General features: G+C 43.3%; 1 protein-coding gene across 5 annotated transcripts; it reads right to left on the reverse strand.

The window, feature by feature from the left end:
• Positions 1-15,356: 15,356 nt before the first annotated feature.
• On the reverse strand, positions 15,357-241,489 carry LOC148009586 (uncharacterized). Of its 5 annotated transcripts, none has more exons than XM_087673318.1 (19): positions 241,198-241,489; positions 240,168-240,231; positions 239,872-239,970; positions 220,253-220,316; positions 113,473-113,624; positions 113,247-113,306; positions 110,492-110,578; positions 96,166-96,227; positions 95,956-96,055; positions 53,957-54,136; positions 53,409-53,600; positions 53,110-53,208; positions 52,940-53,017; positions 18,834-18,907; positions 18,630-18,759; positions 18,242-18,294; positions 18,001-18,157; positions 17,838-17,921; positions 15,357-15,498 (listed from the first exon to the last, which is right to left on the reverse strand). In XM_087673318.1, the coding sequence occupies exons 1-19, from the start codon at positions 241,311-241,313 to the stop codon at positions 15,484-15,486; spliced, it is 1,866 nt and encodes a 621-aa protein (XP_087529444.1). In that variant the 5' UTR covers positions 241,314-241,489; the 3' UTR covers positions 15,357-15,483. The 5 variants fall into 5 exon arrangements, with proteins under 5 accessions (XP_087529444.1, XP_087529446.1, XP_087529443.1 ...); XM_087673317.1 differs by lacking the exon at positions 15,357-15,498 and adding an exon at positions 16,587-17,537; XM_087673316.1 differs by lacking the exon at positions 15,357-15,498 and adding an exon at positions 16,597-17,592 and having other exon boundaries at positions 241,198-241,488.
• Positions 241,490-288,358: the final 46,869 nt, after the last annotated feature.

Raw genomic sequence — 288,358 nt, forward strand, 5'->3', positions numbered from 1 at the left:
TACAAGAAACAATGTTTATTTTTTCAAAAATATTATATTTCTAAAGAGAAACTTTGTTATTTTTAGCAATATAAGGATTTCTTTTTAGCATACATATTTCTTATTTATATATGGTTCAAATTTTTGTGATGGGAAATTTTTGCTAAGCACACACACACACACTCTCTCTCATGCCATCTTCTCTCCTAAACACATACTTGTTGTCATTTAATTCATAATAGTACATAATCCCAACTGAAATGCCATTGAAGAACCAAACCAGAAAGAAAAATTTATGCTTATGCAGGGCGTCATCATTGAAGGAGAAGACAAAAATTATCGTGCACACCATCACTTTCATCCTCACACAATTCAACCATGTTTTTAGAGATAGAGAGAACTTTTAGCCACTAATGTTTGTGTGGGAGTTGTTTTTTCATGATGAGAGAGAGAGAGAGAGAGAGAGAGAGAGAGAGAGAGAGAGAGAGAGATGTACCCCCTCCATCACACGATACATGAACCAAGAGCACACCTTTTCGTTTATTGAATTTAAATGTAATACATGTCTAAGGTTTGAACCTTTGAACTCTTTGACACAATCTTTGAAACATGGCTTTATAGTTATGAGCCAAGTACATATTTATGCTAGTTTTAAATTGAAAATCAAGTGACTGGGAGGATGCTAGTCGATGTACAGGGAAAACATTATGCTTAGTTTTTGTCTTAATTCTTGGTCCATCATCTTGCCCACATTGAAGAGTGAAGCATCCTTGCGAACAATGTTGAAGAAGAGCCACCATTAGCACAAAGTTCTTTGGAATCGGTAATGGGGAAGAACTTGATGATGAAGCCAAGCCATGACCACTCATGACCAAACTAGGGAAGAGACCCCTGCCTCATCTCTTCAATGCTAAACAACTTTGTATTTCCAAGCATAGGGCTTTATCTCCAATCTTGATATGAGTGGCATCTCTCACACAATATGTGTGACTTTTGGTTATAAACGTTTGGCTTCTTGTGTGACCATAAAAATTGCATGTGAATGGGGGGCTAAAGATCATGCTTTTTCTTTTCTTAATAATATAGATAAGGTTAATATATTTTCTATAGAAATGTGAATGTATGTAGGGTAATCAACAAATTAGGACAGTAGGCGGTTGGTGGGGAATGGCATGAGGAAAGCATACCGAAGGGGGAGATCAACATGTAGCAAATCGACACAAAGGAGGAGAAGAGGGAAGCACATGGGACAGAGGAGGATGACGATATGAGAGGAGGCAAAGGAAGAGAGGAGGAGATGGTGATTGAATGAGGGGTGGAGCTCCTTGGTCACATCGATGGCATGGTGGTTGGCTCAAGCTGCTTTGGGTCAAAGCACTTCACATGTGCCACCCTGAGCACGTTTGGAATGGTGGAGCTCAACATGAGATGGCGGCACACATCAAGGAGCCACATGATGATGGTTTCCTTATCCCATAATAAAGTCCTTACTAGTCGAGTTGAAGTCATTTGCTGCCTTCTTCTACATCTCGGGCAGTTGTTGGATGTTATTAGTGATGGTCTACTTGTGCTAGAACACATTTGATAACTTTGATAATTGAGGAACATACATTGTCGATGGTGCATGGTTCTTGTGATGCCCCCCAAATGAAATGCCATTGAAGAACCAAACTAGGAAGACAAATCTATACTTATTACTGTTAACCCTTAGAAGAATAAGGAGAAAAATTTGAAAAATCTAAAGCAGAAGACAAGGCCAAGGCAAAAGTGAAACGAAAGACGAAGGCATGCCAAGAAAAATCAGGAAACACAAGAAGTGCAAAAAAGTCCTAAATCAAGAAGAGAGGCGCACACGAAAAAAGCACAAGTCAATACTTTTGTAAAAGAGCACAAGGCGCACCATGATTTATTTTGTAAAAGAGTGACGAGCTCTCACCCATGAAAATTATAAATGGTTAGAGGCATAGGTTGAGGCCATGCCAATTAGGAAGTGAAGGAGAAGGGTTGGAGGAATGGACAAAGCACGGACCAAAAAGGGGATGATCGCCCAAAGGGAATTAGGATTAGGGTTTTGTATAAAAGGAAAAAAGTGAATGAAGAAGCTCATTCTTATGTGTGGCCAAAAGTAGCTCTCTTCTTCTTCTTCTTCTTCTTCTTCTTCTTCTTCAGCTTGTGCTTGAGAGGGAGTGTGAAAGTGTGAGGGAGTGAGTGTGTGAGGGTGAGGGATCGTGGTGGAGAAGCTCTCCATCTTCTCCTCTCTTCTTCTCTTCTATTCTCTTCTATTGTCTTGCTTGCGGCAATGGAGCTTGGAGCGTAGAGCTTGAGGATTGAGCTCACTTAAAGTTTGCACTTGGATCATGGAGCTACCAAAGTGGTCAGGAGAGGAGGAAACTCGATCGGGCATGGAGGTAAGCTCACTACACTTGTAGAGAGAGATATAGCGCATCGACTATGTGAGAGGTAGCCATTAGTGCTAAGCTTGAAACACTTGAAACAATAAGTGCTCCATGGGTCTTGGCGGTTGAGCATGAGCTCGCCTCTACATTTTGATTCCATTGCTGGGACCAACAGATTCAAGCCTTGAGTGTTTGCACGCTCCGAATCGAGCATTGAAGTAGGTTTTTTCCCGAACCAGTGCTTGAGGTAGATAGGTAGGAAGCGAGGGAGTTTGAAGAGATATTCGATCTCCTTATCAAGTAAGGTTTTTGGGTTTTTGGATTTGGAAAAGTAAGTTGGAGTAGTTTAGGTATTTGCTTTGTGATTTGGATGCATTAGGGTGGGAAAAAACAAAGAAAAAAAAACAGGCATTAGGATTTCTGTTGTCATAACAGGGCAAGAGGGTTTGATTTGTTTGCCGATTTGTATTTTGGAGTTTATTTGCTATTCTAGGTATATACAATCATTCATTAGAGTCTATTCTTACATTTTGGAAGTTTGTGTGACCCCTCATAACCAAAATCATTAAAATCGAGTTGATTTTCGTCATCCCAGAAAACTTGTATGTATGAATTAGACATTGTTACCAGAGTTCGATTCCCAAAAACAGACTTGGATGGTCAAATTCCTAAAACCAGACTCAGATGGTACGATTCCCCAGAATCGGATAGTTCGATTTTCAGATTTGGATACCCTAAAAACTCGTCCAATCATACACACAGGACTTGTCCGATTCAGCCACTTGAACAATTAAACAATTGGACGCATGAAAATCAAGCACACAAAAATCAGACTAACCCATAATTGGATGTCCGCAGACCACTTGGACTCGGATCGTCCGATCGGCCAATCGGACCAACCCAAAATCGAATGTCTGATTCTGATACTTAGACTCTTGAGAATGGGACCTCTGAGAATCAACTAGAAAACTGTCAAAATTGGACAGGTGAATAGAATACAAATTTGATACATCTAACCCCTGAAACCAACCTAGAGACTGTATAGAGCTGAAAGTCCATCATAGATCTATCATTGGGCTGAAATCTAGAGCAAGTAGTTCAAAACTTGGCTATGAACAGTCCTTCAAATTGCGCATGGTATTTAGCGTAACGGCTCTGCGGGCTAGGGGGTTTGTCCCCTCAGACCCCTACAAAGGCCCCCTCTGCACCTCCCCCAAGTAGGCTGGAGAGAAAATGCACGTGGTGACACGTTCTCGAAATTAGATCCTAGTGTAGTAATGACTCTGCACAAGTATAGATTCTCACTTACAAAACAACAACCAAAAGCCCATACCCGAATAAAGACAACCAGAGACCCTAGAACCTCAATGGGCCAATCTAGCCAACAAGGGCAAAAAGGTAACACCACAAAAACATGTATATATTGCATTCAGATAGCATTTAGTCAAAGCGGAATGCAACAACATCAAGCTACAACTGCAAGGATGACTAGACATGATAATCTTAATGATAGATGCAACTTGAACGGCATTGCACAGATGACCCATGACATCAATAGAGAATCCACAAGACATCAGTAGAGAATCCACATCTGATTGTGCAGTTGGGGTTTTAAAGGCATATATCAGAAGGCTTGAACTTATAGGCCAAGACCTAGAAGATGAAGACATAGTATCACCTGCTTATCTTAGGATCAAACTCACCATAAAAAGGAAGCACAATGTCAATGCTCTCATCGATGTATTCTCACGAGTTGTCAAGTGAATTCAGGATAACACAAGTATCTGTACAAAAGCGTTCAATGTCCAAGTCACCACAAGACCACCAACCCCACAAAGAACCATTATGGAGAAAGCAACAAAAATACCAAGAAACAAGGAGCCATGACGAAAGCCCCACTGGAAGAGAAAATCACCCATGCAGAAAGTACACATTTCATGTGAGCATGGCCCAAAGCATAGTCATTTGCTACTTTCTCTTTCTTGGCCAAACTCTACATCCGGGTAGGAGTCACACTCTCAACAATGAGAAACGTTTCTTTATCAACCAAGATTCAATTCATGAGATGCTCTATCTCTTATCCATGCACAACTCACTTTAGTTGCTACCTTGATTGTTCCCATGTCTCACATGCTACAAAGAGGTTTGCAAAATCTCAAGTGTAGCTTCATCTCAACAATTGTTTCTCTAGCATAGAGGCTTGTAACACAATCATCTTTGTAATATCCATTTTTCACAGCCTTTGGATCTCGACATTTCTTAATCTAAATGAAAGGCTTCTAGCCTCAACATATTGCATTTATTGTATTCATTTTATGAGAGAGAGAGAGAGAGAGAGAGAGAGAGAGAGAGAGAGAGAGAGAGAGAGAGAGAGAGAGAGAGAGAATAAAACATTAAAAAAAAAAAGTTACTCACGATAAGAGGACATCACCTAGGGTCCTCAAATTAGGTATGTCCAGTGACCTTGGTTGGCTAGCTACGTCCCTATTCCCCTAGCCCTTTTTACATCCCCCATAATTGTTCAGGGCACATCAAGGGCAGGACATAACTAGGGAGCTCGTCTCACCTATGGTTAGACCTGTCACCTTGAACTATTTGCACAATTCTTTTTCGCACTCCATCTCAGTGCCATCGCAATCAATAGTGGTAAACAAGGCAGAAAAGACCATGGAAAGTACATCGTACTCTTCAAACAATACAAGTGGCCACCTGCTACCAAAAGATAAAGTGTCAATGAGCTCAATTATGCTACATTGTATTGTCAAAATCACAAATGATGTCTCAAGAAGCCTTCAAGTGTACTTCTCAACATCAACAAAAATTTCCACCCCATTGAACCCTCGCTTTATCCACACATTACTACGAGGAACTAGACCAACAGTTTTCTAACTACGCAATATCTAAGTATGCACGTGCACTCAGATAATATTTGCACCACAATCTATACATAGTTTGGGTCCTCAAGTGCAGTACAATACTCTCGGCTTGCTTAGAGTTTGACCTATCTCCCAAACCACTCAAACTACGTCTTGTGCATGATAAGAAGACTCTCATTAAGCCCTAGGGAGAGACCATATGAGAGGTTTTCAATTGTAGGTATTGAAGACTCCAATGAAAGTATCGTCATCCCTTCATCTATACTTAACTCTGAACTGTTGTCCTTTATCATCATGCAAGCCTACCAAAGAATTGTCATGAACACCAATACCTGTGCTAGCCATGAGTGCAACTCCCAACAAAGAATAACCCTATCACCAACTACAACAATCCTATCACCAGCCAATTAGGCCAATAACATGCCCCTAACGACCTTCATCCACACCACCACCAAAACTCCTCCAAGGCAAACCACATCAGTCCCTTCCACCCACGTCTTCAGTGCATGCCAAAGCCTACTACCTATGATGGAGAGTGCCATGGGACTCGCTATCGTCTAGGAGGGGGATAATGCTAACCCTCAGAAGAACAAGGTGGAAAATCTCAAAATCCAAAGCAGAAGACAAGGCCAAGGCAAAAATGAAATTGAAAATGAAGGCACGCCAAGAAAATTTGGAAACATAAGAAGTGCAAAAAAGTTCTAAATCAAGGAGAGAGGTGCACAAGAAAAAAGTGAAAATACTTTTGTAAAAGAGCGCAAGGTGCACCATGATTTATTTTGTAAAAGAGTGCTGGGCTCTCACCTGTGCAAATTGTAAATGGTTAGAGGCACGAGTTGAGGCCATGCCAATAAGGAAGAGAAAGAGAAGGGTTGGAGGAATGGGCAAAACCCAGGCCAAAAAGGGGATGACTGCCCAAAGGGAATTAGGGTTAGGGTTTTGTATAAAAGAAAAAAAGTGAATGAAGAAGCTCATTCTTGTGTGTGGCCAAAAGTAGCTATTCTCTTCTTCTTCTTCTTCTCATACTTGCTTGCTTGAGCTTGTGCTTGAGAGAGGGAGTGTGAAAGTGTGAGGGAGTGAGTGTGTGAGGGTGAGGGACCGTGGTGGAGAAGCTCTCCATTTTCTCCTCTCTTCTTCTCTTGTCTTCTCTTCTTTGTCTTGCTTGCGGGAATGGAGCTTGGAGTATGGAGCTTGAGGATCGAGCTCGGTTGAAGCTTGCACTCGGATCATGGAGCTACTAGAGTGCTCGGGAGAGGAGGCAACTCGATCGGGCATGGAGGTCAGCTCACTACACTCATAGAGAGAGATAGTGCGTCGGATATGTGAAAGGTAGCCATTAGAGCTCAACTTGAAACCCTTGAAACAATAAGCGGTCCGTGGGTCTTGGTGGTTGAGCGTGAGCTCACCTCTACACTTACACAAGGCATCATCATCGAAGGAGAAGACAAAAATTATGATGTACACCATCACTTTCATCCTCATATGATTCAACCATTTTTTTAGAGAGAGAGAGAGAGAGAGAGAGAGAGAGAGAGAGAGAGAGAGAGAGAGAGAGAGAGAGAGAGCATGAATAGTAGCTATGAAGTAGATCTTGACCACTTGATTAAGATAATTGTATCGATTCTTTCTCACATTAAGCATTTCCTCCCAATCAATGTCAAGAAGGGTAGGGTGAGGGGGCACATTGAAGGTCTACATCTCCCACATAAGAGTGATTATTCACTTTGATTTCATCTTGTAGTCATTTAAAGCACATCTCCATTTATAGGTGGATACCTAATCTCCTCAAACTTAAGCCCCATTTTGGCACATTTGAACATGAGAAACATAAAGAAAACTAATGCACTTTCCTTTGTGGCTTGTAAGCCTTTGCCTTGCGCCCAATGACATACCACTAACATTTTCATTTTTAATATTAGTCCTTGTAAAGAAATTTTGTAGTTGAAAAAATGGCATATTTTGTTGTGCCATTTTTGGTATTTTTAGCTTCCAAAATGAAATGGGCGGTAGATGGCATTTGATGCCATCAAGGGTACGTGAGAAGGACACAATGGATATATGCATACGTTATGGTGGCCAGGATGATACATGAGTTATGAGATACACTGACTTTGATCATGCAAGACATGCAGATAGTAGGAAGTCCACCTTTGGCTATGTCTTCACTTTGTTAGAGGTGCTGTTTCTTGAATGTCTAGGGTGTAGAAATGCACAACCCTTTCAACAATCGACGCTAGGATGTTGTAACCATTGAGGCTTGCAAAGAGGCTCTTTGGTTAGGCCATCTGGTGGCAATCCTTGGTATTACTGATGTGGTCCCTACACTTCATTCGGATTCTACGAGTGTTATCTAATTAGCCAAGCATTTGGTCTTCCATGTGAAGACAAAACACATTGAGGTGGTCCCTACACTTCATTCGGATTCTATGAGTGTTATCTAATTAGCCAAGCATTTGGTCTTCCATGTGAAGACCAAACACATTGAGGTGCATTACAACTTCATTAGAGAGGTCATGGAGGACAAGTCTATTAACATTGTCAAGATCTCAACTGACCAATATCCTGTAGATCTACTCATGAAAAGTCTCTTAATAGAGCATTTTGCCTTCCTTAGGAAGTTGATGGGCGTTGGATGAGATGACATCTTTTCTCATCTTGTTGTACTTATATACATTTTTATTTTGTTACTGCTTTCTTGTTCTCTTCTCACTAGGAGCACATTCACCCTTAAGTGGAAGGTTGTTGGGGGTAAAGACGCATGTGCCTAGCCACTCGTGTATTACTACATTGACAACACCTGCACATCTGTAAACTGTAGGTGGTGGGCACCCATCACTATCACTTCATTCTTTATTCTTTAAGTGACATTTGAATAAAGGGAAGGCCGATCACACATTATGACTGTTGGAGTTCCCACATCTTGTGTGTGTCTCTCTCTTGCTCTTGCTTCTTCCACCATAATTCTTGCTTCTACTCATGTGCTTCCACTTTGGGTTCACTCCTTTCAATTATACCCTTTGGATCATCAAAAAGTTATATTTTTCAAAGTAATAAACCATGCCCAATATTACTTATCATGTAAAACTATTATGATATAGATTCAAATCACATAAAAGTTTTCATTATTCATAATAATAAAGCATATAAATATTACTTGTCATATAAAACTATCATGGTCTATAATGAGCCATATAAACACAATAGTCTTCACTATACTAATAATAAACCACTCAAGCATTTGGACTTTGTTCTATATTATATCTTCACGATCTCACTAGTGTCCAAAACGGCTAGCAAAACCCAAAACTTAGGTACGTCGACAATTCATTGGGGACTTTGTTACCCTTTGACCATGGCCCCGTCAGATGTGATAATGACACTATAAGTACATATGTACCTAAGTACTATGGGCATGGTCAGCTCCAACATATTCGGCTCAACCATATTGAAACCATCTTTGTGCCAAATTATTTTAGTCAATAATGATTCTACTATGGGTATGCTCATCTCCAACATATCTAGCTCAACCATATCGTAACCATCTTTGTGCTGAATTATTTTGGTCAACTTGCCTTATGCTATCTAATGCTTGATATATACAATCTTAATCCTCATCCATGAGAGAGAGAGAGAGAGAGAGAGAGAGAGAGAGAGAGAATCCATGTATGCTATTTCTTATCCAATACCAATGATCTTAAGTACACACAATACAAATGTTCGTATACCATGTACAACTTGTTCTATTTTTCTCTCTTTTGAAAATCATGGCATGAGCATAACGGCTCATACTCGAGTTACATCTCGTACAATTGCTTTATAAAAAAAAAAGAGAGACCATAACTCCAAGCTACACCACCTTTACTTCCATAAAAAACCCCCTCCATAGCTTCAACTAAATCAAAATTTTTCTTTGCATCCCTAGAGATACCATGCCTCCACTTCTTGCTATGTTTATGAGTTGAAGAACCTTGTTCTGCAACTCCCAAATGCACATCAATGCTAGGGATAAATGGAGTACCTCCATCAGTGACATTATATCTAGCCTTTTTAAGATATATAATTTCATCTTGTGTCACATTTTTCCCTCTAACAATATCTTAAACCGATGGTAACATGCGAACATATTGTACTTGCTTGTCAACATCCCATGTGTGCTCCACATCATGGCTACAAGACCAAACCACTAAGGGATAAATTTATCTTGGAGCTTTCTTTCAAACTAAAAGCAAGGTGCAATCAATCTTGGAGACTTGCTATCAATTGAATTAGTGCATCTCTTCTTGTTCACCATCCTAGAACATTTCCTTTTGTAATGCAAGGATATTATGCCCAAACCCCATAAGCTTCTATGCACATCTTCCTTTGAAATTAGTGGAGGTTAATTGCCATCACTCTCACTAGCAATGGCATTATCTTCCAAGTCAATGGTACACTATTTCATGTTCTTTCTTTCCCTTTTCTTTATTTCAATATTTCCAAGATGAGAACCTGCTCTCCATAAAAGGATTGCTACAAATACACCTTACATTGCACATGCAACACACGCAAGGGAATGAGTGTTTCATGCAAGCACCCTATTTACCAAGGCATCAATATCATTGTATTTCCCAGTCATGAATGTCAACTGATAAGAACATTGAATATATGAGTTGATCGAGTCTATCACATAGTGTCATACAAAGATAATATTATTTTTCCATCCTCCCTAGCCAGTCAACTGACATGCACACACTCTTGGACACGTTAGTATTAGGAATTTGAGCACATTCCCACAGAGTTAGTTGCACATGCAATTATCACAAAATTCATGTAAGCCATTTATAGAACATTATATTGTTTGAGCAAATCACACATGTGTGTGTGGTTGGCCAAATGGGTCAAGTCTATTCTCCCACCACAATAACCATTGTTTCAAAGCTTTGGTGTTCTCATTTAGTACTTGATGCAAATGCCACCACTGCATCATATGCAATGCACTTTTCTTTGCTATCTCACATATATAAGATAGCTATCATTATTTGGACAATACAAGGCATTGATTTATAAGGCAAAGTGTTGAAAGATGTTGCTCTCTGCTACCATGTTGATTTTTTTGTGGAGGTAAATATCTTCTTAACCATATCCCTAAGTAGTTGTAGAATACCTTGGCTCCTCAAATTCAAATGACTCTTATGGCTCTCATTATATCTATTTATTTTGACTCAATCCGAGTTGTAGGGGGTTCAAAAGACCATTTGACTCGCCATGGAAATCCTATGGTAAGGAGATTGAAACTACCTTGCAGAATAATCTAGGAAGGCACAATTGCAACAAGTGTAGTTGGAAGGCAAGTTAATTTTTGCAAAAACTATTGCAACCAAGCGCATATTGTGGATACATTCTCTAGAGGAGTAGATTGAGCAACTTCTACAACACATTGATCTTATAGATCACTTGATGACCAGAGTCTCCCCTTTAATTAGTGAAATAGTAATTTGGGGGTGGGGGGGAGGGACTCACCCCCACCTCATGCTTAAGAGGCATGCAAGGAGAGGCCGGAATCCCTGTGGGACCATTTGTGGATACACATACCATTTGAGGGGCTTCACACACCACACCTCCCCCCAAATGATCATTTTATAGGGGTGAGTTGGGGTGGAGACACCCCACCCCATGCTTAGTAAGTTTGAGTGAGAGGCATGCACCCCCTAAGATTGTTTGTACATGTGCAAATGCTCCAAGGGGAGCGGGATTGGCCACCCCCTCACCCATGTCTACAAGAAGTAGGGTGGGGGGCCTTCCCCCCCACCCATGGAGTTTCTAAATGAATTAAAATTTGGTAGGTGGGTCCTTCATATGTCCCCCCCACCCCAATTGTAAAGTAGCAATGGACAGGTGGGGCCTACATATGGCCCTCCCCTTAATGTCATTTTTTAAAGGAAGGGGGGTGGATTCACACCCCCCCTCCCCCATTGTAAAGTAGCAATGGATAGGTGGGGCCTACATATGGCCCTCCCCTTAATGTCATTTGTATAAGGAAGGGGGGTGGATTCACCCCCCACCCCCCCATAATAGGCAGGTGTAAGGACCCACTCTCCTTATGGCCCCCTGGAACCATCTACATGTGTAGATAGTTTTGCAAGGGATAAGTGCCCCCTTGTGCATGTCTACAATAAGTGGGGTGGGGGCTTCTATAAGAATTGGTAGGGGAGGGAGGCCTCCACACCTTGTGTGGGTATGTGGGGGGGGGGGGGGGGGAGGGAGGGAGGAGCCATCATATACCCCCCCCCCCCCCCCCAAATAGTAAAATAGCAATTAGCTGGGAGACGGGGGGTACATTTGGCTTTCTCTTAATGTTCATTTTATAAGGATGGTGAAAGGTCATTTTTTCTTGTAAAATAACAATTGACTCCCTAAGGTTTAAGTTTCATGGGCCTCCCCCTATAAATTTATTTCTAGTTTTAAAAAAAACCCATGAGAGGGGGGGGGGGGGGGGGATGGTGAGGGAGGGAAGGGGAGTTCACATGGCTCCCCTTAAAGCTTATTTTAGAATGAAAGGGATGCTCACCCCCTAATGATTAATAAGTAAGGAAGAGGGGACCACCCCTTAATGGCTCCTCAAGGCTTGAAATCATGGGGTGGGGCCTTTATAAGGACCCCTTCTTCTAAGACTTTATTCTTCATTTTTTCTATGACAATAGAATAAGGAAAATCATATCACACATTGACTATTAGAGTTCCCACATATGGTCATGCTCTCCCTTCTTGCTTTAACGTTCATAGCTCTTGCTTCTTGCTTTCACTTGTGCTCTCACTCTTGCTCATCCTTTCCACCTTTCATACTCTTGAACAAAGGAACATATTCAGGATCTACCTTAACACAAAAGTCCTTTTTCATATTCATTATTGTTTATCAATTATGAGGTAAAGTTAAAGAGATGTCAATGGAGACACAATTTGATTGAGTAAATGTTGGTTATGGGGTAGTTGAGTGTGTGAAGGTAGACTTGATAGACACACAAAGGTGTCAGTAGTTTTGTCTAGTAAAGAAAACAACAGTGATAAAATGAAATGGGAGAGTTAAGTGTGTGAAGATAGACTAGATAGACATATAGAGATGTCAATAATTATGTGCGTGACGGTAGACTAGACAAATATAGACCGATAGAATAGATTGGATACTAACACAATTTCGAATGATTGTTGGTTTATGGGAGAGAAGTTGGCAAGAGAGATCAAAGAAAATGGGGTAGTTCTATGTGTGAAGGTAGATTGGATAGACACAGAGAAGAGGGTATAGTAGGGCTTTGAAAAATAGAATGGAGTAGAAGGGCTTAGAGAGAGGGCATGTCCAAGAACCTTCAAATGTTAGAAAATTTGATTTTTACTTCTCAATCATTTCCAAAGCTTGTGAAAATTGACCAGCACTTTTGTCTCTTAACCAGAAAGTATGGTATAAAAAATCCCCAAATTTTTTGAAAAGGAGCTATCGAAATTTTAATTTTCTCATTTTCATTAAAAAATGATTTACTCCACATCTTTAATCATTTGGCATGGAAAATAAAGCACCATACTCCCGTAACTAATCTCTATCTGAATATAAAATTTGATTTAATTATGAATATTAAAAGGAGAGAAAAGAAATCTCAATAAATATTTTATGGATGATATAAAAAAGGTAAAAAAAGATTTAAAAGTGGAGAGAGGAGGATTATTTTAGAATCCTTTCCTCCACTTTTCTTTGTTTTCTAAAGGGTGGGGCCACTAAACGACCCAAAAGAGAGTTCATTTTTCCCTAACGAGGTCAATCTCTACTATGGAGATCTCATGATTTATATGGCTTCAACATGTCATGTGAAATGGTGTATGACATAATGGATATGCTCACTCACATGTTCCCCCCTAGAGACTTAATAATGTCTTTGCATAGCAAATCAAATACAAGATTGAAATTTGCTTTTTTATCTTGCCCTTTGTAAGATTTACTCGTGTCTTTGCATGACAACCCAAATACAAGAATGAATTTGCATAGTTTATAGCACCATCATGGTTTTAACATCTACGCATGAACTTAGTCGAACACTTTAAGTTATAAATGTCATGGTCTAGAATGACGAGCATTGTCATAGCTAAATCAAAATAACACTATCCTAGTGAACTTCTTTTGGTGGTGAAATGTATTGCCATTATGTGTGTAACTCAAAAAATAAATGAAATTGAACAACACACCAATCATTATTATAATTCCATGTTTGAGTCTACATTATGTGTGTGTAGGCTTTTAACATCTCTAAGGTTAAACCAATATTCCAATAAATATGGCTTAAAGTACAATTTCTTTCCTTTAGTAAAGACTTTTATGAGTACTTCAAAAAAGGACTATGGAGTCCTTGAATTATGTTTAAAGAAAAGGTTGGATTTATATACTTATGATCATTTGCATTTAGGCTTAATGACCTTCAATAGTTTGATTTATGCTACCTATATCTATGCTATGTGATTTATATAAGCATTATTTTAATTCAACACAATATTTTGAAAATTATGAAGAGGTCCATGGAGTCCTTAGATGATGTTTTAAAAAGAGCACAATTGAGCTTCATCTTTGTGCTTCTTTGCATTATGCTTAATGATGAGGACTTTATTATTTACACTCCTTACACTTATATTGTAGGATTTATTTGAGATTTCTTTTTATCTTTTTATCTTTTAAGTGAATCCTACGAATAAGTAATCTTATGTTTTAAGAAAGGAGCTATAGGATCCTCTGATTATGTTTAAGAAGTTGTCTATTGAGATCTATCTTATTGATCCTTTTGATATATTTGCTTAATGGTGTAGGACTTTTATTATTTAGCCCCTGGCATCTACGATGGAGGATCTACTTAAGGTTTCTTTCTATTAGTTAACTAGCTTAGGTTGTAGCTTATAGTAAAGTGTTCAGAAGAATCCTTTGAATGAATGGTCATATATTTTAAGAAGAGATTCATGGAATATTTAAATTATGCTTTTAGAATCCATGAATGAATAATCTTATGTTTTAAAAAGGGGTCTATAAAGTCCTTGGATTATATTTTAAGAGGACTATGCTTAATTAACAACATAGGACTTTCTTATATACATGGTCCTTGCATCCATAATTTAGGATTTATATTTAAGATGTCTTTCCATTTTTTAAGTTTAGTGGTTTAGGGTTGTAGGTTAGGTCAAAGTGTTTGAAAGTATCCAATATATAAGTACTCCTATTTGTTAAACAAAATGATTTTAAGAATTCTATACTTTACAAAGACTCTAGAGTCCTTGGATTTCATATTTAAAAATAGGATTATGAATTAATTGAAGAGGACTATGTGTCGCTTCTTAATCACCTACAATTTTATTTACAAATACATAGAAAATCGTATTGTCTAAGAATAGTATGGATTTTTATTCTATGATTAAAACCATTGCAATGGAACTATGCTAATGTCCCTTTGCGATGGAATTGTGCCAATTGTAAACATGATAGGGGGTTAGCAAAATGGAAGGGAGCCAATGGAATTACTCACACTTTGATAATTGTCTCCTCCTAAGTTCATATCGATATACATAATGGGATAAACCATGAGTTGCAAGAGAATACATCTATTATGCTAATCTTTACATGAATCAACTCTCACTAGTAAAAACCAATGGAATTACTCACACTTTGATAATTGTCTCCTCCTAAGTTCATATCGATATACATAATGGGATAAACCATGAGTTGCAAGAGAATACATCTATTATGCTAATCTTTACATGAATCAACTCTCACTAGTAAAAAATGGGGTTTGATAGACATCCCTATCAATTTCAATGCTTCCTAGATCAAGAAATATACTAGAGTTGAACAGGAAGATTGATCACAAATATCAAGACCTCCCACCTTTCTTAACATGTTTGTTTTAGTTATCTAACCAAGCAATATATGCTACTATATTATTTGGCATACAAATGTAGCTTCCTTTTATTAATCAATTACACATTGTTTGTTAATACATCCTTTAGCATAAAACAAATATTTCAAAAAAAAAAGCTCATATTAATTCATATAATGTTAATCAATTTCACGATTTCATAATACAATAGACACTCTAAAGAAACAATACAAAACAAAGAAATTGTTTCAAAAAATAAGCTCAATGCCATTCACATGGCCGTTCTATGGCTCTACATATGCCATTTTGGGGTCCCTCTAGCAAAAAGGATTAGAATTCCAAGGGCTATTGATATCAATATGGGGCAAACTATTCTTTCCGAGCATGTGGATTATCGATTGAAGCGAAACAGCTCAGATTTGAGAACGAAGTTTTCAAGATCAAACAAGAGACAAGACAAAAATATTGTTGGAAATCTATATGAATATGCAACCTCACATAACAAACTTCTTGCATAGATCTCCAACATAGTAATAAAAACATAATGTGTTCTTAGATCATTACAAAATAAATAAAGATGATTATGCATATAAATGAGTTAGTGTTGATAGCAAAGGAGCACGTGACAAACTAATGTAACTTAAACTCAATTATCTTATTCGATGGTTGTTTTTGTGCTAGAGATGTATGACATTGATAACATGCATCTTTCTTTGACATAAGTTCATCTTTTGAAGTAAAGAAATCCTTAGATTGTGTTTGTCGATTATATGCAAATTTCATGGCTTGTAATGTGCATTTTCTTTTTTCTCTGCGTCATCTAGGTTCTGTTCTTTGTCATGCATATGCCCTACCTAGGTCATATACTTGCATATTTTCTCGCGAACATGCATGTGCGAGCATTTGCTTGTTTGTGTTTATAACTTAGGTAGGGAGGCCTTATTGGTAGTGCCCCCATTTCCGGCATGGTACAACCACAGTCTACCAAACACGTGCCCCTACTTCCTTCCATTAAGGTCCGATGGATAGCTACGCCTACCGAATGGACCCACTGCAAAATCTCAGGCTGTCCGGTAGAAGGGCAGGTGCAGTTTATTTATCTAAAGATGTTTCCTTCCCGACCCAAACTCGTTGATGCCGGCTGATCTTGTGTGTGTGTGTGTGAGAGAGAGAGAGAGAGAGCTCAGGGAGGTTCGGCGGCTCCCTCGCGAGTCCCTACATCATCTAATGTATAAAAAGATAGAATCAATAGAACTAGACAGACGGTGTGGTGTGTGTTCATTCGGTAAAAGACCCCCCAAGTCAAGAAACAACTCTACAGTCGAGCATTTCGAAAGAGAAGAAGTCACGCTAATCTCACAGAGGAGCCCTAGCGAGTACAGAAAACTCGCAGACTCTACGCAATGCGACCAAGTGCAATCAATCTCTTTAACGTTAGTGCCAATTTTAATTCCAACTTCTGCCAGACCACTCGAATAACAAACACAGGCAAATTCTTTCGCTGCCATCACTGTTCATCATAGTGATCTTACTGTGAACACCATTTCTCCATAATAGGAACATGCCATGCTAGTCAGCCATAGGCAATTTTGCTCACAGCCATATTTTACAGACTTGACAAAATAAAATACAAAAACAGGTGCATCAGGTTCTCTTCAAAGACATAATTAGCCAGATGGGCAGGGCGGGCGAATCACTTTATAATATCTGAGTGTTTTGGGGGCGAACAAGTCACTACGAAGATACGATTACGTTGCTTATCACAAGCATTTGAAATCTCCAGTTATCCACCGGCATAACCAGCAGTTAACAGGCATAAATTCTGCCAATTTTCTACTCGCCACTGCCCTGAAAGAATATTACCCAAGGGCAATCGCCTTTCCCGAAGAAGTGATTGACTAACAATGACTTATTTGATATTAGACATCTACTAACAAGCTCCTATCCGACCAGATCTCACAAGTCTCTTTTGTCTCTAAGTTACAAGTCACAGCCAAGTCCTTTTCAATGTGAAATGAAAATGGTCTACATCAAAATTATCTGATTGATTCAAGCAGGTAGCCTTCTCGACACACTCTCCATGCTCATCGGGAACTGCCGTAAAGGATGTCTGTCCTATTCTAAGAAAAAGAACTACAAGATGCTCATAAGTGTGGCACAATAAAATGTTTGTCAAGCTGCTTGTCTCCATTCAAATTCTCATGACATGTTCAAGATCATTTTGCATTTGAGTAGAAACCCATGAAAATCATTAAACCAGCCATATCGATCCACATAAGGGAAAGGCAATGTTTGTGACATTCCACAAGGAAAGATCGCCATCTAATATCAGTCCTGTAGAGAAGTCATCTGGCATTCAGTAGCTTATCGAGAGCAGTGCTGATGATGGCTTACCAGAAGTTCGCACAATAGATGATCCAACCAGAAATTTGTTAGGCAGTGTTCTTAGATCTTGCATCCATCCTGTAGATATGAGTCTGAATGTTTGAAAAGTACAAAATAATGCTTTTTCATTGGTGTTGTGAGTGCATACATGTATGTGTGTGTGCACGCGCACGCACGCATGCAGACGCGCACATGTGCATGTGTGTCGTAGAGAAAGCTTTGGTGATTACCAAAAACAAAAAAACGTGCGCATCCACGCAAATCGATAAACTGCACGAAGTGTCTTTCATTTGATAGAGGAATTCATCAAATCGGAAGCTTACCTGTGAGCAATTCACAATGCCAAACTCCAAACCATCTACCAGCGCTCGAAAACTTGCTTCTACAATGCTGGAATGTGCACCAACCTGCAAAATATGTTTGGAATGGGAAACCATTTTCAACAAATGATCGTATAGTGAGCAGGTTTTAAGTTTTCACACTCACAGTGGTCCACGTGTTCCCATTCTCGTCATTAAAGTCAATGGTAACCCGCGTAGTCGATAGGGTGCCTTTACGCGCATCAACTGGTTCTAGCAAGCGGACCTTGTAATCGGCCAATTGTACTTGCTCAAGTTGAGGATAATGGCCTTCTAAAGCTTTTCTGGTTTGGGAAAGCAAAAGAAGAGCGTTAGAGTGGTGCAAAGCCAACGTTTCCACCTCCTTGCTAGGACTGGATCTGAAATACCTTAGAGCATGACTCAGAGCGTCCACTGGTCCAATCCCTTCCGCTGCACTGATCTGCACGGTGTGGCATCAACAAGTCAGACCTAAAAAGTACTTAAAACCTTCAAATCTGAAATGTTTATGATAGCATAACTGCATCCAAAGCTTAATTTATTTACGTGCTTTGCATGCCACAATCTACATCTTAAACTAGGAGTTCCAGTAAAAATTAAAAAAACAGGTACTTCTGAAATATAGAAAATCCATTTGTACAACCCAAAAGAGTATACCAGCACGTTCTGCCAGCGCTTATAAACCATACAACTGCTGCAACCATCAAACAACTCGAGCCTGCGAGCAGGTTACCATACATACAAGCGACAGTAGAAATTGTTAACAGTTCTGTTTACCTGATCCACACCAGCAACATTCAGTTTTACGATGGCCTGATTAACCTGGCAGCTGCCATAGTCCTCTGATTCACTCTGTGTAACACTTCCTCTGTTGCTTGAAATAACAGAAAACTCAAGTATCTGGAAGCTGCATATACAGGAAAATACATTAAGGTGTCGTCAGGTGCTTTCTCCAAAGAAAACACAAGAATGACAACTCACGGTCGTTGGTAATTCTGCCCTCTTCGTATGATGAGCATGTCCACTGATGCTCCTGCATTTTCAAACGCACACCCCTACACCACAGAGACACTCTATATATCAAACTCAACATTACAGAAATATGAGACTCATGTTTGAACTTTCTGCAGATAATGGTATACTTTTCAAGACTAGCTCTTCCTCATATTTGTGGCATCTACCTATCGATGATTTATCTCAAATATATACTTTGAATGAAATCGCATAAGGTGGACAACTTGACATCTAGTGTCCAAGTTTCATGTTTCTAAGGTTCAATCTCCAGGTTCCCGGTGGATCCACAAAGGAAAACACTACCCTCTGTCAAGTATATTCAAGTAGAATCTTGTCGCTAAAGGTAGTAGACCAAAAAAACACAATACAACTTTTGAAAACAGAAGTCTAGTTGATTTCTGAGTTATATCCACCTGGGCTGTCCACTATTTGGATTAGGAATCATACTCTTGTAGGGATTGAAACAATAGGGGGTTCAAAATTCAAAGAATGCTGAGTATGTGACAAGCTCCACCGCCTCATGGGATGTTGCCACGTTACGGATCATACCATACTACGTACAGAGACAACTATGCCTACACACCAGCCTGCAATTGTACCTCGGTCCCTCGCCCTGGCCACTTTGGTCACCATTGCTTCTACTTTGTTAGACAGCATGTATTACTCTTGTTAGTCTGTCATCTCCTGATTGTGAGTTCTTGTCAAAGTCTGATGGAGATATAGGAGCTCTGGCAATTTAGGTGCATTTTCTTTATTTATTGTTGAAAAACATTGCCCTCTCTCACCATAATGTAGATTGTCAAAACAATCAATATGGTAGAAGGCCTGAGTGATGATGAGGAGGAAGAATTTCTGAAGGCTAATATAGATTTATAGCCCTGGCGTTTAATTAATGTGTTGAGATTAGTGAACAATATATACATCCAGTGCCTAGTTGACAAAATCGAGGAGGAGGAGGAGAAGGATAACAGTCCAAGCAGTTTCAAATTCTAGAACTCAGATTGTGAGAAAGTAGATGTTGATATTGATGAGATTGCTGAAGCTGAGATCAAAGAAGTATTGAGATAGGAGCGAGAGTTTGAGTGCAAATCCAAAAGCTCACAAGAGTGAAGGAAGATGAATTAGATACAGTATCCCTTGGTCTTTGGAAAATACCAAACCAATGAATATCTATGCTCAAGTGGAGCCACAATTCCATGAGAAACTCATTAGTTTACTTATAGGAGTACATCTCACGGCCAACCACTTAATCTAGAATAGTATCCAAGTAGGGAATGGGGAATGGATTCAAATGGTGGTTACATTGAGCTTTCTGTAGTCAACATAGATTTGTAGCTTCTTGTTCTTCTTGGTTTTGCGTGTGCATTCCTAGGCCAGTTACTGCTTTCCACAGTCTGCCTACACCTGCCAGACCTTGTTATTGCCATTTGGGATTTTTCTAGGGTGTTCCCTATTCTTTTTGGCATTTTTCTTCAGTGATCAACATTTTCGGCTTCCTCTGGATCAAGTTGGCCAGTTTTTTGATGTCTTGGCTATTTATAGCCAACCTCCCCACATGGCAAACACACACACTCTTCAATCTTCAATCTTCCCTTTGTAGGTGCACACTCCAACTCTTCGTGCTTGGTGCTGCCATTGTCATCAACTTGATTTGGTGCCCTCACTGACGCTTTGGGCTGTGTGCAAGGACTCATCAGTCCGTCATCATTGTATCAGCATTCTTCTTTAATTAGTGCAATATTCTTCTCTCATCTTCTACTTCCTCTCTCTCTCTCTCTCTCTCTGCTTCTCTTTGTGTTCGTGTTTCTCTTTCATTGCACACTTTCACATTGTATTATCTCCTAAGCGAGGAGAGTCTGGAGATTTCTTGTAGAAGAGCAGGTTTTCATTGTGGAGGAGCAGCCCAGATTTCCAAAATGCAGATTTTCAGCCTGCGTTTACTACTTAAAGAGGTCGTCCATTGCCCGTTTGTACCCCCAGATAGCCAAGTGACAACCTACAAAGACCAGACAACAGCTTTCTGGTATCAGACAACTCCAGCTTTTGTGTTTTGGTCAAAAGACAAATTTGTGTTTTTGCAACTGCTTCTGTGCTGGTCCAGGTGATAGCATTTTGCTGCAAGCGACTGCTCCCTGAGCCTTGGCAACAATTTCCAATTGTAGGCGACTGTTTTCTGTGCAGGCGATAGTTGTTTCTTTGTTAAACACAGACTTCTGGGTGATTGCAGGTTCGAAGATGTCTTTCTAGTTCATGAGCTTTGATGAGTCAAAGAATGAGCTTCTTTTGATTGTAGCCACATCTCTCTCTCTCTCTCTCTATACTCTGCACTCACTCTCTCACTGTGCGAATCACAACATTGTGTGTCTTAATCCTCGTGCACTCCGTTGACATACTAGTATTAGAGCTTATGTTGCTGGAGTTGTATCAAGACAATCGTCAGAGCTGCCTTAGGACAGTCCATCAGGCTATGTCAGACAGTCCATCAGACTGCATCAGTCTGTCAGGCTGTGTCAGACAGTTTGTCAGATAGCTCTAACTGCATCCAACAGTCAAATCAAGGTAACAGGACAGATTTTTCATTATTTTTCAGAATTTCAAAGGTTTTTTGAATTAAACCTTTGGCCTACTGATGGATGTTTGCATGATAAGCACAATGTGAAATTTTGAGCTGAAAAATTGGGGGTTTTCCCAGATTTGGGGATTTTCATGCAAAACAGGACAATTTAATTCAGAAATTGCAAATTTGGTGCACATTTGCCTAGGAAGTTTGGGGCTTTTCACATTTTAGTGAAAATTTGTCAATTTCATTGAAGTTTGTGCACACCAGACCTGAGAAAATTGGGGATTTTGTAAAATTTCATCAAATTGTGTAAGAATTGCATGGTATATGCACTTGGGTACATATATTGGTGCAATTTGGGTGGATTTGCCTTTGAAAATTTGTGGCTTTTGACCACAATCGTCAAATTTGTACCTGAGAATGCATTTGGAGTAGAAATTGCAGCAAAATTTTGGGGATTTCACATGCAATTGGTGCATTGGCCTATAAACCTAGCTGTAATTGATTGTGGAGTGCAGTAGTAGACATTCTCTAATTTTGAAAATCAATTTGCACATCTGAAATTTCTGAAATTTCTTGATTTTCATTGCTGGTTGGTACTTGCAGCGTACTGTGGTCATTTGTGTGACATTTGAGCTTGCATTTGTTGACGTCTCAGCCAATTTAGTGATGCAAATCATGGCTGGAAACAATGACAGTAGCAACCTTTTGCACATCAAGAAGCTTGAGGGTGCACACAATTTTGTAATATGGCAAAAACAATGCTACAATGTCTTGGTGCAAAAGAAATAGGCGAAGCCCATCAAAGCGAAGGGAATAAAACCATCAAGTATGGAACAAGAAGAGTGGGATGATTTGGATCAGCTTGCATGCTATACCGTAGAGCTCTTAGTGTCAGACAACTTGCTATTTAACATTGAGAAGTTGAATTTTGCATATGAAATGTGGCGAAGACTTGAGGAATGCTCAGAAAAGTGTAGGCAGCAAGGTTTATTGGCTGAAAAAGCTAATGGACCTTCGCATGAAGGAAGGTACAACCATGTTTATACATTTAAATGAGTTCAACTCAATTTTCAATTAGCTGATTGCTTTGGATTTCCACATGGATAATGAGTTCAAGGCTACTTTCTTGCTATGCACTTTGCTTGAAAGTTGGGATACTTTCAAGACAGCTTTGAGTAACTCAAATGCTCAGCTGTTATATTCTGATGTGGAGAGTTCTTTGTTGATGGAAGAACTCAACCAGTAAAATAATTTAGCAAACAAGTCTTCTATGCATTGCACACTAGGGGAAAATTTCAGCAAAAGCGTAGTTTTGAAAATAGAGCACGCAGCAAGCCTCATGGCAAAAATGTGCAATGTCATCATTGTAGCAAGAAAGGGCACTACAAACGGGACTGTTTTCAATTGAAGAAAGAGAAAGGCAAAAGCAAAAATATTGAAGATAACAATGCAGAGTAAAAGGACAGCCAACCTGCAAAGAAAAACAGTGTGAAGATAAAGGAGGTAAATGTAGTCACTCATGAGAATGACAGTGATGGTGATGTACTTCTTGCTTGATCTTTGAGTCCACATGCATTGATTGCAGATTCTAATGATGACATGCACACTTAGATACTTGATTCAAGTGTGTCTTTTCATGTCATACCACATCATAAGTGGTTTTTTGGCTACAGTGGTGGTGCCAGTAGTATTGTCCACTTGGGGGATAACTATGCATGTCAATTTGCAGGTATTGGCAGTGTGAAATTGGAATTTCAACATGCCTCTGTGTTTGTTTTGCATAATGTGAGGCATGTACCTTAGCTCAAGAAGAGCTTGATAAGCACAGGGCAACTAGATGACGAAGGCTATCATACCGCCTTTGGGGATAGCAAATGGAAAATTTGTAAGGACTCTTGTATTGTTATCAAGGGCTCTAAAAGTGATACTTTGTATCCTTTGTATGTATCTAGCGTGCATGGCTATGTAGTCGCCATAACTGAGCAACCAAGTATTTCTTTGTGGTATAGCCGATTGGGACACATGAATCAAATTGGAATGAAAGTACTTTCTCGTTTGGGTTATTTGCCGTATTTGAGGTATGCTGATTTTGAACAATGTGATCATTGTATTTATGGTAAGTATGCTCAAACATCACATAAAAAATATATTTCTCTAAAGTCTTCATCCTTAGAGTTGGTACATTTAGATGTATATGAGATGCCAAGGTTATCTTTAGGGAGAAAGAAGTATTTCATTACTTTTGTTGATGATGCCATATGCAAAGTGTGGGTTTATCCAATCTGTCATAAAGACGAGGCCTTGGATAAATTTAAAAAATTCTTGGCACTTGCTAAAAATCAGACCAGTAAGACATTAAAGTGTCTTCGCTCTGACAATGGTGGTGAATGTGTGTCCAAAGCTTTTCAAGACTTTTGTGATAGCAAAGAGATTAATCACAATCCACCCCAAAATGGTGTTGTAGAGCGTATGAACATGACCATTCAAGATAGGGTCCATATAATGCTGTGACATGCTGCTTTATCTCGTGGATTTTGGGCAAAGGCTGTTATGACAGCCATGCACTTGATTAATCGATCACCAAACACGTCTTTGGAGGGGGTGGGGGGGGGGGAGGGAGGAGTTCCTCAAGAAGCATGTTCGGGCAAGCCACCTTCGTTGCTCACTTGAGAGTGTTTGGCACGAGGTATTTATGCACATTTGCAAGGAAAAATGCAGCAAACTTGAGCCAAAGTCTTACAAATGTATTTTTCTAGGATATGGTGATGAGGATGAACTAGAATATAGGTTATGGGATCCTATAAAAATGAAAATTGTACGCAGCAATGATGTTATCTTCCGAGAAGATCGTATACACAAACAACACGAAAAGATTAAGGAAGTTAAAAGGGTTGTATTCCAAGAAAATGTACTGATAGGATAGCAAAGAATGCTTGCTAGACAACAATAAATACATACTGTAAATGGCTTTGAAAATGCAGGGAACGATGTTGAAAGTGATTAGCAAGATATTGCCCATGATGTGTCGCAATTGCAACAAGAACAGATGCCTTTGGAACAACTAGGACCTACTGTACAGTATGTTGAATTTGCAGAACAACAACCTGTTAATGCAAATTTGCAGGCCGAACAACCAACAAATCTTGATCATTGGATCTATAGGTCGACCAGAATGCAAAGACAACCAAATAGGTTTGTTCGTGGTATCAATTATGTGGCTGATTATGTCATGTTGATAGATTGTGGTGAGTCATCATGCTTCAAAGAAGCAATGGACAGAAAAGACAACAAGAAATGGCATAAGGCTATGCTGTTAGCGATGGAATCTCTCATGAAAAGTGGCACTTAGGATTTGGTGCATTTGCCTAAAGGGCAAAAATTGCTACCATGCAAATGGGTTTACAAAATGGAAGTCACTTCTAGTTCTTTGTCTAGGTACAAAGCACGATTGGTTCCTAAAGGGTGTAAGTAGAAACATCGAAATGATTTTGATGAAAATTTTTCTCCTCTAGTCAAAATGACTACTTTGCAAACCATTTTGGGCTTGGTTGCATCTGAAGATATGAAATTCATATAGATGGATATAAAAACAACTTTCTTGCATGGTGATCTGCATGAGGAGATCTATATGCAACAGCTTGAGGGTTTTATTGCAAAGGAAAAAGAGCACATGGTATGCAAAATCAACAAGAGTTTGTATGGGCTGAAACAGGCACCACGAGAACGGTATCATAAATTTGATACATTTATGCAATCTCAGGGATTTCATAGATCTTGAGTTGATCATTGCTTATACACCAAGACAGCAGTAGATATGGCAACCTTTTTCTCTTGGTTTTTTATGTGGATGACATGCTAATTGTAAGTAGGGATGTTCATGCTTTGGACTCCTTGAAACAAAGCCTACACAATAGATTTGATATGAAGGATCTTGGTGAGGCCAATCATATTCTTTGCATACGTATACTTAGGGACAAATTACAACGTCTTTTTTATCTGTCACAGCAAGAGTATATTACTAAGGTTTTACAGTGTTTCAATAAGGAGGGGGGGAAAGCCATTGGTGTATTGTTGCCTCCATATGTGAAACTTAGTGTAGATGACAACCCTACATTTGATGATGGAAAGGCTAAGATGGCCAAGATTCCTTATGCTTTAGTGAAGGGTATCATGAGATATCTTAAAGGGCACAAATTGACTAGTGCATCTGCTTTGGGACGCAGAAGTCATATGTTGGCTTCCAGATGCAAACTATGCTAGTCATCATGACTGCAAGAAGTCTACTTCAGGATATATGTTCACGTTCATAAGGGGAGCAATCTCTTGGATATCTAGGTTGCAAAACTATGTTGCATTGTCTACTACAGGGGTAGAGTATGTGGCTGCCACAGAGGCATACAAGCAAGCTTTATGGCTTTCATGTTTGGTGAGGAGAGCTTGGCATTACAAAGGTTCCTATTCTCCACTGTGATAATTAGAATGCTATCATGCTAGGACGGAATCCTGTCTTTTGTACAAAGACAAAGCACATATAGGTGAAGTATCATTTTATCAGGGATGTACTTGATAGTAAGAGCATTGAGCTTGCCAAGGTACATACCGATGATAATCCTGCAAACCTTCTCACGAAGGGTTGTCCAACAGAGCTGTTTGCTCATTGCCACCAGATAATGGGGGTTGGATAGTATATGTATATTCAGCTTTGTACATACATAAACTTACATGATTCTTTCCTCTACCTTCAAGCATGTTGCCTTTAGGTGGGAGATTGTTGGGAATAAAGGGTCACCGTGTCTTCGGGTGTGCACGCACGTACCCTTACACATGTACTATATGTATATATATATATATATATATATATATATATATATATATATATATATATATATATATATATATATATATATATATATATATATATATATATATATATATATAAAAATCTAAAACCTGAAGTGGTACTTAGAGATTGTACCCACATTGAGTCTTGTACTCTCTCTCTCACTATGTGAACCAAAACATCGCGTGTCTCAATCCTTGTGCACTCCGTTAACAATGGAATCACTCAACTCTCGAGCCTCATCCTTCCTCCTTATGAGTTTGCAAGATTCTATCCTTGTGTATGTTTGCAATTTGAAGACCGCGGCAGAAGTGTGGAAGAAGCTTGCATGTTTGTATCAGCATAAGACGTTTACCCCCAAGATTTCCCTGGAGAAGAAGTTGTGGATACTCAACTCAATCTTGAGGAGTCCTTCTCTATGAAGCACATGACGAAGATGGAGAACATGAGAGGTGAGCTTACCTCTCTTGGTTGGATAATATTCTCTAAAGACATGGCTATGATTCTTTTGACTCAACCTCTATCTCCTTGGTTTGATGTCTTTTACACTAGCCTTATCACATCAAGGACCTGCAAGACGCTCTTATAGTAGGAGCTTTCACCGCTTGTTTTAGAGCATGATAAGCGACTCAGTAAGGTTGGAGCTCGTGGTTTTGGCTCTACGAAGGCATTTACTAAAAATAGAGATGGAGGGAAGAAGAAGGCACAAGCCAAGGACAAGAAGGATGAGAAGGAGGAGGAGAAGCCCAAGTGCCCACACTATGGAAAGGGTACTTATCTTGAGAAGTGTTGGCAAAAGTACCCCCATTTGAAGCCCAAGGAGAAGGATTCAAAGGAATTGAAGGCTCCCCAACGATGACAGACTCTGTCTTTGTGCATGTATTTGGTGAGGAGGATACAATTCTTGCTTCTTTCACTCAAGAGAAGCTTTGGTTGGTAGACAATGGGGCCTCTTCTCGCATGACCTATAGACAGGATTGGCTTCACGACTTGAGTGCCTAAGGCGACATAGTCACCATTGGTGACAACTCTATTGTTCCCGTTCGAGGAGTAGGGACCATTCCTTTATTGCCAGACATGCAATCTTCTTCAACTAAAGTTCTCTATGTACTGGATTTAGGTTTTAACCTTTGTCTGTTCATGGTCTCACACAGCTTGGGACCTGTGTGGTCTTTACATAGGATGCAGTGATAGTGGAGGATGCTTGTACAGGTATTGCTATTTAGACAAGATCGCAGGAGGGTGGGGTTTACACGCTCACAACCTTAGCCGCGAGGTCTTCCCACGAGCTTGGGCTGCTTTGGCATGCTCGTTATGGTCATCTTCATTTTGATGCGATCTTACGGGGTTCTTGGAAGAAGATGGTGGAGAGACTTCCTAATTTCCCTACTATTCACACTTTGTGTCCTAGTAGTTTGGGAGGCAAGGAGCATAGGCAGCCACATCCCCATGTTGCCACTAGGAGGGCTTCTACACCACTTTGTCAAAAATAGCATGTATGCTCTAATACCATGTCAAAATAAGCGATGGTGCAGAGAGACAATAGGGTTTGCAGGGAGCAACACAGAGTATGTATGTCAAACACTGAGATAGAAGAGAAACTCAAAAGCACAAGATAAACACAGTGATGATGCATTGCATCATGCTATGAGAAGAAAAGCTGATACAGTGATACAATGAAGCCGAAGCTCAAAAGATAACTGCATTATGCTATCTAAATCAACCTGCAACAGTGAAGGAAGTGAAACCCAATCCTCTAGGCAGTGGGCAATCGAAGTAGTCACTGGAAGGTGAAAGACACTTGTTGAGGAGTGAATTGCAGTCCTTTGATGCCATCCGAGATGTGGAACATGATCATTAGTTCTCAAGGGAGCGAACCGCAATCCTCTGATTCTTGAGAGTGACCTAGGCAGCAAAACGCAAATCCCAGAGTGTTGGAGCTGTCAAGAGCAAAGAGAATAGCTCAAATACTGACATCAAGTGGATGATGCTGATGATAGATGGAGGATGAGGTGGGATACAAAAACGTAGGTCTCAACAGCCTTTGTGACAGACGACCAACAACAAGTGATCGAGAAAAAGGTAGGCTGCGGAAATGTAAGTCCTAGCAACCCTTGTGATAAATGAGTGACGCCAGGTAATGGAGAAGGAGCCACACTGCAAAAACGCAAGTCTCAACAGCCCTTGTGATAAATGAGTGGCGTCAAGTGATGGAGGAGGAGGTAGGCTACAAAGATCTAGATCCCAACAGCCAAGTTGCAAAGATGCAAGTCCCAGCAACCTCTATGATGGATGAGTGACAAAATCACTGACGCTCCATGATGGAGACTATCACTAGAGACTAGGATGTTGATGCCAACTTGAAGAGGATGATGCCAAGCAAGGAGGTCTCCACATTGAAAAACGCAAGTGAAGGTAGAGCCTAATGAAAAAGGGTGTTGATGCCAAGCAGATGATGGTGACGCCAAGTGGAAGATGCTTCAAATGCAAGGCCTAATGCTGGAACAAGGCACCCAAAGCAGAAGAGGAAGGGTGAAGGCAACCATGAGCCACGAACCTAATGTCCTCCTAAAGGGGTGTGAGGGCATTGGAAGAGGTTGCTGAGAGAAGAGAAGTGGTGGTGGTGGTGACCGAAGAAGAAAGTGAAGAATGATTGAAAAGTAGTGGGGCGGAGAAGAATGAATGAAGTGATTGCCTATTTATAGGCATAAGCTATCTAGGATGGTGCACCATTGTGTAGGCACCTACTGAAAAAGTGGCCAAAATGTGAATACTAGTCCTTTTTGGGGTTGTCAATACGAAACCCTAAATGAAGTGTATAAACTTAAGAAGAGGTTTCTCAACATCCCCTCTCAGGCGCAAAAAGGAATGAAGAAAGAGAAGCGAAGAGAGATATGATAAAGAAGAAGAGGATCCCAAAGATCCAAGATTTCCACCTGAAAGATAACCTTTAGTAAGGAACAATCGAAGGGATGAACCATAGAGCCTGACTCAACCTCGGGAGAGACGCTCTTGAGCTAAAATATGCATTACTTGCTGATTAGCCTCTTAAACAGCCCCAAAACACACTAAAAATGCTCTTTTAGAGAAAAACCCTAGGAGCGGTTTGACAAAGTTCAGTGGAAACCCTAAAACAGGGAGCAGTTCAAGAGAGTTTAGTGGAAACCCTAATTTTTGGGGCGCCCTTCCACATCTATAAATAGATAGGCTGCCCCCATTCAACCATCATTCTTGTTTACAGGTTACACCAGCCCCTACACCCTCTGCTGCTATTGGTGCCCAGTTTCTAGCCTGCAGCCCGCCTCCATCTGCTGTCCAACCATCATCGACTGCAGCCACATTATCTTCAGCCTGTCCATTGCTGTAGACAAGAGCTCTTAGCTTCTGGCGACTCCTCCAAACTGTCCAAGACTGCTGTTCAGCCTGCTGTCCATCATCTCTAGGGTCAGCTAGCCTGCGTTTTCAGCATTGCAGGCCTTGACACTCTCAGACACTGTTTTAGCTTGCTATTTATAGCAAACTGTGTATAGTTTCCAGCCTCCGATCGGTGGTACACTGCTGCGTTTTGGTGACCTGCCTGCTGCCATTCACTATTCAGCACTCCTACTCTGACTAGTGGTCATAGACTTGGGATTCGTCTTTGGTGGACGTCACACTCCGACATTGCTCTGCCCTTGAGCACGCTGTACACTCTTACATTCATTTACAACATTCATTCACCTCAGAGTTCTTTCTCTCCCTTCTTTTGTTTGTGTTCGAATTTTGAGTTTTGCATTTAGGGTTTTAGTTTTGCCCTTTGTGTCTGTGTCTGTCTCTTTGTGTTTCTTTCGTGTTGTATACTTTGTGCCCTCAATGCAAACCGTAGCAGTTTCCTTCACAGAAGCCACTAGCTCCGTCACTCCATGCTAGAAGAAATTCAAAGGTCTCGTCACCAAGTCATGGCTGAACCTCCAAGACCGCAATCTAGGTTGTACCTGAAGATCTTGGGTATCAATAGGAGAAATGACTGCTCGAAGACAACCATCCCAAAAGAGTAAAGGGATAGGTGATGAACTTCATGATGAGGAGGTGCCCGCCCTCAGGGTGGAGGTAAAAGGGTCCCCTCTAAAGCCGTAGAAGAAGTAAGAGTCTCCTCGGAGGGCAAAAATAGTACATTCCCCTCTGTGAGAGATAGGGAATCTAAAAACTCATGGATCATGGACTCTGAATCATTTGATGACAAAGGAAGTGTCATCTGTGGTGCCAAAGAAGATATATGGGGTGTTGAACTTCTAGAGGTGGCCTCTCGAACTTGAGTAGTTGAGGGTGGGGAGAGGTGAGGCGCAAGCTAAGCCAAGGGTGGGCAACAATCATAGTCTCTCAGTGGAGTGGACTGCGAAGCTGAAGTAACAAAAGGGATTGAACAATCACTATCTCTTGAAGGAGCGGACTACCGAGGGGACGATATCTAACAATCACTGTCTCTTGAGGGAGTGGATTGTAGAACCACGAGTTGTTGAGGTGGCATTCCTAAAACCCTAGAAGAAGTAGAAGCAACCTCCGAAACAAATTGTAGCGGTCGCGAGGAGATTGTGGTACTGGTCAATCCTCTTATTGCATAAAAATTTGAAAGCCGATGTAGAATAAACTCTGTGGCCCATAAGGAAGAGGTGGTACAATGAGTGCCTGGGAGAAGACACATATACTCTTTAGTGGGATAGGGAGCAAAGGTCCATGGCAACAAGTATTGATAGGGGTGCGAAGAAAACTACTAGGGTTTGCACTGAGGAAACACAGTGTACGACCACGACAGAAACTCAAAGAGACAGACAAACACAGAAAGCAAACTCAAACCCTAAACACAAAACTCAAAACTCAAACCCTAAACGCAAAACTCAAAACTTAAACACAGAAACTTAAACACAAACAGAAGAAGGAAAAGAAGAACACAACTCTAAAGTGAATGAATATTGCAAATGAATGTAAGAGCGTACAGATACTCAAGGGAAGAGTAGTATGTCGGAGAGTGACATCCACTAGAGACGGATCCCAAGCTTGTGACCACCAGTCGAAGTGTGTAGTTTGCAAAACGATGATGCCAGAAGGGCCTGGAGCACCAAACTCAAAGTAGGATAAGATGTGGAGATGTTAGCAGCCCCCAGATGAGTATAAACACAAACTGTGGATGTTGCATGGATGAGGAGGAGCATCAACACATGTTGCCTGGAGGAAGAGACACCAAATGCAAGTAGCTAGAGTGTGTAGGAATTGTCACTAGACTAGTCTGGAACCAAACACAAGCTGCAGAAAGTGATGAAGATTCTGGCAATGGCTGGAAGATGCTAAACGCAATCCGGAGAAAGGTACCAAATAGTGAGTGACAGCTTGAAGGAAGGCGCTAGGGCACTGCAAGGGCTGATGGAGAGGTGGTAGCAATCTTGAAGATTGGATAGCCAGGTAGAGGTAGACTGATGGTTGAAATCTACACTCAAGGGTATGAAACCTACACAGACGGGAATGAGGCTGAATAGGGGTAGCTTGTCTTGAATCACTGAAACTCTCTTGAACCACTCCCCTTTTTAGGGGTTTTCATTAATTAAGTGTGTTTTGGGGCTGTTTTAAGAATGCTAATTAGCTGAAAAGCGTGTTTTAGCTCAACACCCCCTCTTAGGCCCAAAACCAAGCTGAAAGGTTAGGTTAGTCACTTTGATTTTTGTTTACCCCAAGGCGTTCCACCCCAAAGCAGTTAGGGCATCGGACAAAGGGTATATGCGGCTGCCCAGTGGCCTACCAAGATTACAGAGGCGATGGTTATCTTACCAAGGGAGTCCAAGTAGTCACTCCAAAGAGAACAGGGCATCAGACAAAGGGTGCACATTGGCTGGCCAATGGCCTACCAAGCTCTACAAAGGCAGATGGAACCACATTGAACTTTTTTTTTTTATAGAAGTGAGAGTTAAATTTTATGGGATGTGGCCGATTGAGTAATAGTAACCTAGAAGATGGGAGTAGGGTAGGTATATCCAACACATCACAAAACAGTACAAGCTTACCCATCCACTCAAGGGTGTCGATGATGAGGGAATATAGTGATGTGGTGTCAACAGCCGCTAGTGGAAACAACTTAGGATCCACTCAAGTGGTGCTTGGCACAATGAGATGCAAAGTATACTACATGCTGAAGAATGCTCATGCAGCAGGTGCCACTTAAACAATATTCCTCGAGGGAAAATTGTTCACTTGCCCAAGCGCCTTCGTACAAAGATGATGAAATCATGTAATGCAAGGGGGAAGGTACAACATGAGGGAGAAGCCGATGTCGAAGACAAAGTGCTGAAGCCTGTAGAATACCAAGAAGGGTAGGAACCCCCTCTCAACCTGGATGTACATGTCGAAGAAGGAAGACGAGCCTGATGTTGGTCTTCGTGTGGTGCCGAGAACCATAAGGAATGGAAAAAGATAATGAAGACAAAGTGGATGAAGCACCCTGCTAGAAGAGCAAGATAGAAGTCACCGCCATGATAGCATCGAGAGAGATGCTGCACGATCCGCCTCAGGAGGGGAAACCGCCATGCTGGAAGAAGAGTAAGCACTCCTAGGATGATGAAACCATGAAAGGAACGATGCGCATCCCCACATCTCTAGCCCACGTAGGACCAAAGCAATCTACAAGTTAGCCCTACACTGAAAGACAAAACCCTACAAAAGAGATGAGAATTTGTAAACACAGAGGTCAGTGGTGAGATGCTCCAAAGCAAAACATAACAGAGAGAATCTAACTGAAAAGACAATGCAATGAATGTGTACGTGTGTGAGTAAATGCAGTGGAAGATTTAAGAATGGAAAAGCTAATGATAATAAATCCTATGGGCCTGATACTAAAAGTGTGAAAAATGGATGCTAGATTGACCTAGGGTATCCTAAAGGACCCAGAGACATGCTAGACGGAAAGGTGTCCACCATCGTGTATGTCCAGTAGCAGGGCTTTGCCAAGGGAATGCTTGACGAGGTGGAGAGGAAGGTAAGATGGATGTATAAAATGCAACAGGATTGGCACTTGCAAACGAATCAACCAAACCCTCAGGGGTAGGGGAAGAGACTGTCTGTTGAGATTGTGCTCGGGCCACATATCAAGCAGCAACAATGGGTGCTGAAGGAGCAGATGAAGTAGGAGTGGAAGGCGTAGCCCCACTGGACTATATAGTCGCAGTGGTCTGCTGAGGCTTTTTAGGTGGAAGACCTTGGGCCTTGGAGCAACACTCCTTGTCCACATGACCTACTCTCTGGCAATGTGTTTAAAACTGGTTTTTCTTAGGGAATTACTACTAGATAGATCTAGATTCTTTGGTTCCATCTAAGGAAGAGGAGTCACCCTTTGATTGGCTTGCCTTCGCATCTTGTGAGTTCTTGCCATTGTTGGTTTTCTCTCCCGAAGAAGAGGCAACCAATGCCCTCTGCTCTGAATAAGGCTGTGATGAGGATTTCTTGTGGACTTGATCATGTAGCCTTGCATAACACAAGAACTGGCACTCAAACTTGTAGAAGGTTGGCAATCGAGGCTGTGAGATGATGTGTTGAATGAAAGTGAAGTATTTTTCGGGCAACTTATTCAACAAGAACTTAACCTGATCGTCGTTTGACTTTGGAGAGCTAGTAGTGGCGAACTCGGGAAGTAACCACCTATATTCAGTTAGCTTGACTTTCAGATCATCCCCTTCCTTAATAGAGAACTCTTGAAGCTCAAAGTCGAGATTTATGCACGGAGTACGATCTCAGGCTGCATAGTAGTCGAGAAGGTGACTCCAACGCTCTGACCCGAGCGGAAAGTACTGTAATTGAGAGTGAAACTCATGAAGCAATCCCTGCATCAGCTCAACATTGGCTGTGGCATTGAGGGCTCTCCATTGACGGATGTAGTCAGGGTGAGCTAGTCAAGGGTACGTATAGGTTCTAGACTAATGATGGGGTCCCAAAGACCCTGAGACTCAAGCACTTGTTACATGAAATTTGAACAAGTGGCGAAATTCGACTCGTTAAAACGAGTCTTATCCGTGAAGACATTCTTAGCTGTTGCAATAGGAGTGGTAGTACTTGGAGACGGGTAGTGTGAAAAAGTGTAATGAGGGTAAGATGGGGGAGTGGAGTATACTTGGGAATGGGCCCTAGAGTGCCTACCAAGCATGTGGGTAGTGTGCAAGATGGATCCATAGGTAGGGATGGGTTGACTAGGCGTGGCCATGGTAACCGTATGAGTAGCCCATGGTGGAGGTGGGATGGGAACATTTGGAGTAGAAGATGGAAATCCCTGCGTAGATGTAACCCAAGGTAAGTGGGACGACGCACCATAAGTCGAGGATGGAATCCCCTGCGTCTGAGTGGTCATGTGAGAGGTGAATCTAGGGGTAGTGAGAGGGATGCCCATCACAGCTGTCCCAAGTGCTATGGGTGTGCTTATTTGTCGAAAGGTGAGAGGTACTGTGTTAAAGGGTGGCATTTTTCCTAACAAAGTACCATGGTGCAGAGGTAGAAAAAGGCATAGAGAAGGAGAATGTGCTAGGAGCGGAGATGGTAGATCCAAACCCTAGTGTGAGTGAAGTGGATTCTGGAGTGTAATCCGAGATTTTGAAAGGATGAAGAGAGATGATCAAGGGTGGAGGTAGAAGAGGGTGGGATGGGAGGAAAGTGAGAAGTGTGTGTTACATACTCAAATAAAACAGAAGTTATAGATGTACCTAAATTCCGTCTGCTTTGTGAGCTCCCTCTATTAAAGTTCACATATGCAAAGCCATCCGGATCCTGCACCTCAAAAGAAAAATCAGGTGAGGGTTTTGATTCATTCAATTCAAAAGGGTTGTATGAGCTTGATACTGGACCTGGCTGAAATGATGAAGATGGATCGCTAGACGCTCCAAATACCATATGTCCTCCATGATTGGAGAGGTGGCCAGCCTTACTAGCTAGTCCAAATGTGGTAGCAAAGCTTGTAGGAGGGGTGTAAACATTATTGTACTTGTTGTGATAATACTTCTCAAAGTCCTCCTTTGTCATGTTAGTGAAATCTAGAATAGAAGTAGAAAAAGAAGGTAAAGGTGAATGTGAAAGTGGAGTGTTGTCCTCCTCAACGAGTCCATAATTCTGTCTCACAGTTTCGAGTGATGGAGAAGTCTAATAGGACATCATAGCAACTGGAGAAGAAGGTGTCTGGGACATTGTGATTCGGTTATGAGTCATTTTGTGTGTCTCGCACAAAGACCAACTCTCCACAATATCCGCAAGATACTCTTTACAAGAGCACCGGCTCTGATACCATGTAAAGAAAACTACTAGGGTTTGCACTGAGGAACCTCAGAGTGTACGACCACGATAGAAATACAAAGAGACAGACGCAGACACAGAAAGCAAAACTCAAATCCTAAACACAAAACAAAAAACTCAAACACAAATAGAAGAAGGAAAAGAAGAACACAACTCTGAAGTGAATGAATACTGCAAATGTAAGAGTGTACAAATACTCAAGGGTAGAGTAGTGTGTCGGAGAGTGACATCCACCGGAGACAAATCCCAAGTTTGTGATCACCAGTCAGAGTGTGTAGTTTGCAAAATGATGATGCTAGAAGGGCTTGGAGCGCCAAACACAAGTAGGAGAAGCTGTGGAGATGGAAGGCGGCCCCGAAATGAGTATAAATGCAAAATGTGGATGTCGCCTAGATAAGGAGGAGCACCAGCACCTATTGCATGGAGGAAGAAAGATAAAATGCAAGCAACTAGAGTGTGTAGGAACTCTCGCTAGGCTGGTTTGGAACCAAATGCATGTTGTAGAAGGTAATGAAGATGTTGGTGATGGTTGGAAGATGCCAAACACAACTTGGAGGAAGGCGCCAAACAGTGGGCGACAACTTGGAGGAAGGCGCTAGGGCACTACAAGGGCTCATGGAGAGGTGTCAGCAGTCTCAAAGGCTAGACTGCCACGTAGAGGTAGATTGATGGTTGAAATCTGTACTCAAGGGTGTGAAACCTGCATAGACGTGAATGAGGCTAAATAGGGGCAGCCTGTCTATTTATAGATGTTGAAGGGTGCCCCAAAGAATTAGGGTTTTTGGGGGACCACTGAAACTCTCTCGGACCGCTCCCCTTTTTAGGGTTTTTCATTAATTAAGTGTGTTTTGGGGCTGTGTTAAGAATGCTAATTAGTTGAAAAGTGTGTTTTAGCTCAATGAGGGTTTCCAATGATGCCGGAAGAGGAGCACACAGTGGTCTATCCAGCTGCTTGTGGAGACATCATAGCACCAGAGTATCAACCTGTAAAAGGGAGGGTGGGTGGCAGAGAAAGAGAAGGATATCTTTGTCTCCTGCTGAAGTAGCGGAAATGAAGAGGAAAATCAGTAGATGATGTCGAATCTGCAACTTGTCTTTTCATTCTCTGATGAACAGGGTGTTTAGCTCTCTGAGCTCTTGCGCTCTAATACCATGTCAAAAATAAGAGGTATGCTCTGAGACCATGTTAAATTAAGCGATGTTGCAAAGAAAGAGTAGGATTTGCGAGTAACATAGACTGTGTATGGCAAACACTGAGAGAGAAGAGAAATTTAGAAACACAGAAACAACACAATGACAATGCACTAAATCATGTTATGAGAAGAAAAGGTGATACAACAGAGCCGAAGCTCAAAGGATAACTGCACTGTCTTGCTTGAATCAAGCGGCAATACCTGTGGGAAATCAGCACAGTGAAGGGAGCAAAACAAAATCCTCTTAGTAGTGGGATATCAAAGTAATCACTGGAGGTGAAAGGTAATCGTGGAGGGAGCGAACTGCAATCCTCTAATGCCATCGGAGATATGGAAGATGATTATAAGTTGTCGAGGGAGTAAACCATAGTCCTCTGATGTCGGGGAGAGACCTGGGCAACAAAACACAAATCCAAGAGTATCCAAGTTGTCAAACACAAGGAGAGCAGCCCAGATGCTGACGGCAAATGGATAATAATACTAGATAATTAAGGATGAGCCGGGATGCAAAAACGCAGGTCCCAATAGCCTTAGTGACAAATGAGTAAACCCAAGTAATGGAGGAGAAGCCAAGGTGCAAAAATGTAGGTCCCGACAATGCTTGTGATAAACGAGTAACACCAAGTGATGGAGGAGAAGCCACGCTGCAAAAACACGAGTCCTAGCTATTGAGCTAAAAATGCATTAGCTTTACTTAAACAACACCAAAACTTGCTTAATTAATGAAGAAACCTTGTTTATTTAAAAGAAACGCGATCCTAGAGAGTTTCTGTGTCCCATAAGCATAAACCCACTTGGGAGGGCCCAAACTTTCTATAAATACATATGCTGCCCTCTATTCAGCCCTCAATCTCGTTTTTGCACATTTCAAGTGTTTCAGCTTGCTACCTACACCCCGTTCACGGAGGACATCTTAGCCAAAGTTGTCCATTGCTGTCTATATCAGTTGGTGCCTAATTTCCAGCCCTCTTTACACAGTTTGGAGCTGATCCTAGCCAGACGACTATTGTTTTCTGCACAAACCTGCTGCCGTACAGCCTGCCATGTCATCATAGCCATGTGTTTGCTTTCTATAGGCTGTTGCCCAGCTGCTAGCCTGCTTTTGGCAGTTTCTCTCCTCTGCTGTCACTAGGCTGTCCTGCCTGCATTTTTAGTATCGAGCTTTTCTTCAAGGAACCAGTGGGATAAGGTATTCCGCTTGCAGAAAGCTCTTTATGAGTTGAAGCAAGCACCGCGATCTTGGTTCCATAGGATGTATGGGTTCTTACAGACTCATGGATACCATTCTACCCCTTATGACATGCTCGATCTACTGCAGAGAGGGTCAACTATATCCTGCTATACGTTGACGACTTACTCATCACAGGCTCTGATTTTGCTGCCATAGTAGACATCAAGGCAAAGCTTAATGCTACTTTTGAGATGACAAACCTTGGTTTGTTGTCTAACTTTTTGGGAATGGAGGTAGTTCGTTTTGGAGGATGCATTTTTGTGTCATAGCTTAAGTACGTATTTCAACTAGTGGAACAACACACTTCGGATCGGACACGGCAAGTGGCCATGCCTCTTGATCCTACTGTCCACTTGTCGAAGGATACCCTTGGACAGCCCTTCGATGCACGAACTTATCAATTTGTTGTAGGAAAACTTCTTTGGTTAATTCATACTAGGCCAAATTTAGCATACTCACTTAGCATACTCAATCAATATTTCACAGCACCTAGGATGTCACATTGGATTGCATGTCTTCGTGTGTTGCGTTATTTATGGTGTACTTTTTCTTATGGCTTGACATATGGTTCTGGTTTATGTTTGCAAGGATACACTGATTCTGATTGGGCAGGAGATCCTGACACTCCACGTTCCCATGGCAGCTACCTCTTTACCTTGGGCACGACTCCCATTGCTTGGTCTAGCCGTAAGTAGGAGACGGTGGTGGCTTCCACGGCCGAGGCTGAGTACCGGGTTCTCTTCGATGGCACTACTAAGGCCACCTACCTAAAGAGTTTATTGGCGGTACTTCATTTTCCATGAGACTCTCCCATCGTTGTTTACTGCAACAACCAGAGTGCCATTGCCCTTGCGGGTAATCCAATCATTACACCACGGACACGGCATGTGGGAGTCCACTTTCATTTTTCCAGAGAGCATGTTGAGCTAGGCACTATCCGCCTAGAGTTTGTGCCTACATCTGACAATTTTGCAGATATTTTGACCAAAGCAATCAACTAACCGGTTCTTCAGTACCTGTTATCCTACTTCTTCAACTTGACGAGGAGAGAATGCTTCCCTCTTGCTTTCCCTTCCAGTTTGAGATGGGGCCACTTCTACTCTTGCCAGTGACAGTGATGATGCTTACAGTTTCTTAGACATTCATTCATTTATTCTTTTGTATCGTATTATGGACATTTGTAACTTCATCCACACTGTCAGGATGATATGATTGTAAAAGGGTGCTTGGGCAAGTGAACAATTTCCCTAGAAGGGCACTTGTCCAAGTGACACCGTTGCATTGCATCTTGCGTGAGCATGCCATTTTGCATCGCCCTTTGCATCACCCCATGCATTGGCATTCTGTTCATGTAAACATGCATTTGTGCACATTTATCCCTTTTCGGTCTTTTGGAGCGGTCAAGTCTGAATCCACCATATTTGTGGCATTGCCCATGGCAGTTTTTCCTTAGCTTGCTTGCTTGCTTTGGTTGTCTTTCTTGCTTTAGTTATTTGCTATATCCACATCTTAGCCTTATTCTTCTTCACCGACACCTAATAATGGTAGGAATAATATGCTTGTTTTATGAAGGTCTTGGATCTGACTATCCTTCATCATTCCCCCGTTTGGGACACGGGTACTCGATAGGACAAAAATTGATTTGAACCCCACACTTAATGCTAAATCTATCAAATCTTAAAAAAAAAACCCTTAAAAAAAAAAAGAGCAGTCCATACTTACTTTTCTCCACCTTAGTAGGGCTTGGTAGGCCACTGGGCAGCTGACGTGCATCCTTTGTCCGATGCTGTGTCTTCTTTGGGGTAATCACTTGGGCTTCCTTGGTAAGATAACCATCACCTCTGTTGTCTTAGTAGGCCACTGGGCAGCCAACGTGAAACCTTTGTTCGATGCTTTGGTTGCTTTGGGGTTGGACACCTTAGGGTAAAAGATCTTTCTCATGGCACCGTTGTTGGGCCTAAGAGGGAGTGTTGAGCTAAAAATGCATTAGCTTTACTTGAACAACCCCAAAACTTGCTTAATTAATGAAGAAACCTTGCTTATTTGAAAGAAACACAATCCTAGAGAGTTTCTATATCCCATAAGCACAAACCCACTTGTGAGGGCCCAAACTTTCTATAAATACGTATGTTGCCCTCCATTCAGCCCTCAATCTCGTTTTTGTAAATTTCAAGTGTTTCAGCTTGCTGCCCACACTCCGTTTGCGAAGGACATCTCAACCAAAGCTGTCCATTGCTGTCTACATTAGTTGGCCCCTGATTTTCAGTCCTCTTCACACAGTTTGAAATTGATCCTTGCTAGGCGACTATTGTTTCTTGCATAGACCTATTGCCGTATAGCCTGCCACATCATCAGAGCCCTACGTTTGCTTTCTGAAGACTGTCACCTAGCTCTCCTACCTGTGTTTGGTAGTTTTCTCTCTCCTCTAATGTCGCTAGGCTGTCCTGCTTGTGTTTTTAGTCTTTTCCTCTCCTCGCTTCTTCTACATCAAATCGAACTTCTCACAACTGTGTTTGCTCGTGTTCGACATTCGGAGGCTGCCTTGTTGCGATTCGGGATCTATTCGGGGTACGACATACTCTCCAGCTCATTACCCCTGTCGTGATCCTTGAGATACAGGAGTTTGAGGTTCAGTATTCATTCACTGCATAGTGTGTTTGTTGCATGAGTATTGTATATTCAACAATTATATCACTTCATTGATTTTTTGTGTTTATTGTCTCTGAGTTACCCTTACCCTAACCGTGTTCTTTTATTAGTTTGTGCTTTGTTGTACGATTGTTATTTGTGCTTCTGTGTCAGAGTATTTCTTTACACCAGCAATACCTGTGATAAACGAGTGATGCCACATGATGGAGGAGCTAGGCTGCAAAGACACAGGTCCCAGAAGCCCCTATGATGGACGAGTGATGAAATCACTAATGTTCAATAATGGAGATTGTTGCGAGAGGCTAGGATATTGATGCCAACTTGGATATGATGACGCCAAGCAAGGATATGAAACTATTGGGCAATGTTAAACATGATGATGATGATATGTAATGAACCGTGAGGGCTCAAGATTTTGAATGAGAGACTGATTTTTCTGTGCTTTGGTTTAATTATTGGACTTTGTCAATCTAGTATCTATTCTTGTTTTGAGAGTTGATTATTATACAATTTTAGTCTCATTTATGAGTTATTTATGATATATTATGATTCATTCTTGATTTTGACATTTTGTCACTTTGTTTGAGGGGGAGTCCCTATCCGAACCAAGTGCATTGCAAGTACCGAAACTCCCTCACGGTAAAGTGAGCCTATGCGGATTCCTTGTTGGTACCAACAACTCATGTAGGATTCCGCTGTTTCTCACTTTCTGCTTCTCCCACATGTCCATGAAGATTGGCTCACTTTATGTAAACTCTGCTCTTATGTCACAGATTCTTCATGATAGTGAGCCTACTACAATTGAAAAGGCTCTTGCACAGGGTATTTGACGTTAAGCCATGTAGGAGGAGCTTGATTCCATCGAGCATAATCAAACTTGGGAATTGGTTCCATATCGCCCGAAGCGAAATGTGATAGGTGTGAAGTGGACCTATAAGACCAAGTACCTTACTTCCTTGGACAAGCACAAAGCTAGGCTTGTTGCTAAGGGTTTTGCTTAATGGGCAGGGTTGGACTATTTTGAGACTTTTGCACCTACGGCTCAAATATCTACTATTCAGGTTGTTTTGACTCTTGTAGCCCACCATCGCTAGCCTGTTTATCAGATGGACATAAAGTTTGCCTCCTTGAATGGTGTCCTTGAGAAGGAGATGTATGTTTCAGAACCTCCTTGTTTTCCTGTGCAAGGGAAGGAGGACCATGTCTACCGATTGCAGAAGGTTCTCTATGGCATGAAGCAAGCTCCCAAAGCTTGGTACCAGAGGATTGATTGATTCTTTCTTCAGAGTGGTTTCCATTGGTCAGCTCATGACCCTAGCCTATACTTCTAGGTTGAGGGTGACAAGTGTGTTTTGCTCATCTTGTATGTCGATGATCTCATCTTGACAAGGAGCTATACTCAAGAGCTTGATCGTGCTCGGGAGATTTTGCAACAGGAGTTTGACATGAAAGATCTAGGGATCCTTCACTTCTTCCTTGGATTGAAGATTTGTCAGATGACATAAGGCATTTTTGTTTGTAGCACAAGTACATTTCCAAGCTTCTCTTTGAGGTTGGCATGGCCAATTGTTGGCCTATTTCTTGGCCCATGGAGCCAAAGTCCACTTGTTACGGGTGTCTCATTGGCTCCCTCATCTCGCTTATTCACACACAACCATATATTTCTTTTGTTGTGGCTCTTTTGTCTTCTCTCATAAAGACTCCCACTGAGGAGCATTGGAGGGCGGCCTTGCACGTCCTTCATTATTTGCAGGGGACTTGATCCTACATGATCATGTATGGAGAGGGGGTTACTCTCTCTGGTTGGAGTGATTTTGATTGGGTAGGTGATGTGAATTCATGGAGGTCCATTATAGGTTATGACTTCTCCCTTGGATTCGAGAGCTATCTCTTGGAGCAGCAAGAAGCAACCTATTGTGGCCCTTCCTTCTACAGAGACATAGTATCGTGCCTTATGTTCTATTGCCAAAGAGGTGGTTCGGCTTCGCCGCATGTTGGCAAGGATTGGCTTTCCTCAGCCAGGACCTATGAAGTTGCAAGAGGACAACTAGAGTGCTCTAGCTTTGGCTAGGAACCCTGTGTTTCATGCTCGCACGAAGCACATGGTGGTCCGTTGAGAACAGATCGTGGATTCCGAGTTGGCGGTAGCCTACTGTCCCAAGGAGGCAACACTGCAAATCTCTTTACGAAGCCTTTACCCAAGGCTTCTAAGCTTCATCACATGAGGTTGTTGGGTCTTCAGACCCAGCCAAGATCTCAGAGGAGGTGTTAGCCTGCCTGTATTAGTCATGTCAATCTCTCATCTCCTGGCTGTGAGCTCTTGTTAGAGTTTGATGCAAACATAGGAGCTCTGGCAGTTTAGGTGCATTTTCTTTATTTGTTGGCTTATTGTGTGCATTCCTAGGCTAGTTACTACTTTCATAGTCTACCTACACTTGCCAAACATTGCTATTATTATTTGGGATTTTTTTGGGGTGTTGCCTAAATTATCCGATATTTTTCTTCAATGATCAACATTTATTACTGGTCGGCCAGTACTTTTGGCATCCTCTGGATCGGATCAGCCAATTTTTTTATTTCTTCGCTATTTATAGCCAGCCTCCCCACTTGGCAGATATACTCTCTTCAGTCTTTAGTCTTCACTTTGTAATTGCATACTCCGACTCCCCGTGCTTGGTGCTCCCATCATCATCAACCTGATCTAGTGCCCTCACCAACACTTTTGTCTGCATGCAAGGACTGATCAATCCATCATCATTGTATCGGCATTCTTCTTTAGTCAGTGCAATATTCTTGCCTGATCTTTTGCTTCCTCTCTCTTTTCGCTTCTCTCTGTGTTCATGTTCTCTTCCATTGCGCACTCTCACACTCTTCCCCTCACATGCCGCCTCCTCTCAATTTATTTCACACGGTCTTATCCAAGGAACTGCTTCAAGTAATGAGTACCATAGAGGAGTTCAAGGAGACTAAAGCCTTTGGATAGGCCATGGGCCACTTCCCTTCCTAGGCATATCCCCAAGATTGGCTTCACTTTACCTTGCACATTGGCACCTCGCATCTTGTGGAGGTAATGCTGATGGACAAGACATCTTCATGGGACAACGCAATAATTCACAAAAAAATGTAAAAATGCAAAATGCAAAAAAACAAATCGAGAGGAAAGATAACTCTAAAGTGAATGAATGAATGCTGTAAATAAAGGAAGAGTTGACCAAGATGATCAAAGGTAGAGCTGTCCAATAAATAATCACTCTCGTGGGAGTGGATTGAGGGAGTAGTCCGAGAGTGACATCCACCGAATATGGATCCTGAGGGCTATAAGCACTAGTCAAAGCTGAGATGGACTGATGGAGACCTCCAAGAACTGAGCGGCAAGACAGGAAACTGATTTGCATAAAACGCAGTAGTGTCTTCCCCAAATCTGATTAGGACGGCAGCTAGAAAGGCCAAATCAACAGCTATGAGGCATGTCCAAGTCCACCAAGATGTGCAAAAACCTTTCATCTAGCAGTGAGAGGTGTAAACACACACTGAACAAGTGGAAGAGGCAGTGCAACAGCTGATGTCCATAGGACTGCAAACACAGCTGTAGGCAGGGTGCCTAGGGTTGGTGATGACATGGCAGTAATCGCAAAGGCTAGATAGCCACTAGATGGCATGGGCTGATGACTAGACCTTGCAAAAAGGGATGAACAGAGTTGTTGGGCAGGTGGATCCTCCCAAAATTAGGGTTTTGGCTAATGGGACACAGAAACTTTGGTAATCTGAGTTTTGGGGCTGTTTTAATGAGCCAATGAGGATCAAACATGTAATGCATCTTTTTAGCTTACCATCTTCTCTCAAGCCCAAGACTAGAACCAAAAAAGGATTGCAAGTATAGCTCACCCTCTATTTTTACCCTGAGACATCCCACCCCAAAGCAGCCAAGACATCGATCAATGGGTGCATGTTGGCTGCCCAAGAACCTATTGAGCCTACACAAGCAATGGTTATTTTATCTCAAGAGTCCAAAAGGGCCACCTAGAGAGGCCAAGGCATTGTACAAAGAGTGCTTACCGGTTGGCTAGCAGCCTACCACGACTTAAAAATGCGATATTAAACCACTTTGAACTTTTCTATTTTTTGAGTAACTGCAACCATGGCAAGGAAAATGAAGGGGTGGTTAGATCCAACACCACAAAGCAAAGGATTTTTTGAACCACCCATCATGGGTGTTGGTGATGAAGGAAATGGTGAAGAGGTATGGAGATATGGTCGTGAGAGAGCTGCTAGTGGAAAGAATTCAAGATCTACTCAAGGGTTCTCTACGCAATGAGACGCATAGATGAATGTTACATGAGGAGAAGGTGCATGCAACAAGGTTCCACTTGCACAGTGTCCCTCATGGGAAAATTGTTCACTTTCCCAAGCACTTGCTACATAGATGATGATACATGCAATGCAAAGGATGAGTACACAGGGAAGGGAGGTCGATGTCTATGAGTCTTCAGCTGGTGCCAAGAACCATGAACAAGGAAGAAGATGAAGCACCCTAGTTGAAGGAGCTAGGGAGAAGCAACCACCATGGTAGTATCGAAAGAACATAGTTACCAAGGGTTTTTGAAACACAAAGTATGAAATGGGTTTTGTAAAATGTTAGAGACAAGTTTCATTCAAGGAAAAAAAAAGTATGAAAGTTTTAAATACATATATTATATGACTCTTGTGATGTGAAAAACATAGATGGACATTGACATTATTCATTATTCTACACAATGCAAATAAACATTCAACATAGCATCAATATTCGCATGCATCACGATCCACTATCCATGCGCAACATCAACTTTAGCTATAAAAGAAAGCCATCAATATATGCAATCATGGATAAAGCTCAAAGCAAAACTCCGCCAATCAATGCCAATATGCCTCTCAACATGTTAAATAAATCAATGATAAATGATGATTACATAAGTCCCAAGACATTCAGGGCAGGGTTCTCCACACCCGACGGATGGAACAACTCGTCCGACTTGTCCACTCTCATTTATCCCACCCAAACTCATCCGACCAGTTCGCCACTCGACGACGCTCGTGGCTCCATATGCCAACAATCATAAAAGTGACCCTTTTTCTTCTTTTTCTCTGCACTTTATTTTCTTCCCTTTTTTTCCATGAAGATAATTGAATTAAGTAGCAATATTTACATCAAACCATCAGGTCAGCTAAGAAAAATAGATACAAATGAAAGACTACCAAGACTCTAGAACACACCAATATCACACAAAAAGGATAGTTGGTGTGCAGTGAACAATATCTAGCCAGGGAGCAACAATGTCTAGAAGAACCAAATCAGCTAAAACCATAGAGGAGATCTGCCATAACACTACACCATGAACACGTGCCACATGACCATGGATGCCCAAGGCTGAATAAAAAATAAAGGCATTCTGAGTACACCAAATATATCATAGAGCTATCCATCTAAGGAAATGGAAGAGACAAGAATAATCTAAATGCAAAGTAGACGTAGAAGTCATCCTTCCCGTAATCCACGAATGAGCTGATATCCGCTGTTGAGTCGTGGAGAACCACATTCGGAAAAAAAAACTCCAAATTTGTCAAGCAAGAGGGCAAGAGATAAAGAGATGAAGCAATGTCTCATTGCATGTAGTGCAAAATACATAGCAACCATTGGAGATCTTGCGAGCACGCAACATATCCCCAGTTGAAAGACCCCCAATAAGCAACCTCCACATGAACACTTTGCCTTCATAAGGAACCTTAGACTTCCAGAGTTAGATGAATCTTTCCTGCCACTTCTTTTTACTATGCCGAATATGCCATAATTTATTACCCTTTCCAGTGACTCGTCTCTTGGCCTCGACCATTTGATGGTAGATCTCATTGGCTGACCTTTTCTTTCTTTTCTATCTCTCTTATCTTCCTTTTCTTTCTCTCTATCTTTTCTTTCTCCACCCCTCCTACTCCTTTGAAGCTCTCCATCCCTCGTACTCTCTCAAGCTCTCTCCTCCCTTAACTTCTCAACCCTTCCAAGTTCCTCCTCCATGAAGCTCTAGCCTTCTCTCTACTACCTCAAGCTCTCTACTCTTTCAGCCTCTCTATGCTCTCCACTCCTTTCTTGAATCGTCTCACCCTCCACCCATGACCCTCTCTCTATACATTATCAATGGCACCCCCTCTTCATGAGGCATTTCACTTGCATTGTGTGTACTTTGAGCAAGTGAAGGACATTTGCAAGTGGCAATGCAAATATTTCCGAAAAGCTCCAAATCTCATTCATCCCTCTCCTCATCCACCTTTGCAAATTAGGAGCGGAGGCCACACCATGCCTTGGTATTCACCACAATGTCAATGAAGATTATTATCAGAAATACTTGCCATTCAAGTGGCGCAAAGGCCTTTCAAGGGTGAGTGAGGAGGTGGTCTCTCCCGATCATGAGGTCTCAAATGCTGAAGAAGATTTCTCTCCAACCGTCTTGGTTTGTTACGTTGGAGGGGCTTCTTCTATCCCATCCAGAAAAAGCTATTCGAGTAGTACACCTATGCCCAAGAGGCAAGCCACTCTTGCCCAAGCAACGAGCGTATCGAGCCACATACGGCAATGGCTTTTACTATCCTTCATGTATCAGCACATATGGCAAGTCATCATTGAGGTAATGCTTCTAAATCCATTATTTTGCAATCTCTCTTGTCTAGATCTTCTTATGGAAGATATAGACAAGGTGGAGTGGGTGATGAGTATTGACAATGACACTTGTTCAATTGTTGCCTTCGTCAACCTCTAGGTCGGAGTTCTTGTGATTTATCACTCATACTCAAACTTGGAGTTGAGGAAACCTTCGAAGACTCGTTTTGTGGCCATGTGGCTTCTCCTTAAGGGTCTCTATGACCTTCGCAACAAGCTACAAAAAACAGTTGTGTCAGATGAATTCAAGGAGTGACTTGAAGGGGAGTCCACATCAAGCCAAGTGAAAGCCAAGGCCATTCAAAGGCTTTGCTTAAAGGAGGAATTTTGGATGGATATGAGAGGCATTGTCATGGCCATTACTCCCAACTACAAGAAGGTGATTCACATGACGAACATGAAGGGGGCTACTATTGGCCTCCTCTATCACCTTATGGTAGATGCGATGGAGGAGATACAATCATCAACCATCTAGGATGGAGAGGCCCTTCATCATGGTATTATTTTTATATTATGTTTTTCTTAAATGATTCATGCATCTTTTTAGTTTTAGAATTTATAATCACATTGTCTCACTCTTTCTTTTTACCTCTGAATCTCCCTCTAAATCTCTATCCTCTTATACCTATTGTAGTGACGTCTCGCATACCACCCCTAAAAGAGACGATATTCTCTTTTTGATGGGGAAGAGATGGGAGTGGATGAACCCTTCACATTACACACAACTCACCTTGAGACTTCGCCTTTAGGTTCTTTTCGTATCTAGTAATTTTTGTACTTGCCACTTGGCCCTTGCGACTTACCATACCATGATCTATCATTGCAAATAACTCATATCTTATTCATTGTACATGTCTTCAATCTTATAAATGAAATTGGGTCTTGGAAATTCATTGTGACTAGTCTTGGATTTACATTTTGTCCCAACCTCTCATTATGTTCATGACTCAATGTTGAAAAACCATAGCAGCTAAGAAACATATTTCTTTCACTTTAAAACTTATGAAACATTTCTTAAAGTATGAAACATTTCTGTGAGTAAAAAATGTGGGTTCGTTTTTTGTGAGTTGAAACCAAAAACATGATTTTTTTTTACAAAAACTACTGGCTAAACATGATGATGATGATGTGTAATGACTCGTGAGGGCTCAAGATTTTGAATGAGAGACTGATTTTTTTTGTGATTTTGTTTAGTTATTGAACTTTATCAATCTAATATCTATTTTTGTCTTGAGAGTTGATTATTATATTTTATTGTATATTTTAGTTATTCTTGTCTTGATATTTTATCAGTTTGTTTTGAAATGAGAATCATGATGTTGCAACTTGACTCAGTCCACATTGTAGATAAGCTATTTATATGTTTATTTCAATTTTCTTTGTATGATATATATGAGTCATAATGTTTGAGTTCTAAACCATAGTATAGCTTTGTCCAAAGACTAACTTTGAGATAAGTGACAAGTCAATAATGAATCATGGATATGTAACGTATTATTCTTAATTGACTCTATTATTACTCAAGCTCAATTGGCCATTCTTTGTTTAAAAGAGAGTTCCATAGATGTGAAGGAACATGGATGCATGTGTAATAGCTAGTGTTGAATTAGAGGAGGTCTCAAATGTTTTAGCTTCATCCTTCACTCACGGACAAAGGTGAGCGCATGTGTAATAGCTAGTGTTGAAGTAGAGGAGGCCTCAAATGTTTTAGCTTCATCCTTCACTCATGGACAAAGGTGAGGGCATTTCTTCCAACACTTCTCCATGGGATAAGTACCCTTCCCACGATGCGGGCATTTAGACTTCTCTAAATCTATGTCAAAGACCAAGAAAGGCTCCTAATATATAACCTGCTTCTTCTTCTTAAACTTGGCCTTCTTGTCTCTTTTGCTGCTCCCTCTTGAACCTGCAATAAAATCTTAAGAAAGGATGGATCCATTGGCACCAATCTCTTTGAGCCACTGTTCATGCTCCAAAACAAGCGGAGATAGCTTTTCCCATAGGATAGTCTCCTGAACCCTAGAGGTAAACAAGCCGGTACAAAAGACATCATACTTGGGAGATGGCAATTGAGTACTGAGAATCATCGCTAGGTCCTTTGACGAGATCCTGCATGAACTCCATCTTATTGATGTAATCCTGCATAGAGTGAAAATCATCAACAAAAGCATTCAAAGTTTCTTCTGTATGGTGATACAATGGACAAATGATCTTGCAAACTCATGCAAAAAAAGATCACATTCTAGAATTAAGTCCATCCCAAAGGGCTGCTTGGTCCATTGTAGAACCAATGCAGGGATCCTCCATTGGAGGGGGGGATCGAGGTACTAACAAACTCCCACAAGTGGAAGGTGTCAAGGATACACTCTACTTTGCAAGACAAAAGGGCTGCTTGGTCCATTGTAGAACCAATGCAGGGATTCTCCACTGGAGGGGGGGGATCGAGGTACTAACAAACTCCTACAAGTGGAAGGTGTCAAGGATACACTCTACTTTGCAAGACAAAAGAGAGTAGTTCAAGTCAATCATGACAATGCAAGGACTTGTAGGACAAGCCCTATGAGAGCATGTAGAGAAGCAAGGGGGAAAAATAATGCTCTGATCCTCTTGATCTATCAGAGCGAGAACAAGGTTTTGAATGACCATTTTGCATCACTCTATGCGATGGTTTAACAAATGGGACCACCTATCGAAGGAAGACTAAACGATCTCCACAACTCAGTCATCAAACCTATCAAACCAGTAGTCCGTAACTATTCAAGTAGTCCTGCAAACTTGCAAAAGACTCCTATGTTTTGGTATCTAGCTGCCTGAACGAAGGGAAGATCAACTACACCTTGCAAAGAGAAGTTATAGATGTTCGAAATACTTCATAGAAGGCCTGAACAAGACAAACAATCTGCATTCTTCACCACAGATCTGTTCCAAACAGCAAGCTGAGTGTGGTTTTCTCTCGTGAGAACCTCGGAGTCCTCAGTATGGCGATGATACCATGTGAGAGGGAAGAGGAGGACTGCAATGAAAGAACAGAATGGAAGAAGAAAATCTGCACCCGAACTCCAAAAGAATGTTGAATAAAAAGAGGACTAATCAGTCCCCATATGCAAGCCAAGGTGTCAATAAGAGAACCGGTTCAAACCAATGACAGGAGGCAAAACCAAAAGATGGAGGAGAATCCCTGAATATCGGAGTGTACTGAAACCTGAAAAGCAGAATGACCAGCCAACAACTGACAGGCTGTATATATAGCCAACTCTGCAAAACACTAGCCGATCTGCATTAAATAATGCAGGAAATGCTGGCCCAAAAAATGCAGATCACCTCATTTGGCCAGTGTGAACGCAGTCCACACCCCTGAAAAAGAAATGTACGTGCTGGAAAATAACTCAGCCAATGTGAACACACCAAATACCGATTGGAAAGAGATGCTTCCTCCGTAATGTAATCATGAAGGTCTAGCAACTGGTGGCTGGTTAGTTTGGATGCCGCATGACAATGTCTACCAATGTTGCCCACAACAGCACCTAGAGACTCCAAAGCACTGTTTATGGTCTTGTTAGATTGTGCGGTTGGTTTGGAGAGGAGTGTGTAGGATAGCCATTGAGTAGATCCCAGCCTTGAGTGTGTCACCCTTTGTGCTTTTCGCTCATAGTCAATGAGTCCAAAGATCACGTACTATGAGGCACAAATGCATGACAATCTTCGTTGTCGAAGGTTACGGCCTCCCAAGCATGCACTTACAAAGGCAAAGCTCCTTGAGGAAGTTCGCACTAACAAACCAATCTATAGACAACTCTATTATTGCTAAACTAAAGCTCTTCACTCTCAGCTAGGGTTACAGCCTCTGAAACATTGCACTACAATTCTACATGTGAAACTGCCCCCCGATATATGTATAGCTCCCTTGGCCACCTGACACATGAAGTCACACATAAGATTTGCATAACTATGAAGATTGTACTAGCTCTTTACTCTTGCAATAGCTACAGAATTGCGAGTGTAATGGGTATGCTTCACAATGTAAGCATCTACTTATGTAAAGGCTAAAGCACACACCACTACACTTACACACTCACACCCACTCTTACACACTTGCATTTATATTTATATTAATACTTACGTTTATATTTTTCTGGTTTGCGTCTCACCGAAACTGTTTCCATTTCCCCGTTCCAAAAGCCTTGGCAACTATGGCTTGGATTGAGGAAGGCAAGTTTTCATCAAATTTATTTCGTGTTTCGTTATGCTTGACTTTCAGGATTTGTACATTTGGTGCCTAATGTGAATGCATTTTGGGCCTTGCAATGGTTCTAAGGTGTGGTAGTCTACTTTTGAAGTATGACGAGAGATTAATTGGAGCTTTGGTACAACTGCTCTGGACTATATTTGGAAGTCATGGACCCCCAATCATTTCCAGTTCCTCTATTAGCTGGGCTTAAACCTGGATGACAAAGAATGATTTCAGTTAACTTCAACTGAAGTCACTATGAGTATTAACATGGGTTGCATGTTGACTGTGAGGTGAATCATCCATCCGATTCCCTTCTAATACAACACCCAAAGCAGAGCAAGTTAAATTTCCTAGCGATACTTTGTCCCCAGGGGATTTGTTAATAGAACCATTATTTTTTTTCAGAAAAGAATCTAAATGGGGATTTATAAGCTGCTGCATGTACAGAGACTGGTCTGCATATTAGCAAAAGACTGCACGCACACTGCAAGAATGAGCACAGTAACCATGCACCAATGGGCTAATGATCAGGAATTGCTGGTGTAATAATGGTTATGGTTATTGTAGCTCCACTAAGCAAGGGGAGAGTTCTAAACACAATCTGTATAGCAAGAGAACATATCTGAGCTACTCATGCCTGACTAGGTTCAAGGCATGATGAGAATGTTGTGCACAACTGGAGGACTGGTGTGCAGCCAAAATGCAAATATGCAGTGTGAAACACAGATATGACTTATGATAAAGATGATTGTGAGAGTGAAAGGTGAGAATGAACTGCTGGCAAATAAGAATATATTGATGTCAATGTGGGAGAAATGCAAGCCTGAATGTGAGACTCACCAATGCTCAATGGATTCGTGGCTTCCCACAGATGAAGATGGCTAATATCTAGGAAAGGTTTCTCTATAAAATATACATGCTTACAGCTTTAGTTGGGCCTCAAAATGTATGACAATGTAGTATAAGCAATTGGAAGTCCCTAGGTGTCCAAACTCTGCTTGTGTCCTTAACCTATACAAACTGATACGACCTTCTAAACATCTAGAAAAAGTGAGTTTCCTGTGGTCGATGGGCACATCTCAACCTTTCCTAGCTAATAAAATTTCTCCAGATGCTCAGTAGATCTGCTTGAATGTTAGCAATCTACTAACAATTATGGGTCTTAGTTTCCTGCAAGGCATGTTTATCTTCTATGCCCAATATAAAGGCGCTCCATCACAAGTAACACTATGAGCAGCTCAGTAAATCCACCTCAAAGATTAACCATCTACCCATAATTATGGGATGTAGTTTTCTGCAAAACATGCTGACCTTCTAATGCTCCATCACAACTAACACAGTATGAGCATCATAGAGAAAAAGAAACATGTGTGGGTATGCACACCTCTTTCTCCATTTCCTTGATACGGGCAAGGACACTTCCAGCTATTTCCTTGTCAATTGTCAAACCTGCTCTTTCAGCCTGTGATGTATAGATACACCCTAGAAATTTAGAAGCAAAAAGAGATAACGATACAAGGTGTCATCTATAAAAGATTAAGGGACCTACCTTACCTTGTCTAAAATATTTCCCCGACCTGAGAGTTCACTCACTACTGAGCGCATAGTGTTACCAACTATTGAAGGGTCCATGTGGTTATAGCTTTCTGGCATCTGTAATGACTCATAGCATTAGACTTCTCAGTACAAAAAGTAAACAACACTCATTGGGACAATAATAATGCTCCTTGAAAAAAGGAAATGCTGAACACTGACAGTAAATCTGGTGCAGCAAGATGCATTGCAGAACAGAACTCCATCCTGGTCATGGTTTCAAAGAGAAGATTTAAGGCTTAAGAAATTCGACAAATTACCTTTCGAATTGCTGCAACATGAATCCCACCCTTATGAGCAAATGCATTGGAACCAACAAATGGCTGAGATGGAGGCACTACTTGTCCTGCAATTTCAGCCACTCTTGCAGCAATAGATGACAATTTTGACAGGGCATCAGTCGGTATGCATTGATAGCCCAGTTTTGCTTGGAGGTTTGCAATAATACTCACCTGGATGAAGAAACACATCATGAGCCACAGTGTAGGGGTTTACTGTTGTATGTCTTGTATTAAGTCTTTTGTTATAGATAAAATCCTGAACTTGCCGGGGACCAGCACATTTAAGAGAAGAAGCTAAAGCCTGAATGTTGATTGATTGATACTGGCATTTTGTAGGTGCTTTGAGCAGTCGCTGGAGTTGGGTTTTGGCAAGTGCAGGTCATGTTTGTTGACTGTAACAATGTGAAGCTATTTATCGAATATGCCAAGCTTGCTTTCTTTTTGAATATTTCCCCAAGTGTCAGGTTGCCTCATGAACACATTACTATTCCATGACAGTGAAATCAAATCCTTCGAGATGAACTTACCAAATTGGCATTTCCAGTACGTTCACCATAGCCGTTTATACATCCTTGAACAAGTGAAGCACCTCTCTTTACAGCTGCCAAGCTATTGGCCACTGCCATGTCATTGTCATTATGTGTATGAACGCCTATCCTCACATAAGGCCACATCTCCAACTCCTTTCTGACTATGGATGTTACTTCCTGCAGTGGTTTGCAAACACTTCAATACAATCATGTGCAATGAAAATTGGAAAGAAAAGAACGATTCTACACAAAGTATGTGCTAAGATCTTGTATTTAAATAACACTTACAATGGCCAAACTCTTTGTGACAGTACCATGGCTCACCTTTACATTGCCGTGGGACTGACTGATAATGTTTTCACAACGAGAAAGCTCCAGAGAATAAATATAATTGCAAATCCTTATTACCGCTATTCACTATCAGAGAGAGAGGTCCACTACCCTTTTTAGACTTTGTGGACTCCAAAATTCCGATATAACCAGAATAAAACAGTTTCACCTCAATAGAACAGTTTCGCCCTTCCATTTCCCACAAGCAGTCAAATGTGAAAAGAAAAAGAGCAAGCCTAGCTCCGAATCTCATTAGGCAGTTGGCATCCGAGACAAGAAACGGAATTCGAGAAAACTACAATCTAACAATTAGAATTAGCATTGGGCTTTTAGTTTGGCAAATGCAGTTTATCAGAACCTTTGCATAAGCTGCAATTTTCACGTGATCAAACGTCTACAAATGAATATCCATGTAAAATCTATCTCCTCTTTTCAGAAGACTTGTCTTGTTGAATCTTGTATCACCCTTAATGGTTGTTGACACGTCATAGTTTTGTATCATTTTGAAGTGCTGAACTACAGAATAGTAAATCATTTCCATAAAATTCATACTGTCAATCTTCTCTTTTCAGAAAGAGATTTCTTAATGGTTGTTCACACTCCATACTTTTCAGAAAGGGATGGTATCAATCTTGTCTTTCGGAGTCCCATATCATCCTGAATGGTTGCTGACACTTCACATCTTTGTCTCTAATTTCAATGTGCCCACCAATTATGCAACACCTTTCAAAGTGCTGAACTACCGAATGCTAGAGCAATAGAGAATATAGTAACAAACAGGTAAACACATTAATCAATTCTAGCATAAATTATGTGCTACTAAAAGCTACAATGCGCATCTGCCTACCCCTTGAAACATCATGGTACAGACTGAGAGTGTTTCATAAATGACAAAGATTCTTATCAAAAGAGATATACAATTGCACATTCCAAGTACAATTTGTCATTATTGGAAAAAATTATTATCAGCAAAGATATGCAATTCAATATACAAATTCAAATTGTACGTACAATTTGTCATTATCAGAAACATTTGATTCCCATGGACTCCTCAGTCAAACTTTATAGAATCCAAAATTTAATTATAAAGGCAATTAAAAGTTCTCTCTTCCCTTTTGAAACATCTCTAGGATCCAACCTACACACAAGACATGACAAAAGCCATACCAATTGCAAAGAACATAAAACGGATGGACATCAAACTTGCCTCCCAGCGATAGAGCCAAGTGGGCTCACCATCAATCCTAGGAGCTAGCAACAACAAGGTCACGGCCATATCCCAAGAGCTAGCATCCCATATCACCAACCCAAACCAACCTAGTATTTAGACGTATTAGCCAATAGGCCAAGGCCCAAGAGTCCAAGAGTGGTAATCACATAATGATGTGCACAATAGGGCCTTGAGTCCTATAAATAGGACCACACTACCCTAACCCTAAAGTGCCCCTAGCACATCCGCACTAGGTCCCTTTATGACCACCGTGATCAATGCTACTAGCGGCCATCCAGATGTCCAAGGATGTAGCAGCCATCCATTTGTCCAATGGGATCACTTAAACAATATATCGGCATTGTGTAATCCTATAGTCAAGAAGCAATTTGGATTTAAGTTGAATCATTCTTTCAAATGACTCATTCATTCTTTCAAATGACTCATATGGAAGACCAAATGAACTCCGATATCCAAGGTTAAATCCAACTCATAAAGCTTGCTACTTATCTTCTTAGTAATCTAGTAAGAACCACCATACCTCAAACATAACTTATAGGAGTTGCTAGTAGTTATTGATCTGAACCTTTTGGGACTTAAAATAAACCATCATGCCCTCATGGAGCTCTCGATGATGAGTATGATTCTAGTTAGCATAAAACACAACACAATCCAAGGCTACCCACATTACAAAAAATGCCTTGCAAAAGTTCCCCACTTCAAGCAATAGTGCAACGAAGGCATTTCAGGATAGTTCAAGAGCAGCCAATTGGGCCTCTTGTGCATGATATCCCACAACATGCATAGATGGTTGTGATTGGTAGCACACAAGCTAGGGGGGGACCAATATTGTGCCAATCACTTGTCAGAAGTGGAGCAGCGGTGGAAGCATAAACATGTGCTGAAATAAACTGCTAAAACACAAGACAAAAAAGAGAAAAGAAAAGAACACGATACAGATGAGAACTCAGATGTATGCACGGGAAATGGAATCCATATATCTGAATACAAGACAGTCGCATACAACAGTGAGTCACTGGCTGCGTGGGCACACTGGCACTGGCTCCTCTCTCCACAGAGTCTGCAGATGGTGAAGGTATTGACTCAGGAGGAGCCAATGAGTATAAATAGGCTGAAAAGTGGGGAGCAATAAATGCTGGTCGGCCAGCATTAATGTTGGCCGACTGGTGCATAAAATGCTCCACTGGCATAAAATGCCACACCATAAAAAAACTAAAATACCTAATAAAAATGCCCAGCCCAGATCAAGCTCAGACTCACACATGAGCTGACAAATACTCTGCTAACACCCTCTCTCAGATCATGGGTGATCTGATACAATACAATAGTACAATGAAAAGGGATCAGAAACTATAGAACCACCAAGTAGAACCATGGATACCCAAGCAGTGGGTGATCAAGCCACCACCAAGGTGCCTCGCAGAGAACCTGAGGTCGATGTCGATCGTACGAAACACCTGAAAATAGAGAAGATCATAGCATGTCTCTGTGTCCGTTACCAATGTCTCGCAGTAGCATACAAGACCATCCTGTCAAAAATGCCCCTGAATATAGGTGACCATGGATTCCCCGCCTTTGGCCAAACCGCCAAAGTGTCCCCTCATGTGAGCTCGAGACGAAAGCCTCCCACGCTCTGTCAGATAACCAGCTCATCATGAACCTGGATGTCAATCCCAGCTCCAGGATTTGATTCCGCCAGACTGAAGTCGATGCGTCAGGGACGTTTCTCTCTGGAACCTGTGCACCTGTAGAAAAGTATAGATGAGGCACGACTGCCCCATTTGAACACCCGCTCACACTCCCTCTCTGACACAAGAGAGTCGCGAGGGATGACCTCATCACCACCACTAGAAAGCAGCCGAGGAAGGGGCCACCAAGCCCTTCCCGCGATCCGAAGAAGAGGATCCCTTTCGCGCCTTTGACTTCACCTTGGTCGGAGGATCGGAGTCGGAGTCTGATGAAGGAGACGACGCATCAGTAGAGTCAACATCCCGCTTCGTCTTCTGTTCCTTCTTCCTGGAAGCCGCTAACGTCTTGCAGTCCTTCCGCAAAGGTCCCTTCTTGCCACAGTGGTAACATTGGGCCTTTGACTTTTTCTTCCCGTCACCCCTCTTTGAAGCTACATAAGCCTCGCCTCCATAATGTGCCGGAAGCCGCCCCTGTAGTCTCAAGGATGTCTCATGCTCAAGAAGCATCGAGGTCATATGTGTAAAACTGACAGGAGTCGATGATGTCTGCGTCTGCAAAGCATTGGCCACTCCATCAAACTCCGGGGGGAGCTTGTAGAGAACTGTCCCGACGAGATGCGCCTCGGGAAGAGCAGATTGCATGTGCCGAAGCTGGTCCCGTACCTGCGCAACACGAAGAAGAAAAGACTGAATAGTATCTTTCGGCTCAAACTTCATCTGCTGGAGCTAGCCATAAAGTGTGAGTGCCCGCATGGTGGAAGGTATCTCGTACATCTGCTGCAACTTCTGCTATACTTTAGGAGATATCCTACAGGAGATAACCGCCGGTAAGACCGCTTTAGAAATACACCGAAGCAACGCCGAGTAAGCACGGGCATTGTCCGAGTCCCATGTGAACACCGCTTCCTCATGGTTGTCCTCGTCAAAGTCTTCAGGAAGAGGAAAAAGACGGAGAGGTCGAGGAATAGCTCCACAGACGATGTACCATCACCGCTTCTGCACAAACCAAGCTTTAATGACAGCACTCCATGTGAGATAATCAGGTGCATGTAACTTATCATCAGTGGAAGTGCACGGAGGAGCCATATGGAGAGGATAAGAAGAGAAGTAGAGAAGAGATTGAATTTAGAGAGGAAACACAGCCAAAACATAAGCACGGACTGCAGAAAATGAGAGTTCACATGCAATATAACCCAAAGTCTGATCAATAGAAGACAAAATCTGCTACAGAAAGTAAAAAAAAACCAGTCAAAAACTGCCAAAAACAGCAAAAACGGCCTGAATTAACAGTCACCCAACCATGAGAGATGCTGAATCAGCAAAACGCAGGCTGTAAACTGCAGAAAAACAGGTAGAAAACTGTCGCCAACAAATGCTGATGGAAAACGCAGGCAGTAGAGGGTGTGTAGGCAGCAGGCGATGGCAAAACTGCAGAAATCACAGGCTGAAACAGCCCCAAAACAGGTCGCCTGGTTGCTACAGCAGTCGTTTGATCAGCAGGGGTACAAAACAATCCTGAAATCAGCAAGAAAACACAGCAGGAGCACAGATCCTGAAATCTAATACCATGTCAGAAGTGGAGCAGCGGTGGAAGCATAAACATGTGCTGAAATAAATTGCTGAAACACAATACAAAAAAGAGAAAAGAAAAGAACACGATACAGATGAGAACTCAGATGTATGCACGGGAAATGGAATCCATATATCTGAATACGAGACAGTCGCATACAACAGTGAGTCACTGGTTGCGTGGGCACTGGCACTGGCTCCTCTCCCAACAGAGTCTGCAGATGGTGAAGGTATTGACTGAGGAGGAGCCACTGAGTATAAATAGGCTGAAAAGTGGGGAGCAATAAATGCTGGTACTGGTGCATAAAATGCTCCACTGGCATAAAATGCCACACTAGAAAAAAACTAAAATACATAATAAAAATGCCCAGCCCAGATCAAGCTCAGAGTCACACATGAGCTGACAAATACTCTGCTAACATCACTCCCATGGCATCCTTAAGCAATGGCCAATAGACTGCGAGACAACATCCCCACTTGTTTTAAAAATATCAAAAACCGGGGCTAAAGTCCGCAAGGTATCCCACACTTAGTGGGTCCTAACACTTACACAAAATCTTCTTGCGAATATTCTCATCATAGGCACTTACACTTTGCTTGTTTAAACAATAGTCTATTTTGAATGAAGTACTCTTCCATTGTCTTTCTATCAATAGCAAATTTTCAAGCATCTAGACCACCAAAGCTTCCTAGGCTACTAGGCATATCCTAGACTATCTACTAGATCCTTCCAAAATGAGGATCCTTTTGACATGCCCCTTTAAAATAGAAAGAAAGAAAAGAAAGATCTATTAGCCTCTCTAGAAGGCCAAGATGACCTATGAGACTAATACAACTAGCATCATCATCTCTCATTAGAGAAAGAAATCGGTTGAAATCTTGGAGAAAGACAAGGCATTGCCTTTAGGAATCTGACTATGGACATCATTGATCATATTAGTTGCACCCTTCTAATAGTGAATCTCCAAGTTGAATTTCTATATAAGCTCCACCCATCTCGCGTTGCAACCACAAAGATCAAGTTGATAAAGGCATTTTAGCAAATGATAGTTAATCCAAATAACTGATTGGGCATTGTACAAATAAGGATGTCAAATTTTCAGCACATGGATGACCACCAACAATTTCTTCTCTTGAGTCCTGTAATGTGTCTCAGTATCCGTCAACTTGCAACTCCCACATGCGATAGGTCGGATGTTTTGATAAAGAACATCTAAAGCATAAACACTCGTGTCCATGTAAACAACTAGATCAACACCCTTCTACATCAATGCAATATTAACCAGCCGTCTCAATCTCTGGAAACATTAAGCGAGCTCACTATTCCAAACAATTGGCAAACTAACCTACCTCTTCTTGCTTGGAATATCCATAGGCAAACGTGTCAAGAGTTCAACAATTTTAGCATAGTCCTTGATGACCTTCTTAAAAAACCTTGAAAATACCAAGAAATATTTTAGTTGCCTTTTAGTCCTCGAAATAGGCCAATCAAGTATTACTCAAACCTTTTCGGAATCAATTTGTATGCCATAAACTGGGATGACATGTATGAGATATAAAAGCTCCATGAGAAAAAGTTTGCACTTTGATGATTTTCCAAAGAAGCATTCTCATCTTAAGAGACATAAGATGATATGCAAATGGTTTGCATGTTCCTCCACGACCTACTATAAATGAGTACATCGTCAAGGAAAACAACTATCCACTTTTCCACACATAGAGGAAATAAATCATTCATCATCCTGCCGGAAAGTAACATGAGCAGTAGTTAATCCTAAACGCAAAGTAAAAAATTGAGTGTCCATACTGTGTCAAAATGCAATTTTCAAGGTATACAAAGAAGCTATTTGTAATGGTAGCCCAATCTAAGATTAATTGTGGTAAAGTAGCATACACCACAGAGTCAATTAGTAAGATCATACATTCGAAGTAATGGATATTAATTATTCATAGCCACTTTATTGGGACCCTTACAGTCAGCACAAAAGCACATCATGCCATCCTTTTTTGCAAGGAGGTTTGACACGCCCCACACAGACTTAAATAGATTCAATATAGCATTTTGTAAGATGGTTGGATAGTTGCCTAGCAATCTCGCCCTTCTCTTTCGAGCAAAATCTATATGGCTAACTACAAAGAGTCGCTCTTAAGAGACGAGACGACCACCACCCAACATCTCTATCTTATGATCTAATGTACTACAAGATGACAAAAGTTTGTCGAGTAATTTGGACAAAAGATATCAATGAGTTTATGCAATAATGAATCCAAATACTTATTTATATCTGAGTCATTTTCAATATTATTGTTAAAACAAAGAGAGTTACATTGCAATGTTGGTGATTAAATCATTTCAATAAAGACAAATATAAGTAATAATATCCAAATGAAACATATACTTGCTAAATTTCAAGGCCCATATCATATTTGCATCAAATTATGTGATCCTAAAGGGTAGATGGCCTTTGATCACATAAAAACGACCATCAAACTCAAAGAAGACAAGATGAAATTTTTAGTCTACCAAAAGTGAGGAAGATCTTAAAAAAAACCATGGCATGCCAAGGATGGCTTCCACATTGTCTAGACTCAACAATCGGAAATCCAAAGACTCTTTTGAATTGAAAGATCTAGCCTCGATACAATCAAATCCTAACAATCCATAGCCAGACTCTCGGTATATCAAACTCCATGCTCTAGGTCAACGAGTACCACATGGAGTCAAAGTCTTCACACCAATCAAGAAGAAAGAAGGTTGTGAGTAGAGTCGTTGTCCAATAAAACTATAGCCAACTGGTTGTTAATAATATCAATAACCTTTTAAAAGATCATGTTATTTACCGAACAACCTAAACAACTACTTTCATCCACAAAACAATCCTTTGTTGAAAATTCAAAAGGCATGTTTGGATCTTCAAAAGTATTTACCAATACTTTGGAAGCTCTCTCTCTTTTCTTATTCTGCAAAGATTCTTTGTCGCAACAAAGTGTCTTGTCTAGTGACCTGCAAAGCAACAACCCTTTGAACTATCTTCGTTGCAAGCAGCTTTGTGTCTTTTTTCTTTCTCTTCCATGTTCCCAAAGGTGACTGATGCAAAGCTCCTAGAGTAGGGGATTTCTTTGGCTTAGAGGTAGAGACAACTTGATGAAATCTGCCACCGACTAGCTAGCCATCGTTACTTGCAACCAAAGTGTTATTAGATTTCTTTGCGTATCTATAGACGTCCTCTAAGGAATGCAAAGGGTTGCATAAAACTTCAAAGTTCATTCTAGTACTCTGGAGGAGGCAACCCAAAAAGAGAATGCATATAGAGCAAGCTGTAGGTCATCTAAGGCCTTCATTTTATAAAGAAGATTCTTGAACTCCTAGGAATGGGTATCTAAGGTCTTCTTCCCTATGTCTACTTTGAACAATATTCAAAAAATTTCAATCCAATCATTAATCACAAACCACTTCTGGAAAAAGGATAGAAAATCCACCCATGTTTTATCCTTGGGGTGTAGCCATGTCCACTAAGCGAACAACTTTCCTTGTAACATGATCCATATCTTCCAATGCGCTGAGTCAATTAGCCAACCATGAGTCAATGTTTGTCTCATTAGATTCACTTATTGCCATGAGGAGATAGACTATCAACATGTGATCTAGAATCCCCAGGTCAGAGATCGGGTGTAGTGACGGTTGAGGCACAAAGATCCACACAGTCAGTAGTTTTGCGCAGCGAGAGACAGAGAGAGTGAGATAGAGTAGAGTAGAGAGTAAGCACGTTTTTAGGTACAATGACGAGTCAGTACCTTTAGGTTTTTAGGTTCACACCCGAGCACATTAAAAGGCACGAGAGCCTTTATTCCCAACCACCTCCCACCTTAAGGCAATGTGCCTAAAGAGGAGAAAAGAATTAGCTAAGTCTAGATATATACAAAGCTGAAATACATATATCTATCCAACTCCCATCATCTGTCGGCAATGAGTAAACCGCTCTACAGAAAGACCCTTCATGAGAAGGTCTGCAGGATTATCATCTGTAAGCACTTTGACAAGCTCAATGCTGTTGTTGTCAAGTACACTTCTAATGAAGTGATACTTCACCTGTATGTGCTTTGTCTTTGCATGAAATTTAGGATTCCGTGCTAGCATGATAGCACTCTGACTATCACAATGGAGAACATGTAACTCTGTCATGCCAAGCTCTCCCACCAGACGTGAAAGCCATAAGGCCTCCTTGCATGCCTCAGTGGCAGCTACATACTCTGCCTGTGAAAGCAAACACATACCCAGAAGTGGACTTCTTGCAGTCCGCATGACCAGCACAGTTTGCATCTGTAAAGCCAACAACATATGCCTTCTGCTTTCCAAAGCAAATGTACAACTCCTTTGTGCCTTTGAGGTATCTCATAATATCTTTCACTACATCCTAATGCTTCTTGCCAGGGGTTGCCATGTATCTGCTAACCACTCCCACTGCAAAAGCAATGTCACGACGTGTAATAACCGTAGCATACATCAGACTGCCAACAACTGAAGCATATGGTATCTTGGCCATTTCAGCCTTCTCATCACCAGATGTAGGGCTGTCCTCTGCAGTGAGTTTCACATATGGAGGCAGTGGAACCCCAATTGTTTTCCTCCCCTCCATATTGAAACATTGCAAAACTTTGGAGATATACTCCTATTGAGATAGATAGAGTAAGCCTTTCGATCTATCTCTGAGTATTTGCATGCCAAGAATGTGATTTGCATCACCAAGATCCTTCATGTCAAAGCTGCCATGAAGACTTTGCTTCAGTGAGTCCAAGGCATGAATATCCATGCCAACAAAATCAGCATGTCATCAACATACAAAACCAAGATAATCAAGCTGCCATCTGCTACCTTCTTGGTATACAAGCAGTGATTCCCTTGACTTCTATGAAACCCTTGGAACTGCATGAATGTATCAAACTTATGATACCATTCTCTTGGTGCTTGTTTCAGCCTAAACTAACTCCTTTTGAGTTTACATACCATCTTTTCTTTCCCTTGTTCAACAAACCCTTCATGCTGCTGCATATATATGTCCTCCTGCAGATCGCTATGTAAAAATGAAGTCCTTACATCCATCTGTATAAGCTCCATATCCTCAACTGCAACTAAGCCCAAAATGGTTCTCAATGTAGTCATCTTGACTATAGGAGAGAAAATCTCATCAAAGTCAATTCCACGCTCTTGCTTCTACCCCATTGCAATCCATCTTGCTTTGTACTTTGGTGAGGAACCAGAAGTGACCTTCATATTATAAACCCATTTGCATGGAAGTGTTTTCTGCCCTTTAGGCAACTGCACCAAGTCCCAAGTGCCATTTTTCTCAAGAGATTCCATTTCTGACAACATGCCTTTATACCATTCCTTCCTATCTTGTCTGTCCATTGCTTCCTTGAAGCAAGACGATTCACCACAGTCTGTCAACATGACATAATGAGCCACATTGTTTGCACCATGAATAAATCTGTCAGGTTGTCTAGTAGCCCTAGACGATCTCCTAACCCAATGGTCGTTGTTTGCTGGCTGTTCCTGCAAATTTCCATTTTCAGCATGTTGTCCTGGCATTTAAGCCTGCAAATTAGCATTAACAGCTTGCTCTCCTGGCTATTCCTGCACATGTAGTGGCTCATTATCATGGGCAATAGTTGGCTAATCATTTCCAGCATCCTTTCCTGCATTTATAGGTTCAATTACAGCAGGTATTTGCGGTTGTACAGTGGGGACATTTTGCTGTCCAAAAGGTATTTCTTCCCGGATTACAACCCTATGAACCTGCTTAGTCTCTTTAGGCTCTTTATGCATGCGATCTTCCCGGAAGATAATGTCATTGTTGCATACTACTCTCCTTTTCTCGAGATTCCTTTTCTCGAGTGAACAGTTGTCATAACAGCCTCTGCCCAAAAACCATGGGGTAATGCAACATGAGACAACATCGTACGGACCTTATCCTGTATGGTCCGATTCACATGCTCTACAACTACATTTTGGGGCGGATTATGAGGGGCAGTGAGCTCCCTCTTTATCCCTTTGCTGTCACAAAATGCCTAAAAGGCCTTGGACACATATTTCCCACCATTATCAGAGCGAAGACACTTAAAGTGTCTCATCTGTCTCATTTTCAACCAATGCCAAGAATTTTTTTAACTTGTCAAGCACTTCATCCTTGCTTTGAATAGGGTAAACCCATACTTTCCGTGTAGAATCATCGACAAAGATGACAAAATATTTCGTTTCCCCTAAAGATAATCCTGGCATTTGACATATATCCGAATGCACTAACTCTAGAGGAGAAGATTTCAAAGAAAGAGACTATTTATGAGATGTCTGTGCATGTTTGCCATAAATACAATGATCATAGTGCTCAAAATCAGCATAACGAAGACAAGGCAAGTAACCCAAACGAGAGAGCACTTTCATTCCTGTTTGACTCATGTGTCCCAACTGGCCATGCCACAAAGAAACACTCGGCTTCTTGGTCACAGCAACAACATGGTCCCGCACATGAAATTCATGGAGAGGATACAAGGTATCAATTTTAGAATCTCTAGCAATCACTCTAGATCTCTTACAGATTTTCCATTTCTCATCACCAAAGGTGGTATGAAATCCATCGTCATCTAGCTGCCCTATGCTAATCAAGCTCTTCTTGAGCTCAGGTACATGCTATATATGCTGAAGTGTAAAGGCAGAGCCCTGCTGAAACTATAACTGCACACTGCCAAGACCTGAAATGTCACATGCATAGTTGTCCCCAAGTTGGACAACACCATGTCGACCCCCTGTATAGGCAGAGAACCATCCACGATGAGGGGTGACATGAAAGGAAGCACCGGAATCGAGAATCCAAGTATGCATATCATCATCTGTATCTGTAAGTAAAGCATGTGGACCAAAGTGTAAAGAGACAAAGAGTACATTACTCCCACTATTACTGTCATGAGTAACTATATTCACCTCTTCAATTTTTACATTGCTCTTCTTAGGCTGACTGTCCTTTTTCTCTTCCTTGCTATCATCTGTCTTCTAGCCTTTTCCTTTCTCTTTCTTCCATTTGTAGCAATCACATTTAAAGTGACCCTTCTTGCCACAATGATGACATTCAACATCTTTGCCACGTGATTTATTGCGTCCCTTGCTATCATATTTCCCCTTTTGCTGTGATCTGCCCCTAGTATGCAAAGCACTAGAAGACTGACTTGATGCATTGTTCTGCCGATTCATCTCTTTAATAAGTAGAGCACTCTCCACATCAGCATGCAAAAGGATTACATTAGAATTGCTCATAGCAGTCCTGAATGTATCCCAACACTCTGGTAGAGTGCAAAGTAAGAAAGTAGACTTAAATTCCTCATCAATCATGAACTTCAAGGCAACCAGCTGGCTGAAAAGGGAGTTAAACTCACTCAAGTGAGTAGACATTGTTGTACCCTCTTTCATACGCAAATCCATAAGCTTTTTCAGCCGATACACTTTGCTTGCAGCACTCTTCTGTGCATACAATTCTTCCAGTCTAGTCCATATAGCATATGCATAATTTAAACCTTAAATGTTGAACAGTAAGACATCAGAAATTGATAGCTCTATGGTTGAGCGTGCAAGCTCATTTAACTCATCCCAATCATCCTCTTCCATGTCCGAGGGCTTTGCCCCTTTGGTTTTGATCGGCTTTGCCTGCTTCTTTTGCAACAGGATATTGTAGCACTGCTTTTGCCAAACTGCAAAGTTATGTGCGCCTTCAAGCTTCTTTATGTGCCTCAGATTACTGCTGTCATATCTGCCAGCTAGGATTTTCAGCCCAAATGTGACCAAAAAACAGCAAATGCAGGCCCAAAACTGTCACCCAAGTGACCAAGGTACAAACAAGTACAAATCAGCAATAAATGACCACGCAGAAGCACAGATTTCAGATCTGTAATTAAATTTTCAGAAGCACCAAACCATGTGCTACAACATTCCACAACTGATTACAGTTGTTCCAAGGGCATATGCATCACATTACATGAGAAATCCCAGATTTTAGCTGCAATTTCTGTTGTACATGTATCCACGGGCATAAAATTTGACACGAATGGCCAAAAGCCCCAAAATTTTGTGCTGAAAGCATCAAACACGCATCTGCATTTTCTCTGTCATGCATAGGACAGGCCAATTTTACCAAAATAGAACAATTTCAGCAAAACCCCAAAATTTTACCAAGTGTTGATGTCCAAATTGCGTGGAATTCAACCTGCATGTACATAAACTGACCAAATGCTGCACAGATTTTGCCCAAACTGCAAAAGCCCCAAATTGCACGGGGTTCAATGTGCTTCAATGTCGAGAAATCGGGTAAATTTCAGCCCAATTTGTGCATGTACATGAAAGCCCCCAATGTCGAGGCAAAATGTCACAAATTCCTGCAATTTCTGAGACAAATTTACTTGTTTTGCATCAAATTCCCCAAATCTGGGAAAAGCCCCAAATTTTCTGGACCACAATTGCACAAATCTGACCTTTTATACCTGGCGCGCAAAACCCCTTCAAGAAAGGGGGTAGAAGTTGAAATTTTCATGTTTTTCTTTTTTTAAACAATTTTGAAAAAAAAAGTGTGACAGGGTCCGTTGACCCTGAGCAAGTCGCCAGCAGGACGTCGCCTGCGCCTACCGCCATGGACCCGTCGCGCGACTGCTACTCCTGTCAACTATTGCCTGGCGTGACATGTCCGCTGCCTGCCGTGGCCTGGCGATTGCAGCTCCCGTCAACTGGTGCATGTCGTGGCCTGCCCGTGCCATGGCCTATCTCCTCGCTGGAGTCTCACATGGCGCATGTTCACAATGCCTGCAGCTGTCGACTATCCTCCCTCCTGCCACTACCCATGATGTCTGCAATTATCTACTGTTCTAACTGCTTGCAAGTACCCACAATGCCTGTAGTAGTCTCTTGCCAGCTCTGATACCAATTTGTAGTGACGGGTGAGGCACGAAGATCGAGACAATCAGTAGTTACGCGCAGCGAGAGACAGAGAGAGTGAGATAGAGCAAAGTAGAGAGTGAGCACGTTTTTAGCAAAGTATAGAGTGAGTACATTTAGGTTTTTAGATAGATATATATGTGTAAGTACAAGTGCTAAGGGTGTGTTCACACTCCAGCACATTAAAAGGCACAAGGGCCTTTATTCCCAACATCCGGAGGCATAGATTGGTGAGTGCGCCCACATCCAGTGAGTTGGTTGGGAGGCTGGCCCGGCTCGTACCATCAGGACATGGCGGGAGGTGTACAGGATGGTGGACGAGGAGGTGCTGCAACGAGTATCAGGCTGCCAGAGAGGAGTGGAGTTGAGGAGAAGAGAGATAGATGCAACAATACCTTAGGAGTGGCATGCCCTCCCAATAGGAGTGGCGTACCACCAGGCATCCCCCTACAGGTGGCAGGCAGAGTGCGTGGCACTGCACCTGGGACCTTCATCCTTCAGTAGGGAGGGCATTTGGCTCTTGACAGAGGGCAGTAGGATGAGGTGATAGCTGCCCTTTCATGGAAGAGGATCCAGGTGATTGGCCTTCAAGAGAAGACATGGCGGCTGGACCCTTTTGTTTTCTTGCAAGAGCTCAGGGAGTGGCGCCTCTGGATCTGGGAGGGCAGGCCACTTGATAAGTTGGAGTGGGATCCGTGAGAGTGGCTATGGCCAGCCACTACGGTCACCAAGAAGCCACCAAGGTTCTTGGAGTATACCGCCAGGGTTGGCAGACAAGTACTGATGCAAGAGGATATGGATTGGGCGCCATCGCGTGGCAGGCACTGGGCGGAGCATAGCATCACGGAGCCTTTCCGATGGGCCTTCTGGCACTGCCTATGGGATAGCTAGAGGTCGAGGAGGATATCGTATTTTTTATGGCTGGTGGTACATGGAGGCTTGGCGGTGGGAAGCTAGCTTGCCCAAATGCAGAAGGGAGTTTGTAAGCGCTACACACAACAGCCTCTGGAAACCCCAAAGCATTGCCTTTGATCGTGTGAGAAAATGCAGCTCGTATCGAGAGTGGAGGCTTGGCGGTGGGAAGTTGGCTTGCCCAGATGCAGAAGGGAGTTTATAAGCACTGCATACAATAGCCTCTGGAAACCCCAAAGCACTACCTTTGATCGTGTGAGACAACGCAGCTCGTATCAAGAGGAGCATGCCGCATCCTTCACCCTATAGCTCCCAGCCTTGGATGTATCTCATGGGAAGCTTTCTGCTCGCAGGCGGTCAACCATGGCCGTCACCTTCTGTATGAGGCCAGGATGCAAGACACGATATTCATTATCGAGGCAGGGTTGTGCGCAATGGTTGGCTTGGAGGCTCTACCCATCCGCCAGGTGCTGGAGTCCACAATAGACCACTTTGAGGTATGGGAGATCATAGGGAGTCTTACTGGCTAGCATATCTGGAAGGCGCAGTGTCAAGAGGCTTTCAGCGAAGAGAGACTTTCTGCACAGCCGACCTTAGTAGAGCTCTGGACTTCCATCATCCACTCCCTCCGCGGCCAATGGAATCAGGTGCCCCCATCCTCCCCAGACTACCTTGAGAGACTTGTATACATGATGTATTTGTGACTTTCATTAGCTCCAACTAGTTTGTTGAGCATGAGCACTCCGTTGTAATTAGTTTTTTTTAGTAATATAATTAGTCACATTTTGCTTGAAAAAAAAAAGGGCGAACTGAAGAGGCAAAGTCCTCTTGGTTGCGGACACAAATGAAAAGTCGGGAGTACGTAGCTCACCAAGTCATTGTTGCATTTCCTTCAACTTGGCTTGCAAAGCTGCCACACAAGGGACAAATGTGCATATTACATCAAGGAAGAAAAACCTTTGGGACAATGCCATGCAAGTATTCAAGATTTGGAGAAGTCGATGTTGAGAAACCCATTTATTAATTTCATTTCATTAATCTGAATTCCTATTTTGGTCTCCATTGACAACCCCAAAAAGGCCTTATTTGTATCATTTGTTAGGGTTTGGGTGCCACCTAAGAGAGTTAGGGCACCACCCAAGAGACTTCAGTGAGCACCACCCGAGGGAGTTCAATAGCTCATGTGCCTATAAATAGCACATGGGCATTCATCCATTCTTCACTCCATTTCACACTTACTCTCTCATTCATTCTTCATCATTCCCCCATCACACCTTCAGCCTTCGCCCTCTTACCACTATTATCCACACCCCTACCTTGATGGATATCACAGTTCATGGTATTGTACAACTGATCATGACACCTTCTCGATGTCTTCTTCCAATTGCCATCTGCTTCAAACACTCTAGATTGCTGTGTTTTCAGTCTTGCAGTCTGTTCTTCATTATCCCTATTGCTATGTTTGCTGGTTTCACTCCTCCTCAGACGGTAACAGCAGATCATCTTCATAATTATTGTGTGTTTCCAGCTACTGCTACCACCACAGCACCCAAACGACAGTTCCCAGCCACCAATCACTTTATGGAGGTTACCTTTGCAACAATTTCAGGCCGTATACAGCAGATTATACCCTCTTTATCAGCCCTACATCAGATACCTGCGTGGAGAGACCTTCATCAGATATTCTTGCATTTCCTTCTTGTGGTGGCCTATGGGCAGTGAAGGTTCGATGTTCAACAATGGCAATGGCGGAGAGAGAGAGAGAGAGAGAGAGAGAGAGAGAGAGAGAGAGCGCAGTAGAGAGTGAGAGAGAGTGAGATGCATGATGTGTGGGTGCAAAGAGTTGTACCTCTCTTAGGTTTTTTATGATAGTCATACGTAAAGTACTAGAGTACAAGTGCCAAGGATGTGTTCACACTTGAGCACGTATAAAAGGCATGGTGACCCTTTATTCCCAACAACCTCGCATCTAAAGGCAGCATGCCTCAAGGTTAAGAAAAGAATCAGCTAAGTCTAAGTATATACAAAGTTTGAAATACATCTATCCAACTCCCATCATCTGTCATTCAGCAATCAGCAAACTAACCTGCCGAAAGCCCCTTCATGAGAAGATCTACAAAATTATCCTCTGTATGTACCTTGACAAGCTCAATGCTTTTGCTATCAAATACATCTTTGATAAAGTGATACTTCACCTCTATATGCTTCATCTTTGCATGGAAGATGAGATTTCATGCTAGCATCATAGCACTCTAACTATCACAATGGAGGACAGGAGTCTCAATAATCCCAAGCTCTCCCACGAGACGTAAAAGCCATAAAGCCTCCTTGCATGCCTCAATGGCAACCACATACTCTACCTCTATAGAAGACAATACAACACACTTCTGTAGCCTGGAGATCCAAGAAATTGCTCCCCTTGCGAAGGTAAATACATACCTTGAAGTAAACTTTTTGCAATCAATATGACCAGCATAGTTTGCATCCGTAAAGCCAACGACAAATGTCTTCTACTTTCCAAAGCAGATGCACAAATCCTTTGAGCCCTTAAGATATCTCGTGATACCTTTCACTACTTCCCAAAGCTTTCTACCAAGATGTGCCATATATCTACTAACCACTCCCACTGCAAATGCTATGTCAGGACATGTAGCAACAATAGCATACATCAAGCTATCCACAACTGAAGCATACGGGATCTTGGCCATTTCAGCCTTTTCATCATCAGATTAGAAATGTCCTCTGCACCGAGTTTCACATATGGAGGTAATAGTACACCAATTGCTTTCCCCCCTTCATATTGAAACACTACAAAATCTTGGATACATACTCCTGCTGTGACAAATAAAGAAGACCTTTCGATCTGTCCCTAAGTATACGCATGCCAAGAATATGATTTGCTTCACCAAGATCCTTCATATCAAAGCTGCTATGAAGGTTTTGTTTCAATGTGTCTAACGCATGAACATCGCTACCACAAATCAACATGTCATCCACATACAGTATATAAGACTACCATCTACTGCCTTCTTGATATACAAGCAATGATCCACTTGACTTCTCTTAAATCCTTTAGATTGCATGACTGTATCAAACTTATGATACCATTCACGCGGTGCATGTTTCAGCCCATATAAACTTTTGTTCGTACCATCTTTTCTTGCCCCTTAGCCACAAAACCTTCTGGCTATTGCATATATATGTCCTCATACAGATCACCATGTAGAAGTAGTCATTACATCCATCTGTATGGGTTCCATATCCTCAGATGCAACCAAGCCTAATATGGTTCACACAATAGTCATTTTGACTATAGGAGAAAAAAAGCTTATTGAAGTCAATCCCATGTTCCTACTTGTACCCTTTGGCAACAAGGTGTGCTTTGTACTTTGGCAAGAAACCAGAGGTGACCATCTTATAAACCCATTTGCATGGTAGGATTTTCTATCCCTTAGGCAAATGCACCAAATCCCAAGTACCATTTCTCTTTATAGATTCCATCTCTGACAGCATAACTATTGCCATTTCTTGCTATCCTCTCTATCAATTGCTTCCTTGAAGCATGTCAGTTCACCACAATCTGTCAACATGACATAATTAGTAACAAAATTCGCACCAAGAACAAACCTATCTAGTTTTTTGGTATTTTTGGTCGACCTACCAATCCAATGATTAGTGTTTGTTGGCAGTTTAGCCTGCAAATCTGCATTAATAGCTTATTGTTCACATTGGGTTTGACTCACGTCTATGCTCACAACGGAATGTTGGTGATCTTCAGTACCATACTGGGGCACTTTTTACTCTCCATATGAGAGGTTTTCTCCCTCAAATTTATTTCCTATTTTTGATGTGCCTATGTTACACGGTTTTGGGCACTTATCTTGTTTCACACACTTCGGATATGAGCACCCTCTTACAACCCTAAGGTTTAAGGGTTGTACTTTGTACTTGCACCTTACACTTAAGATTATTGCATTGGATGTCATACTGTCACACTCTACACTATCTACTCAACTCTTAGCTGAGATTCGATCTCTTCGTATTCTCACAGTTGGTATCAAAGCGGTACTTTGCTCAGCTCAACTTCTTGGCCACCGCCAACGAGCTGCCAACTCGCAGCTCGAGAAGTCTTGGCATTACCATTCAGCAACAAGTGTCACCTGTCAGTCTCCTCTGCCAGAACAGTACCAAATTTGCCCCTGTCCACTTCAGCAAGAGCCGCCCTGCTCCTGCTCAGTCAGCCAGCGCCCTGTCAAAAGGCAACGCCCAGTCAACCTGCGCTGTCTGCATTGGGTCTCTACACCTGCCTCTCCCTAGCTCGCCTACCCCTGCACCTCGACCAACACTTGCTCTTGACTGCACTTTCCGCGTGTGCTCTGGGCACTACTTATGACTCACGCCTGCTAGCTTCAAAGTCGCCTACCACAAACACAGCCTCAACTTGCTCCAACTAGGGTTGTCTCCGTCAGTAGTACCGACTGTCCGTACGAACTGATCCATACGGTACAGTATGGTACGTATCTGTACAATTTAGTACAAAAAATGGGCACTTTTTGGCCACTCTACTTTAAGTCTACAACTTTCTTTTTTTCTTTCTCATTTCTTTTTTTTTTCTTCTTTCTTTCTTATTTCTCCCCCAAGCCTCTGTCTCTTTTTTTCTTTTGTAAAAGGTAATTGTATTAATTACGAAAAAAAGGCACAAGTTTACATGATTACAAGATACACGAGGGCTCTAAGCCAACGTGTGTAAAATCCCAGTACTAGGCTACGAAAAAGTTACACAAGTCATGGCAAAGACTCTCTCTCTCTCTCTCTCTCTCTCTCTCTCTCTCTCAACCTTCTCTCTCTCTCTCTAGTTGCACTAGTACCATGTATGAAAGGTTTGATACTATACCATACTTTAGGTACCGTCCAAATTAATACCATAAGGTACCAACTTAATAGATGTATCTTTCCCATTTGAACTGCACTTTGGGACGAGCTAAATGCTCCTTATATTAATATGATTCTCCCATGAGATTAGGTTATTTGAGATTCAAACAATTTCTCTCAACCTTCTCTCTCTCAAGCCCACACTTCTCTTATTTGTATGATCATGCATGTATGATGTATCCACTCCCATCTATGTAGTTATAAGTTGTAGATAACAATAGCACATGTTGCGCATTCCGCATTAGGTTTTGACATGTAACCCTCAAGTACTCATCTTATATACTCTAATAGCATTGCTATTTAGACTTGAAATATCTATTCTATTATCTTTTGTCCAAAATAATGAAGTTATTTTTTTTGTAGTACTAATATCGTACCGTACCTTATAAAATCTTATTTTATCGTATCGTACCTTTCATACCTGACAACTATGGCTCCAACCCACGGTGCCTGCGACTTGCCCACCAGCTGTGACCTACACCGCCTTCTCTAGACCTGCACCACCAATTTTTAATCAAATTTTATTCCTCAAGGATGGGCTTTTGCCTGAGAAGGCATATCAGCTTCAATACGTGTCTGAGACACAATTACTTCAAAGATTTCTTAGCAAGACAGTCAAGAAATTTTGGGCTTTTGGATATTGAGCAGACATTGGTACATGTATTACAGCTCCATTCTGAAATAGACTGATTTTGAGCATTTTGGTACAAGAAACTTTGGGGCTTTCGCATTTACAGTGCTGCTCAGCATTTGTTGCACCTTGAACTGCGTGCATTTTAGACAGTTTTGATAAAGTGCTTCAATTTACTAATTACAACAAATTACTTACTGTAATTTTTTAAAATTCTGAGATTTCAAGGTTGCTCCAGCTTGGGACATTGCTCTTTTGCTCTCTGATCAGCATTGTTTATCATGGCAAATTAGGGAGGTGATGTATTTACTTACGTATCCAAGGAGGATAGGTTGGATGGTAACAACTATTCACTCTGGTTCTTCATGATAAAGAATGTACTGATTGTAAAGAATCTTTGGGATTATGTGTGTGGTGAAGAAGTTAGGCCCGAAGTTGTGGCTCCTGCTACTCTTCTTCCAGAAGGACATGAACAACAAGAAACTCAGCCTGTTCAGCCTGCTCTAGCTCAGCCACTTCTTCAGAGATCAACAACACAAAAGGCATGGAATACACAGGATGCAAAGGCTTTGTCGCTGATTGCATTGGCAGTCCAGCGGTCTATTATCCCTCACATTTGGTCTACACCCTCACGAGAAGCTTGGTTGACCTTGGAGCAGATGTTTGCTTAAAAGAATGAAACCCGCATCTCTTTCTTAAAGAAAGAGCTTGAGATAGTGAAGATGGATGAGGGTGATTGTATGCAAGATCACCTAAATAAAATTCAGGACTTGCATGAGCAGCTGATGAATGTTGATGAGTATTACTCAAATGCATAGATGATATCTACTACCTTGAATTCATTGCCACCCTCATACTTGGCCTTTCATATGGCCTTGAACCTCACCATATCACGATTGCCCCACAATTGCTTACTTTCCTTCAACTGGTCAATTTGCTCTTAGAGAAGAAGCAGACACGAAAAAACAGTGGTGTGGATGTTATAGACTCTAAGTAGGCTTTTATGACATGACAGAAGGGCAAAGGCAGTCGAGCAAAGAATGCCCCGCAGAGCTCTGGGACATCAAGCACTTCACAAGGCAATAAGAAACAACGGGCTACGCAAGCCAAGAAGGGCAAGTGCCACTATTGCAAGAAGCCAAGCCACTACATCACTTAGTGTAGAAAGTGCATAGCCAAGGAGAAAGAGTCAGGGATGTCTGTTTCCAATGCACCTTCCACTACTACTGAGTCAATGTCCTTTGTTACAGACAAGAACTATTGCTTTTACACATATAGTTATGACTCTTCTTGGGCTAATAGAGCATTTAGCTCTACTGAGAATGCAGGCACATGGTTTTTTGATAGTGGTGCTTCTAGGCACATCACATCTCGCAGAGATTTGTTTGCTTCTGTTATTGCAGCCCCGGTTGGCAAGTTTATACAGTGTGCTAACAATGCATCATACCCTATTAGAGGTACTGGGGAGATTGTGCTGACAGCCGTTGATGGCTCTATTTTCCGCTTACAGGATGCCTTGTTTGTGTTAGGCATAAAGAAGAATTTGTTATCTATTTCTTCTTTGGCACGCTATGGTTTGCAGGTCACCTTTGATGATGACAGATGCATGGTGAGAGATAAGGAACACATAATTTTAGTTTTGACTAGCACTCTATGTTGTGGGTTACATGAGTTTGTCAGTTGATCAATCGGCCTATTTAGCGTCCACTCTTACTCCTGCTATGTTACAGATGGAGTTATGGCATGCTCGAATGGGACATGTAAACTATGGTAGCTTCATGCTTTTGCAGCTTATCTAGATGCTTGATGGTTTACCTCTCTTGGAGAGACCTCCTGAGCACTTATGCGAGGCATGTATTTTGGAAAAAATGCATTGCTTTTTGTTTCCCTGTGATGTTGCTTTAAGAGCCATTGCCAGGTTACAGATTGTGCACTCAGATGTATGTGGCCCTATGCAAACAAAGTCATTGGGTGGCTGTTACTATTTTGTCACTTTTATTGATGACTTTACTCGTTTTTTTTTTGTCTACTCTTTAGTGAAAAAGTCAAAAGAGTATGATGCATTTTTGGCTTTTCTAGCACTTGTTGAAAACCAATCTCGTTGTAGGGTGAAGACTCTCCATTCAAACCAAGGGGGGGAATACATGTCCTCTATGCTGAATTATTTTTTGAACCAGAAAGGCATTGTTCATCAGTACACTACTGATTATACTCCACAGCATAATGGGGTTGTAGAGAGGAAGAATTGGTCACTCATCGAGATGCTCAGATGTATGCCAAAAGCAAAGAGCTCCCCACAGAGTTCTTGGATGGAACCAATTATGTGTGTTTGCCATGTCTTGAATAGATACCCCACTAAAGCATCAAAGAATATCATGCCTTTTGAGACTTGGACAGTCGAAAACCTTTTGTTGGGCATGTTAGTACTTTTGGGTATCTTGCCTATGCACACATTCCCAAGGTACTCAGAAAGAAGTTGCATAACAAGGCTGTTAAATGCATTTTTGTGGGATACAGCAATGAGAGCAAAGGACACAGATTATATGATTTTCAATGAAAAATTATAATTATCCCTTGCTCGTTTTGACACATCAAGCTGCCAATGATGTATTTGAAGGGCTGCTGCCCATTTCATTCGGATATTCAATTGGAGTTTCAACCAATGAACTTAATGTTCAGCCAACTGCTCCATTGGGAAATGCAGAAAATCAAGCCATGGCTGATTTGAATATTTAGCAAGGTGCTGAAACTGAAATTCAACAAGAGCTTGTACACAGTCAGGAGGCTAGACAAATGCCTAGATAGTATTTACAGACTATCAAAGATAGTCATTTGGATGCTCCTATTGCCTATCATACTAGAAGGCAAGCTCGTATACATGATGGTGCACATACCATGGAGTTTGTTATGGCAGCACATACAATTGACGATGAGGAGCCAGAATCTTTTGAGGATCCACAACATAGTGTGCATTGGATGGCAGCAATGCAAGCTGAGTTTGATTCCATCGTAAAGAATCAAATATGGTATTTAGTGTCTTTGCCTATTGGGAAGAAAGCCATTGGAACAAAATGGGTCTATAAGCTAAAAAGGAATGCAAATAGATCCATTGACAAATATAAAGCCAAGCTTGTAGCCAAGGGCTATGCACAAAAGAAAGGCATTGACTATGAGGAGACATTTGCTCCTACCTTCCGCATGACTACCATTAGGTCTATGGTTGCTTTAGCTGCCCATTATGGATGGACTGTGCATCAGCTAGATATAAAGACGGCATTTTTACATGGGGAACTTCATGAAGAAGTGTATATACAGCAGCCCATTGGTTTTGCAATTGAGGGATCCAAACACTTGGTCTGTAAACTGAAAAAGGCTTTATATGGCTTGAAACAAGCTCCTCGAGCTTGGTATGCAAACAGTGATGTCTTTTTACTCAGCCAAGGGTTCATAAACAGCTCATCAAAGTCTACCCTTTACATATGTAAAGAGGGGGGATCCTTGTTGGTCATTTGTCTATATGTTGATGATCTTTTGCTTACACGGACACAAGCTGATCAAATTTCAGCATTCAAACAAAATTTACAGCAAACTTTTGAGATGTCAAATTTGGGGCCTTTGCACTATTACTTGGGCATTCAGTTGATTCATAATGCTAGAGGCATTGGCTTATCACAATCAAGATACATCAGTAAAATTCTTGAGAGGTTTAGCTTACAGGATTGCAAGCCAGTCTGTACACCAATGGAACCTCGACTGAAGTTATCATTGCATGATGACAGTGACTTGTTTAATATACACACATATGCTCCAATAGTTGGATGCCTTATCTACCTATGCAACACTATGCTAGACATACAGTTTGCAGTTTCAGCCCTGAGCAGATATATGCATCGCCATGTATGTCACATCGGCAAGCTGTCAAGCGTGTTTTCCGTTACTTGTAAGGCACTAGGAATCTTAGATTGTTTTGTACCAAGGGGGACCACTATACTTACATGCTTACAGTGATTCTGATAGGGCTGGTGATTATGATTCTCGTCACTCCACTAGTGACAATTGTTTCTTTCTTGGCTCATCTTGCATTTCTTGGATTAGCAGGAAACAATCCATTGTTGCCACATCATCACGTGAAGCTGAATACAATGTAGCTTTTACTACCACAGTTGAATGCGGTATGGCTTAGATGCTTGCTAGCTGATTTGGATGTATCTGTCACAGAGCCTACTCCTTTGTTCACTAACAGTCAGAGTGCCATTGCAATGGCACGCAACCCAATGTTTCATACATGCACGAAACACAATGAGATCCATTTTAACTTTTTCAGAAAGAGGCTACATGCTAGAGATATCAGCCTTGTCTATTGTCCTACCACCAGTAATGTGGCAAACATCTTCACCAAAGCTCTTCCTCATGACAAATTTGAAACATTTCGCAATGCTTTAAATTTGATCTCCTTTGGTGGATGACCCTTGTATTTTGATCACCCTTCACTCCAAGGGGGTTTGTTGGGTTTCACTCAAACCTACGCTCACAGAGGAGTGTCGATGATCTTCAGTAGGACACTCGGGCACTTTTTACTCTCCGTATGAGGGGTTTTCTCCCCCAGATTTATTTTATGTGCCTATGTTACACAGTTTTGGGCACTTATTGTGTTTCACACACTTCAGGTATGAACACTCTCTTACAACCCTAAGGTTCAAGGGTTGTACTTTGTACTTGCACCTTACACTTCAGATTATTGCATTGGGTGTCATGCCCTCACACTCTACACTGTCTACTCAAATCTCAGTTGAGGTTCGATCTCTTCCTATTCTCATAGTTCAAAAGGTTCAGCATGCTATCCTGCTTGTTCCGAAAGTTCCAATGGCACCATTTCTTGCTGAAAATGTGGTATATTATGGGAAACTTCTTGCTGATCAATTTCAGTATCATTCCCTGCATTTATAGGGTCATTTACAACAAGTATTTGCTGTTGTACAATGAGCACGCTTTGCTATTCTCTAGGTATTTCTTCCCGGAACACAACCCTTCCCACTTCCTCTGTCTCTTCGGACTATTTACGCATGCAATCTTCTCGGAAGATTACATCACTGTTGCATACAATTTTCCTTTTTTCAAGATCCCATAACTTATACCCTGTTTCTCCCTCGTCACCATATCCTAGGAAAATGCATTTACAGGACTTTGGCTCCAATTTGCTGTGTTGTTCCTTGCGTATGTGCACAAATGCCTTGCAGTCAAATACTCTCAAGCATGTATATGAAGGTGGCTTACCCGACCACACTTCTTGAGGGACTCTCCTCCCTAAAGACCTATTTGGTAACCAATTTATCAAGTGTATGGCTGTCATAAGAGCCTTTGCCCAAATCCATGAGATATGGACTTTCTCCTGAATAGTCTATTCATACGCTCTATGACACCATTTTGGGGTAGATTATAAGGAGCAATGAGCTTTCTTTATATCCCTTTGCTGTCAAAAAGGCCTCAAAGACTTTGGACACATATTTCCCACCATTGTCAAAGTGAAGACACTTTAACGTCTTGTTGGTCATATTTTCAGCTAAGTGCCAAGAAATTTTTCAACTTATCCAAAGCTTTGTCCTTAACGACAGATCGAATAAACCCATACTTTGCATGTGGCATCATCAACAAAAGTGATAAAATATGTCTTTCCTCCTAAAGACAACCTTGGCATCTCACGTATATCTAAATACACCAACTTTTTAAGGGTGAAGATTTTAATGAAAGAGACTTTTTATGTGATGCTTGCCAAAAAAACAATGATCAAAATCCACATATCTCAAACACGGCAAATAACCCAAATGAAAAAGCCCTTCCATTCCATTTGGACTCATGTGCCCCAATCAGCTACACCACAAAGACACACTTGACTGCTCAATTATGGCAACAACATGATCATACACACTAAATACATGTAATGGATACAGAGTATCACTTTTAAAGCCTTTAGCAACAATCCTAGATCCCTTACATATCTTACATTTGCTATTCCTAAAAGTGGTATGATAGCCTTCATCATCTAGCTACCTTGTGCTTATCAAGCTCTTGTTGAGTTGGGGTATATGACTCACATTATGCAAAGCGAATACTGAACCATGCTGAAATGCCAACTGCACACTATCAATCCTTGCAATGTCACATGCATAATTGTTCCCCAAGTGGACAACGCCATGTCTACCACCAATGAAGTCAAAGAGCCACTCGTAGTGTGGTATTACATGGAATGAAGCACCTGAATCAAGAATCCAAGTGTATGTGTCATCATCAAAACCTACAATCAATGACATTGCACTAAAAGAAGCAGCAAAGAGTACGCCACTACCATTGTCACTCTCGTAACTTGCTACCTTGACTTCCTCTATTTTCACACTGCTCTTCTTTGCATGTTGGCTGTCCTTTTTCTCATCTTTGTTATCATCAATGTTTTTGCCTTTGCTCTTTTCTTTCTTCTGCTTAAACCAATCCTACTTAAAGTGCACTTTCTTGCAATAATAATGGCACTCCACATTTTTACCACAAGACTTGATGCGTGCTCTCTGGTCAAAGTTGACCTTCTATTGGGATCTGCCTCTAATATGTAGTGCATTGGAAGACTTAATTGCTTGAATATTTTGCCTACTGAGCTCCTCCGTGAGTAAAGAGCTCTCCACATCTTAATATAGCACTTTATGAGCAACCTCCTTTCCTAAGAGACTTGGGGTCATTAGAGATTTGCTCTATATTTCTATATTTGGACAGTGATTGTGGAGGCTAGTCTTTGTGCGAGACTCACACGCGACTCTATCCTAACTCATAATGTCTTACGCACCTTCTTGTTCGGATTCTATGACGCCCTATCAAGCTTCTCCATCATATGCGGTATTTCCTCAAGTGCAAACCCTAGCTATCTTCACATAGTTTTAGAGTCACTGCTCTTCTAAAGAATATCCTGCCATGATTGTGGAGACTAGTCTTTGTGCAAGACTCACACGTGACTCTATTCTAACTCATAATGTCTTGGGCCCCTTCTTTTTTGGATCCTATTATGCCTTATTAAGCTTCTCCATCATTGGAGGCTTTGAGAAGGCAGTATGGTCTCGAGGAGGTAGACACACCTTCACCTTTACCATCTTCTTCTTCTCGTTTTGGTCATCTTACAAATGAAGAGTTTGAGGAGTACTTGCACATCAGATATAGTCAAGTTTACACACCTCCAACAAATGCTACTACTCCATCTAGATTGATTGGTGAGACTGGCTGCCTCTCTGATCTTGGAGGGACCACAACATTCGGTGCATCTGGCAATCCATCTCCTTTATCTCAACCAGGCCTCATGTCAAGTTCATATAACCCTTTTGAGTTGTATGAGCCAAAAACCCTAACCTATTTCTTATTTTGTTGTGCAAGATTCGAATGCTCTTCAATAAGTTAACTTTAATAGAGAAGGCTCTCAAAGCAGATATTCTTTATCAGGTATATCTTTACCATCTGTTTCACTTGAGCAACAAAATTATACTTCTCAACTCCCCCCTATCCCACCACTATCTTCTCCACATTCTGATCTACTCACATCTTCATTCCAAAATCTTAGATTACATTCCATTTACACTCAAAGCACACTAGGGGTTGGATTTTCCATCTCCGCTCCTAACACTCTCTTTCTGCATCCCACCATCAATCTTCCCTCCATTCACTCCACTTCTTGGTGCATCGTTAGGGGGAATGCCACCCTTTGATATTGTACCTTCCACCTACCCCTACTTTACCACATGCTTTCACTCTAGGATGGCTGTGATTGGCATCCCCTTCACTATCCCCAAACACTCACAAACCCCCCACACAACCTTTATCCATCCTCTACTTATGGATTGTCATTACACATCCCTTGGGTCACTCCTTCACAGGGATTTCCATTCTCTACTCCCCATGTCCCTATCCCTCCACCTTGGGCTCCACAAATGATTATCATGCCCATACCTCGTCTACCCTTGCCCATATTTGGATCCGCTATGCACACTTTTTGTATGCATGGTGGATACTCTGGGTTTTCTTCCCAAGTGTTCTCTACTCCCCCACTCTATCCCCGTTACAAATCTTCTCCATCTCCTAGCATTACCACTCCTATTGCAATGGCCAAGAATGCCTTCATTGATAAGACATATTTTAATAGGTCGAATTTCACCGCTTGGTTGAACTTCATCCAACAAGTGCTTGAATCTCAAGGTCTTTGGAAACTTATCGTCATTATCAAGCCTATGCCACCGCTATGGAGCCTATGCTGACGAACCCTTAATTAGTTCACCGTGATTACATCCATCAACAGAGAGCCCGCAATGCTACAATCAATATTGAGTTAATGCAAGGGTGGCTTCTTGAGTTCCACTCTCAATTACAACATTTTCCTCTTGTATCTGAGTGTTGAAGTCATCCCATTGACCAATATGCAACTCAAGATCACACATGACGTATCAATCTCGATTTTAAGCTTCACAAGTTTTCCATTTACCAAAGGTAATGATCCGAAAGTCAAGTTGGCCAAATATTGACAGTTCCTGAGTTTGCCACTATTGGCTCCCCGAAGTCAAACGACAATTAGGTCACATTCTTCTTGAACAAGTTGCCTAGCAAATAGTTCCATTTCATCCAGCACATTATCTCACTCCCTCGATTCACAACCTTCTGCGAGTTTGAGTATCATTTATTACGTTGCGCAAAGCTGCACAATCAAGTCCACAAGTCGTCCTCCACACACATCCATTCAAAGGAGTGAGGGTTGGTTGCCTCTTGCTTCGAAGGGGAAACCACAAGTGGCAAGAACTCCCAAGATGCAATCCCTTTGGCCCAAGGTCTTCCATCTAGAAAACCACAGCAAACTGCTATGACTGCCTCCACTCCAACTGACCAGGCCATAGAGGCAACGCTTCCCACTACTACACCGTCTGCTCCATCTATCCTAATGGCTGCAGGACATGTGGCACATGCACAACCTCAGCAATTCTATCTCATTCACTATTCCTAAAGGATTGGCTAATTGGTCTACTAGTGGCTCACCTATTTCACTTTACACATCCATTCCTAGGGTATCCATTGTACCTTCTAGGACTACTTGCCCACCTCCGCATACGTAATCATAGCCATACACTTTGCCTTTTCCTTTTTTAATCTTCTACTCCAAACTTACATATGTTAGAATTTGCCAATCCTATGGACAGTGCCCAATGTTATAGTCTTTAGTTCTTTTTAAGTTCTTACTGTGAACACAACTCAAGTTATAAGTTGTGTCACCACTCTTAGAGTTAAAGTTAGAGGAAATTAACTCTAGTTGAGTTAGAGATAGGTCTATCTTAGACCTATCTTATACCTTTCATTCTCATTCTTTCAATTTAGCAAGTATACTCTACTCTTTTGCTTCATAACACTATCATTGTCTCTCTTTTCTCTCCTCCATAGCTCGATATCATTTTCCAACATTTTGTATCAAAGCAAATTCTTAGCGTAGATTCAGCTCAACCACCATCAGCCAGTACCACCCTACCTAAGGTTTTGTTGCTGTCAGCTAGCTCTATGCCTGAGGAAGAGAAGGCCGAGCTGTTGTTGTTTTCAGCCTGCGTGCAGTCCTATGCACAGTCTCATACACAACCCACATGCAATCCAAGGAACTACTCTTTTAGAGGAGTTGCTATTGTTTTCAGCTCTGCCCCTTATTTTCTCACCTCTGCCCACCATATTCTCAACCCTAGCTATGATTTTTTGCAAACCCAAAAAAGTGAAAAAACCCTAATTTTCAGATTTTGGATTCTTTCAAAATTTATGCAATTTTCTATCCGTTTTCGCCATCTCTTTCCAAATCTCAGCTCTCGCCGCCCAAAATTTGGGGCTTTTGTCAATTTTCGCTCCCAGAGTTCAAACTGACAATCAACTCTAAGAAATTTCTTAATTTATTTGACATTCCTGCCAAAAATTTTGGGGCTTTTGCCCCGATTTGCAATCCCTGTGCGAATCTTCACTTTAAATGCTGAGATTGCACAATTTCATTGACATTTGTGCAAGAAATTTGGGGCTTTTGGTTTGAGAGGCTTCGACATGCATCTTGAGGCACATTCCACCTATTGTTCACTGTTGTCATGCACCCCAAGGTAACACTACTGCAGAAATTCAAGCCATCAGAATTTTAGGAAGAAATTTGAGGCTTTTACTGGACACGCATTCCCAAGTAGCAAACAAGAAACATGGCATTTTTTAATTGTTGTTACAATCAAATTGAGCAAAAAAAATTGAAAATTTTCAATAAATTTTGGTAAGAAACAGCATTAAGTTGCTGTAATTTATACTTTTGAGGACACACATTACCAGGCAGGTGTGTTACAGTGCATTGCTGTTATTTTTTCGGCTGAGTTTTGATTTGAATCAAATTGGGCACACTTTGGTATTTGTGTGACAATTTGGTGCTTGTTGCATAATCCCAAGGGGATTTTTGATACTTTGAGGAGTACAATCTATACTTCAGCAAAGAAGTATTTGGCAGCAGATTTTTGTCCATTACAGACCGCATGGCACGTCAAGGGACTAATGATTAGAGCAATATCCTCAGTGTTCTAGCTCAGGGGGAAAAACTTGATGGATCAAACTAGCCATTGGGGAGTTATATTGTCCGTAACCTTCTTGTAGCAAACGACTTGTGGGACTATGTTACAAGTGATTTGTAGCAACAAGGAGCTCTTGCACCTCAAACACCTCAGCATAACGCTAGAGGACAGGCTGCTAGTGCTATTGCCCCTCCTCCCCCTCCTACGAAGGATCACAGGAGATGGGATTCAAAAGATGCACATGCACTTTCTTTGATTTGCTGATTATCATTCTTTATGTAGATGACATGCACCTCATTGGACCTTACAGAAGTAAAAATTGCAGATTTCAAGGCTGAATTAAAACATACATTTGCTATGTCAGATATGGCCTGTCTAGACTATTATTTGGGGATTCAATTCACCCAAAATCAGCATGGTATCATTATGTCACTCTCACTGCATGTGGATAAGCTGTTACATAGGTTCAATGAGCAAGATTGCAAACCTCTATGCACTCCTATAGAGTTAGGCTTAAAACTGTCTATGCATGATGGTGAAGAGATGTCTGATGTTGCAATTTACAGCCAAGTTGTTCATTGTCTTATTTATCTTTGCAACACACATCCTGCCATTCAGTATGCGGTATCTTAGGTGAGCAAGTATATGCATAGCCCACGGACTATACATTGACAAGCTGTCACAAGCATATCTTCAAATACTTGCAAGGTATTCAATCACATGCATTATTATTTCCCAAGGGGAGACTCGCAATTACAAGCTTACAGTGCTTCAAATTGGGCTGGTGATGCAGACACTAGATAGTCTACTGGTGGACATTCTTTCTTTCTGGGGCCATTCATGCATTTCATGGCTAAGTAAGAAACATCCTACAATGGCTACCTCATCCTGTGAAGCTGAGTATAGGGCAGCCTTCATGGCAACACTGAAATAGGTATGGTTGCGCATATTGTTGGCCAATCTACATTTACCATTGGAGGGTCCTACACCCATTTTTTCTAGCAGTCAAGTGCTGTTGCAATGGCATGAAATCTTGTGTTTCATGCTCACATGAAACATATTGATGTGCATTACCATTATGTTAGAGAGAGATGCTATACAGGAGAGATCAACTCGATGTATGTTCCCACATAGAAAAATGTTTCAAACATTTTCACAAAGGCACTACCTCGTAAGAAGTTTGAGTCTTTTCGCAAGTCCTTAAACTTGCTACCCTCTGGTAATTGATCATTCATGTACTTTATACCACATTGGCACTGCAAGGGGGTGTTAGAATTTGCCAATTCTATGGGCAGTGCCCAATGTTTTAGTCTTTAGTTCTTTTTCAGTTCTTAGCATGAACACAAGTTATAAGTTGTGTTACCACTCTTAGAGTTAGTTAGAGTCAGTTAACTCTAGTTGAGTTAGAACTAGGTCTATCTTAGACCTATCTTGTACCTTTCATTCTCATTCTTGCAGTTCAACAAGTACGCTCTACTCTTTTGCTTCAGCACACTCTCGTTCTCTCTTTTCTCTACTCCATAGTTGGTTGTCATTTTTCAACAACATACTCATTGCATTGCACTTAGCTTTCATTTCCTTTACTTTCGGTTTTGTTTTTCGAAGCATCTGACTACTCACCTTTGTGCTTACAATTTCATCTCTTTTGCAAAGTTTTCTCAGTGTAGGGCTCACATGCAAGCTTGCACTAGTCCTTCCTGAGTTGGAGGCACGACCTCCATGTTGTTCCTTTCATGGTTGCATCTACTTGGAGTTTTCCTCTTCTACTAGCATGGATGCTTGCCCTCCCGCGGCAGATCGTGTATCATCTCTCTTCGTGCTATCTTGGCGGTGTCTTCTATCCATGCTCTTCCAGTAGTAGGGATGCTTCATCATCTTCATCCGCATGGTTCTCGACACCCAGCCTTTAGCAATAGCCAATGCGATTATTGTTCATATGGTTGCCATCTTCGTAACAAGGCTGAATGTTTCCTCATAGTCTAACCCATATTGTTGAGCATATCCTTTAGCAACTAGCCTGGCTTTATACCTCTCTACACTGCCATCCAACTTGCATTTAATTTTGTAGACCCATTTGTAGCCAATGATCTTCTTCTGGCAGTGGCACAAGATCCCAAGTACTATTTTCAACCAAAGCATCTATCTCCTCATTCACAGCTGTGCGCCAATTTTTATCCATCACTGCTTCAGCAACTGTAGCAGGCTCTTTCACCTCTTCGAGAGAGTTTGAGTGGTCCCCCAAAACCCTATATTTTTGGAATACCCTTCAATATCTATAAATAGACAAGCTTCCCACCATTCAACCTCATCCTTTTGTACAAGTTTCTCACTCTACTATGCAGATTTCAACCACCAACCACCTACCATCTCTACTATCCAACCATCACCAACTACAACCCGTCACTATCCAGTCCTAGGACCTGTTTTCAGTCATCGCCACGTTGTTTGGAGGTCTCCATAAGCTATATCATCATAGCACCTAATCAGCCAATGTTTTCAACATTTGGTGCTAAGCAACAAGCTACTACCATCTCTCCCACTAGGCGACTACTATAGGATATGCGTTTTTGTTGTCCATGAGGCCGCCTACATCAACACACATCTCTCCTATTGTCGCTTGGTAGCCCTCTGCCTCAACTGACTAGTTTTCAGCCTTCTTTGATGCTACACGACCACATTTACAACATTTCAACCTTTGACTAATGTGTTTTGGTGATCAGCCTGCTGCCCTTCGTTATTCAGCACTCTCTCATCATTGACTGGTGGTTACAACACTCAGGATCCATCTCTGGTGGATGTCACTCTCCGACACTTCATTGCTCTACCCTTGGGGATTTTGTACACTCTTACATTCATTTACAGCATTCATTCACTTCAAAGTTTCTTCTCTTTGTGTTTGAGTTCTAAGTTTTGCATTTGCATTTTGCGCTTTGCATTTAAGGTTTGAGTTTTGCATATCACTGTCAAAGTCATTGTGTTTCAGTCTTGGTCGTGCATGTTGTGTTTCCTCAGTGCAAACCCTAGCATATGTTCACATCTATTATGTCTTAACCTTTTGCATCAAAGAGATTAAAAGTCAAGTACACATTGAGAATTTAAACCTTAGAGATCAATAACATCTTACTGTAGAAGTTCTATTGCTTTCTAAATAAATAAAAATAAGAATATCAAGTATGATAATATTTAGGGCTAGCAAGTGCAAAATGAGACGAATAGGCTTAAGCAAAGAGAAAGCAGTTAGGATTGCTCTAGGAACTATTGTCAATGAAAGGTCCTAAGAGGTATTGAGAGGTGTGCCAATCACTTATAAAGGCACTCATTAATTTAGAATGCTAGTTAATTTAGAGTTAAAATAATTAATTAGTGATTCATATCAAGTTCCTTGCAACAAAGCGTGTGTACTTACAATTAATGTAATTTGTTATTTAGGTTTTGTCTGATCAATGCTCATTTGGCTATGGTTTATCATTGCAGCTTTCGTTTAGCAAAGCGAACTACAATCTTCATACATACAATCCTGCATAAGGTTAGAATTTATCTTTTCTCCTTTTAATCATCTTCAATAGTAAAGGAAAATAAAGAAAAGCAAAAAAAGTGCATATCTTCTTAAAGGACAGGGGCAACGGCACCTTCCTCTATAATTATAAAACAACGAAGAGACTTGTGTAACTTGTGTTAGCTCTTCCACATGCTACTTTTTTTTAATGAATTTTTAAGTTAAATCTCAAACAATTTGAAAAAGTCAAATGTAAAAACCACCACATCTCAAACTTTGACCAAGCAACTTTCTAGTTTTCTATTTTATGTCTCGCAATGCAATGTTCTCCATCAACACAACATCTCAAGCTACATAACAAGTTTATATAGCGAAATCCAATCAACTCCAAAAACTTGTCAATGTTGTTCATCAAATGCATAGTTTAAAAGAAGCATTTTATTTTGCTTAACTAATATTTAATAATAGAAAAATATGCATTCTTATACTAATAAAATACATAGTAGCAATGCACTACATACAAATGCTAAATTGCAGGGCCTCCTGAAGATCATCTAGGAAAAGCAAAACTATGGCTTCTCAAAAAGTATCACTCAAACCATGAACCTAATTATATATGTCCACCCAATTTTGAGCAAAGGGACCTCCTTAAGAAATCTGCTCTATATCATCTTGGCTTCTCCACACATGGGTACGAAATGAACTACTAACATGCTTTGAACGGGCATTCCATCCAAACGATTGCCATGTAAAAGGTTTCACCACCATGAATCCCCTCGCCTCCATGTGGACTACTATCTCATGATAATCACAAGCTTCATCACGCGGGCTGCTGCCTATCATTCTACCCACTATGCAATGCCACACAAGCTATTGCTCATCACACTAGGCCAGGAATACCTCGCTCAGCATTGCATCACAACACAACCATCTACACAAATCTCACTCTCACTCTCTCTCCTCACACAACAAACTACAAGATCTCACTTTCTCCCTCTCCTTGACAAAAAAAGTACTTTCTCTCCTCAATAGAAATGCCTCTTTCCGTCACCTCCACAAAAAACCATCTTTCTCTTTCCTCACACCACAAGAGTTACTCATAACCTTAATGTTTAAGTAACATTGACATTAATATAAACATAAACATTAATGTTATCATTAAATGTTATGCAAATATTAGCATTAACATTTACATTAATGTTGAATATTCATCAGTAAGATTTAATATCAATGTTGAAGACAAATTATTGATGTCAATTTGAGCAACAAGACCTTGGCTACTAAAGAAACTTGCACATAAGAATCACCCTAACTACATTTTGAACAAGAGTACCATAAACATACATTGTCGTAGACACCACCTATAACACGTGCCCTCCGTGCACACCCCTCTAGCTAGTAGTGTCCCATACTACTTTGTACAAGACAAAATCATACCTACTGGGCATGGATCATCACAATCTTCTGTGAAAATGGGGGTTTTATGCACATCATTGTATCCCAAACCAAAAAGCTGGTTGACACTTTGATAGCAAAGAAATGTCTCCCTAGAATGCACATCAGACACAATTGAATCCATAACCACAGCAATGAACATAAAAGGAATGGACATCACACTCACCTCCCCGCCATAGAGCCAAGCAACTAGTAGCTACCAAGTCATGACCATGTCCCAAGAGCTAGCATCCCATACCACCAACCCACACCATCCCAATATATGGATATGTCAGCCAACAAGCCAAGAGTCCAACAGTGGTGATCACACAATGATGTGCAAAACAGAGCCTTGAGTTTGAGAAATAGAAATCAATTTCCCTAACCCTAAAGTGCTTGTAGTGTGAATACACTAGGTCACTTTATGACCACCATGACCAATGCTAATAGTTATTGAGCTCAAAATACATAAGCTTCACTAAAACAGCCCAAAAACACAATTAATCAATGAATTAAACATTTTTATTAAAAATAAATGTGTTCCTAGAGAATGCATATGTGCCATAAGCACAGATTATAATTGGGAGGACCCAAAATTTCTATAAATAGACAAGCTGCCCTCCGCGCAGCCCTAATCTTGTTTTGCCAACTTATAGGTGCTATAGCTCTACTGTCCACACTCTATTCACAAAGGATATCACAGCTAGAGCTGTCCACCATTGCACCTACCGTCAGGTACCTACTTCTCAGCCCTCTAGTGCAAATTTCGATTGTTTCCAGCCATCCTTCTCCTACTGGTCATCAAGGCAACTGCTGTCTACACCAGATTTTTGCATTTACTGTTGCGCGCTGCCCAAGACATTGTGTTTCAGCCTGCTGTTTTGCTGTGCTGTCTACTACTAGTGACCACTTGGAGTGCTGCATTTTCTGCAAACTGGTGCCGCCCAACCTGTTTGCGACCTCCAGAAGCTGCATTTTGCTGATCCTGATCATCGTCTAATGCCATGTCATGACTACCCTGCTGTGTTTACAGTTTTCAACCAGTGCGTCTGTCACTAATCCAGCATCCTACTACTGCATTCGCTGCCGCCACCCAGCCTATTTGCAACCTCCAGAAGCTGCATTTTGCTGATCCTGATCATCACCTGCTGCCATGTCATCACTACCCTGCTGTGTTTACAGTTTTCAACGAGTCTACTGCCTGTCTGTCACTAATCCAGCATCCTACTACTGCATTTGCTACAGCTAGACACATTCAAAGGCTGCCTTGCTGCATTTCAGGATCCGTAAAAGTTCGACACTCTCTCCAGCTCATCTGCCCCGGTCCTTGAGACACATGAATTCAAAGGTCGGTATTCTTCATTGTATAGTTTGTTTGCTGCATTGAGCATTGTATTCTATTCAATAATCATTTATTATTATTCGTTGTGTTCACTATCTCTACGATACCCTAACCCTAACTATGTTTCTTTATCAATCTATGTAGTTGTCGTACGATTGTGTTGTGTTTTCTATCGTAGAGCATTTCTTTACAATAGTGCCCATCCAAATATCCAAGAATGTAACACCTTTCCTAGGAGCTTCTAAATGAAGAGAAATAAGTTTAGCTTCTACGTGCTTACCACTCCCTTGGCATTTGGCATCATAGTTAACAATGTAATTTAATACAAGTGTCATGTCCATTGCGACTTCCACATATGTGAGATGCATCCCATATCAAAATTGTCCAACATCTCGTCTTTCAAAACTAGATGGTATCGACCTTGTCTCATATGTTGCCTCATCACATCACTGTCCATTTTTAGCTAAATGATAGACATACATGTGCTTCAAGATAAGTGACCTTCTCCTAGTTATATGATTCCATTAGAGTCAATGGTTGGTGAATAGGTATATGACTCACACACGTGAGATTCACACTTGATCACAAAAATGCATAACTCATAGGACCCAGAAGCTCCTCCTCCTATTGAACACACTGATGTTGTCATTGAGAATCTTGATCCTATCCCTCCTATGGTAGTTCAAAGGAAATGCCTTAAACGAGTGGCTAAATCAACCCCAATTCCTCCTCTAGTCTCCATTCATATTCAATCTAATAATCAACTGCTATCTTTCCTCACAACGCCGAATCTTTTCAGAGCACATCGTGATGGTACTCCGGAGATTTCCATTTCTTCTTTGTACAATGCTTGGTAGTTGGAGATGCAATTCCCTATGTAAAGACATTCAAAGATCTATTGAGCTCTCGGTGACTGCATGTATCCAACAGTTCTATTCTTATTACTATGATGAAGTTCAACAAACTTTTGAAGAGCTTACTAAAGCAAATGATAAGCTAGGTTCTACTCATCAAAGATTTTATGATCTTTGTACTCAGATGGAGCAGCGCAGACTAGTATCATTGATGCTCAGAAAATGGAAATTTCTAGTTTGCACACTCAGTTGGCTGGCACTCAATCCCAAGTGGTTAATGTAACTGAGGAGAGATAGAGTGTTGAAAGAATCTCAAGAGCTTCAAGCATTGATAGCTGCCCAAACAGATGATCTTAAATTAGCAAATACCACCCTAGAACAAAGCAACATTCAAATTCAGCAACTTAATGATCAGTTGGTTCAATCACATTCTTCTTCACAAAAGTCCTATTATGCAGCCAGTTCCTTCTTTGTTCCCTGCGGACTTAACAGTTCTTCAAACACAAGCCACATTATGCCCTTTGTTCCAGGCTAAAGTGGAAAGACTTCAATCTGAAATGGACTTATTATGGTCTTCATTAGAGCAGTTCCAAGAGTATGTTCCTCCAAATCACTCATTTTTTGTGCACTATCAGCTCCAAAAGTTGGCCTTCTATATTAAGCTCTCAATGATGCATCTACCTCTTCCAAAGGACGGATGGAGTCGAGCTTGGTCTTTCAACTTATTGATTGAAGTAGTCCGAATGGTTTTTGAAGATTCTGTGACTTCAGATACAATGCTGATGTTCTATATGTATTTGAGGGGTGATCTTCTGATTCCAGACGATAAAGATCTAGCTTGGTATGTTGGGGATGTGGTTCTACAAGCTGCCTTGAATGTCAAACATTTGGAGTTGTGGATAGATGAGATGTTTTAGTGTTATTCCTCCAAAGTGACTGATTGCCTTGAAACTTCATGGCATACAATGATTGATTCTGTGATCTTGAATCAAAGACAGAGTAAAGCCTCTATTCATCTATAGAACATTAACCAACTGAGGGTAGATCTTTTAGCCTATCTTTCCAAACAACATCCATTTGATTCTTTTTTTTAATACTTATCATTGGACGATCTGCCTTAGGTCCATCAGTTCCTAGCTTATCTTATTATCAACAAATGGCCCATAGATATGATGCTTATTTTTCCATTTATAAATCTAACTCAACAGTTATTTTACCTTTCCTTTTTCAACCTCAGGGTGCCCCTTAAATTCTGATCTTTACTTATTGTTCTTTCATTAAAGATCGAGTATTTTCCCTTTCTTCAACTTGTCGTTCGTCATCCATACATATTCCCTCGACTTTTTCTGTCTATCAATTAACACCTTTCTTAACAAACTCGCCTAAATTTTTAGCTCATTCCTCATTTTGTAATTTTGCCTATCCATATCTTCATCCTCTTTTACCAGTTGCTCTTCTATCTCCTACTACTTCTATTTCTCAGCACCCTCAATTGGTTAGTGGCTATGCAAGGTTTGATTAGAAGATTCCTTAACGAAGAGGATAGAGCTCAGTTGATTCTTTTACTGGACCAGAGATTAATTAGCCATTAATTCCAGGGAAGTGGATGATTGCCAGTCAAGCGTATCAAAATTTTCTCCATTTTGCTCAACAGTATTCACAATCTACAAATCCTTCAATGAGACTGGCAGCTCGCTTTGCTTGGTACCTAGCACATATGCATAGGCATTCACATAATGATCCAAAGGCCATTCCAAAGTTATGTATGAATGTAAATGTGAGCATTGATTCCCAACAACTGGATGTATGGAGTTCCAAGAGCGACACCAAACAAAAGGGATTTCTACTATTGCCAGAAAATCTATCTTGCAACATCAACAAGCTTTTGTTTCACTCTTTAGAGAACCACAACAAAGAAAAAAACACCACTAGCAAAAAATCTTGACGCAGCATCATAGAAACAATTCTTCCACGGCTTTAACTTCAACCAAATTCATCATTCTCTTCATATTCTTCATATAATTCATTAAACAATCAAAGAGATCGCAAAAGAAACATCACTTTGAATGAAAAAATATCACATAGTATTCATCTTCATTGTCTTCATAGTTTTCTCTCACAGTCTCTTATAGATAGATACATTGTTTTGCATAGAATTGGCTATCTCAGACTCTCTCTTTCTCTGTCAATCAATAGTATATCATCTCCTCACTACAACGCTCAATAATCACTCATAATAATCCTTCTTTGATCATGGATACCCTTTCCAAAATGTGTATCTGATATGAAAGGTCACCAGAGCCACTACAGTGACTTCTCACAGCTCATCACTTGTACTTCACTTCAATCTTCTCTTGAGTCTTCAACAGCTACTTCTTCCACTTCCTTGAGCTCTTTTAAACTTATATTCACATCTTTCCTAGGCTAGAAAACTTTTCCAAAAGTCACACATACACTCCATAGAACACTTATAGAAGCATACAGAGCAAAACAGAATAGAAGCAGAGGCTTTACAGAAGCTCAACAGAAGATTTGCAAAAGGTTAACAAAAGACATCAGAACCACATAATTCATACTAAAACCATCCCAAACTAGCAAAAATCATTCAATGAGCTTTCAAACATTCTCAACTTCCATCAATCATTAATTTATGCTTCATACAAAAGAAAATCGGAACAAATTAGAAGCAAAACTGAACCAATCAGAACCTCAACAAAACCTATTAAAACATCACAGAGTCTCATATCTCTTACTAAAAATCATCATGAGCTTCCAAAACATAATCAATCTCATTCAAAACACTCCCAAACACTTCCAAAACAACCAATCATTACTCGAAATCCATCAATCATGGTAGTGAACATCCATAATGTTTTGCTTCTTAATTTAAATGCGTCCAACAAGAACATAATACCTTTAAACACATTGAAATATGGAATTTATTATTCATATAAGGAAGCCACTCTTTTCTTCTTGTTGGCTAGCATTTGAGCGAAATCCCCACTCTGGACTACTCATAGGCATAGTGGACTCAAGGACACCATCCCGAATGGGAGTTGATAGCTAGTATCTTGCTTGGTACATTTGAACTGCAAGATATAGCGATGCTATGGATTCCCTGGATGTTTCAACTCTCCATTGGATGCTTGGTACATTTGGATTGCAAGATATAGCAATGCTATGGATTCCCTGGATGTTTCAACTTTCCACTACAGAGACTCTTTCTAGGATCTAGATAGAGATCATTCATACTCTTTGCAGAAGATGGGAGAGGCCAGAAGGTGGTTCTAAGAGCATGAGTAGAAGGAGAGAGATTTTTTTGCGGTCATGGGATTCTTGCATATTCTTTCACCTAGCACCTCATATGGTCTCACACTATAGCCCACTAGATTAGTTGTTCACACAACCATTATAATTATGATGTACTCAATTGCTCTTTATTGGGCCTTGTTTATACTTTGCAATTACCTTATGAATGTACTTGAGGTGTCATTAATATTAAAAAAAATTCTTGGAGTAATAGAACACGTGCACTTTGTGGAAGGGATATTGTTCCCTTCTATTGATGCAAACGAAGGTTATCGGGTTGTCTATAAAGGGTGAAAGTGGTGTGAGCTTAAGGAAGGAGGAAGAGGGAAGTTGGGCATATGAGAGGGCATCGCGCAAAGCCTCTAGCCATATCACGCACATCATGATGAAGCCTGAACCGAGAAGCTCATTTAAAACCTTCATTATTGCCAATCTCTCTCTATTGTCTCAATCTGTTATGTAAATCTTTCGTTTCTCAAATTGTGGAAATAAGTAAGCTTGTAGTCTTTTATGGAACTTATTGCCTCTGTAAAATTTAAAAAATGCAGTGTCTGTCATCAAACAAATGAAAAACAGCCTTTAAGGCTTTCAGATACTAATTCATTGATCAATTCCAGCATACTCTGTGTGATGCTAAAAGCCATGGTCTAACGAAAATAGTACTATATTGTATAAGACCATTATACAAAACTCACTGACATTCTAACATACCTCAACCATCCATGGCATTGTACCACCATTTGTGTCACAGAGCACTACAACATCTACCCCAGCTTTTGCAGCTGACTTCAGACAGTCAATTGCATAATCCCTGCCATATAAATGAATGCATCCATGATTATCTTCTATAGATAGTCACAAAACTTGTGTAGCTAAGAGGACAGCTAATAAGAAGAACAGCTAGAATTTCTGAAAAGCCACCTGTTGGTAATAAAACCATCGAAGAAATGCTCAGCATCTAGCATTACCTCCTTGCTTCGAACCTATTTAAACAAGCTTATCAAAGTCATCACCAATTATTTTAAAAAACTCACTGTAAATGACAAGGACTAGGCAGGAATTGCCTAATGGACTTGCACTAGAACTCCTTCAATGCAGCAAGAACTCCTCTATAATATGGATTTTCTTGTTTGTTTAAAAAAACTATCCTTCTACCAAAGCCAATTCCTTTCAAGTATACTTAATCTTTGATCAACACTTTGACTATCCATCAGAAAGTACAGCCAGAGTCATACTCCAAACCTCTGCAATGGGTGATGTGTGCAAAATTTCAATTCCATGTCTGTAGGCTGGATTACCCAAGCTTAACGTATTAAGAAGCATTTATCCCACCCTTGTCAAAAGGCAAGATGGTTGTCACAGCCATGCAAACTGATTTTACATGCATGATTATATACACAGATATGCACAAGCACTCTTTCTGGGTAAAACCATCCTGTATATCAGTACATTACAGAGTGAAGTTCTCAATGTGAGAACTTCATTTGGTCACATCATGATGGAAGTGACGGCTCAAGTAGCCTAGGATGTTATCATTCAGCCCATATCCATGCATGGTTTGAGAATCATTGACCCAGATAATCAAAACAGAGCACTGATGGTCAAGCTCATTGTGAGAGGCATTCTTCCAGAAGTGGGGAGCTGTGGAAGAAGTTATTGTTGTGGAGATTAGAGATTGTTGTTCGTGCTGATGGAGGACCATAGCAGGCTAGCATCCTCCACATATTTCAGCCCATCCATGCTACAGGGGTAGAAATGGTTTTGAGGTTAGATTTGCTACAGTTATCATCCAGGCTTGAAGATCAATATTTACAGGATTTCACCAAATCGGTTCAACCATTGTTGAGGACAAGTCAAGACAGCCACTTTTCTCTAACTAGTTACTCACGATGGAAAGAGACCACACCATCAGAAAAAGGATAGGTTTATCTTGGGGGAGCTCTTCACAGATAGCTTCTATGGTGGCAAAGTGGTTTGCTTATCTTGACACGGACAGTTCTCAAACATGGATTGGGCTCTTCATCAAAGGAGATATCCGTCTTGCAATGATGGCTACCAGTGGAGAGAGTGTTCACTTTCTTAGTATAGGACAGTAGACTTAGTAGAGAGGATCCAGATCAGGTAAGTCTACAGGATGCCCTCGCCAGCGGATCAGGGTTGTCGCTTATTGTGAAAGGACTTGGTATTTGGACCTAGACCCTGAGACATACATGAAGAACGGCTAGAGCTAGTGGGCACACAGCAGGAGGCCTCTTTAGAGACTACAGTGGAATCCTAAGGAGTGGGAATGGAGAGATCCATCTGCAAAGACACCTAAGGATGTTTCCTTTTTTGCATCCACAACCAGATTGGTGAGGATTCACATGAGCAGGATCAGAGAATGGCAACAGCATCTCAGCTCACTATGTTTTCTTGTTGACTTAGGAGATTGGAGGACAATTCTAGACCTACAACAATTTGAAGATTTCACTCTTTCTACGGCTATTAGTAATACAAGTATTTAGCAATTCCCACATGGCTTGATTACGGAAAAGATCTTGTTCCTTGTGTTAGATGTGGGGAGCCATAGGAGACACAAAGACATTGCCTTTGGTATTGCCCTATGGCTCAGAAGGTATGGAGGATGACCCGTAGGATGGAATTTCATGACACTACAAAATCTGCATTTGCAAATTGGGGCGGTTGCTTGGGTGATGAATAGATGCCCAGCCCACAGATATGAGGATGTCCATTGATGCCCTGGTTTATTTTTCTAGGGGGAGCTTGTGGGCACGATTGCCATACCAGATTTTTCACAAACAATGTGGGCTCAAGGACACTGCCATAGATGGGAGATCACAACAAGTATAATCACCTGGTATATATGGACTACGAGATGTTGCATGCTATAGATATATTCAATACATCTATTGCAAAAACTCTCTCCAAGGTCTAGACAGAATTCAATGGGATATAGGATAGGATACATGGCAGCTCAAAGACTATGATGAGGTGAAGGGATGCTTTTCTCAACACCTCAGATTGTAGCAACTTCCTTCACTTTCATTTGCAAATGGTCTAGTACTAGAAACCTCCTAATTGGTTATTTAATCAGGCCAGGTAATTGATGTCCCCCTTTAATGTACAATTTTTGTTTTGGAATTCCCTTAGAGCTGTTTCTGTATTGTACTTTGCCTTCAAACACATTGTCCCGAGGAGATTTAGTAAAAGAATTGGACACCCAAGTGATCACTTGAACAGCATTTTCTCGGGTGGTAGGCCACTGGCAGCAGATGTGTACCCTTTGTTTAATACCCTAGCTGCATCGGGGTGGGATGGCTTAGGGAGAAGAAAAATATATGGGCTTGGGCTAGTGCAATCCCTTTCTAATTTTAGTTTTATTTTACCATAATGTACAATTAATATATCTCAACACACACAAACAAGCAATCCAATGAGATATTTTTTATGCATTGCAATTTTAACCGAGCAATGAAACAAAGAATGCATCTGGCATAGTGACTATTAACCAAAGAAGCTTCCCTATCACAGACCGATAGGTGTGCTCATCGAAGGGTTGACCATGAGGATCCTTCAAAAGATTCACAATAGGATCCTTCAAAAGATGCCTACACTCACATAGGAGTGTTGGTGATCTGCAATACGACACTAGGGCACTTTTTACTCTCTGTAAGAGAGGTTTTTCCCTCGGTCTTATTTTTCTTTATTTGTGTATTTGTGTTACATAGTTCGGTCACTTATCACACATTATTCAACGCACCTTAAGGAACTTACCCTAAAGTCTAAGGATTGTACTTTGTACTTTGTGTTACACACTTCCCAACTAATTAAGTGTCGAGCAGTGACCACGCTCTCACCCTTTACTATCTACACAATCTGTGCTGAGCTGATAGCTACCATCTCCAAACTAACGAGTGATATCAGATCTCAAGGTTCATCCAACAACTACTAAAGCTCTGCCCTGCAGCTCCCACACTAGGTCACCACCATGTTTGGCCGCTGCAGCAACAGCCACTGCCTACCCTGCAGCTCCCATGCCATGTCAGTCTGCTCGCCTACTCAGCATGTTGCGCCTGCTCCAGTCGCCCTACAGTGCCACTGTCCAGGCAGCTACCGCCGCCACCCTTCATGTCGCTTGCCCACCGCCAATGCCACCAACTCCGCCAGCCAGTCCTGGCCACCTCCTAATCCTATCTAGCTCTGTCAGGCTTGCCTGCATACAGACAATGCCGCCTGCCAGCCTAGGCAGTCCCGCCTATAGCACCAGCACCCATAGCTCGTCCTTGGCTGCCACAAGTATATCTTATTATTTTATTCAAAATATCAAAGCCAAAGCAAGGGGCTTTTATACAGAAAGGTCCATTTCTGCTACTACAGTAGGTGCTTTCATGCACAAATTGCAAAAATCTGTTGGAGTTTGAGTCAAAATATTTGGGGCTTTTGTATGTTTGGCAGACACTGGCATATGTACTAAAGTTTCAGTCCAAAATTGACTGAAATCTTGCACATTGGACTGTCAAATTTTGGGCCTTTTGTATTTTTAGTGCTATTGAGCGCTGTTCTTGCATTGGACAGCGTGCTGGTTGCTGAAATCTGGAAAATTTTCAGCATATTGAGACAGTAGTGATCAAGTGTGACACAATTTAGTTGATTACAGCTTGCCATTTGCTATATTTATTGGAAATTTGCAGATTTCCAGGTCAGGCCAGCTTTTGTTATTGCTCTCGTGCATTTGGAAGAGTGACATTTATCATGGAAAATGAAGGACAAAGTGATCTCTTCACTTATGTGTCTAAAGCGAATAGATTGGATGGCAATAACTATTCCCTGTGGTCCTACACAATGAAGAATGTACTTGTTGCAAAAAATCTTTGGGATTGTATCAGTGGGGAAGAAGTTTGTCCTAGAGATATGACTCCTGCTACACCTCCACAAGGAGGTCATGGTCAAAGGCAAGCTCTAGTTCAGCCGCCACCCCAAAGAATAGTTGCACAGAAGGCTTGGGACACTAGGGATGCCCAAGCATTGTCACTCTTTGCATTGGCAATTCAGCGGTCAATAATCCCACATATCCAATCTACTCCTACTTCACGAGTAGCATGGCTTACACTTGAGCATATGTCTGCTGGAAAAAATGATTTTCACATTTCGTTCTTAAAGAAAGAGCTTAAAAACATGAAGATGAAAGAAGGTGATGCTATGCACGATCATCTTAATCAAATTCAAGACTTGCGTGAGTAGTTGATGAATATAGGTGAGTATTATCCTGATGCTTAGATGATCTCTACTACTATGAATTCTCTACCACCGTATTTGGCCTTTCACACGGCATTGAATCTTACAATGTGAATTTCTACACAGCTACTTACCTTTCTTCAGTTGGTTAGTTTGTTGTTGGAAGAAGAGCAAACAAGGATGAATAGTGGAGTGGATGTTGTAGCTTCTGAACAGGCTTTTATGGCAAGACAGAAAGACAAGGGCAATCAATCCAGGAATGCTCCGCAGAGTTCTAGAAGTTTAGGAACCTCACAAAACAACAAATGCGGGGTCACGCAAGCTGAGGGCAAGTGTCATTATTGTAAAAAACCAAGTCATTGCACCACAAAATGTAAGAGTTTCAAATGCACCTTCTACTGCTACTGCTATAGAGTCCGTGTCATTTGTAATTGACCGTCACTACTATTTTTACACTTGCAATTATGATTTTTCTTGGGCAGATAGAGCATTCAACTCTACAGAGAATGCTAACACTTAGTTCTTTGATTGTGGTGCTTCTAAGCACATTACATCCCGCAAGGATTTGTTTACCTCTCTTGTGCAGCTCCTGTTTGCAAATCAATGCAATTTGGCAACAATGCTTCTTATCCTATTAGAGGTGTTGGAGAGATTGTCTTGAAAGCCATTGATGGCTCTACTCTCTGTTTGCAAGATGCTTTATATGTGATAGGGATAAAGAACAATTTGCTCTCCATTTCTTCTTTAGAAAAGTGTGGAATGTAAGTCACATTTGATAATTAAAAATGCATGGTCAGGGATAAGAAATTCTTGACTTTGGTACTCACTAGTACATTATGTCATGGACTTTATGAGTTAGATACTCATTAGATTGATCAGTCAGTTTACTTGGCATCTACTATTACTCTTGGTACATCACAAGTAGAGATATGGCATGCTTGCATGGGGCATGCGAACTATGGCAGTTTGATGCTTATGCAACATACTCAGATGTTGAAACGCTTACCTCTCTTGGAGAGACCTCTCGAGCACATTTGTGAAGGATGAATTTTGGAAAAAATGCATTGGTTTTCTTTTCCTCTTGATGTTGCTTTTAAAGGTATAGCCAAGTTACAAATTGTACATTCAGATGTATGTGGATCCATAAGACAAATTCATTCGGTGGATGTTATTATTTCGTCACCTTCATCGATGACGTTACTTGTGTTTGTTGGGTTTATTCGTTGGTGAAAAAGTTAGAAGTGTATGATGCATTTTTTGCTTTTACTATACTTGTGGAAAATCAATATGTCTATCAAATTAAGAACTCTCTGTTCAAACTAAGGGGGGGAATACATGTCTTCCTTGCTAAATAATCTTTTAAAGCAAAAAGACATTGCACATCAGTATACTACTGCATACACTCCACATCCAAATGGGGTTGCAGAAAGGAAGAATTGGTCACTCATGTAGATGGCCAAATGTATGCTGAAAGCCAAAAATTTGCCACATGGATATTGGATGGAAGCAGCTATGTACGCTTGTCATGTTTTGAATAGGCGCCCTACTAAGGCCTTGAAAAATATAACATCTTTTAAGGCTTGGAACAACCGAAAACCTTTAGTTAGTCACTTTTGTACTTTTGGGTGTCTTGCATATGCTCATATTTCCAAAGTATTCAGAAAAAAGTTGGACAACAATGTTGTCAAGTGCATATTTTTGGGATATAGTAGTGAAAGAAAAGTTTTCATCAGTAGAGATGTGATTTTTGATGAAAAATCGGAATTATCTCTTGCTTGTTATGACACATATCAGGCTGCAAATGATGTGTTTGAAGGGCTGCTCCCTATATCTTTTGGTGATACAATTGGAGCTTCATGAAATGAACAAAATGTTCAGTCAGCTGTTCTATTAAATAATGCAGAAATTCAGCCTATGGCTAACCTGAATATTCAGTAAGATGCTGAACTTGAGGTTCATCAAGATCATGCACATAATCAAGAGGCTAGACAAATACCTAGATGGTACTTGCAAACTCTACAAGACAGTCATTTGGATACTCCTCTTGCTAGTCGTACTCAAAGGCAAACACATCTGCATGATCATGCTAATACTATTTAGTTTGTTATGGCAACAAACACACTTGATGATGATGAGACTGATTCTTTTGACGATGCACAACAAAGTGTGCATTGGATAGCAGCAATGCAAGCTGAATTTGATTCTATCATGAAGAATCAAACATGGGATTTAGTTACATTGCCGGTTGGAAAGAAAGCCATTGGTACTAGATGAGTCTATAAGCTGAAACGAAAAGCTAATGAATCCATTGATAAGTACAAGGCCAAGCTTATAGCAAAAGACTATGCGCAAAAGGAAGGCATTGATTATGACAAGATATTTGCTCCTACATCCCGTATGACTATATCAGGTGTATGGTTGCCTTGGTTGCCCATTATGGTTGGATTGTGCACCAACTTGACATTAAAGCTAATTTTTATATGGGGAACTTCAAGAAGAAGTGTATGTTCAACAGCCTATGGGTTTTGCGGTTGAAGGATCCGAACACTTGGTGTGCAAGCTAAAAAAGGCTTTGTATGGTTTGAAGCAAGCTCCATGAGCTTGGTACGCCAAAATTGATGCCTCCTTACTTAGCCAAAGGTTCATTAACAGCCCATCAGAGTCTATTCTTTACGTATGCAGAGAGGGGGGATCCTTGTTGGTCATTTGTCTTTATGTGGATGACCTTCTGCTCACACGGATGCATGCTGGTCAGACTTCAACATTTAAGAAAATTTTGCAGCAAACTTTTGAAATGTCAGATTTAGGGTCTTTGCATAAATATTTGGGCATTCTGTTTATTTATGACACTAAAGGCATTCGATTGTCACAGTCCAAATATATTGGTAAACTCCTTTAGAGATTTGGCTTCCAAGATTGCGAGCCACTAAGTACACCGATGGAGACTAGACTTAAGATGTCTTTGCATGATAACAGTGACATGTTTGACATTCATACATATGCTCCAATAGTTGGATGTCTCATTTATTTATGCAACACAAGGCCAGATATTCATTTTGCAATTTCAGCCCTAAGCAAATATATGCACAACACAAGCATGTCACATTGGCAAGCTGTGAAGCATGTTTTCCGTTACTTGCATGGCTCTAGGATACTTGGATTGCTTTATGCCACCAAGGAAAGGGGCTACTTATCACATTGAGATACATTATCACTTTGTCAGAGAGAGGCTACATGCAGGGGATATCAGCCTTGTCTATTGTCCTACCAACAACAATGTGGTAGACATCTTCACCAAAGCTCTTCCTCAGTATAAATTTGAAGGACTTCGTAATGCTTTAAATTTGAACTCCTTTTGTGGATGATCCTTGTATGCCAATCACTTTTCAATCCAGGGGAGTTTGTTGGATTTTACTCACACCTACGCTCACATAAGAGTGTTGATGACCCACAGTACAATACTAGGGCACTTTTTACTCTCCATAAGAGAGGTTTTTTCCCCCAATCATATTATTCTTTATTTGTATATTTATGCTACATGGTTTGATCACTTATCACACATTACACACTTTCGTGTATGAACGCATCTTAAGGCACTTATACAACCCTACAGTCTAAGGGTTGTACTTTGTACTTTGTATTACACACTTCGCAACTAATCAAGTGTCGAGCAATGACCACACTCTCACTCTTTACTGTCTATACATTCTATGCTAAGTTGATAGCTGCCATCTCCAAACCAACAAATATCAATTCACTAAACAGGAGAGTGTATTTTTACTGAGATACACAGATCTAATTTCCATGTCCAACTATCTCCATGTATAAGAAATAGGACAACTAACCGAGCGAGGTCAATCATCTCAAAGGTAGAATAGAGCTTGGCCTTCATATCTACAATGGTTGCAGAAAGTCTATAATCAACAAATCATCAACATATAGCAAGATATAGCTGATCCCCTCTAAAATGGTCTTGACATATAGATTTGGGTCATAAGGGGTAGAATGGAATCCTTGGAGTTCAAGAAACTTGTCCACCCTATGGAACTAGAAACATGGTGCTTGCTTCAGTCCATAAAGAGCCTTCTTGTAAGTGAAAGGCTTTGTCTTTATGGTCTGAAAGACCAAACTTGGGGAGGTTGCTCCACATAGACTTTCTCCTCCAAATAATCATTTAAGAATGCATTTTTGACATCCATCTGATAGATTGGCCAGCCATGATGTGTGGCCAACACAATCAACAAACGGAATGATATCAACCGCACAGTCGGGGCAAAGGTTTCTTCATAGTCAATTTCTTACTTTTGTTGAACACCTTGTACCACAAGGCAAGCCTGCTACTTACCCAAGGTTCCATTAACTTTCATTTTAGTAGGAAACATCCACTTAGTCTCAATGACCTTCTTGTGGCCCGAACAATCCAGCAAAGTCCAAGGCACAATACGCACCCAAGTAGAGAAACATACGAAGGCACCAGATTTATGCTTTAGAAAGTAGGCCCACATATATATCTCAAGAAGTCATACACAATGAGAAAGAAGTACAATGCACCATTAATGGCGGTGGTGGATGCTCACCCACAAAGATCAACTTGAATTAATCTAAGAGGCTTCTTAGCTCTATGAGTGGACTACTAAGGACATGTTGTGTGGTATTGTTTTCCTAGCTAACAAGCTTTATATATGTCCTTGGACAATTTCAAGCATGGAAGGCCCTCAACCATATCACGGCATAACAACACATAAAGAGAATCATACCCAAAGTGTTGAAAGCAAAAATGCCAAAGCCCCTCATTATTTGTAGGCTCCCTAGTAGTTGAGAGGACATAAAGCTGATGGAACTCAAAGCCCTCATATGTCACTTGGGAGAGAATTTAGAAAGTGTGACACCATATAGAGGCCACTCACCGCAAGCAATCACTAAACCAGTGATGGCATCAAGGAACTCTACTTTGGTTGCTATTTAAAAAATTGTTCATCCCAATCGGCAATGCTACTAAAAAATCACAGATTCACCCTAAGCTAGGAGACATAATACACATTGTCGAGTGTAGCGAGATCACGGCCTATGTCAATATCAAACTTAATGTGACTAAGACCTTGAATCGTTGCACCTTATTTTAAAAAAGTGGCCATTACTAAAGTGATTGGACCATTTTTTCAGCTATTGTTTCTCTTCCTCCTATCCACTCCTGCTCTTCCAAACTTCATCTTCCAAGTTCCACTTCTCATTCAAACTTCTAGCCTTCTCCCTTACTCAACCCTTATAAAATGACAAACCTCCCTCTCATCTCATCATCACAAATCAGCCTTCTTCAATCTCTCTCTCTTGATTTGAACCCTCATCCACCTTCCATTCAAGCTTCATCTACACTTTAACCTACTCTCCCTCTCCCCCTTCCACTTTAATCCACACCTTCTCTTCCTCTCCTCTCCCTCTCTCACTTTCATCCACACCCCCTCTTCCTCTTCTTCTTTTTACTTTTTCTTCATAATGGGTAATTATATTAATTACAAAAAATAGTACAAGATAACAAGATTATAGCGGCTCTAGACTGTCATACAGGAAACAAAGACAATGGATTCATGAGGTGCAAAAAGACAAGAGTACAAAAGGCACCCCAAGACTATACAAAAAGAAGGGATCAAGAGTGCTAACAAGACTTGGTTGCATGAGCCTAGGCCTTCACTATCAAGGTTTCCAATATACCATCTTCAAAGAAGTCTCCTAGCACCGCAAAGGGATTGGGCCTCTAATGCTCAAGAAAGGCCCATCTACAAGGATCACATGGACGTTGTTTTGGTGGATGCTACTTGGGGGTTTGTGGGTCCTTGGTCGTAGTAGGAATCGAGCAGTAGGCACCTCAAAGGACTTGTCTCGACAATGCAAATAAGTGCGAAGGGGATCCTGCAAAGAAGAAGGATTAGCAAATACCATGGGCATAGGAGCCTCCTTCGCTTTACCTTTGTTCCATTAAGGTTCTATCCATCCAAGGGAGTCAGGTACGATCCGTCCAATCCATGGACTTAGTACGGTACCAGGACATACACGAAAAAATGTCAAATAAAATCTGTTGTTTCGTACAATCATTAAAGAATACATAGAAATTTAAGGATAGACTAATATGGTCTCCAAACCACAAATATCTTTGCTTTAGTTTTCAATAATGAGTCATGAACATGATGAGAGGTTAAGACAAAATGTAAATCCAAGACTCTAGTCGCAAGTAATTTTCAAGATCCAATTTCATTTATATGATTGAAAATATATACAATGGATCAAAAAAAGAAGCTAGCTATAATGATGGATCATGATTCATGGATCATGGTATGTTAAGTTAAGTGTCAAGTAGCAAGAACAAAAAGTAGTAGATACAGAAAGAAACTAAAGGCTAAGACTCGAGGCGAGGTGTGGAATGCAGAGGCTGTATGAAGAGGCTTAGACATTGTGATAGAGATAAAGAATATAGAGATATAGATAGAGGTAGGGTGAGGGAAACAAGAGGAGGTAAAGGAAGAGAAAATAGAAATAGAGATACACATAGGGGATGAGACACAAGGAAGAGGAGGATGGAGAGGTGAAGCAAAGTGGATGGAGATCTAAAGAGAAGAGTAGAGGAGCTTATAAGAGAGAGGTAGAAGAAGAGGAGGTGGTAAATGAGGTGCATGTAGAGGCTGGTGAGAATAAAGAGAAAAAGGGTAAAGTGAAAAACCAATTTTTGAAAAAAACAGACTCACAAAAAAAGGGACAAAAATTGGACAAATCGTATACGTCCAACTGGACTAGACAGATCGTACTATATGGATCCATCCGCAAACGGAATGCAACCATGTGTCCATCCTTGTGTCTCCATGATAGACAGAGGGGCAAGTTGATTGATCTTAGATTGGCTAGGTTGAACAACTTGTTGCTCTACAAGATGGGGTGGCATGCTTTGATCTTTATCATGGGTTGGTCCACCAAAGTACTTTTCCAATCTAGACATTCTGCCGTGAAATGGCCCAATTGACCACACGAAAAGCAATGGCCAGCAAAGTACCCCAGTTAAGCGGGAACCACAGAGGCCTCATACCACTACAATTGAGTTGCAACTATTTAGGTGTCTTTCTGGCTATGTCCCAAACCATACACAATCAATTTCTATTGGTTGCATTCAAACTGGGGGGCACCAATGCTTAACCCATTGCAACCATGGCATCCTTGAGAAGGGCATAGTAAACACCAGGCAATGCCCAACTTCCACCCACACCGGACATGCCCGCTTGAATAAGCACTAGAAATCCACAACAGGATGCCATGAAGCAATGTGCACCAACTCTTTATCACAAAAGAGGGGCTGGTGTTCAAGAAGAAAGTCCCATGCCAAGAAAGAACAGAGCACAACCTCGTAGAAACCACGTGGACCGGCAAAAATCTCCTCTACATAATGAACATGAAGAAGAGATGTCACACATTGATGGATCTTGGTGAGGACAAGTAGCCTGCTCGTGAAGAAGAGGATGGCACCTCCTTCAAGGAAAGCAAAAGAGGAATGGAGAACCTCTTGCGTATTCACCTGAGTATCCAAAACGTCTTGTTCCGCGCAAGCTAGAATAGTTTCATGAAGCAACTGTTCCCAATTTGCCTCCTGCAAATCCTGCAAAGGAGAAGCCACTTGGGCATAGGAGTGCTGCAGAGAATCACCTAGGTTAGGTGCTTCGGAGGCAAAGGAACTTGCTCACGAAGATGCTTGCTACATTTGACTGATGGGGCTGAGCCTCAAGGAGGATCGGCACCATCTCATCGATGCAGGGCACCATGTCTTCTTCCACTCCAGCTTCTTCCAGGCTCATATCCAGACCCAAGACATCAGGGACCTGATCCATGTCAGCCATCTTTGAACCTTTCAACAGAATGTAGTGGCTACTAGCAGGTCACGCTAGGTCTGTCACCGACACCCATAGACTGACCCTGTGCACAAGAAGTGTAGGTACAGCAGGCATCAAACAGGCACAATAGACGCTGCACAGGCAGGGCAGGGAGGGAGCAGAGGCAAATGTCACCTAGCTGGCATGAAGTAGCTATGTCAATGTCTGGTGGCCAATGCAGGTGAACAGTGCAATGGTTATCTTCTTTTGGTTTAAGGGGTTCAAGTACATATTGTGGCTCTTAAGTTCTACATGAGGAGAGTTGGGAAACAAGGTTTGTCACCACCCCCATGGATGTCAGTTATGAAGAAGTGTTGAACGGGCTAAGATGGGTTCTCTAAATCATGGAGAGCCATTGAAGCTTGCCTACATAGGGGGAGGTAAAAGGGGTGTGTACTTTCCTCTTCCATTTCCTTAGATAGACAGCCCTATAGCATATTTGGCGTACTCGGAATGCCTTCATTTTTTATTCAGTATCGGGCATCCATGGCCATGTGGCCCATGCTTGCGGTTTAGTGTTATGGCAGATCTCTTCTATAGTGTCAGCTGATCTGGTTCTTCCTGACATTGCTGCTCCCTGGCAGAATATTGTTCACTCCACAAGAGCTGTCCTGTCTGTGTGACATTTCTATGTTAGAATCTTGGTAGACTTTCATTTGTGTCTATTTTTTCTTTGCTGACCTGATGGTCTGATGTAAATATTTACTACTTAATTCAATTATCTTCACGAAAAAAAAGGGGTGTGTACTTTGCACACATGCAAGGATTTTCACTTTGATGGCCACCAAATTGGATTTTCAAGCAGCCCAAATCATCAAAACATAGTGCTATGCAAAGGGAATGCCAAATAGGGCATGCATGCAATAGGTCTTCACAAGGGGGGTTTTCCGCTTACTCAAGCACCTTTTTACAATGATAATGCATGAGTAATGGAGGTACAAACAGAAAAGAATGTCGATGTCAAAGACAATAGATGACAAGCCAATACTCATGGTCCATCTCCCCCTTTGGTATTGACATAGTAAGCAGAGGACACGCTACTTAGCTCCTCTTCCACCATAAACAGGGCATCATGCTGAGAAACTGGGCAAAGAATCTAAGAAGCATCTCAGCTGGAAACATATGAGAAGAAATGCCCTAAAAGACAGCACTAATGGGTGCCCAAAACTCAGACTCAGGAGACAAAACAGACAGGCTCTAACTCCATGCCAATTCAAGAAGCAGGGCTCAACCAGGAGAGAACATGTAACCATCATAGGAGGGCTAAAATCTGTGTCTTCAACCTAGTCAGAACCCTTTACATTCCAATGATACATCTCCTATAATGGATCATTCAAAGTCATTTCACACACCATTGTGTGGACCTGGCAATTGTAGCAGGTGCTACTGGTATTATGGTTGCAAAAATGGTAGCTCCATCAGTATGCATCCACTAAAGTCTCAATCAGCCATTTACAATCCATATTACACAATTCTACATTTCTAGCTTACATCACACAACTATGTACTTCACAATTCATGTTACACAGCTGTGTATTTTCCAGTGTATCCTTCTTCTCTTCTAATCCATCAAGATTTCCAATTCTTCAAACTCTTGAACTCTATATGGCACAAGCTTTATGTCTTTAAAAAGTCAACTGCTTTTTTCATGATTCTTTTAGGATTGAGTTTCAATAATGTTCATTACTCTGCTCAATTGGTTGATCTGTAAATTATTTTTCTGTGTTCTAAGTCACACTCACATCACCCACGTGTCATACAGGTTGAAATCTCAGCTGCATTTTTGCCACATTAAATCTGTTAGCCCTTTACAATGGGTTCCCAGACCAGTGGATTTAACCAATTCATAAACAGTAAAATCAGTATAAAAGGGCCTTCAGCCAAAAAGTGATAATTACAAATAACATAATTTTTGCATTCATTTACTTTCTCAATAGGATTTAAAAGCTCAGTCCCCATTATTTCTGATGCACTTCACTACAATATAGATAGATGGCCTCCCTTAATTACACTCTGGTATGTGCATATTTCACTGATGGTTGGTTGTTTTGCAGAATATCTGGCTTTGATAACAATTTGACGGGAGCATACAACAGCTATTGTACCTTAAAATAAGATACAGTGTCAGATATCATTGCGAGATTTTCTTCTAGAGTTGTCTCTAAAACTTTGATCACTTGTGCATCCCAGGCCTGTCAACAAATGAAATTACGAAGGGTATGATGCAAGTTTTGAGCTTTGAATTTGTTTAAAGCTTACCAAAAAAAAGAACATATAGCAGAGGGAATAAACAGCTGTGAATACATGAAAATCCATGGAGAACACATCCTATCTCTGCAAATAAACTTTCTTTCAGCTTGCATTGAAGAATTTATTCAATCTGTGAAAAATTTTAGATGCACAGACATGCTCCAGGTTTGACCATCAAAAAGAAGTACAAGTATTTGGTCAAGCCTTTCATACTGTTTCATACTTCAGAACAAGTTTCACAGTTCATTAAGCAAACTATGAACTCTTTCCCTCTTGAAGATGGATCATGTAATGTTTTTTTCTTCCAACAGAAGTCACCCTACAGTCTCTTGCATCTCCAACAGTCTTTGTCCAAATCCTAGAAGTGAGTTAGTGTTATGGGATACATCATGCATCTCAATGGTATGACTGCATATTGTATATCCAAACGTACCAAACAATAATACTAGCAATCAACGTCCAATGGTGGCAATGTGCTACTATCCACTCTGTCCACAAGAAGTCAGATGTAGGATTCATGTGCAGATACTATCTGGAACACAAAAATACCAATTCCCTTGAACATATCATAACCTCATGCTAGACTTCTGTCAAAGGCCCATGCTATTGCCATGTCTCAATTGTAATATCCCGTCTTTTATTAATTGTGGTATCCCCATCTTTATCAATTTTCCAGCCCATGGACAAACGATCTGAGTCTTGAATAAATCATTTTCTTTCCAGCCGCTTGAATAACTAAATTCTGGTCATTTAATATTTGGTCTGGATTGAGTTTTTAAGCCTGTGCATCCTCTATCCCTTGTTTAAAAGGGTTGCAACCTTGGTAGTAAGGTATTAAGGGAAATTTTTATTTTCACGTTTATATGATCATCTGAATCCCGCAGGCTGCCACCCCATCATCACCATCATCATCTCCTTGCCAACTTGGTCACTAAGCTTTTCCAACAGAATCCAATATCTCCTGCACTCCAATTTCCCTGTCTTCATAAAAGTGTTACATTCTCTGGAATTTGACTAATGACTTCATTGGTTGGATTTCAATATCTGAGATTTCATCTATGATATTTTGATTTCAATGAACTTATGAAACAAGACAGAAAGTTACAAGAGAATCCCTTTAGCAAGAAAATGGCATTCTGAATCAAAAGAGATTCTATATTACCATACACTCCTACTAGGGTACAACAAACTATATATGTATCATAATCCCCACTCCAGAAAAGGTATGCCCATGAGTACAAATGATAACATTCTACATGGTTCTGCAATTGAGGGCCTTCAAAGGCATGAATTATTTTAACCTTCTGCATATTCCAAGCAATGAGGCACTCTATAAGCTATTGTGGTGCTAAATTCTTAGGTTTGAGTATAGGCAAAGCCAGAAATCCCTTTCAAAGACAGTGCATAGCTGCACCATTGTGCATCATGGCAGCTTGGTCCTAGTCTTACCTGCTAACAAGCCAAAAAAAACTTCGCTGTTGCTTGCACGCCCATCGCATAAGTATTCCTGCTATGCACCTTGATTATATCAGACAGGAAGGATTGAATACTGCTGTGTCTATCAAGCTGATTCCACTTCCTATCTGCATCATGCCTTCTAGGTACAACAGTTTCCCAAGTCAATGGAGCATGCAAAGAGCACAGAATGCTATCCATTGGCCTAACCAAGGTGACTCAACTCCATCCACTTGAAGGGCATGAAAGCCAAAATAATGTAATGCCAGCCAAATAAGTTTTCTATATGAGCAGCAGCTCTTTGGAATGAAAAATACGAATGATTTATGATGGAAAAGGTCCAATGAAGTCACTTGTGACTCAGTGGCACCTAAGAAATAGCTCTACATGGGCATCCATTAAAATGAGTAATGATTTCCCAAAACAGAAAGCCCTCCCTCCAAGTACAATGAAAAACCGATGCTGAAGGTACAGCAAATCTGAGGCAACCAGGGTTAACATAACAGAAAAGAAACCACTTACTGGCAATTAGTTAAGTAACCTGTTGAATGAGAAAGGCCCAAATTGAAAGAGATGAATGAAGAATCAGCTAAAGAAAGATACTTATACGCAGTCAATGAGAAGCATAACTGAGCAAAGTAGCCACTCTGTGTGAATTAATTTGATGGTCATACAAACTTCTACAACAGCCCATGTCTTTCCTGAAATAGAGAATCACACAACACTGCCTCTGCAAAAAAAGTTTCAACTTTCCACTCAAAATAATTTAAAATACCTACCTCTTTGGCTAACCCCAAAAGCTCACAGTCAGGACTAGTCAAACAGCACAAGAAATCTTACAACAGATCCAATACAACCAATCATTCCAATTAGTGGACTGCATACCCTTCACGGCTAAAAGAACCTACATATCCAATGAAAATTGTGAAACTAGATCCGATATAAAGAAAATACACCAATATCAAACAAACACAAATCTTGAATAAGAGCCCACAAGTTTGAGCAGATATATGAAATTTGAAGTTTAAAGCTTTCAGAATGAATCTGTTTTTCAATATATGGAAATAGATATTCATATAAGCCATTCTAAGCCATTATCTGTTCTAATAAGGCAAAACACTAAATAATGACTGTGATGCAGCAACTGACTCATACCTTAGCAACTACTGTAATGACATCAGCATCACTGGCCAGCAAGGATTGTATGTTAGCATCCTGGCCAGAAGAACAAATGTTTAAGTAACGCTATAGTGTTTCACCTTGTCAAAAATAACTGGTGATGGTAGATATCATAGAAATCGCGAACATATTTGAGATGCTTAAGTGGAGACCATTTTGTGATATTAGACAAACAAGAACCATTATTTTGCTTCCAGATTACCTCATCACAGATAGTGCCTTTTCTTCTGGTGGACCCAAAAGCTGCAAGTTTGGTATGACCTTTGCTCTTTATGACATCCCGCTTGCAAACACTAAAGAACTCTGCATCTTTCAGGTTTGATCCTGGCCAACCCCCCTCAATATACTCCACCCCTAAAAGGAGAATCCAAACACACATCTTAAAAATTAAATTTTTCAAACACTGAAATAATATGTGTCTGCACTAGTGAACTCTATCTCCACATTACCTCCTGAAACCCACCCACATCTGATAATTTGTTTAATAACATGCTTTTGCATCATATTAAAATTTCAGTTTCTTGGGAAACCCCCTCCCCACTTCCCATGCACCTCTTATTTTGCTTTCTTCCCTTTTTCTAGGGGGTTATAAAACACCATGGTTCTATTAGTGTCTATTAGCTTTCAATGAAAGACATATACTTAAATTTAAACAAAATACAGTGGAAAAACAAATATAATGAACTCTGATCAATCTCCTCCACTCAATTAGAATCAAAATGTTTGTCACAGTGACACATTATAGTAAACTGACTCGTCAAACTTTCTGGAATAGACCACATGCTGTGATCAATACTAATATAGTACACCTGTCACAACTCTATAGAAACAGAATTTGTATCCTTTTTCATTAATTTGTCTATATAATGATTTATTAAATTTGTTTCATTTGCACTAATTAGATATAAAGAAAAGTGCATTGGAGCTGGCCACTGATGAGTGCTCACAGGTTATGGTGGACCTACGCGGTGGCTTAGAGAAAAGATAGTTCACACTTCCACCTATATGGCCCGATTGGGCGCCTGTGACCAGAACTCACGCATATCAGGGTTAGACTCGCACACAGAAAGGATTGATGCCTTGAAGTGTGGGCTAGATCCGCCAGAACAGACAGTTACAATCAACAAGATGGCATGATCATGAAATGCTTGTACAATGTCCATGTGTGGGCTGAAAGCTTGAAATGCACATTTCTTTGCATAGGAAGGTCACATGAAGATTCTGATACCGTTTTTGCGATGTATACGGAAAAAGCTTTCATATAACACCCATATTGGGGAGGTCCCTAAATTTTAGGAGCCTCGAATTAGCCTAAAAATGCTAGTCCTAAAAAATAAGGATGTCATTCTAAAAATAGTAAATTCTGTACCCTGACTGTGCTTACTAAATTTGGTTGTTTCTATTCTTGACAGTATTCAGCCCAAAAAGGAAGGCCATTGAGAAGAGACAAGTGTCAAGACACTTGTCACCCAAGTTTCCAAGTGTCCCACCACTTGTCACATCTCATGACATGTGGCTGGACACTTGTCTTGTGCTACTCCACTTTCCCCTTTTGTACTAGCTCTTCCCTCTCCTATAAATAAGAGCTCGTTTTTCTTCATTCAGCATCATTTTTCTTTGCTGTAAACTCATGTATAGCACCCACACATAGCCAGAAACTGGCCCCATCCATCCCTATCATCTTCCCCCACTTCGCCATTATCAAATTCCTCCATATTCCCTCTTCTATCACTGCTGTTTTACAGGACAGCAAGCCTGTGAATTCATTACAGAACCTCCTTCTCGAGCTCTTTCCTCCATTTTAGCAACAAGAAGCAAGCCCTATCCATGTACTGTTGATCAACGATGGAGAAAGGCTGATTTTCCCTCTTTCTTCTCTCATAGTGTAAAGAAATCAGTTCTTATCATTGCATAATAGATAATGCATGTGTGTTTGTACATCTTTGCATGATCTTGTGAGAGTGAGAATTACTTCTCCTCACTCTCAGGTTGATTGTAACTGAGCTCTTCCATAAGGGACTTGGGTTGAGCAGAAATACATTCCTTCCGGGGGGGGTTGTTTTCCCATCTTCAGCCCTCAATCTTGTCTCCATTACTTTTATATTTTCATGGCTGTAATTTTGTGAGTAATTTTCATTTTCAGCTTTAAGTGTTCATTCTCTTTTATATTAAATCTCGAAAACAAGCGAATATCATAATTGTTAAGCATACTACGTTGTTCGGGGCGTTTACAGTAGTATCAGAGCTTTGGCTCGGTCCTCACCCCAACACTAGTAGTGCTTACAATTATAAGTTTGTTTCTTTTCAGCCCTTGCATTGAGTGCTTGAGCATATTTTTCTTAGAGTCTCAATGGATCAGTCGAGTACTATCCTTCAAGCCATTCAAAGTCTTAGAGAGGAGAATCAGCGAATTTGTGAGCAACTTCTCAAACTAGAAAATCTTGAGAATCCCAAAGAATTCAAGGAAAGAAGCCCATCTGCTACAAGGAGACAAAGCCATAACAATGAAAGGAGCCGATCAAGAAGTCCAACTACTTCTAAGAGGCAGTCCCATTCTACTTCAAGACAAAGAAAGAGATCACATCGAAGCCCATCCTCTTCTTCAAAGTCATCTGGCGCCTACTCTGATGGACCCTCTTCTAGTGACGAAGAGTCACACCCTTCTCGTGGAAGACCTCACCATCGTCAAAGGCATCGACATTCTTCACCCTCGTCTCCATCTTCATGCCCATCAAGCACTTCATCATCTTCAACCTCAAGATCCGGGCATGGACGAAGGTATAAGAAGAAGAAGAAGACTAAGTCACTATCTCAACTTGAAAAGAAGATTAAGTTCAATATGTATGATGGTTCCCGAAATCCTAATCTTCTTCTGAATTTTATTCGTCAATTTCAAATTTTGTATGGTCATGACAAGTATAAAGAAAAAGAAAAGATTAAGTTTGCAGCCTTACATTTGACCGACTTAGCCCATACTTGGTGGACGGGGTTGGAATATGATCATGCCGCCCCAAAATCATCGCTGTCCTTTGTTCGCATGATACAAAGCCAATTTCTTCCTGTTCATTTTAAAAGAGAAGTAAAAATGGAATGGGATCGGCTTTGGCAAAGGAAAAATGAGTCACTTGGTGACTATACCAAGAGATTTTGGGAGCTACTTTTGAAGGTCCAACATTTCAAGAAGATCAGCAGTTCGGAAAAGCTTAGGAAGTTTCAAGGAGGTTTGCATTTTAAACTTCCTACTGCTCTTAATCATTATCATTGTTCTAGTCTCAGGAAAATCATGAACCATGCTAAGACATGGAAAATGGAGCACAATGGCAACAAATCATTCCAAAAGAATGATAAGAAGAGAGTAGCTGATGATGAGGAGTATTCAGCCCCAAATGAAGGACAAAAACAGCGGCAAAAGCAACCATCAAATCAAAAGAAGATGAAGCCCTATGCACCTCCTAATGCTCCTCAATTTCGCTCCAATCTATACCCACAAGCAAAGCAACTTTCCGAAGAAGAAAAGCAACGCGTCATGAAAGAAGGGAAGTACTTTAAATGTGGACAAACAGGCCACATAGCGAAGCAATGTCCAAACAAAGGACAAAGCAAGGTTTCTGACAACAAGCCTAAGTCGCCAGTGAAAATCAATGCTATCAGTGATGTAGTTGCAAACACAACTCACACTCCAGAGATGCGCAAATTAGTAAAAGCTTGGGGACAATTGCAAGGTAAGCAAGCACTATTCTTGATAGATCTTGGGGCGAATGAAAATGTCATTTCCTTGCAATTAGCTAAAGAGCTTGGATTAAAAAATGAAGAGATGGATACTCCGGCAGAAGTTCACCAAGCTTTAAATGCCAATGAAGGTGACACAGTGAAGACTGTGACACCCTACATTGGCAAGCTCAAGTTTCAAATTCAAGGCTACAGTGACGAAGATACCTTCTGTATCGGAGACCTTAATGGTTGCGATGTGATTCTTGGCATGTCCTCGAATCATAGAGTAGATTCAACCATCTTCTCTCAAAAACAGAAGGTAGAACTCACCAACAAAGGCAAGAAGTACGAGATCCAAGCTCGAGTTTCTAGAGACACCATACCTATGGTAAGCCATATGCAAGTCTCTAGAGCAATTAAGGATTGTGTTCAATGTTGTTTGCTTTATATCACTGATGTAAAAGATAATATGAATGCTGAAAACCAAGAGCGACTTCAGCTCTTGGAAAAGTATAAAGATTGTTTTTCGGAAGATCTTCCTTATTAGCTTCCCCCAAAAAGGCCAGAAGACCATCATATTGATATTATTCCGGGCAGTTCTCCTCCTAATATAGCACCATACCGTGTGAGCCGTCCTCAACAAGAAGAAATCAGAAAGCAAGTCGAAGACCTACTCAGCCGTGGGCTCATCATTTTGTTCACCTGTTGTTCTTGTTCAAAAGAAAGATGACACATTCAGGATGTGCATTGATTATCGAGCCCTCAACAAAATCACTGTGAAGAATCAGTTTCCTATTTCCAGAATTGACATTTTGGATCGTCTAGGAGGCTCAAAGGTTTTCAACCACATTGATTTAAAGAGTGGTTATCATCAAATTAGGGTAATACCACAAGATGTACACAAAACTGCTTTCCATACTTCATACGGTCTTTATGAATTATTGCTGGTTCCTTTCAGATTAACCAATGCACCAGCCACCTTTAATCGAATGATGGAGCACATCTTTAGAGAGCATCGACAATATGTCGATACTTTCTTTGATGATATTCTTGTCTTTAGCAAGAATGAAGAGGAGCATCATCAGCACTTGGAGATTGTTCTGCAATTACTTCAACAAAATCAACTCTTGGTAAATGGTAAAAAGAGTGAATTTTTCATGCATAAAATAAATTACCTTGGGCATGTCATCTCTTCTGAAGGGATTCAGATGGATTCTGAAAAGATCAAGATAATCCAAGAATGGCCTCATCTTCATGATGTACATGAGGTACAATCGTTTCTTGGCTTATGCTCTTATTACCGCCGCTTCATCAAGCATTTTGCACAGATGGCTTCTCCACTTCATGACCTTACAAAGAAGAAGACCTCTTTCCAATGGAAAGAAAAAGAGAAGGCAGCCTTTACAAGGCTGAAAACAGCTTTTACTTCTGGACCTATTCTTATCATTCCAGATTTGGTAAAACCATTTAAGATGGAAGCAGATGCTTGTGGTGATTGTGTTGGTGCAGTGCTAAATTAAACAAGGCCATGCCGTAGCCTTTGAAAGCCGTCGTCTAAATGATGTGGAGATAAGGTATGACATTTATGAAAATGAGCTCTTAGCACTGATTCATGCTTTGAAGATATGGAAACATTATCTTTTAGGCAATGAATTCCTTATTAAAACTGATCATCAGAGCTTGAAGTATTTCAAGACTCAAAAGCATTTGCAGAAGAAACATGCAAGATGGAAAAATTTCTTGTCTATAATTCATTTTCAAATTATGTACACTCCAGGGAAACAAAATATAGTTGCTGATGCACTTTCTAGAAAGCCTCGCATTGCAACTATTGCAATGGCTCATCATGAAGATTTTCAAACGATGAAGAATACTTATGATGAAGATACTAATTTTGCAGCAATTTGGTCAAATTTATAGCAAGGAGATTCTCATCCAAATTATTCCATCAAAGACGGTTACCTTCTCATGAACAATCGCCTTTGTGTCACTCTTCCTGTTTGACAAAAGGTGCTTAAAGAAAGTCACGAACCCCCTTATGCACGGCATAGAGGGAGGCCAGTCACTCTAAGTGCAATTGAGCGCTACTTTTATTGGCCAACATTACGAAGACATACATATAACTTCATTGAGGCTTACCTAGTATGCCAAAAATCCAAGTATGATAGGCAGAAGACTCCAAGATTGTTGCAACCTCTTCCAGTGCCCAAAGATCCATGGGAATCTATCACAATGGATTTCATCTCAGGTATTCCAAGAACACCTCAAGGTCATGATATGATTTGGGTCATAATTGATCGATTCAGCAAGCAATCACATTTTATTCCGTGTCATAAAACATTGAAATCCGCACAAACTGCAAGACTTTTCATTCAACATATCTTCAGATTACATGGTATGCCTTCTGAGATCATTTCAGATAGAGACTCCAAATTCACAAGTAACTTTTGGCGTGCTTTATTTGAGAATTTGGAAACCACTTTAAAGTTCTCCTCGGCTTTTCATTCTCAAACTGACGGCCAAACAGAGGTGATGAATCTCACTCTTTTGGATATGTTGAAAGCTTATGTTAGTGAACATAAGTCACAATGGGAGAAACATCTTCCATTATTGAAGTTTGCTTACAACAATACAATCCACTCATCCATAGGGAAAGCTTCAAATGAAATAGTACAGAGTAAAGTAATTTCTCCTCCAATTATTCGCACTAAAGATAAGATTTTTGTTACTAATGAGTTTGCTTCCGATTTAAAAACAGCAATCAATCAAGTTCGAGCCACTATCAAAGTTGCCCAAGAGCGACAAAAAAAGCAAGCAGATAAACGAAGAAGACCTTTGGCTTTTGAAAAAGTTCAATATGTCTTGCTAAAGTTTGATAAAAGCAGGCTCAAACAAGGTTCCGATCAAAATTTATCTTTTCCAAAGCTCTCCAGTAGATACTTTGGACCCTTCAAAGTGATTGAGAAAATAAATGCAGTTTCTTATCGACTTGAGCTTCCTGCTCATTGGAAAATACACAATGCTTTTCATGTAAGTTTGCTAAAACCTAACATAGGACCAGAACCAAAGGAACCCATTACCACGAAAAATCTTACTAAAATTCAAGAATCTACCCACAACAGATGCACAATGTGGGTAGATGAAAAATTCATGAAGGATTACCCAGACATTCTTCAACTATATCAAGAAGCTGAATAAAAGCTAGAGGGCTATCACAACTCTATAGAAACAGAATTTGTATCCTTTTTCATTAATTTGTCTATATAATGATTTATTAAATTTGTTTCCTTTGCACTAATTAGATATAAAGAAAAGTGCATTGGAGCTGGCCATTGATGAGTGGTCATAGGTTATGGTGGACCCACGCAGTGGGTTAGAGAAAAGATAGTTCACACTTCCACCTATATGGCCCAATTGGGCACCTGTGACCAGAACTCACGCATATCAGGGTTAGACTCGCACATAGAAAGGATTGATGCCTTGAAGTGTGGGCTAGATCCGCCAGAACAGACAGTTATAATCAACAAGATGACATGATCACGAAATGCTTGTACAATGTGCATCTGTGGGCTAAAAGCTTGAAATGCACATTTCTTTGCATAGGAAAGTCACATGAAGATTCTGATACCGTTTTTGCGATGTACACGGAAAAAGCTTTCATATGACACCCATATTGGGGGGGTCCCTAAATTTTAAGAGGTCCCTAAATTTTAGGAGCCTCGAATTAGCCTAAAAATGCTAGTCCTAAAAAATAGGGATGTTATTCTAAAAATAGTAAATTCTGTACCCTGACTGTGCTTACTAAATTCTGGTTCTTTCTATTCTTGATAGTATTCAGCCCAAAAAGGAAGGCCATAGAGAAGAGACAAGTGTCAAAACATTAGTCACCCAAGTTTCCAAGTGTCCCACCACTTGTCACATCTCATGACATGTGGCTGGACACTTGTCTTGTGCTACTCCACTTTCCCCTTTTGTACTAGCTCTTCCCTCTCCTATAAATAAGAGCTCGTTTTTCTTCATTCAGCATCATTTTTATTTGCTGTAAACTCATGTACAGCACCCACAGATAGCTAGAAACTGACCCCATCCATCCCTATCATCTTCCCCCACTTCTCCATTATCAAATTCCTCCATATTTCCACTTCTATCACTGCTATTTTATAGGACAACAAGCCTGTAAATTCATTACAGCACCTCCTTCTCGAGCTCTTTCTTCCATTTTAGCAACAAGAAGCAAGCCCTATCCATGTACTGTTGATCAACGATGAAGAAAGGCTGATTTCCCCTCTTTCTTCTCTCATACTGTAAAGAAATCAGTTCTTATCATTGCATAATAAATAATGCATGTGTGTTTGTACATATTTGCATGATCTTGTGAGAGTGAGAATTACTTCTCCTCACTCTCAGGTTGATTGTAACTGAGCTCTTCCCTAAGGGACTTGGGTTGAGCAGAAATACATTCCTTCCGGGGGGGGGGGGGTTGTTTTCCCATCTTCAGCCCTCAATCTTGTCTCCATTACTTTTATATTTTCATGGCTGTAATTTTGTGAGTAATTTTCATTTTCAGCTTTAAGTGTTCATTCTCTTTTATATTAAATCTCGAAAACAAGCGAATATCATAATTGTTAAGCATACTACGTTGTTCGGGGCGTTTACAACACCCAATAGTGCATGTGGGCTTACAAACAAGGCTAGGATGAAGGTCTGCGAGGTACCTCACCAAAGTTTTGATCCATGACTAGATCAAGTATGATTGTTCATACTTCCCAAACCAATAAATAGAAATGTAGAAGGCTCCGACCATTTTTTACGCAAGTTCAAATCAACATCACATAAAACTCATTAAGATGAAAGAGCCATAGCAACAAAGGTCCATGGGCCTCCTCAGTATCACCAATGTGTGCAATTCATTGTATCTCAAGACTTCACAAGCAAGAAATCTTTAGATATGACCTTGCAAATGGTGTCATTACTCATATCCTCTCTCTAAAATGTCACTAGAGTCTCAAGCAACTCCAAAACAAAGAGGAACACTCTTGAGTCAAACCACCTAACCCGAAAAGAAAGTAGTCGTTTTCTTTGTGAAAGTTTCTAATACTGACAAGGCTTTCATCTTGTAAATCATCTCCCAAACTTTTCAGAGATTATTCCATCTATTATCATGTCGTTCCTCACTTTGTGAAACCTTCCAAAACCAATGAGGCTTTTATCTTCTAGATTATCTCTTGTAACTTTTTGAAAAGTTTGATTCCATCACATATCATTTTCTATGCATATTCCACAGTTTGAATGCTCAGCAGTAAATTTAACAGCAAGCCACTTTGTGCATCCACTCAAACCCTCCTATACAAACCTTTCAACCTAACATACCCATGACCCATCCCTCCTAAAACAACTCTATACAAACCTTTCGTCTTAACATATCCATGACCCATCATCAGAATTTATTACTAGTTGCATATTTTAAAAACCCGAATTGAGCATTTCCATTAATATATCACATTACAAAATATTCAAGTGCTATTATATTCCAATGCCAAAACAAAGAATGTGCAAAGGGAAGTCGTTACAAACACCATGCACAAAGGCCCAGTCTTAGGAATTTCCCTCTAAGCTAGCTAGGTGTATCAGTATGAAAGAACAAAATAGTTGTACAAACATTTGCCAGTGTGTTCTATTTCTGTTTATCTTTCCACTTTCCTGATGTTCAAACCAGCACAAACATTGGTTTACTGCAAAAGAAGACCATGGCTCATCTCCGTTGCATTAGTTGAGATTATCACAACTTTGAAAATGCTTGTTTTACTAAATCCATTACAACATGGCAGTTGGCAAACAAAGAATATTAGCACCACAATGCATGCTGAAATTCGTAAACATTCATCTTTTTACTTATAGGCAATGATTGTGATGGAAAAGTTTGTGCCCACGAATACTACAATTTCACATGACCCATCTCACCTCGAACTCAAATCAGCAAACTAAGTTTGTAAGGATGAGCAAATAGAGAGCAAACTTGACTATCTTAAACAAGACCCATCTCACCTCAAACTCAAATCAGCAAACTAAGTTTGTAAGGATGCGCAAATAGAGAGCGAACTTGATTATCTTAAACAAAGGAACAAGAAGAAATGCCCATTCCTTCTTCTTCTGACTTTGAATCTTGTATTTAGAAAGAGAAGAAGAGCTTTACTAAGAGAACTGGCCATAAGAAGGGGTGAAGATGAAGACTAGAAGCATTAGGGCTGCTTCAACATTAGAGACTCCCATTTCTTCCCCACTATACTTGGACATGGCCTAAGACTTTGTGTATTTATAACTGAGTAGGAACGATCATCTTACAGCCATACAACAGCTACAAAATGCCCAAGAATATATTTTTCTCTCACATGCATTTTGACAAACGTATGACCATGCATTCGCATTTAGGACATGTGATGTATGTGCTATTTTGAACTCAGACATAAACTCTTTTTCCCAATTAGTAGAGACAGCAATAGAATTTCATGCAAAAAAGACTTTCATAAACGACAGTTACTAATTTGGCAATGCTCTTTCACACACAATGCCATGCCTGCATCCCTGCAGTGTGCTGTGTCAAACTTGCCAAAATAGTGATTTTCTGGCAGATAGGTCAGACATAAACTCTTTTTCCCAATTAGTAGAGACAGCAATAGAATTTCATGCAAAAAAGGCTTTCATAAACGACAGTTACTAATTTGGCAATGCTCTTTCACACACAATGCCATGCATGCATCCCTGCAGTGTGCTGTGTCAAACTTGCCAAAATAGTGATTTTCTGGCAGATAGGCCTATCCCCTCCCCATGGTTTTTCGACACCTTGATCATAATCATGAAACTTTTTTCTTCACTGGAGCATAGGGCAGTGATCAACTTGGAAGTGCTTGTACTTGAACTTCCACATTCACACTTCCAATGTATACTTTGAAAGGGACAGCAAATACTTGAGTCATAGATTCATGCTTCAATTTTTTTATTATTGTGTATCTCTGAATAACTCAACATCATAACATCCCCCCTCTATCTCAAAGAGACAATCTATCTCCCAAACTCACAAATAGGCCTTTTACATTTTCCATTTCTTAGAATCCAATAGATTTTGAATGATACCAAGAGAAATGTTTACAAGTCTCTACATGTGCCCCATTACTACTCTGCTTGGAAATTTTATCTTCAACTAGTCTAGCATCCTATTTCTGAAAATTTTAGAGTGACTGTAAGGGCCATAGTTTCTCTAGAAACCTTGATAACAATGTTGTTTGAAGGCTACTCTAGCATAGATGTCAATGCAACTACTTCCCAAGTCACTATGATCTCTCCATCCACCCTTGAAAAATGGCAAATACAAAGTATGAGTTGCCAAGCAATAGAATGAGAACTTCAGCTTACTTGTGCCCAGCATAACTCTCAGCTTCCTGACTTCAAAATCTATATTTTCGAAAACCAGTCATAGCATCTCAATAAACAATCCAAGCACATCAACAGAATGAAACGTGCTTGACTTCAAACTTTCAATGAGCTGTAGCATGTGTTTCAACTTCAAACCATGAATCTCTTCAATTGTTGAGTGCCATGGCATTGCCTCATCTGTTTGCAGCACAAAAATCACTCTTGAATAATATGATAGCAACAAGAATAATTTGAGTGCAAAACGATAACATTGTATTATATTAACGATGAAAGGATGGGACTACTTGCATGTACATTGAATTATATTAATGCAAGGATGGGACTACTTGCATGTACACCTATCACTGTTTGTCAGTAGCATGTGTGTGATCATTTGGATGGTGTTCCACCATAGTCACATGCAATGGAAACAACAACAAGAACCCCCAAAATTATTATAACAGCAATGGCTCAAGATTAAGAAACAGAAACATCTGATAAACAGTTTGGAAGCATCAAACACCTACGCCTCTTGGCTAAAAATGCGAAAAAGAAAACTTTGAGAAGCAAAATACTGTAAATTGATAAAGGTAGTGAGAAAATTAGTCACCAAGCACTTGGAGTTGTTAAGTACAAAAGGTATGATACCATACAATACAATAGAATACAGTACTAAATGGTACCGTAAGATTTTATAAGGTATAGTATGATGTTACTACCCAAAAAAAAAAAAAAAAAATCAACTTGATTTATTTGGACTAAAGATGATAGAACAAATAAAATAAAGTCTAAATAACAATGTTATTCTGAGAATATAAGATGAATACATGAGGGTAACACACCAAAACCTCTATGGTATATCCGCATGCACAACATGTGCTACAACTTTCAAGTACATAGATGGAAGTATGAATGATCATACAAATAAGAGAAGTGTAGGCTTGAGAGAGAGAGAGATGAGAGGTTTCAGAGAAAGAGGATGAGAGACACAGAGAGAGAGAGAGAGAGAGAGAGAGAGAGAGATGTTGAACGTCACGAAGATTGTGTGTCTACACCTACCTTTCCCTACCTGACCTGCACGCCCTGCATTCCTGTGGGCCTAGGGCCTTTGCACCACCCACCTACTCTTTAACTGGCCTGTTGCCTGTGCCTGCAGCATGCAGGGTAGGCTGTGCAACACACACACACACACACACACACACACACACACACACACACACACAGAGGGCACAGCGTCCTGATCACCTCAACCCGCCACTTTTGCACAGCCTGTTCAAGGCTTACAGGCCTGTGCGACTCTACCCTGCCCCTGCATGTGCAGGGCTGAGGCTAAGAGTGACCCTGAACGCTGACCTGCTCAACTTTGCCAACCTGTGCAACACAGCAGACAGCTGCTGTGATTCTGCACACCTGCTGTGGCCTTGCAAACCTGCCGCGTAATCAGCACCCCATTGGAGGCAGGGGCTGCTGAAGCGCGACTTGTGCTGCTGCCGACCTTCAGACCTCCCATGATGCTGCTGTGAGCCTGAACTGATGATTCTGCTGAGGGGGTGCAACTTGACTGCATCAGATGACCAGCTGAGAGAGAGACAGTCAATTGACTGTTGAGTGAGACAAATAGCAAAGATCTCTCTGTTGTCCACCAAATTTGGTTGACATTTGCTCCAAATGGTTGAGAAATGCTGAGATCTCCTGAGAATGGGTTGGAGAAGGTGAGAGAAAGCCAAAATGAGAGAGAAATCTGATTTTCATCACAAGAAAACCCTAAATTCTGCCTGCTGCCTGCTCCAGACTGCATTTAATGCAGTCACCTACTATTGGTAGGCACCTCAAAGATGTTGTCACCTGATCAGCAATGCTGTTGCCAGCCCTTGGAAGGTGACTCCTTGATGTCCCCTGCCTACTGAGGCCTCCACATGGCTATCTTCTGTAGGAAATTGTTGTTCGTTGATCCAAAAATGGACCAGTAACTCTCTCTCTCTCTCTCTCTCTCTCTCTCTCTCTCTCTCTCTCTCTTGTGAAGTTAATTGAATTAAGTAGTAAATATTCTCTCTGTATCTCTTACTTTCTGTTACATCAGACCATCACGTCATCCTCTCTCTCTCTCTCTTTTTTTTTTCGTAAAAGGTAATTGTATTAATTACGAAAAAAAGTACAATATTACATGATTACATGAGTACAAGAGACACGAGGGCCCTAGGCCAACGTGTGGGAAATCCCCGGACTAGTATACTAAAAAGGTTACACCAATCATGGCAAGGACCCAGAGGCAATTGCCAAATGCCAGGAACGCAAATCCTCCCAAGGGAGTAAGTCAGAGTGCCTGATGAGATCTAGCTCCCAATGCAAGAGCCCTTTAAGCCTTGCAATATGTCGCGGTACATTAGAGGCCGAATCAAAGAGAAAAGCATTTCGGGTGGTCCAAATGTGCCAACATCCCCAGTATCTGAAAAAGTGAAACAAGATCTTCATATGTAACGGTGGCGGTGTGGGATACTTTGGGCGCACAAAAACCCAATCGAAAGGAGTCAGTGAGGACCCCACCACTGCGCGCCAAATTTGCAACAAGAGTGACCAGATATTCTTGGCGAGCGGGCAAGAAAGAAAACGATGTCGGGCCGATTCCGTCGTAGTGGTGCAGAAGAAACAATTGCCATTCGAGATTCGACGCTTGGAAAGGGCCGAGGCAAGAGGAAGACCACCAATCAGTATCCGCCACAGAAAGACCTTGCATTTGAAAGGTGCCTTATTCTGTCATCCCTCCATCAGCGTTGCCTGCCACCAGGACAGTGATTTCCGCAGGCTCCAAACAGTATTAGCTTTCACACCCAGCCATTGGTGATCTTTAATGAGAAGATGATACACCTGATTAGTAGCGGCCTTTTCCAGACTCAACCAGCCTGCAAGGTCCCACTCCTGCCAAGGGCGATCCATAGCCAGGGCAAGAAAGGATTGCCTATCCCGAAGTTCCGACGAAAGCTTCCCCTATAAATCACGGTATCCGCGCGGGATCCGGAAAAGTCTCCTAGCAGTCCGAAACGAGGCGAGGACATTGCGAGTAGCAAGGGTAGCATCCGCAATCGAAGTCACACCCAAACGGGCCATACGGTTAAATCTTGGTCTGAGCTGGTGTTTATCTTCCCATGAAAGCAATCTGGATACTGCCAACAATTCCATCTGAAAAGAATTAGTCTGCAAGCGGTCCCCTACAGGATGCCAGCGGGCCTTTTGGAGCACCACTTTCCAAGAGCCGACCAAGTGCAGTAACAAAGAGGAAGAGGGACTGGAAAATCGAGAGTCAGCATTAAGGACATGCCACCATGAGGCCCGAAGCCGTGTGTTACCCTGGCGGAGCCCGCTGTCCTCGAGAAAATAACGGGCTATGATGGTCCACGGGTGGTGATCCACACACATGGCACGAAAAAGAGACCAACGAAGAGCCAGCATATAAGTTTCCGCATCCAAAAGAGCACCACCACCCATGCGCTTAGGGGTACATGCATGTGACCATGAAATCCAGGAAATGCCTGCCTTCAGTGAATCCTTCTTCCATAGCATGAAACGAATGGGATGAGTGAGAGCCTTCAAAGTAGTGGGCGTCCATGGCAGTAATGGCACCAAATACGTCAGCATTGGTAGCATAATTGTCTGAGCCACTTTGAGGCGGACATGAAACGGCCAGGCTTGCGACTTCCAATACATAAACTTCGCGGCCAGTTTTTGTGAAATCCACTGCAACAGGTCCTTTGGCCGCACATCCACTCCCAATGGGTATCCAAGATGCCTGACAATGGAGCCACAGGAAACCACCTGACCCTGCCAGCCTAATGACTGTAAATCAGGCTCCGTGCAACTGAGCATGGCTGACTTAAAGGCATTGATGCGAAGACCAAAGGCTTGACCAAAGAGCGTCCAAACATCTAATGCCTTGCGAATGTTATCCCTGTCCGCCTGCAAAATCATAAAGGAGTCATCAGCCAAAGATTGGCGAATGAAGTGCTGCCCCAAAGGAAGAGATAACCCTGTCAGCTGGGCAGAAGCCGCCATGGAGGATAACATTGAAAGGACCGGGTGAGTCGCCAAGGCAAAGAAGAGAGGACTCAAAGGGCAACCTTGTCGGACCGAGCGTGCAAGGACAAATGGCTCTGTAACTCCACCATTAAGCATAACTCTTAAAGAAGACCAGTCCACACAGTCAAACGCCTTTTCCAGGTCCAATTGAATCAAGACCACTTGCTGATTGGAGTGCCGCGCATAGTCAATAGCCATTTGCACATTTAAGATATTATGCAAAATGTTGCCGCCCTTGATGAAACCATATTGGAGAGGGTGCACAATAGCTGGAAGGTGCTTGTGAAGCCGATTTGCCAGCACTTTGGAAAAGATTTTATACATCGTGCCCATCAACGAAATCGGTCTCCAGTGTTGCAGCTTTGACGGCGAAGGCACCTTGGGAATCAGTTTGATAAGGCCTTCTTTCCATGAAGAAGGCATGACCCCTGTTTCCCAAACCTGCTGAAACATGACCACCAATGGCTTTACCAACTGCGTGGCCGAGTGCTCAAAAAATTCATTGGTGAGACCATCCCAACCAGGACTTTTATCCTTAGGCAGGTGCAACAAAACATCCATAACCTCCTCTTCGCAAATATCCGCCTCCAAAGTGGCTTGCATATCAAATGGAACCTGCTGCTGGACCAGATGATAGAAGACCGAGCGGGCATGTGTAATCTGGCGAGAAGGCAAGGGAGAAGAACCAAAAAGATCCATAAAATAATTTCTGCACATATTGATAATGGTCAGCGGATCAGTGACCATGCGACCTTCCGAATCCTGGAGTCGAGTCATATTTTCGCGAGCCGGAGAAGCATGCAAGGCGCGAAAGAACTTATGAGACTGACAGGCACTATCTTGCAATGTGTCAATCAAGTTATGCAGCTTGGCCTGCTGATAAGATTTCAAGCTAATACTTGAATAAGATGGGCCAAACGCCGCTCCAGTGACAGCAGAAAATCATCATCTGGGGAGTCCAGGAGCAAGGAACGGACCAAGGCCAATAAGTCCTCTGCTGCATGTCGACGGCGGCGACAAAGAGAGGCATTATGAATCCCATACTGCCGAGCCACCCGCTGCACATTAGAGAGCAGGCGTGCAAACGAAGCCAAGCCCTCGGAGGCGAAGTCCAATAAGAACCTCTCAATCAATTGCTGCCTATAACCCTGAAAAATTGGATGCTTCAAATAAGAGGAGTTGAAGCGTAAAGGGAGCTTATCCAACAACTGCATAAAAGGTGCAATAGATTGTGCCCGCATCTCAAGCTGGAGGGGAAATGATCCGACAACGCATATTGCTGCAAGACCTTCATCTCCAACATCTCCGGAAGAAAATCATCCCCCTGCATGATATACATTCTGTCCAACCGCGACCAAGTGGTTGCATATTGTGCGGAATGAAAAGTAAAACCTGAAACAGAAGGGTGAAGCCACGACCAAAGATCTTGCTTAAGGACGTGCAAAGCAAAGGAGTTCCACACCCGGCTTTCCGGCATATCCATTACCGAATGCCCTAAGGTGGACTGAGAAGAGTCAAGACACATATGGAAATCTCCCATCAAAAACCCCCTTCGGCCAAGTGACATGGAGCCGTGCAAAGTCGACCATAGATCCCGTCGGGATGCGGGATCATTCGGAGCATAGAATCCCAACAACCATAAAATTTCTCCTTCAAATAAGACTTCGATTACCAGAAAGCGGCCCTGCACATCATTTTTAACAAGAACAGGCTGGTATTTCTCATGGACAATCATCAGCACGCCCGAATAGTGCGTAGCATGTGTCCGTGCATAAAACAGACGGAATCCATGACAATCTACAACTTTTCCTGCCTCACCGTGACTTTTGTGCTCCACTACACACAATACATCCCACTGGTTCTCATGCAAGACAGACCACATGGTATGTTGCTTATGGCGAGAGCAAATGCCTCGCACATTCCACGTGGCAATCTTCATATATTTTCAAAGAAGGAAGTCAAGAACGAGGCGCCTGTTGCCTCGATTGCACCTTTTCCGCGAGAGCATCCAGGACACCCTCATCCAGAAAATCGGCCAATATTGCAAACGAATTCGGGCGACCTGCTTTAGAGGTAGAAGGGAAATCCACTGCCTTGGGAGTAGGGCGGGGATAACGCCTATCCCAAGGTGTAATCACATTACCTTTTGCATCAAATGCTAGCTTAGCAAGTGGGCCCTTGGGGCCCTCTGAATAGACTTTCCTTGAAGCCGGATTACGGGGGGCGGACGGGGCCATAGTACGCGCAGCCTGCTGTGAGGTGACCATGTCTTTCCTGCGCGTGTACGTGCGCACAAAATCCGAGGAAGCATAAAGCCCAGGATCTGCCAGGCATGCGTCCAACTTTTTACCTTTTTTTTGTCGTGCCTCAATCCAGTCAGTGCTAGGGGAATCCAAACCCCGGACCTGTTGTTGGCCTTTATCTATGGCAGTAGGTGGCTGAAGGGTCTCCTGCGTCGGGGCATCAAGTACCATGTCATCCTTGGGCTGCACAACCTGCGGCGCCTCAGAGGACGGTTGCCGGTCCGGGCATTCGGCCATAAAATGCCCTAATTTACCACATGAAAAGCAGTGGCCGGCAAAATTGCCCCATTTCAGGCGAAAATGCAAAGGATGCATGCTAGAACAATTGAGGCAAAGCCACGCAGGCCTTTTCCTGGCAATATCCTATAACATGCATAAACGGTTTCGGTTCATAGCCCTGAGGCTTGGGGGAACCAGCACTGTGCCCACAACCGCCATCGCGTCCTTCAACAATGGCCAATATACCGCTGGACAATTTTCCACTTCCACCCACACCGGACATTCTCGTTGAAGCAGACGCTGGAAGTCAGCCATAGGGCGCCATGGTACCACATGGACCAGGCGGCGATCAAAGAATAGTGGCAACCTCAACAGGAGCTCAGCTCGATGCGATTCCGATTTCAATAGCACCTCATAAAAGCCGCGAGGTCCAAGGAAGATCTCCTCAACACACTCCCCTTGCAATAAATGGTGCATCCACTGGCGAATATGTGAGAGCACTGGGATCCTGCCGGTGAAAAAAAGTATAACTGCCCGGTCATAAAACACCGAGAAGGACCGCAAGACTGATTTTGGGTCCACCGTGGCTTCCAGCACATCATCCGCAGCCGCAGCAGAGAAAGTTTCATTATTATGCTGGACATAATCGCCAAGCAGAGTATTGGCAAAGTCCAGCAAATGTTCCCAGTCAATTTCGTGCGAATCCAAAGGTTCAAAGGCAACCTGCGCATAGGAACGGTCCTGAGGACCCATTGGCTCGTCTGAAGTATGCTTGGAGCGTTTGCCTGCAGGCGGCAGTTCAGAACCCGGAGCAGGCTCCTCCGTGCATGGCACCATGTCCTCCGGCTCCTCTGCATCGGAATCAGGGCCAAGGGCTGCCATCGTCCGGTCGAGAAAATCCATATCCAGGCCAGCCATACTGCTGGCTTCTCGCTTTCGCTCGCTCCCTTACTCTCTCTCTTTCTCTCTCTATGCAAGTCCCGCAGGCCTACAAAATCAGGGAACCGCCCGCCTGCAACAACAGGACAGTGAGACTTCAACGCGGCTGCAACAGGCTTCCACGCTGATGCAGTGCAGCCGACCACAAACAGAGGGCTCTGCACCGGGCAAACGTCGAAAGGGCAGGCGAGGCGTGAAAGGGTCAGGCACAGGCCAGGCGTCGAGGGGCAGTTTGGAGGGGCACTGCTCGCTGGCGCAGCACCAGCGACCAGCGGCGGCGCTGACGCAGATCAAGGCGACAGCAGGGGTCTCTGTCGTTCGAAGCAAGCGGGGAGAAGGAGCCTCGTGTCCAGCTCCTTGACGTCGTGGCGGGATAGGCGAGCTTCTCTCTCTCTCTCTCTCTCTCTCTCTCTCTCTCTCTCTCTCTCTCTCTCTCTCTCTCTCTCTCTCTCTCTCTCTCTCTCTCTCTCTCTCTCTCTCTCTCTCTCTCTCTCTCTCTCTCTTTCTCTCTCTCTCTCTCTCTCTCTCTCTCTCTCTCTCGTAATGGATATTATATTTATAAAGTACTAAACAACAAAAAAGTTACAAAAGTCATGGCAAAGACGCAGAGGAAATTCCCATATGCCAGGGAAGTAAGTCCTCCCGAGGGAGTAAGTCAGAGTGCCGAATAAGATCTATCTACCAAAGCAAGAGACCTTTAAGCCTAGCAATATGTCCCTAAACATTAGAGGCTGAATCAGAAAGAAAAGCATTCCAAATGGTCCAATTGTGCCAATAGCCCCAGTATCTGAGAAAGTGAAACAAGATCTTCATATGCGACTCTGCCGGTGTGGGGTATTTGGGCCGCACAAAAGCCCAATCAAAAGGGCTTAGCGAGAAACTAACCACTGCTCGCCAAACTGTTAACAAGAGTGACCAGATTTTCTTAGCGAGAGGGTAAGAAATAAATTAATGACGGGCCGATTCCACATTGGTGGTGCAAAAGAAACAATTGCCATTGGAGATTCGACGCTTGGAAAGGGCTGAAGCAAGAGGAAGACCACCAATCATCACCCTCCAAAGAAAGACCTTGCATTCGAAAGGAGTCTTGTTCAACCAGCCCTCCATCACAGTTACCTTCCACCATGACCGAGATTTACGCAATCCCCATACAGTATTAGCTTTAGTAACCAGCCATTGATGATCTTTAATCAGGAGATGATACACCTGGTTAGCTGAGACCTTTTCCAAATTCACCCGGCCTACAAGTTTCCAGTCCTGCTAGGGATGATCCGAAGCAAGGGCAAGAAAGGGTTGTCTGCTCTGGAGCACCATCAAAAGCTGTCCCCATAAATCACGGTATCCACGAGGAATCCTAAAAAGCCTCCTGGCTGTACGAAACGATATCAACACATTGCGACTGGCAAGGGTGGCATCTACAACTGAAGTCAAGCCCAAACGTGCCATGCGGTTAAATTTCGATCTGAGCTCATGTTTGCCTTTCCAAGAAAGTAATCACGAGACTACCAACAATTCCAATTGAAAAGAGTTAGTAGCTAAGCGGTCCTCCGCTGGATGCCACAGAGCCTTTTGGAGAACCAATTTCCAAGAACATACCAAATGAGCAAGCAGGGAGGATGAAGGACTAGAAAACCGAGAGTCTGCATTAAGAACATGCCACCAGGAACTCCGAATTTGGGTATTACCATGCACAAGCCCGTGATCCTCAAGAAAATAACGGGCTATAAAAACCTGCAGGTGATGATCCAAGCACATGGCACGAAAAAGAGACCAACGGAGTGCCAGCATATGAGTTTCGGCATCCAAAATAGCCCTACCACCCATGCATTTGGGGGTATATGCATGCGACCAAGAAATCCATGAAATGCCTCCATACAAGGAGTCCTTTTTTCATAATATAAAACGAATGTACTGAGTAAGAGCATTCAATGTAGTAGTAGTCCAAGGCAACAATGGCAAGAAATATGTAAGCATTGGTAACATAATTGTCTAAGCCACTTTGAGGCGAACATGGAAGGACCAAGCCTGTGACTTCCAATACAGAAACTTAGCTGCCAGTTTCTGTGAAATCCACTCTAGTAGTTGCTTTGGCTGAACATCAACACCCAAAGGGTACCCAAGATGCTTGACAATGGAACCACGAGGAACAACCATTCCCTGCCAGTCTAATGACTGCAAATCTGACTCCGTGCAACTGAGAATGGCTGATTTCGAAGCATTGATATGAAGACCAAAAGCATGACCAAAGAGAGTTCAAGCATCTAATGCTTTGCGAAGATTATCCTTGTCCGCACGCAAAATCATAAAATTGTCATCAGCCAAGGATTGACTGAGGAAGTGCTGTCCAAAAGGAAGAGACAATCCAGCCAACTGAGAAGCAGCTGCCATATGAGATAACATCAAAAGAACCGGATGAGTCGCAAGGGCAAAAAAAAAAGGACTCAAAGGGCAACCCTGTCTCACAGAGCGTGCAAGGACAAATGGCTCGGTAATACCACCATTCAGCATAACTCGCGAAGAAGCCGCAGCATTATTGGTGTAGATCAAACGAGACATCGCAGTACCAAAGCCCATAGTAGACATAAGTTCTGCAATGAAGGACCAGTCTAGATAATCAAAAGCCTTTTCCAGGTTCAATTGAATCAATACCACCTCCTGATTAGAGTGCCTTGTATAGTCAATAGCCATTTGCACATTTAAGACATTATGTAGAATGTTTCGGCCCTTAATGAAACCATATTGAAGAGGATGCACAATGGCAGGAATATGCTTATGGAGCCGATTCGCCATCACTTTGGAAAAGATTTTATACATAGAACCCATCAAAGAAATTGGTCGCCAATGTTTCAACATAGACGACGAAGTAACTTGTCGAAGCAGTTTGATAAGGTCTCCTTTCCATGAGGAAGGCATAAACCCCCTTTCCCAAACTTCCTGAAACATAGCTGTCAATGGTTTCACCAGTCGGGTAGCAAAAACCTCAAAGAATTCATTAGTGAGACCATCCCAACCGAGACTTTTATCCTTGGGCAAGTGTAACAAAACATCCATAACCTCCGCCTCACAAATATCTGTCTCCAAAGTAGTTTGCATGTCATGTGGAACCTGATTGCGGACCAAATCATAGAAAACTGAGCGGGCATGAGTAATTTGGTTAGAAGGTGAAGGAGTAGAACCAAGAAGGTCGAGAAAATAATTCCTACACATATTCACAATAGTGTGAGGATCAATGACCATTTGACCTTCTGTATCTTGGAATCTAGTCATATGCTCTCGAGCAAGAGATGCTTGGAGAGCTCGAAAGAACTTATGAGTCTGACAGGCATTATCTTGCAAATTCTCAGTCAAATTTTGCAATTTGGCCTGCTGATAAGATTTCAACTGAAACTCTTTAATAAGATCAGCCAAATGCATAGCCAATGGCAGTAGAAATACATCATCTAGAGTCTGCACCAGTAGAGAACGAACCAAAGCCAATAATTCCTCCGCTACTTGTCGACGCCGCCGACAAAGAGAGGCACGATGAATCCCATACTGTCGAACAACCCGCTGCACATTAGAGAGCAATCGTTCAAAAGAGGCATTGCCCTCAGAGGAGAAGTCCAATAAAAATCCATCAATCAATTGCTGCATATAACCCTGAAAGATTAAATGCTTCAAATAAGACCAGTTGAAACGCAACGGGAGTCTCTCTAGAAACTGCTTAAAAGGTGCAATGGGTTGTACAAGCATCTCAAGCTGTAGAGGAAAATGGTCTAACAAGGCATATTGCTGCAATACTTTCATTTCCAGCATCTCAAGAAGAAAAGCATCATCCTGCATGATGTACATGCGGTCCAACCGCGACCATGTAGTTGTATACTGCGCAAAATGAAAAGCAAACCCTGTAGAAGAAGGGTGTAGCCATGGCCAGAGATCTTGCTTAAGTATGGCAAGAGCAAACGCATTCCACGCACGGCTTTCCGTAGCGTCCATCACCAAATACTTTGATGTTGACTGTGAAGGATCAAGACATATATTAAAATCCCCAATCAAAAAACCCTGTCTGCCAAGTGACAAGGAGGTCTGCAAAGTATTCCAAAGATCCCGGCGGGATAAAGGGTCATTTGGAGCGTAGAGCCCAAGTAACCATAAGATCTCTCCTTCAAATAAAACTTCAATCACCACAAAACGACCATGTACATCATTTTTAATAAGAATAGGCTGATATTTCTCATGTACAATCATAAGCACACCCGAATAATGCATGGCATGTGTCCCTGCATAAAACAAGCGAAACCCATGGCAATCCACAACTTTTCCTGCTTCACCGTGACTTTTGCGCTCAACAGCACACAAGACATCCCGTTGATTCTCATGCAATAAACTCCACATGGCATGTTGCTTATTGCGAGAACAAATGCTTCGCACATTCCACGTGGCTATCTTCATGTGTATTCAAAAAAGAGAATCAGGAACGAGGCAAAGCTTGCCTCGATTTAACATTTTCTGCTAGAATGTCAAAGACTCCCTCATCCAAAAAATCAGCTAACACGGCAAAAGAGTTCCGAAGACCAAATTTAGAGGTAGACGGTGCATGCACTATCTTGGGGATGGAACAGGGATAACGACGATCCCATGGGGTAATCACCTTACCTCTAGCATCAAAAGCCAACTGAGCAAGTGGGCCCTTCGGACCATCCGTATATACTTTCCTAGTGGGCTGATTACGAGGAGCAGAAGAAACCATCGGACGAGTAGTGTGCTCTGAAGACAACATGTCTTTCTTGCGCATATAAGTACGCAAGGAATCTTGTGAAGCATTAGGCACAGTATCTGCCATGCCAGCATCAAACATTTTACCTTTTTTTGCACATACATCTATCCAATCATTGTCATGGGAATCCAAACCCGAAGCATGTTGTTTGCCTTTATCCAAAACCTTAGGTGGCTGGGTCGCATCCTGCGACAGAGCATCAAGCTCCACATCTTCCATGGGAGGCAAAACCTGCTCAGCATCTAAAGTCGGTTGCTTCGCTGGACATTCGGCCATAAAATGCCCCAATTTTCCACACAAAAAACAATGCCCTGCAAAGTTACCCCATTTCAAACGAAAGTCCAAAGGATGCAAGCCAAACCAATTAAGACATAACCAAGCAGGCCTTTTCCAAGCAGTGTCCCATAACATACACAAACGGTTACGATTCGTGGGCCTTAGGCTCGGGGGAATCAAAACAGTACCCACAACGGCCATAGCATCCTTTAACAGCGGCCAATAGACAGCCGGACAGTTTTCCACTTCAACCCACACCGGTCATTCGCATTGAAGCAAGCGCTGAAAATCTGCCATTGGGCACCATGGCACAGCATGGACCAAACGGCGATCAAAGAACAATGGCAGTTTAGTCAGCAGATCGGCACGATGCTTCTCAGATTTCAACAGCACCTCATAAAAGCCTCAGGGCCCAAGAAAAATCTCTTCAACACACTCCCCTTGTAGTAGACTTTGCAACCATTGGCGAATATAGGTAAGCACTGGGATCTTACCAGTGAAAAAGAGTATAACACCACGTTCATAAAACACTGCGAATGAACGCAAAACATTTTTAGGATCCACAGTCGCTTCCAGAACATCTTCAGTTTCAAAGTCAGAAAACGCTTCATGATTATGTTGAAAATAATCACCAAGCAGAGTGTTGGCAAACTCCAACAAATGCCCCTAGTCAACATCCTCAAAATCCACAAAATCAGAAGCAACCTGAGCATAACAACGTTCCTGATGATCCATTCTATCTTCCGAAGTATGCTTGGTACGTTTGCCCGCAGGCTGGAAATCAGGACCGGGTGGCATCTCCTCTGTGCAAGGAACCATATGCTCTGGTCCCTCTGTTTCAGAATCCAGACCAAGGGCTGCCACCGTTTGGTCAATAAAGGCCATGTCCAGACCAGCCATGTTGTATCACCACTTTAACAAGAGATCTGAAGCTATATGCAAGGCGCTCTCACTCTCTCTGTGCGTATTTACAAATAGGTACTCTCTTTTTTTTTGTAAAAGATAATTGTATTAATTACGAAAAAAGGTTCTCTCTCTCTCTCTCTCTCTCTCTCTCTCTCTCTCTCTCTCTCTCTCTCTCTCTCTCTCTCTCTCTCTCTCTCTCTCTCTCTCTCTCTCTCTCTCTCTCTCTCTCTCTCTCTCTCTCTCTCTCTCTCTCTCTCTCTCTTCGTAAAAGGTAATTGTATTAATTACGAAAAAAGGTACAAGGTTACATGATTACAAGATACATGATGGCTCTAAGCCACCGTGTGTGAACTTGTCAGTACAAAACACGAACTGAGATACACAAGTCATGGCAAAGACACACAGGAAATTGCCCTATGCCAGGAAAGCAAGTCTTCCCGAGGGAGTAAGTCAAAGTGCCGAATGAGATCTATCTGCCAAAGCAAGATGCCTTTAAGCCTGGCAATGTGTCCCGGAACATTAGAGGCCGAATCAAAAAGAAAGGCATTCCGAGTAGTCCAATTATGCCAGCATCCCCAGTATCTCAGAAAATGGAACAAGGTCTTCATATGCAACTGTGCCTGTGTAGGGTATTTTGGGCATACAAAAACCCAATCGAAAGGACTCATTGAGAAACCAACCACAGCTCACCAAACCGCTGACAAAAGCGACCACATTTTCTAAGCGAGAGGGCAAGAGATAAATCGGTGACCGGCCGATTCCAAAGTAGTGGTGCAAAAGAAACAGTTGCCATTAGAGATTCGACGCTTGGAAAGGGCCGAGGCAAGAGGAAGACCACCAATCATTACCCTCCAAAGAAAGACCTTGCATTTAAAAGGTATCTTGTTCACCCAGCCCTCCATCATAGTTCCACCATGACTGAGATTTCCGCAACCCCCATACAGTATTAGCTTTAGTGACCAGCCATTGATGATCTTTAATTAGAAGATGGTACACCTGGTTAGCCGAGGCCTTTTTCAAATTTAACCGACCTGCAAGGACCCAGTCCTACCAAGGGCGATCCACAGCAAGGGCAGGAAAGGGTTGCCTGCTCTGGAGCACTAACAAAAGCTGTTCCCATAAATCATGGTATCCACGAGGGATTCGGAAAAGCCTCCTGGCAATACGAAATGATATGAAGACATTACGACTGGCAAGGGTGGCATCTGCAAAACTGAGGCCAAGCCCAAACGGGACATGCGGTTAAATTTTGGTCTAAGCTCCTGTTTGCCTTCCCATGAAAGTTATCTCGAGGCTGCCAACAATTCCAATTGAAAAGAGTTAGTATTTGCGCGGTCCTCCGCAGGAGACCAACGAGCCTTCTGAAGAACCAATTGCCAGGAAATGAACAAGCAGAGATAAGAAAGGACTCGAAAACCGAGAGTCTGCATTAAGCACATGCCACCACGAGCCTCTCTCTCTCTCTCTCTTTGTATTGATTACGAAAAAAAGTACAAGATAACTTGATTACAAGATACATGACGCCAATCCAGGCCATCATGTGAAGAGGGGCTAAGTGCTACAAGTTACAAAGTTATGGCAAGGGGGCAGATGAAATTGCCATAAGCCAGGGACCGAAGTCCTCCCTAGAGAGCAAATCAGAATGCCGGAGAAGATCCAATTGCCAATACAAAAGGCCCTTAAGCCTCGCAATATGTCGCTAAACATTATAGGCGGAGTCAAAAAGTTTTAAAGCATTCCTAATGCTCCAGTTATGCCAACAGCCCCAATATCGAAGAAAATGATACATGAGTTTCATATGTGGCTGTGCAGGAGTGGGGTATTTGGGCTGCCCGAAAACCCAATCAAATGGGCGCAGGGTGAATCCAACCGCTCCTTGCCAAATAGCCGACAAAAAGAACCAGATTTTTGTTGCGACAGGGCAAGAAATAAATCTGTGGCGGGCTGATTCCACCGCAGTGGTGCAAAAGAACTAGTTGCCATTGGAGATTCGTCCCTTGGAAAGAGCCGACGCAAGCGGGAGACCACCAATCATCACTCTCCAGAGAAATACTTTACATTTGAAGGGGGTCTTGTTCAACCAGCCCTCCATCACAGTTGCCCTCCACCAGGACCGGGATTTTCGTAAGCCCCATAAAGCATTGGCTTTGGTAACTAACCATTGTTGATCTTTGATCAGAATATGATAAACTTGATTAGCAGAAGCTTTGCTTAAAGGCAGCCGGCCTTGTAGGTCCCAATCCTGCCAAGGGTGATCTGAAGCAAGGCCAGGAAAGGGTTGTCTGCTCTGGAGCATTCGCAAAAGCTGTTCCCACAAAGGCCTATATCCCCACAGAATCCTGTAAAGCCTCCTGGCTGTACGAAAAGATATAAGCGCATTGCGACTAGCAAGGGTGGCATCCGCGACCGAAGACAAGCCCAAACGAGCCATCCGGTTGAATTGTGATCTAAGCTCATTTTTGCCTTCCCATGCAAGTAAACGCGAGACTGCCAATAATTCCAATTGAAAAGAATTCGTAGTTAAGCGATCCTCCGCCGGATGCCACTGAGCCTTTAGAAGGACCCGTTTCCAGGAACATACCAAATGATTGAGCAGCGACGAAGAAGAACTGGAGAACCTTGAATCAGCATTAAGAACATGCCACCAAGAAGTCCGGATTTGGGTATTGCCATGTAGAAGCCCATGGCTCTCAAGGAAATAACGGGCTATATCGACCCATGGATGATGATCCGAGCACATGGCGCGAAAGAGAGACCAACGGAGTGCCTGCATGTGAGTTTGGGCATCTAAAATAGCTCCGCCGCCCATGCGTTTAGGGGTGCAGGCATGCGACCAAGAAATCCAGGAAATACCTGCATGCAATGAGTCCTTCTTCCATAGCATGAAGCGAATAGACTGAGTAAGAACATTGAGAGTCGTAGTAGTCCAGGGCAACAATGGCAAAAAATATGTCAGCATTGGCAACATAATTGTCTGGGCCACTTTGAGACGAATATGGAAGGGCTAGGCTTGAGATTTCCAATACATAAACTTGGCCATCATTTTCTGAGAAATCCACTGCAGAAGCTGCTTTGGTGGAACGTCGACACCCAGAGGGTACCCAAGGTGCTTGACAATGGAGCCACGAGGAACAACCAGACCCTGCCAGTCCAAGGACTGCAAATCCGACTCCGTGCAGCTGAGAATGGCTGATTTGAGCGCATTGATGCGAAGGCCGGAGGCTTGGCCAAAGATGCCCCAAACATCCAATGCGCGCTTGAGGTTGTCCTTGTCCGCTCGCAAAATCAAAAAAGTATCATCCGCCAGGGATTGGCTAATGAAGTGCTGTCCTGAAGAAAGCGACAGACCGGCCAACTGAGAAGAGGCTACCATATGGGATAACATGGAAAGAACTGGATGTGTCGCGAGGGCAAAGAATAGCGGGCTCAAAGGGCATCCTTGTCTGACTGAGCGGGCAAGTACAAATGGCTCAGTAACACCACCGTTCAGCATGACTCGCAAAGACGCCGCAGCGCTAATGGTGTAGATTAGACGAGACATCCGAGGACCAAAGCCCATAGCCGACATAAGTTCAGCAACGAAAGACCAATCCAGGTAGTCAAAAGCCTTTTCCAGGTCCAATTGAATCAGTACTACCTCCTGGTTAGAATGCCTTGCATAATCAATAGCTAGTTGAGCATTCAATACATTGTGCAGAATATTTCGGCCCTTAATGAAACCATACTGTAGAAGATGCACAATGGCCGGGAGATGCTTATGAAGCCGATTCGCCATTATTTTGGAAAAGATTTTATACATTGAACCCATCAAGGAAATGGGGCGCCACTGTGTCAATGTAGATGGCGAAGGAACTTTTGGAAGCAGTTTAATAAGGCCTTCTTTCCATGAGGAAGGCATGATCCCGGTTTGCCATACCTGCTGAAACAAGGCCTGCAATGGTTTCGCCAGTTGGGTAGCAAAAGCTTCAAAGAACTCATTGGTGAGACCATCCCAACCCGGGCTTTTATCCTTGGGCAAATGTAACAAGACGTCCATAACCTCTGCCTCACAAATATCGGACTCCATAATAGCTTGCATGTCCTGCGGTAGCTGATTGCGGACCAGGTCATAAAAATCCGAACGGGCCTGAGTGATTTGATCTGAAGGTGGAGAAGTGGTGCCGAGAAGGTCACGGAAATAATTCCTGCACATCTGCACAATAGTCTGCGAATCCATGATAAGGCGGCCTTCTGCATCCTCGAGTCTGGTCATATTCTCCCTGGCAGGAGAAGCGTGAAGAGCTCGAAAGAATTTATGGGTTTGACATGCATTATCTTGCAACGTCTCTATCAGATGTTGCAGTTTGGCCTGCTGATATGATTTCAATTGGAATTCTTTAATAAGATCCGCCACTCGCATGGCCAGTGCGAGCAGAAATGCATCATCCGGAGTGTCCACCAGCAGAGAACAAACCAAAGCCAGCATGTCCTCGGCTGCCTTGCGACGCTGCCGACAAAGAGAGGCATGGTGGATCCCATACTGCCGAGCAACCCGCTGCACATTAGAGAGCAATCGTTCGAATAACGCAGTGCCCTGAGAAGAGAAGTCGAAGAGAAATCTGTCAATCAATTGCTGCATATAGCCCTGAAAGATGGCATGCTTCAGGTAAGACGAATTGAAACGCAAAGGGAGTCTCTCCAGAAATTGCTTGAACGGCGCAGCTCAAGCTGTAGAGGGAAATGGTCCGACAGGGCATATTGTTGCAATACTTTTATTTCGAGCAGCTCAGGAAGAAAATCATCATTCTGCATGATATATATACGATCCAATCTCGACCATGTTGTTGCATACTGGGCAGAATGGAAAGTAAACCCTGTAGCGGACGGGTGTAGCCAGGACCAGAGATCTTGCTTGAGGACGTCAAGAGCCAACGCCTGCCACATACGACTTTCCGGCGTATCCATCACCGAATGCTCTGATGTGGACTGGGAGGAATCCACACACATATTGAAATCCCCCATGAAGAAGCCCCGTCTGCCAAGTGACAAGGAGGCCTGCAAAGTTTGCCAAAGCGCCCGACGAGATAAGGAATCATTCGGAGCATAGAGGCCAAGTAGCCATAAGATTTCCCCTTCGAATATAATTTCAATCACTATAAAACGGCCATGAACATCATTTTTAATCAGAACACGCTCATATTTTTCATGGACAATCATAAGCACACCCGAATAATGCATGGCCTGCGACCCAACATAAAACAATCTAAAGCCATGGCAATCTACCACTTTTCCGGCTTCACCGTGACTCTTGTGCTCAACAGCACACAGGACATCCCACTGATTTTCATGCAACACAGTCCACATAGCATGTTGCTTGTGTCGAGAACAAATTCCACGCACATTCCACGTGGCGATTTTCATGTATACTCAAAACAAAATCAGGTACGAGGCACTGCTTGCCTCGATTTGACTTTGTCAGCGAGAATGTCCAAGACTCCCTCGTCCAAGAAATCTGCCAACACTGCAAAAGAGTTCTGCGGACCAGATTTGGAAGTAGACGGCATATCTGCTGGCTTTTGGATGGAATGGGGATAACGACGGTCCCACGGGGTAATGACATTACCTCTGGTATCAAATGCCAGCTTAGCAGAAGGACCCTTTGAACGATCCAAGGACATTTTCCTGGCGGGCTGATGACGGGGGGCAGAGGAAACCATAGCAGGAGCCGAGCGCTCAGAAGACTGCATTTCCTTCCTTCGCATGTATGTACGCATGGAATCTTGTGATGTAGTAGGCACATTGTTCTCCATGGCCGCAACAACCCTGTTGCCTTTTTTTGCACGGACTTCCACCCAATTAGTGGCGCTAGAATCCAGACCCGCAACCTGTTGTTTACCTTTGGCCAAGGCTTGGGGCTGATGGGTAGCATCCAGCGATGGGGCATCACACACCATCTCTTCCATGGGCGGCACAGCATGGCCATCATGGGAAGTGTGTTGCTGTTCCGGGCACTCGGCCATAAAGTGCCCCAACTGTCCACAGGAGAAGCAATGCCCTGCAAAATTGCCCCATTTCAAACGAAAGTGTAATGGGTGCATGCCAGGGCAATTGAGGCGTAACCAGGCAGGCCTTTTTCTTGCAGTGTCCCATAGCATACACAAGCGGTTGCGATTCACGGCCCGGAGACTGGGAGGGACCAGAACAGTGCCCACCACGGCCATGGCATCCTTCAATAGCGGCCAATAAACAGCCGAACAGTTTTCCACCTCGACCCAGACCGGGCATTCACATTGCAGCAGACGCTGAAAATCTGCCATTGGACGCCATGGAACCACATGAACCAACCGGCGGTCAAAAAACAAAGGCAGTTTAGACAGGAGAGCAGCACGGTGCGTCTCTGATTTCAACAGGACCTCAAAAAAACCCCGGGAGCCAACAAAAATCTCTTCAACACAGTCCCCTTGTAGCAGATGTTGCAACCACTGGCGAATACGGGAAAGCAACGGGATTCGACCAGTGAAGAAAAGTATCATAGCGCGATCATAAAATACCGAAAAAGAGCGTAGGACAGTTTTTGGATCCACGGTGGCGTCCAGCACATCATCAGGTGCAGAGTCAGAAAAGGCTTCTTGATTATGTTGAACATAATCGCCAAGCAAAGTGTTTGCAAATTCCAGCAAGTGTTCCCAGTCCACTTCCTGAGAGTCCACCGAATCCGAGGCAACCTGGGCATAGGACCGATCCTGAGAAACGCCTATCTCTTCCGAAGCATGCTTGGTACGTTTACCCGCAGGCTGGCTGTCGGGACCAGGGGGCATCTCTTCGTTGCCCGGAACCATATCCTCAGGTTCCTCCGCATCGGAATCCGGGCCCAGTGCTGCCACTGTTTGATCTATGAAGTCCAGATCCAAACCCACCATCGTATATGATGATTTGATCTCGAAGGAGGACTGACCCTCTGTTTTGCCGGCTCTCTCGCTTTCCCTTTTTCCTGTCTCTGTGCAGGGGCAGACAGGCGAAGCACAGGCCGGGCGGTCTCCACAGCAGGACGGGACAGGCTGGGATGCCAGGCAAGGGTCCGTCAGCAGTGTCCGGGAACAGGGCGTCAGGAGGATGCTATCATGAATAGGGCATCAGTGACAGGGCATCTGGGCGTGGACAGGGCGGCCGGAACAGAAGACGCTGGCGGCTCCAGGAGCAGGGCGACTGTTGAACTTAGGGTTTCTGGTGGAATAGACAAGGGCGTGAAACCTGATGCAGAGCCTACCAGAGCGACGATCACGACTGCAGCAGAGAGAAAGCGGCGGACGGATGCCAGCGGCCGATTCCAGCCGCAGACTGAAGAAGGTCTGAACTTCCTTGCTCTCTCTCTCTCTCTCTCTCTCTCTCTCTCTCTCTCTCTCTCTCTCTCTCTCTCTCTCTCTCTCTCTCTCTCTCTCTCTCTCTCTCTCTCTCTCTCTCTCTCTCTCTCTCTCTCTCTCTCTCTCTCTCTCTCTCTCTCTCTCTCTCTCTCTCTCTCAGAGCAGGACACCGCAGGATGGTAGGAGGCACACCAGTTCGCAGGACGGTTCCAGCGGCTGTTCACAGGTGGGCGAGGGCAGAGCTCGAGCAGGGCAGAACAGACCCTGTGCTGGTGATGGAAGATGTTAGGCAGCGCACGCGGCAGGTACACAGAACCACTGGTCAGGGGGAGAACGTCCGCCGACAGGAACGCACATCCACAGGTCCACCATCGCACGCCTCGTTCTCTCTCTCTCTCTCTCTCTCTCTCTCTCTCTCTCTCTCTCTCTCTCTCTCTCTCTCTCTCTCTCTCTCTCTCTCTCTCTCTCTCTCTCTCTCTCTCTCTCTCTCTCTCTCTCTCTCTCTCTCTCTCTCTCTCTCTCTCTCTCTCTCTTTTCGTAAAAGGTAATTATATTAATTACGAAAAAAAATACAAGGTTACTTGATTACAAGATACATGATGACAATCTAAGCCATCATGAGATGAGGTTCTAAGTACTACAAGTTACAAGGTCAAGGCAACGGCGCGGAGGAAATTGCCATATGCCAGGGACGTAAAACCTCCCTAGAGAGCAAATCAGAATGCTGGAGAAGATCTAGCTGCCAATACAAGAGGCCCTTAAGCCTCACAATATGTCGCTGAACATTACAGGCGGGGTCAAAAAGAAAAGCATTCAGAATGGTCCAGTTATGCCAACAGCCCCAATATCGAAGAAAGTGATACATGAGCTTCATATGGGGCTGTGCCGCAGTGTGGTATTTGGGCTGCCCAAAAACCCAATCAAAGGGACGCAGGGGGAAACCAGCCACTCCTTGCCAAACAGCTAATAAAAATAACGAGACTTTCTTTGCGATGGGGCAAGAAATAAATCGGTGGCGGGCGGATTCCACAGTTGTGGTGCAAAAGAAACAGTTGCCATTGGAGATTCGTCGCTTGGAAAGAGCTGAAGCAAGCGGAAGACCACCAATCATCACTCTCCAAAGAAAGACTTTATATTTGAAGGGTGTCTTGTTCAACCAGCCCTCCATCACAGTTGCCCTCCACCATGACCGGGATTTACGCAATCCCCATAAAGCATTCGCTTTAGTAATTAGCCATTGATGATCTTTAATCAGAAGATGGTACACTTGGTTAGCAGAAGCTTTGCTTAAATGGAGCCGGCCTTGTAGGTCCCAATCCTGCCAGGGATGATCCAAAGCAAGGGCAAGAAAGGGTTGTCTGCACTGGAGCTCCCTCAAAAGCTGTTCCCATAAAGGCCTATATCCACGAGGGATCCTGAAAATCCTCCTAGCTGTACGAAATGATATAAGCACATTGCGACTGGCAAGGGTGGCATCCGCAACTGAAGACAAGCCCAAACGTGCCATCCGGTTAAATTGTGGTCTAAGCTCATGTTTACCTTCCCATGAAAGTAAACACGAGACTGCCAGCAATTCCAATTGAAAAGAGTTAGTAGCTAAGCGATCCTCCGCTGGATGCCACTGAGCCTTCTGGAGGACCACTTTCCAGGAACATACCAAATGAGTAAGCAGCGATGAAGACGAACTGGAGAACCGCGAATCAGCATTAAGAACATGCCACCAAGAACTCCGGATTTGGGTATTACCATGCAAAAGCCCATGGGCCTTAAGGAAATAACGGGCTATATCCACCCATGGATGATGATCCGAGCACATGGCGCGGAAAAGAGACCAACGGAGTGCCTGCATGTGAGTTTGGGCATCTAAAAGAGCTCCGCCACCCATGCGTTTGGGGGTGCACGCAAGTGACCAAGAGATCTAGAAAATACTTGTGTGCAATGAATCCTTCTTCCATAGCATGAAATGAATAGACTGAGTAAGAGCATTCAGAGTCGTAGTAGTCCAGGGCAACAATGGCAAGAAATATGTGAGCATTGGCAACATAATTGTCTGGGCTACTTTGAGGCAAACATGGAAGGGCCAGGCCTGAGACTTCCAATACATAAACTTAGCCACCATTTTCTGAGAAATCCACTGCAGAAGCTGCTTTGGGGGAACCTCAACACCCAAAGGGTACCCAAGATGCCTGACAATGGAGCCACGAGGAACAACCAGACCTTGCCAGTCTAGGGACTACAAATCCGACTCCGTGCAGCTAAGAATGGCTGATTTGAGCGCATTGATACGAAGGCCGGACGCCTGACCAAAGAGACCCCAAACATCCAATGCTTTTCGAAGGTTATCCTTGTCCGCACGCAAAATCATAAAGCTATCATCCGCCAGGGATTGGCTAATGAAGTGCTGTCTTGTAGGAAGCGACAGTCCGGCCAACTGAGAAGAGGCTGCCATATGAGATAACATGGAAAGAACTGGATGTGTCGCAAGGGCAAAGAATAGAGGACTCAAAGGGCACCCCTGTTTGACAGAGCGGGCAAGGACAAATGGCTCAGTAACACCTCCGTTCAGCATGACTCACGAAGACGCCGCAGTGCTAATGATGTAGATTAGACAAGACATCCGAGCACCAAAGCCCATAGCAAACATAAGTTCAGCAACGAAAGACCAGTCCAGATAGTCAAAAGCCTTTTCCAGTTCCAGTTGAATCAGTACTACCTCCTGATGAGAATGCTTTGCATAATCAATTGCCAGTTGAGCATTCAATACATTGTGCAGAATATTGCGACCCTTAATGAAACCATACTGGAGAGGGTGCACAATGGCAGGGAGATGCTTATGGAGCCGATTCGCCATTACTTTGGAAAAGATTTTGTACATTGAACCCATCAAAGAAATTGGGCGCCACTGTGACAACTTAGATGGCGAAGGAACTTTTGGAAGCAGCTTAATAAGTCCCCCTTCCATGAGGAAGACATGATCCCCGTTTCCCACACCTGCTAAAACAAAGCCTGCAATGGTTTCGCCAGTTGGGTAGCAAAAGCCTCAAAGAACTCATTAGTGAGACCATCCCAGCCCGGACTTTTATCCTTGGGCAATTGTAACAAGACATCCATAACCTCTGCCTCACAAATATCTGACTCCATAGTAGCTTGCATGTCCTGCGGAAGCTGATTGCGGACCAGGTCATAAAAAACCGAACAAGCCTGAGTAATTTGGGGTGAAGGTGGAGCAGTGGAACCGAGAAGGTCGCGGAAATAATTCCTGCACATATGCACAATAGTCTGCGGATCCAGGATAAGGTGGCCTTCTGCATCCTCGAGTCTGGTCATATTCTCGCGAGCAGGAGAGGCGTGGAGAGCTCGAAAGAACTTATGGGTCTGACACGCACTATCTTGCAAAGTCTCCGTCAGATGTTGCAGTTTGGCCTGCTGATATGATCTCAACTGCAATTCTTTAATAAGATCAGCCACCCGCATGGCCAGTGCAAGCAGAAATGCATCATCCGGAGTGTCCACCAGCAGCGAACGGACCAAAACCAGCACGTTCTCGACGGCCTGTCGACGCCGCCGACAAAGAGATGCATGATAGATCCCATACTGCCGAGCAACCCGCTGCACATTAGAGAGCAATCGTTCAAATGACGCAGTGCCTTGAGAGGAGAAGTCCAAGAGGAATCTGTCAATCAATTGCTGCATATAGCCCTGAAAGATGGCATGCTTCAAGTAAGACGAGTTGAAACGCAAAGGGAGTTTGCCCAAAAATTGCTTGAAAGGTGCAATGGGTTGGGCAAGCAGCTCAAGCTGCAGAGGGAAATGGTCCGACAAGGCATATTGCTGCAATACTTTTATTTCGGGCATCTCGGGAAGAAAATCATCGTTCTGCATGATATATATACGGTCCAACCGTGACCATGTTGTTGCATACTGGGCAGAATGGAAAGTAAACCCTGTAGAAGACGGATGTAGCCAGGACCAGAGATCTTGCTTAAGAACAGCAAGAGCCAACTCATGCCACATACGACTTTCCGGCGCATCCATTACCGAATGTTCCGATGTGGACTGGGAAGAATCAACACACATATTGAAATCCCCCATGAAGAAGCCCCGTCTGCCAAGTGACAAGGAGGTCTGCAAAGTCTGCCAAAGCTCCCGACGAGATGACGAATCATTCGGAGCATAGAGGCCAAGCAACCATAAGATTTCCCCTTTGAATAAAATTTCTATCACCAAAAAGCGGCCATGAACATCATTTTTAACAAGAACAGGCTGATATTTGGCATGTACAATCATGAGCACACCCGAATAATGCATGGCCTGTGTCCCTGCATAGAACAAATGAAAGCCATGGCAATCCACAACTTTGCCGGCTTCACCGTGACTCTTGTGCTCAACAGCGCACAAGACATCCCACTGATTCTCATACAATACAGTCCACATGGTATGTTGCTTGTGTCGAGAACAAATGCCTCGCACATTCCAGGTGGCTATTTTCATGTGTATTCAAAACAGAATTAGGTACGAGGCACAGCTTGCCGCGATTTGACTTTGTCGGCGAGAATATCCAGGACTCCCTCGTCCAAGAAATCTGCCAATACCGCAAAAGAGTTCTGAGGACCAGATTTGGAAGTAGACGGCATATCTGCTGGCTTGGGGTTGGAACGAGGATAACGACGGTCCCACGGGGTAATGATGTTGCCTCTGGTATCAAAAGCCAGCTTAGCAGGCGGACCCTTTGGACGATCCGAATACATTTTCCTGGCGGGCTGAGGACGGGGAGCGGAGGCAGCCAGAGCAGGAGTAGAGCGCTCAGAAGACAACATTTCCTTCCTGCGCATATATGTACGCATGGAATCTTGTGAAGTAGTAGGCACAGTATGCTCCATGCCCGCAACAACCCTGTTGCCTTTTTTTGCACGTACTTCAACCCAATCAGTGGCACGGGAATCCAGATCCGAAACCTGTTGTTTACCTTTGGCCAAAACTTGAGGTGGATGGAGAGTATCCAGCCACGGAGCATCACACACCATATCATCCATGGGCAGCGCAACCTGGCCAACATCTGAAGTGTGTTGCTGCTCCGGGCATTCGGCCCTAAAATGCCCTAACTGTCCACAGGAAAAGCAATGTCCTGCAAAATTGCCCCATTTTAAACGAAAGTGCAACGGATGCATGTCCGAGTACCGAATGAGATCTATCTGCCAAAGCAAGAGACCTTTAAGCCGGGCAATGTGTCTCGGTACATTAGAGGCCGAATCAAAAAGAAAGGCATTCCGAATGGTCCAATTGTGCCAGCATCCCCAGTATCTGAAAAAGTGGAATAAGATCTTCATATGCAACTGTTACGGTGTGGGGTATTTTGGCCGCACGAAAACCCAATCGAAAGGGGTTAGAGAGGACCACACCACTGCACGCCAAACCTGTGACAAGAGCGACCAGATCCTCTCAGCGAACCGGCAAGAAATAAATCGATGTCGGGCCGATTCCACAGTAGCGGTACAGAAGAAACAATTGCCATTCGAGATTCGACGCTTGGAAAGGGCCGAGGCAAGAGAAGACCACCAATCGTCACCCGCCAAAGAAAGACCTTACATTTGAAAGGTGTCTTATCCAACCAACCCTCCATCACAGTTGCCTTCCACCATGACTGAGATTTCCGCAATCCCCATACAGTATTAGCTTTAACACCCAGCCATTGATGTTCTTTAATCAGAAGACGATATACCTGATTAGCAGAGGCCTTTTCTAGACTCAACCGGCCTGCAAGATCCCAGTCCAACCAAGGACGATCCACAGCAAGGGCAGGAAAGGGTTGCCTACCCCGAAGCACTAACAAAAGTTGTGCCCATAAATCATGGTATCCACGCGGGATTCAAAAAAGTCTCCTGGCAGTATGAAATGATGCAAAGACATTACGACTGGCAAGGGTGGCATCCGCAATTGAAGTCACACCCAAACGGGCCATGCAGTTAAATTTTGGTCTGAGCTCATGTTTGTCTTCCCATAAAAGTAATCTCGAGACAGCCAACAATTCCAATTGAAAATAAGTTAGTATGCAAGCTGTTCTCCGCTGGATGCCAACATGCCTTTTGGAGCACCACTTTCCAGGAGCCGACTAAATGCAATAACAGAGAGGAGGAGGGACTGGAAAACCGAGAGTCTGCATTAAGGACACGCCACCAGGGGCCCCGAAGTTGTATACTACCATGCCGAAGCCCGTTGTCCTCAAGGAAATAACGAGCTATAATGGTCCATGGGTGATGATCCACGCACATAGCGCGAAAAAGAGACCAACGAAGAGCCAGCATATGAGTTTCAGCATCCAAAATAGCTCCACTACCCAAGCGTTTGGGAGTACATGTATGTGTCCACGAAATCCATGAAATACCTGGGTGCAATGAATCCTTCTTCCATAACATGAAACGAATGGGGCGAGTGAGAGCCTTCAAAGTAGTAGGAGTCCACGGCAGCAATGGCAAGAAATATGTGAGCATTGGCAGCATAATTGTCTGAGCCACTTTGAGGCGGACATAGAAGGGACACGCTTGCCACTTCCAATACATAAACTTAGCTGCCAGTTTCTGCGAGATCCACTCCAGTAGTTGCTTTGGCCGAATATCAACACCCAACAGGCACCCAAGATGCCTGACAATGGAGCCACGGGGAACAACCTGACCATGCCAGCCCAATGACTGTAAATCAGACTCCGTGCAGCTGAGAATGGCTGATTTGAAGGCATTGATGCGAACACCCGAAGCATGACCAAAGAGCGTCCAAACATCTAATGCCTTGCGAATGCTGTCCTTGTCTGCACGCAAAATCATAAAGCTATCATCAGCCAAAGATTGGCTAATGAAGTGCTGTCCCAAAGGAAGAGACAATCCGGCCAGCTGAGCAGAAGCTGCCATTGAAGATAACATTGAAAGAACCGGATGGGTTGCCCTGTCTCACCGAGCGTGCAAGGACAAATGGCTCTGTAACCCCACCGTTGAGCATAACGCGCGAAGAAGCCGCAGCACTAATGGTGTAGATCAATCGGGACATCCAAGTACCAAAACCCATAGCAGATATAAGTTCTCCAGATCCAATTGAATCAATACCACTTTCTGCCTAGAGTGCCTTGCATAGTCAATGGCCATTTTGCACATTTAAGATATTATGCAGAATGTTGCGGCCCTTAATAAAACCATATAGAAATGGATGCACAATAGCTGGAAGGTGCTTGTGGAGCCGATTCGCCAGCACTTTGGAAAAGATTTTATACATCGAGCCCATCAAAGAAATTGGTCTCCATTGTTGCAACATTGACGGCGAAGAAACCTTTGGAAGCAGTTTGATAAGGCCTTCTTTCCAAGAGGAAGGCATGACCCCGGTTTTCCAAACCTGCTGAAACATAGCCACCAATGGCTTCACCAGTTGGGTAGCCGAGCTCTCAAAGAATTCATTGGTGAGACCATCCCAGCCAGGGCTCTTATCCTTCAGCAAGTATAACAAAACATCCATAACCTCATCCTCACAAATATCTGCCTCCAAAGTAGCTTGCATACCAAATGGAACCTGATGGCGGACCAGATCATAGAAGACTGAACGTGCATGCGTGACCTGGTCAGAAGGCGACGGAGAAGAACCAAGAAGATCCAGAAAATAGTTCCTGCACATATTGACAATGGCATGCGGATGAGTGACCATGCGATCTTCTGAATCTTGGAGTCTGGTCATATTTTCGCATGCAGGAGAAGCATGCAAGGCGCGAAAGGACTTATGAGTCTGACAAGCATTATCTTGCAAATTGTCAGTCAAATTGTGCAATTTGGCCTGCTGATAGGATTTCAACTGAAATTCTTTAATAAGATCTGCCAAACGCTGCACCAGGGACAGCAGAAATTCATCATCTGGGGTATCCACCAGTAGCGAACGAACCAAAGCTAGTAAGTCCTCCGCTGCATGTCGGCGCCGCCGACAAAGAGAGACATGATGGATCCCATACTGGCGAGCAACCCATTGCACATTAGAGAGCAGTCGTTCAAAAGAAACTATGCCCTCAAAGGCGAAGTCCAATAAAAATCTCTCAATCAATTGTTGCATATAGCCCTGAAAGATTGAATGCTTCAAATAAGACGAGTTGAAACGTAAAGGGAGTCTATCCAGCAACTGCAGAAAAGGTGCAATGGGTTGTGCCAGTATCTCAAGCTGGAGAGGGAAATGGTCCAACAAGGCATATTGCTGCAAGACTTTCATTTCCAGCATCTCAGGAAGAAACTCATCATCCTGCATGACGTACATTTGGTCCAACCGCGACCATGTAGATGCATACTGTGCGGAATGGAAAGTAAACCCTGGAGATGAAGCTTGTAACCAAGACCATAGATCTTGCTTAAGTGCCACAAGAGCAAAGGCATTTCACGCCCAACTTTCCGGCGCATCCATCACCGAACACCCTGAAGTGGACTGTGAAGAGTCAACATACATATTGAAATCCCCAATCAAGAAACCCCTTCTATCAAGTGACATGGAGCTCTGCAAAGTCTTCCAAAGATCCCGGCGAGATAAAGGGTCATTCGGAGCATAGAGGCCCAGCAACCATAAGATCTCCCCTTCAAATAAAATTTCAATTACCACAAAGCGGCCCTGTATATCATTTTTAATAAGAACTGGCTGATATTTCGCATGGACAATCATAAGCACACCAGAATAATGCACAGCATGTGTCCCTCCATAAAACAAGTGAAACCCATGGCAATCCACAACTTTTCCTACTTCACCATAACTCTTGTGCTCCACCGCACACAAGACATCCCACTGATTCTCATGCAAGACAGTCCACGTGGCATGTTGCTTATAGCGAGAACAAATGCCTCGCACATTCCACGTGGCTATCTTCATATATCTGTAAAAGAAAATCAAGAATGAGGCACCACTTGCCTCAATTTAACCTTGTCTGCCAGAATGTCAAGGACACCGTCATCCAAAAATCAGCTAACACTGCAAAAGAATTCTGCCAACCCGCTTTAGAGGTAGATGGGATATCCATTGTCTTGGGGATGGCACGGGGATAACAACGATCCCAAGGTGTAATCACATTGCCTATAGAATCAAATGCCAACTTAGCAGGCGGGCCCTTGGGACCGTCTGTATATGGTTTCCTCATAGACTGATTACGGGGAGCAGAAGGAACCATAGTACGCGCAGCATGCTATGAAGAGAACATTTCTTTCCTGTGCATATGCGTGCGCATGGAATCCTGTGACACAGTAGGCCCAGAATCCGGCAGGCCATCATCCAACTTTTTACCTTTTATTGGACGTGCTTCTATCCAGTCATTGCTACGGGAATCCAAACCCAAAACCTGTTGTTTACCTTTATCCAAAACACTGGATGGCTAGGGATTCTCCTGTGACGGAGCATCAAGCACCATGTCATCCATGGGCGGCACAACATGCACATTCTCTGAAGACCGTTGCCTCTCTGGGCATTCGGCCCTAAAGTGCCCCAATTTACCACACGAAAAGCAGTGTCCTGCAAAGTTGCCCCATTTCAAGCAAAAATGCAAAGGATGCATGCCAGAGCAATTAAGGCACAACCACGCAAGCCTTTTCCTGGCAGTGTCCCATAACATACACAAATGATTTCTATTCATTGCCCTTAGGCTTGGGGGGACTAGCACCATTCTCACAACGGCCATGGCATCCTTTAACAAAGGCCAATAGACAACCGGGCAATTTTCCACCTCAACCCACACCAGGCATTCACGTTGAAGAAGGCACTGAAAGTCAGCCATAGGGCGCCATGGCACAACATGGGCCAAACGGCGATCGAAGAACAAAGGTAGTTTGGACAGGAGCTCAGCCCGATGCTTCTCAGATTTCAGCAGCACCTCATAGAAGCCTCAAGGCCCAACAAAAATCTCCTCAACACACTCCCCTTGTAGTAAATGGTGCAGCCACTCGCGAATATGGGAAAGCATTGGGATCCTTACCAGTGAAGAAGAGTATAACTGCACGGTCATAAAACACGGAAAAAGAGCGCAGGACAGTTTTCGGATCCACCGTTGCCTCCAGAACCTCTTCAGTTCTCGCATCAGAAAAAGCTTCATGGTTATGCTGGACATACTCACCAAGCAACGTATTGGAAAACTCCAGCAAATGCTCCCAGTTAATCTCCTGCGAGTACACAGAATCAGAGGCCACCTGAGCATAAGAACAGAGGATATGGTTGGATGATGGCAAGCCCAGAATCTCCTCTCTGCAAGGAACCATATCGTCCGGTTCCTCCGTATCAGAATCCGGACCAAGCGCGGCCACCGTTTGGTCAATAAAAGCCATATCCAGCCCAGCCATGCTTCTCTCTTAGCTGAGGCGAGACTACGACAAAGGTGAAGCACCAGGTCTGGAACTAAGCGTCTCTCTCTCTCTCTCTCTCTCTCTCTCTCTCTCTCTCTCTCTCTCTCTCTCTCTCTCTCTCTCTCTCTCTCTCTCTCTCTCTTTTTTTCGTAAAAGGTAATTGTATTAATTACGAAAAATACAAGATTACTTGATTACAAGATAGTTGATGACACTAAGCCATCAGGAGAAAAAGTTCTCTCGCTCTCTCTCTCTCTTTCTGATTACAAGAGGCACGAGGGCCATAGGCCAACGTGGGGAAAATCCCAGTAGAAATGCACTACAAGGTTACACGAATCATGGCAACGACCCAGAGGCAATTGCCATATGCCAAGAAAGCAAATCCTCCCGAGCGAGTAAGTCGGCGTGTCGGATGAGATCTAACTGCCAGTGCAAGAGGCCTTTAAGCCTAGCAACATGGCGCGGTACATTAGAGGCCGAATCAAAGAGAAAAGCATTGCGCATGGTCCAAATGTGCCAGCATCCCCAGTATCTGAAAAAGTGAAATAATATCTTCATGTGCAACTATGGCGGTGTGGGGTACTTCGGGCGCACAAAGACCCAGTCGAAAGGAGTTAGCGAGGAGCCCACCACAGTGCGCCAAATGTGCGACAAGAGTAACCAGATATTCTTGGAGAGCGGGCAAGAAAGAAAACGATGTCGAGCAGACTCCGCCGTAGTGGTACAGAAGAAGCAATTGCCATTGGAGATGCGACGCTTGGCAAGGGCCGAGGCAAGAGGAAGACCACCAATCATTACCCTCCAAAGAAAGACCTTGCATTTGAAAGGTGCCTTATTCAGCCAGCCCTCCAGCAGCGTTGTCCGCCACCATATCAGCGATTTCCGCAGTCCCCAAACAGTATTAGCTTTGTCACCCAGCCATTGGCGATCCTGAATAAGAACATGATAGACCTGATTAGTAGAGGCCTTTTCCAGACTCAACCGGCCTGCAAGGTCCCAGTCCTGCCAAGGGCGATCCACCGCCAGGGCAGGAAAGGGTTGCCTGCCCTGAAGCTCCGCCGAAAGCTTTTCCCATAAATCATGGTATACGCGCGGGATCTTGAAAAGTCGCCTAGCAGTCCGAAAGGATACGAGGACGTTGCGCGTGGCAAGGGTAGCATCCGCAACCAACGTCACACCTAAACGGGCCATGCGGTTAAATCGCAGTCTGAGCTGATGTTTATCTTCCCATGAAAGAAGTCTCGATACTGCCAACAATTCCAGCTGAAAGGAGTTAGTCTGCAAGCGGTCCCCTACCGGGTGACAACGGGCCTTTGTGAGCACCACTTTCCAAGAGTCGACCAAGTGCAGTAACAAAGGGAAAGAGGAGCTGGAAAAACGGGAGTCAGCATTAAGGACATGCCACCAGGAGGCCCGAAGCCGGGTATTGCCATGGCGGAGCCCGCTGTCCTCAAGAAAATAACGAGCTATGATGGTCCACGGGTGATGATCCACACACATGGCCCGAAAAAGGGACCAACGGAGAGCGAGCATATGATGTTCTGCATCCAAAAGAACTCCACCACCCATGCGCTTAGGGGTACATGCATGTGACCATGAAATCCAGGAAATGCCTGCCTGCAGAGAATCCTTCTTCCATAGCATGAAACGGATGGGATGAGTGAGAGGCTTCAAAGTAGTAGGCGTCCATGGCAACAATGGCAGGAAATACGTTAGCATTGGGAGCATAATTGTCTGAGCCACTTAGAGGCGGACATGGAAGGGCCACGCTTGCGACTTCCAATACATAAACTTTGCCGCCAGTTTTTGTGAAATCCAGTCCAGCAGGTCCTTTGGCCGTACATCCACCCCCACTGGGTATCCAAGATGCCTGACAATAGAGCCACGGGAAACCACCTGGCCTTGCCAGCCTAATGACTGTAAATCAGGCTCCGTGCAACTGAGAATGGCGGACTTAAAGGCATTGATGCAAAGCCCAGAGGCTTGACCAAAAAGCGTCCAAACCTCTAATGCCTTGCGAATGTTGTCCCTGTCCGCCTGCAAAATCATGAAGGTGTCATCAGCCAAAGATTGGCTAATGAAGTGTTGCCCAAAGGAAGGGACAGCCCTGCCAGCTGAGCTGAATCTGCCATGGAAGATAACACTGAAAGGACCGGGTGAGTCGCCAGGGTAAAGAAGAGCGGACTCAAAGGACAACCCTGTCTGACTGAGCGTGCAAGGACAAAGGGCTCAATAACCCCACCATTGAGCATAACTCTGGATGAAGCCGCAACACTAATGGTGAAGATCAATCGGGACATGCGGGTACCAAAGCCCATAGCAGACATGAGATCTGCAATGAAAGACCAGTCCACATAATCAAACGCCTTTTCCAAGTCCAATTGAATCAAGACCACTTCCTGACCGGAGTGTCGTGCATAGTCAGTAGCCATTTGCACATTTAAGATATTATGCAGAATGTTGCGGCCCTTAATGAAACCATATTGGAGAGGATGCACAATAGCGGGAAGGTGCTTGTGAAGCCGATTCGCCAGCACTTTGGAGTAGATTTTATACATGGAGCCCATCAAAGAGATTGGTCTCCAGTGTTGCAGCTTTGACGGCGAAGGGACCTTTGGAATCAGTTTGATAAGGCCTTCTTTCCATGAGGAGGGCATGACCCCCGTTTCCCAAACCTGTTGAAACAATACCACCAATGGCTTCACCAACTGCGTGGCTGAGCTCTGAAAGAATTCGTTAGTGAGACCATCCCAGCCAGGACTTTTATCCGTCGGCAGGTGCAACAAAACGTCCATGACCTCCTCCTCGCAAATATCTGCCTCCAAAGTGGCTTGCATATCCAATGGAACCTGCTGGCGGACCAGATGATAGAAGACCGAGCGGGCATGCGTAACCTGGCTGGAAGGCAAGGGGGAAGAACCAAGGAGTTCCATAAAATAATTTCTGCACATATTGACAATGGTCTGCGGATCAGTGACCATGCGACCCTCCGGATCCTGGAGTCTGGTCATATTGTCGCGAGCCGGAGAAGCATGCAAGGCACGAAAGAACTTATGAGACTGGCAGGCACTATCTTGCAAAGTGTCAGTCAAGGTATGCAGCTTGGCCTGCTGATAAGATTTCAACTGAAATACTTGAAGAAGATGGGCCACACGCCTCTCCAATGACAGCAGGAAATCATCATCTGGGGAATCCAGGATCAAGGAGCGGACCAAAGCCAGTAGCTTCTCTGCTGCAGATCGGCGACGGCGACAAAGGGATGCATGATGGATTCCATACTGCCGAGCAACACACCGTACATTAGAGAGCAACCGTGCAAATGAAGGCAAGCCCTCAGAGGCGAAGTCCAATAAGAACATGTCGATCAGTTGCTGCATATAGCCCTGAAAAATTGAATGCTTCAAATAAGAGGAGTTGAAACGTAACGGGAGCCTATCCAGCAACTGCATAAAAGGTGCAATAGATTGTGCCCGCATCTCCAGCTGAAGGGGGAAATGATCCGACAACGCATACTGCTGCAAGACCTTCATTTCCAGCATCTCGGGAAGAAAATCATCCCCCTGCATGATATACATTCTGCCAGCCGCGACCAAGTAGTGGCATATTGTACAGAATGAAAAGTAAACCCCGAAAAAGAAGGGTGAAGCCAGGACCAAAGATCCTGCTTAAGAACATGCAAAGCAAAGGAATTCCACACCCGGCTTTCCGGCGCATCCATTACCGAATGCGCTGAAGTGGACTGAGAAGAGTGAATACACATATCGAAATCTCCCATCAAGAGCCCCCTTCGGCCACGTGACATGGAGCCCTGCAAAGTGGACCAAAGATCCCGTCTGGATGCGGGATCGTTCGGCGCATAGAGGCCCAATAACCATAAAATCTCTCCTTCAAATAAGACTTCGATAACCAGAAAGCGGCCCTGCACATCATTTTTAATAAGGACAGGCTGATATTTCTCATGGACAATCATCAGTACGCCCGAATAGTGCATAGCATGGGTGCCTGCATAAAACAGACGGAATCCATGACAATCCACAACTTTCCCTGCTTCACCGTGACTTTTGTGCTCAACTGCACACAATACATCCCACTGATTTTCATGCAACACGGTCCACATGGCATGTTGCTTATGGCGAGAGCAAATGCCTCACACATTCCATGTGGCTAGCTTCATATCTCTTCAAAAAAGAAAGTCAGGAACGAGGCACCTATTGCCTCGATTTCACCTTTTCCGCGAGAGCATCCAGGACGCCCTCATCCAAAAAATCAGCCAATACTGCAAAAGAATTCTGGCGACCTGCTTTAGAGGTAGAGGGTAAATCCACTACCTTGGGAGTGGGGCGGGGATAACGCCGATCCCAGGGAGTAATCACATTACCTTTGGTATCAAACGCCAGCTTAGCAGGAGGGCCTTTGGGACCATCCGTATAGACTTTCCTTGGAGCCTGATTACGGGGCCCAGACGGTGCCGCAGTACGCGGAGCCTGCGGTGAAGTGACCATTTCTTTTCTGCGCGTATACGTGCGCACGGAATCCTGAGAAACAGGAGGCCCAGGATCTGCCAGGCCTACATCCAACTTTTTACCTTTTTTTGGACGTGCCTCAATCCAGTCCATGCGACGGGAATCCAAACCCAGGACCGGTTGTTTGCCTTTATCCATGACTTCCTAGGGCTGAGCATCAAGCACCATGTCGTCCTTGGGCAGCCCAACCGGCGCATCCTCCAAAGACGGTTGCCTTTCAGGGCATTCAGCCATGAAATGCCCGAATTTCCCACATGAAAAGCAGTGCCCCGCAAAGTTGCCCCATTTCAAGCGAAAATGCAGAGGATGCATGCCTGAACAACTGAGGCGAAGCCAGGCGGGCCTTTTCCTGGCCGTGTCCCATAACATGCATAAACGGTTCCGGTTCATTGCCCTGAGGCTTGGGGGAACCAGCACCGTGCCCACAGCCGCCATTGCATCCTTCAACATTGGCCAATAGACCGCCGGACAATTTTCCACTTCCACCCACACCGGGCATTCTCCTTGAAGCAGACGCTGGAAGTCGGCCATGGGGCGCCATGGTACAACATGGACGAGGCGGCGATCAAAGAATAGTGGCAACTTGGACAGGAGCTCAGCTCGATGCATTTCCGATTTCAAGAGCACCTCATAAAAGCCGCGAGGACCAAGGAAGATCTCCTCAACACACTCCCCTTGCAATAAATGGTGCATCCACTGGTGAATATGCGACAGCACTGGGATCCTGCCAGTGAAGAAAAGGATAACTGCACGATCATAAAAGACCGAGAAGGATCTCAAGACTGATTTAGGGTCCACCGTAGCTTCCAGCACATCATCCGTTGCCGCTTCAGAAAAAGATTCAGTATTATGCTGGACATAGTCGCCAAGCAAAGTATTGGCGAAGTCTAGCAAATGTTCCCAGTCAATTTCCTGTGAATCCATAGGATCAGCGGCCACTTGCGCATAGGAACATTCCTGAGAACCCATTCGGTCCTCAGAAGTATGCTTGGTGCGTTTGCCAGCAGGCGGCAGTTCAGAACCCGGCAGTTCAGAACCCGGAGGCAGCTCCTCCATGCATGGCACCATATCCTCTGTCTCCTCTGCATCAGAATCAGGGCCAAGGGCTGCCACCGTCTGGTCAAGAAAATCCATATCCAGGCCAGCCATATTGCTGTCTTCTCGCCGCGCTGGCCAAGGACGGATTCCACAAACACAGCCAATGAAACCAGAAATTTACCTGTCAGCCTGAGTCGTGGCTTGTCCCACGAACGCGTGTGGCAGGGCGCAACCCTAACAGTGCAAGGGCCTGAGGGTGGGACACAGCTCTGGCAGTCGACGGCAGCACGGAATAGTCGAGGGCGCAGGGCAGGGGCCACCCCAGCAGAAACCATAAACACAGAGGGCAACGAACGAAACGCTGGTGCAGAGCCCACCACTCAGGCGGCCGACAACAGGGCGGGGGCCGCTGGGGATGGGCGGACCAGCAGCGGAGCGAGGGACCCAGGCGCGCCCGACGGAACAGGACGCCAGGGGCAGCCGCGGCCAACGGGGCGTCAGGGGCGGGCAACAGGTGACGGGCCTGCAGGCGACGGGCAGCTGCAGGCAACAGGCGACGGGCAGCTGCAGGCAACGGGCGACAGGCAGCTGCAGGCGACGACGTGCACAGACGACGGGGAACCGGGCTATGGCGGCGCGACAAGCGACACGCTCTCCAACATCGCGTCTGCTCTCTCTCTCTCTCTCTCTCTCTCTCTCTCTCTCTCTCTCTCTCTCTCTCTCTCTCTCTCTCTCACACACCCCTCTCCAAGCCTCTCTCTCTCTCTCTCTCTCTCTCTCTCTCTCTCTCTCTCTCTCTCTCTCTCTCTCTCTCTCTCTCTCTCTCTCTCTCTCTCTCTCTCTCTCTCTCTCTCTCTCTCTCTCTCTCTCTCTCTCTCTCTCTCCGTAAAAGATAATTGTATCAATTACGAAAAAGTTTACATGATTACAAGATACACGATAGCTCTACCCCATCATGTGTACACACTCACTCTTTACAAGAACCAAACCGCCAAACAGTTACAAAATCATGGCAAAGGCGCGGAGGAAATTGCCATATGCCATGGACGTAAGTCCTCCCGAGAGAGTATGTCAGAGTGCCGGACAAGATCTATCTGCCAATACAAGAGACCTTTAAGCCTAGCAATATGCCGCTAAACATTATAAGCGGAATCAAAAAGGAAAGCATTCCGAATCGTCCAGTTGTGCCAACAGCCCCAATATCGAAGAAAGTGAAACAAGATCTTCATATGTGGCTGTGTCGGTGTGGGATATTTGGGCTGCGCAGAAACCCAATCACAAGGGCGTAGCGAGAAAACAAACCACCGCTCGCCAGACGGCTGACAAGAATGACCAAATTTTCTGAGCAAGGGGGCAAGAAATAAAACCATGATGGGCGGATTTCACAGTGGTGGTGCAAAAGAAATAGTTTCCGTTGGAGATTCGGCACTTGGCAAGAGCTGAAGCAAGCAGAAGACCACCAATCATCACCCTCCAAAGAAGGACCTTATATTTGAATGGTGTCTTATTTAACCAGCCCTCCATCACAGTTACCCTCCACCATGAACGGGATTTATGCAATCCCCATAGAGTATTAGCTTTAGTAACCAGCCATTGATGATCTTTAATCAGAAGATGATACACCTGGTTAGCTGAAGCCTTTTCTAAATTCAGCCTGCCTGCAAAGTCCCAATCCTGCCAGGGACAATCCGTAGCAAGGGCAGGAAAGGGTTGTCCGCTCTGAAGCACCATCAAAAGCTGTTCCCATAAATACCTGTATCCACGAGGGATCCTGAAAAGCCTCTTGGCTGTACGAAACGACATCAACACATTGTGACTGGCAAGGGTGGAATCCGCGACCGAAGTTAAGCCCAAACGTGCCATGCGGTTGAATTGTGGTCGAAGCCCATGTTTACCGTTCCACGAAATTAACCGCGAGACTGCCAACAATTCCAATTGAAAAGAATTAGTGGCTAAGCAATCCTCCACTCGATGCCACTGAGACTTCCGGAGGACCAGTCTCTAGGAACACACCAAATGGGCACGCAGAGATGAGGAAGAACTGGAGAACCGAGAATCGGCATTAAGAACATGCCATCAAGAACTGCGGAATTGGGTATTAGCATGTAGAAGCCCGTGATCCTCAAGAAAATAATGGGCTATGAGGACCCAAGGATGATAATCCGAGCACATGGCGCGAAAAAGAGACCAGCGGAGTGCCAGGATATGAGTTTGGGCATCTAAAACAACCCCTCCACCCATGCGTTTTGGGGTGCACGCATGCGACCAAGAAATCCAGGAAATACCTGCATGCAAGGAATCCTTTTTCCATAACATGAAACGAATAGACTTAGTAAGATCATTCAGTGTAGTAGTAGTCCAGGGTAGCAATGGCAAGAAATATGTAAGCATTGGCAACATAATTGTCTGGGCTACTTTGAGGCGGACATGGAAGGGCCAAGCTTGAGACTTCCAATACAGAAACTTAGCCGCCAGTTTCTGTGAAATCCACTGTAGTAGCTGCTTTGGGGGAACATCAACACCCAAAGGGTACCCAAGATGCCTGACAATGGAGCCACGGGGGACAACCATTCCCTGCCAGTCCAGTGACTGCAAACCCGACTCCGTGCAGCTAAGAATGGCCGATTTCAAAGCGTTGATGCAAAGACCAGAAGCTTGACCAAAGAGAGCCCAAACATCTAACGCTTTGTGAAGATTATCTTTGTCCGCACACAGAATCATAAAACTGTCATCAGCCAAGGATTGACCAATGAAGTGATGTCCAAAAGGAAGCAACTATCTAGCCAACTAAGTAGAAGCTGCCGTATGAGATAACATCGAAAGAACCGGATGAGTCGCAAGGGCAAAGAAGAGAGGACTCAAAGGGCACCCCTGTCTGACAGAGCGGGCAAGGACAATTGGCTTGGTAACGCCTCCATTCAACATGACTCGCGAAGACCCTGCAACACTAATAGTGTAGATCAGGCGAGACATCCGGGCACCAAAGCCCATAGCAGACATAAGTTCTGCAATGAAAGACCAGTCCAGATAATCAAAAGTCTTTTCCAGGTCCAATTGAACCAGTATGACCTCCTGATTTGAATGCCTCCCATAATCAATCGCCAGTTGCGCATTTAATACATTGTGCAAAATGTTTTTTCCCTTAATTAAACCATATTGGAGAGGATGCACAAATGGCCGGAAGATGCTTATGGAGGCGATTCGCCATAACTTTGGAAAAGATTTTATACATAGTGCCCATCAAAGAAATTGGGCACCACTGTTTCAACATGGATGGCGAAGGAACTTTTGGAAGCAATTTAATAAGACCTTCTTTCCACAAGGAAGGCATGATCCCCGTTTCCCATACCCGCTGAAACAAAGCCGTCAAAGGTTTCGCGAGCTGGGTGGCAAAAAACTCAAAAAACTCATTGGTGAGACCATCCCAGCCAGAACTTTTATCCTTTGGTAAGTGTAACAGAACATCCATAACCTCTGACTCACAAATATCTGCCTCTAGAGTAGATTGCATGTCCTGAGAAACCTGATTGCGGACCAGATCATTAAAAACTGAACCAGCATGAGCAATTTGGCCTGAAGGAGGAGAAGTAGAACCAAGAAGGTCGAGGAAATAATTTCTACACATATTCACAATCGTCTGCGGATCAAGAACCATTTGATCTTCTGCATCCTAGAGCCTAGTCATATTCTCTCGAGCAGGAGAGGCATAGAGAGCTCGAAAGAACTTATGGGTCTGACAAGCACTATCTTGCAAAGTCTCCGTCAGATGTTGCAATTTGACCTGCTGATAAGATTTCAACTGAAACTCTTTAATAAGATCAGCCAGATGCGTTGCCAGTGGCAGCAGAAATGCATCATCTGGAGTGTCCACCAGCAAAGAACGAACCAAAGCCAACAATTCCTCCCCTGCCTGTCGGCGCCGCCAACAAAGAGAGGCATGATGGATCCCATACTGCCGAGCAACCCGCTGCACATTAGAGAGCAATCGTTCAAACGAAGCAGTGCCCTGAGATGAGAAATCCAATAAGAATCGATCAATCAATTGCTGCATATAGCCCTGAAAGATTGCATGCTTCAAATAAGATGAGTTGAAACGCAAAGGGAGTCTATCCAGAAATTGCTTGAAAGGTGCAATGGGTTGTGCAAGGAGCTCAAGCTGCAGAGCAAAATGATCCGACAAGGCATATTGTTGTAACACTTTCATTTCGAGCATCTCAGGAAGGAAATCATCATCCTGCATTATCTATATACGGTCCAACCGCGACCATGTTGTGGCATACTGGGCAGAATGGAAGGTAAACCCTGTAGAAGAAGGATGCAGCCAAGACCAGAGATCTTGCTTGAGAACGACACAAGCCAACTCCTGCCACATGTGTCTTTCGGGCGCATCCATTACCGAATGCTCTGATGTGGACTGTGAAGAATCAACACACATATTAAAATCCCCCATCAAAAAACCCAGTCTGCCAAGGGACAAGGAAGTCTGCAAGGTATGCCAAAGCTCCCAGCGAGATAAAGGATCATTCGGAGCATAGAGGCCAAGTAACCATAAGATCTCTCCTTCGAATAAAATTTCAATTACCACAAAGCGGCCATGTACATCATTTTTTATAAGAACCGGCTGATATTTCTCATGTACAATCATAAGCACACCAGAATACTGCCTGGCATGTGTCCCTGCATAGAACAAACGAAAGCCATGGCAATCCACAACTTTACTTGCTTCACCGTGACTCTTGTGCTCAACAGCACACAAGACATCCCACTGATTCTCGTGCAATATTGTCCACATGGTATGTTGTTTGAGGCGACAACAAAATCCTCGCACATTCCACGTGGCTATCTTCATGTGGATTCAAAAGAAAATCAGGTACGAGGCACAACTTGCCTCGATGTGACCTTCTATGCGAGAATGTCTAGGACACCCTCATCCAAGAAATCAGCTAACACAGCAAAAGAGTTCTAACGACCAGATTTGGAAGTAGATGGCATATCCGTTGTCTTGGGGATGGAACGGGGATAACGACGATCCCATGGGGTAATGACGTTACCTCGAGTATCAAAAGCCAGCTTAGCAGGTGGACCCTTTGGACCATCCGAAGACACTCTCCTAGCTGGCTGTTGACGGGGAGCAGAGGAAACCATAGCAGGAGCAGAGTGCTCTGAAGACATCATTTCTTTCCTGCGCATATACATACGCATGGAATCTGTTAACGCAGTAGGCACAGTATCCACCATGCCAGAAACAAACCTGTTTCCTTTTTTCGCGCGTACATCTACCCAATCGTTGCCACTAGAATCCAAACCCGAGACCTGTTATTTACCTTTATTCAAAACTTTAGGTGGCTGGGTGGCATCCTGCGACGGCGCATCACACACCATATCTTCCATGGGCTACGCAACATGCTCGGCATCTAAAGTGTGGTGCTTCTCTGGGCATTTAGCCATAAAATGCCCCAATTTTCCACACGAAAAGCAATGTCCTGCAAAGTTGCCCCATTTCAAACGAAAATGTAAAGGATGCATGCCAGAGCAATTAATACGTAACCAAGCAGGCCTTTTCCGATCAGTGTCCCATAACATACACAGGCGGTTGGGATTCATGGCCCTTAGGCTTGGGGGGACCAAAACAGTGCCCATAGCAGCCATGGTGTCTTTTAACAGTGGCCAATATACAGCCGGACAGTTTTCCACTTCAACCCACACAGGGCATTCACGTTGCAACAGATGCTGAAAATCTGCCATTGGGCGCCATGGCACCACATGGACTAGACGGCGATCCACGAACAATGGCAGTTTAGACAGAAGAGCAGCATGGTGTGTCTCTGATTTCAACAGCACCTTAAAAAAACCCCGGGGGACAACAAAAATCTCTTCAACACATTCCCCTTGTAGCAAACTGTGCAGCCACTGGCGAATACGGGAAAGCAGTGGGATCCTACCAGTGAAGAAAAGTATCACAGCATGTTCATAAAACACTAAAAAGAAGCGCAAGACATGTTTCGGATCCACATATGGCTTCCAGAACATCTTCCGTTGCAGAGTCCGAAAAGACTTTCTGATTATGTTGAACATAATCGCCCAGTGTTGACAAACTCCAGCAAGTGCTCCCAATCAACCTCCTGGGAGTCAAAGGAATCAGAAGCAACTTGAGCATAGGAACGATCCTGGTGATCCATTGTCCCTGCCGAAGTATGCATGGTGCATTTGCCCGCTGGCAGAAGGTCAGGAGCAGGGGGCATCTCCTCTGTGCACGAAACCATGTCCTTTGGTTCCTCGGTGTCCGAATCCGGACCAAGAGCTGCCACCGTTTGGTCTATGAAAGCCATATCCAAGCCAGCCATATTGTATTAGTACGTATGTCGGTCAGAGGCCGAGTGAAGAACTCGCGGGAGGCAGAGACACACAGGCCTCTCTCTCTCTCTCTCTCCCTCTTTTCTGTACAGAGTCACTGTCCAGGGGCGTACTCTGCAAGCACAGCCGATGAAAGCGGAGCTTTACCTGTCAACCTCAGTCGTGGCCTCTCCCAAGAACCCTTGTGGCAAGGCACAACCCTAACAGTGCAGGGGCAGGAGAGCGAAACAAAGGCCTGGCAATCGACGGCAGAACGGGACAGTCTGGGGCGCAGGGCAGGGGTCCCTCGTCAATCGAAACCCAAGGGACAGGGCGAAGGGGCGAGAAGCAGGCGCAAAGGTCGCAGCTCTGGCGGGTGAGGGACACACGCGATGGGCCGTCCGACAGCACGGCGAGGGACTCAGCGGCAGTGGACAGGGCGTCAGGGGCAGGCAATGGGCCTGCGGGCGACGAGCAGAAGGCGTCTGGGGTGAGCAACACGGCGCCTGACAGGCGATGGCGGACAGGTCAAACAGCGGGCGTGCCTGATGACGAAAAGGACAGACGCGCAGGCCTGATGGCGGGCAGTTCGGATGGCGAATAGGGCGGACGGGCACCGAAGGCGAGCAGGACCCGCTGGTCTCACAGTCGACAGCGGGCAGGAGCGATGGCGGGTAGGGTCGACAGTCAGCCAATCAACGGCAGGGCGGGCTCCCTCCCTCCCTCCCTCCCTCCCTCCCTCCCTCTCTCTCTCTCTCTCTTTCTCTCTCTCTCTCTCTCTCTCTCTCTCTCTCTCTCTCTCTCTGCAAGTCCGGCAGACCTGTAAAATCAGGGAACCACCCGGCTGCAGCAAAACGACTGCAACGGGGCTTCTGTGGAGAACAGGACAGACATGTGCAGATGAACCCCTGACGAACAGGGCGTGTGAAGGCAGGCGAGTAGCTACGGGCGCAGATCCCGGTGATTGATGGCCACCGCAAACGACTCAACGGCAGCAAAAGACAGGGACGATGCAAACTTGTTTCGGCTTGTTCTACGACAATAGGCTTCACATGGCAAGCGTCAGGCGAGCAGGCAGGCACAGGCGGAGTAGGCGGCCACAGACGAATACAGGCGGGTCTTCAAGCGTCGTCAAGCACGCAGGTAGTCGTCACACGGATAGGTCGTCAGGCCCGCAGGCAGTCGTCAAGCGGAAGGGTCTTCAGGCGCGCAGGCAGTCGTCAGGCGGGAGGGACTTCAGGCGCGCAAGGAGTAGTCAGACGGGTGGGTCTTCAAGCGCGCAGGCAGTCGTCAAGCGGGTCTTCAGGCGGCAGTCTTCAAGCGCACAGGTCTAGGCGATGACAGGACGAGACCCACCGGCGGCACCATTGTGACCAGCACCAGGTGATTCTCTCTCTCTCTCTCTCTCTCTCTCTCTCTCTCTCTCTCTCTCTCTCTCTCTCTCTCTCTCTCTCTCTCTCTCTCTCTCTCTCTCTCTCTCTCTCTCCGTAAAAGGTAATTGTATTAATTACGGAAAAAAGGTACAAGATTACATGATTACATGATTACAAGACACACGAGGGCCCTAGGCCAACGTGTGGAAAATCCCCGTACTAATGCACTAAAAAGGTTACACCAATCATGGCAACGACCCAGAGACAATTGCCATATGCCAGGGATGCAAATCCTCCCGAGGGAGCAAGTCGGAGTGCCGGAAGAGATCAGCAGCCAATGCAAGAGCCCTTTAAGCCTGGCAATATGTCTCAGTACATTAGAGGCCGAATCAAAGAGAAAAGCATTGCGCGTGGTCCAAATGTGCCAGCATCCCCAGTATCTGAAAAAGTGAAATAAGAACTTCATATGTAACTGTGGCGGTGTGGGGTACTTTGGGCGCACAAAAACCCAATCGAAAGGACTTAGTGAGAACCCCACCACTGCGCGCCAGATTTGCGAGAAGAGTGACCAGATATTCTTGGCGAGCGGGCAAGAAAGAAAACGATGTTGGGCCGATTCCACAGAAGTGGTACAGAAGAAAGAATTGCCATTCGAGATTCGACGCTTGGAAAGGGCCGAGGCAAGAGGAAGACCACCAATCATTACCCGCCAAAGAAAGACCTTGCATTTGGAAGGTGCCTTATTCAGCCAGGCCTCCATAAGCGTTGCCTGCCACCATGACAGCGATTTCCGCAGTCCCCAAACAGTATTAGCTTTCACACCCAGCCATTGGTGATCTTGAATGAGAAGATGATACACTTGATTAGTAGAGGCCTTTTCCAGACTCAACCGGCCTGCAAGGTCCCAGTCCTGCTAAGGATGATCCACAGCCACGGCAGGAAAGGGTTGCCTACCCTGAAGCTCCGACAAAAGCCTTCCCCATAAACCACGGTATCCGCACGGGATCCTGAAAAGTCTCCTGGCAGTCCGAAACGATGCGAGGACATTGCGAGTGGCAAGGGTAGCATCCGCAATCGAAGTCGCACCTAAACGGGCCATGAGGTTAAATCTCGGTCTGAGCTGATGTTTGTCTTCCTATGAAAGTAATCTCGATACTGCCAACAATTCCAGCTAAAAGGAGTTAGTCTGCAAGCGGTCCCCTACTGGATGCCAACGGGCCTTTTCGAGCACCACTTTCCAAGAGCTGACCAAGTGCAATAACAAAGAGGAAGAGGGACTCGAAAATCGAGAGTCAGCATTAAGGACATGCCACCAAGAGGCCCGAAGCCATGTGTTACCATGGCGTAGCCCGCTGTCCTCAAGAAAATAACGGGCTATGATGGTCCACGGGTGATGATCCACACACATGGCACCAACGAAGAGCCAGCATATGAGTTTCTGCATCCAAAATAGCTCCACCACCCATGCGTTTAGGGGTACATGTATGTGACCATGAAATCCACGAAATGCCTGCCTGCAGTGAATGCTTCTTCCATAGCATGAAACGAATGGGATGACTGAGAGCCTTCAAAGTAGTAGGCGTCCACGACAGCAATGGCAGGAAATACGTTAGCATTGGTAGCATAATTGTCTGAGCCACTTTGAGGCGGACATGGAATGGCCACGCTTGCGACTTCCAATACATAAACTTCGCCGCCAGTTTTTGTGAAATCCACTCCAGTAGGTCCTTTGGCCGTACATCCACCCCCAATGGGTATCCAAGATGTCTGACAATGGAGCCATGGGAAACCACCTGGCCCTGCCAGCCTAATGACTGTAAATCAAGCTCCGTGCAACTGAGAATGGCTGACTTAAAGGCATTGATGCGACGACCAGAGGCCTGACCAAAGAGCGTCCAAACATCTAACGCCTTTCAAATGTTGTCCCTGTCCGCCCGCAAAATCATAAAGGTGTCATCAGCCAAAGATTGGCTAATGAAGTGCTGCCCCAAAAGAAGAGACAATCCTGCCAGCTGAGCAGAAGCCGCCATTGAGGATAACATTGAAAGGACCGGGTGAGTCGCCAGGGCAAAGAAGAGAGGACTCAAAGGGCAACCCTGTCTGACCGAGCGTGCAAGGACAAATGGCTCTGTAACCCCACCATTGAGCATAACTCTTGAAACATGCGGGTACCAAAGCCCATAGCAGACATGAGATCTCCAATGAAAGACCAGTCCACATAGTCAAACGCCTTTTCCAAGTCCAATTGAATCAATACCACTTCCTGACTGGAGTGCCGCGCATAGTCAATAGCCATTTGCACATTTAAGATATTATGCAGAATGTTGCGGCCCTTAATGAAACCATATTGGAGAGGATGCACAATAGCTGGAAGGTGCTTATGAAGCCGATTCGCCAGCACTTTGGAGAAGATTTTATACATCGAGCCCATCAAAGAAATTGGTCTCCAGTGTTGCAGCTTTGACGGCGAAGGGACCTTTGGAATCAGTTTGATAAGGCCTTCTTTCCATGAGGAAGGCATGACCCCTGTTTCCCAAACCTGCTGAAACATGACCGCCAATGGCTTCACCAACTGCGTGGCCGAGTTCTCAAAGAATTCATTAGTGAGACCATCCCAACCAGGACTTTTATCCTTAGGCAGATGCAACAAAACATCCATAACCTCCTCCTCGCAAATATCCGCCTCCAAAGTGGCTTGCATATCAAGTGGAACCTGCTGGCGGACCAGATGATAGAAGACCGAGCGGGCATGCATAACCTGGCTAGAAGGCGAGGGAGAAGAACCAAGAAGTTCCATAAAATAATTTCTGCACATATTGACAATGGTCTGCGGATTAGTGACCATGCGACCTTCCGAATCCTGGAGTCTAGTCATATTTTCGCGAGCCAGAGAAGCATGCAAGGCACAAAAGAACTTATGAAACTGGCAAGCACTATCTTGCAATGTGTCAGTCAAGTTATGCAGCTTGGCCTGCTGATAAGATTTTAACTGAAACACTTGAATAAGATGGGCCAAACGCCTCTCCAGTGACAGCAGAAAATCATCATCTGGGGAATCCATGAGCAAGGAACGGACCAAAGCCAGTAAGTCCTCTGCTGCATGTCGACGTCGGCGACAAAGAGAGGCATGATGAATCCCATACTGCCAAGCAACCCGCTACACATTAGAGAGCAGCCGTGCAAATGAAGCCAAGCCCTCCGAGGCGAAGTCCAATAAGAACCTCTCAATCAATTGCTGCATATAGCCCTGAAAAATTGGATGCTTCAAATAAGAGGAGTTGAAACGTAAAGGAAGCCTATCCAGCAACTGCATAAAAGGTGCAATAGATTGTGCCCGCATCTCAAGCTGGACGGGGAAACGGTCCGACAAGGCATATTGGTGCAAGACCTTCATTTCCAGCATCTCGGGAAGAAAATCATCCCCCTGCATGATATACATTCGGTCCAACCGCGACCAAGTAGTTGCATATTGTGCGGAATGAAAAGTAAACCCTGAAAAAGAAGGGTGAAGCCACGACCAAAGATCTTGCTTAAGTACGCGCAAAGCGAAGGAATTCCATACCCGGCTTTCCGGCGTATCCATTACCGAATGCCCTGAAGTGGACAGAGAAGAGTCAACACACATATTGAAATCTCCCATCAAAAACCCCCTTCGGCCAAGTGACATGGAGCCCTACAAAGTCGACCAAAGATCCCGTCGGGATGCGGGATCATTCGGAGCATAGAGGCCCAGCAACCATAAAATCTCTCCTTCAAATAAGACTTCGATTACCAGAAAGCGGCCCTGCACATCATTTTTAACAAGAACAGGCTGGTATTTCTCATGGACAATCATCAGCACGCCCGAATAGTGTGTAGCATGTGTCCCTGCATAAAACAGACAGAATCCATGACAATCCACAACTTTTCCTGCTTCACCGTGACTTTTGTGCTCAACTGCACACAATACATCCCACTGGTTCTCATGCAAGACAGTCCACATGGCATGTTGCTTATGGCGAGAGCAAATGCCTTGCACATTCCACGTGGCTCTCTTCATATATCTTCAAAAAAAGGAAGTCAAGAACGAGGCGCCTGTTGCCTCGATTTCACCTTTTCCGCAAGAGCATCTAGGACACCCTCATCCAGAAAATCAGCCAATACTGCAAACGAATTCTGGCGACCTGCTTTAGAGGTAGAAGGAAAATCCACTCCCTTGGGAGTGGGGCGGGGATAACGCTGATCCCAGGGTGTAATCACATTACCTTTAGTATCAAACGCCAGCTTAGCAGGTGAGCCCTTGGGGCCGTCTGTATAGACTTTCCTTGTAGACTGATTACGCGGGGCAGACGGGGCCATTGTACGCGCAGCCTGCTGTGAAGCGAACATTTCTTTCCTGCGCATATACGTGCGCACGGAATCCTGTGAAGCATTAGGCCTAGGATCCACCAGGCCTGCATCCAACTTTTTACCTTTTTTTTTACGTGCCTCAATCCAATCAGTGCTACAGGAATCCAAACCCAGGACCTGTTGTTTGCCTTTATCCACGACATTAGGTGGCTGAAGGGCCTCCTGTGTCGGGGCATCAAGCACCATGTCATCCTTAGGCAGCACAACCTGCGCATCCTCGGAAGACGGTTGCCTTTCAGGGCATTCGGCTATAAAATGCCCCAATTTACCACATGAAAAGCAGTGTCCTGCAAAGTTGCCCCATTTCAAGCGAAAATGCAAAGGATGCATGCCAAAACAATTGAGGCGAAGCCACGCAGGCACAGCAAAACAATTGAGGCGAAGCCATAACATGCATACACAGTTTCAATTCATAGCCCTGAGGCTTGGGGGAACCAACACTGTTCCCACAACTGCCATCGCATCCTTCAACAATGGCCAATAGACCGCCGGACAATTTTCCACTTCCACCCACACCGGGCATTTTGGTTGAAGCAGACGCTGGAAGTCGGCCATAGGGCGCCATGGTACAACACGGACCAAGTGGCGATCACAGAATAATGGCAACTTGGACAGGAGCTCAGCTCGATGTGTTTCCGATTTCAACAGCACCTCATAAAAGCCGCGAGGCCCAAGGAAGATCTCCTCAACACACTCCCCTTGCAATAAATGGTGTATCCACTAGCGAATATGTGAAAGCACTGGGAACCTGCCAGTGAAGAAAAGTATAACTGCACGGTCATAAAACACCGAGAAGGACGGCAAGACTGATTTGGGGTCCACCGTGGCTTCCAGCACATCATCAATTCCCGCGTCAGAAAAAGTTTCATTATTATGCTGGACATAATCGCCAAGCAGAGTATTGGCAAAGTCCAACAAATGCTCCCAGTCAATCTCCTGCGAATCCACAGGATTAGAGGCAACCTGCGCATAGGAACGTTCCTGAGGACCCATTGGCTCGTCAGAAGTATGCTTGGAGCGTTTGCCCGCAGGCGGCAGTTCAGAACCCGGAGGCATCTCCTCCGTGCACGGCACCATATCCTCCGGCTCCTCTGTATCAGAATCAGGGCCAAGGGCTGCCACCGTCCGGTCTAGAAAATCCATATCCAGGCCAACCATACTACTGTCTTCTCTCTTCTTTTTTTTTTCGTAAAAGGTAATTGTATTAATTACGAAAAAAAATACAAGATTACTTGATTACAAGATACTTGATGACACTAAGCCATCAGGTGAAGAAGTTCTCTCTCTCTCTTTCGCTCTCTTTCTGATTACAAGAGACACGAGGGCCGTAGGCTAACGTGTGGGAAAACCCCGTAGAAATGCACTAAAAAAGTTACACCAATCATGGCAACGACCCAGAGGCAATTGCCATATGCCAAGGATGCAAATCCTCCCGAGGGAGCAAGTCGAAGTGTCGGATGAGATCTAGCTGCCAAAGCAAGAGCCCTTTAAGCCTGGCAATATGGCACGGTACATTAGAGGCCGAATCAAAGAGAAAAGCATTGTGCGTGGTCCAAATGTGCCAGCATCCCCAGTATCTGAAAAAGTGAAATAAGATCTTCATATGCAACTGTGCCGGTGTGGGATACTTCGAGCGCACAAAAACCCAGTCGACAGGAGTTTGTGAGGACCCCACCACAGTGCGCCAAATGTGCGACAAGAGTGACCAGATATTCTTGGCGAGCGGGCAAGAAAGAAAACGATGTCGGGCCGATTCCGCCATTGTGGTACAGAAGAAACAATTGCCATTCGAGATGCAACGCTTGGCAAGGACCGAGGCAAGAGGAAGACCACCAATCATTACCCGCCAAAGAAAGACCTTGCATTTGAAAGGTGCCTTATTCAAACAGCCCTCCATCAGCATTGTCTACCACCATGACAACGATTTCCGCAGTCCCCAAACAATATTAGCTTTCTCACCCAGCCATTGGTGATCCTGAATGAGAAGATGATACACCTGATTAGTAGAGGCCTTTTCCAGACTCAACCGGCCTGCAAGGTCCCAGTCCTGCCAAGGGCGATCCACAACCAGGGCAGGAAAGGGTTGCCTACCCTGAAGCTCCGACGAAAGCTTTCCCCATAAATCACGATATCCGCGCGGGATCTTGAAAAGTCGCCTAGCAGTCCGAAACGATACGAGGACATTGCGAGTGGCAAGGGTAGCATCCGCAACCGACGTCACACCTAAACGGGCCATGCGGTTAAATCTCAGTCTGAGCTGATGTTTATCTTCCCATGAAAGTAGTGTCGATATTGCCAACAATTCTAGCTGAAAGGAGTTAGTCTACAAGCGGTCCCCTAACGGGTGCCAACGGGCCTTTTGGAGCACCTCTTTCCAAGAGCCGACCAAGTGCAGTAACAAAGAGGAAAAGGGACTGGAAAAACGGGAGTCAGCATTAAGGACATGCCACCAAGAGGCCCGAAGCTGGGTGTTACCATGGCGGAGCCCGCTGTCCTCAAGAAAATAACGGGCTATGATGGTCCACGGGTGATGATCCACACACATGGCACGAAAAAGGGACCAACGGAGAGCTAGCATATGAGTTTCTGCATCGAAAATCGCTCCACCACCCATGAGCTTAGGGGTACATGTATGTGACCATGAAATCCACGAAATGCATGCCTGCAGTGAATCCTTCTTCCATAGCATGAAACGGACGGGATGAGTGAGAGCCTTCAAAGTAGTAGGCGTCCATGGCAACAATGGCAGGAAATACGTTAGCATTGGGAGCATAAATGTCTGAGCCAGTTTGAGGCGGACATGGAAGGGCCACGCTTGCGACTTCCAATACATAAACTTCCCTGCCAGTTTTTGTGAAATCCACTCCAGCACGTCCTTTGGCCGTACATCCACCCCCAATGGGTATCCAAGATGCTTGACAATAGAGCCACGGGAAACCACCTGGCCTTGCCAGCCTAATGACTGTAAATCAGGCTCCGTGCAACTGACAATGGCTGACTTAAAGGCATTGATGCGAAGCCCAGAGGCTTGACCAAAAAGCGTCCAAACATCTAATGCCTTGCGAATGTTGTCCCTGTCCGCCTGCAAAATCATAAAGGTGTCATCAGCCAAAGCTTGGCTAATGAAGTGCTTGCCCAAAGGAAGAGACAACCCTGCCAGCTGAGCAGAATCCGCCATGGAGGATAACATTGAAAGGACCGGGTGAGTCGCCAGGGCAAAGAAGAGAGGACTCAAAGGACAACCCTGTCTGACTGAGCGTGCAAGGACAAATGGCTCTGTAATGCTATCCTCTCTCTCTCTCTCTCTCTCTCTCTCTCTCTCTCTCTCTCTCTCTCTCTCTCTCTCTCTCTCTCTCTCTCTCTCTCTCTCTCTCTCTCTCTCTCTCTCTCTCTCTCTCTCTCTCTCTCTCTAGGTGTCTGTGGAAAGGCAAGGCTGCACTATCTCCGTGTGCAGGTCGCAGAACCCAGAGGCGCAGGCTCAGGCACGAACAAAGGATACTGCCTCTCGCTGAGGGGAAGAAAAGATCAGTGCGCCCTGCAAGACGCTGCCACAAACGATGTGTTACCTGGGGCGACCACCACAACGGCTGACTGGCAAGGGCAGCGTCTGACAGGCGAGAGCGGCATCCGACAGGCGAGGGCGGACAGGTCTGGCAGGCGAGGGCGTCTGTCAGGCGATGGCGTCTGACAGGCAACAGGGGAGGCAGTCGTCAGAGGCGGGCGACAGGACAAGTGATGGGGGAGGCAACGGGCATGTCTGACGGCGAAGAGGACCGACGCGCACGCCTGATGGCAAGCAGGTTAGATGGCGGATAGGACGGACGGGCGCCGTCGACGAGCAAGACCCGTTGGTTCTCTCTCTCTCTTGGTCAGCACGATGACAGGCAGAACACAACGGCACACTGGCGGGCACGGGCGTCGAAGGCGAGTTCTGCGCCTCCACAAGTAGACGCCCGCGTGCAGGAGGACGCACGCATGCAGGACGTGACGAAACAAGCGTGTTCCTCTCTCTCTCTCTCTCTCTCTCTCTCTCTCTCTCTCTCTCTCTCTCTCTCTCTCTCTCTCTCTCTCTCTCTCTCTCTCTCTCTCTCTCTCTCTCTCTCTCTCTCTCTCTCTCTCTCTCTCTCTCTCTCTCTCTCTCTCTCTCTCTCTCTCTCTCTCTCTCTCTCTCTCTCTCTCTCTGACCCAAAGGCTATTGCCATATGCCAGGGATGCAAATCCTCCCGAGGGAGCAAGTCGGAATGTCGAATGAGATCTAGCTGCCAATGCAAAAGCCCTTTAAGCCTGGCAATATGTCTCGGTACATTAGAGGCCGAATCAAAAAGAAAAGCATTACGCGTGGTCCAAATGTGCCAGCACCCCCAGTATCTGAAAAAGGGAAATAAAGTCTTCATATGTAATTGTGGTGGCGTGGGGTACTTTGGGCGCACAAAAACCCAATCGAAAGGAGTCAGTGAGGACCCCACCACCGCTTGCCAGATTTGCGACAAGAGAAACCAGATATTCTTGGCGAGCGGGCAAGAGAGAAAACGATGTCTGGCCGATTCCACGGTAGTGGTACAGAAGAAACAGTTGCCATTCGAGATTCGACGCTTGGAAAGGGCCGAGGCAAGAGGAAGACCACCAATCATTACCCGCCAAAGGAAGACCTTGCATTTGAAAGGTGCCTTATTCAGCCAGCCTTCCATCAAGGTTGCCTGCCACCATGTCCGCGATTTCCGCAGTCCCCAAACAGTATTAGCTTTCACACCCAGCCAGTGGTGATCTCGAATGAGAAGATGATACACCTGATTGGTAGAGGCCTTTTCCAGACTCAACCTGCCTGCAAGGTCCCAGTCCTGCCAAGGACAATCCACAGCCAGGGCAGGAAAGGGTTGTCGACCGTGAAGCTCCAATAAAAGCTTGTCCCATAGACCACGGTATCCGCGCGGGATCCTGAAGAGTCTCCGAGCAGTCCGAAACGATGCAAGGACGTTGCGAGTGGCAAGGGTAGCATCTGCAATCGACGTCAAACCTAAACGGGCCATGCGGTTAAATCTCGGTCTGAGCTAATGCTTGTCTTCCCACGAGAGTAATCTGGAAACTGCCAGCAATTCCAGCTGAAAGGAGTTAGACTGCACACGGTCCCCTACTGGATGCCAACGGGCCTTTTGGAGCACCACTTTCCACGAGCCGACCAAGTGCAATAACAAAGAGGAAGAGGGACTGGAAAAGCGAGAGTCAGAATTAAGAACATGCCACCAGGAGGCCCGAAGTCGTGTGTTACCATGTCATAGCCCGCTGTCCTCAAGAAAATAACGGGCTATGATGGTCCACGGGTGATGATCGACACACATGGCACGAAAAAGAGACCAACGAAGAGCCACCATGTGAGTTTCTGCATCCAAAATCGCACCGCCACCCATGCGTTTAGGGTACATGTATGCGGCCATGAAATCCATGAAATGCCTGACTGCAGGGAGTCCTTCTTCCATAGCATGAAACGAACAGGATGAGTAAGAGCCTTCAAAGTAGTAGGCGTCCATGGCAGCAATGGCAAAAAATACGTTAGCATGGGTAGCATAATGGTCTGAGCCACTTTGAGGCGCACATGGAATGGCCACGCTTGCGACTTCCAATACATAAACTTCGTTGCCAGCTTTTGTGAAATCCAGTCCAGTAGGTCCTTTCGCCTTACATCCACTCCCAACGGGTAGCCAAGATGCCTGACAATGGATCCACGGGAAACCACCTGACCCTGCCAGCCTAATGACTGTAAATCAGGCTCCGTGCAACTGAGAATGGCCGACTTAAAGGCATTGATGCGAAGACCCGAGGCCTGACCAAAGAGCGTCCAAACATCTAATGCCTTTCGAATGTTGTCCTTGTCTGCCCGCAAAATCATAAAAGTATCATCAGCCAGAGATTGGCTAATAAAGTGCTGCCCCAAAGGAAGAGACAATCCCGCCAGCTGAGCCGAAGCCGCCATTGAGGATAACATTGAAAGGACCGGGTGAGTTGCCAGGGCAAAGAAGAGAGGACTCAAAGGGCAACCCTGTCGGACCGAGCGAGCAAGGACAAATGGCTCTGTAACCCCACCATTGAGCATAACTCTTGAAGAAGCCGCAGCACTAATGGTGTAGATCAATTGGGACATCCGTGTACCAAAGCCCATAGCAGACATGAGATCTGCAATGAAAGACCAGTCCACGTAGTCAAAGGCCTTTTCCAAGTCCAATTGAATCAAGACCACTTCCTGACTGGAATGCCGCGCATAGTCAATAGCCATTTGCACATTCAAGATATTATGGAGAATGTTGCGACCCTTGATGAAACCATATTGGAGGGGATGCACATTAGCTGGAAGATGCTTGTGAAGCCGATTCGCCAGCACTTTGGAGAAGATTTTGTACATCGAGCACATCAAAGAAATTGGTCTCCAATGTTGCAGTTTTGACGGCGAAGGGACCTTGGGAATCAGTTTGATAATGCCTTCTTTCCATGAGGAAGGCATGACCCCTGTTTCCCAGACCTGCTGACACATGACCGTCAATGGCTTCACCAACTGCGCGGCCGAGTGCTCAAAGAATTCATTAGTGATACCATCCCAACCAGGACTTTTATCCTTAGGCAGATGCAACAAAACATCCATAACCTCCTCCTCGCAAATATCCGCCTCCAAAGTGGCTTGCATGTCAAGTGGAACCTGCTGACGGACCAGATGATAGAAGGCCGAGCGGGCATGCGTAACCTGGCTAGAAGGCGAGGGAGAAGAGCCAAGAAGTTCCATAAAATAATTCCTGCACATGGTGACAATGGCCTGCGGATCAGTGACCATGCGACCGTCCGAATCCTGGAGCCTGGTCATATTTTCGCAAGCCGGAGAAGCATGCAAGGCGCGAAAGAACTTATGAGATTGGCAGGCACTGTCTTGCAATGTGTCAGTCAAATTATGCAGCTTGGCCTGCTGATAAGATTTCAACTGAAAAACTTGAATAAGATGGGCCAAACGCCTTTCCAGTGACAGCAGAAAATCATCATCTGGGGAATCCACGAGCAAGTGACGGACCAAAGCCAGTAAGTCCTGTGCTGCCTGTCGACGTCACCGACAAAGAGAGGCATGATGAATCCCATACTGCCGAGCAACCCGCTGCACATTAGAAAGCAGGCGCGCAAAAGCTGCCAGGCCGGCAGAGGCGAAGTCCAATAAGAATCTCTCAATCAATTGCTGCATATAGCCCTGAAAAATTGGATGCGTCAAATAAGAGGAGTTGAAACGTAAAGGGAGCCTGTCCAGCAACAGCGTAAAAGGTGCAATGGAGTGTGCCCGCATCTCAAACTGGAGGGGGAAATGGTCCGACAACGCATATTGCTGCAAGACCTGCATTTCCAGCATTTCGGGAAGAAAATCATCCCCCTGCATGATATACATTCGGTCCAGCCGCGACCAAGTAGTGGCATATTGTGCGGAATGAAAAGTAAAGCCTGAAAAAGAAGGGTGAAGCCAGGACCAAAGATCTTGTTTAAGCACGCGCAAGGCAAAGGAATTCCACACCCGGCTTTCCGGCGTATCCATTACCGAATGCCCCGAAGTGGACTGAGAAGAGTCAACACACATATTGAAATCTCCCATCAAAAATCCCCTTCGGCCAAGTGACATGGAGTCCTGCAAAGTCGACCAAAGATCCCGTCAGGAGGCAGGATCGTTGGGAGCGTAGAGGCCCAGCAACCATAAAATTTCTCCTTCAAATAAGACTTCGATTACCAGAAAGCGGCCCTGCACATCATTTTTGACAAGAACAGGCTGGTATTTTCCATGGACAATCATCAGCACGCCCGAATAGTGCGTAGCATGTGTCCCTGCATAAAACAGACGGAATCCCTGACAATCCACAATTTTGCCTGCTTCAGCGTGACTTTTGTGCTCAACTGCAGACAATACATCCCACTTATTCTCATGCAAGACAGTCCACATGGCATGTTGCTTATGGCGAGAGCAAATGCCTCGCACATTCCAGGTGGCTATCTTCATATATCTTTCAAAAAAGGGAGTCAGGAAGGAGGCGGCTGTTGCCTCGATTTCACCTTTTCCGCGAGAGCATCTAGGACACCCTCATCCAGAAAATCTGCCAATACTGCATACGAATTCGGGCGACCTGCTTTAGAGGTAGAAGGAAAATCCACTGCCTTGGAAGCAGGGCGGGGATAGCGCCAATCCCAGGGTGTAATCACATTACCTTTTGTATCAAACGCCAGCTTAGCAGGTGGGCCCTTGGGGCCGTCTGTATAGGCTTTCCGTGTAGACTGATTACGGGGGCCAGACGGGGCGATAGTACGCGCAGCCGGCTGTGAGGTGAACATTTCTCTCCTGCACATATACGTGCACACGGAGTCCTATGAAGCAGTAGGCCCAGGATCGGCCATGCCTGCATCCAACTTTTTACCTTTTTTTGAACGGGCCTCAATCCAATCAGTGCTGCGAGAGTCCAAACCCAGGACCTGTTGCTTGCCTTTATCCACAGCATTTGGCGGCTGAAGGGCCTCCTGTGTCGGGGCATCAAGGACCATGTCATGCTTTGGCAGCACAGCTTGTGCATCCTCGGAAGACGATTGCCGTTCAGGGCATTCGGCCATGAAATGCCCCAATTTACCACATAAAAAGCAGTGGCCTGCAAAATTGCCCCACTTCAAGCGAAAATGCAAGGGATGCATGCCAGAACAATTGAGGCGAAGCCACGCAGGCCTCTTCCTGGCTGTGTCCCATAACATGCATAGACGGTTGCGATTCATAGCCCTGAGGCTTGGGGGCACCAGCACTGTGCCCACAACGGCCATCGCATCCTTCAACAATGGCCAATAAATTCCTGGACAATTTTCCACTTCCACCCATACCGGGCATTCGCGTTGAAGCAGACGCTGGAAATCGGCCATCGGGCGCCATGGTACAACATGGACCAAGCGGCGATCAAAGAATAATGGCAGCTTGGACAAGAGGTCAGCGCGATGGGTTTCTGATTTCAACAGTACCTCATAAAAGCCGCGAGGTCCAAGGAAGATCTCCTCAACACATTCCCCTTGCAATAGATGATGCAGCCACTGGCGAATATGTGAAAGCACGGGGATTCTGCCAGTGAAGAAAAGTATGACTGCACGGTCATTAAAAACAGAGAAAGAACGGAAGACTGATTTCGGGTCCACCGTGGCTTCCAGCACATCATCAGTTCCCGCATCCGAGAAAGTTTCATTGTTGTGCTGGACATAGTCACCAAGCAGAGTATTGGCGAAGTCCAGCAAATGCTCCCAATCTATCTCCTGCGAATCCACAGGATCAGAAGCAACCTGTGCATAAAAACGGTCCTGAGGACCCATTGGCTCGTCAGGAGTATGCTTGGAACGTTTGCCCGCAGGCGGCAGTTCAGAGGCCGGAGGCATCTCCTCCGTGCAGGGCACCATATCCTCCGGCTCCTCGGTATCGGAATCAGGGCCAAGGGCTCTCTCCCTCCCTCCCTCCCTCCCTCCCTCCCTCCCTCCCTCCCTCCCTCCCTCCCTCCCTCTCTCTCTCTCTCTCTCTCTCTCTCTCTCTCTCTCTCTCTCTCTCTCTCTCTCTCTCTCTCTCTCTCTCTCTCTCTCTCTCTCTCTCTCTCTCTCTCTCTCTCTCTCTCTCTCTCTCTCTCTCTCTCTCTCTCTCTCTCTCTCTCTCTCTCTCTCTCTCTCTCTCTCTCGCGCGGAACAGAGACGGAAGGTCGCACGCAGGGAGGAAGCACGGGTCGAGAGGATAGACAACGGCAGGGTAGAACGACCTGTGCACGAGGCTAAGGGGGGACGTCAAACAAGACGCAGAGCAATGAGGCACGCTCGCACAGTAGGGTTCCGACCTGGGCAGACGGCCAATGGCCAAGGCAGAAGGCGGGAAGGCAGGAAACGAAGCAGAGACGAGGCAGAACGTGCAGGTACGGGCGTCGAAGCAAAAACGAGGCAGAACGTACAGGTACGGGCGTCCGCAGCGACTTGGAACCAGCCACAGGTAGGCGCCCGCAGGTCGACGTCCGGCAGCAGGAGGCGAGAACGCGGCGGCTGAGGTCGTCATCCGGCAGCAGGAGTCGAAAACGCGGCGCCTGAGGTCAACGTTCAGCAAAAGGAGACGATAACGCGGCGGCGCAGGTCAACGTCCGCGGCAAGAAGCAGCAACGTCGGCAAGCGGGCGTCCACAGGTAGGTCACGGACAGGGCACGACGGTCCTCCATCCTCATTCTCTCTCTCTCTCTCTCTCTCTCTCTCTCTCTCTCTCTCTCTCTCTCTCTCTCTCTCTCTCTCTCTCTCTCTCTCTCTCTCTCTCTCTCTCTCTCTGTTCAGCACATGAAATCAGTCCGAGCACACGCTTCCACATTGGAGCATTTAGACATGGCACTGGAGCAGGTTTGGGGCTGGTCAAATGCAGACAGAATTGAAGTGGAGGATTTCTCTCTCTCTCTCTCTCTCTCTCTCTCTCTCTCTCTCTCTCTCTCTCTCTCTCTCTCTCTCTCTCTTTTTTTTTCGTAAAAGGTAATTATATTAATTACGAAAAAAATACAAGATTACTGGATTACAAGATACATGATGACACAAGGCCATCATGTGAAGAGGTTTTCTCTTTCTCTCTTTCTCTCTTTTTTCTGATTACAAGATACACGAGGGCCCTAGGCCAACGTGTGGGGAAGCCCCGTAGTAATGCACTGAAAAAGTTACACCAATCATGGCAACGACCCAGAGGCAATTGCCATATGCCACGGATGCAAATCCTCTCGGGGGAGCAAGTCGGAGTGTCGGATGATATCCAGCTGCCAATGCAAGAGACCTTTAAGCCTGGCAATATGTCGGGGTACATTAGAGGCCGAATCAAAGAGAAAAGCATTGCGCGTGGTCCAAATGTGCCAACATCCCCAATATCTGAAAAAATGAAATAAGATCTTCTCATGCAACTGTGGCGGTGCGGAATACTTCGGGCGCACAAAAACCCAATCGAAAGGAGTTAGCGAGGATCCCACCACCGCGCGCCAAATGTGCGACAAGAGTGACCAGATATTCTTGGCGAGCGGGCAAGAGAGAAAACGATGTCGGGCCGATTCCGCCGGTGTGGTACAGAAGAAACAATTGCCATTCGAGATGCGACGCTTGGCAAGGGCCGAGGCCAGAGGAAGACCACCAATCATTACCCGCCAAAGAAAAACCTTGCATTTGAAAGGTGTCTTATTTTGCCAGCCCTCCATCAGCGTTTTGTGCCACCATGACAGCGATTTCCGCAGTCCCCAAACAGTGTTAGCTTTCTCTCCCAGCCATTGGTGATCTTGAACAAGAAGATGATACACCTGATTAGTGGAGGCCTTTTCCAGACTCAGGCGGCCTGCAAGATTCCAGTCCTGCCAAGGGCGATCCACCGTCAAGGCAGGAAAGGGTTGCCGACCCTGAAGCTTCGACGAAAGCTGCTCCCACAAATCACGGTATCCACGCGGGATCTTAAAGAGTCGCCGCGCAGTCCGAAATGAGACGAGGACATTGCGAGTAGCAAGGGTAGCATCCGCAACCGACATCACACCTAAACGGGCCATGCGATTAAATCTTGGTCTGAGTTGATGTTTATCTTCCCATGAAAGGAGTCTCGATACTGCCAACAATTCCAGCTGAAAGGAGTTAGTCTGCAAGCGGTCCCCCACTGGGTGCCAGCGGGCCTTTTGGAGCACCACTTTCCAAGAGCCGACCAAGTGCAGTAACAAAGAGGAAGAGGGACTGGAAACACGAGAGTCAGCATTAAGGACATGCCACCAGGAGGCCCGAAGCCGTGTGTTGCCATGGCGGAGCCCGCGGTCCTCAAGAAAATAACGGGCTATGATGGACCAAGGGTGGTGATCCACACACATGGCACGAAAAAGGGACCAACGGAGAGCTAACATATGAGTGTGTGCATCCAAAATCGCCCCGCCACCCATGCGCTTAGGGGTACATGCGTGCGACCAAGAAATCCAGGAAATGCCGGCCTGCAGTGAGTCCTTCTTCCATAGCATGAAACGGATGGGATGAGTGAGGGCCTTCAAAGTAGTAGGAGTCCATGGCAACAATGGCAGGAAATACGTTAGCATTGGAAGCATGATTGTCTGGGCCACTTTGAGGCGGACATGGAATGGCCACGCTTGCGACTTCCAATACATAAACTTTGCTGCCAATTTTTGTGAAATCCACTCCAGCAGGGCTTTTGGCCGTACATCCACCCCCAATGGGTATCCAAGATGCCTGACAATGGAGCCACGGGAAACCACCTGGCCTTGCCAGCCTAAGGACTGCAAATCAGGCTCCGTACAACTGAGAAGGGCTGACTTAAGGGCATTGATGCGAAGCCCAGAGGCCTGACCAAAGAGTGTCCAAACATCTAAAGCCCTTCGAATGTTGTCCCTGTCTGCCTGCAAAATCATAAAGGTGTCATCCGCCAAAGATTGGCTAACGAAGTGCTGACCCAACGGAAGAGACAGACCGGCCAGCTGGGCAAAGGCTGCCATGGAGGATAACATTGAAAGGACCGGGTGAGTCGCCAGGGCAAAGAAGAGCGGGCTCAAAGGACAACCCTGTCGGACCGAGCGTGCAAGGACAAATGGCTCTGTAACTCCACCATTAAGCATAACTCTGGAGGAAGCCTCAGCACTGATGGTGTAGATCAAGCGGGACATTCGGGTACCAAAGCCCATAGCCGACATGAGGTCTGCAATGAAAGACCAGTCCACATAATCAAATGCCTTTTCCAAGTCCAATTGGATCAATACCACTTCCTGACCAGAGTGCCGCGCATAGTCAATGGCCATTTGCACATTTAAGATATTATGCAGAATGTTGCGGCCCTTAATGAAACCATACTGGAGAGGATGCACAATAGCTGGAAGGTGCTTGTGGAGCCGATTCGCCAGCACTTTGGAGTAGATTTTATACATGGAGCCCATCAAAGAGATTGGTCGCCAGTGTTGCAACTTTGACGGCGAAGGGACCTTTGGAATTAGTTTGATGAGGCCTTCTTTCCATGAGGAGGGCATGACCCCCGTTTCCCACACCTGCTGAAACATGGCCACCAATGGCTTCGCCAACTGCGTGGCCGAGGTCTGAAAGAATTCATTAGTGAGACCATCCCAGCCAGGGCTTTTATCATTCGGCAGGTGCAACAAAACGTCCATAACCTCGTCCTCGCAAATATCCGTCTCCAAAGCGGCTTGCATATCAACTGGAACCTGCTGGCGGACCAGATGATAGAAGACCGCACGGGCATGCGTAACCTGGCTAGAAGGCGAGGAAGAGGAACCAAGAAGATCCATAAAATAGTTTCTGCACATAGTGACAATGGTCTGCGGATCCGTGACCATGCGACCTTCCGAATCCTGGAGTCTGGTCATATTTTCGCGGGGCGGAGATGCATGCAAGGCGCGAAAGAACTTATGAGACTGGCAGGTGCTATCTTGCATTGTGTCCATCAAGTCGTGCAGCTTGGCCTGTTGATAAGATTTCAACTGAAACACTTGAATAAGATGGGCCAACCGCCTCTCCAGAGACAGCAGAAAATCATCATCAGGGGAATCCAGGAGCAAGGAACGGACCAAGGCCAGTAAGTCTTCTGCTGCATGTCGACGTCGGCGGCAAAGCGAGGCATGATGGATCCCATACTGGCGAGCAACCCGCTGCACATTAGAGAGCAGCCGTGCAAATGAAGGCCAGCCCTCAGAGGCGAAGTCCAATAAGAACCTCTCAATCAACTGCTGCATATAGCCCTGGAAAACTGAATGCTTCAGATAAGAGGAGTTGAAACGTAAAGGGAGCCTATCCAGGAATTGCACAAAAGGTGCAATAGAGTGTGCCCGCATCTCAAGCTGGAGGGGGAAATGGTCCGACAACGCATATTGCCGCAAGACCTTCATTTCCAGCATGTCGGGAAGAAAGTCATCGCCCTGCATGATATACATTCTGTCCAGCCGCGACCAGGTAGTTGCATATTGTGCGGAATGAAAAGTAAACCCTGAAAAAGAAGGGTGAAGCCACGACCAAAGATCTTGCTTGAGCACGTGCAAAGCAAAAGAACTCCACACCCGGCTTTCCGGCATATCCATTACCGAATGCCCTGAAGTGGACTGAGAAGAGTCGACACACATATTGAAATCTCCCATCAAGAATCCCCTTCGGCCGAGTGACATGGAGCCCTGCAAAGTGGACCAAAGATCCCGGCGGGATGCGGGATCATTCGGCGCATAGAGGCCCAACAGCCATAAAATCTCGCCTTCAAATAAGACTTCGATCACCAGAAAGCGGCCCTGCACATCATTTTTAACAAGGACAGGCTGATATTTCTCATGGACAATCATCAGCACGCCCGAATAGTGCGTAGCATGGGTCCCTGCATAAAACAGGCGGAATCCATGACAATCCATCACTTTTCCTGCTTCACCGTGACTCTTGTGCTCAACTGCACACAATACATCCCACTGGTTCTCGTGCAAGACGGTCCACATGGCATGTTGCTTATGGCGAGAGCAAATGCCTCGCACATTCCACGTGGCTATCTTCATGTATCCTCAAAGAAGGAAGTCAGGAACGAGGCACCTGCTGCCTCGATTTCACCTTTTCCGCGAGAGCATCCAGGACACCCTCGTCCAGAAAATCAGCCAATACTGCAAAAGAATTCTGGCGACCTGCGTTGGAGGTAGAAGGGCAATCCACTGCCTTGGGAGAGGGGCGGGGATAACGCCGATCCCAGGGTGTAATAACATTTCCTTTGGCGTCGAACGTCAGCTTGGCAGGTGGGCCTCTGGGGCCGTCGGTATAGGCTCTCCTTGGAGACTGATTGCGGGGGCCCGACGGGGCCCTAGGACGCGGAGCCTGCTGTGAAGTGGCCATTTCTTTCCGGCGCGTATACGTGCGCACGGAATCCTGGGAAGCGGGAGGCCCAGGATCCGCCAAGCCTGTATCGAACTTTTTACCTTTTTGAGGACGTGCCTCAATCCAGTCAGTACGACGGGAATCCACACTTCGGACCTGTTGTTTGCCTTTGTCCATGACATGAGGAGACTGAAGGGCTTCCTGGGGCGTGGCATCAAGCACCATGTCGTCCTTGGGCAGCACAACCTGCGCATCATCCGAAGACGATTGCTTTTCAGGGCATTCGGCCATGAAATGCCCCAATTTACCACATGAAAAGCAGTGGCCCGCAAAGTTGCCCCATTTTAAGCGAAAATACAAAGGATGCATGCCCGAACAATTGAGGCGAAGCCACGCGGGCCTTTTCCTGGCCGTGTCCCATAGCATGCATAAACGGTTGCGGTTCATCGCCCTGAGGCTTGGGGGAACCAGCACTGTTCCCACAACTGCCATCGCATCCTTCAACATGGGCCAATAGACCGCCGGACAGTTTTCCACCTCTACCCACACCGGGCATTCGCGTTGAAGCAGGCGCTGGAAGTCGGCCATGGGGCGCCATGGCACAACATGAACCAGGCGGCGATCAAAAAATAGCGGCAACTTGGACAGGAGCTCAGCGCGATGCGTTTCCGATTTCAGCAGGACCTCATAAAACCCGCGAGGTCCAAGGAAAATCTCCTCAACCGACTCCCCTTGCAATAGATGGTGCAGCCACTGGCGAATATGCGAAAGCATTGGGATCCTGCCAGTGAAGAAAAGAATAACTGCACGGTCATAGAACACCGAGAAAGATCGCAAGACTGATTTGGGGTCCACCGTGGCTTCCAGCACATCATCCGTTCCCGCAACAGAAAAAGATTCGGTGTTATGCTGGACATAATCGCCAAGCAGAGTATTGGCGAAGTCCAGCAAATGCTCCCAGTCGATTTCCTGCGAATCCACCGGATCAGAGGCCACTTGCGCATAGGAGCGTTCCGGAGGACTCATTGGCTCATCAGGCGTAGGCTTGGAGCGTTTGCCGGCAGGCGGCTGTTCAGAACTCGGCGGCAACTCCTCCGTGCATGGCACCATATCTTCCGGCTCCTCTGCATCGGAATCAGGGCCAAGGGCTGCCACCGTCCGGTCAAGAAAATCCAAATCCAGGCCAGCCAAACTGCTGTCTTCACACAGAGGGCGAACTCTCTCCTCTCTGACGAAGGTCAGGTTCAGGGTTTTCACAGGAACTGGGCGCCTTTGAACGAAAGGAGGAGCACACGCAGGCGGCGCCTCGAGCCGCAGCAGAGGTGAAGTTGACAGGGTGACTTCAGATGATTCAGCGAGACAGGCAGGGGCGGATCCGCTGACTCACGGCTGCAGGGGCAGGCTGCCGTGGCTAGGGCGGCAGAAACAGGGCGGCGGGACGGCTCCGTGAGCAGGTGCGACCGTCAACCAGAGGCGGCGATGTAGCCCTCGACGATGGACAGCGCGACCTACCAACGAACCGAGGCTGGGCGGGCGCGAACGAGGGGTGGCGTCTGGCAGGGCGTCAGGCGGTGACAGCGCAGACCACAGGGCGCGCCAGCTCGCTCTCTCTCTCTCTCTCTCTCGTGGCGGACAGGTCGAACAGCGGGCAGGTTGGATGGCAAGGAGGGCCGACGAGCAGGTCCGGTGGCGTGCAGGTGCGATGGCGAACAGGTCGAACAGGGGCGGGCGGATGGCAAGCAGGGGCGACGAGCAGGTCCGACGGCGTGCAGGTCTGCAGGGGCGGCGTGCAGGTCCGACGGCGACCCAGACCCGTAGGTCTGACGCCCGACGGCAGGCAGGGCCGACGGGTCAAACGACCAACGGCAGGGCCTCACGCACAGGCGGCGACATCGTTCCCGTCATCCTCTCCTCTCTCTCTCTCTCTCTTAGGCGCAGGCTCTCTCTCTCTCTCCGATCTCTCTCCGATCTCTCTCTTCTCTCTCTCTCTCTCTCTCTCTCTCTCTCTCTCTCTCTCTCTCTCTCTCTCTCTCTCTCTCTCTCTCTCTCTCTCTCTCTCTCTCTCTCTCTCTCTCTCTCTCTCTCTCTCTCTCTCTCTCTCTCTCTCTCTCTCTCTCTCTCTCTCTCTCTCTCTCTCTCTCTCTCTCTCTCTCTCTCTCTCTCTCTCTCTCTCTCTCTCTCTCTCTCTCTCTCTCTCTCTCTCTCTCTCTCTCTCTCTCTCTCTCTCTCTCTCTCTCTCTCTCTCTCTCTCTCTCTCTCTCTCTCTCTCTCTCTCTCTCTCTCTCTCTCTCTCTCTCTCTCTCTCTCTCTCTCTCTCTCTCTCTCTCTCTCTCTCTCTCTCTCTCTCTCTCTCTCTCTCTCTCTCTCTCTCTCTCTCTCTCTCTCTCTCTCTCTCTCTCTCTCTCTCTCTCTCTCTCTCTCTCTCTCTCTCTCTCTCTCTCTCTCTCTCTCTCTCTCTCTCTCTCTCTCTCTCTCTCTCTCTCTCTCTCTCTCTCTCTCTCTCTCTCTCTCTCTCTCTCTGGGCTATCCGAAAACCCAATCAAAGGGGCGCAGGGTAAATCCAACCACTCCTTGCCAAACAGCCAACAAAAATAACCAGACTTTCTTTCCGATGGGGCAAGAAATAAATCGGTGGCACGCGGATTCCACAGCAGTGGTGCAAAAGAAACAGTTGCCATTGGAGATTCGTCGCTTGGAAAGAGCCGAAGCAAGCGGAAGACCACCAATCATCACTCTCCAAAGAAAGACTTTACATTTGAAGGGTGTCTTGTTCAACCAGCCCTCCATCACAGTTGCCCTCCACCATGACCGAGATTTACGCAATCCCCATAAAGCATTCGCTTTAGTAATTAGCCATTGATGATCTTTAATCAGAAGATGGTACACTTAGTTAGCAGAAGCTTTGCTTAAATGGAGCCGGCCTTGTAGGTCCCAATCCTGCCAGGGATGATCCGAAACAAGGGCAAGAAAGGGTTGTCTCAACTGGAGCTCCCTCAAAAGCTGTTCCCATAAAGGCCTATATCCACGAGGGAACTTGAAAATCCTCCTAGCTGTACGAAATGATATAAGCACATTGCGACTGGCAAGGGTGGCATCCGCAACTGAAGACAAGCCCAAACGTGCCATCCGGTTAAATTGTGGTCTAAGCTCATGTTTACCTTCCCATGAAAGTAAACACGAGACTGCCAGCAATTCCAATTGAAAAGAGTTAGTAGCTAAGCGATCCTCCGCTGGATGCCACTGAGCCTTCTGGAGGACCACTTTCCAGGAACATACCAAATGAGTAAGCAGCGATGAAGACGAACTGGAGAACCGCGAATCAGCATTAAGAACATGCCACCAAGAACTCCGGATTTGGGTATTACCATGCAAAAGCCCATGGGCCTTAAGGAAATAACGGGCTATATCCACCCATGGATGATGATCCGAGCACATGGCGCGGAAAAGAGACCAACGGAGTGCCTGCATGTGAGTTTGGGCATCTAAAAGAGCTCCGCCACCCATGCGTTTGGGGGTGCACGCAAGTGACCAAGAGATCCAGGAAATACCTGTGTGCAATGAATCCTTCTTCCATAGCATGAAATGAATAGACTGAGTAAGAGCATTCAGAGTCGTAGTAGTCCAGGGCAACAATGGCAAGAAATATGTGAGCATTGGCAACATAATTGTCTGGGCCACTTTGAGGCGAATATGGAAGGGCCAGGCTTGAGATTTCCAATACATAAACTTAGCCACCATTTTCTGAGAAATCCACTGCAGAAGCTGCTTTGGGGGAACCTCAACACCCAAAGGGTACCCAAGGTGCCTGACAATGGAGCCACGAGGAACAACCAGACCCTGCCAGTCCAAGGACTGCAAATCCGACTCCGTGCAGCTGAGAATGACTGATTTGAGCGCATTGATACGAAGGCCAGACGCCTGACCAAAGAGGCCCCAAACATCCAATGCTCATCGAAGGTTGTCCTTGTCCGCACGCAAAATCATAAAAGAATCATCCGCCAGGGATTGGCTAATGAAGTGTTGTCCTGTAGGAAGCGACAGTCCGGCTAACTGAGAAGAGCCTGCCATATGAGATAACATGGAAAGAATTGGATGTGTCGCAAGGGCAAAGAATAGAGGGCTCAAAGGGCACCCTTGTCTGACAGAACGGGCAAGTACAAATGGCTCAGTAACACCTCCGTTCAGCATGACTCGCGAAGACGCTGCAGCGCTAATGGTGTAGATTAGACGAGACATCCGGGGACCAAAGCCCATAGCAGACATAAGTTCAGCAACGAAAGACCAATCCAAATAGTCAAAAGCCTTTTCCAGGTCCAGTTGAATCAGTACTACCTCCTGATTAGAATGCCTTGCATAATCAATAGCCAGTTGAGCATTCAATACATTGTGCAGAATATTTCGGCCCTTAATGAAACCATACTGTAGAGGGTGCACAATGGCCGGGAGATGCTTATGGAGCCGATTCGCCATTATTTTGGAAAAGATTTTGTACATTGAACCCATCAAAGAAATGGGGCGCCACTGGGTCAACTTAGATGGCGAAGGAACTTTTGGAAGCAGTTTAATAAGCCCTTCTTTCCATGAGGAAGGCATAATCCCCGTTTTCCACACCTGCTGAAACAAAGCCTGCAATGGTTTCGCCAGTTGGGTAGCAAAAGCTTCAAAGAACTCATTGGTGAGACCATCCCAACCCGGACTTTTATCCTTGGGCAAGTGTAACAAGACGTCCATAACCTCTGCCTCACAAATATCGGACTCCATAGTAGCTTGCATGTCCTGCGGACGCTGATTGCGGACCAGGTCATAAAAACCCGAACGGGCCTGAGTGATTTGGTCTGAAAGTGGAGAAGTGGAACCGAGAAGGTCACGGAAATAATTCCTGCACATATGCACAATAGTCCGCGGATCCAGGATAAGGTGGCCTTCTACATCCTCGAGTCTGGTCATATTCTCCCTAGCAGGAGAGGCATGGAGAGCTCGAAAGAACTTATGGGTCTGACATGCATTATCTTGCAAAGTCTCTGTCAGATGTTGCAGTTTGGCCTGCTGATATGATTTCAAGTGAAATTCTTTAATAAGAGCAGCCACTCGCATGGCCAGTGCGAGCAGAAATGCATCATCCGGAGTGTCCACCAGCAGAGAACGAACCAAAGCCAGCATGTCCTCGGCTGCCTTGCGACGCTGCCGACAAAAAGAGGCATGATAGATCCCATACTGCCGAGCAACCCGCTGCACATTAGAAAGCAATTTTTCAAATGACGCAGTGCCTTGAGAAGAGAAGTCCAAGAGGAATCTGTCAATCAATTGCTGCATATAGCCTTGAAAGATGGCATGCTTCAGGTAAGACGAATTGAAACACAAAGGGAGTCTCTCCAGAAATTGCTTGAAAGGTGCAATGGGTTGTGCAAGCAGCTCAAGCTGCAAAGGGAAATGGTCCAACAAGGCATATTGTTGCAGCACTTTTATTTCGAGCATCTCGGGAAGAAAATCATCATTCTGCATGATATATATACGGTCCAATCGCGACCATGTTGTAGCATACTGGGCAGAATGGAAAGTAAACCCTGTAGAAGACGGGTGTAGCCAGGACTAGAGATCTTGCTTAAGAACAGCAAGAGCCAAAGCATGCCACATACGACTTTCTGGCGCATCCATCACCGAATGCTCCGATGTGGACTGGGAAGAATCAACACACATTGAAATCCCCCATGAAGAAGCCCCATCTGCCAAGTGACAAGGAGGCCTGCAAAGTCTGCCAAAGCGCCCGACGAGATAAGGAATCATTCGGAGCATAGAGGCCAAGTAGCCATAAGATTTCCCCTTCGAATAAAATTTCAATCACCAAAAAACGGCCATGAACATCATTTTTAATAAGAACAGGCTGATATTTGTCATGTACAATCATGAGCACACCCGAATAATGCATGGCCTGTGTCCCTACATAAAACAATCGAAAGCCATGACAATCTACCACTTTTCCGGCTTCACCGTGACTCTTGTGCTCAACAGCGCACAGGACATCCCACTGATTTTCATGCAATACAGTCCACATGGCATGTTGCTTGTGTCGAGAACAAATTCCTCGCACATTCCACGTGGCTATTTTCATGTGTATTCAAAACAAAATCAGGTACGAGGCACAGCTTGCCTCGATTTGACTTTGTCAGCGAGAATGTCCAGGACTCCCTCGTCCAAGAAATCCGCCAATACCGCAAAAGAGTTCTGAGGACCAGATTTGGAAGTAGACGGCATATCGGCTGGCTTGGGGGTGGAACGGGGATAACGACGGTCCCACGGGATAATGACATTACCTCTGGTATCAAATGCCAGCTTAGCAGGGGGACCCTTTGGACGATCCGAATACATTTTCCTGGCGGGCTGATGAAGGGGGGCAGAGGAAACCATAGCAGGAGCAGAGCGCTCGGAAGACAACATTTCCTTCCTGCGCATACATGTACGCATGGAATCTTGTGAGGTAGTAGGCACAGTGTTCTCCATGCCAGCAACAACCCTGTTGCCTTTTTTTGCACGTACTTCAACCCAATTAGTGGCACGGGAATCCAAACCCGAAACCTGTTGTTTACCTTTGGCCAGACCTTGGGGCTGATGGGTAGCATCCTGTGACGGGGCATCACACACCATATCTTCCAGGGGCGGCGCAGCATGGCCAACATCGGAAGTGTGTTGCTGTTTCGGGCATTCAGCCATAAAATGCCCCAACTGTCCACAGGAAAAGCAATGCCCTGCAAAATTGCCCCATTTCAAACGAAAGTGTAACGGGTGCATGCCAGAGCAATTGAGGCATAACCAGGCAGGCCTTTTTCTTGCAGTGTCCCATAGCATACACAAGCGGTTGCGATTCACAGCCGTGAGACTGGGAGGGACCAGAACAATGCCCACAGTCTCTCTCTCTCTCTCTCTCTCTCTCTCTCTCTCTCTCTCTCTCTCTCTCTCTCTCTCTCTCTCTCTCTCTCTCTCTCTCTCTCTCTCTCTCTCTCTCTCTCTCTCTCTCTCTCTCTCTCTCTCTCTCTCTCTCTCACATAAAAGGTAATTGTATTAATTACGAAAAAGTTTACATGATTACAAGATACACGATGGCTCTACCCCATCGTGTGTACACACTCACTCTCTACAAGAACCAAACGGCCAAGGAGTTACAAAATCATGGCAAAGGCGCGGAGGAAATTGCCATATGCCAGGGACGTAAGTCCTCCCGAGAGAGTATGTCAGAGTGCCGGACAAGATCTATCTGCCAATACAAGAGACCTTTAAGCCTAGCAATATGCCGCTAAACATTATAAGCGGAATCAAAAAGGAAAGCATTCCGAATCGTCCAGTTGTGCCAACAGCCCCAATATCGAAGAAAGTGAAACAAGATCTTCATATGTGGCTGTGTCGGTGTGGGATATTTGGGCTGCGCAGAAACCCAATCACAAGGGCGTAGCGAGAAAACAAACCACTGCTCGCCAGACGGCTGACAAGAATGACCAAATTTTCTGAGCAAGGGAGCAAGAAATAAAACCATGATGGGCGGATTTCACAGTGGTGGTGCAAAAGAAATAGTTTCCGTTGGAGATTCGGCACTTGGAAAGAGCTGAAGCAAGCAGAAGACCACCAATCATCACCCTCCAAAGAAAGACCTTATATTTGAATGGTGTCTTATTTAACCAGCCCTCCATCACAGTTACCCTCCACCATGAATGGGATTTATGCAATCCCCATAGAGTATTAGCTTTAGTAACCAGCCATTGATGATCTTTAATCAGAAGATGATACACCTGGTTAGCTGAAGCCTTTTCTAAATTCAGCCTGCCTGCAAAGTCCTGGTCCTGCCAGGGACGATCCGTAGCAAGGGCAGGAAAGGGTTGTCTGCTCTGAAGCACCATCAAAAGCTGTTCCCATAAATACCTGTATCCACGAGGGATCCTGAAAAGCCTCCTGGCTGTACGAAACGGCATCGACACATTGCAACTGGCAAGGGTGGTATCCGCGACCGAAGTTAAGCCCAAACGTGTCATGCGGTTGAATTGTGGTCGAAGCCCATGTTTACCGTCCCACGAAATTAACCGCGAGACTGCCAACAATTCCAATTGAAAAGAATTAGTGGCTAAGCAATCCTCCACTCGATGCCACTGAGACTTCCGGAGGACCAGTCTCTAGGAACACACCAAATGGGCACGCAGAGATGAGGAAGAACTGGAGAACCGAGAATCGGCATTAAGAACATGCCATCAAGAACTGCGGAATTGGGTATTAGCATGTAGAAGCCCGTGATCCTCAAGAAAATAATGGGCTATGATGACCCAAGGATGATAATCCGAGCACATGGCGCGAAAAAGAGACCAGCGGAGTGCCAGGATATGAGTTTGGGCATCTAAAACAACCCCTCCACCCATGCGTTTTGGGGTGCACGCATGCGACCAAGAAATCCAGGAAATACCTGCATGCAAGGAATCCTTTTTCCATAACATGAAACGAATAGACTTAGTAAGATCATTCAGTGTAGTAGTAGTCCAGGGTAGCAATGGCAAGAAATATGTAAGCATTGGCAACATAATTGTCTGGGCTACTTTGAGGCGGACATGGAAGGGCCAAGCTTGAGACTTCCAATACAGAAACTTAGCCGCCAGTTTCTGTGAAATCCACTGTAGTAGCTGCTTTGGGGGAACATCAACACCCAAAGGGTACCCAAGATGCCTGACAATGGAGCCACGGGGGACAACCATTCCCTGCCAGTTCAGTGACTTCAAATCCAATTCCGTGGAGCTGAGAATGGCCGATTTCAAAGCGTTGATAGGAAGACCAGAAGCTTGACCAAAGAGAGCCCAAACATCTAACGCTTTGTGAAGGTTATCTTTGTCCGCACGCAGAATCATAAAACTGTCATGAGCCAAGGATTGACCAATGAAGTGTTGTCTAGAGGGAAGCAACAATCCAACCAACTGAGTAGAAGCTACCATATGAAATAACATTGAAAGAACCGGATGAGTCGCAAGGGCAAAGAAAAGAGGACTCAAAGGGCACCCCTGTGTGACGAGCGGGCAAGGACAATTGGCTTGGTAACCTTTTCTGCGAGAATGTCTAGGATACCCTCATCCAAGAAATCAGCTAACACGGCAAAAGATTTCTGACGACCAGATTTGGAAGTAGATGGCATATCCGCTGTCTTGGGGATGGAACGGGGATAACGACGATCCCATGGGGTAATGACGTTACCTCGAGTATCAAAAGTCAGCTTAGCAGGTGGACCCTTTGGTCCATCCGAAGACACTTTCCTAGCTAGCTGTGGACGGGGAGCAGAGAAAACCATAGCAGGAGCAGAGTGCTCTGAAGACATCATTTCTTTCCTGCGCATATACGTACGCATGGAATCCGGTGAGGTAGCAAACAGTATACACCATGCCAGCAACAAGCCTGTTGCCTTTTTTCGCGTATACATCTACCCAGTCTTTGCCACTAGAATCCAAACCAAAGACCTGTTGTTTACCTTTATTCAAAACTTTAGGTGGCTGGGTGGCATCCTGCGACGGTGCATCACACACCATATCTTCCATGGGCTGTTCAACATGCTCGGCATCTGAAGTGTGTTGCTTCTCTGGGCATTCAGCCATAAAATGCCCCAATTTTCCACACGAAAAGCAATGTCCTGCAAAGTTGCCCCATTTCAAACAAAAATGTAAAGGATGCATGCCAGAGCAATTAATACGTAACCAAGCAGGCCTTTTCCAAGTAGTGTCCCATAACATACACAGGCGGTTGGGATTCATGGCCCTTAGGCATGGGTGGACCAGAACAGTTCCCACAGCAGCTATGGCATCTTTTAACAATGGCCAATAAACAGCCGGACAGTTTTCCACTTCAACCCACACAAGGCATTCACGTTGCAGCAGACGCAAAAAATCTGCCATTGGGCACCATGGCAGCACATGGACCAGACGGCGATCCACGAACAATGGCAGTTTAGACAGGAGAGCAGCTCGGTGTGTCTTTGATTTCAACAGCACCTCAAAAAAACCCCGGGGGCCAACAAAGATCTCTTCAACACATTCCCCTTGTAGCAGACTGTGCAGCCACTGGCGAATACGGGAAAGCAGTGGGATCCTACCAATGAAGAAAAGTATCACAGCATGTTCATAAAACACTGAAAAGAAGCGCAAGACATGTTTCGGATCCACATATGGCTTCCAGAACATCTTCCATTGCAGAGTCCGAAAAGACTTTCTAATTATGTTGAGCATAATCGCCCAGCAAAGTGTTGGCAAACTCCAGCAAGTGCTCCCAATCAACCTCCTGGGAGTCCACAAAATCAGAAGCAACCTAAGCATAGGAACGATCCTGGTGATCCATTGTCCCTGTCGAAGTATGCTTGGTGCGTTTTCCCCCTGGCTGGAGCTCAGGAGCAGGGGGCATCTCCTCTGTGCACGGAACCATGTCCTTTGGTTCCTCAGTGTCAGAATCGGGACCAAGAGCTGCCACCGTTTGGTCTATGAAAGCCAGATCCACGCCAGCCATATTGTATCAGCATGTATGTCAGTCAGAGGCCGCGTGAAGAACTCGCGGGAGGCAGAAACACGCACGCCTCTCTCTCTCTCTCTCCCTCTCTCTCTCTCTCTCCCTCTTTTCTGTATAGAGGCATTGTCCAGGGGCGTACTCTGCAAGCACAGCCGATGAAAGCGGAGCTTTACCTGTCAGCCTCAGTCGCGGCCCCAAGAACCCTTATGGCAAGGCACAACCCTAACAGTGCAGCGGCAAGAGGGCGAAACAAAGGCCTGGCAGTCGACGGCAGAGCGGGACAGTCTGGGGCGCAGGGCAAGGCTCTCTCTCTCTCTCTCTCTCTCTCTCTCTCTCTCTCTCTCTCTCTCTCTCTCTCTCTCTCTGTGTGTGTGTGTGTGTGTGTGTGTGTGTGTGTGTGTGTGTGTGTGTGTCCAAGTGCCCTAAATCCTCCAGTCAACAATAGAGTATAATAGAAAAAACAATCTCTCTCTCTCTCTCTCTCTCTCTCTCTCTCTCTCTCTCTCTCTCTCTCTCTCTCTCTCAACCTGTAAACTAATTGAATGACTAAGACCCAGCTCCCAAAAACGTTTTCTCAATTCGCACGAGCATTTTTGCCAAGTGGCAGCCTTTTAAATGAAGTGAGCAATATGCAGTGGCGATGCGTAGTCCGGCGATGGAAATGTCAAGTAAAGAGCAAAACGTGATCAAGAGTAGCGAGTGAGTGAGAGTCAAAGATAGAGATGCACGATGTTCTTGGGTACAATGACTAGTGTACCTCTTTAGGTTTTAGATAGATATATATGAAAGTACAAATATGCTAAGGGTGTGTTCACACTCGTGCACATATAAAAGGAATGATGGCCCTTTATTCCCAACAAACTCCCACCTAAAGGCAATGTGCCTGAAGAGGAAAAAAGAATCACCTAAGTCAAGATATGTACAAAGCTGAAATATATATACCTATCCAACTCCCATCATCTGTCGACAATGAGCAAACCACCCTGCTGGAAGACCCTTCGTAAGAAGATCTGCAAGATTATCATCTGTATGCACTTTGACAAGCTCAATGCTCTTACTGTCAAGTACATCTCTAATGAAGTGATACTTCACCTGTATGTGCTTCGTCTTTGCATTAAAGACGGGATTCCGTGCTAGCATGATAGTACTCTGACTATCACAATGGAGAACAAGTAACTCTGTAATGCTAAGCTCTCCCACAAAATGTGAAAGCCATAAAGCCTCCTTGTATGCCTCAGTGGCAGCCACATACTCGGCCTTTGTAGTAAACAATGCAACACACTTTTATAGCCTGGAGATCCAAGAGACCACTCCTCCTGTGAAGGTAAACACATACCCAAAAGTGGACTTTCTGCATTCCACATGACCAACATAGTCTGCATCCATAAAGCCAAAGACAAATGCCTTCTGCTTTCCAAAGCAGATGCACAAATCTTTTGTGACTTTGAGGTATCTCATAATACATTTCACTACTTCCCAATGCTTTTTACCAAGGTTTGCCATGTATCTGCTAACCACTCCCACTGCAAAGGCAATGTCAGGATGTGTAGCAACCATAGCATACATCAAACTGCCAATAGCTGAAGCATATGGTATCTTGGCCATTTCAACCTTCTCATCATCAAATTTAGGACTATCCTCTGCACTGAGTTCCACATATGGAGGCAATGGAACCCCAATTGTTTCCCTCCCGCCCTCCATATTGAAACGCTGCAAAACCTTGGAGATATACTCTTGTTGAGATAAATAGAGTAATCTTTTTGACCTATCTAGAAGTATTTGCATGCCAAGAATGTGATTTGCATCATCAAGATCCTTCATGTCAAAGTTGCCATGAAGACTTTGCTTCAGTGAGTCCAAGGCCTAAGTATCCCTACCAGCAATAAGCATGTCATCAACATACAGAACCAAGATAATCAGGCTGCCATCTGCTACCTTCTTGGTGTACAAGCAGTGATCCACTTAACTTCTATGAAAACCTTGAGATTGCTTAAATATATCAAACTTATGATACCATTATCTTGGTGCTTGTTTCAACCCATACAACTCCTTTTGAGTTTGCATACCATCTTCTCTTTCCCTTTTGCCACAAACCCTTCAGGCTGCTGCATATATATGTCTTCATGCAAATCACCATGCAAGAATGCAGTATTCACATCCATCTATAAGAGCTCCATATCATCACTTGCAACCAACCCCAAAATGGTTCTAAATGTAGTCATCTTGACTATAGGAGAGAAGATCTCATCAAAGTCAACTCCATATTCTTGCTTGTACCCTTTCGCAACCAATCTTGCTTCGTACTTTGGCGAGAAACGAAAAGTCTTCATCTTGTAAACCCATTTGCATGGAAGGGTTTACTGCCCCTTAGGCAACTGCACCAAGTCCCAAGTGCCATTTTTCTCAAGAGATTCCATCTCTAGCAACATGGCTTTATACCATTTCTTGATGTCCCGTCTATCCATTGCTTCCTTAAAACAAGACGGTTCACCGCAGTCTATCAACATGACATAATCAACCACATTGTTTCCACTAGGAACGAATCTATCAGGTTGTCTAGTAGCCCTAGACAATCTCCTAACCCAATTATCATTGTTTGCTAGCTATTGAGCCTACAAATTTCCATGTTCAGCTTGTTGTCCTGGCATTTCAGCTTCCAAATCAGCATTAACACCTTGTTGTCCCAGCTATTCCTACGCATCAAGTAGTGGCTCATCATTATCGACAATGGCTAGCTGATCATTTTCAGCATTATTTTCTGCATTTGCAGGTTCATTTACAGCAGGTATTTACTACTGTACAGCGGGCACATTTTGTTGTCCAAAATGTATTTCTTCCCAAAATACAACCCTGCGGACCTCCTCAGTCTTTTCGGGCTGTTTATGCATGTGATCTTCCCGGAATATAACATCATTGCTACGTACTATTTTCCTTTTCACGGGATACCATGATCTATACCCCATTTCACCTTCATTACCATATCCTAGGAAAATACATTTACAGGACTTTGGCTCAATTTTGCTGCGTTATTCCTTACGTATGTACACAAATGCTTTGCAACCAAACACTTTCAATGGTGCATACGAAGGTGGTTTGCCCGACCGCGCTTCTTGGGAAACTCCCCTCCCAAAGACCTATTTGGTGACCGATTAATCAAGTGTACAACTATCATAACAGCCTCTCCCCAAAAACCACGAGGTACAACATCATGAGACAGCATAGTACGGACCTTATCCTGTATGGTCCGATTCATATGCTCTGCAACTCCATTTTGAGCTCTATTATGAGGGGCAATGAGCTCCCTCTTTATCCCTTTGCTATCACAAAATGCCTGAAAGGCCTTGGACACGTATTCCCCACCATTGTCAAAGCGAAGACACTTAAGTGTCTTATCTGTCTGATTCTCAACCAATGCCAAGAATTTTCGAAACTTGTCAAGTACTTCGTCCTTGCGACGAATAGGGTAAACCCATACCTTCCGTGTAGCATCATCAACAAAGGTGACAAAGTATTTCTTTTCCCCTAAAGATAACTCTGGCATCTGACACACATCAGAATGTATTAACTCTAGAGGAGAAGATTTCGGTGAAAGAGACTTCTTATGAGACGTCTGTGCATGTTTACCATAAACACAATGCTCAAAATCAGCATAACGAAGACAAGGCAAATAACCCAAACGAGAAAGCACTTTCATTCCAATTTGACTCATGTGTCCCAACTAGCCATGCCACAAAGAAATACTCGGCTGCTCGGTCACGGCAACAACATGGTCCCACACATGAGATTCATGGAGAGGATACAAGGTATCACTTTTACAACCTATGGCAATCACTCTAGATCCCTTACAGATCTTCCATTTCTCATCACCAAAGCTGGTATGAAATCCATCGTCATCTAGCTGCCCTATGCTAAACAAGCTCTTCTTGAGCTGAGGTACATGCCATACATGCTAAAGTGTGAAGACAAAACCATGTTGAAACTGCAACTGCACACTGCCAATAACTACAATGTCACATGCATAGTTGTCCCCAAGATGAACAACACCATGTCGACCCCCTGTATAGTCAGAAAACCACTCACAATGAGGGGTGACATGAAAGAAAGCGCCTAAATCTAGAATCCAAGTATGCATGTCATCATCAGTATCTACAAATAAAGCATGTGTACTAAAGTGTGAAGAGACAAAGTATATGTCATTCCCACTATCATTGTCATGAATGACTACATTCACCTCTTCAATTTTGATACTACTCTTCTTAGGCTAACTCTCTTTCTTCTCTTTCTTGCTATCATATGTCTTCTTGCCCTTTCCTTTCTCTTTCTTCCATTTGTAGCAATCACATTTAAACTAACCCTTATTGCCACAATGATGGCATTCAACATCCTTACCACATGATTTATTGCGTCCCTTGCTATCAGATTTTCCTTTCTACTGTGATCTGTTCCTAGTATGCAAAGCACTGGAAGACTTACTGAATGCATTGTTTTGCCGATTCATTTCTTCCATGAGTAGAGCACTTTCTACATCAACATACAGAAGGATCACATTAGAATTGCTCATAGCAGTCCTGAATGTATCCCCACTCTAGCAGAGTGCAAAGCAAGAATGTAGCCTTAAATTATTCATCAATCATGAACTTCAAGGCAACCAGCTGGCTGAAAATGGAGTTAAACCCACTCAAGTGAGTAGACATTGTTGTACCCTCTTTCATATGCAAATCCATAAGCTTTTTCAGCTAATAATCTTTGCTTGCGCAACTCTTTTGTGCATACAGTTCTTCCAGTCGAGTCCAAATAGCATAGGCAAAATCCAAACCTTCAATGTTAAACAACAAGGCATCAGAAATCGATAGCTCGATGGTTGAGTGTGTTGCGGGCTTTGCCCCTTTGGTCTTAATCGGCTTTCCCTGCTTCTTTTGCAGCAGAATATTGTAGCATTGTTTTTGCCAGAGTATAAAGTTATGTGCTCCTTCAAGCTTCTTAATGTACATGAGATGACTGCTGTCATTGCTGCCAACCATGATTTTCAGCCCAAATGTGACCAAAAAATTCAGCAAATGCAGGCCCAAACTGTCACACAAGTGACCAACATACAAACAAGTACCAACCAGCAATAAATAAGCACATTAAATTTCAGACCTGCAAATAAATTTTCAGAAGCACTAAACCTTGTGCTACAGCACTCCACAACTGATTACAGCTGTTCCAAGGACAAATACATCACATTACATGAGAAGTCCCAAATTTTGGCTGCAATTTCTATTGTACATGCACCCACGGGCACAAAATTTAACACGCACAGTCAAAAGCCCCAAAATTTTTGTGCTCAAAGCATCAACCATACATCTGCACTGTCTTTGACAAGCATAAAATAGGCCAATTTTGCCAAAATAGAACAATTTCAGCAAAAACCCTAAATTTTTCCGAGTGCTAGGTGTCCAAATTGCATGGAATTAAACCCGCATGTACATAAAATGACCAAATGGCACACAAATTTCACCCAAATAGCAAAAGCCCAAATTGCACGAGGTCCAATGTGCATCAATGTTGAGAAATTAGGTAAATTTCAGCACAATTCTTGCATGTACATGAAAAGCCCCAAATGTCAGAGACAAAATGTCACAAATCCTTACAATTTCTGAGACAAATATCACTGTTTGTCTTGCTCACATCAAATCTGGACAAATCGCCAAATTTGTGGCACAAATCTGCCCAAAATTTTGAACTGTGCTTACAAGCACGAACGCCCGTTAGTGAGCAAAGGGCTTGCTTGCAAGCAACCTTTGAAAAATTAAAAAAATTTGCAAAAGAAAAGAAAATGCAACCCATCACCTCCTTGCGTGACATGCATCTGACTGAAAAACGACGTTTTGACTTGCTCGCAACTTGAAACTGTCGCCTAACTGAAAACGTGGAAGAACAATGATGAGCTGACCTGCACGGACTCCGAGAAGCGCGGACACCTTAGCCGCAGCTCTGATACCAATTTGAAGTGAGCGATGCACAGTGGCGATGCAATCTCCAGCAATGGAATGTCAGGTAGAGAGCAAAACGTGAGCAAGAGTAGCGAGCGAGTGAGAGTCAAAGATAGAGATGCACGATGTTCTTGGGTACAATGACTAGTGTACCGCTTTAGGTTTTAGGTAGATATATAGGAAAGTACAAATGTGCTAAGGGTGCATTCACACCCCTGCACATATAAAAGGCACGATGGCCCTTTATTCCCAATATTAAACCCATTTTTCAGCATTATCCAGTCATTTAAATAATTTTCAAAATTGAATAGTCCTAAAAATCAATTCCAACCCTTCTGACTCTACCCAAAATTAAATGTGTCCATCCATAATTAAATTGGCTAGGCCATTTGCAACCTGGAGTGGTCCCCAACCTTTGTTGACCCTTAGACTAGCATTAATTAATTAATTGATGCTAGTCCCTAGTATCACCACCCCACTTATTGGCCAAATAACCATCCAAAGGTCAAAATTGACACCAACTAACCCCCAAAGCCCAACTAACATAACTTATCACAACTTATGCCTTTGACACCCACTGCATCAGGAGGGTCCACAGCCGCATCACCAATATCATCCCCCTCTGAAAGGGATGGGAGATACAAGGAAACCACTAGAGGAGATGGATGGGGGATGGGATGGAACATGTGGGATAAATGGTGCATAATCGAGAACGGATGTAGCTATAGAAAGCAGCCTCGGAGGGCCTTGCATAATTAAAGGGAAATTGAGCATAGATAGTCCCCCTCTCCTACCAACCTGTCACAAAAAAGACTCTTGCAGAAAAATCCTCAACAAAGACGGTCAGCTCAATGAAGACAACGCGGGTCATGGGTCTAGGAAGGCAATAAACTAAGAATAGAGGGAAGCACAAGTCCAAAATAGGTAGAGTCTTAGAAATGAAGCTGAATGGATGGTCAAACAATAGAGGCAAGGTACCAACACCACTAATAGGCACCGAAGAAATGTCACCAACAGTGACGTTATCCTCTACCAAATAGAGATCCTGCAAGAAGTCACCTTAGGGTGTCATAGGACTCAATGCACCATTGTCAATGAGCCAAGGCTGCTCCAAAGACGAGACAATTGAAAAGGGCTCCTCCACCTGATAAATGTGTAGAAACACAAACTCATGGTAATGAGGGTGACAAAGTAGATGTAGATGAAGGCTCCGATGATTCACCCTTCGCTCCTAGACAAAAGTGAGGGTATTTCCTCCAACACTTCTCCTCGGGGTGGGAGGTCTTCCCACAATGAGGAAATGTGGAATGTCTTCTGCACTTCCCCACAAAAGCTATATCAAAGTCATAAGATGACTCCAATTTCTTCCTCTTTCCTTTCTTCTACTTGGCTTGTCATGTACCTATGGATAAAGCCGCATAAGCACAACTATGTGCATGAGCTCTACAAGAATCTATCTCACGGTAACGCGCATCTTGCTCCAGCACTAATGGGACTAGCATCTCCCAAGTAAGAATCTCTTGCCTACGAGAAGTAAGAAGACTAATTTAGAACACATCATATGTCAGTGACGGAAGATGTGAGAGAAGTATCATTGCTAGGACCTCCAAAGAAATGTCCATATCAAGAAACAAAAGCTCATTCCGAAGCTCCTCCATCCTATGGATGTGATCACTGATCATAGGGGAATTTGTGACAAAAAGCTATCATAGCTTCAACTCGAGATAATCAATGTCAAAGTGCTCCTCCATCCTATGGATGTGATCACTGATCATAGGGGAATTTGTGACAAAAAGCTATCGTAGCTTCAACTCGAGATAATCAATGTCAAAGTGTCTCAATCTGGAAGAGAGATACCAATCTCCTCCAAACCTTTGCAGCGGTGCGGACACATCTAACATGCATGAGCATTGAATTCGTACAATTCAAAGGGAGAAAAGAGCGAGCTCTGGCATTCAACCGATCCCATAAAGCTACCAAATCTGTCATCACACCATCATGAGGATCCACAGCAGATCGGGGTATAGGGACAGTAACAAGATCCCAACAGTCATAGTCATTGAGGAGACACTCCATGTGGCACAACCATAGAGGGTAGTTCGTTCCATCCAGGTTGTCAAATGGGGGGAGACAGGGTAGGACTAGCACGTGCTCAACAGCTGCCATCAATGCCAATCAAAGACTAGAAGCCCCAGAAGAACATTATGGGAAAGAGTGATAGGATAGTGGTCAGTCTGAAAATTCCCAAACCACACAATTCCCCCTAGCATATACATTGGCCATAGATGTCCTTCAATAAGTACCTACAAGAAAACAAAGAAGATGCTACCACTAGGATGTCCTCCACCTATACATGGTCCGTCCGTGTGCTGATCAAAAAGGACTGATGGACAGCAATGTAGACAAGGAGTATCCGAGGTGAGAGAGGGACAACTCAATGCAGAGCAAGAGGAAGAAGTAAATGCAGATGAATACAAGTCTTCATCATGTAAACGCAGCCAATCTAGGGTTGGTAATATACAAAAAGTGCCTAGAAATGGTGTACCTGCAATAAACATAAATTTACCCTCCTATTGGCTTGAAAAAGAGGCTTCCCAGCACCGAAAAGAAGTCACCCTACTCAAAAAAGACCAGCCAATATGTAACACAGCAAAGTAACAATTCTATCCGCTTGCAAATAGGCTGCCCAACAAAGAATAGGTGCAGCCCAGCCTGCAAATGTGCTGCCCAATTTAAGAAGGGTGCCCTACTATAGAAACGCAGCCAATGCAATGCCTAGTTCTACAATGAGTGTGCCAAGGGCTGCCTGCAGAAAACACAGGCATGTATAGTGCTGCCCAACCAATAGAGTGGCAACCCAGCCTGTTTGACACTGCTCGGGGGTGCGATAATAGTGCTGCCTAACCTAGAAGAGGCCGCCCAGTAGCAAAACACAAATTTTGAGGGGGCTACCTACAAAAAACGCAAGCAATGTGGGGCATGTTCCTGCAGCAAGTGTGCCGAGGCTTGCCTACATAAAGATGCAGGTGATATAGGGGCCTATTCCAGCAAACCCAAAAACGCAGCTAATAGGCGATTTGCCTTCAGAAATGCAAGCCTGAATGGGCAAAAAACAGGTCGTCTAGCTTGGTAGAAGCGGCCCAAGTGCAAATTAAAGCCGCCCAGCCTGCCACAAGCTACCTGAGACTAAAAACAAAAAACTGCCCTAGTAAACGCACAATAAAGGGCTGGAAATAGGCCGCCCTGCCCTGTTTGACTCCAAACACAAGGTCTGCCGAATGTGTAGAAGATGCCAAGCAAGTTTCATCGTAAATAACACGCTCCTCTTCAAGATCGCCAGCTCCCACACGTGACTCTGATATCAAGTGAGAGTGTGCAACGGAAACAAGAAATGAAAACGGAGAGGGGGAGACAATGAGAGAACGAAGGAGAGAGAAGGAACTATGTGAGATTCAAGGCTACAACAATCAGCCCCAACACAGAACTCTACACGTCAATGTGGGCATCAGATGGTAGCAAGGGGATGAGAGAATGAGGAGGGCTGGCTGATCACAAAGGATCAATATGGATAATGGATGATGAGAGTGGGAGGGCAAACCACCTATATGTAGACAAAAAAGAGGAAGCCTAAATATGGTCAAACCCCTAAAAAATAGCAAAAAGTGCACAAAAAGAGATCCACTGATGTGCCCTCCATCTAAAGTGTCTAAAACAAACAAAATGATAGACAAAGGCAATGTTAGAGCTCTTAATGTCCTCATTGAATCATACCGATAAGGCTCACATGTAGGAGATGACCACACAAGACACACATGACTGCTAACAAGATGCTCTATAGGCAAAGTTGCCTTTGTTTTTCGATCATCATTTGGTCCATGTTGTGCCTTGGAGATCCCTGGCACATTTTCAATGTATGTTTCAAAGTGAATGTCCTATCTAGGTTGAGGTTGAAGGCTGCCTAGCACTATATTGGCCTTTGTTGGAGGATGCCATGGCTGCCATTGGCTCAATTCTGGTGCCACCAACCATGTGTGCTCCTGATCGGAATAGATTATGTATGTTGTGGGACACTGGCCGCAAGAGCCCTAACTAGCTATGCATAAATTGCTCTGGTATGCATCCATTGCTTTTTCAGCTCAACTGGGGCACATTTACAAGTCACTACTTTTCTTGTGGACAATTGGGTCACTTTATGTCTAAGTGCCCAAAAAAAATACATAGAAATGTTGACCCTATGGGGGATGCAAACATGTTAGCTGAGTAGCTAAAGGATAGTGAAAGCCCTCTATAGAGGACTATGGATAAGGGTAAACAATCTATGTACTCATGTGATTAGTCAGTACCTACTTGGACAAAGGTTCGTTCAAAAAATAACAAAAGGGAGGAGATTCGACCATTGCACGTCGAACACTCCAATCCCCCAGATTCCTTGCGCACATATGGGCAAGGAAGGATGTATTCCCTTTTGATAATGTTCCTTCGCATGTTTCTCCCCCTAATCCAAGTAGAGGCAAGAGGTGCTACTGTATCCATTGAATGTCCCAAGGACCCACCGGTAGGCCTTGCCTCTGATAGTACACGTAAGGTCATCACCCCGTTGGATCATTGATATCCTCATTCAACCCAACAAATGGATCTCACTCTTCCTCCTCGAAGTCTACCTATCTAGGGCAAAATGATTTTGCAATTTTGGCAAATTGCTTGGATGACTGGATTCTTGAGGCATTGGCAAATAAAGTTCAAGTGAGGCATGAACGGTCACGACCCTGATTCTAATTTCAATCATGCAGTTTGCCACTTGGAATGTTCGTGCAATTTGTTCCCGTAGTAAGCAGCATGATATGTGGCGCATTTTGCATAAGAATTGTTGGGATGTCTTGTGTGCTATTGAGCACAAATGTCATGATGATGCAAGTTGCATTTGGATTGTCATAGTTATCACCTTTTTAATGTTTTTAATGTTTGTAGCAGAGCAATGCACTACTCACGTGTCCTTATGGTGGTGCATGAGAAACTTCAATCAATACTAATTAAGAATGATGTTTATGACCGCTTTATAGTGGTGGAAATTGTCTTTGAGGGAGCAGTTGTGTGGCTGGTTGGATTTTACAATGCCTCATCACACCATCAGGCCTTGTGGAATCAACTTCATGATTCTTTGTCTCTAGGTAGACCGGGCTTGCTTATGGCGACTTTAACATGTGTGTTAACCCTTTCAAATCTACTTCGAAACATTCTCTCATGGATATGCCAAAAATCCAAGCTTGGAATGCCTTTGCAATGGATGTTTTGAAGAAGGATCTTTGGTCATGGCTTTCTCCCTGGGCTCTAGGTTTTACATTTCAGTTGCCACAATATTCAGCCATGTGGTTTCGCTTGAATTATATCTATGCCATGCATGACGATTCCTTTTTTCCAAAAATTTTGGAAATGCAAGTGTTGCAGTAATATGCGGGATCGGATCATTTTCCTTCAGAGCTTCATATGATTAGGCAGTCTGTGAATGCTTTCCAAGGTCTTTTGGACAGGCTGCCCTTGTGCTTTAACTCATCCTTTCTAAGTCATGCTGTCTTCAAAGGATATAAGAGCTTGTTGTTGGAAAGGTTTCTGTGTGATTTTTCCTTGGAAAGCTTGGCCTCGTTTGATAGACTGCTTCTTAATGTGCAAATGGTGGCAAGATAATATAGGATTTACCATGCTTCCCTTACAAGGCAATGCTTGCAAGCCACGGAGACATTCTAGGCTTGGTTCATCTATTGTTGCTTGATTCTCCACATGATACTTTCTTGGTCTCATTATCAGTAAAGCTGGCCAAACTTATACAATATTTTCAGCTCATGCCCATGCACTCTTTTGAACCTTGGTCAAAGATCACGTTCCACACGATATGCAAGATACCTTGGAGGTTGATATTCGAGAGGGTGAAGTTATAGATGTTTTCTTGTATCCACATCGCAATCAAAGCGTTGGTTGGGATGGCATCACCGATGAATTCTTCAAAACTCATGCATCCCTTCTAGTTAAGCCACTCACAAGTATGTGTCATCAAGCATTGGATTTGTTGGGTATTTCACTCACGCCTCACTTATGCCTACGCTCACATTGGAGTGTCGGTGATCAGTAGGACATTGGGGCACTTTTTACTCTCGGTAGGAGAAGTTTTTCCCCCCAGACTTATGGTATTATTTCGTATGTGCTTATGATACACACTTAACGGGCACTTACCGTGTTCGAGTGTGAACACCCCCCTACAACCATAAGGTTTAAGGGTTGTACCTTGTACTTTGAGTTTACACTCTTTCAGTCTATTGCATTGGGTGTCGTGCTTCACTCTCTACTATCTATTGTTTTCTGTGCTGAGCTTCGATCCTGCTGTCCTCTCTCACATTTGGTATCAGAGCATTGGTTCTGCTCTACTCTGCTCAGCTCAGATTCAACTCAACTTTGCTCAACCTTCGGGAGCTTCTGCTCAGGTCTCAAGTTCTTGCTCTGCGTCCAGCCAGCTTTGTCAGGTTGCGTCAGACAGCCTGTCAGTTTCCTCCACGCTACCTGTTCTTGAGAGAGCAACCCGCCAATCTGTTGTACGTTAGCTGACTGCCAGCTCTGTCAACAATAACCAGCACCAAAAGCACTGCCTGCAGTGCCTGTGTGCTAGCTTGGGAGCCCGCCAGCCTACCTGTACCTGCAGCTACGCCCTCGACTAGCAAACCCATCTGACGCCTCCTGTTCGCCCGTCGACTGCTCCCCTATACCATTCATCATGATAGCCAGCAGCTACTTGCCCAGTGCCACACATTGCCTGCCAACTGTAGCATGCCCCACGTTAGCCAGGTCAGCCGAGCGCTGCCTGAACACAAAGGTGCGTCTGACATCTACCGCCTCACACACGCTATAAGCACCGAAGCATCCGACGTCAACTTGCCCCCCCCCCCCCCCCCACGTAACCTGCAGACAGCATGTCAGACAATACATGATTTTTCCGTGGTAAACGTTTTTTATTTTTAATTTTAATTCCAACACAAATTTCTAGAAGCAGGGGTCATACGCAACAAGCACAACATTCAGAAACGTGTCTGGAACACATTGGATGCAAATTTTTTTAGGTACATTCATCAAAAATTTTGGGGCTTTTATGTTTTCTGAGGACATTGGCATATGTACTACAATTACAGTCATTGATAGACTGTTTTGAACAAATCTAGGGCAAGAAATTTTGGGAATTTTGCTAGTATAGTGTTGCTAAACATTGATTGCATGTTGGACTGCATGCATAACAGACAGTTTTGATAGAGTGCACCTCTGTACACTAATTGCAGAAAGTTATTTCCTGCAATTTCTGAAAATTTTCAGATTTCCAATGTAGTCCTGTTTCGACATTGCTCTTTTGCATTTTTTTGGTAATTGAAAATCATGGCAAATCAGGGAGGAGATGTTTTCACCTATGTATCCAAGGAGGACAGATTGGATGGAAATAACTATTCACTTTGGTCCTTCATCATGAAGAATGTACTTGTGGCCAAAAATCTTTGGGATTATGTTAGTGGAGAAGAAGCTCGACCTGGAGTTGTGGCTCCAACTACTCCTCCTCCAAGAGGACGTGCACCACGGGCACCTCAGCCCGCTTCACTTCAGCCACTTCCCTAAAGAACAGCAGCTCAAAGAGCATGGGATACATAGGATGCACAAGCTTTGTCGTTGATTGCATTGGCAGTTCAGCGGTCAATCATCCCCCACATTCATTCAACAGCTTCTTCACGAGAAGCTTGGCTAACTTTGGAGGAGATGTTTGCAGGCAAGAATGAGACTCGCATCTCTTTCTTAAAGAAAGAGCTAGAGACATTGAAAATGGATGAAGGTGATTCTATTCAGGATTACTTGAACAAAATTCAAGACTTGCGAGAGCAACTCATGAATGTTGATGAGTACTATTCGGATGCACAGATGATATCCACACTCTTGGGGAGCTTGAGCATTTAGCTCTACGTAGGATGCAGGCACTTGCTTTTTTGATAGTGGTGCTTCTAGGCATATTACATCTCGCAGAGATTTATTTCCATCTGTTCATGCAGCTCCACTTGGCAAGTCTGTACAGTGTGCCAACAATGCATCATACCCTGTTAGAGGCATTGGGGAGATTGTGCTCACAGCCATTGATGGCTCTATTCTCCGCCTACAGGATGCTTTATTTGTGCCAGGCATAAAGAAGAATTTGCTCTCTATCTCTTCTTTGGCACGTTGTGGATTGCAGATCACATTCGATGATGACCGATGCATGGTGACACAGAACACATGACTTTGGTCTTGACAGGAACTTTATGTTATGGGTTATACGAGTTGGATGCTCTTTCAGTTGATCAGTCAGCATATTTGACATCCACTCTTACTCCTGCTATGATACAAGAAGAGTTATGGCATGCTAGGATAGAGCATGTGAACTTTCGCAGCTTGATGCTCTTATAGCGTACACAGATGCTAGATGGATTACCTCTACTGGAGAGACCTCCTGAGCACTTGTGCGAAGGATGTATTTTGGGGAAAATGCATCATTTTTCGTTTCCCCGTGATATTGCTTTTAGAGCAATAGCCAGGTTGCAATTAGTGCATTCAGATGTATGTGGACCTATGCAAACAAAGTCACTGGGAGGATATTACTATTTTGTGACTTTTATTGATGACTTTACTCGATTTTGCCGGGTCTACTCTTTGGTCAAAAAGTTAGAAGTATATGATGCATTCTTGGCTTTTCTTGCACTTGTTGAAAAACAATCTGATTGTAAAATTAAGACTCTCCGTTCGGACTGAGGGGGAGGAATACATGTCCTCTATGCTGAATTATTTTTTGAAGCAGAAGGGCATTGTCCATCAATACACTACTGCCTATACTCCACAGCAGAATGAAGTTGCAAAGAGAAAGAATCAGTCGCTCATGGAGATGGCCAGATATATGCTAAAGGCAAAGAGCTTGCCTCACAGTTTCTGGATGGAAGTCGTCATGTGTGCTTGCCATGTTCTAAACAGATGCCCCACCAAAGCATTGAAGAAAAATACACCTTTTGAGGCTTGGAATAGCCGGAAACCTTCTGTTGGACACTTTCATATCTTTGGGTGCCTTGCATATGTATATATTTCAAAGGTACTCAGGAAAAAGTTGGATAACAAGGCTATTAAATGCATTTTTATGGGATATAGCAGTGAGAGCAAAGGCTATAGACTCTATGATCCTGTTTCTAAAAAGGTGTTTGTCAGTAAGGATATACTATTTGATGAAAAATCAGAATTGTCCTTGGCTGGTTTAGATACATATCAAGCTGCCCGTGATGTATTTGAAGGGATGCTGCCCATTACATTTGGTGATTCAGCTGGAGTTTCAGCAAGTGAACTCAATGTTCAGCCAGCGGAATATTCAGCAAAGTGCTGAAACTGAAATTCAGCAACAGCTTATGCACCGTCAGGAGGCAAGACAAATGCCTAGATGGTATTCACAGACTATGATAGATAGTCATCTGGATGCACCCATGGCTGGTCGTACTAGAAGGCAAGCTCGTATGCATAATACTACACATACCATGGAGTTTGTTATGGCAGCACACACCCTTGATGAAGAGGAGCCCGAATGTTTTGAGGATGCACAACAGAGTGTGCATTGGATGGCAGCAATGAAAGCTGAATTGGATTCTATCACTAAAAATCAAACATGGGATTCGGTGTCTTTGCCATTTGGGAAGAAAGCTATTGGAACAAAATGGGTCTACAAGCTGAAACGGAATGCAGATGGATCAATTGACAAATACAAGGCAAGGCTTGTAGCTAAAGGGTATGCACAGAAAAAAGGCATTGACTATGAGGAGACATTTGCTCCTACCTCCCGTATGACGACCATCAGATCTATGGTTGCTTTGGCTGCTCATTATGGATGGACTGTGCATCAGTTGGATATTAAAACTGCATTTTTACATGGGGAACTTCATGAGGAAGTATATGTACAGCAACCCATTGGTTTTGCAGTTGAGGGCTTGGAACACTTGGTATGCAAGCTGAAAAAAGCTTTGTATGGTTTGAAACAAGCTCCTAGAGCTTGGTATGCAAAGATAGATGCTTTCTTGCTTAGCCAAGGGTTCATAAACAGCTCATCTGAGTCTACCCTTTACGTATGTAAAAGAGGGGGGATCCATGCTGATCATTTGTCTTTATGTTGATGATCTCTTGCTTACAGGGACACATGTTGATCAAACTTCAGCATTTAAACAAAATTTGCAGCAAACTTTTGACATGTCAGACTTGGGGTCTTTGCATTATTACTTGGGCATTCAGTTCATATATGATACTAGAGGTATTGGGTTGTCACAGTCAAGATACATTAGTAAACTTCTTGAGAAGTTTGGCTTACAGAATTGCAAGCCAGTTTGTACACCAATGGAACCTGGACTTAAACTGTCATTACATGATGACAGTGATTTGTTTGATATACACACATATGCTCCAACAATTGGGTGTCTTATTTACTTATGCAACACTAGGCCAGACATACAATTTGCAGTTTCAACCCTGAGCAGATATATGCATCAGCCATGCATGTCACATTGGAAAGCTGTTAAGCGTGTCTTCCATTACTTGCAGGGTACTAGATCTCTTGGATTGCTTTATGCAAAGGGGGGACCACTGCAGTTACATGCTTATAGTGATTCTAATTGGGCTGGTGATTATGATTCACGTCACTCCACTAGTGGCAATTGTTTCTTTCTTGGCTCGTCTTGCATATCTTGGCTTAGCAAGAAATAGTCCATTGTTGCCACATCGTCATGTGAAGCTGAATACAAGGCAGCTTTCACTACCACAGTTGAATGCGTAAGGATTAGACGCTTGCTTGCTGATCTGGATATATCTGCTACGGAGCCTACTCCTTTGTTCACTGACAGTCAGAGTGCCATTGCAGTGGCACAGAACCCAGTGTTTCATGCACGCACGAAACACATTGAGATACATTATCACTTTGTTAGAGAGAGGCTACATGCAGGTGATATCAGCCTTGTCTATTGTCCTACCACCAGTAATATGGCAGACATCTTCACCAAAGCTCTTCCTCATGAGAAATTTGAAACATTTCACCATGCTTTAAATTTGATCTCCTTTGGTGGCGGATGATCCTTGTACTCTTGATCACTCTTCACTCCAGGGGGGTTTGTTGGGTATTTCACTCACACCTCACTTACACCTATGCTCACATCGGAGTGTCAGTGATCAGTAGGACACTAGGGCACTTTTTACTCTCGGTAGGAGAGGTTTTTTCCCCCCAGACTTATGGTATTATTTCATATGTGCTTATGATACACACTTACGAGCACTTACCGTATTCGGGTGTGAACACCCCTCTACAACCCTAAGGTTTAAGGGTTGTACCTTGTACTTTGAGTTTACACTTTTTCGGTCTATTGCATTGGGTGTCGTGCTTCACTCTCTACTGTCTACTGTTTTCTGTGTTGAGCTTCGATCCTGCCGTCCTCTCTCATAGGATTTGGACAACATGTCTTCATCATGGAAAGAAGAGGTCATTAAGTTGATTCCTAAAGTTACCTCCCCTTCAAAACTTGCATATTGAAGACCCACATCCTTAATGGGCACCATGTATAAGATCTTTGCAAAGGTATTGGGGGCAAATCATCTTCATAAGAAACTACCTAGCCTGGGGTATCCTCATCAATATGGCTTCATTAAGGGGAGGAACATTCTAAACAATATCCCGAATGCCCAAATGGCCATCGATTATGTGCAACATACACCTCAACAGGTTGCAAGCTAGGGGCTCTAGACCTCATATATCCTGGTTGATCTATACTATCAATGTGAGGGGTACATCTTGTGTTATGCTTAATGGTGGAGTTATTGAGCCCTTTTCCCTTGCACACTCGGTTTGCCAGGGCTACCCTTTAAGCCCTCTTCTTTTTGCACTTGCTACTTATTCCATTCTTTCTATGTTGTTGCATCTTGCTAATATGGGACAAATAGTTTGTTTATCTCTTCCTTCATCCCAACATTTTGTGGGTTAGGCGCTCATTGGTGACACCTTCATGGTTCTAAAAGCGGATGCTTCTAAGCTTCACAAAGTTTTGGATGTTTGGAATGTTTTTGGACATGCATCAAGTCTTCGGATTAACGCTGGCAAATCAGCCCTTATTGCTTCCATGGGCTCCAATTTGTCAAATTTCGGATAGTAAGGTGTGGTTGTCTAGCAAGGAAACATTGTGAGGCAACTTGGCTATCCCTTGGGAGTGGATGGGCAACCCAAACACTTGCCGAAATGGATCTCACAAAAACTAGATGCCAAATTTGTTTATTGGAAATCTCAAGCTTGACACTTTCACATATGCCTTAAAGTGGCACAGACCATTATGCACCCCATGATCACTTACTTTTTGCCATTGTTGCCTCAATCTAATGTTGCTTGGAAGGATCTCACCCACCACTTCCATTTTATGCTATGGAAGAAAAACTGTGTGCATGCTGGCATATCATGGATATATTGGAATCATGTTTGCACACCAAAATCCATGGGAGGCCAAGTTGTTTTGGATGTGGCAACCCATACAATAGCCCTTCATTGATCGCTTTTGCAAGCCATGTGTGTTGATCAACAACCCTAGACAGTTATTACCCGTTTCTTTCTTGAAGATTGTGAATACAAAGATTCCGGCATGTCCTTAATACTGAGTTCAATTCTCTAGATCTGCTTCAATTGTTCTCAATCACTTGTATGTTCATGGAAAGTGGTGCTTTGCAAGGTCCAATGGCACCCAACCAAGGAGAGATTAACTACCAATTCTTTCCAAATGGAAATTCTAGCGACAACTTGTCTGCTCTCATGGGTGGGAGGACAAATCAACGGATAGACCCAAGTTTAATTGTATGGCTCGCCTTCAATTGGTCTCGGTGGCTGATGCCACTCTCTTGGCTTGCAGCACACTCCTGTCTTTTTGCACTGTCAAATGGGAATTCTGAGTCCCTTGTAGCTACCATGACCTTTGGGGCATGGTTTCCAAACTTTTGCAAGACCACCAACCTTTTCTTGTCCTTGATTCTACCTGCCCCTGGCAGGATTGGAACCTTGTAGGCTGCTTGAATCTCCAATCTTCTTCGCTTAATCAGATTTACCACCTCATGATCAAAGATCATTCATGGTTGACCATCAAGGCTAATGCACTTACGGGACTGCAAAAATCTAAAGCTTGGTGGAAGTTAACAATGATGGAGGGATGGCACAACAAGATGCCATTCATATGTAAGGTATTCATTTGGCACATGTATAGTATGCAAAGCTGATAGTGATGGCATGTTGTGGTGGGCACCACCAGTATGTGTCCTTTTGATTGGGTTTTTGGTAAGCCTAAGCATCATGATCTGGTGCAACCCCATATGAAGATTCTATTTCACTTTCTCTGATTCTGGGGCAACTAGCATATTTGGATCACTCGCAATGCCTTCATTTCTAATGCTGCCTCAAGCATCCAGAGTCATGTTGTGAAGCTCAAAGTACTTCTTCAGTGTGGTGACAGCTTGATCTTATTCAGCATGTTGATACTTTGTCTGCAGAGGATTTAGTACCTTGGCATCAGGCAATCTCCTCACTGACCCTACCCTAATTTTTGTGCTCTTTTCTGTTCTTTTCTCGTGTAACTTTTGTACTTCTTCAAAAAAAAGTATACACAACGACTTAGAACTATCCTGCATCTTGTAATTTTGTAATCTTGTACTTCATTCATTAATAATACAATTACCTACTAAGAAAAAAAGAAGAGGGTATGACAGGCTAGAGAGAGAGAGAGAGAGAGAGAGAGAGAAGTGTATGGCAAGTTGATGTTTGAAGGAGGGGGCGAGGGTGTTGCAAAAAAGCCCCTGTTTTTTATACGAATACGTACAGTAGGTAATGTATGGATCAGTCCATGCTACATATGGATACAACCATGCAAGCACTAGATGAAAGAGGCACTAAGCTAATACATGTTCCACATATGAGGAATTGGCTGAAATGGAAACAGAAACAGCAACTGCTCAAAAATGAAGTTTCCAAGTTGTAAGGCTACAAGAGACTCACTTCTGTGACTGTGTTTCACCCATCGCCATTCTAGACCATCAATAGCTTAAGTAGGTTTTGATTAGGTAGTGGGCCAGTTCAACAATCATGGTCAACGACCAACTCTATTAGAACATAATCCTCTCCCTGATTGTCTACACCTTCCAACTTTTTCTTCACTGCCTTTCAACTACAGATTCTTCCTTTTATCTGAAGCAAATTCCTATGCCCAAGATCTTCCCCCCTCATATTATTTATCTACCTCTTTAAGATCTTTTTAGAAACCTGAACCACTGAAATCTGATTACAGGAGTTTTGACTTGAATAAGAGTTCTGCATTGGATTGATTGGTTTCATATCTAATTTCATTTTCTTTGTCATTATACCCTTGTTTAATGGAAACAATGGAGTGCTTGAATAAGTAGAAGTAGTAAAGGAGGAACCTTGTGTTTGAAAAGATATTGGTTAAAAGGATTGGATTTTCACAACAAAATCAAGGAAAGAGCACAAATAAAGCATCTTCTCAGTTGGCATGCATGGGAAAGTTTACTTTTGCTCAGCTTTAAGCCAAGATAGTTGCAAATCTGATTTTGCAACAGATTCTTTCCTATCAGTTTCTTCACATCTTGGCACTGAGGCAGTACTTAATGTCAATGCCACTCATCATTTACATATAGTGTATCACCTTACTGAATGGTATCACTAACTCCTTTTAACAGATGATCATCACATTGGTTTGTGTCGACATATTTGTTCTCAGTTCTCCTATATTCAGTTTATTCAGTACATTCATCCAATTATCATTAAACTTGCTTCCACTTTATTTTAGTCTCTTATAGTGGTGAGATTTCTATGTCACGTAATCAAAGCCTCATTTTGATCCAACAACTTCAACTACACTCTTCATGAACATTTTTGAAATATCCATGTTTTCTTGCCAACCCAGTTTATGACTAGTCCTAAGAAAACTTTCTTGTTCTGATTTTGGTACTGAGTTTGCATGTTTTTGCATTAGCTGACAGTGTTTAGTTTAGGAGGAGGAAAAATTTGTACCCAAGTTTGATCCAACAAGCAAAGGCTTGAATCCTTTCACTCCAGTTCTTTAGACTACTGCTTGTTTACAAGGTTTTTCATTTACTACATCTGCCAATAAGTTTTTTCCAAGTTCCAGTGGTGATACACTTGTAATGTGTGCTGAAAGTTCTGTGACTCATTGCACCAGGTGATGTGGCTGTCTTTCTCTCTGAAATATCCAAACTACCTTGCTTGCCATTGCTCTCAAACAGAAATGAAGAATAGAATTAAAATCTAGATAGGCCGAAGTGTCACTTCACATCCTCTGCCCAGCATAAATCTTTTGATAAACCACCACTGAGCATTCAAACTTGTTCTTCATTCTATATGCTTGTACGCCTTATTTCTGGAATATGTCAGCTCGAACAGATTGCATATACTATACAATCAGGCATTGGATGGTAAAAACTTTGTTGGGAGGTTATTTTGCTCTGATTATTTATATTTTCAATTCCTTGGATGGACAGTTAAAAACTGAAGATGCTCCGGATCCTATGTAGACACAAGATGCAATTTGCACTCTAGTTCTGACCTAAACAATTACTGTAGTAAAAAGATGATTTGAAGACAACTGACCTAATTCAACTAAGGAATGTGAAATCTTTAGTTTATCTGCTAAAGTAAGAGCGATCCCCACCATCTGCAAGAGCAATTACACATGAATGTCAGCAAGCTTTATTAATACCCCAAACCTTGCATGCATTCACTTGCATGAAACAAACTTCTAAATCAGCTACAGTCTGCGATCAAAAGTGCCAAAAACATTGAATTTCATATGGCACATGAGAAACTTCAATTTTTCCCACAGCAAAAGTGAATCAACAAAATCCTTTTTTTACCTACATCCTCTAGCACCTAAAACCCTGATTCCTCTAGTCATGCTAAACCCTAGAATACTAGCAAACATGCACATGCTTGAATACTAATTAACATGCACATGCTTGAATACTAATAAACATGCACAAACTAGTGTCCTTCCCAAGCAAGTTGTGGATGCTATCATCATGTCAAGGACACACTTTGTTTATATATTGATAGGCTATCCATTTTTAACATACGTTGTTCATGATCCACATAGAAGCTTTAGGCCATCTTTAGCTACCTAGACGTGTGCTAATTTGCACCATCGCGCTTTGTTGTCAAGAATGCCACCTGCACACTATGCACCTCCACATACCAACAAGTGAGTTGCATTATTCCCCGGTCCAGTCCTGTGGGTCATCGCCATCCCGCACACTACACCGCCCTCCCCAATTGCAAAAGCAAGGATCCCCCTTCTGTGATAATGAGTCAGCTCCTTCATTGAAGGAAACAAGGAGTGGAGACACTTAAACCAATCCCACCCTCTCCTTGATCCTAATCACAGGCCACGCTCCTATGCCAATGATCCGCATCCTTCACTAAAGGGAAAAGGGAGCAAGAAAGCCCCATCTAACCAAAGACCTCTCTAGCATCACTTTCCTAAAAAGAATAGGTAATGTATGTTGTGACAAAAACCCAACCATCCAAAATCAAACAGTCAATAACTCAAGGTATTCTACCCACACCAAAACCAATTCCTATCCCAAAACCAACCTCAACCCCATTCGCTAATGGTAATGCCACTCCATGGCAGCTAAGAGGGTTATTGCCAAGGGAGGCCTGCAAATTCTCCACCCCCTAGTATCCATGTTCATTAGTGGTTGACCACTCTAATGTGGTGGATTCTAGATCTCTCCCTCAAACAATGCCTGTTGTTAGCAATCATGTTTTTCATGCACTGTCATCTCCTGCCTATGAGCCTCAATTTGAGTCAGACATGACCAATAGGAGCTCTGACATTTATGTCTATCATGTGCTTTGATGGAGGAGGTAGCTCGTTCTAGAGTCTGCATTTCTTCTTTCAATCCATTTAGGAGTGTTTGTCAGTGAATTTCCAGCGTGTGCTGCCCTATCAGACAGTATGCAGCCATCCGAGGAGTTTGAACATGCATCACCTACCACATCAACAATTTTTTCCATTTTTTATGGGCCAAGCTGGCAGGCCAGCAGCTGGTTGGTGGCACATTTGGCTGACTCCAGCTATTTATAGCTGGCCTTTGGTTGGGGCATATCATGTTTTTCTCTTCCTTGACAGGTGCTCCATTGGTTGCTACAGTCTCCTCTGTCTTTGGCATGGATAGCAGGCTGGACATTCTCCACCTCCATCGCAGTCACCATCGGTGCTGCTGTCATCATTTCAGCCTGATCAAGTGCCCAAACTGATGCCTTCGACTGCATGCAAGGACTGATCAATCCACTCGGTATTCACCATTCATCTTCAGTCAGTGCAGATTTCTTCTTTTATCTCTTGCTGTCATCATTTCAGCCTGATCAAGTGCCCCAACTGATGCCTTCAGCTGCATGCAAGGACTGATCAATCCACTCCTTTGTATTCAGCATTCATCTTCAGTCGGTGCAGATTTCTTCTTTTATCTCTTGATGTCTCCTCTCTCTCTTTCTCTCCATGTTTGTGGTTCTCTTCCGTTATGCACTCTCACAAAGTATCAAAGCCGAATTGAGTACATGATGTTACCCCTTCGAGACGAAACCCCTGAGCTGAAAACACAAATTTTCAACCATCTGCCCCTTGCTGAAAACGCATATTTTCTTAATTCTGCTGCATCATAGGACACAGCAGGACCATCTACAGTCCTATCATAGAGGTGTAGCTGATTTCCACCATTCAGGACCATCTACAGCAAAACACAGATTTTTGTGGGTGTTTGTAGGTGTTGAAGATGTCTTATCACCGGTTCAATGGCTTTGATGACTCTGATGAGATCTCTCATCACTCCTCTAAAAGGCGGCATGATCATCCCAAAGATAGGAGGTCCCAGCCATGTTCAGATGAACTAGAACCCTCTCTTGAATGGTTAAACAGATCCGAGCAGCCATCTCCTCCCCCTCTCTCCGTGTCTCCCACAACACCCGTCCTCCTGGCCCTTGGATGCCTATGATGGCACCATCAATACAAGTGTCTCTTCTTCCTTCTCTTACCAAAGAAAAATGTTTGGACAAATCAAATTATTTGCTTTGATCTTGTAAGGTGGAATGTATACTTGACCCCTTCTATCTTTCGGAGTTTGTTACCCACCCTATTCCCCATCCCTTGGAGGATCCCCAAGTGGGATCAACAATGGATTGTGCAGCCCTATGAGATTGACTCACTTCTCAAGCTCAATCTTTCCTCTTAGTGAGCTTACAAAATTTTGTCCTGGTGCATGTGCGCAAGTTGCAGCAAGTAGCGGAAGTGTGGATGAAGCTTGCTTCATTATACCATTAGAAGACATTGAAGGATATGAGGGATGAGCCTTCTTCCCTCAACAAGATCATCTCTTCGAAGGATATGGCCATGATTCATGTCACTCAACTACCCTCTCTGAAATATGATGACTTGTATACCAGCCTTCTTGCGTCAAGGACTAGTAAGACTCTTCCATGGGAGGAGATTGCCCCGCTTGTCTTGAGCATGACGAGTATTTGAAAGAGGTAGCCACTAGATCCAGCTCCACGAAAGCTTTTACTGCACGTGTGGGAGGGGAGCAGAAGAATAAGGATAAAACATGGGCCAAGCCCAAGACAGAGACACGAGCATTCTTCAAGCTTTGATACAATTTCAAAGAGGCTACAATGCCCACATTGCGGGAAGGGAACATATCCTTAGGAGAAGTGTTGAAAGAAGTGCCCTCACCTTTGTCCAGGAGCAAAGGATGTCGCTACGTCATCCAGGCCCTTCTCTACCTCTACACCAACAGTTACCCATGGGTCTATGTTCCTTCATATGGTTTATGTTCCTTCGTATCCATGTGTTGGATAAAACCTTCTTCCATGGTTAACACTTCTTCAAAGAGCCCTTGGCTCATTAATAGTGGTGCTTCAAGTCATATGACTCCACAAGGAGATCTGCTGCAGGATCTTTGTCCATCTAAGGGTTTAGTCACTATTGGTGAGGGTTTAGCCACTGTTGGTGACATTTCTTCGCTGCCTATCAGTGGTGTTGGCACTTTGCCATTATTGCTAGACCATTCCTCTAGCTCCATTTCAGAAGTCCTACATGTTCCAAACTTGGGCTTTCCACTCCTCTCCGTTTATGGCCTAACTAGACTTGGTACCCCAGTTGTCTTCACAGAGTAATTCATGTATATTGAGGATTCTTCTTTAGGAGCTATTTTAGCGACAAGTTGGCACGAGAGTAAGCTCTACAAGCTCCATTTCCCTTCTCTTATGTAGAATCCTCCAAGGCAGTTCTCTATTGTTGCATGCATTCCTGCTTGTGCACCATCTATTCCACACGTTCTTTCCCATCCCCCACCCTCTCCTCCAATAGCTCCCTCGTATCCCCCGTCCCTTTCAAAGGAGGATGATCTCGGTGGCTATGGATTTCCTAGACCCTACTATTTTGGAGGGGAGTTGCCAAGATTGTAGGGAGTGTCTTCATTAGCTGTCTACATCGACGGACTTCATCACCATTGGCACTCATCCTATCACCCTCCAATCTGCCTCTTCTTTGTCCTTTAGCCACATCGTGGATTTGAGAGGGGGTGTTAGCAATCATCTTTGTCATGCACTGTCATCTCTTGCCTGTGTGCCTCGCTCTAAGTTAAACAGGGACATTAGGAGCTCTGATATGTCTATCATGTGCTTTGACAAAGGAGGCAGCTCGTTCTAAAATCTGCATTTCTTCTTTCAATCAATTTAGGAGTGCTTGTCAATTAGTTTCCAGCTTATCCTACCCTGTCAAACAGTATCTAGCCTCCTCAGGAGTTTGCACCTGCATCAGCTGCCACATCAGTATTTATTCCAATTTTTATGTGCTGCCAACTACATTTTTAATGTAGCCGACCAGGCTGATGCAGGTCGGCCAACAGCTGGTCAGCCAGTTTGGCTGATTCCAGCTATTTATAGCTGGCCTTTGCTTGGGGCATATCATATTCTTCTCTTCCTTGGCACGTGCTCCATTGGTTGCTGCCGTCTCCTCTGTCTTTGGCATGAAAAGCAGGCTGGATATACTCCATCTCCGTCACCGTCTCTGTCACCATCAGCATCCATGTTTCTATCATCATTTAGCTTGTTCCAGTGCCCTCACTGATGCCTCAAGCTGTGTGCACAAACTGATCAATCCACTCCTTTGTATTCAGCATTCATCTTTAATCACTGCAGATTTCTTTCTTTCATCTCTCTTTTTTCATGAAGATAATTAGATTAAGTAGTAAATATTTACATCAGACCATCAGGTCAGCATTCTCTATGTATCTCTTACTTTGTATTACATCAGACCATTAGGTCATCAAAGAAACTGAAGAAAGACTATTACGACTTTTACATTCACACAAAAAGAAAAACTGGAGTAGAGCCAACAATAGCCAGCCAAGGAGCAGCAATGTCAGGAAGAACCAGGTCAGCTGATATCATAGAAGAAATCTGCCATAGCACTAAACCTCAAACACGAGCCACATGACCATGGATGCCCAAAACTGAATCAAAAAGAAAGGTATTCCGAGTATGCCAAATATGCCACAGGGCAGTCCATCTAAGGAAATGGAATAGGCATGAATAATCAGAATGCAAGGAAGGCACAGAGGGCAGCTTTCCCATAATCCATGAATGAGCCGTTATCCGATGCTAAGTCGCCGAGAACCACACGTGGGAAATAAAACTCCAAATCTGTCTAGCAACCGGACAAGAGACAAAAAGATGAAGCAATGTTTCATCACATGTAGTGCAGAATACACAATGGCCAACAGAGATCTTTTGAGCATGCAACACTTCTCTAGTTGGAAGACCGCCAATCAGCAATCTCCATAAGAAGACTTTCCCCTAATAGGAAACCTTAGACTTCCAAAGCTGAGTGAATCTTTCCCACCACTTCTTTTTGCCGTCTCTTATATGCCATAATTTATTCACCTTTGTAGTGACCCGTCTCTTGGCCTCCACCATCTGATGATATATCTGGTTAGCAAACCTCTTCTCAAAATCATCCAGAAGCACAAGCATCCAGTCACGCCATGGATACAATGGTTGTAGCATAGGCAAAGGAGAGAAACTCTGAAGTCTGGCCTAAATGGATGACCAGATGTCACAATATCCACGGGGTACCCAAAAGTGCTGACGAATACACCGAAAAGAATAAAGACGGGACTGCCTAGGAATAACACCATCAGAAACTGTCTCCAACCCCAAAAGAGCCATCTGATTAAACTTGACTTTTTGCAAATCTTTGTCCGGCCAATCTAACAACGTGGAGGATGCCAAAACTTCTCCTTGCAGCGAATTCACCTCCTTACAAATATTAGGGGGGGCACCAAACTAAAAAACATAAGATCTCCTGACAGGATGCAGTCAAATGAGAAGGAGAAAAGACTGGGAGACCTTAATAGGCCTCGAGGAATTAAGCATATGCCACTAGGAGGCATGAATAACCGTGTTACCATGAGAGATGCCAATCTTTTCAATGAAAGATTTAGCAATCTCTAACCAAGGATGACTCTGTACACATAAAGCCTGCAAAAGGGCCAATCTCAAGGCTGTCATATGCAAATTAACATCCAACAAAGCTGCACCCCCCATCCGTTTAGGAGTAGTCACATGCTGCCATGAACTCCACGCCTGTCCCAAACGATTGCCTTTCTTTTTCCACAACATGAATCTGATAGGCCGAACCAATTCCAAAAGGGACTTCCTAGTCCAAGGAAGAAGTGGCAAGAAAAATGATATCATACTAATCATAATACACTGAGCAACTTTAAGTCTAACATGTAAAGGCCAACCTTGAGATTTCCAGTACATGAAGCTATCATGAATCCGGGAGGCCATCCAATCTAGTAAGGCACGGGTAGCTACCTCCACACTAATAGGATATCCCAAGTGTCTGGTTATATTTCCCTTTGACATCACAATTCCATGCCAACCCAAGGCCTGCAAATCATGCTCTGTACAAGAGAATACTGTAGATTTCTGAGTATTAATATGAAGACCTGATGCCAAAGCAAAAAGATTCCAGGCCACCATTGCTCAATTAACATTAGTGTGATCAGCCTTAAGAAACATAAAAGAATCATCTGCCAAAGATTAACCCACAAGTTGAGTATCACTAGAAAGAGACAAGCTAACTATTTCGCTTTGATCAGTCAACTGTTCCAACAATGAGAGCATCGGGTGAGTGACCAAAGCGAACAGCAAAGGGCTGAGAGGGCAGCCTTGCCTAAGAGAGCAAGACAAGGCAATTTCCTCCGTGACCCCTCCATTAAGAGCAATACGAGCCACGGCACCCTGAGTAATGGTATCAACAAGAGAAACCATGCGAGGACCGAATCCCATTGTAGACAATAATTGCCACAAAAAAGACCAACTAACATGATCAAATGCTTTCTCAATATCGAGCTAAAGCATAAGTACTTGCTGACTTGAAGCTTTAGCATAGTCAATTCCCAGTTGAACATTCAAAATGTTATGCATTATATTCCGGTCTTTAATAAAACCATATTGACGTGGATGAACCAAGTGTAGAAAAACTTTTTGCAGTCTATTGGCAATGATTTTGGAGAAGATTTTATATAACAAACCCAAGATAGAAATGGATCTCCATTGTTTCAAAGAGGTAAGAGAGGGAACCTTGGGTAACAACCAAATGACAGCATTCTTCCAATCAAACAGCATCATACCAAAATTCCACACTTGCTAACACAAGCGAGTCAATGGGTCCTTAAGTTGCTCCACATGAGCTGAAAACAGCTCATTAGGAAGCCCCTCCCAGCCAGGGCTTTTCCTTTGGGACAAGTGAAACAGCACTTCTTCCACTTCATCTTCTGAAATATCAACCTCCATTAAATCCACCCATTTTGGTTTAACCTGATTACTAATCAACTCACAAATATATCGGCGAGCAGAGTGAACAGCATCAGAAAAAATCTCTTGCAGACCCAACAAGGACTTATAAAAGTCAACACTCATCCAGATGATAGAGGCAAGATCAGTCACCATAAGACCCTATAATTCATCAAACGCACAATATTTTCCCGAGCATATTTCTATGCAAACGAGCAAAGAATTGATGGGATTGACAATTATTATCGTATAAAGCTTCAGCTCTGGCCAGCAATTTGTATTTTGCATATTCCTCTTCCTGAAGAGAACAAACCCTGCCTTTCAACCATTCAATGCATGTGAGCAAGTCTTCATTAGAATCCCCTAATTGGCTTAGAGACAAGGAGTGGTCCAATAAAGATTGGGCATGCTGCAATTCAGCTCGTAAAGAGGAAGCATGTTGAATACCATACTGACGGGATAACTCTCAGGTATTATCCCTAAAAACAGCCCATGCGTCCCCCCCTCCAGTTTTGACCTTCAAGCTAAAAGAAGCAATCAATTGCTGAACACAATCCAAGAATTGATTTTGCTGCAAAAAAGATTGATTAAAACGAAGAGGCAACCAAGCAAGGAGAGCCTTAAATACATGAACAGGTTTATGGGTCATCTCCAAGACCAAAGGGTAGTGATTTGATAAGACATGTTGTCGTTCCCACCCACATGTCAATGACTGCAAGAAGAAAGGAATCATTCTGACAAATGTATATCCGATCCAATCTTGCCCAGATGTTAGGATGCTGAAAAGAACGATAGGTATATATCTTGATTCTTATTTTTGTCGCATTCTGAAATGAAATGGCCCAACTAGCCACATTTGAAACAGTGTCCTGCAAAAGTACCCCATTCCAACTCATACGCCAACATTTGTAACTCTAGAACTTCAAAACGAATTTTTGTCAGGTGAGGTTTTCCTGTATCCCACAGCATACATGCCCTATTCCAATTGCGGGAAGCCAACCAAGGTTCCACCAGAACCTCACCAAGGGTTCTCAGTAGCAAAGGGAGGAGTCTCCAAAGATGTGAAGGAAAATCAACCATCTCCACCCAAATTGGACATGCATGCCTCAACACCTCCTGAAACTCGGCCATAGGCCTCCAAGGGACCATATGCACTAGTTGCCCATCCAAAAACAAAGGAATGTGTTGCATAATGAAAGCCCGCACTTCCAAGGAATGAAAAAGAACCTCAACGAACCCCCTCGGTCCATCATATATCTCTTCAACAAGAGGGGCCTGCATATGCCCCGAAGCAACATCATGGCACTATTCAACATTGACTAGCATGGACTGCAACCAAGCACGAATTCTAGTGATCAAGAGAGACCTTCCTGTAAAGTAAAAGATGGCAGCCCTCTCATGGAAAGCAGCAATCTGCTTTAACACCAAGTCAATTCCCATGACTGCAACCACCTAATCCCCATCCGGAAAAGCGTTAGCTTTACCCTCATTAGCATGGACATAATCCGACATAAAATGATTGGCGGTAGCCAGCATGAACTGAAGAGACCCATCAGTCTATGAACAAGAAGCATTAACCTCTGGCTAAGGCAAATTTGGGGGGCTTAAGACCGGTTCTTCAACTGACATCCTACAGCGTTTGCCCATTTCATCCCCATCAGTCAACGGCCCAGGGTCTTCAACCGAGAAATCACCATCCAAACCATCCAAGTCTTGGTCATTCCCTTGCCCTATATGCTGATCAAGGAAGGCCATATCAATACCATTTCATACCTGCACATTCGCCATTGTAGAAGTAGATGTTGATCACAAAACGTGTTACTGAACACTAACAAGCTATGTCCCACTAGATTTGAGTTGGGACTCACTTCTTCAGGCCCTGTGTGGAAACACTCTACGTAGGAGCAGTAACTACGAAAGGTGTTCTCAATCTCTCAATCGTTCCCTCAGATGCCACACGAAGGAGGGAGGCCAAATTTGCAAATCGACCAGTTGTGTGTATGGATGGCAAGAGTAGGTCGCATTTTACTGCGTGCGACCCTCCTCAAGCACCGACACTCCTGATCTAAGATGCAACCTTGAGGAAACGCAAATCACGCACAGTTGCACGATGACTAGGGTTTACCAGCTTAACGATGGGCAAAAGACGATGGCGAGTTGAGGCAAATACCATTAATCTAAGTCAAAGAGCAAGGCGAACCGTGCACAGGACAAGTCATTGTTAGGTTTCATCTCTCTCTCTCTCTCTCTCTCTCTCTCTCTCTCTCTCTCTCTCTCTCTCTCTCTCTCTCTCTCTCTCTCTTGTAGAATCCTAGTACAAAGCCACGAAAAAGTTACACAAGTCATGTCAAAGACCCAAAGGAAATTGCCATATGCCAGGGAAGTAAGTCCTCCCGAGGGAGCAAGTCCGAGTGCCGAATGAGATCTATCTGCCAATGCAAGAGACCTTTAAGCCGGGCAATGTGTCCCGGTACATTTGGCGAGCGGGCAAGAAAGAAATCAATGTCGGGCCAATTCCACACATGTGGTACAGAAGAAACAATTGCCATTCGAGATTCTACGCTTGGAAAGGGCCGAGGCAAGAGGAAGACCACCAATCATCACCCGCCAAAGAAAGACCTTGCATTTGAAAAGTGTCTTATTCAACCAGCCTTCCATCACAGTTGCCTTCCACCATGACTGAGATTTCCGCAATCCCCATACAGTATTAGCTTTCACACCCAGCCATCTTTAATGAGAAGATGATACACCTGATTAGCAGAGGCCTTTTCCAGACTCAACCGGCCTGCAAGGTCCCAGTCCTGCCAAGGACGATCCACAGCCAAGGCAGGAAAGGGTTGCCTACCCCGAAGCATCGACAAAAGTTGTTCCCATAAATCACGATATCCGCACGGGATTCTGAACAGTCTCCTGGCAGTACGAAACGATGCGAAGACATTGCGAGTGGTAAGGGTAGTATCCGCAACTGAAGTCACACCCAAACGGGCCATGCGGTTAAATCTTGGTCTGAGCTCATGTTTGTCTTCCCATGAAAGTAATCGCGAGACTGCCAACAATTCTAGTTGAAAGGAGTTAGTATGCAAGCGGTCCCCCACTGGATGCCAACGCGCCTTTTGAAGCACCACTTTCCAGGAGCCGACCAAATGCAGTAGCAGAGAGGAAGAGGGGCTGGAAAATCGAGAGTCTGCATTAAGGACATGCCACCAGGAGCCCCGAAGTTGTGTATTACCATGGCGTAGCCCGCTGTCCTCAAGAAAATAACCGGCTATAATGATCCACGGATGATGATCCACACACATGGCGCGAAAAAGAGACCAACGAAGAGCCAGCATATGAGTTTCAACATCCAAAATAGCTCCACCACCCATGCGTTTAGGGGTACATGTATGTGACCATGAAATCCACGAAATACCTGCTTGCAATGAATCCTTCTTCCATAACATGAAACGAATGGGGCGAGTGAGAGCCTTCAAAGTAGTAGGAGTCCACGGCAGCAATGGCAAGAAATATGTGAGCATTGGCAGCATAATTGTCTGAGCCACTTTGAGGCGGACATGGAATGGCCACGCTTGCAACTTCCAATACATAAACTTCGCTGCCAGTTTTTGTGAAATCCAGTCCAGTAGTTCCTTTGGCCACACATCCACCCCCAATGGGTATCCAAGTTGCCTGACAATGGAGCCACGGGAAACAACCTGGCCCTGCCAGCCCAATGATTGTAAATTAGACTCCGTGCAACTGAGTATGGCTGATTTAAAGGCATTGATGCGAAGACCAGAAGCATGACCAAAGAGCGTCCAAACATCTAATGCCTTGCGAATGTTGTCCTTGTCCGCCCGCAAAATCATAAAGCTATCATCAGCCAGAGATTGGCTAATGAAGTGCTGTCCCAAAGAAAGAGACAATCCGGCCAGCTAAGCAGAAGCTGCCATTGAAGATAACATTGAAAGAACCGGGTGAGTCGCCAGGGCAAAGAAGAGAGGACTCAAAGGGCAACCCTGTCTGACCGAGCGTGCAAGGACAAATGGCTCTATACCCCCACCATTGAGCATAACTCGTGAAGAAGCTGCAGCACTAATGGTATAGATCAATCGGCACATCGGAGTACCAAAACCCATAGCAAACATGAGTTCTGCAATGAAAGACCAGTCTAAATAGTCAAAAGCCTTTTCCAAATCCAATTGAATCAATACCACTTCCTGACTGGAGTGCCTCGCATAGTCAATATCCATTTGCACATTTAAGATATTATGCAAAATGTTGTGGCCCTTATTGAAACCATATTGGAGAGGATGCACAATAGCTGGAAGGTGCTTGTGAAGCCGATTCGCCAGCACTTTGGAAAAGATTTTATACATCGAACCCATCAAAGAAATTGGTCTCCAATGTTGCAGCATTGACGGCGAAGGGACCTTTGGAAGCAATTTGATAAGGCCTTCTTTCCATGAGGAAGGCATGACCCCTGTTTCCCAAACCTACTGAAACATAGCTGCCAATGGCTTCACCAGCTGGGTGGCCGAGTTCTCAAAGAATTCATTGGTGAGACCATCCCAACCAAGACTTTTATCCTTAGGCAGGTGTAACAAAAAATCCATAACCTCCTCCTCACAAATATCTACCTCCAAAGTAGCTTGCATATCAAGTGGAACCTGCTGGCGGACCAGATCATAGAAGACCGAGCGTGCATGCGTAACCTGGCTAGAAGGCGACGGAGAAGAACCAAGAAGATCCATAAAATAATTTATGCACATATTGACAATGGTCTGCAAATCAGTGACCATGCGACCTTCTGAATCCTGGAGTCTAGTCATATTTTCTCGCGTAGGAGAAGCATGCAAGGCGCAAAAGAACTTATGAGTCTGACAGGCACTATCTTGCAATGTGTCAGTCAAGTTGCGCAGCTTGGCTCGCTAATAAGATTTCAACTGAAATACTTGAATAAGATGAGCCAAACGCATCGCCAGTGACAACAGAAATTCATCATCTAGGGTATCCACCAGCAGCAAACGGACCAAAGCCAGTAAGTGCTCCGCTGCATGTCAACGCCGCCGACAAATAGAGGCATGATGAATCCCATACTGCCGAGCAACCCGCTACACTTTAGAGAGCAGTCGTGCAAAGGAAACCAAGCCCTCAGAGGCGAAGTCCAATAAGAACCTCTCAATCAATTGTTGCATATAGCCCTGAAAGATTAGATGCTTCAAATAAGATAAGTTGAAACGTAAAGGGAGTCTATCCAACAACTACATAAAAGGTGCAATAGGTTGTGCAAGCATCTCAAGCCAGAGGGGGAAATGATCCAACAATGCATATTGCTGCAAGACTTTCATTTCCAGCATCTCGAAAAGAAAATCATCCCCCTGCATGATATACATTCGGTCCAACCGCGACCAAGTAGTTGCATATTGTGCGGAATGAAAAGTAAACCCTGGAGAAGAAGGGTGGAGCCAAGACCAGAGATCTTGCTTAAGTACGTGAAGAGCAAAGGCACTCCACACCCGGCTTTTCGGAGCATCCATTACCGAATGCCTCTCTCTCTCTCTCTCTCTCTCTCATTCATGGTTCTCTTTTATTGTGCACTCTCACATGGTATCAAAACCAAAGTGAGCATATGGGGTTCACTTGGAGAAGAGACCCCCTGGGCCTAAAAATGCAGATTTTCAACCATCTGCCCTTTGCTGAAAACACATATTTTCTACGTTCTATTGTTCCATACAACAAAATGAACCATCTAGAATCCTCCTATCACAAAGTGTAGCTAATTTCCACTTTTTGGGACAATCTAAAGCAAAACCAAGATTTTGTAGGTGTTTGCAAGTGTTGAAGATGCCTTATCACCTATTCAATGGCTTTGGTGACTCTGACAAGGAGATCTCTCATCATTCCTCTAAAAGGTAGCGTGATCATCGCGAACATTGGAAGTCCTAGCCCCATTCTCAATGGGAACCTCTCTAGAATGGTCAAACAGATCGGAGCAACCATCTCCTCCCCCCTCTCCATGTCACCCACAAGGCCCCAACCTTCTAGCCCTTAGATGCCTATGATGGCACCATCAATACAAGTGTTTGTTCTTCCTTCTCTTCCTAAAGAAGGCCATTTGAACAAATCAAATTATTCGCTTTGGTCCTATAAGGTGAAATGTATATTTGACACCTTCGATCTTTGGGAGTTTGTTACACACCCTATTCCCTGTACCGTGGAGGATCCCCAAGTGGGATCAACAATGGATCATGTGGTCCCACGGAATTGGCTCAATTCTCCAACTCGATCTTTGCTCTTTACGAGCTTACAAACTTCTATCCTAGTGCATGTACACAAGTTGAGCAAGCAGCAAAAGTGTAGACGAAGCTTGTTTCTTTGTACAAACGGAAAACATTTGCCCACCAGATTACTCTTGAGAAAAAATTACAGATGCCTGCTATTGATGACTCTCCTTCCATAAAGGATCACATCAACAAGTTCGAGTTGAGGGATGAGCTTTCTACCCTCGACAACATCACCTCTTCCAATGATATGGCCATAATTCTTTTGACTCAGCTTCCCTCTCCGAAATATGATGTCTTCTACACTAACCTTCTTACATCAAGGACTAGTGAGACTCTTCTATGAGAGGAGCTTATCCCACTTGTCTTGGAGCATAAGTGCCCTAAAGAGGTAGCCAGTGGATCCAGCTCCACGAAAGCTTTAAGTGCAAGTGCGGGAATAGCAAAGAAGAATAAGGATTAAACAAAGGCCAAACCAAAGATGGAGACACAAGAGCATTCTTCATGCTCTAACACAGATTCAAAGAAGGCTCATTGATAGTGGTGATTGAAGTCATATGACTCCACAAGAAGATGTGTTGTAGGATCTTCGTCCATCTAAGGGTTTAGTCATTGTTGGTGACATTTCTTCAGTGCCTATTAGTTGTGTTGGCACTTTGCCGTTATTACCAGACCATTCCTCTACCTCCATTTTAGAAGTCCCACATGTTGCAGACTCCGGCTTTCCACTCGTCTCCGTTTATGGCCTGACAAGACTTGGTACAAAAATTGTCTTCACTGAGCAATTCATGTATATGGAGGATTCTTCTTCAGGATCTATTTTAGCGATAAGTCGGTATGAGAGCGGGCTCTACAAGCTCCATTCCCCTCCTCTTATGCAAGGTCCTCCAAGCCAATTCTCTATTGTTGCACACATTCCTGCTTGTACACCATCTATTCAACAAGTTCCTTTCCACCCGCACCCTCTCCTTTGGTAGCTCCTTGGTACCCCCCATTCCTTTTAGATGGGGATGATCTTGGTGATGCATCTATGGATTTCCTAGACCCTAAGGATCATAGAGATCAACGGTCTCCATTAACAGACTTCATCGCCATTGGCACTGTTGAGCTAAAATATGCATTACTTGCTGATTAGCCTCTTAAACAGCCCCAAAACACACTAAAAATGCTCTTTTAGAGTAAAACCCTAAAACGGGGAGTGATCATCCTTCTAGCCCTCAAATGCCTTCTAGCCCTTAGATGACCCAACCTTCTAGCCCTCAGATGCCTATGATGGCACCATCAATACAAGTGCCTATTATTCCTTCTCTTCCCAAAGAAGACCATTTAGATGGATCAAATTATTCGCTTTGGTCCTATAAGGTGGAATGTATACTTGACACCTTCAATATTTGAGAGTTTGTTACCGACCCTATTCCCCGTCTGGTGGAGGATCCCCAAGTGGCATCAACAATGGATCATGTGGCCCTATGGGATCGGCTTACTTCTCAAGCTCAAACTTTCCTCTTTATGAGCTTAGAGGATTCTATCCTAGTGCATGTGCGCATGTTGCGGTAGGCAATGGAAGTGTGGATGAAGCTTGCTTCTTTGTACCATCAAAAGACATTTTCCCACTAAATCACTCTTGAGAAGGAATTACAAATTGTTGACCCATGTGTGAAATTATTGCGCTATTAATTGACAGAGAATGAAAGATAGAGAATGAATTAATCGACGCACAATAACTCAATCACAAAATGATAGGCGATGTATTAATGAGTGAAAGGGAATATAATGAGCTAGGCATTATTATTGTTGACCATGAGTGGAAATCAGCAATAATATAATATTTTCTGAGTGAAGAGAGAGAAAATAAATGCCCGAATAATAATAAACTACCAAAAGAAGAGATGTTGGCTGCCTCAATGAAGTCAAATAATATGAAGAGTAATAATTTTCTATTTCTGTTTTCTTGCTAGGGAGAGAGAAAAATATACTAAAAGTAATAATTTCAAAAATAAAATATTATGCAAACAAGGTGGCAATCAGCAATATGCTGAAATCAGAAATTAGTAATGGCTTAACAATCATAGGAAACCCTAAATGAAACCCTAACCCTAGTGTCACTCAATACCTAGGACACTAGGGTCAACAACTGCATTTAATAATACTTCAAATGCCTAAGGTGCCCGGATCATGGATCAAAGAGGCATCAATGTGTAGCCCATAAGATGAGCTACACAGATGCCTGCTATTGATAACTCCTTCAATGAAGGATTACATCAATAGGTTGGAGGATATGAGGGATGAGCTTTCTTCCCTCGACACGATCATCTCTTTAGAGGATATGGCCATGATTATTTTGTCTCAACTACCCTCTCCGAAATATGATGTCTTCTACACCAACCTTCTTACATTGAGAACCCACAAGACTCTTCTATGGGAGGAGCTTGCCTCGCTTATCTTGGAGCATGACAAGCGTCTAAAAGAGGGAGCGAGTGGAAAGCTTTTACTGTGCAGGTACAAGAGGGGGGGAAGAAGAATAAGGATAAAACAAAGGCCAAGCCCAAAAAGGAGACACGAGAGCATTCTTCAAGCTCTAACACAGATTCAGAGAAGCCATGATGCCCACATTGTGGAAAGGGGACACATCCTGAGGAGAAGTGTTGGAAGAAGTACCGTCACCTTCGTCTAGGAGCGAAGGATGGAGCTACATCATCCAGGCCTTCCTCTACCTCCAAAGAGCCCTTGGCTCCATGGTAACCCCAAAACACATTTCACTGGCACTACGAAACAATTGAAACGCTTGAAATGTTTCACTGAAATGCAAAACGCCCCAAGTGAAACGGCTGACTAAAACGAGATCTTTAAATGGAAAACAATTGGATTTTTATGCTTTTTTGAGAGTTTCTAGACACTCTGCATACATGAAAGACATCATTTATTGATATGAAAGGATTTCATGGTATAAATGTGTAAGTTACAACTCATTGTTTATAAAGAAAACTATCTCATATATATTATTCAACTATTTCACTTGGCATTTCACTCGGGACTTACCAAAAGTGAAATGTGTCGAGGTGAGACACAACGTTTCATGGGTGAAACATTTCGCAATTACCTTGCTTGGCTCATTGATAGTGGTGCTTCGAGTCATATGACTGCAAGAGGAGACCAATTGCAAGATCTTTGTCCATCTGAGAACTTAGTTACTGTTGCTAACATTTCTTCGGTACCTATTAGTGGTGTTGGCACTTTGCCATTTTTGCTAGACCATTTCTCTAGCTTCATTTCAAAAGTCTTACATGTTCCAAACTTGGGGTTTCCACTCCTCTCCATTTATGGCCTGACTAGACCCCATATTTGGGTTGTCTTCACCACCGAGCAAGCCATGTATATTGAGATTCTTCTTCAAGAGTTGGTTTAGCAGCAAGTTGACACAAGAGCAAGCTCTATCTATAGGCTCCATTTCCCTTCTCTTATGCAAAGTCTTCCAAGGCAATTGTCTATTACTGCACCCATTCCCGCTTGTGCACCATCTATGCCACAAGTTCCTTCCCATCCCCCACCCTCTCCTCTAGTGGTTCCTTCATACCCCCCATCCTATCGAGCTAAAACATGCTTTATAGCTGATTAGTATCTTTAAACAGTCCCAAAACACGCTTAATTAATGAAAAACACAAAACTAGTATGCGGTTCAAGAGAGTTTCAATGGTCCCCCAAAACCCTAATTTTTAAAAATGCCAATAAAACTCATGAGAATAATGCAGCCCAGAAACATGGCTAAAGAAAATTTGCCCAGCCTCCTGCTAATGCACGGACTCACACATGAACTGACGAATCTGCTAACACATGGATCTCTATATTTAAATCAGAAATAAAGAGATTTCCCAAGACCAGAAATGGATGGTGGTGCTCTGACATGTCATGATAAGTCCACAATCAGGAGATAAACCCCCACACCTATCTAGCTACTGGACAGGGAACAAAAATATGAAAAGAAGTCTCATCAAATCTGGTGAAAAAAACAATCTCACCAATCCTGTCTATGAAATCAACAACCTTGTCCAATATCAATGAATAGTCTAAAGAGTGTGGATAAGACAGGGCAGCCCTACTTCACACCACTGTTGCTATGGATTATGACAGCCCTCCCACCTGTAGCTTGTACCATGCCTGCCTCACTGACTTAAAATGCAAAAGTGCCCCATGTTTGGAGGTACTCCTTTATCTTGTAATTGGTGGATCAGTTTGGCTTGTCATTTTGATGCCTTCTGGAGTCACAAAGCATCAATGTATCCTCTCTCCCTATGTTTGACTCTCCTGAATGATGGCTCATACTGTGAAGATGTGGTCAAGGGTTGGAGTGTTATTGTCCAAAGCCAGCCTGTCAAACTGCTCTATGACCCTGGCTCTCAGAGTCTGCTCAATCATGCTCCAGAAGAAAACCAAAAATCCTGGCTGGTATAAATGCCACAAGAAACATCCCAAAAATATCCTTTTTGATCCATACAAAAGTTTACCCAGAAGCTTTGCCAAAGAAAAACATGTGGCGATAAATGGATTTAATAAGTCAGCCAAACTGGGCAAACTGCCATGAAATCCCACTCAATGTCAAAATCGGTACATGGAAGGGACTATGCCTGCCATTATCCTACCATAGTAACCAGGGATAAACCTCAGGTTCTGAGCACTCTGTAAACTGAAAACCCTTCTCATGGGAATTAACAACCTTGTGTTCTCCACTGGCCTCCATCCCTCAAACACATGGCATAGACCTTCCACATGCCACTGAGGCTCTTTAAAACTATCAATTATGGGCTCCCTTGCCATTCTCTATACCAACTGAATAAACACAAGGCATAGATCTGCCACATGCTCCTGAGCCCCCTTTAAACTATCGATTATGGGCTCCTTTGCAATTCGCTGTGCCAAATGAATTTGGCAATAGATAATTGCAGCAAAAACTTCACAGCAAGATGAATTTTCAACACACCAAGCTGAAACATTGAAGAAGGAAAGGGACCAGAGGACCCTGCTTCTGCATTTCATTTGATAGTCTGAAGCTTCTCTAAGCCCACCCTCTTCTTTTCAAGTATCCCTTCAAAGCATCTGCAGGCTGATAAGAATCTGAAGCCTGAAAACTAAAAACCCCATTTGTCATATGTATTGAAAAGTATATTTTACCACTAGGAACAGATGTAATCGATGCTGTAAGTAAAAGATAAGACTGTTACAAACAAGGAGGAATGCCTAAAATGCAGGAGACAAAGAGGGCACGTGCAACTAGCAACAGCAGTCATTAACAAGGGCTGTAGTGAGAGCATCCACAAGCAGAAAACGAAAGCACTAACAAGAGAAGTAAGAGCTCAAACAGATGTCCATAGCTACTAGAATGGACGCACAAGCATGAACATGTGCCAAAAGCCCAATCCAACACAAGAACTGAAACGAATGAGGATGTTGGGATTGCATTGTCAACCTGCAGTAATTTTCCAAAGGCACGTGCTTCACTAGTAGCCCTTTGCAATGCCACTAAGTAAACACTGAAAAGGAAATTCCTCTTATGTAGTCATAGGCAAGAAACAAAAAGATTAGATGCAATCTCCACACAGGTACAGAAGGCACAATCCATAAGCAACTTGCAAGTTGCATCACTCCAATAGGGGGGCCTCCAACAAGAATCCAAACAAAATCCTTACCCTGAAATCCACGTCAAAGAAATCAATTAACTGTCCATCTATTTCTATGAACCAAAAGCCTAGGACAAATGAATCATTCTTTCCAATTCTCTATTACACATAAGTTGTCTTCTTCTAAATTCTGTTACAATTAGGCTAGGAAGGATGAAAATATTGAGCAAGAACCAGCAAGCTCCAAGTCAAGCCAAAGGAAAGGAGCCGTATAATAAGAGCTATATAGTGCCACAAAATAGGCCTTTGATACTGCACTGAAAGTCAAGAGCACAACCATGATTTTACACTGGAAGTCTTAGCCACAATAAAACAGAACTGCTAACTTCTACTAGATTGTTCACCCTGCCAGATAGTCCAAGAATATGAATAGTGACATCAGTCAGCATGGTAGTGAAGTGATCAATCTAATGACCTGGGCCCCATCTCTCAAAGTGGTATCATATATTGAAATGCGTGATTTATTAAACTCGATCCGTTTGACGTCAGTAGTCTGGTTCTGATCCGAAAGAACCTGCAATTATGTGAGTGAAGAGTTTATAAGCACTAGAAGACACTGAGCTAAAAAGATGCGATAAACTAAACTCCTTGGTTGACACAGGGCACTCCTAACTTCTTTCTGTTGAAGACATGATCTACGAAGAAAAAAGCACACAAACCTTTTCTGTACACGAATAACATGCATTAATAAATTATTCTACGCTCACTTACTGATCGGTATCCTGGCAGGGAACAGTAAATCCTTGTCGAGTTAAGAGAATTGTCCACATTGCAACTGCAGCATGCACCTTAATTTGATCAGAAAACAAGTTGCATTTAAAATGCTAAATCATTTTGCTTGGACGTCATATGTTCTAACTGCATCTTCTCAACATTTTAGTTCATCTGCTTACAACACAAAAGGGACTTTGTTTTGTCTTCCTCAAACAACTATTTAACCAAACAAGGTTGCAATTAAGGTAACGTTTTCCCCTCAAACTGTATGATCCAAAGGCTTCTACTCTCATCATGTTGCAGAAAAAAGGCATAAGATTGCATAAAATGGGAATAGTGATTAAAAAGATAAGAGTAGCAACTACAAGAGTGGGAAAAGATAACATCCAACAGGCTTATCAGGATGGTACCAAATAGTTCTTCAGTCATCCAGTTATATTCCAGCATAAGAAATCTCCATACATCCAGGCACTTGTGGAGCCAGTAAGTAAATGTGTCAATTTAGAAAAAAGACTACATGCCATGTGTATATTACATTCCTAAGGTTCAATGCTGTGCCACCCTGGCGAACACAACATGGATATCCCCATGAGCTTTGCTAGCCAACAACTTACTGACACCGAGATGAACTTATGCAATCATAGGGACAGCCTAGGAATGGGGTATGCGCAACAAAGAAGATTCAACACTAATTACATCATTCATATGATTTGTTCTCCATCCAGCTTTGCTCTACCTCATCAATAAACGATGTGCAGCTCTGACGAGAAACCAGAAAAAGGCCGCTGCAAAATGTACTTTGCTCTTTTACCTTACAATACTCCGAATATAAGAAACGAACATAGAAGAAAACAATGTGGTATAGCCATTGACGTCAAAATACTGCGTCACAAACAAGCCCAAGAATGCACAAAGGAAGTTCTAGAGACTTGGGAACGAAGCAAGACGACAGACATCATGATGCGATACTTTAATGCTTCAAAGACAAGTATGAGCGGGCTGGAAGACAATGTATGAGGATGCTCACCTGAGCAAGTTGAATGACTGTGAGCGAGAGGAGGGCAAGGAAGCGTGAGGCCAAGAGCACCAGTGAAGCTTGTCCTGAAGTCGTCTGGGAGGAGGCATTCCCAGCTGAGAAGCCATGGTCGCACAGACAGAGAGAGAGAGAGAGAGAGAGAGAGAGAGAGAGAGAGCAACAGAAGTTCTTGGATAGTACGATGTTCTACCAAGTGGCCGAAAGAGATTCAGGCTTTCGTTTTTTGAAGGCTGATATGTTTCTGCATGCTCGGAAATACATGAAACTCTCGGGACTTTTCAAAGGTGTCCTACTGCCACACCCGCGCTCTTGAGTTGGTTTTTTTTTTAAATGTGGCCAACGTGTTAATAGTAGGTAAACATGGCAATATTTGCAACATCCTATGCGGATAGACATTCACAATTTGCAACATCCTATGCGGATAGACATTCACAAAAGGAGCGAGATCAACCAAAGGGACTTATGGAAAAACAATCACAATCTGGTAAGGGACTAATGCTAGCAGTTAGTTACACTCAAAAGCTTGAAAACCATGCAATATAAACATCATGTGAGGAATATGGTCTTACTCTTATGTAAATACAACTATCTACCAATAATATAAACATACCTATGTAACTTAGATAATGTTTATTAATTACATGTATAGGTGATACGATACAAAAAATATGATTAGTTCCAAAAGGTGTCGTAGTATTGTGCAACTCTACTAGGTTTTTTTTTGGGTGATGTGAGATCTATATTAATTCAAAATAATAATACATCAATTATTTACATTGGCAAGCTAGAGGCTCTAGCATCTAGCTAATCGCTTTAAGCGATTTCACAAACACATATGTGCTTTTTCAAGATCTTAAACATGGCCAAGGTATCTTATCTAGTGACACTAAAGACTTCAGTATCAATGGCCTTTCTTTCTTTCCCCATCAGTACTCTATTTCTATTACTCCATATGTGCTTAATAGCAACTAGGCTATCAATGCCTAGTTTCCTCATGGCGCTTACGCCAAAGCTAGCGCCTTTATGCTGAACTTTGAAGGCATTTATGCTTTGGGAAAGCAACATGTGCACCAACCTACAATTTGAGTGGGCATTGTTGATAGGTATCAATGGCTTGGAGTTAAATGGTTGAAGAAATGATGAGACTATTGTTTGAAAGGAGAAGCACTAAGCATATGGCAATGTTTACAATTCCTATATTGCTGGATAGCTCCATAATTAGATAGTGTTCCCTCACCTACATTGTGAGGTCCAAATATTCATGAGTCACTAAACTGCAACACCACATGACTTAGTAAGCTAATCTATAATGTAATAAGATATAGTATGATCCTTTTGCCGCTATATTTTAAGTAAACCAATTGATTTTTACATGTTATTTTGGCAAGTTTACAAAGGTGACTACCTTTGGGTAAAGGATCTTATGTTACATGGATCCAAATATTCTAATAAATAAGGTACCAAAGTATACCCCCTTCATGATTATGCTAAAAAGAGAGAGATGGGGACCAAGTCAAAAATATACACTCATCATGTTAAAAAGAAATAGATATGAACCAAAAGAGACACGACCCTAAAGATAACCTAACCCTTATAAAGTTACATATAGTATTTGTGATCTTTCAAGAAAAATATGCGCTTCTCAAGGTATTTATTGTGTATGTTAACTCATACATCAACCACACACATAAACATAATTAGCATTACCATGTATATATAGAGACATACGCACACACGTATTATGTATACTATATATATTTCATGTGTGTGTATATCTCATGTTAGTATTCTAGGTGCTCTCAAATTGCAACTTATATATACATATAAAACCAACAAAAGACAAAAGTATTATTTAGTCTTCAAATCGATTTCCTTTGCAAGAATTGCTATCAATGAAAGTAGGTATCCTCCTATCCTTGTTTAGTCTTCAAAGACCTTTTTATCACTTTTTTATAGACCAACAAAGTGGCAGGTGTCAAGGTCCCTAGTGAGCATACATGTGCAATAACCCCCCTCTCTCCCCACCTATTTTACACCACTATAAAGAGTACAAATACACACTTTTCTTTCAAGTAGTTTTTCTATCACATATGTGGGAGCATGCATGCCTCTCTCTACAGTAAGTGGGGCTCTTATGTCCCAATCGCATGGAGATTTTTGAACATGTGTGTGTATGTGTAGCAACAGCGCACACACATGTAGAAAAAAATCCCTTTGTTTGCAATTTTTAAACATGAAGAATTGGTAATGCTTTGTAATTAGATGACAAATGATGAATGGCATGTGGTCATATATAAAGTCTCCAATGTGTTGTTATAAATGGTCATATTTCTCAAATGACACCATTACTATAAATACTTAAGTGTAATAATACATTTATTTACAACATGGTAGCATAGGTGAACAAAGTTTGAGGAGCTAATTTAAAATATTGTGATGTATTTTCCTTATTGCAAAGAGCAATTGAGTGCCAAGACAATAATGCAGATTACTACCTATGGTTTGTAATTCCATTTTTATAATTTGTTCCCCTAAGAGGCATATGGTCGTACACTTGGCATCTCTCTCTCTCTCTCTCTCTCTCTCTCTCTCTCTCTCTCTCTCTCTCTCTCTCTCTCTCTCTCTCTCTCTCTCTCTCTCTCTCTCTCTCTCTCTCTCTCTCTCTCTCTCTCTCTCTCTCTCTCTCTCTCTCTCTCTCTCGTGTAACATGCACACCTATCGACTGTCCGAGCATGTTTTAGCGGTCCTAAGCATTACCACCGGCACTCCCATGGAATGTTCAGGGGTTTGTCGCCTAGGGTTTCCCGAGTCTGCCTTGCAACGAAATGTTTGTGTGGCCGACAAACCCACTAGGATCGATCTGAAATTTAGATTTCTAGTTACCAAGGTCTCCTAATAGCATTCTAGCATTGGATCCTGGACATCCTACTTTACACGGAGATACCCAACCCAAAACAGATCCATGCCACACTTGGTTCAAAGAGAATGGAAACCGAGAGGGATCCACCGCTCACCCTCTCTTCCCATAGGACATAGTCCCATTCCGGTCCCCTAAAATGGCATGAATCGGGTTCTAACCTGATATTACCTAAAAGTCGAACAACTATAGAACTTTGTGAGAAGCCTCCCAGTTCTCTGGGACCACCCTTTTGTAGGACGGAACCGTTGGGGTACCGCTCACCTGCTTCCCTCAATAGGCATACTTTAGTTATCTAATTAGGTCCTATCACATTTATGTGTGACATTTAAAAATAGCTTCCTTAATTAAGCATTTTAGGAAACAGGGTTTGCTTGCGTAGCTTATAGCACTGATACAAAAAGTTCATACAAGTTCTTTGAAAGTAAACTTTATATTATCATCTTAATGGAAATACAAGTCTTGTCCAAAAAGGACAGATCCCGCAATCCGCGAGGATGCATCTTATTTCCTCCAAGTTTTCACCTTTATACTAGTAACAAGGCCTCGAGAATTTATCATGAGTCACGTAGATCGTTTGAGTAGGACTCGTAGTCAGGGAATTTACAACCAGAGCCCCCCTGGCATCCAAGAGTCCTCCTACATTCAAACTAACCCACAGAGAGACCTCTCGTGGCGGGTTCGGTTCACGTTCCCGTCACTGTTATTTGGAACCCCCTTGGCTAGGGTTGGCAGCTAGCTGGGGGTAGCTTCGCGCGCCCTCCATGAATTCAACCTGATTCATTCTTCAAACTTCTTTTGTGAGCTTGGATCATACATTCTTTTCACAAACATTGAATCTAGATTTACAAGCACAAACAACAATGAAGGTGGGTGCTCAGGACATCTGCTAAGATGGAGTTCCCATCTTTGAACCCCTAGCGATGCCCTTCTTGGATCTTTCTTGTCTTAGCATCAATTTTCATTATCTTCTAAGAGATAGAGAATACCCTCTTTCCGACCTCTCTCCTATGTAATAGGGGTGAGCAATTTTGCTATAATTTTGGATGATAGCTTCCCTAAGTTACTAACCTTTGGTTCTTATCTTAAGATCTTGGTCTAGGATTTTAATTGATTCGTTGGTAACCATTTTTCCATCTTAGAATTTTATCGGGGTTCTAAGTTTATCCTAGGGTTTCCTTCCCTCAAGATAGAAGGAACTTGTGTTTACTCCTCTTGCAAGTCAAGTGTAAATTAAGTCTAATTACCATTCCAAAATAGTTGCGAGCATTGGATGTAACTTGGAGAATAGTCACTCATCTTGTGGGTATGACATTCGAGCTTTCTTGAGTTAGCTTCAGGATCAAAGAGCATGTTGTCTCTAAATCAAAATATGGATGTAAGGGTGACTTAACCTATTTGCATTTAGAACTCTAGTCGAGTCGAATTAAATCTTAGTCTCACTCATCATGTAGGGTTTCATTTACCAGACTGGCCCTTGCAGTTAAGCTTAGCACTTCACATGCACATCCTAAATCTACCTTTTTAGGTGCATCCCCTATTATGTGGTGCAACTGAGGCTATTCATGATGCCATGCAAATCTAAATGCAAGTCTTCCCTAAGTTGTCGATACGATGCAAGATCCCAATTTATAAAAATTTCTTCTAATGCATTTATGCAACTCACAAGGCCTGACCTAATTATTCAAATGCGAGTGCACATGAGTTCATTGTAAATGCGACTTAATTCACTACAATGGCCTATATGGAATATTTATGTACCCCGGCAATCTACGATGCATTTGCGAAAGTTCGAACCTAATACTTGACTTAATTACTGCGACAACATGTAGATGCTTAACGTATTCATGATAATTCATGGTTATTAAGCCCTTTTAATTACCTTTCCAGTTATGTAAGTTTACATGATGCGAGGTATGGTTCTTCCTACTGAAGTTCATGCTTAAATATTTGATTTCAATTACTAGACATGGTAGCAGTACGTGGTTTTGGAGTGTCGAGTTAGCATTCACACATGATACCCCGTTCGTGTTGACGGTGGCATCTTTGCCCGATCCTTCTTTTGTAGTCGCGGCTTTTTCAGTTACTTGGGGGAGTTAATGCTTTGGGGCCATTTCCGAACTGAAAAGCAACCTTCACTTCTCTCGAAAGACTCCTCAATAAGGGAGTTCCCTATGCCTTGTCTTGACTTTCGCGATCTCCTTGTCAAATTGAGGCAGTCGATGGAGAGGTCTCGGGAAATGTCAATGGGGAGAGAGGGTGCTCGAGGCTTTGTCCAAGGAAGGAATTGTCCTTGGGCCTCTCTCTCTCTCTCTCTCTCTCTCTCTCTCTCTCTCTCTCTCTCTCTCTCTCTCTCTCTCTCTCTCTCTCTCTCTCTCTCTCTCTCTCTCTCTCCTTCACAAATTCGCAGCAAGGGGGAGGAAGAAGAGTAGCGTGTCTATTGAAAAGAAGGGGAAGATTTACAAGGGAAGAAGGGTAATAGTTAGGAAAAAGGGATAGAAAATTATCATCCCTCTTAAAGGGGGAGGGTTTTACAGGGGAAGGAAAGAAGGGTATTATGGGGGGGTATTGACACTAGGCCCTCTCCCTCTGCCTTCACACTAGTGGCCAGATTGGCCCTCCCGTCATGCAATCTATGACTCCTGGAAGGAGAAGGAGAGATAGTGGGGGGGGGATTGGAGGTGGCACATGTGTGCCCCTCCCCCCCATCATTGTTATCGTCTACAATTGGTTTATCCTCTTTGTCATTATCCTCATCTTCGTTGTCATCGCCTCCGGCTCCTTGTCGACTCGTCATCTCGTCCTCCTCTGCGCGCCACATCGAGTCCTAGTTCCACTTCCCCTCCCTCCGCCAACCGATAGCATTGATTGGGGGGGCGATGTTTTTAAAAAAATCCAAGTGGTTTAATTATTAAAAAGGGGGGGAGGATTTCTTATGATGGCAGCGAAACAGCGGAATATTACATCCTTTCCCCCTTAAGGAATCGAGATGTCCTCATCTCGAAAGGAATTGGGGGTATTGTTGGTTAAGAGTACTCTCGTCAATCCATGTGGCATCCTCTTCTAGATAGTCCTTCCATTGGATGAGATACTCTTTGAGGGTTCTACTCAATCTTTTTTCTTAAGTATCTAGGATTCTATCTGGCCAGAGCTCAAGGACTCCTTGGCTTGGCATTACAACTTGTTGATCATTGAGTACATGGCTAGGATTGGATAAATATTTTTTTAGTAGGCTAACATGGAATACATTGTGAACTTAACGTTCTCAGGGAGTTGGAGTTTGTAGGCATTGGGTCCTAGTAGGCACTTGAGGATATTGTAGGGTCTGCAATACCTTGGACTCAGTTTCTTAAATTCTCCCAACGATAAGAAGCTCTTCTTGGGTCGTACCTGAATAAAGACCATATCTCCTTCTTTGAAGAGTCACTCTTGTCTATTTAGATCAGCACAGGCTTTCTGCCTATCCTTGGCAGCTCTAATGGCTTGCCTAATGGCTTTGACCTGCTCCTCCATCTCCTCAAGCATTTTCTTGGAAGCTTCTACCCTCAAGGTAGAATTTGAAAAGTTCAATGGAGTACGGCAATCATGCCCATACAATGCTTGAAAATGTGTCATTTGAATGCTTTGCTGGTAGGAAGTATTATAGGCGAACTCTACCAATGGTAGATATTGGATCCATTTCTTGGGTTCGCAATAGTAATATGCCCTAAGAATGTCTTCAATGACTTGGGTTGACTCTCTTTGTTTGGCCATCAGTTTGAGGGTGATAGGCTGTACTGAAACAGAGTTGAGTCCCCCCTCGAATATCCCTCTCCAGAAATGAGATGTGAAGAGGGAATCACGGTCACTAACAATCCTTCTAGGCAGCCCATGAAATCTGAATATCTCCTTCATGAACAATTTGGCAATATCTAAAGCTTTATAGTTTGTCTTAACTAGAATGAGGTGTGCAACCTTAGTGAGCATGTCTACTATAACCATAATTGAATTGTACCCTCCTTGAATTGAAGGTAACCCGACAATAAAGTCCATGCTAATAAATTCCCACTTCATTTTTGGTGCACAGATCGGATGATGTATGCGCGCGTAGTGAGCACCGGAAGGTCCACAAGAACAAAATAACTCTACTTTTGCAAAAAGAACAAGGAAAAAAGCTTGCACGACATGAAGCAAGAGACTAATTGGGTACAATCTCCCCCCATGCCTTGTGTGAGCACTCTACAAAGCATGTATTTGATATATTATTCATCTCCAAGCTCAAAAAATAACCCAATTTACAATTAGCACGCTTTAGATTTTTGTGTTTGCTTTTGTCCCACTTAAAGAATTAAAGCTATTGGGTACCCAAGGAGTCGGGCAGTACCCAAATACAATGTCCAATACAAATATTTAAATCATGCACCCATGCGCATACAAAAATAATAAATAAATGTCAAGCGCTTCAATAAATAAGCGTGCCAAAATATTGGCACCGTGCCTAAGATGTGCGGCCATAAAAAGTGATAATAATTTGAATACACGCTATCGCTTAGTGCTTCCCAACGCCGCTGCTACCTGCTCTACACATCAACTGAAGCATTCACAATTGTTAGAAAATAATAAAATTAAACCGACAAAAGTGAATACCTAGCAATCTTCAGCTACAAAATAAATAAATTGGTTAGAACTCAAACCTAACCTTAATTTATTATGAGTGTGCACTCTAAACTCATAAATGTCCATTAATTTAAATATATATTTTGCGGAATCACCCACTTGCACCTTAAATTAACAAGACGCCCGAAAAGGACAAGCATCCCCATCGACTTTTCGCACAAGGAATCCACCTTGTGTATGAGCCCTGGCAATAAATAAAATTTTACAGAATCCACTGCAAAACCTCACAAAATCCACCGTGTAATATGTCTCCTGGCATCATACCCCCGGGGTGGGATAGCAATTGTCCTCAATTGCTATTAGCTAAATGTGGAGCCAACAATGAGGGGTAAGCACTTAAGTCTCGAGCGTGCATCCATTGGGCCTCTTCAACAGGATGATTTTTAAACTTAACCAAATATCTAGAATATCTACGGCCAGTTCTAGTGGTCATAAAGTCAATATCTAGAATAGTTTCAAGCTCAAGGATTTCAGTTTCTTCTTCTAGCAAAGGAGGGTTTTCATATACAGGGTGTACATGTAATTGTCCTCTAAAAGGTCATAATAAACTGATATGAAAAGTGTTGTGGATTTTCCAGTGTTGTGGTAATTCTAGTTTAAATGCATTGTCATTGATTTTGTGAATGATCTTGAATGGTCCATAAAATCTAGGAGCTAATTTTACAACAGGGTGTTTGTCAACACTTTGTAATCTTCGCTTTTCAATTCGTAAACAAACATAATCATCAACTTTGAAAATCATAGCTTTTCTTTTCTTGTTGGCTTGTTTTGTATATGATTGCTGGGCTTTGGCAATCATATCTTTAACTTCATAAAAAATAGTACCATGCATGTTAGCAATATCATCAGTAGCTTGAACTTTGTTTGACAATGATGTAAAAGGTGTTGGCAATCTATATCCATAAATCATTTCAAATGGTGCTTTCTGTGTAGTTGTATGTGGTGTGTTATTGCATGCAAACTGAAGTAAATGTAAATGTGTATCCCATGTTTGTGGTTTTGAAATTGTATATGCACACAAAAGATCTAAAATGGTACTGTTAGTAGCTTCTGTTTGCCCATTTGTTTCAAGATGAAATGCAGATGAAAAATCAATCTTTGTCCCTAAGTTAGCAAACAAAGTAATCCAAAAATTATTGCAGAATCTAGAATCACGATAAAAAATAATAACTTTTGGCAAATCATGACTAGTGAAAACAGTTTTCAAGAACAATTGAGCAGCTTGAGATGCACTTAATTTTTTCTTGCATTGAATGAAATATGCTTGTTTGCTAAACCTATCAACAATAGTCCAAATCATGTCATGATTAGCTTTAGTGTTAGGCAAACCAGTGATAAAATCTATTGAAATCTGTTCCCATGGTCGTTCTGGATTTGGTAAATGCATTAATAAACCATATTGTTTACCATGGTGTCTTTTAACTCTTTGACAAATTAAGCATTCAAATACAAAGTTAGATACATCAGATTCCATGTATGGCTAATAAAAATCTTCAATTAATGTGCGCAAAGTAGAAATAATTCCTCTATGGCCTTGGTATGGGGGACAATGAATTTCATGCAAAACAAATGATTGAAATGGAACAGTTACACATAATCTTTTTTTCATAAAACATAAATCCATCAGTGTAAGACAATGAATCAATGGGAATCCAATTATTTGCAACTAGTTTATTCCAATCAGCTTGAAAAGTAGGATCTTGGTCATAAGTATCTTTCATAGAGAGAAGAGAGTCAAAAGATATCACAGAAATATTATGAATAGTCGGTCTTCTACTTAAAGCATCAGCAACAACATTCTCTTTTCCGAGTTGATATTGTATGAGTGGATGAAAACTTTGAATAAAAGCAGCCCATTTAATGTGTCAGTCAGATATTTATGGTTGATTAAGGAGATGTCTAATGCTTTGTTGGTTAGTTTTGATCATGAATTCTGATCCCATTAAATAGTTTCCATTGACGTAAAGCTTGTACTATAGCTAGCAATTCCTTATCATAGGTAGAATACTTAAGTTCAGAAGGTTTGAGTTTGTAGCTAGAGTAAGCTATGGGATGAGAATCTTGCATAAGGACTGCTCCTATTCCAGATCCACTAGCATCAGTGACTACTAGGAAAAATGGTCTATTGAAGTCAGGCAATTGCAATACATGAGCATGAGTTAAAGTATGTTTCAGTAAATCAAAGGACTTTTATTGATTGTCGGACCAATGATACACAATGCCTTTCTTTAATAGTTTTGTCAAAGGTAATGCAAGCAATGAAAATTTTCTTACAAATTTTTTGTAAAAGCTAGCAAGTCCTAAGAAAGAATGTAATTCATGCACAATTTTGGGTATCGGCCAATTCAAAATTGCTTCTATCTTTTTAGGGTCAACTTTAATACCTTCAGATGAAACAATATGTCCTAGGTATTCAATTTGTGTTTGGAAGAATTCACTATTTTCAAGATTAGCATATAATTGATTCTTTTTCAATAATTTGAAAACCAAAGATAAATGTTCATAATGCTCGTTTTCATTTTTACTAAAAACCAATATGTCATCAAAGAAAACAATGACACAATGTTGATGCTTAAAAAATATGCGATTCATTATATGACTCAATGTGGCTGGTGCATTATTTAAACTAAAAGGCATAACCAGAAATTCATAGTGCCCAAATCGTATTCTAAATGTAGTTTTGAATATATCAAATGTGTCCAATCTTACTTGATGGTATCCAGATTTAAGATCTATCTTGCTAAATATTGCAGATCCTTGTAGTTTGTCCATAAGATCATCTACCCTAGGAAACGGATATCTATTCTTAATAGTGATTTTATTTAGGGTACGATAATCAATGCACATGTGATAGGTATTGTTTTTCTTCTTCACTAATAAGATAGGTGCATCAAATGGAGAACTACTAGGTCTAATGAGCCCTCGAGTTAACAATTCTTCAATTTGGGCTTGAATTTTTTTCTGTTCAATTTGGTTATGTCTATACGGTGCTTTACATGGTGGTTGTGATCTAGGAATTAGGTCTATCTTGTGATCTTCAGGATGTACAGGTGGTAATCCAGGTGGTAAGTCAGCAGGAAAGCAATCTTGAAATTGTGAAAGAAATTGTGCGTACCTAGGATGCATCTGATTTTCTTTAGCTTCGATTTCATTCACCCATATTAAATAGGATTTGCTACTTTTTCGTAATGCACGTTTAGCCTGAGTATGACTAAGCAATGGAAAATTATTGAAAGTGTGCATACCATGCAATGTGATTTGTTTCCCATTAGAATGAATTTTCATTGAATGCGTGGAATAATCTATATTAGGATTGTACTGATGATGCCAAGGCATTCCTAAAATAATGTCACCAGACTACAAAGGCACAACTAAGAAATTTCTAAGTCATGCACCAATTTTAATTTCTAATCATGCACCTCTTTAATTTCTAAGTCATAATCACCAATTTTAATTTCTAAGTCATGCACCTCTTGTGTTCCATTATATATAGTGCCTAAGAATGCAGCCTTGATGCGATAATATGTAGAAACTATATGTAAATTCAATTCTTTGACTAATTTTGCAGAAATAAAGTTGTGTGCACTCCCATCATCATGTAAACCAGTCTTTTCTTTACCATGCACAATATATTTCATCGTTAATAAAGAATGGGGATTTGGCATACCTGGTAAAGTATCTGAAGTAGTACCAATGTCGTCATCGTCTTCCGTGAAATCCGGCATTTCTTCATGTTCTTCATCTTCTGTCGCTCCCAAATAATTGACATGAATAGTTGGCTTTTTGGATTGACAATTGGCCGCTAGATGTCTAGGTTGATGACATTTGTAACAGACTATGGGTTTGGCATTGGGAATAGCAGGAAGTTTAGGAATGTTGGTATTTGGCTGGAAAGATGGCTTAGGGTTTGGATTTTTGTTTGATGATAAAGCAAGTGGTCATGTCCAAGATTTACAGAATGAAGATGGAAGGAAACGACTTTGATTGAATCTTTGAAATTTTGAATTGAATTGTTTTGAACCAAAGTTACCATTAGTTTGGAATTGTTGTGGTCGCTTCTTTCATCCTCGAATTTTGTCTTTAGTGTCATGGGCCAAGGAAATTGCATCTTCGAGAGTCGTTGGCTTGAACATGTTGACCTCTGCATAAAAATGTCCAAGTAAGCCAGACATAAACTTGTGTTTATGGGTTGCCTCAGGTACATCTTCAAGCATTAGTAGTTGCAATAAAGCATTCCAAAAACGCTTGGTATATTATGAAATAGGCTCACGATCCCTTTGTTGCAGAATATCCCATTGTTTAATTGTTTTTTTGTGGAATTGGGGTGGAAGAAAATTCTGCAAAAATTTCTTTTGGAAAGTCTCCCAAGTAGTAGAACAATCAATGCTCTTGCGGACAACAGTCCACCATAGGGATGCTAGGTCAACTAGATGATTAGTGACACACTTTATTTTATCTTTCTCAGCATACTGTTCCTCATGGAAATAATAATCAAATTGACTGATAAAAGCAAGTACAATCTTTCCATCGCGTGACCCATTGAAGGTACGAAATTTGAAATTTCTTTTACTTATCTTTGTTTCTTTTCGAATAGATTGCGCATCAAGTGTTGCATCGATCGTATGTCGTATAAGATCTTTAGATTGCGGTCCATCTTGGTCGGCGGTAGATCATTGCAGATTGGCCAATCGAGCTTGCAAGGTTTCACGTGCTCTTCGTTCCTCTTGAAGCTGCATCAAATCAAATCCAGTTTTTGCTCCATCGTTGGTTTGGGTAGGTCACTTTCAGCCATAAAATCTTCCATAGTTTGATCGGACATCCTGCAAAATTCCAAAAGACCTCACACACTCGAAATCTTGTTAGCAGGATGAGCGTAGCTCAAAGTCGGGTTTACAATTTTTTTTTAAAAATGGCTTTTTGTAGTATTTCTCCTTTGCGGATGCAAATTTTAATATCATGGTCGTCTTCCAAAAAGATAATCTTGTGTGTAGACTGCGTATTGTAAACTGTTTGTTGGAATCTGGCTCTGTCAAAATATAGGCACGAACAGGGGCTTGAAGGGAGTTATAGAACCAGTTCGGGTGTACTTCTGTGTGAACGCACAATATGGAAGAGATTAAGGATTGGATTTTAAGCCTTGGTAAGACTTAAGAGAGACTTAAGCTTTAATTAATAAATCTTAACTAATCATTTGGACAACGACTAGGACGGCGGCAGCATCGAGTACATCCTCATGCAGCAAGTCGTCAAATTTCCAATAGCTTAAGCTTTGTTAAGCTTAAAGCTATTACTAATGAAAATTTTACTTATTGTATCTTTGAAAAAAAAGCATCTTGTTGGAGAAGCTTCCCGCGTGGTCCTCCGCCTGCAAAAGCTGGTCCTACGATCTGAGTGTGTAGCGGGGGGTTCTTGACTGCCAGGAACACGCTGGTACTGACGGATTGCCACGAGATTGGCTGTAGAGCTTAATCATTCTAGGAGCCTTGACTTTGCGCGAGATGGTAAGCGATTGGAAGCTCTCGATCTTAGCTTCGCTTTGATACCACTGGTGCACAGATCGAACGCTGTATGCGCGCGTAGTGAGTGCCGGAAGGTCCCCAAGAACTCTACTTTTGCACAAAGAACAAGGAAGAAAGCTTGCACGACGTGAAGCAAGAGACTAATTGGATACAATCTCCCCCCATGCCTTGTGTGAGCGCTCCACAAAGCATGTATTTGATATATTATTCATCTCCAAGCTCAAAAAATAGCCCAATTTACAATTAGCACGCTTTAGCTTTTTGTGTTTGCTTTTGTTCCACTTAAAGAATTAAAGCTATTGGGCGCCCAAGGAGTCGAGCGGTACCCAAATACAATGTCCAATACAAATATTTAAATCATACGCACATGCGCATACAAAAATAATAAATAAATGTCAAGCACTTCAATAAATAAGCGCATCAAAATATTGGCGCCATGCCTAAGATGCGCGCCCATAAAAAATGATAATAATTTGAATACACGCTATCGCTCAGTGCTTTCCAATGCCATTGCTGCATGCTCTACACATCAACTGAAGCATTCACAATTGTTAGAAAATAATAAAATTAAACCAACAAAAGTGAATACCTAGTAGTCTTCAGCTACAAAATAAATAAATTGGTTAGAACTCAAACCTAACCTTAATTTATTACGAGTGCGCACTCTAAACTCATAAATGTCTATTAATTTAAACATATATTTCGTGAAATCACCCGCTATGGAATCACCCACTTGTACATTAAATTAACAAGACGCCCGAAAAGGATAGGCATCCCCATCGACTTTTCGCACAGGGAATCCACCTTGTGTATGAGCCCCGGTAATAAATAAAATTTTACGGAATCCACCACAAAACCTCATGGAATCCATCGTGGAATATGCCTCCTTGCATCAATTTTGGGGATGTAGAGAGGTTGCAGCTTCCTAGGCATCTTGACATGTTCTACCTTAATGTGCTGGCAAGACAAACATTCCGTGACATATTTGAGCGTGTCTCCCTTAAGCCTTTCCCAATGGTAGCTCTTCATGACCATGTTGAGGGTCTTGACGTATCTGAATGGCTTGAAAAGGGGGAGTCATGTGGTTCCCTGAGTATTCTCTGTTTGAGTTTCTTGCTTGAGAGTATGCACAATCTTGTCTTAAAATAGACAAGTCCCTCATTGACAGAAAATTCTTGATACTTGACCTTAAGTTTAGGGTCTTGGTCCTTTTCTAAAATCTCCTTCATCGTCTTCAGATATTATGGGTCGTGGCTAGCTTTCTCCTTTGCTAATTCAAGGATAGGGTTGTTGGGCATTGACACCATGGTTACCAATGATCTTGCCATCAAGGGTTCCTCCATAATAAGAAAGTTGAGGAATTCTTTGTGACTTAAGGCATCGGCGACTACATTCTCTTTGCTAGGTCGATACCTGATCTCAAAGTCATATTCTTGCAGAACCTCAATCCAATGGCATTGCCTTATATTAAGGTTAGTTTAGGTGAAGATCCATTTAAGGTTCTTATGGTATGTGACCAAAGAGAACTTGTTACCAAGCAAATAGTGTCGCCATAGTTTGAGAGCATGAATAACTACTAATAGCTCCAGGTCATGGGGTAGCATAATTCCTTTCATGGGTTTTTAGCTTCCTCAAGAAATACGCTATAGGATGACCTTCTTGCATTAGTATAAAGCCTAGTGCAAGTGAACTAGCATCCGTGACAACTTCAAATTCTTGCTCAAGTCAGGGAGCTTTAGAATCGGCGCTGTCACTAAGCTATGCTTGAGCTGATCAAAACTTGATTGTTCTGTGGGCGTCCACACTATGGTAACCTACTTTTTTAGCAAATTTGTGAGAGGTGTTGTGATTAAGGCATAATCCTTAATGCAGATCCTGTACCAACCTATTAATCCAAGAAAGCCATGCAGTGCTTTAACAATAGTTGGTGGAGGCCACTCTTGGATATCCTTGACCTTTGTAGGATCTACAAAGATTCTTTCATTTGATACAATAAATCCAAGATATTTGATCTGCCTTTTGAGGAAGGCACACTTTTTCTTCTTAGCATAGAGCTTATGAGTTCTCATGGTCTCAAGGATGATGCAAACTTGGGATTCATGATCCTCCTCTTCCTTGGAATAAACCAAGGTATCATCAAAGAAGACAAGCACAAAATCATCGAGATATGGTCTAAATATGTCCTGCATTAGCATGTTAAAGGTGGTAGGGGCATTAGTCAATCCAAAAGACATTACTGTGAATTCAAAATGACCATATCTGGTGTTGAATGTTGTCTTAGGAATATCCTCTTCTTTGACACGGATCTGGTAGTATCCTGACCTCAAATCAATATTGGAAAAGATTTTTGCTCCTTGCAATCGGTCAAGTAACTCGTCTATCCTTGGGATAGGATATTTATTATTGATGGTTACTTGGTTCAGGCCTCTATAATTGATGCAAAGGCAAAGTGTACCATTCTTCTTCTTTTGGAACAAGACTGGAACCCCCCAAGGAGAACTGCTGGGGCGTATGTACCCTTGGTCCAATAGCTATTTAAGTTGTTCCTTTAACTCAATAGCTTCAGGAACAGACATCTCGTAAGGCCTTTTTGCGACTGGTGCAGCTTCTAGTATTAGCTTAATCTCATGATTCACTTCCTTGGGTGGTGGTAATTCAGTCAACTCTTCTAGGAACACATTCACATGCTCTTTTAGCCATGATGGTTCCTCAATGGAGTCCTCTACCTATTCTGCCTTGTTCAAGTTGATTAGGTAGACAAATAATCATTTTCTTATTCCTTGAGCTATTTGCGTTGTTTTAGCTAGCTGGATCTTTGGTTTACCTACTTCTCATTATGTTGTCACATGCTCGCCTTTAGGATTACGAAAGGAGACTTGTCCTTTCCCACAATGAATGCGAACATCATTGGGGACTAGCCAATCCATCCCGAGTAGGCATTCATGGACTCCTAGATTCATTACCATGAACTTAACGGATGTGGGCTCATTTTTTAGTAGGAATTTCATCTTAGTAGTTTGTCTAGTGCAAGTGATTTCTTGCCCATTTGCTAGTTCAACAAGCAAAGTAGGTGCAACTATAGTGGATATCCCTAATCTTATTGCACAAGCTGGTGAAATGAAAGAGTGAGTGCTGCCACAGTCAACCAGGGGCGAGCTCAAGTAACCTCAACCCTCCAGCTTCAAGCTCCATCCTCCATAGCCACACACGAGATAAAAGAAGAGAAGAGAAGAGAAGAAGAGAGTAGATGATGGAGATCTTCTTCTCCTTGATCCCTCACCCTCACACACTCACTCCCTCACACTTTTACACTCCCTCTCAAGCACACACAAGCCAACAAGAGGGAGAGAAGAAGAGAAGAAGACGAGTCCACTTTGCCACACACAAAAGAATGAGCTCCTCATTCACTTTTCAACTTTATATACAAAACCCTAAATCCCTTTTGGGCAGTCATCCCCTTATTCCCTTTTTTACATGGTTGTTGGCTATGGCCTAGGCCCTCTTTCCCATTGTCCTTCTATCTTCCTACCGCCCATCGACCTTTACAATTTGCACAGGAGGGAGCTTGGAACTCTTTTACAATAAGTTTTAGGAGGCGCCTTGATTTCAAAAATGTACTTTTTCTTTTGACTTAGCTTTTGAGGCCGCCCTTGTGCTTTCGGCCATTTCCCTTCTTCTTCTTCCATTGTGTCTGATTTCCTTTTGGGTCACCTCTTTTAGGTCCCGGCTTGCATTTTTTCACTTTTCATGCTTTCTTCTTGTGTTGAGGTTAACATTACCCCCCTCCCAACCTAGTGCTAGCCCCATGGCACTGATGGGTGGAAGGTCGAACGGGTGTAGCCAGATGGCTTTTTTGAGTTTGTATACAAGCTGTTTGCGGGGGGTTGTGTTAGATGGACCGGCCCTTGGAATTGAAGATATAGTTGGGGCAAGTCCCTCTTTGACGCTAACCTTCAGTGGATCTGTCCCTTGAAATTGAAGATCGTGTTGGGGATCCTTCTTGGAGAATAGTGAATGGGCGGCTCCATTTTTGAAATTGACAATGGTGTTGGATGGATGCCTCCTCTTGCCTTCTGAGGTTGCTATGACGTGAGCTTACCATGGTTTTTCTTTATTCCCTTCAAGTTGCCTTACCCCTTCACCTATGCCACTATAGACTTCCTTACATGCACAAGAGGAAACCCAACACTTTTTATGAATTACATTGTGCCTCACACTTTCCTTGTGAGAGCCTTGGGAGGTGCTCCCTCACCCTTAAGAGATCCTTGCTAGAATATTTGGAGCTTTCCTTCATTGTGGAGAGAGCATCCTTCATCCTTGACAAGACCTCCCTCATCCTTGAGAGGACCTCACCAAGTAGTTGGAGCTCCCCCAAATTTTTTGAGCTTGCCTTCTTCTACACTGTTTCGAATGAGCTTCTTCATTCACTTTTTGACTGGGGTTGCCTTGGTCTACCTTTGATTTGTTTTGATTGCATGGTGATATGTTGTATATAAGATTACCCCTCTCCTAGATGAGTGCCAGTTCCCTGTCACTTGCGGTGTTGAGCTGATGAAGAGTTCACGAGTGAAAAGGGCAATTGTGTGAGTCAATGATGATGGGGCCTCGTGGGGATTGGTTTTGGGGAGAGGTTGATTAACCGGTTGAGGTGGTGGGGGCCAAGAATGTATTGCATGGATGATGGGGCCTCCAAAGTTGGTGGGTTGCAGCCTTTGTTTGTACTTGAAAAGAAAAGAAGGTGCACTACCTAGGGGTGTGTCTGCTTTACTGTGTGGTACATTGTGCTTGTGCTAATGGAACTGGGAGTTGGGTTGAACTGAACCACATGAAAGCCTATGTGTTGTCCCACACTTGAGGACCCAGTTCATGCATTGTTGCAGGTATGGTGCGTGACTTAGAGATACGGGTCTAACCAGGTGAGTGTAACCTCCCTCAGTATGTCCTACCCTTGATGTGCCCTAAGCATGATGCGGGGAATCAAAATGGGCTTGGGGGTTAGAGACGGAGCTGGCCGACCGAAGCCACTAGATGTTGCTAACTTGAGGACCCCTAAGTGCAATGTCTGTGGCCTACATGGAGCGAGATCGTTTGGTTGCTCTTTTTGTGATTTCCTTTCATGATCTCTTATTCTTTTCCTTTGCTTTTCTCTTTTCTTTGTATTTTCTCTCCTGGCTCGTTCTTTTCTTTTCTTCTTCTTCTCCTTTGCCTTCATCTTTGTCTTTTTTTTTTTGCCACACATTCATTTACCCATAGACTAGATATTTTGGCCGGCAATGGAGGGGAAAAAGAGTGGTGGGGGCATCCTTGTGGTAAAACCCTCCCCTTAAGGAGCCTCTGCTTGCTGCTCCCTTTCAAAAGTTGGCCATGTGTCTTCAATTAGCCTTCACCTCTCTTCTCCTCTATGCTCTGGTGGCTCTGCTTCTGTGGGCCCTGCAATTTGCATTTGGTTGTGTAGCCCATGCCTTAGAGCCCTGCGGGTGATCTCTAGCTTTTTCTTTAAGGACTCAACAACCTCCTCTTTCTCAGATTGTGTGGCATTCAAGAGAGTGCAGAGGAAGGCACGTTGTTGGGCTTCCAAGGTCACATGTGCAGTCTCTGCCCTACTCTTTGCTAGCAATTTGTCACCTTCTGCGCAAGCTCGTCAGTGCGCTAGGGTGCTCACTCTTTCTTGCCTCTGATTCACCCAATCATCAACTTTTTTCCTCATATCTTCCAGGCTTTCATTGTGCTTGCAAGCTAACACCTTTAGTTGTTTCTCTTGTTCTTTGATTTCTCTTTCCAAGCATTGCTATTCTTCAAGCTCTAAGGCTAGCCTTTGTTCCAGATTTGCCATATGCTTTAGGTGCCATCAGCCTCTCTCTTCTTCTATTGCTGCTAGTTGTTTTGCGACATCTCATATTTTTTCATTTTCTTTTTGCAGCTCTTTATACAGTGCCACTAGCTCATCAAAATTGCATTGTAGGCTCATAAGGCTGTTTGCTTCTGCCACGAGTTTTGCTTGCCATTTCTCATCTTCTCCTCCCTTGGCCTCAAGCTTCTCTTTTAGCTCCTTGATCTCTCTTTGATAAATGGCCACTTAATGGGTTCTTTCTAACTGAGAGGCTGCCATTGTCTCCCTTTCGGCCTCGAGCTTAGCCATGGCTATCTTCTTATCTTCCTTTGCTCGTTCCAGCTGTGATAGGAGTTCCTGCATATAGGCATCATAGGTTTTTGACAACGGCAATGTAGAGGGACTAGTGGTTGTAGATGCCTCTATCTTCGGCCATTTGAGGACCCGTCTGGATTTTGCATTTACAGCTACCTGTCTTCTTGCTCCCGTCCCAGGGGTTCCGGCACTCGTACCTTGAGTTGCCTCTTTGTTGACCATGAACTGCACCCATGCAACAAGGTTGCTAGCACCTACTATGGTAGAGGAGTCTCGGGTGGGTGCAATGATCGAGGTGGCGGGTAGTAGGACAGTTGGGATAGGGTGGATCAAATCCTTGCCCTTTTCCTTCGTCATGGGGGGCAGCAAGTTTTTGGGTGCCTTGGAGCTTGTGCTTGGACCTTCGTGTCAGGGTGGGCTCATGGTTGCCAACTCTTCTTGTCTTAAAGGTTGCTCCAGTGAGAGGCGGATAGCGAGAGCTATGACTTCTTCCTCCTTCTTCCCAAGCTCTGCCTCTTCCTCCTTGGATCCTCTTTCTCTCATCCTCAGCTCTTCTCGATTCCTCTTTTATTCTCTTTTCCTCGTCCCTTTCTTCTTTCTTTTGTCGTTCTTTTGTGCATTTGGACTCGCTTTGTGATTTGTGTAGGTTCGTTTTCTCCTTCTACTTTCTCTCTTCTTTGGCATTCTTCTTCTGCAGAGTCTCTCTCTTTAACTTCATGGCCCCTCCTTGGCCAAATTGGGCTTGTTGCTCTCCTTTGTCCTCACTCATAGTCCTTTCAATGGACTACCCTTGTCCTTAGTGCAGAAGGGACCTGCCCGTCATTTTATCAACTAGCTCACCTTCTTATGCTTTCCCTAGTGCTTCTCTTATGATGACTGTCAAGATTCATTTGAAGCCAATGGTGTAGGCCTTTGAGGACGACAATTTCCTGGCTTTAGAGGCCGGGGACTCTCCTCTTAAGGGTCTTTTGTCGGGTGGCTAAGGCTTTTGCCAACGTATGTATCATCTTTCTCACGAAGCCATTGAGGTTTACCTTGTCGAAGGATTGGGCAATAATGCTTTCCAGCATTGGTACGTTGATTATGTTCATCAATTCATTATACCATTGATTGGAGAATAGAGTATACACCATTTTGGCCTAGATTTGCACCTCAGGGTTGGGGATGTTGGCTAGGTTGATGCTATCATTTGTGTGGACTATCACATTGTTCATCCCTAGTATATCGTACACATCTCGCTTTGGCCATTTTTCCACTTTGTTTGGTAAGGCCTAATGCTTTTTCCACCAACTTTGGAGCCAACTCAATCTGGACTCGTTGGGTTTCTTCTTCTTCTTGCATGGTGACAGTGCTGCGGTTCCTACCAAAGGTCCAGAGGAACTTTGCACACTTCTTGTAGTCAACAGCTTGTCGAGCTGCCTCCATGTACTTTTGCAGATGACATTGTTTGACAATCTGCTTCACTGTTTGTTCCTTCATGGAGACATCCTCCAAGTTCAAGACATGCCTGAACTTGAATTGGTTAAAGGCCCTTGTTTCCATGGAAAGACCGTATTTTGCTTTCTCTTCTTCGAAAAATAGCAACTTGCTGGCTTTTTCTTAGCCTGCCATGCTGGGTACCTATCATGAACCCATGTTTACCATTAGTGCTTTTCACAATAATTATTTGCAAAGGAAAAAGATCACATGCTTGCAAAATTGAAAAGGCTTAATTATAGGATAAAACTTCTCCCTCAAGTAGTCCATACATCCCAAAGTTTATGACCCTTTTTCTTAATCGTGAACTGGTTTTAATTTGTTTCCATTTGTTTTTGGGTTTCATTCTTATTTCCACCTTACCCCCTCCCCTTGGGAAAGAAGAAGAATCCTTCCTAGGATTATAGTTAGGGGTTAAGGGCGTTCCACACATGGTTACTATGTTTACTTTTGCACGAGCCAATGATAAAATTTGGGGTTTTTGGTTGGGCTTGACAGATTCACAGATGTTGGGTGCAACTTTGGTTGTGATTATGGTTGCAGTTTTGGTTTTGCTGTACTAGGCATGGCTAGTGTGTGCGGTGGGTAGCACTCTACTAGATATGCGGGCGACAATCGATGTACTAACACGACAAGGTTGAGGTGGTTTAAAAGTGGTGAGCACTACGGTTTTGGTTGATAGACTTGTTGAGTCTTGGGTTTAGGTTTTGGAAGGATACTGGGCCCTAGAGTGAGAGGCTTGAGTGATGCTAATGCTTGATTCATCTTGATGCTTTGTGTGGTCAAGTTTGAGGGTGGCGTTTGAGTAATATCTTTGGTCATCTTGGATTTAGGTACCCAAATCTAGGTATTTCCCTCGTAATAGCCTTGTTCTTGCAACAAGGTCTTGGGAACCCATGACGGCTTGACCATTCGTTGAGGCCTGTAGTTTCTTTTAGGCCTCCTAGGTTTCAAGGGAAGGTTCCTAGCCTTGCAAGTTCATGGTTGGGTGCTCCTAGGTGGTGGTCTTGGATGTTTCAATAACCATTTGAACTGGTGTTCAAGGGTTTTAGCTTTGTGGTAAGGTAGTGTTGAGGTTTGGCAGGGTGTGCTGAATCATGATCCCCCTTTTGGGGCTTGATGGTGGCTTTCTCTATCACTGGCTTTGCGGACTACGATGGAGTCGTGTAGCCGTTGCTGAAGGCTATGATGATTCATACATTGTCGATGGCCAAGTGAATATGTTCTGACTAGTAGTTGACATTACAGTGAGCCTACTTCTTAAAGGTTTGTCCTACAATGATTTCATGCCTGCATCTTTTGTGTTTGGCAACACATAAAAGACCATGGGTAAGCTTTCAGACTCAATAGAGACTGCAACTTTCCATTTTCCCGGAAGTGCATTTGCTTGCCTCCCAAACGGGCTAAGTTTGGCATTAATGGGCTGTAACTGTGGTTTGCCAATTTGAGGCCAATGATTGTGAGTCAAGATATTAAAGTCAACGCCTTCATCAACTAATGCATCAATGACATGTGTTTGTTGGGCTGTAATGGTCATGCGCAAGTAAGCCAGCTTCCTCATCCTCATCTTCGATTGCCGTAATGGTAGCTCTTATATATTGACATGGGCTTCTAGCATCGGGGGTTCGTGAAGTGGATGCATGGGGGGGTAGTACTTCTTTATGTAACTGCGATTAAAGAAGCCTATGCCCTCACATTCTAGGTTTTCGAGTTCCACATTACTAGTTTGGCTTATGTTGCAAATTTTGAAAGATCCTAGCTCCCTAAACTTCATTTTCTACTTATGTCCATTGACCAAGTACAATAGTACCAACTCATCGTGTTTGAAATCTTGTTGCTTGATGTGTTTGTCAAACCGGCTGCATTGTGCCTTTTCATAGATTAGTGCATGGGTGGCTAGAAGCTGAGTTTTTGATAAGCGCCCTAGCTCAACTAGATGTTTTGTCCAAGCTTCCTTTCCCTCCACCTCACTTGAATAACAATTCTCAAGCTAGGAACGAAGAATTCGACAGGTAGAATTGCCTAAATTCTGTAGGTCAACATGAAGGGGGTTTGTTCCATATCCATTTTATAGGCTATCCAATAGACCCATAAGGCTGCCATTAGCTTGTTATCCCAATCGTTGCACAAAGTCAAAACTACCTTGGTCAAGATGTTTACTAGAATCTTGTTTGTGGATTCCACTTGGTCGTTAGCCTGAGGGTGGTAGGGTGAGGACTTCCGATGGATGATCAGGAAGGTGGACAAGAGATGGGCAATCACCTCATTGATGAAGTGTATGCCTTGATCCCTTGACAAGTTCGATGGGGCAACCAAATCGAGAGATTACCTGCTCCCATAAGAACTTAGTAGTGGTTCATGTATCATTCTTTCTAGTGGCTCGAGCTTCCGCCCACTTTGTGAGATAGTCGGTGGTGGCCACAATGATGTACTTGGCTTGCGAATATTGAGCTACAGGACTAGTAGGCCCGATGAAGTCAATGCCCCATTTCTCGAATGGTTGTCTTGCAATGATGGGACTTAGCTCCATTTTTTCCTTGTGAACTGCAACCTTGGTCCATTGGGACTCGTCACAATGTTTGACGAATCATGCCACATGTTGGAAAAGTGTCGGCCACCACAATTGAGACTATAGCACCTTGCCGGCTGTCGTATCTCCATTGAATTGTCCTTTTGCAATTCCATCGTGTGCCTCAACTAGTACGTCGTGCATTTTGTGCTCACACACACATCTCCACAGCAATCTGTCTTGCCCTAGTCGATAAAGTTGGCTTGCTATTAACTTGTAGGGTTGGATTTTGAGAATGAGTCGCCTCAGTTGGGCTTTTTCTATAGGTGGTCAAGTTGTCCATGCTCAAGCACTTGGATTATGTCATCTGCCCCTAGTATGGCATCAAGTTAGCTCTAAATAGATCTCTTTTGCTAGATAAGGTGAATAGATGTGCATATGGCAATTCGTCTCCATTAGCTTCTCCCGTGGGTATGCGAGACATATGATCAGCCATTTAGTGTTGCTTTTCCTTATGCACAATGATGGAGAAGTCAAATTCGAGAAGCAAAAGTAACCATCGAGTTATGCATTCTGTAGCACAGGGTTTATCTACTAGATATAGCAAGGCTTGATGCTCAACAAAGAAAATAAAGGGCATAGCCAAAAGATGCTACCAAAATTTCTTCATGGCAAACACCATTTCTAGCTATGTTCCAATCTGGGGCTCTTAAGATTGGTGTAGTGGTTAGAGCCTTCTTCAATTCCTCGTATGCGTGTTGGCATTCCTCGGTCCATTTGAATATTATCAGTAGCTTGTATAGGGGTCTAGCAATCAATGCATAGTTTAGCACCGATAGTACCCTGTATGACTAAGGAAGCACTGAATTCCCTTGTAATCAGTTGGGGGTGGAAGATCGACAATAACCCTGACTTTCGAGAAGTCAGTGGCAATGCCATTTTTGGACACCACGTGTCCTGCATCCGTGCTTTACCCAGAACTGGCATTTCAAGGGGTTCAATGAGAGACGATATAGTCTACATCATTCAAAGACTGATTGGAGTTTGTTTAAATGTTCCTTCTAGTTGGAGTGAACAGACAAGTCATCAAAGAAGACCTCTAACTCTTTCCTAAGCATGTCTATGAATATTGTACTATAAGGCTCCCTGGCCTTCCTTCTTGCATCGTATGCCAGTAGATGGATGGATGCACAATTGCACCATCAATTGCACACAAGGCATATACCCTTTACACACATGATAGTGAGGATAATATCAATGGGTTTCAGGAACGAGGGGTTGCCCTCCTAAACTATCAACAGAGCGTGAGATAGAGGGGGGATTGAGCGTGACTGATGTTTCCTCAAACAATTATTAAGAGGTGTAGATTGAGGGACGTTATGACACTTGGCATTAGGTATGTTCTCATTTCCCTATGCACATACGGGATGGGTTTCTGCCATCACCCCAGGACACATCACCTTGTTCTGTACACTACACTACAAGGCTTCCTAGTCTTCGTGCTTGTATCTATGCCAGATGAGGTGGGATGCACTAATGCACCATCAACTATGCACACTGGCATACTCACTTTGAACCATCTCCCTTGTCGATTTCTAAACCGGGTGTGAGATTGGGCTTCCATCATTTTTCAATCGAGTGATGTCCGTTGTAGGGAGAGTGAATGTTCTTTCATTCCATTTGAGTGACTGTGAGAGCCGAGTGCAATATCCTTTGCCATTGACGATTTCCCATGATTTCCTCAGCAAATCTACCTCCTTGGATGCTACTGCTTGGTCCTTGCCAGGTTGGATGTGTGATGTGAAGATTGTAAAAATTACATGACGTAGCGAACAGAATTTGAGAAAGAGATAGAGATAGAGAATACACAATAGATAAGAGGAGAATTAGAAAATTTCTTTAGCTCTAAACAACTGATATAGAGATGGCTCTGTCCACCCATGCGCTTCCACAGTGAAGCTTAGATGGTGATCTAGACAAAAGATAGGTGAAGAGCTTAACGCTAGCTGGAACAACTCTGACTAGGTGAAAGATAGATGATCGATGGCTATGAAGGGGTTTAGCTTTTACAGCCCGTAAAGGCGGTTAGGTCGTCATGACCGGCCTACCATATGAGCCTCCACTAGTTGGCCAAAATAGGGGCCCCTTTTAATTTCATTACCCCACAACTCGATGCAATGTGCCTCGAGTTGCTACCAGCTCAACTACTTAGTCCAACCCAAAGATTAGATCCACAATGGTCACCTTTTTGCCATCCGGTCACATAGATCTCATCTGATATACAAGTCAGGACTCAACCAATGTCTGGGCTCACATTTGGCTTCTCCTCATAATGGGGGCCTTACAACTTTCAGCACCATGGATCATTGGTGGCACCTTATGAGGGTGGGTAATTGAGCATATCTAACACCCTCCCTCCCCTTAATGTCCACCCATGGGTGAACTATCTCCTTGGCCCAATGCCGAGTCTCTAAAGATGAACTTGAAGCAGATCCTTCGTAAGTGCTTTGGTGAAGATATCCGCTTCATTATCCTCTGTTGGACAGCAAACTAGTTTCACTATCCCATCCTCCATCAAATCATGTACATAGTGATACTGGATCTCTATATGTTTCGTGCGTGCATGAAACACTGGATTTTTGGCAATGGCAATGCAACTTTGAATGTCACATCTCAGTACATTTGGTTCTTCATCCTGCACTCCCATATGCCATTGGATCCTTCTCAACCATACTACTTCACAAGCAACAAAACAAGCTGGCTTGTACTCTGCTTTGGTAGAAGACAATGCCACTTTTGGGGTGGCTGCTTCTTACTAATCCAAGAGAAAATTCGTGAACCCAAAGAGAAACAATAACCAGAAACTAACTTCTTGGAATCACTGTCTCTTGCCCAATTTGAGTCACAATTCCCCATAAGAGAAGTTCTGGAACTATATGTGATACCATAATCAACTTTCAAGTATCTAAGTATTGGCATCCCAGCCTTCCAATGACTCTCATGGGGTTTGTTTGAGAACCTTCTCAAAACACCAAAAGCAAAACTGATATTTGGTCTGGTATTTTACATAAGTAGGTCAGACTGTCGACCATCCTCCTGTACCTCCCAATGTCTGCCAGTTTTGATGTATCCTCAATGGATAACTTTGTGTTTACCTCCATAGGTGTAGCTATCTTCTTACACTCGGTCATGCCAAATGCCTTTAAGACCTCCCATGCATACTTTTTCTGAGAGATGAAGATCTTTCCTGGCTCTTGCCAGACTTCAATTCCCAAATAATAGTGCAGCAAGCCCAAGTCTGTCATTTCAAACTTAGAAATCAAAGCCTTTCAAGTTTGGTTGATCATATCTTCATAGTCACCTGTAATAAAAAAGTCGTCCACATATAGGACAATCACTCTACAAACTTTTTACCATCCCTGTAAACATACAAGTTAGCATTTGAGGCACATCTTTTGAAGTTTAAGCTTAAAAAGAACTTATCTATCCGCGGGTACCATGCTTTGGGGGCTTGTTTCAGCGCACACAATGCCTTCTTCAGCTTACACACTTTGTTCTCAGAATGGAGGGGCTCAAACACTGGTAGCTGAGCCACGTACATCTCCTCCTTGAGGTCACCATTTAAGAATGCTGACTTAACATCCATTTGATAAACTGGCCATTGCAAGTACTGTGCGAATAGTGGTCATTTTGGCAGTTGGGGCAAATGACTCTTGAAAATCAAACCCTTCAACCTGTGAAAATCCTTGTGCAACCAGTCTAGCTTTTGTACTTTTCTAAGGTACCACCAGCCTTGTACTTTACCTTCCAAAGCCACTTGGTGCCAATAACCTTCCGCTTTGCTGATCGATAGCTCCCAAGTGTCATTCTTCATTATGCTATCATACTCGGCTTACATAGCTGCCATCCATGCTGGATCTGCAAGTGCTTCTTCTAAGTCAGTTGGCTCCTTTACTTCTCTCATAATCTCAGCCATCAAGGCTATATTGACTATGTGAGCAGAAGCCCTCCTTTGCTCCTCTATTCTCTGAGACCTCCTTGGTTTGTCTGCCTTCTCCTCAATAGATGTGGGCATAGGATTATTGTGGTCACAGAGCTGCTTCACCCAACGCAGCAATGGCTTTTCCGGTGAGGTGATGTCAGGTTGGTGAACTTTTTCCTCATCATCTGAAGATGATGCTTCCTCCTCCTTAAGGTTAGCTGCTCCTTGAACACCACATCACGGCTCGCAATGATCTTCTTTGCCTCTTGGTCATATAATTTGTAAGCCTTTTGCTCATCACTATAACCCAAGAAGATACATTTTCTACTTTTCGATGGTAACTTGTTTCTCTTCTCATCTGGAATATGTGCATAACATTTACATCCAAAAATTCTGAAGTGTGAGATATATGGTTTCTTACCAGTGTAAGCCTCATGAGGTGTTTTTCCCTTGAGAGCCCTTGTGTAGCTCCGATTAAAATGTAGACTGCATTATTAATAGCTTCAACCCAAAAATGGTTAGGCAATCCCTTTCCCTTTAGCATGCATCTTGCTATCTCCACAGTGATGCGATTCCTCCTGCGTTTCACAACACCGTTCTACTGAGGTGTGTAAGGCATCATCAATTGACGCTTGATCCCTTTGCTCTTGCAAAAGTTTCTTTGAGTTGAACTCACCACCACCATATGTTCTAAATTTCTTCACACTTTTCTCTATTTCATTCTCAATAAGTGTTAGCCATTCTTTAAACTTACCAAAAGCTTGAGCCTTATCATGAAGGAAGTACACCCAGATCTTCCTACTGTAGTTGTCGACAATCAACATAAAATAAGAAGATCCCCCCAAGACCCGTGTAGGCATCTTTTCGCACAAGTCAGCATGCACCAACTCTAGAGAAGCATGTGCTGTGTTTTTGCTTTCTTGTGGAAATGCCTTTCTCTATTGCTTGCCCATCATACAAGCTTCACATGGTTCCTTGAATTCAGTCATTGCAGGTAGATGAGCAACCATACCTTGCTTGTGCATCTCCTTCAACACTGCAAATCCAATGTGTCCAAACCTTTCATGCCAAAGCTTACTTGTGCCCACTCCAATGGTGGCTACAAGAGCACTTAGCTCATATAGGTTGTTCCTTCTTTCTCCTTTCCAACAACTTTGACATCACTGTCAAGAATTTTTGCACATGTCTTCTTGAACCTCACTTCATGACCAAGATCAGTTATGGCAGCAATTGATAACAGATTTCTCCTAATTTCAGGAACATACAACACATTTGAAAGCTTTTTGACATCACCATTTGTAGCAACAAATGAAATAGTACTTGTGTCTACAGCAGGGCATTTTGCATCATTTCCAACCGTCACAGTGATGGATTCTTGTAGAGGCTGCATAGAACTGTATAGACCTTTCTTGTTGGTCATGTGACGGGAGGCCCCACTATCCAACACCCATGAGTCAGTGGTAGATTCTTCTTGTGCTGAGGAGCACACCTCCTCAATGGTTGCCATGAATAACTCCAACTCTGCTTCAGCTGTATTGCTGTCTCTTTCCCTTTACTTTTAAGGGTACCATTCTTTTTATCTGCCTTCTTGATACGACAATCTGCGATTGCATGTCCTTTCTTCTTGCAGTAGAAGCACTCTCCTTGAAACTTCTTCTTATTGCCCTTCTTCTTTTTGTCACTATCATTTTTGGTGGAGAAACCACCTTTGGCTTTTGCATTGGTAGAGAATGCAACATCTCCATTGTTGCTTCCTTCTCAAGCTTTCAGCCTCAACTCCTCCTCCAGTAATAATGTACAAAACTCCTCAAAACTCAAAGCTTGAGGTCTCACCTGATTATTAAGGACAGTTACTAGTCCATCAAACTTTTGTGGACAAATCCAAAGACACCTCCTCACTAGCTCCTCGCTAGTATTTTGTATCCCAGCGCAGCACCAGTCATCTGGTCGCACAGATTTTTAATCCGAGTGATGAATGCTTCAGCTGTCTTTCCTTTAGCAAACTTCTTCGCTGCTAGTTGATTCTCTAAGTTTTGAATCCTTGTTTGGTTTCGTGTTTCATACTGACTCCTCAGTACATTCCAAGCCTTTGATGCTTTGGTTGTATGCTGAATCAAAGTCAGAACAACTTGTAACTAAGGCACACAATGCATCTGCATTCCTTCATTTCCAAGCTCGTAGAAGATCTGCATTCGGAGGAATCATCACACTTAGGATTTGATGGGTTCGGGGTAGGCTGTGGTTCTACATCAGTCCCTGGCATAGTCTCCAAAAGCTCATAAGAATCAAGGATAGTTGTAATTTTGAACTTCCACAAGGTATAGTTTATACCATCTAACTTTCCTTCGCTGAAGGTTGGTGGACGAATCCTCAATGTTTGAATAGCTAGTACAGTAGCACCACCTCTTGCATTGCTTCCTGATGCACCAGAATCGCTTCCGGAAGACAACTTTGTTCCTCTTTGCTGTTGAAGCCTTTGCCTCTTGTGCACTCTTCAATCCCTAGAGCCCCCTGGTCTCTGATACCATGTAAAGATTACACAGCACAGTGAGACAGAATCTAATAAAGAGATAGAGATAGAGAGTACACAACAGATAAGAGGAGAATTATATATTTTCTTAGCTCCAAACAACTGATACAGAGATGGCTCTGTCCACCCGTGTGCTTCCATAGTGAAGCTTAGATGGTAATCTAGACAAAAGATAGGTGAAGAGCTTAAGGCTAGCTGGAACAACTCTGACTGGGTGAAAGATAGATGATCGATGGCTATGAAGGGGTTTAGCTTTTATAGCCCATGAAGGCGGTTAGATCGGCATGATCGACCTACCATATGAGCCTCCACTAGTTGGCTAGAGAATATTACAAGGAATATTCCCTTTACCGTCGAGCCGGAGACACTACCCCAAGACCCCTGCCAAGGGGCTGTTGGCCCCCTTGGGGCCCCCCAGCCAGGGGCTGCTTCCGCAGCTCTCGGACCCCAAAATAGGGGCCCCTTTTAACTTTGTTAGCCCGCAACTCAATGCAATGTGCCTCGAGTTGCTACCAGCTCAACTACTCAGTTCAACCCAAAGATTAGACCCACAATGGTCACCTTTTTGCCATCCGATCACATAGACCTCATCTGATATACAAGTCAGGACTCAACCAATGTCCGGGCTCACATTTGACTTCTCCTTATAATGGGGGCCTTACAACTTTGAGCACCATGGATCATTGGTGGCACCATATGAGGGTGGGGCATTGAGTATATCTAACAAAGACACTTTGGTACCTCCTACAATCAACTACGATATAACATGTGCCATCGACAATCAACTTTAATCCTCGACAACATGGGCCAAGTTTTTCTAACCCTACACCTTTTGTTTCTCAATGATGGTCATGTTGTAAGTATGGAGATGTCAACGATTATTCTGATGTGTGGTTAAGGTCTTAAGTGTGGAGACGCATCCCTATGCGTTTATGTTGCATATCCTTATGCATCTACCATGATCTAATCATGCATATATGCCATGTCCTAAATTTACTCTGATGGGGTCCCTTCCACACCCACCCATCCTCCTTCACCCTCTTCCCAAGGATGTTCCTTCTCCATTTCCCTTTATCCCTTGTTTTGATGTTTTTTCATGTGAATGCATTCTCTAGTCACTAGAACCCCCATCCACCCTTATAGCCCTATTTGTCCCTTCAAACTAACCACTTTTCCTTTTTACAACCCCCTATTCCAAGCCACGCATCTTGAGTTATTAATTTTTATGTCCATTTCACGTTTATCCATGCGAATGTGATCTTTTTCATATCGAAACTGCAATTTGATGAGCCAAGCCTACCCTACACCTTCCCATGGACATTTTTCCTTTTTATTGCCTATCATCTGATGTACGGTTTGCATGTTATTAATCTTTCTGTAAATTTGGGTCATTTTGTGTGTGTTTTTTTACTATTTTTCCAAGTGAAACTACCTTAATTACTCCTGACTTTAAATTTGATTACATAGCCATGTTTGGATTGCTCCCTTCTTGATTCTCCTTTTGTCCCCATCATGTCTCGGCTTATCAATTTTATTTTATTAAATTTTATGTACATTTTATGATATTTTTTCTTCTTTTTTCCATCTGAACTCCCCCTATAGAATTTGATTGAGAAACAAATAGGTGTGCAAATTAAGATTTGAGGTCAAATGGAGGGAGAGAGTACCTCTCCAATGAAGTCAAAAATTTTCTAAAATAGCATGGAATTCAGAGGCAGTTTACCTGCAAGTATATTTCACAACAAAATGGTATTGTTGATAGGAAGTATTCACATTGCAAAAATTGCACAAGCCTTGATGGGGTTGAAAAGAACATGCCTCGTAATTATTGGGTTGAAGTTGTCTCTTCCCACCCACCGCCCACTTGACTTCTCCCCCACGCTGATGTTGCAACCACCCCCCACTCGTTGGACTTCTCCCCCCCGTCAGCATTGTGACCCTCCCCCCCCCCCAAACGTGTTGTGGTTATCACCATCGCCCGCGCCAAGTCCAGCTAGCCCCCCGCTCACTCTCCTGCCCACTGCCACTCTCGCAAACCCCCCTCCACCCTAGCTGCCCACTGTTCCCTTTCCCCCACCCCCACCATAACCCCCTTCCCTCCCCCCCCAACCCCCTTTGACCCTCACAGACATAATCCCCATTCCCCCTGCCGCAAACATAACCCCCCTTCCCACCCCCCCATAATTCCACCCCCGGAAGAGTAAAAGAAAAAAAACACCAGACCTCCCCGTCGGTCCCCTTTCCCACCCCACACCCTCCGAGCCCCCCTTGCTAATCCTCGGTCACATGTTCTGCCTCCCACCTCCTTGCTATCCCTATGTGGAGTCATTTTTGTGGCCATTTATTAATGAATTCTATGAAGAATATGAAGAAAATGATGGATTTTGTTATTAAAGCCGTGGGAGAATTGTTTCTATGAAGCTATGTGAAGATTTTTGTTCCTGGTGTTGTTTTCTTTGTTGAGATAATATAAAAGATGAAAGAGATGGTTGTTGATGATACAAGATAGATTTTCTTGCAGTAGAAACCCTATTTTCTTGGTGTTCCTTTTGGGGCTCCAGCGTTTCAAGCGAACACATATGACTACCTCCCACGTAGCTGACACACCTTCGATCATACTGGGGTGTAGTGATCTTACCTTGATGCCCAATCAAGTTGCCTTCTCCCTCAACCACACCAGTAGCTCCACGATTCTTGATGCAAGCTCAAGTAACCTCAACCCTCCACCTTCAACCTCCATCCTCGATAGCCATGCACGAGACAAGATAAGAGAAGAAGAGATTAGATGATGGAGAGCTTCTTCTTCTTGATCTCTCACCCTCACACACTCACTCCCTTACTCTCACACTCCCTTTCTCAAGCACACACAAGACATCAAGAAGGAGAGAAGAAGATGAGTCCACTTTGCCACACACCAAAGAATGAGCTCCTCATTCACTTTTCAACTTTATATACAAAACCATAAATCCCTTTTGGACGGTCATTTCCTTGTCCCCTTTTTTACATGGCTGGCCATGGCCATGGCCATGTACAAAATCCTAAATCCCTTTTGGGTGGTCATCCCCTTATCCCCTTTCTTACATGGCCGGCCATGGTCTAGGCCCTCTTTCCCATTCTCCTATCTTCCTAGCTTTCTTCCTACTGCCCATCGATTTTTACAATTTGCACAGGAGGGAGCCCGGTACTCTTTTACAAAAAGTTTTAGGGGGCGCCTTGCATTCAAAAATGTGCTTTTTCCTTTGACTAAGCTTTTGAGACCGCCCTTGCACTTTCGGCCATTTTCATGTTCTTACTTCTTCCATTGTGTTCGATTTCCTTCTGGATCACCTCTTTTAGATCCTATCTTGCACTTTTTCACTTTTTTCGCTTTCTTCTTGTGCTGAGGTTAACAAAGATCATCTGAGAGCTAGGCGAATCAATCATGGCATCTCTGGCAACCTCTTTGGACTTCAAAGATCAAATCACCAACATCACATTGCATCTTAGAAGCTTCAAATTGTTGATTTTGCTAAGATCCCCTCCATAAAGAGCTCTTCTTCTTAGCCACAACCCTTCTTATCCAATTTAGCTATAAAAAAGAGGCATGGGGAGCCGTTGAGAGCAATCGGAGGAAGGGAGGAGAGGCCCTTCTCAAGAGTATAGAGCAAGAGGGAGTGGGGCAAGAGAAGCATAAGCACGAGAATTTCTCGTCAAGAAGATAAGGAGGATACTCCACGAGCTCTCGAATATAATTCCTTCATCCCTTCTATCCTATTTCCCTATGGAATCAAGACTCTTTTCATTTTTTCAAAATTCTTGGTGATCGCCTTCCCCCCCCCCCCCCCCCCCACTCTGAATTAAATCAAAATTTTGTCAATCTAATTACCCCCGAGCTCCTTTTCCAAATTTCCCTTTCTGCGATCTCGCGATTAATGACCATGGCCCCGAAGAAGAAAGCTACGAAGGTCGTGGAGGAAGGAGCTACCAATAATGCTGTAGATACAATTACTACAAATGGAATGGCAAGTACGGGATTATAAACGAAGCCGCAAATACTATCAACCAAGCACCCGCTATGGATCCTCAAGTACTATTTCTTTTAAATAAAAATAGCTAGCATGCCTTTATCCGATGAACAAGAAACAAAAGCTACAAGCGTAAAATAAGATTTTATTAATCTCTTGCATATAATTTATTTGAGGAATTCTTAATCGTGAATTCTAAGGGGTAACTTGGGTCTATACAAGATGAACCTAAGTGAGTACAAGAAATGTATTATTCCCTAAAAGATTTAATATTTCTGATTTTTGTGTTGATCAAATGAAATCTTTGATGGGTAATCACGAATGCTAATCCTTGGTATATAAGAGACCTTGAGATACAATTGCCAAATGATACTGTTCGTAATTAAACTAACCAAGATTTTCTTTTATTGTAGGCAAAGACCCACGAAACTCCAAGGGAGTTACCCTGAAGTATGAAATTCTTGCTTAAATTCAGTTCAAGCCGATCCCAATATTATTACATTTTGGAAATAAAAGATTTGTCTTGGAAACAAACATGTTAAAAGTTTAAGTGTAATACATTCAAAATAAAGATATTTGTGATTGCAAGCTAGGTACTGATCTTTTCTAAAATCATCAAGCTAAAAGATGGATGATTGAGTACAAATTGCTGACTAAGTCAGTATTTCGATTAGCATAGAATGCTAACTAAGGTAGTGTTCCTAATGGCGCTAGACCTTCCCAAGGCCATTGTGAATAAAACCTACTCTAAGGGGTTTTTCTCTTTTGTTTCTTACTAGTGAGAATAGACCAATCATGATGCGAAAGGTCTTGTCATAGGAAACTCTAGTTAGCAGAAGGAGGTGAGGGTGCCAATGGGGCTTTGGTCAAACACAAACTCCTTAGGCTCTTGCAAACTCTAGTTAACAGAAGGAGGTGAGGGTGCCAAGGGGGTTTTGGTCACAAACTCCTTAGGCTCTTGCAAACTGCTAACTACCCTTTGATTTCTAGAGTGTGTCCTAGAAGTTCCAATACTAGGGGAATGGAACTTGGAGAGAATAATACATTCGAACAATAAAATATTTGTAAAATGTCATTTTTCTGAAAGGAACTATTAAGAAGGAATTAATTTACTTTATTTTTGTGTCGTGAATTAAGGACGTACAATAAATTTGTATTAGGAGATAATTCAAAGAAGTTGTTTTTATATGTTAAACATAAAGTGGCAGGTAATTAGATAACGAAAACTACTCTCTCGAGGGAAGTGGGAGGATGCGGATCAAGACCTATGGCTAGTCTCGGTAAGCCGAGAGCTTTCCTAAAAAGGAATAAAAATCGCACTTGACGGACCATTAGAAAACCAAAAAGTTTGACTTGCATCACTTTAGAATCCACTGATACTAATTAGCCACTAGTAATAGATTTGACTAGGAAAACTCAAGCTGATCCTCGTGGGAGCAGTCAGAACTTCCATTTCGAGGTAGACTCAAGCAATCCTAGTTAGCAAACTCCAAGGATTTTATCAAAATCTCAAACGGCACTTCCTAGGACATCTCTTGATGGGCTACTAAGAAGGGCTACTAAGAATGTACCGCCAAGGAAAGCTCAGGCGGCATGTTACGTATGGATGTCGAAGGTGATGAAAGAGCCCATGCCATAATAATGTTGTAATTGAATGAATCTTTAATTCACCATATTGATCACCTTGCAACTCCAAAAGAGAAATGGGATGAGATCGAGATACTATATGGTGCAAGAGAGAAGAATTCCAAAATCTTCCTCAAAATAGAGTTCCTCACCTTGGAATACAAGCAAGGAGAAGACTTAGGAAAGTTCATTTCCCACATTAAGGGTCTAATGGCTCAATTAACTTCAATCCAAGCTCTGGTTGCTAAAGAAGATGCCATTGTAATACTTTTGAAAGCCATAAGGAACGTCTTTTCAAGTCTTGTCACTACCCTAATAAATGCACCAAATCCTACACTTGAAGGTTCCATTTAGTCTTGTTCAGATGAGGAGAAATGTGCTTAGTTGGTTGTGACTTATAGGCCATGACTTCTATTCATGTGGTGATGTTCGTGAAGGATGTCTATAGATCTTATTGGCCCTGGAAGGTGTTGGGTTATGAATTTTGGATTATTTTATTTGAGCCTTCTTCTATTTAATGGTCTATAACTCTCCAAATCTAATTACGAGAAGTTGAGAAGATTGAAAATAAAGTCGGAATATCACACCCTCTCTTGCAACATACTCTAGTAAGGTAGTTCCACTACTACTATTGCAAAAGTTAGTAGTTCAACTCTATTTATACACATGATAAGGCTTTTTTAGCTATAGTATTGGACAATAAAAGCATTTGGAGGTTAAAAATTGTACATCTAAGATAAGCAAAATATCCCGCATTAATAATAATATCATGACTTCGTACTCATCCAACAACCTTCAACTTGAACCTTCTTCCATATTGATATCTAGAAAGACAACTTGATAGGCACTATCAAGAGAATGATCAAAAGAAAAGTAGCCTAGGACTACATACAATTTTGTGAGAACCATGAGAGTTTATTTGGATAGGCACTCCAATGCCTGGAAAGGAACCTCCAAACAAGAGAGCTCGATCAATTCATGATCAAGGATTAGAAATTGGTGATGATGACTTAAACAATCCTAATACTAATGAATTAACTTTAGATATTGTTTTAATGATTGTATTATGCCGTGTATAAAGTTCAAATATACATGAGACTCTCATTCGTGTGATCTCTATCATATTATTATTGATTACTTGGGATATACTTGGACTCTTGATTTTAGCTCAAATGTAGTATATGTGGACTCATACAATTGGGCTATGTCAACATCTTAGAAAGACAATGTAGCCCATCTTTAAATGCTTGAGAATAGTGATAGTGGATCAAGCACGCTTAAATTTATCAAGACCTAACATTGGGTGGGTTTAAGCTAGTGGTAGGTCTCACTTTTGAAAATAAACTACATTATTATATTCTTATTTCCTTCCTTGGATATCAATGTATAAGAACATGTTGATGAGTTGTCAATTCCTGTAAAGATTCAATCTAAGAAAGTATATGAAGAATTCACTACTTAAAAAAATGACATTAATTTGGAAGAGCTACAATATTGGCTATAGTCTATATATCACTTGAAGATATAGAAGAACACTCTTAGTTCTAGTGTAATTTGGTTTCTAATTATAGTGTAGAAATATTTGATCTTATGTGTTTCTAGTTCTAAATATGCTTGCATCTTCTTTAACCATAAGTATTGCAATCTTTTTCATATTGCTAATACTACGTAAGATGTCTCATTTGTATATTATATGCTAGCTAAAATTTTCAAAGCCTTGTCTAAACTCCTACATATACTATAATGCAAATAAGATTACTATTTCATCATTCTCATTGTTTCCTATATTATTCTCCAACGCTTTATTGGATCAAGCTATATTATTGTGTGTTTTTAATAGCAAATGGATTGTAGCTGCACAAATAATGCTCAATGTGCACATAAAAAGTGGAAAAGAAAAAACCAAGGAGTTTCTTACATTTTAGAACTATGATTAAAGCCATAGATTTGCAACTAGAAACTCCCTCTTTTTTTCCAAAATTGAGTGCATTTATATGTGCCTTTATCAGTCCATGAAAATTGCTCGTGTAATATCTTTTAATTATTATTTTATGTGACATTAAAATTATAGTTGGATTGCAAAGAAAGATGCCTGTAAAATTGTGATTGCCCTTCATTAAATATACCTGAATGCTCCCATGAGTTTTTTTTATGTTATATATTTAAGCTATATTATAGATGCATGTAAGTTTTCTTTTTAGTTCAACAAATGCATTAATGTGCCTATCTATGCGCCTAGTTATAATGTTTTAAAAACGTGTGACTTCAAGGTAGGTTTTACTTTTTTTTGCATACACACTCATACTCACAAAAGCTAGATTTTGAGGGGAGTGTATGTGTGTGTATTAATGCATTCTCATTAATTTGCTCAATTTTTAGCTCCTTGTGTGTGTGTGTGCGTATATCTTACTTTATTTGGATTGTTTTATTTTCTTATGTTTGACACAGAAGAGAGAGAGAGAGAGAGAGAGAGAGAGAGAGAGAGAGAGAGAGAGAGAGAGAGAGAGAGAGAGAGAGAGAGAGAGAGAGAGAGAGAGAGAGAGAGAGAGAGAGAGAGAGAGAGAGAGAGAGAGAGAGAGAGAGAGAGAGAGAGAGAGAGAGAGAGAGAGAAGGGTATGAGGTCTAAACTTAAATATAAACTTATCTATAGAAATATATTATTGAAGCAAAGTTCCATATGCATAAGATAGACATAGGCTAGCTTCAAATATAAACTAGGTATCAACTAGAATCCAAGCTAGGTTATAGTAGTCTACATGTATGCATAAACTAGATATATGCAAGACATGTTGGAGTTGTAAGGAGAATGGAGACTATGCACACGTGCACACACACACATAGAAGATGCTATGTTTGTCATACCTCTAATAGCTTTCTTGTAAGAAACATCTTATTGTCTTATCACTCATAAAGCAAATAATTTGTGTGTATGTATATAGGTAAGGTTAGTGAGTGAGATGGGAGGCCGGCCATATTGACCTTTACCCCAGCAACCTCTCGCTTAAAGGGTAAGGTGCCTTTATGCAGGATAAAAATGAGAGAATGTGTGAGGTATAATACATGTGAGTTACCCTCACCCAATGCCCACTCCCTACAATGTACAAACCTTTTGGAGGGCAACCTTTAGGTGAAAAATTCTGGAGGATTATCATTAGTATGAACTTTGATAAGCCCAACTAGTTTATCCTTGAGCACTTGATGAATGAAATGATAATTCACTTCTATCTGCTTGGTTTTTGCATAAACATGGGATTCTTTGCCAACATGGCGACACTCTAACTGTCACTATGCAATAGTGGCAATCTTCATTGAGGCCTATCTCCCACTAGGTGAGTAAGTCATATGACTTCTTTGCATGCCTCTATGGCTACAATACACTTAGCATCATGGTAGATAGTGGAATGCATTTTTGCAAGTGAGTCATCCATGGATTGTACCACCATACAAGGTAAAAACACATCCTATGGTTGACTTTTTGTTACAGATATTTTGTGCATAGTCTACACCCATGTATCTATGTACACCACTACTACTTCTCCTAAAGCATATGAACATATCTCTTGTAGTCAAGCACCTCAAGTTGTCTTTTATTGCTTTCCAATGCTTCTTTCCAAGATTTGACAAGTACCCATTCACTACTTCCACTACATGCCCAAGTGAGTGACAATCACAACATAGATCAAACTGCCCATACATGATGAACGTGGAATTGTGGCCATTTCAGCCTTCTCTCATTAGATTTGGAAAAACCATCAGCACTAAGTTTCAAATATGGAGACAATGAAGTATTAATTGCCTTCACCCATTCCATATTGAAATGCCACAATACTTTGTTGACATAATCCTTCGGGATAGATGTAGTAATCTTTTTGTTCTATCCCAAAATCCTTTATTTCAAATATTTCTATTAGCCTTTTCTTGAGAGCATCAATTTCTTACTTGTCTTCCCAACAATCAATATATCATTCACATTAGAATCAACACTATCACGCCACCATCTTTAGCCTTTCTAGTCTAAAAGCAATGATCTATCTCACTTCTCTTACAAGCAAGGGATTGGATAAATGAATCAAACTTATTATACCATTCCTTGAGGCTTTCTTTAATCCATAAGGACTCTTTTTTAACTTGCAAATAAGCTTTTCTTTGCTATGTTTCACAAAAACGTCTGATTGCTACTTGTAGATCTCATCATGAAGGTCACCATGTAGAAATGATGTCTTGAATCTAGTTGTACAAGGTATGTGTTATCTTTAGCCACCAAGGCAAGCACAGTGCGAAGAGTAGTGAGTTTCACCATGGGTAAAAGGATCTCATCAAAGTCCATGCCTTTTTCTTGCTTGAAACCTTTGGCCACTAACCTTGCCTTGTACTTTGATTTAGCATACATGTAACCTTCAACTTATAGATCCACTTGGATGGCAAATCATTTTTGCCCTTGGGAGTTGATAAAGAAACTGGCTCCCAAGTCTAATTCTTCGTAATGGAATCCATGTTAAACTATATAGTTTTCTCCCACTTAAGCTGATCATCATGAGTCATGGCCTCTTTATAGCAAGATGGCTCCCCACAATCTATCAACATCACATAGTGAAACCCTAAGGGGCATTGTTAGCCATTGGCTTGACACTACATTTACCCTTAGAATGGTGCATTACCTTAGTTATTACTATTTTCTATGTGAAGCAGCCTATATATGTCTTATGAAGTTTACTGACTCATGAAGTGTAGTTTTGGGGCAGTTGAAAAACGTGACCTGATGAGGCATTTTGTGTGTTCTTCTTGTCTATCTAATCATTGATGATGATTACGCCTGATGTATGGTGTTTCTACCTAATTATGAAGAGGATCTGGCAGTTGGCGCCATCATGGCTAGAATCTTGATCTCATTTGTAGCATGTCTTGTGTGATTTATTCTCTGTTTTTTGATTAGTGGTGCTGAATGTAGTGTATCTATGCTTTCCTATGGTTGGTTCTGAGTTACTATGATTTCTGGGTGTGAGATTAGGTATTTGCTTCATGAAGTATTCTCTGTTCTTTTATGTATTCTGCATAGAAAGGGCAACAACACTTTGGCGATCTTGCCATTGCCTTCTTGGAACCTCTGTGTCAAAACATTATTCAGAATGATAAAGGTTAAGCCTAGATGTTTGAAGTTGCTGCATGAAGCAACAGTTTTCTGCGTGAAGCAGAAGTTTTCTGCATGAAGAAGTAGAACCAGAATAAAGATAATTTAACACTCTTTATGTAGTTTTTATTTCTGGATGCTGAATCATAGTCGAAATAATTTTCTTTGATGATATATATCTGAAAATCTAGTTGCTTCTTGGGGCAGTGGTATATTGCTTTAAGCAGCATGATGCAGGTTACAGGTTTAACTTTGCATTTCTGCATATATGTCAGCGAATTACCCATACCGATCAAATGTTATTCTAACCCGAAGCAAATCCAGAGAATTACGGGAGTTATTGGCAGGACAACAGAGGGAGTTATTGCAGAATGACAGCCGGGAAGCAGGAGGAATTGGCACCCTGGATGAGCGGGAGTTTCCATCTTTTGGAGAGGAGTTCCAGGATGTTGGTACCTCTGTTGGTACCGCTACCGTATATCATTCCCCTGCGTCGTCTACTGAATCTCCCTCAAGTTCTCCTGATGAAGCAAAAGGAGCACTTAACTTAGAAGAGATCTTTCAACTCCTCCGGAAAATGCAGCATAGCGATTACAGCATTTGGTGTTAGGCAGTGCAGTCCTGTTAAGGAGACCAGTGGATATTGCTAGGAAGTCTTTAACTTTTGATCCCTTACCCCCATTGAAGAAGAAGAAGTTCCGAATTATGAATCCTAATCCACCACTTAACCTTAAGGTTAGGGCATCTAAATTCTCAGGGAAGAAGAAAGAAGACCCGGATTGTCATGTCGCTCAGTTCGAGACAAGGTGGGTGGCCAGTGGCTTCAACAATATGTTTGGGGATCAAGTTAAATTACAGCAGTTTGCTGTAACTTTCAAGGGTAAGGCTATGGATTGGTATAGTACTTATGATGTTGGATACTTTACCACATATGTTGACCTTAAAACCGCTTTCTTAAGTAGGTTTAGAAAGCATAAGACAGCTACTACTGATGTGTTGAAAAGGTTGAAGCAGATCAAGCAGAAGACAATGTTAGTGCAGGATTATGCACAGAAATTTAAAAATCTATTAAACAGGTTGAATCAGGAAGATAGACCTTCTATGGAGTTACAATACTCTTATTTTGTTAAGGGTTTGGACAAAGCAATTGCAGCGGCAATTGCTAATGCAGAAATTAGAAACAATAATAGTATAGATTGGTTGGTTGAAGCAGCCCAACGGGTGGAAAAGAGACTTGGTAAGAGTCGATCCAAGAAGAAGAGTAAACATGACTCTTCAGACTCTGACTCTGATGGTTCTGATTCAGAGGATAGTAGTGAGGAGGAAGATACTTCATTAGGGTCTGAGTCGAAAACTGAATCAAGTGACTCAGAGGATGATCGAAGTAAGCGTAGACAAAGGAGATACAAAAAGAAATCCAGGAAAGATAAAACCTCTTCTAGGGATAGTAAGAAGGGGAAAGAGAAAGAGGAAAAAACGGCCTTGGAAAAAAGGTTGGAAAAGAAAATTAAGAAGCAACAGTTGGAGATGGGAGTATTGACAACTTCCAGAAGTGTAAAGCCATGTACCATTTGTCAGAAAGTGGGTCATGAGGCTAGAGAATGCTGGTATAATCCAGTTGTACGGAATGCAAGGCAGTAAACAGCATCTCTAGCGGCACCAGTTAACCAAATTGCACCTGAATTGGCACAACAAAGAGGATTTAGAGGCTTTGGTAGGAAGGGTCAGCCACCTAAGCAATGGGGTACTGACTAGCCAAGGCAGTGGAAGAGGACCTTGCTATTACTGTGGCAGGTAGGGACACATGTCTGGACCTAACTGTGAGTTATGGGTATGCCATAGGGCTGAAAGGGGAATGCAAACCGGGGAGGAGCAATAAATGCAACTGCCAGGACTACCACATGAACAGCAACCATTGGCACCCGAAGCAGTAGTCCTAGTAGAGTTACATGTAGAAGTCATGGAGAGTGAGGCAGTAAGTCATCAAAAGAACCAGCAAGTTTGTGAAGCTATACAGAAAGAAGTGCTATGTAAGGGTGTGTTAAATGTTACTAAGCATGGTGTGTTCAAATTGCATAGTTGTGGAAGATTGTCCGGATGAGACAGCAATTTTGGCCATTACTAGAGAAAAAGCTAAGCAAAAGATTAATTGGGAAGATCAAGAAAAGGCTAGGGAAGTGGCTTCCAATGAAGTTATGAAGTTGCAGAAAAAACAGACTTCAAAATAGTTTAAAGTTGCAGAATTGCCTTATGAAGTTCAAGACAGTCATCTGCTTCATGAGGAAAATCAGAAGGATATGTTTGTGTCAGGAATGCAGTTCAGTAAACACTCACAAAGTTTGAAGCCTTATGAGGCATTGCATGGTTCTCATGAGTTGTTTACTGCACTAGCCAAATCTTCATTACAGTTGACTTTGGAACAAATCCTTGATTTAATTCTAGGGTTTAAAGAAAAGCTTTTAGTTAAGATTATGTCAAATCAGGATGAAGTGTTTAAGCATTATGCTATGGATCGATAGCAGACTTCAGATTGTCAAGCGGTGATTCCCACACAGATGGAGGTGGTAGACTATAAAGTTCCGACTATTCAAGTTGACTATTTGGGTAGCAAGTTTGATGATGTTCTTCTAGATGGAGGTTCTGGAGTTAAAATTTTGCCTGAAGAGATGTATTTGGCACATAAGTTGCAAGGACTTGTGGCAGCACCATTTCAGGTTAAAATGGCAAATCAAAGAAGAATTCAGCCTTGGGAATATTAAAGAATCAGCTTATTCGGATAGCCGGGCTGAAATTCAAGGTTAGTTTTGTTGTTCTTCGTATGGAAGGTTTAGGGGATTCATATAATATGCTGTTGGGAAGACCGTGGATTAGACTAGCCAAGTTGAAGCAAGATTGGGGTTCAGATACAGCGACTATTCCTCATGGAAGTAAGGAGGTCAAGTTGTCCACAAGTAATCGGGTAATTTTGGAACCTAAGTACCATCTGTTAGTTGCTCAAACAATTAATGTTGCACCTGAGATTGAGGATGATGAGGAGGAAATTTTTATGCAAGCTAACCCCATAGTTGTACCAGTTTTTGAAGTGGATGTTCAAAAAATTTTGGCTCAGTATAGGGTATTTCCAGCGGTATTATCATCAGAAGTGGTTTTATCTTCAGAATAGAACAGTTACCCCATGCATCAGCAGAGTAATTTGATGCAGCAAACTGTTTGCCCCATGAAGCAGGATAGTGACTTCATGGAGCAGAATAATGATTTCATGCAGCAGAATAGTAATTTGGTGGTGGAAAGTAATGTTACTTCTGAGGGAAATAAGAACACTGATTTGGGAACACTTAAAGACCAAAATAAGCCTTCTTTGGATGCAGAGGAGGATTTAGACAAAGCGAGTCAACAAGCTATTATAGATGTAGAGCTGAAATATGAGCATACTATGCATAAGTCAGCTAGAGTCTTTGAGGATGATGTCCAAGAAGTGTATTTGGAAGCTAAAATAGGCTCTAAGCTGATAAAGGTGAGTATTTTTGTTGAGGAAGATTTCAAACAGCAATTAATTAAGTTGTGTAAGGACTTTTAGGATATTTTTGCTTGGGAATATACGGATATGAAGGGCTTTGATCCAAAGGTGTGTCAGCATAGAATTAATTTAAAGGCAGATGTAAAGCCGATTATGCAGAAACGGTATCGTATGAATCCTAATTATGCTAAACAGGTGAAGGAAGAGATTGACAAACTTCTTCGAGTGGGTTTTATCCGCCCTGTTAATGAAGTGACTTGGTTGTTACCAATTGTGGTGGCCCCTAAAAAGAATGGCAAAATACGGGTTTGTGTAGATTAATTATACTGTTACTGAACGGGAAGCTTTGGAGATGATCTTTGCATTGCAAAAATTTAGACATTACTTGTTGGCGAACCAACTTATTTTTCATGTGGATCATCAGGCTTTGTTGTATCTTATTAACAAGCCGCAACTTACGAGAAGATTGGCAAGGTGGATGTTATTATTGCAAGAGTTTGATTACAAAATAATACGTACATCAGGTAAAGAGCATGCAGTTGCTGATTTTCTGAGTAGAATTGAGTCAGTGGACCCTGTATTGGGGGTGAATGATCAGTTGCCTGATGGAGAATTATTCAATGTTCAAGTAAGTCAATTCAATTCCTTCTATGATCAAATGTTACAGTTTTTGCTTCATGGAGTGATGCCTCCAGATTTGTCTAGAGACCACCGTAGAAGATTGGCATTACAAAGCAGGAGTTATCAAGTTATTTTGGGAGTTCTTTATAGGAGAGGCATTGATAATGTGCTAAGAGGGTGTGTAACTGTACAAGAGCAGCCTGCAGTTCTACATGAAGCACATGCAGGAATAACTGGAGGGCATTTTTCTGGTAAGATTACAATTAGAAAGGTTCTTCAAGCGGGATTGTGGTGGCCAACTGTACTCAAAGATGCTGATCAATATGATAAAGAATGCATTACTTGTATGAAGGAGGGTCAACCTCAATCTCGAGATCGAATGCAAGATCATCTAGTTTTACCTTTGGAACCATTTCAAAAGTGGGGTATTGATTTTGTAGGCCCCATCAAGCAAGCTGCTCGTGAGAGTAAGAATCAGTATATTCTAGTCTGTATCTATTATTGTACTAAGTGGGTTGAAGCCAAAGCATTACGAGATAATAAAGCGGCAAGTGTAGCTGAGTTTTTGTACTCTAATATCATGACCCATTTTGGATGCCCCATAGAGTTGGTAAGTGATCAGGGTAAGCATTGTCTGAATCAAGTAATCAAAGAGCTTACTGTTAAGCATATGATCCTTCATAAGAAGTCTACACCTTATCACCCTCAGGCAAATGGACAAGCTGAAAGTTCAAATAAGATTTTACTCTGAATTCTTAAGAAAATTGTGGCTGATAACCGTAAGGATTGGGATACAAAGTTAGATTCGGTATTATGGTCCTTTCATACAACATATAAGGTGTCAATAGGCTTGACTCCTTTTAAGTTGGTTTATGGACTTGAGGCAGTTGTTCCCATGGAATTCTTGGTGCCTAGTTTGAGGATAGCGGTTGCTTATAGGTTGTGTCCGGAAGAATCACTTCATGATAGGCTCCTGAACTTGTTCTAGTTAGAGGAAGATTGGATTATAGCTCACTACCTTCAAGGGGTGGTGCAGTCAAGAAGACAGGCATGGGTTAATAGGCATATTAAAAAGAAGATAATCAAAGAAGGGGATTTGGTTATGGTGTATAATTCACGGCTTGGGAAGCACCCAGGGAAGTTAAAGTTAAGGCACACCGGTCCCTATGAAGTTTTGAAAGATGTTAGTCAAGGCATTTTTGTGTTGACTACTTTACAGGGTGAAATTATTAAGCCTGCAGTGAATGGATTTAAATTAAGAAGGTAGTTCAACCGGATTATGATAAGGTACTCTATAAAGTTGAACAAGAACCAGTTGCACTAAATTTGGTTCAAATTCCAGCACTGTTACCTCATGGAGTAATCTGTGGCATCTTACCTCATGGAGCACTTTATGATTCTATGACTCTCATTAGTGTTTTTAGGGTGTCTTGGCTTGAGTTTTGGCAAAAAGAACTACTCTTTTATGGTGAGCTATTACCTGATAATGTTATCTTGTATATCACTTGTGGTGAATATGAAGAAGTGAGGCAAACTTTAGTAGTGCTCTATGAAGTGCAATCTATTTGGCAATTGTTCTATCTCATTTTAAAGGTTCATTGAAAGTTAAGAACTCCACGCCAAAAACGCCTTCTGTTATGTCGAGTGAAGATGACGGTGAGTTGGCTACTCCTACGCTTGATTGTTCTATACTCATGGATACCAAAGAACCCAATACCAGGGGTTGGTTAAGGCAGATTGGGTTGCTTGATTATGCGGAGTTACCATGGGAGGCTTGGGGAAACAATATATATGCTCAAAAGCAGTTACTTATGATTCGAAAAAGTGGCAAAGTTGGCAGAAGATTGGAGCTTACTCCTACTCTACTAGCACATGTTTTCTCTCTTGCACTTAATGATCGGCCAAAGCATTGGCGATGCACAGATGAAGCTATGCAGCAAGAGTTTGGGCTTCCTACAAGTGTTAGAAATCAATATGTGTTAAGGCATGCAGATACAAAGAGGAGGTTTTTCATTAAATGGTTCATGCAGTAGTTTTTATTGTTCATAAAGGCTGATGTAATAACAAAGGATACCTTTGGTATTTTATGGTATGCAGAAAATGTTGGGATTCCAATTTGGTCAGGAACTTTATATGACAAATTGATGCAGGAAGTTCATGTGCTGACAATTCGTAAGCAGGAGCAGAAAAGTAGACTTGGACCTATGTTGGCTGGTCTATATGCTCATTTGCAGGTTGTATGTCCAACATTGCATCCATCACTTTGGGAATCTCCAAGTATGGATAAGGTTACTGCATTTAAAAGGCAGAAATTAGTGGATGGGATAATGGTTGACTGTTACGATAAAGATTTGTCTCATGATCATGCATTGAATGATCTTGAGAATGTTAAGTCAAAGGAGTTTGTGGATCCTTTGTTTATGACTTTTTCATCTCCTGAAGCTTCACATGCTAGTACTTTGGGATGCACTGTGCCTTTAGATATATCAGCATGGTTAAATGATGATGTCAAGAATGATAAT

The sequence above is a fragment of the Lygodium microphyllum genome, chromosome 30, assembly GCF_053477565.2.
Source record: "Lygodium microphyllum isolate KBCC chromosome 30, Lygodium_microphyllum_v1.1.10, whole genome shotgun sequence".
In the NCBI taxonomy this organism is placed as follows: Eukaryota; Viridiplantae; Streptophyta; class Polypodiopsida; order Schizaeales; family Lygodiaceae; genus Lygodium; species Lygodium microphyllum.

Coding starts and splice junctions, on each gene's coding strand:
- LOC148009586 (XM_087673317.1), bottom strand. CDS start 241,313: ATGGCTTCTCAGCTGGGAATGCCTCCTCCCAGACGACTTCAGGACAAG. Junction 220,317..239,871: donor CTTTGAGAGATGGGGCCCAG/GTCATTAGATTG, acceptor TTGCTCTTGCAG/ATGGTGGGGATCGCTCTTAC. Junction 113,625..220,252: donor ACATTCCTTAGTTGAATTAG/GTCAGTTGTCTT, acceptor TTCTCCTTTTAG/GGGTGGAGTATATTGAGGGG.